Source organism: Rattus norvegicus, chromosome 15, assembly GCF_021556685.1.
Source record: "Rattus norvegicus strain SHRSP/BbbUtx chromosome 15, alternate assembly SHRSP_T2T, whole genome shotgun sequence".
In the NCBI taxonomy this organism is placed as follows: Eukaryota; Metazoa; Chordata; class Mammalia; order Rodentia; family Muridae; genus Rattus; species Rattus norvegicus.
The window spans coordinates 54,146,892-54,435,249 of NC_141548.1; the positions used below are offsets into that span (position 1 = coordinate 54,146,892).

The 288,358-nt window shown below is 41.1% G+C and overlaps 4 protein-coding genes and 1 long non-coding RNA gene across 42 annotated transcripts; 2 read left to right on the forward strand and 3 right to left on the reverse strand.

Annotated features, from left to right (window-relative positions):
* The first annotated feature begins 11,031 nt into the window (after nt 1-11,031).
* Rcbtb2 (RCC1 and BTB domain containing protein 2) lies at nt 11,032-55,614 on the forward strand. 34 transcript variants are annotated; one of them, XM_087585373.1, is made up of 17 exons: nt 11,041-11,228; nt 24,608-24,735; nt 27,521-27,614; nt 28,019-28,083; nt 31,588-31,645; nt 32,549-32,712; nt 34,968-35,123; nt 35,335-35,485; nt 37,610-37,776; nt 39,265-39,423; nt 39,532-39,639; nt 40,941-41,083; nt 45,428-45,618; nt 46,080-46,206; nt 48,452-48,591; nt 49,919-50,049; nt 53,985-55,614. In XM_087585373.1, the coding sequence occupies exons 7-17, from the start codon at nt 34,998-35,000 to the stop codon at nt 54,123-54,125; spliced, it is 1,584 nt and encodes a 527-aa protein (XP_087441499.1). In that variant the 5' UTR covers nt 11,041-11,228; nt 24,608-24,735; nt 27,521-27,614; nt 28,019-28,083; nt 31,588-31,645; nt 32,549-32,712; nt 34,968-34,997; the 3' UTR covers nt 54,126-55,614. The 34 variants fall into 34 exon arrangements, with proteins under 34 accessions (XP_087441490.1, XP_087441509.1, XP_087441494.1 ...); XM_087585371.1 differs by having other exon boundaries at nt 11,055-11,228; nt 24,608-24,690; XM_087585372.1 differs by lacking the exon at nt 11,041-11,228 and adding an exon at nt 15,107-15,169.
* Nucleotides 55,615-62,466: 6,852 nt separating this feature from the next.
* Nucleotides 62,467-193,994, reverse strand: Rb1 (RB transcriptional corepressor 1). Of its 5 annotated transcripts, NM_017045.2 has the most exon segments (27): nt 62,467-64,295; nt 65,508-65,557; nt 66,155-66,297; nt 70,482-70,512; nt 73,466-73,629; nt 73,732-73,845; nt 74,908-75,012; nt 81,278-81,423; nt 82,572-82,717; nt 85,146-85,261; nt 132,621-132,817; nt 134,362-134,438; nt 134,520-134,551; nt 134,641-134,697; nt 135,339-135,455; nt 141,157-141,244; nt 144,816-144,893; nt 145,803-145,912; nt 147,530-147,607; nt 149,428-149,570; nt 153,858-153,968; nt 159,375-159,442; nt 160,439-160,477; nt 166,888-167,007; nt 169,998-170,113; nt 190,255-190,381; nt 193,703-193,994. In NM_017045.2, coding segments are annotated over 27 exon segments (2,763 nt in total). In that variant the 5' UTR covers nt 193,819-193,994; the 3' UTR covers nt 62,467-64,221.
* On the forward strand, nt 107,992-109,812 carry Lpar6 (lysophosphatidic acid receptor 6). The gene is given in 1 exon segment (NM_001045843.1): nt 107,992-109,812. A coding segment is annotated over 1 exon segment (1,035 nt). The 5' UTR covers nt 107,992-108,611; the 3' UTR covers nt 109,647-109,812.
* A 33,936-nt stretch (nt 193,995-227,930) lies between the features above and the next one.
* On the reverse strand, nt 227,931-229,381 carry LOC148001040 (LINE-1 retrotransposable element ORF1 protein-like). The gene is made up of 2 exons (XR_015638939.1): nt 228,809-229,381; nt 227,931-228,164 (listed from the first exon to the last, which is right to left on the reverse strand). It is a non-coding gene; the product is annotated as an LINE-1 retrotransposable element ORF1 protein-like (long non-coding RNA).
* An 8,188-nt stretch (nt 229,382-237,569) lies between these two features.
* On the reverse strand, nt 237,570-260,438 carry Itm2b (integral membrane protein 2B). Its single transcript, NM_001006963.1, is given in 6 exon segments — nt 237,570-238,449; nt 239,617-239,767; nt 241,039-241,149; nt 241,601-241,807; nt 243,150-243,278; nt 260,169-260,438. Coding segments are annotated over 6 exon segments (801 nt in total). The 5' UTR covers nt 260,286-260,438; the 3' UTR covers nt 237,570-238,363.
* Between the last annotated feature and the right edge of the window lie 27,920 nt (nt 260,439-288,358).

The window sequence follows — 288,358 nt, forward strand, 5'->3', positions numbered from 1 at the left end:
CAAACATAACCAGAAATCACAGGTACCCACCAGTGCAGTCAAGTAAAATATGCAGGCCTTGCAAGAGCAGGAAAGCTGAGGCCCTCGGGCTTACTTGCCACTTTTATATGGAGATGTCTTTTCATTTTAACTCTTCCTCTTAAAATGGATTCATTCATCTCAGGATTCTTCCTAGCACTGCCACACACCAGCACACCTCCCTTCCCCCCACCCCACTTCACTTCTCCTCCTGTGGATCCCATAGGATCCCCTCCTGCCTCCCCCTCTCCAATTGTTTATGAGTCTGAGCTCCTCCATTAGGCAGACCATAGGCCCTGCTGCCAGAAGACCAGTTAGGCTAACCACAGAACTTTTCTGCTCTCTCTTTTCCCTCAGCAGACCCAATCCTTCAGGATCCTAGCTGCAGCCTCCCTTCTCTCCTCTCCATAGCTTCTGGATCCCACAAACTATCCCCTCCTTATTTCCCAGCACCTAGACCTATAATCACCCCAAACCCAGATTCCTGGGTAAAAACACAATAACAGCCAGGACATTCTGTCTCCACTAGAGCCCAGCCACAGATGAATGTTCCAACACAGCTGAAGCACAAGAAAAAGACCTTAAAATCACATACATAAGGATGACACAGGTCCTTAAAGAGGAAATGTAAAAATCCCTCAAAGAAATCCAGGAAAATGCCAACAAACAATTGCAGGAAATGAATAAATCCCCTTTTAAAAGCCAGGAAAAACCAAAATCAGTTGAAGGAAGCAAACTGTTAGAAGACCTGAAGATAAAAACAGAAGCAACAAAGAAAACACAAACTGAGGGAATTCTGGAAATGAAAATGCTAAGAATTCAAATAGGAAACACAGAGGCAAGCTTCAACAGATTGCAAGAGACAGAGGAGAAAAGCTCAGGCTTTGGAGATAGGATAGAAGAAATGAATACATTAGTCAAAGAAAATGATAAATCTAAAAAAAAAATTGGATACAAATTATCCAGAAAAGCTGGGGCACTATGAAAAGACCAAATCAAAGAACACTAGGAGTAGAGACAGGAGAGAAATCCCAACTCAAAGGCCCAGAAAAATATTATCAACAAAACAACCATAGAAGAAAATTTCCTAACCTAAAGAAGGAGATGCCTATAAAGGTACAAGAAGGATACCAGATCCCAAATAGATTGGACCAGAAAAGAAAAACCCCTTAGCACATAGTAATTAAAACACTGAACATACAGAACAAAGAAAATATTAAAATCTGCAACGGAAAATGACCAAGTACACATGAGACTCTAAAAGCCAGAAGGGCCTCAATGAATGTGCTGCAGACTCTAAGAGACCACAGAAGCCAGCCCAGACTACTACACCCAGCAAAACAGTCAATCACCATACATGGAAAAGATAAAATATTCCATGATAAAGTCAAACAAATACCTACAAATCCAGCCTACAGAAGATGTAGAAGGAAAACGCCAATGGAAGGAGGTTAACTACAACCATGAAAATACAGGAAATAAATAATCTCACACCATCAAAACCAAAAGAAGGGAAACACACACATTCTCTGTTTCACACACTGTGCCACCACCAGCACCACAGTAACAACTACAAAATAAAAATCAACAATCATTGGTCATTAATATTTCTCAGTATCAATGGTCTCAATTCTCTAATAGAGAGAAACACAGACTAACAGAATGGATGTAAACAGGGTCCAGTCTTCTTCTGTATCCAAGAAATATACCTCAACATTAAGGAAAGATATTACCTTAGGATAATAGATTGGTAAAAGTTATTCCAAGCAAATAGATCTAAGAAGCAAGCTGATGGAGCCTTCTTAATATCTAACAAAATAATCTTCAAACCAAAACTAATCAAAAGAGACAGGGAAAGACACTTCATACTCAACAAAGAAAAAAATACTCCAAGATGACCTTTCAGTTCTTAACATCTATGCCCCAAACATAAGGCTAATGACTTTTGTAAAAGAAACACTATTACAACTTGAATCACATATTGACTCTCACACAATGAGAGTGGAGGACTTCAATACCCCACTATCACCAATGGACAGGTTACTCAGACAACAACTGAACAGAAAATACTGGAACTAACAAATGTTATAAACCATATGAACCTAACAGATATTCACAGAACATTTCACCCAAACACAAAAGAATATATCTTCTTCTCAGCACCTCATGGAACTGTTCCCAAAATTGAATACATACTCAGACACAAGGCAAATCTCAACAGATACAAGAAAAGTGGAACAATTCCTTGCGTCCTATCAGCCCACCATGGATTAAAGCTGGATTTCTATAGGAGCAAAATAATAAAATGACCATCTTACCAAAACAATCTGCAGATTCATTGAATCTCCATCAAAATTCCAACACGATCCTTTACAGACCTTCAAAGGATAATTCTCAATTTCATATAGAAATACAAAAATCCCTGGATTGCTAAACAAACAAACAGACAGACAGACAAAACAAAGCCTATATATTAAAAGAACTTCCCCAGAAATAATATCACCATCTCTATTTCAAGCTATACTACAGAACTATAATAATAATAATAATAATAATAATAATAATAATAATAATAATAATAATAATTTTAAAACCTCACGGTAGTGGCATAAAAACAAACAGACTGATCAGTGAGATTTCATTAAGACAAAGATGTAAATTCATATACATATGAACACCTGATTTTTGACAGAGAAACCAGAAATATACAATGAAAAAAGGAAAGCATTTTTCACAAATGGTATTGATCTAACTGGATATTGGCATGTAGAAGAATAAAAAGAGATCCATATCTATCACCCTGTGCAAAACTCAAGTTCATGTGGATCAAAGACCTCCACATAAAACCAGATACACTGAAGAGAAAGAGGGGAATAGCTTTGAACACATGATACAGGAGAGGACTTTTGAGCAGAACATTGATAACCCAGATGCTAAGATCTACAATTAATATATGGGACCTCATGAAACGGAAAAGCTTCTACTAGGCAAAGGACACTGTCAACACGACAAAACAGCAGCCTATGAAATGGGAAAAAAGATCTTCACTCAATTCCAAATGTGACAAAGGGCTAATTTTCAAACTATATAAAGAACTATAGAAACTAGATCTCAAAACCCAAATAATCCAATTTTAAGGTGAGGTACAAATCTAAACAGAGAATTCTCAATACAGGGATCCCAAATGGCTGAGAAACATTTAAATAAATGTTCAACATCCTTAGCTATCAAATCAAAACTACTTTGAGATTCCATTTTCACCTGTCAGAATGACTAAGATGAATAGCACAAGTGACAGCTCATGCTGACAAGATATGGAAGAAGGGGCACAGCCCTCTACTGCTGGTGGTGGGCAAACTTGTACAGGCACTATGAAAATCAATATGGCGGGTCCTGAGACATTAACTCCATCTACCTCAAGACCCAGCTATACCACCCTTAGGCACATACCCAAAAGGATGTTCCGTCCTATCACAAGGACACTTGCCCAACCATTTCACTGCTGCTCTATTCATAATAGCCAGAAACCGGAAACAACCTAGGTATCCCTCAACCGAAAGATTAAAAAAAGTAGTACATTTACACAATGGACTGTTACTTAGCTATTAAAAAAATAAAGAGGTCATGAAATTAATAGACAAATGGATGGAACTAGAAAAAAGCATCCTGAGTGAGGTAACCCAGACCCTCACTGATAAGTGACTATTAGCCATTAAGTAAATGATAAGCTACAATTCATAGACCCAGAGAGGTTAAGTAAAGCGAAGGGCTCTAGGGGGAAAGTGTGGATCTCCTGGGGGAGGGGAAACAGAAGGGATGTTGCAGATGGACTTGGGGCAGATGGGGATGGGAGCCATAGGGATGAGGTAAGTGGTGGGTAATGGGATGGAAAAAGGGAGTGCAGAGGAGATGGCTAGAATCAGAGGGGGAGGGGGAAACCTAGTGCTGTGGAAACTTCTTGGAATCTATGAGGGCGATCCTAGTGATGACGCCTACTAATGAGGGATACAGAATCTGAACTGGCCATCTTTTGTAGCCAGGAAAACTCCCAGTGGCAGTACTGGGATGTATTCAGTTGTTTTGTTGGCCAAGAGGGTCCTATGATAATCTTCAAACAACCTAGGGTGATGTTAGGACAGAGGGTTGCTCTCTGAAAACTGACAGCAGGGCCCCATTGCTAAGGACAACATCCACACAGCTCATTGAATGTGGAGAGGTCAAGCTGGAGCAGGTATGGACCCTTTAATCCTAAATCCTATTCTCTTTTGTTCAAGGAAGGCATACTGCCAACTACTCAAAGAGAAACTTGACAGCAAACCAGCCACAAAACCTTTGACCCACAATCTGTCTTGGCTGCAAGATACGCTGGGACAGCGATGGTGCAAAACTTCTGGGAGTGGACAACCAATGACCAATTTAACTTGAGTCCTAACACTGCTTGGATAGGCCAGAGACTAGGGTCAGTGTTTTGTCCAGTTGTTATCAGAGAGGCTTCTTCCTGCAGTAGATGGGAGCAGATGCAGAGATCCACAGCCAGACATTATGGAGAGACAAGAATCTAAATTGGAGGCCTCCATTGAGTCCCTCCTCTCAGAGCTTGGGAAATCTTGTGGAAGAGTGGGCAGAAAGATTGTAGGAGTCAGAGGAGACCAGGATAACATGGTTCACTGAATTTACTAATCAGGGCTCACATGGGCTCAGAGAGACTGCAGGAGCAAGCATGGGAACTGCTGGGATCAGTACCAGGTCCTCTGTGTGTATGCTGTGGCTATTAGCTTGGTGGTTTTTTTGCAGGACTCCTAATGGCTGGAGTGCGTGTGTTTTTGACTCATTTGCCTGCCACTGAGACTCTCTCCATCCTGTTGTGTTGCCTTGATCAGCCTAGGTATAAGGGCTTTGCTCTGTCTTACTGTATTTTGTTTTGTTGTGTTTGGTTACTGTCTCTTAGAGACTTGCTCTTTTCTGAACGGGGTTTAGATCAGGGAGGTAGGGGGAGGGGAGGGGAGGCGGAGATGATATGATCTGAGGCAGGGAAAACTGAGCAGGATATACTATATGAGAGAAGAATTTCTTTTCTTTTCTTTTCTTTTTTTTTAAAAGAGACCCAGTACAAAAATTAATTCATTCAGACAGTAATTTTTATAATGAATTTTGATCATATACATCCCATAACTTCTACTGAACCCCCTCCTCTTCTCAAATATTTCCCTTCTACTTTCATGTCTTTGGGTGTTTGTGTTAACTCAAAATGTTAGTCTGCCACATTCATTAAGACGAGACCAGATCTACACAGAGTACTCCATACGTGGGCCAAAATACCCAAACATAAGTCAGCATAACAACACTTCACAATTCATTTAGAGAGTGCTAGCTTCAAAATATACTTTAAATATGGGCTATATAAAATTTACCCTTATAAACCCCATTTGCCCCTACAATGCATACGTAAACGTATCTGATTTAAAAGGACATTTCACTGGGCATTGTCAGGGGAAGATGAAATGAACTAAACTAATGTTTCCATCTTGCTCCTGCTTAAGACTCAGAAATGAGAAGTCCTAGTTGCAGAATTCAGGCTCTGTGTGTCCAGGGTCAGTAACCCGGGTGTAGTGAGGGGTCCTGAGTGTGTCTATAGGAATCCTTTCCTTCAGCTAAAACTGAAAGTGGTGATCAGAACATCGGCTTCGGGACAGCTACAGATGACCACAGGACCGCCCCCTTCCATCACCTTACTGCAGTTTATGTCTCACCAGGCAGCTTGCTATAGGCTGTTAGTGCAAAGAGAAGACAGGGAGAAGACAGAAGGTAAACATTTTTAGGCAAAACAACCAATAAATCTACAGATCTGAAAACAGAATCAATGTTAGTCATTTAAAACATGTATTGCAAAAATTCGCAGTCATTTCTTGGAAATTCCTTTGTGTAGCAATTCCAAATGTATTTTTTTATTTATTTTTTCCATTTTTTAAAAATTGGGTATTTCTTATTTACATTTCAAATGTTATTCTCTTTCCCGGTTTCCTGTCCATCAGCCCCCTAACCCCTTCCCCTCCCCATCCACCCCCCCTTAGGGCCCCCTCCAGACATTCCCCTACACTGGGAGTCCAACCTTGGTAGGACCAAGGGCTTCTCCTTCCATTGGTGCCCAACAAGGCCATCCTCTGCTACATATGCAGTTGGAACCCAGGGTCAGTCCATGTATATAGTCTTTGGGTAGTGGTTTAGTCCCTGGGAGTTCTGGCTGGTTGGCATTGCCAAATGTATTTTAAATGGAGATTTGGATTGGGAAATTCATACTCTATTGTTTCTTCTTTTTATTTGAATGGTTAGTTGCGTGAGTTGATTAAAACTGGGCCCTTGTTCTTTGTGACTCCACAGGAAAGTACCACAGCACCACAGAGTAGATGAATTTTATTTCTCTATTACTTCCCTTCATTGCTAAAAAAACAAACAAAACAAAACAAAAAAACCCCAAACAAACAAAACAACAATAAAAAACATGTAATTGTCATACACTTATGTATGTATGTATGTATGTATGTATGTACATATATATAAAGATGGAGTTCTGTACCTCTTGATCTCTACATCATTATAATAAACAGTGTGCCCACTGGCTGTCCATTAAAATAGGCCTGGCTACTATGTCTATGAAATCCATAAAAACAATGGCTTCAAGGAGGCAGATGGCAATCTGTAATCATTGGCGACTTGGGTTCTTTCTAGAATGACTCTTTGACATACATCTCCCATCTCCTGGTCTCTAGATCTAGCCTCCAAATCCAGAGTCTGACCAAAGAGGAGGAACAGGCCCATCCCCAGCTCTAAGGACATCTTCAAGAAGTTGCTTACACCACCTCATGCTTACAGCTCCTTTTCCAGACATGGCCAGATGCCACAGGGGCAGCTGGGAAACAGAGCTTTTATTCTAGGTGGCTGGTACCCAGGAGGATACTGGGACTTCAATTACTGAGACTATGAGGATTGATGCGGCATTAGAACCAATTACTCCTGTGATACCACCTTCCTACCTTCCTGTTTCCCTTCCCAAATAAGAGAGTATGAATTTGATTCTGAAACAATGTCTGAGTCAGGGTTACTCTTGGGAGGAACCACTGCACCCAAAAAGGTCTCATGCATGGGTTCGTGGATGCAACCCTCTACAAGGATTCAGCTTCATTTCTTTCTTCCGTGTCACTGGATTGGTAAAGTACTCAGGCTTGCTCTAAAACTCCCACCAGCAAGACCTTCTATAATCTTACCAAACCATTAAACACACCCTTCCAAAATCACCCTCCAATGCTGCTGAATCCCATGGGATTCACTTTCCAGTGCATGGAGTAGCATGGATACATTTTTGGTTTATAGCATAGCCTTACCCAGATTATATGGAATTGAGAAAGACTTCTTTAATGGAAGAGATGCTGTGACCGAATGTGCCAGATAGTATGTCCAAAGGCATATTGCTGCCTATTGGTTTGTGTTGAAAGCTTGGTCCTCAGCCAGTGTTGCTACTGGGGGAGGTGGAGATTGGTTGGAGAAGGAAGACCATTGAGGGCATGCCCTTGAAAGGTAAACTGGAACCCAGGTTCCTTCCTTCTGAGGAAGCTTCCTGGCTGCACGAGTTAAGCAGCTTCCTCTGCTATGTGCCCACTTCCTTCATAGTTCCTTGCTGCAGGCTCAGACCAATAGATCCAGTCAACATTAGACCCAAACCTCCAAAACCATGAGCAAAAATCAAATATTTCCCCCATTTTAAGTTGTTTTCCAAGGTATTTGTCATAATAACAAAAATTGACTAACAAGTTAGGCAATCAAAACAAAAGCCTAACTCCCATCTATTTTTAAAGATGAAGTCACTACTCCAGAACTGAACAATCAACACACTCTGGTCTCTGCTGAAGTGGAAAACGGATGATGTAGAGAAACTGACCTATCAGATCTCGAAGGCCTCTCAGGTCTGGAGAGATGATTTTCTCATCCAAGGTGCTCATGTCCAGTTCTCAGTATCCATGTCAAGTATCTCACCACTGCCACCTGTCACTAGGAGATCTGATGCCATCTTCTAGATTTCATGGAACTTGTATTCACAAGTGCACACTCACCTTCCACACACATACACATACACACACAGGTACACATACATGTATACATATAATTAAAAATAAAATGGATAATTGAGAAGTTATATTTACAATTAAGCCTACCTATAAATTAAGGCATAAGTCATCATGTTAACCTTCTGATACTGTAGCAACAAGCCCAGATCAAATGATTGGAATTTTTGTGTTCTCATGAGATAATCTCTTGAGTTCCATTGAAATCTCTATTCATCACCTAAACATAGTGAAAGATTTAAAGGAAGTGAATACTCTCAACCAAAATTCTTTTTTTTCCAGAATTCATTTTATATCATTACTATCTGACCGTATCATGTCCAGGTTATGGCTTGGTTCCTCATTTCTGTAATACACTGTAGAAAGTGCTGAATTTAAAGACACTCTGGTTTGAATCTCAGTTCAATTTGAACAAGTCAAGTTACTTACCTTGCTCAAGCATAAGATTATCATGTATAAACTGAGGATGATATCACAGGGCTTAGTTCATAGCGTCACTGTTGGGATTAAAACAAGTCACATGTGGTGACTTGACCTTAGCACGATGCCTGACACATGGGTGCACACTACAGATATGATGATTATTATTGTGTTAATTGTGCCTGTCCTGGGTAGACATTAGGTACCCCGTGGATATCTGTTTCTCTTTAACAGGAAGTCTTTTTGTCATGGTCCCAAATAAAAGCTCATTTTCTATGTACAGGTCATATGACTTCTGTTTTAAGGCCAAAGTAGTTCAGGGGAAAGAAAATGCAGAGAGATGGTTTTGGAGATAGACACTGAAAACGTCAACCTTTTGCCTGAAACCTACTGTTGCCCTACAATCACAGTCTCTGTGGTCAGAAGAGAGTCATGACTTCCTGGTTGTGCTGACTTCCTGGCTTTAGCGCCAAAGCATGATCCTTCATCCTGCAGGACACAAAGTCAAAGGGATCCCCAGACCCAAGTTTTCCAACGAGGCAGAGAAGACAGTCGTGGGTACAGGGATAATCATCCCCCAAGCTCAAGCACTGAACGAGGAAGACTTGGTGGAGTTCTTGAGCTCAGGAATTCCTCTGAACTTTCAGGCAGATGTGGAAGACTTATCTGAACCATGAACTAGTTCAAGGTGCCTCTCTAAAGGAGGAAGACAAGGAATCATGTGAACTAATGACAACCAGAAAGACTGGTTAAGCTGGGTTCTAGACCTTTTGGTCAAAATGGAAGAACTTTGGTTATAAATGCTAAGGAAAGAAAAATAATTTCAGAACATTCAACACCAGGTGTCACTGCCAGTAAATCAAGAAGTCCAAAAGAAATATCGGTGAAATTCTTAGAAAAAGCAGAAACCCATCAAATTCTAGAAGAGTAGGCTGGGATGAGAGAGCCGAGAGGGACGTTGGCCAAAGCCATAGGGTCAATGGCATCTCCTCACACCTTCCTAGTTCCTAATCGCTGTTGCTGTTTTAAAAGACAGGATATTATCATGTAGCTAACTATGTTCCACAGACTGGCCTTCAACTTAGAGTGACCCTCCTGCCTCTGCGCCAATCCTCTCAGCCTTCTTGGTTGCCTGATAATAAAGGTCCTGCCAGTTTGTCAGTGCCACTGTGACCTGTGGATGGTAACTGATTCTAAGGTGCTTAGTGTTGCTCCTCATTTCTTCTCTATATTGCTCTAACGGCCCCTGGCAGACAGTCAGCAACCCTGTCTCTGACAATGCTGGCGCCGAAGTCCGTCTCCACATCAGCGAGGCAGCTCCAGAAGACGGAGCCAGGGGTTTTCTATAGTTTCTACCAATTTTAATTTTGGAGCTCAGATCTATCATGTGGAAATTTGCTTGTTTGTTTGTTTTTGTTTGTTTGTGTTTGAGACAGGGTCTCTTTCTATAGCCCTGGTTCTCCTGGAACTCACTGTAGATCAGGCTGGCCCAGAAATCTACCTGCCTTATCCTCCAAAGTGCTAGGATTCAAGGTATGCATGCCAGCACCATGCCTGTCTTTTTATTTATTTGAAACAGGACTTCATGTAGCCCAGACTGTCCTCAGACCTGTTTATATAGCTGGGATGACTGAGTTTCTGACCCTCCCACACCCGCCTCTGAGTCCTTGGGTTATAACTCTGCATGCTCACAGCCAGTGTACACGGTGCTGGAGATCACAGTCAGGGCTTTGTGTATGTGAGGCAAGCAGTTTACAGAATGAGTTTCTTCCTAAACCTCCACATGTATACATATTCCAAAGTATAAAAATAATTAAAATATCCCTTCTGTTCCTCCTCCCATTGAGAGGTGCCCAAGATCATCAGTTCAGAGTGTACTCAGAGTTTTGGAAACATGACACTCGGCCCTGAAAATGCGATGAGCTGTCAGTTCCTCGGTTCCTTGGTGGCTTGGGTCTGAAGCACCAACTCCTAGTTTTGAGCAAGAGCCATCGTGAGATGCTCTCTGGTGACTGACTCGGAGGGTCTCCAGTTTCAGCTTCTCCTCAGGTTGCAGGTTTCATCCAATGTTCTCTGGCTCAGGCTTTTGGTCGGTTTGGCTGGTTTGGTAATATTCAGGTTTTTGTTTTTGCTGTTAGACAGAAGCCCCTGGAAGGCCTGTTTTCACCCTGATAAAACTTGAAGGTAGTCTGTTCCAATTTGGGCACACAGACAGCTTTATAGGGGGGACCTTTCCAGAACTCACGAGAATGCTCTATGGTAAATTCCTGAGGACCACTTCACTGGAGACCTTGACGGTAGGACAGGAAAGAATGGCAAGGCTATCTTATGGCCCAGGGATCGCTGGCCTTCAGTTTTTCTACTGAGGTCAAGGTCACATCTCTATTTGTAAGTAGGGATGTAATTCTTAGTGTCATTCATCAGGTGAATGGGTGGATTTATCTAACTAAAGCGCAAACCAGCAGATGACCTGACTGGGAGTTTTGCCACATTCATATTGACTGCCGAGAGTGTACCATTGCTCCCGAGAGCTCTGACTTGGCAGTGGACAGAGAAAAGTTTGTTCTCAGTTTTCCTGCCCCTGCCGAGATATCACAGCTCTGTGAAGAATCTAGTCTAGATTCTCTCAGAGTCTAGGCCCTGAGAGAACAAGAAGCAAAGGCTGGAGACTATGTAAGTATCTGCTTAATCAGCACTTTGTCTTTTCTGTCTCGAAGCTATTTATCTGGGTTTGCCTGAACTCCTCCAACCATTTTGCTTCCCTACACCCACCCATTCTCCTCTGCCACTCTCCAGACCTTTGGGTCTTTCCACACCCATGTCATGTCCTGGGACTTTTCAACTTCAGTATCAAATCCAGGAGAGTGAAGAGTAACCTCCTACATTGAATTTCCACAGAAGCTGTTCTAATGCTATTAGGATGTGGGACATGCAGTACTGGCTCGGTGTCCTTTGTCACTGTGCGATGAACTGGCGAGATCTGTTACGCAGAGTCATGCTATAGGAAGAAAAGTGTTATTCTGGTAGCATTGGATTTGTATGTGGGGAACAGAGTATGCATGGGTACGTGTAAGCGTGTGCATTCAGATGTGCTTGCCCACTGATGCACATATGGAAGCCAGAGATAAACAGCGGGTATCTTCTTCTACCACTCTCTACTTATTATTACTGGAGATGGGTCCTTCTCTGATCCTGGAGCTGGTGCTTTGGCTAGACTCTGGAAATAAAACATTTTCTTCCCGATGGCTGTGCTACGAGAAAATCATCATGTATGTCAGAAAACAAGGACTCATTTTTTAAAAGTCTTTATTTTTGATCAGGGTCTTACTATGTAGACCAAACTGGCCTTGAACTCAGAAATCCACCCGCTTTCTGCCCTACAACTGCTGGCATAAAAGGCATGTATCACCATGCCTGACAAAAAGGAACTTTTACGATGAGACTATGTGTTGGGGAAAACGTCATAAGAAACATAAAAAAAATAGGAATTACTTGGAATAAAGTTGAACATTTCAACTTTACAGGAAAATTATGGGAAGATAGAAATGAGCCATCATCACCAGCGAGAGACCTGTTTGGCATTAAAGTGACTATTTCCAAGCAGGTTTTAGTGTAAACATGTGCACTTGTGTTTGACTGCATGTGTGTGGTTCTGTGTTATACCTGCCGATAAATCCAGGTCTCAGGACTAGTATCCTATGCGTCCAGGGCTGCTCCCTCCTTCATGGGAGGTCCCCACACAAGTCCTCTTGTGACGGAGGGAAACAGACTCCTGTGAACTTCCTGGCACTCCAGGTCTATGGCCTGTACCAGTCACATGCCTGCCTTAGACACTATCAAGAAGGGTCTGGTGTGATCATCTCAGAAGCTATGAATTCTTCTCTGTGACCAGCTGAATTGCCATGTAAGTAGAAATCAGGGATCTCCGAAGGAGACTCAGGATGAAATATTTGAATTCACAGTTTATCAAATACCTATGAACGGCTACTGACCCTTGGAGAATGTCAGTGGACAGAGTCATTATTTCGAAAACTTGCAGATTAAGAGAAAGAACACCCTCTGTATATGTCCTGTGTGTCTGTAAGTCACGGAGGAAGGACATCTCTTTATCATGTCCCATGTGTCTGTAAGTCATGGAGGAAGGACATCTCTTTATCATGTCCCGTGTGTCTGTAAGTCATGGAGGACAGATGTCTCTCTCTATGAACATATTCCAGCTAGTATGTTAACAAGAAACAATACATTAGCATTCCAAGCATCTGCTGAGTGGGTAGATATACGCACTTAGCATGGACAACCAGCAATGTCAGAGAAGGAAACAACCCTACTTACACGGCACAGTGCAAGGAGTCACTGCTGCCTCAGAAACGAGCTTACCAAAAACAAACAAACACTAAACAGTCAAGACCCCACATGGCGAATATGGGAGGTATATTCAGGGAAATTACATTTTGGAGAAAACAGAGGGCAAGTAATTTGATTTCTTCAGTTAATAAATTGCATGGAACAGAAGAGGAAGGCGATGGGACTTACAAACGGGAGTCCTATCACTGTGTCTGAGCTCCTTCCAGTCACAAGTCAACCTGCTAAGGAATCATGCTACTCTTTCAGTAGGGAGGACGCAGACTATGACAGAGTGTTGAACGGCTAAATCAGTGCTAGCTTCTGTGGGTTTGATAACATTTTGATTAGAATTTTTAAGGTTCTTTACTGTTTAGAGCTACTCACTGAAGTATTGGTAGATGAATAAGATGTTTCAATATAACACAGTGGTGGGGAAAAGAAAATGCTAATAAGACAAGGTGGGTTGCACAGTACTGACCGTTGAATGAATCTCAATTTTATTTTCCTGGCTAATTATTCTAATACATTTTTTACCTTTTCCTAAACTTGATAGGAAAAGATGTGGCTTTTGATCCGCCATGCTTTAATCAAATATTCTCTATATTTATAGGATAAATATATGTTATTTCCTGAGTGTGTGATGCCAATGGTGCTGTCCTTTCTTATTCACGTAAGCCAATTACAGAGTGGGCCTGTCGGATGTGCTTAAGTCATGGGGAAGGGATGAGACTCCGAGGAGCTCCCTCCCCCTTTAGCTACATCAGGACAGGGTTAGCCTTTCCACAGTGTGAGGACAAGTAAGGTGTGGTTTACCAAGTGGCAAGCAACTGCCTTCTAGGACAGACATCCACAAATGCCTTGGAATTTAACTCATCAAAAACTGAAAAGGGGTCAACCACGGTGGTGCAAGCCCACAATCGCAGCCCTAGAGAGGCTGAGGTATTGGTTGGTACCAAGAGTTCAAGGTCAGTTTTAGTTATTTGGTCTCAACGTTTTGAAAAGGAGCTGTGTGTCTAATTGCATCACCTAAGGCATCGGCTTCAATTTCAGGTCTCATGGTCCACGTCATTATCCGTCGGTACTACGGGGAAGTAGCAACTGTATCCCTGTACTTCTTAGATACACCCTTTAGAGGTTTATTATTGCATGACTGAAGCCACTTACTAAACGTTTCTTTGATCAAAATGACCGTTGAATTCTTTATCGCTTTATTCAATCTGAACTTGCCTACTTCTTTGACCTACTTACGAGAGTAACTTTCTTACCATTGTAACATATTTATACCACTGAAATAATCCCTGTATTGGTCATAGTGTTTGTTGTTGGATCCAATTTGATAGTATCTTATTTAAGATTAAAAAATATGTCATCTTGTCAGGCTGTGTTATCAGCGTGCTTCGTGAGATATTAAACAGTCAAATGCTCCATTTTAAAGGCAAAGGTTTGGGCCCATAGACTATGACATGGCACGCCAATTTCACAGTTTCTTTCTGACCTTCCACATCTAGTCCTAATTTCATTTTCTCTTCCCTTTAAGCCTGGCCTGTCATTACACTAAGTTCACAGACTGTTGGTGTTTAGCCTAGGCTGAACTTTCAGCCTCCAGACTGTGAGCTTACTCAAGACAAAGGATCATGCCCGCCTCTTCCAAAATGCCCTTTGTGGATCTCGGGACCCAGCTTGCAGTTACACTTTATTATCTGATCCACCTTTCTTAGTTATTCCCACATGGTCAAGAGGGAAAAGAGGCCCTGTGGAATGGAGAGATAGATTGAGTCACCTCTAACCGTATGACCCGAAGCAAATTATCCAAATCTCCATTGTCTTCCCCTAAACTGAGATCATGTACTATAAAAACTGATGTCAAAAAATTATATATATAAAAAAACAAAAAACTGATGTCAAGAAAATAAGTATTCTTTTAAGATTTCAACCGAAAAAAAATTAGTGCACAGTGTTTTGATATATGTATACACTGTGAAGGCAAAATCAAGTAGGAAGAAGGAGGGAGGGAGGCTATGGTGTTTGAGGCTAGCTTGGGCTATTACAGAGACCCTGTTCCAAAACCATGTCATTATCTATTCTCTTAGCAATTTCTAGTGTGCAGTGTTCATAAAGGTAGCCACTGTGTAGCTCAGCAGCTCTCTTTCTGAGCTTGCTCCTCCTAACTGAAATTTGATCACTAGCCCCACAGGCTCCCTTTCCCTAGTCCCAGTAACCACCTCTCTACTCGCGACTTGACTTTTTTCAGTGCTCCTTAAATAAGATCCGTAAGTACTTGTGCTGTGTGCCTACTTTGCTTAACATCCTCCAGGTTCATTCCATATCGTCCCAGGTGACAGAATATCCTTCATTTTTAAACTGGACTTCTCTCTGAGCCCTCAAACAACAGACAATGAGGTGGGCCTCCTGGATGGAGTTGGTAAGACTGGACTAGCGCGCGCAGAATGTAATTGTCCTCTTATTTCGCAGCAAGCAGGAAAACCATTGCTTTTGAATTAAGACCTAAAACTAGGTAGGTATAGGTTCCCCGAAATCTGAGCACTAAACTAGAAAGCTGGGTACTGCACAGGATCCCCAGAGTTGCTGGTCTGGGTAGAGGAGGGAGGAGGGGCGCAGCGCGCAGCCCCCTCCCTTCTCTTTGTCCTCCTCCCCTCCCCAAGGTTTCTCTTCCCGCTCCCGCGGTCCCCTCCGCCCCGCACCGCTGAACTCGAGCTCAGCCTGCCGAGCCCGGCCACTTTAGGGGGAGGCGCCAAGTATCGGCTGTTCTTGGCCCTGGGCGAGCAGTCCCGGCTGCCCGGAGCGGAGAGGACGCGGCGCGGAGGTAAGCCTGCGTGTGGGCGGCAGGCGCGGGAGGGCCCTGGGGGCGAAGGCCAGGCGGAGGCCTCACCCTGCGCCCGGCCCGGTGCGCAGCCGCTGCGGGGGCAGGGCTCAGCGCCAACCCACCCGAGCCAGGGCCCGGCGCGCACGCGCGAGCCCGTGGGCGAGGTCCCTGCTGTGGTTCTGGGTTCACGTCCCTTCCTGGGCCCTGGGACGGCGTAGCGTTGCGCATGCGCGCAGGCCAAGCCTGGGGTCCGTTTTTGCGTCGCCCCGAGGCAACGGCTGTAGGGTTCCCGCTTCCAGCTTGGGGGCCCCTGCCCCCGGTGTCTCCATCCCTTCCAAGCACAAGGCGCGGGCTAGCGGCGCCGTTTCCAGGTCTTTCCGCTCTTTCCCGCCTGGAGCCGCTCGCTGACTCAATGGCCGCATACGCTTTAGGCCTTTGGTCCCCAAGTGGAGGGATGGCGGGAAAGGCCTGGCCTTCCTAAGATTTTCCTGTCCTTTGGGCTCAGCCTAGGCCGGAAGTGGAGGGGTTTAGAGGTGAAAAACTTTCCCAGTGCCCCTTCTTGGCGGAGATGGGACTTCCGCCTGAGTTGAAGATAGGTTTACAGCCGACCTTTTGCCTTTCTTTACAAGGTAAAGCTTTAGCTCGGACTGTAACAAAGGACACAAAGTTGCCCTGGCTGCCCGAACTAAGCTTGGCCACATCGGGCCACTTGGCGAGATTGTAGCGAAAGCCAGAGATTTAATAAATGTGGCCACGTTGGAAAAGGGAACAAAGAGAGGTTCGGTGACCCAGAACCGCTTAGAGGACTTAACTTGAAGTTTGGGTTTAAATAGTGAACGAGGAATACATGTGCAGAGTTGGCCTGTCCCAGGTGTAGTCCGGCCTGTCAATGACCCATCCTGTCCCAGCCACAGTTACAATTCCTTGGAGTCCAAAGCCTGACACCTGAAGGGAGAGGCAAACGTGTTTCCCTTTAGAATAGCTTCCATCCGGACAGAACGGTTTTGGCGACTTAATGTCTATTAAAGCGGAATAAAAGAGATCGGGTCCTGTGGAACTTGGTTCTTTAGTGCATTCGTGTGACAGTCACTGTTTAACGGTCATTGAGTCCGATCTATTTGCACCTTCCTAGTAAAGTCTGGTCACCTTACTGGGCAATGGCATCTAGGTAAGTCAGTTACCAGGGCTACTGTGGAGAGTGTCCTAACAATGCCTTTACCTCTGTGCTTTTTTAGTCACGGGGTTATGAGTTAAACCGAAAACTCCTGATACTTTCAACTCTTACCTAAACACTTTGAAGAGCAATGACATCTGTCACAGTGGCAGTACTGTAGGCCTCAGGACAGCATTGAAGTATTTCCTCCTGAAAGGACTTCTCATTCTTATATTCTGCAACCATGGATTCAACAAATCTTGAATTGGAAATATTAAGGAAGAACCTTTACTGAACATACAGAAGTTTGGGGAGGGGTATTATCATTAACAATAAAATATATCAACGTTTTAAAATTATTTTTTATTCTTATAAGACCTGTACGTCACTAGCTCAGACCGGCCTGAACAATGTATTAGGGAAGCCCAGGTTGGCGTGGAATTCAAGAGTCTCCTGCTTCAGCTTCTTCCGTACTGAGAGTGCAGGCACCAAGCCTGGAGAGATAGCAACCACTTGCACAGCATTTACATTGGGTATTACTTCCAGGGCTGGCTGAAAGTACACGGGGGGTGGTGGTGGGGTGGTGGGGGTGGCTGGCAGCTGGCTATGTGCACATTACAGTTTCTGTAAATGACTTGCATTCACAGAGTGTACTGTTGATATGGGGTTGGGTCCTGCAACACTCTGGCTTACTGTACCTTGCAGTTGCTTCTCAATGTCCCCTGACATTAAGTCATGAAGATGACTAGTGTGATGCCATGCCATGATTCCAGTGATTTCTTGAGGAGGTTTGTATGAGCCAGACAAACTTAGACAGCTTGGCTCTTGACCATAGAGGACATGGCTGGAGAGGGATATAAGGTGTGGTTCCCTTGAGGTCTTTCAGTAAAATGAAGTAAATCACAGACACTCCATGGTCAAGCATTAAGAGACGACTAGAGTATAGCTGCAGGGAACTCTTAATTCCCCTTTGTCCATTGGAGATCATCGTCATAATTAGTTTCTGTTTTAACAGATCTGAAGTGAAATTAAAATGCCTACTACGTATTGCTATTTTCAAAGTTTATTTGACATGATTACAAATCAAAATTGTTCAGGAAAGGGAGATGGGGAAAAGGGTTATCCGGATGGCAGAGAGGCATTAAAGCCTTTGTCCAGGGCTAAAAACAAGCAGGTCCTTGTGGGAATGGCCCCTAAGCACATCAGCCGCCCATCTGTAAAGGCCATTCATAATGTCTGTCATGGGATGCTAACATGATCCTTCTAGCTTTCCTTCTCTGGAAGGAATACGTGTCTCTTTCACGCGGTGACCTCATTCTGAAAACATGAACTGAAGGAAATTGAAAGTACAATGGATTATTAAACATCGACCTGACACTGAAGTGTGTGCTTTTAATATCTTCATTTTGCTAGTCTAACCTGAGCTAATATGCATTGTTCTCCCCACCCCCAATACATTTTTGGGCTACCAAGTGCTAGTGAATGATAGCTAAACGTCAGTGTTTTCTATATTGTGCCAAGTGTATACAAAAGGACGCCTAAGAGGAAACAAGTGGAGGTCAAGAGGATCCACTGTGTTCAAGAATTATGTTGTAGAGCCAAGGTCTTTAATAGGATAATGGTTACCACATCTGTTAATACCTATTTAAGCATTGGATGTATAAGAAATTAAATCTCAAATGGACTTACACATGGCTCTCTGTGTCAGCTCATGTCATTCATGTAGCAACATAAAACATTTTCCCACTTGAAGGTGATATTTTGTTATCAGCGTTGAGCTCAGTAATCTGGAGACTTCTTACAGCATTGCTGTAGGCTGAATTACCCCAAGCCTCACCTCGAAATTTGGAAACCAGTTACACAACAGCAGTTATATGTCACAGTGAGCGCACCCCTTTCCGTACACACTGGGTGGCACTTCCTTTGAGAGTGCACTGGCTTTCCCACTGCTCCTTCATAGTTCTGCCCACCTGGTTATACACCCCATTGCACCCAGCAGCTTGCTAGGTATAAAAGCATCTTGTTAAAAAAAAACCCTATTGCCATTTACTTCTCCTGGCCTGATGTAATTGTCGTCTTGTCTGGTAAGCTAGGCCTAGTCCTGGAAGCTTCTAGCTCCATACAGTTTTATCTAGGCCTAGAATATTTTCAGCTTCTGAAACTCAATGCTGAATAAACTCTCCCTTCCTAGTTCTTTCTGACCCCTGGCTGGCTGATTCAGCTCAGGTGCTCTGGCTCAAACTCCCCTCAAAGCTGACTGATTCAGTCCGACTTCTCTCTTGGCCTCTGACTGAATTGTTCTGCTTGGCTTCATATGCTTAGCAATATGTTCTAATCTTCTGGCTCCTCCTCATTCTTTGTTTTGTTCTGTCTTAGTTCCAGCTTGTTTTCTCTGCAAACTATAACTGTATGGGTAGAGCTGCTTCCTTCTCTCTGTACGGTTCCCCTTATGTTGCCTCTTTCCTCTCCTGAGTTGGGCGTATTCTGTCTCTGACTCATTCTGTCAAACCTGTCTCTGACTCGTCACTTTGTCTGCCACTCAATTAGAAGTCATTTTCAAATATGGGTGCTTCTTCTAGAAACTAACTTTACCTTCATTGTTTGGGATTAAAGGTGTACTAAAAGCGTGTCTGTATTCCAGCCAGAAGAATTAAACGTGTGGGCTAAGGACTGAGCCACACCTCAACTAGAAATGTTTTTTGTTTTTGTTTTTGTTTTCAGTAAATAACAGTTTCAGCGCTCACAGTGTGATCAAACATCTTGCAACAGTTAGGTGGTCTGCAGTCATACCATCCTGCACTCGCCCAATCTCGCCTGATCTCGGAAGCAATGGTTAGGTGTATTACTGCTATCATTTGTGACCGTGAGCATCTCATTCAGGAGGAGCAGAATTACAAATATGCAATTGACCAACTGAGGCTGTGTTTTATTACTTTCTGTACTTATATTACCCGTAACTCAAGGATGATACTAATGAAAGGCATGAATGATACTATTTGATTACTCAGTAAACATGTTTGAGGACACCCATTGGCATTTGCTTTGTCTGCAGCTTCCTTGCATACTGAATCTGTAAACCCTGTTCTCCTTCACCACCTTTCTTTGACTCAGTAAGGATTTTCTCTGATGGGAAAACTTGCCTATAGCATTGAGTTATATATCACAAGGAAAATAGATTATGTCCCTGAAGCATGACTTTAGAGCTGATCTCATGGAATTGAATTTAAAGTAAGTCTTAGATTTCTCTGAAGAAATCCTCCACTTTTTTATTTTCTTTTGAGATTATTTCTAATAGATAATTATCAGCATTTAGAAGCTTCTAGTTAATCATTAGCTCTTCAGGCTGTCCACAGCACTTCCTGTCTTCACAGTTTTGTAAATGCAGGCAGTGAGACAGTATTTGTCATGTGAATTAGGCAGATGAACATGTGTTCTTTCATTACTGTAACTCCTGTGTGTTCCCTTGGTTTTTGAATAATGTGCCACGTTGTGCTGCAGACACACATATTTGTACTGATTACTTCACTACCAGTCTGCTTTGTAGGGATGTGAAGTATTCATGCTGTTCTCTTTGAGGATTAGGAGGGAATATGTTGGTCATGTTATACTCTTTTTGTCTACCAGTCTTCAGCAGTGTTGTTACTAACAGTGTAGAAAAACTTACAAAATATATTCAATGAGTTGTCTGCCTCAAACAAGGATAATTTAGAAATAAGCCATCAAACTATACAAGTTTAAGAAAACAGCTGGAATAAAAAAAAATAGCACACAACAGAAGGTCCTAGCTGACCCCCATTGGGCTCTGCAGAATTATAAGTGAATCCTCGGTTTCCAGCAGTGGCCTCAGAAACTGGACACAGGGGCAGGAGCTTCCTCTGGTAGAAGGCCTTCCTTTCTCTTTTTGGTTTGGATCTCAAAGATCAAACAGTGAGATCCCTTAATGCTATTTTTATTACTTTAAACGAAATGAGGAGATAAACAGGAAACTTTGCAGAGTGTACTATAAAGTATATGAGCCCAGTCGTATAGCCTGCTATGGAATATAAATATATATATACATACATATGTATACATATATTTATGTATGTATATATATATATTCATATCAAGTCATATAGCCTGCAGGAGCTGGAGGATGCAGAAGCAGTGAAATTCCATGCAGTAGAATAGGAAGGGCACCCACTGTCGTCCCCACTACTGGGACCAACTTACTATTGGTGTGACACCGTTACTCTGAAGAGTTGTCCTCTACTCTGGTCCTCCACAAACACTGCCTTTCTGTACAGCAAAGGGGGACACCCGGAAGTCAATATAGAGCAGAAATAGAAAACATTTGTGTTATCCTCGCATAACTGATATTAAACACTTTTTTATCAGACTCTCCTTGCCAGGCATTTAGAATGTTGTATTGTTTTAAAATGGCAGAGGAAATCTTGGTTTATAAGTCATTGTTATGAATATTCTATGAAATTCCTGTGTTTCTGATAAAGGCAAAGTCAAAATGGTGGTACTCTGATTTTAATATTGGTTAACAGTATCTCATTTACAGGCTGACCTCGAACTGACAATGTAGCTAGCTAAGGATAGCCTTGAACTCCTGATTTTCCTGAGGACAGGGATTATATGGGTATACTATACTCTATACTAGCACAGTGACTCTGACTGATTGGAAAAGTAGTAGTTAGTATACAAATTCATCGTCATAATTATAATTACTAGGGATCTTTCAACTTTGGCATTACCTTCATCAAAATTTGTTGTTGTAAAAATATAATAAATAAAAAAGTATTGTTGCCTTTTACCCGCCAGGTCCAGCACCTCAGTGCCTCAAGATATCTGCTAGATATCTTGGCAGAAACATCCCAGCCGCACACTTTCCTAAACTCAAACCCTCACATAAAAGAACACACAACACAATAATCTTAGATCCAATTGATAAGATATAATTGCCCACTTACACATACAAAGCCCGGTACCGTCCATCCCTTAGGAACATTAATAACAACCTGTAAATACACAGAGCAGAATCTTAACATCACCTGCCATGGCTTCTCACCCTCTCCTCTGTCTCCTCTCTGTTCTCGTCTCCTCCTCTTCCTTCAAACTTCTCTCCCACCCACCCTTCCTTCTCCTCCAATGACAGGCCTCCTTCTATCCTGTACCTGCCCCTCACCTGTACTTTACAAATTCAATGGGGGTGTGGTTCTGGTGAAGTCACCTGAGTTCTGAGTACTAGACTAGGCAGCTGTCCTTGGGGCAGTGGAATTAGCATCAAAATACAGATAACTCCAGGGCAAACCGCAACAAAAATTTTTCTGTGAGAATTCTCATCTAAGCGTAGCCGTGGATTATGCTGTCATGAGCAGGACAGTGATTGAGGGTTGTTTTCTCTCTGCTCTTAAACGTTATCAAACGGTCTGTTACACCATTTGTATTGTGATACAGCAACTTGTTCAACATTGCTAAATCTGGAAAATTATTTTGAGATTTACTTTTAAGTGTATGTGTGTATAATAGGTTTGTGTGTGTGTGTATGTGTGTGTGTGTGTGTGTGTGTGTGTGTGTGTGTGTGTGTGTGTGTGTGTAGAGATGGCAAGAGGGCATTGGATCCCTTGCAGCTGAAGTAAAGGCGGCTGTGAGCTGCCTATCATGGTGCTGGGAACCAAGCTCTGATCCTCTGGAAGAGCAGGAAGCCGCACCCTTAACTGCTGAGCCATCTCCCCAGCCCCTAGAGAATCTGTGTCAGTTGATATGTGGATAGACATATCACATCATCCCACAGCTTGTCAGTCCTGTTGGTAGGCTATGTTCATCCTGGGTTTTTTGTTTGTTTGTTTTTGTTTTTGTTTTTTTTTCTTTTTTTCTTTTTATTTTTTCTTTTTTTTTGGAGCTGGGGACTGAACCCAGGGCCTTGTGCTTGCTAGGCAAGCGCTCTACCACTGAGCTAAATCCCCAACCCCTTGTTTTTGTTTTTAATGGTGAAGTCGTTTTAACCACATTCTTCTTTACATTGGGATAGTGACATAAGATTGTGATGGGCAGAATCACAGAGCAGAATAAACAGAGATTCACTGTCTCATGTAGGAGGGGTGAGGGTTATTTAATGAAATGATGTGTTAGTCAACTTTGTGTTGCTATGACAAAATGCCTAAGGAAAACCTTTAAACAGAGGAAAGGTTTACTTTAGCTCACAGTTTCAGCAGTTTCTGCTGCTTTTGGCACATTCTAGTTGGAGCTCATGGAGAGCTGAACTGCTTACTACATGGCCGCCTGGAAATGAGAGAGGAAAGGACCAAGAATAAAATATGTCCTATGGCTGGAGAGCTGGTTCAGTACTTAAGAGCTCTGGCTCCCAAGGGACCTGGGTTCAATTTCCAGCACCCACATGGCTGCCCAAACCATCTCTAACACCAGTCTCCCAAGATCCAGCACCTTCTCCTGGCCTCTGTGGTCACCAGGCAAATGTATGTTCCAAAGACAAACATATACATAAAACCTATACATATAAAATTAAATAGTCATGTACACACACGCACACATACACACTCATTCGAGGGCATGCCTTCATTCAGTGCCTGCTTCCTCTAACCAGCCCTACCTCATAAAGGTTTCCACAACCTTCCAGGAGCCACGGAGCTGAGATTCCAGCAATTAATCTCTTGATAAATAATGCTGGGGAAGCTGTTCTTCAGAGTGCAGACCAACTGAACTAACCCATCTGTGTGCCTTTTACCGCTAAACAAGTATGCCACCGTCCCCAGGGGCTGTGCCCTGTCGGTTTCTGAGGGTGGAGGGGATAAGGTTGAGCTCACTGTGTTTGCGGTCTGATGGATCCTGTGATGGCCGTGAGCCCCTTCGGCAGTCAGCGCTGTATGCTGCAGCCATCTCTCCCACACTGTGCCTGTCATAGCTTACATTTCCTACAAATCTACCACTTTTTGTGGTCTGTGCATCCGTGTCTTACTTAAGAACGCTCTTGTCGGGTGAGAGGTGTAGGCCTGTGAACACAGCATTGGGGACGTTGATTCAGGAAGATTCCATGTCTGAAGCCAACCTGGGCTATATAGCGAGTTAGTTGTTGGCCAACCTGGGCTAGCGAGTTAGTTGTTGGCCAACCTGGGCTATATAGCGAGTTAGTTGTTGGCCAATCTGGGCTATAAAAAAGTACCCTGTCTCAAAAACAAATAAAAATCTTCCTATACATGTAAAAATGTGGAGTTTGGCTTTTTTAGAGTTCATGTGGCTTTTGTTGTTGTTGACGTTGATGATGGGTACAGTTAGAGTTTATTTTGTGCCTGGATGTGCAGCTTATGTACTCAGGGGCAGAGGCAGGGCATCTAGAGTTTCATTTACACAGTGAACTCCAGGTCAGTCAGGGCCACAAAGTGGGACCCTGTCTCAAAAACCAAAACCCTACTTTCTTATATTTTTGGTTGTGAGCCATCCCTCCAGCCGGAAAACCCAACTTTCTTAATATATATTTTTGCATTCCTTTCATTGCTCACACTGTTAAAATCCTGTCTTGAAGCTTATTAAAAGTATAATATCCAAAAGTTGCATTTTATAATTTTAATATTTTATATTTATGTACCTCTACTGCTATGTTTTAATAAGAGACATGACTCAATATAAGAAACATTTCCCTTAATGAATAATGGATTGTTAACTTTGGAAATTGCATATTTTCTTTTTTCAATTTCTCTAATAGAATTTATGTGTTTATATTTTTAGTCACGTTAACTTTTTTCTGGAAGACAGCTTTACAAGAATCTAGACGGACCAAATTCCAGGCTCCAGAACATTCCAGCAACCAGGTACAGACAATTGTGGAAGGACTGTTCCTGGCCATTCTGCCTAAGGTATCTGGAGTGTACACAGGGAAACTATGATCCAGCAGGAGGAGTGGGCAGACCAGCTGTGGCCTTGTAACATGATGTCATCATTTTCAAGGCCCTCACTTGAGGACACTCAAGTTACAAAAACGTCACAAAACAAATCTCAGAAAGTTTTTGGTAATTTTGCAGTTTTGGTTAGGCCACACTCATGGCTGGCCTCTGGCCCATAATTATGGCTGATGGGTCGCAGGTTGGCATGCCCACTGAGGGGGTCCAAGAGCTTTGGAAGCACTCCTGGGTTTCATTCTAAGTTCTGGTCTGACCGGGCAGTTGCTATTGGTCAGGTCCCGAAACACCCTAAACTACAGACAGGGATTGTGCTGTCTTTCCACTCTTAAGGTCTGGATATTGTAGAGAACGCATGAAGGACTGTCCTGCATTCTAAGTGTCAGTGCTCCGCACACCGTGCATGTGGTTTACAGTACGCAAGACATACTAGAAGTGTCATTGCAGGTGACAGAGCTATAATCCCCCCACACTGTAGCCCAAATGGTGCATATTAGGGAAATCAGTTTTCTCTGTGATAGTTGTTACTTAGTGGAAAACAAGTCTACCATCTTTTTTTTAAACAAAGCTAGATGTGTACACATTATTATTTCACATTAGTTATTTATCTTGAGTTGTTTTTGAATTTTGACTAACTCTAAATAATATGAAATTATGTTCACATTACAGTTAATTCTGATTGGCTCTTATGAATGCTTCCCCTTTGAATATGTAATTTCCTTATGCCATGCATACAGTTACATTTTAACCTGACCAGTTTAATAAACAGAATGGACTATTCATACCAACATCCTTAAGGGGTTGATTATACTCACAGTGATAAAAGAAAGACACAGCAAAGAGGCATTTTTTCTCTGTAAAGATCTCAGGATTCCGAGTCATTGAGCTTAGCACACATGGAGGGTCCCCTCGCGGGGCTGGCACCGGGAAACCTAAGGAGCTGGGAGGGTGGCTACTTTGCTCCTCCTCCTTCTCTCTACTACCCTCCTCTTGACTGTGAATTCCTTTCCTCTACTCTTTCTCATCATTACCTTCCTTGTCTCTTCTTTCTTGTTTTTATTTCTGTGATGCTGGCATTAAACCTGGAACCTCACCCATGTGCTCTCATTGAGCTGCACCCCTAAGCCCAAATCTCTCTTTTTAAAAATTTCTTATTCTAGTAAATTTAGTGGTAAATACGGGAAAGGTGTTTCCAGTTAGGTTGAGGCTGCAAGAGAGGGTAGCACCCTTAAAGTCTTAGGCCAGGGCATAGTTGCTCGGTGGTAGCAAAGCTTTCTCACCGTGTACAAGAGCCTGGGTCTGATCCCCAGCCCTGAGGTGTGGGAGGTGCCTCCCGATAGGCATGCCGGCCTCTAATATAAGACCCCATTTTCCACAACTTGGAACATAATGTATAGGAATTACACGTCTCTGTGGCAAGGACACAAAGTAACAAAAGGATTGTGGTCTCCTCTCTGCGCAAGCTTACCAGTTAATAGAGAAAAGAAGTCACACAACGTGACGTGAGGCACAACATACGGAGAGTTGCCCTTCCTGAGGGGGCAAAGAAAGAAGTGCTGAGGAAATACAAAGGCAGCCTACTGGGCAAGTCAGGAGCCACAGCAGTAATGGGTGTGGAAGGGCCTAAAGAAAATTAGGATTTCAGCAGATCTGCTAGGGGTTGGGGATTTAGCTCAGTGGTAGAGCGCTTGCCTACCAAGTGCAAGGTCCTGGGTTCGGTCCTCAGCTCCGAAGTGGGGGGAAAAAGACAAAATAACAGCAGATGTGCTGAAGTGCTGTGATATATGATGTCGATTAACTATAGCAAAAATGTTTTCCCGGGTCAAATCGTCTAAGTTTACAAGAGAAAAACTTCAAGTGCTCTCTTTTTTGGTTTTGGTTTGGGGTATGCAAATGGTCTGCTCTTGAATTTCACCTTCAGCTCCCTAGTGAACTTTAAAGTAGACGCAGGTCTTTTTAAAACTGACTTTCAAACACTAGAAAGAGTTCAGTGTCATTGTCTTAAATTCAACTCTTATGAATTCATTATTCTTTATAGGACAGTTGAAGAAATTACAAATTTCATCAAGAACATATAAAGCACTGAGGGCATGGTGACCTCAGTGACCCCAGTTTTGACCCCAGTTTGATTACCTTTAGTCTATCGTCTGCCATTTAGTTGGACTGCAGTGAATATCAGATGAGATGCTGTGATAGTAGTGCTTGCCATGTGCACTACAGCGAAGTAGTCAGAGCAGACCTAATGTATCAGAGAACGGTGTCCATTGCTAAATATACGGCGGTTTGCTTGTTTATTTTGTGTTTTCTGAGACAGGGTTTCTCTGTGCAGCCCTGGCTGTCCTGGAACACACTCTATAGATCAGACTGGCCTGGAACTCACAGAGATCCACCTGCCTCTGCCTCCTGAGTGCTGGGACTAAATACGGTTTTATTAAATTGACTTTCAGAGGAAAATACTACTTCATTTACATTGTTGAACCACAGTGAAGATTCTGCATGTCTTCCTTGGGGCTGCCCTGCTGTCACCTTAGCTCCTGCTGTCACTTTGATGTGGCAGTGGGAAGTTACTAAGCAAAGAATATTGAATGATCTTACTACATACTTGATAGCTTTTCTTTCAGACTTTTTGTTGTGGTTGTTGTTGTTAAAGTCCAGAGTGACAAAGCTGCATTCATTCCTTCAACTGTTCACTCATTCATTTCATTCATTTCTCCTTTGTTTTTGTTTTTGTTTTATTTTCCAGCTTAGCAGACCATACATTCTACAGGAGCTGAGAACTGATAAGTCTCTTCTTCACCGTGATTTGAAACTTTCCAGTCTCAGAAAAGTTGACCAAGGTGTAGAATTTTTTTTCTCTATCAATAGAAAAGTCACCTGTGAGATGGGAGTTACTGTGCATTTCCTTGTAGACAGAAGGACCTCTGCTTCTGTAGGATGACCTTTTCAGACTTCAGGAGGCCTTAGGAGTACCTGAACAGTGAGAACCACGTGTAGGGCTTATAGCTCTTGGCTCCCATGTTTAACGTCTCTCTCACCCACTCACCGTATTGGGACTTATTTTCCCTGTTAACTAGAAGAAGTAACATAATTTTGTCTGTCAGGGTCTTCCTTTGTTGCCCAGGCAACTCTAATTCCTTAGCCTCCCAAATGCTGAGGATACAGGAACCTGCTTAATAGAGCAGTTTTCTTTTTACCTTCATCCAGCGTGGGCTCCTGATTTTACCACATACTTTTTCCTCAGGGACTGCACAGGACTGAGTCCATATGGAAGAAGAAGTACCTGGTTTCTATGGAGAAAGTGGCAAGGTTAGAAAAAAAGCATGTCTTGTAGCTTTTCTGTTGCATGAAACATAACTACTGTTCACTTGGTGAGGAGAGTAGGGAGATCATACAAGTCTTCCTAGGAGACACTGGCAGTATAACACCTAACATACCAATACATAATCATATGGGGATATAGGATGTGGATGGGGCCAGCAAGAAACTGATGTTACCTAGGAGGTTGAGAAATGGCTTCCTGGGGCTGGAGAGATGGCTCAGTGGTTAAGAGCACATCTGCTCTTCCAGAGGTCCTGAGTTTAATTCCCAGCAACCACATGGTGGCTCACAACCATCTGTAATGGGATCCGATGCCCTCTTCTGGTGTGTCTGAAGTCAGCTATAGTGTACTTACATATAATAAATAAATTAAAAAAAAACACAGTGAAAGGGCTTCCTCTGATGGCAGCATTTGAACTTGATAAGCTTCTCTTCACAGATGACTGGTAAAGGCTTTGTTTAAATAATGTTTATTCCTTTTCTAAATGTAAAAATAGTCATAGAAGATACGCTTCCAACTCACCATGCTCTTTTATTCTTTCCCATCACATCTGAACATCTAAGTCAACAAGCTGAAGTCCAAACAGTACCCAGTGGATACTTTCTCTTACCCAGTATCCAGTGATACTGTTTCCCACCCAGTATCCAGTGATACTGTTTCCCACCCAGTATCCAGTGATACTGTTTCCCACCCAGTATCCAGTGATACTGTTTCCCACCCAGTATCCAGTGATACTGTTTCCCACCCAATATCCAGTGATACTGTTTACCATCCAGTGTTCAGTGGATACTGTTTCCCACCCAGTATCCAGTGGATATTGTTTTACATCCTGTATCCTGTAGTTATTGTTTGACATCCTGTATCTAGTAGGTATTGTTGCACATATTTCAGCCTGCCTGTTGATTGTTATCTTGTACCTTGTATGGTTTATAGACTATATACTCATTCCATAAAACAGTTTAATATTTTTTTTTGTTCTTTTTTTCGGAGCTGGGGACCAAACCTAGGGCCTTGCGCTTCCTAGGCAAGCGCTCTACCACTGAGTTAAATCCCCAACCCCAAAACAGTTTAATATTAACTGTTACTTTCTTTGTCATTTTTCTACTTGAGAAAATAAAAAAGGTAAAATTCAATAAATTATAATAATTATATAGCTAGGATAGTGTACAGAACTTTTGAAACTCAAACATATGCTGATGTGAATATTATGGGTGAATCTTTGTAGGAATTTATAAAAGTAGCTTACAAACTACTGATGGAAATTGAGAAACTTACAAAATGTAGTAGAGGACTGACTGGAGAGATGACCCAGCAATCAGGAGAGCCTGTTGCTCTTGCCGAGGACCAGAGTTTGGTTCTCAAACCCTTGGCTTACAATTGTCTATAACTCCAGCTTCAGAGGATGTAAGGACCCTGCTGGTCTCCATGGTCATATGTGCTCCCCCCAATTACACACACACACACACACACACACACACACACACACACACACACACACACAGAGGCATCTGGGAACAAATTTCATAAAATTAAAACAAGCGGATTCACAGAAACAGCAGTGAAATTACCTTATTATATATAAAATGTTACAGCTAGGAAATATTCAAAAGGTGAGCTATTGCATTTATTTTTTAAGACATTGTTTTACTAGGCATGCCCAACACATTGATTTGATTCTCCTCTATAGGCTGTAGTTTAAACTGAATTGTGACAGCTTGCCAGTTTCCTGTGCTCATACAGTGAATTTCTCAGTAGATAGAGAGCCTGTTTGTTCCGGAGCATACACCCAGACTAACAGGATGTATCTTAGTCTCTAATTCATGGCAGGTGAATTTCCTGTATTATGTTTTCCTTGTCTTAGTTAATATCTCATTACTTGCATTTTGCAAAGAGATTGAAGCTACAGATAGGGCAGTGGATAGGCGGTGAATTAAACAGTATAAGAACTCCAGAGGAAGAGATCGTATAGTCAGGAGGGTACCTGGACCACCTGGGAACTAAGTTCCAGAGATCCCATCTTAATGATGAATATCGTGAGGCTCTTACTTTCTTGAAGGGTTCAGTTCCCTACATTTTCTTGCTCATGACCAATTGTCCTAGTTAGGGTTTCTGTTCTGTGAAACAGCATCATGACCATAAGCAAGTAAAGAAGGAAGGTATTTATTTTTGCTTAGATTTTCATATCACAGAGCATCATTGAGGAAGCCAGGCCAGGTACTCAGTGCAAAACCTTGAAGGCAGGAGCTGATGTAGCGGATCTGTAGGGGTACAGTTTACTGGCTTGCTTCTGGCTTGCCCAATTTGTTTTCTTATATACCCCAGGCCCAATGGTATCACCATCCACAATGGGCCAGCCCTCCCACATCAATCATAAATCAAAAAAATGTCCTACAGACTTGCTCACAGGCCAATGCTATGGAGACATGTTCTTGCTTAAGATTCCCCCTTCACAGAGGACCCTACCTATTGTGTCAAATTGATACAAATACTGGCCAGCACAGCAGCAATTCAGACAATTCCTCACCTGACAGTAGAATACTAAAATGTAGACATTTCTGGCACACAGCATGGTTAACACATGATCAAGGCTCCTACATGTGCTGTGCAGTAAATTTTTGTACACTGTGTCTCATGAGTGTCCTGGAACAAAATGCTGTAATTCCAGTCGCTACTATTAAATATTGTCTCCAAATAGTACATACATTTATAAATTAAGCTATTAGTCCCCTATGTAATCGTCCCCTGACTTTTGCCAAGCATCTGGCTGTCTAACAGGTTTGAAAAGCAATACATGTCTAGTGTATTTGGACTGTTTGTGGCTACTTAGCATTAGATTGTGACCTCCTGGGAAGGAATGGTGGTGTCTTATTTTGTGTCTTTAATTCAGTAATTCTATCATGCCTGGCATTCTCCTGCTCAGTAGCATCTCTTAATAAATGTAGAACTGCAGATTGCATGAACCTCATTGACACATTGGAATCTTAATGTTCAGGGAATCGGGAGCTGGCTACTATACAAATCTGTACAAGTTGATCAAGGAGAAAGTTCAAATTAATGACTTGTAGACAACTGTTTGGGAAGTGTTTAGAATTTACAACTTGATTCTTGGTATCCAGAAAGCCACTTGACTTTTGTAGGAAAGGTCCAGGATAAAATCTCAAAGCATGCCTGAAAGGAGAAACAGCTGAGGCAGTAAGGAACCAGTTACTGCATCTTGGCAATGCTTGTCAAGCAGCCATTAAGGACTCTGTGAGGGTGGTGCACTGTGCCCTGAGGGGAACTTTTTACTCAGCACTCAGGTGTACACGCATGGGCCTCTGTTCTCATGCACCTTGAAGGTACTGATCTTGTGGGATTATGTAGTGAACTCTGTCCTGATTATTGTGAAGACTAGAGATAATAGAGCCATAAAGCCATAGAAGACCACTAATAACATCTCCATTAGATTCTTTCTGCCACGTTTCAAATTTTACTCTTCTTAAAATTTACAGAAGGAAAACAAATTAAGCAGACCTCATAGAAAATAAGATTCCTTCATGATATGAGGAGGTAGGTACTTTAAAATAGATTCTTAGACTAGAATCTCACAGCATAGGTCTGTTGTCTATGAACCAGCTTTCTTCTGGTCACTCTTCTTCCAGGAGACAGAATGCTTAGAAAGACTTCTGGTTTTATATAAAAACTCTTTGATTTCCAAGTTAATATAATGTCATTATATGAAGTCTTCAGTTTCCTGAAATACCCGTACTGAGAGTAGGGACCTAGCCCATATAATTGCAGCTTCTTGTACATGTGAGATTTAAAAACAATGGCAGATTCCAAACTGAGGTTTATTTTTGCATGCCCACTGATACTGTTTAGCAAAATGCTCCACTATTTAAAGTAACTAAAGAAACAGTAATTACTGCTCATAAATGAACAGAGGAGACAACTGTTGCTGTGTCCTAGATATGCAAGTAGAAGGTGTCACTCTTGGCATAGGGGTTGGAACTTGCCTGAGGAAACATGGGGAGGAGAGCTAGAAATAAGGATGTGTAGCCACCCACCAGACATTTTTTTCTTCATTTAATCAGTACTGATTATACACAAACCTTCATTCAAGGCATCAATGGTGTCGTGATGGTAGAAAATTTATATATGTATATTTTAAAGTTAAGTATATAAACAAAAGTTTCTCCAGTGCAGACGATTAACAGCTGTCTTTGAAGAGCACTTTATGAGATAATATATGGTCCTAGAAGAGAACATATGCTAATGAAGTCATCAGGCACCTTTTTTTTTTTTTTTTTTTTTTTTTTTTGTGATCCTCCAAGAGTATGTGCCAAACAAAGTCCAATACCCAAGACTTCAGTGCAATCGATTTATGTGGGCATAAGGTCACTGAAGCAATGAGCTTAGTTAGCATGAGGTCATTAAGGTTGGTACTAATCCAGTCTAATGTGTTTTTCTCAGGAAGGGAATATTGGACACAAAGATTCACATATAAGGAAGGCAGTGCAAAGAGAAGAAAGCCCTTTGCAAGCCAGGAAGTGGAGCCTGGAATGGATCTGTCCTGATGGTTCTTTAGGGGCAAGCTAGTAGATACCTGGATTTGGGACTTCTGAGTCTCCAAAACTGTTAGTACATTTGCTATTTTTGCCTGAGGTATAGCTGCCCATGCTAATGAGCACATATACTGTCTGCATGGTTCTTGGTGTTATGGTTGCTTTGAAAGTCAACTTGTCACAAAGTAGATTCCCTTGAGTAAGGAGTCTGAAGAAGTATCCTGATGGTCTTGATTTGTGTGGGAAGGTCCACCCTGACTGGGCAGTACCTTCAGGCGACAGACCAGATGAAAAGCTATTTCAGAAGGACTTCCCTCCTCGATCCTTGACTTTCCCTCTTGCTACCAACTGGGTTTGTCCTATCACTGCTGCTGATTGCTTCCCTGCTAGTAGACCCAGCATTTTGAAGTGTCTGCTGTGGACTAGGGACTGCTGGTTCTCTAGGAACTCTCTGTGCTTCCCATTACCAGATTAGGACTACTGAGTCCACACCTTGTGGACTGAGTGACTACTGGTTGTCACCTGCCAGAGTGTGTCTGGGAAGCAGAAAGTGTGGTCCATGAGTATGTGCATTGCACCACGAGAACCTAATGAGTTTGCTGATTCAAGCAAAGGCTAGGGAGTGTGTGTGGCCATGGAGTGTAGAGTATGGGATAATGGTAGAAGGAACATAAAGTTGAATCAGTATGAGTTTGTCAGTCTGAGACCAGTGAACGGAGATTCTAGGTTTAATGACCCTTGTACAGTTCAGGGAAGAAGAAAAAGGTACCAAGAGTTTATTTGATTGGTTAGTTAATTATTTGGGGAAAGATGGTCTATTGGGAATGGGCCTGGTATTCCTTGTGTTAGTGTTGATAAAGAGATTTTAAGGCTCAGGAAAATTGTAATACTAGAGTAGGTTCACTGTGTAAAACTTAATCCTTCAGAATGGGCAGGCCCAAAAGATATGCCCTTCGCTAATCCTGTAAGGCACAAACTGGTAAGAGGGGTGCCAGCACATTTGAAGAGCTTTCTTGTCCCCCTTGCCCTTGTGCCAGACCTCAAGGTTGGAGACCAACATGATTGGATGAGTTAAATTTGATGGGTTTAATTGGACCCCAGAGCAGTAGGGGCCAGGAGGTGGTGTCAAATGGCCAAAGGAAGATGAACCTGCTTATCACCATAATGGGTACCACAGGCAAAACAATGCCCATAAAGGCCTGTGTCTTAGTTTGGGTAGCTATTGCTGCAACAAAATACCATGACCAAAGAGCAACTTAGGGATAAAGGGTTTATTCAGTTTATCTTTCCAGATTATAGCTCACAACTGGAGGAAGTCAGGACAGGAACTCAAGAAGGGCTGGACTGTGGAGGCAGGAGCTGATACAGAGGCTATGGAGGGGTGCTGCTTACTGGCCTGCTTCCCCTGGCTTGCTCAGCTTGCTTTCTTATAGAATCCAGGACCACCGGCCCAGGGATGGCACCACTCACAGTGGGCTAGCCCCTCCCCCATTGATCACTAATTGAGAAAATGCCTTACAGCTGGAGCTCATGGGGACAGTTTCACAAGTGAGACTCTTACCATGACTCTTCACTTGTGTCAAATTGACACACAAAACCCGCCAGTACAACCTAACCCATAAAGGGCAGTGTAAAGAAAGTGATTTTTAGATGGCATGCCTTTGGGACTGGCAAGTCAATAATTGTGTTTCCTGGGATGAAATAGATATGTTTCAGTTTTTGTTTGATATGTTCATGCAAAAAACTCTAGAACAAAGGAAAGAAATGTTACATGGGGTTGTAGTAATGGGAACTCATGTCCCATCAGTCTGTTTTCATAGTTGAGGCAGTTTACAGACTCACACCCCTTGAATGAAGGGAAGGCTCGGTTTCCTTCAGGGAGGACTTGTTAGAAGACTAAGAGATATGTTATTATGTTAGCCAGAATGCATGAGCATTATACTGAACAAAGGGACAGGCCATGTTAGCAGCTACCCTCCTTCCTCTAGCCTGTGTCTGCTTAATTAGCCCGTTTCTGCAGCTGACTTTAAGCCATAGCCATCGTTTAATGTGCTGCTAACATCAGCTGTCCACAGCCCACGCTTGAGTGAGTGGGTTGACTGTGAGGGTCTGCTTTTGCCCAGGCCACTGGTTTGGGAACAGTGCAGGAAAGGACTATGCGCAGTTCTGCAGCTGTGAGTGGCTCTCAGCATCAGACCGCAGCAGGTGCAGGTTACTCCTCCTCAGGCCAGGGTAACGCTACTCTGGATGAACAAGAGTCAAAGAATGGTTTTGTTTGCATGTTTCTTTAATTGCTTGTCTCGGTGCATAAGTCTGGTTCCTTTCAGTCAGTACAGGCTACCCTGTCGTCGTTGAAGATGTTAGATGTGGGAAAGTGGCCAATCTTCTCCCTTTGTTCTGAGGAAGAGCTGCAGTTGATTCGCCAGGCTTGTGTCTTCGGCACGGCTGGCAATGAAGTTTTATACACTACGGTCAACGATGAGGTAATTTTGAAGAAAAAATTCAACCACCCATGTTTTTAGTAACGGGTTTGTAAATTGAAGACATCAGGGGAACTAAGGAATAAAGCCTTTAAACAAATGTGGAAAGTTATTTTTTTACTTATTGTGTGCTGAGGCAGTTTGCTTTAGGAAGGTTGAGGTAATTTATAGAATTTTCAGAAATATAGCTCCTTGAACTGTTTTTTCCCCGCAGATTTTTGTTCTTGGCACAAACTGCAGTGGCTGTCTGGGGGTAGGTGACATTCAGAGCACTATTGAGCCTCGGAGACTGGATTCTTTAACTGGCAAAAAAATAGCCAGCCTCAGCTATGGGAGTGGCCCACATATCGTCCTTGCAACCACAGGTAACAGGAACTCCATGGACAGGTTTGAGGCTTATTTAGTAAGAAATAAGACCAGGCGGCCCTGAAATTGAGAGCAAACTTTCTGATTGAGCAAGAGTCGCCTGCTCTGCCCTGCGAGCTTGGCCATGCATTGGGCAACATGAAGTATGGCTGCACCAGAGTAGCAGGGTAAGGTTTAAAACACACGGGGTCTGAGCGCATGGAAGACGATGCACTCAGCCCTTCTGTGCTCGGTAAGTGTGAGTATTGTGTGAGATCTCTCCTGACTTCGGAGCTTAGGAAGCCTACACTTTGAACTTAGATTCCTGGGCTGTGAATTGAGAGACCAAATGTTGACTTTGCCATCCCTTTAAATCTTAGCAGTCCGTGATTCTTTCAGTAAGTAGTGGCTGATAGAAGTTTGCCCTAGTCGTATAGAGAAAACAGTTTCTTGGCTACATCACTAGAAGTAAATTATGCCCTTGAAGTGTACGACGTTTAAATTTGGGAGGGGATTCCAGTATAGAACAGATCATGCAGACCATTTCTTAATTAAAAAAAGAACTAAAGTCGGGGGCTAGAGGGATGGCTTAGCGGTGAAGGAAAGGTGAGGTCTGGTAAGGACAGGGACAAGTGAGGCAGAGGAGAGCTATAAGCTGTCCTGCTGTTGAGGCGCCTGCCTGCCTAGCCGATGCTCGGTGTGTCCTCTTGAGGTAGAGGGTTACAGTCAAGGCCCTGTGTAACTGAAGTGTAATCGATTTACTATAGCCTGGGACGGCAGAGGCACAGGATTTGCCTCTTCCTAAGGATTGGACAGGAGACTTTCTTACTTGGTGCATTCCAGAGAAGAAAAAGGAGAAAATTAATTAAACCATCCCTAAATTTGCAGCTGTCATGTTAGACTTAATTGTCTGGGAAGTTTCACGCCTTGAGTTAGAAGTTTGGACTGGAAGTATATTAAGGGTGTGACAGATTCATGCAGGTCCTTTCTAGAACAAATTGTCTCTACTGGAAGCCTGGAAGGATCACCAGAATCAGCTTTTCAGTGTCGGTAAGCCACACATGATCTAAGCCAAGCAGCTGTGTGGGGCACTAAGGCACTGTGGATGTGACAAAAGACACATCCTTGTGGCCTCTCCTTGCTGTTTTAGATGTGACCAGTGCTTCACTCCATTAAGTGCCTGCTACTGTCAGCTGAGCGGAGAGGTTGGTTTTGCACTCAAGGAAATCAGTGGAGGGAGCTGGGTATTTGCAGGTGGAAACTGCCCATGTGGAAAGTGAGCACCAGGGAGTGAGCACTGCCACACCTTTGTTGGGAACAACACCAGAGCTCAGTCCAAACCAACAATTTCCTGTAGTCTTAACACGTGAGACCCAGGAGAAGCAGCAGACAAGTGATTATTATCACGAGCTCTTAGAATATCAGCAAGATGACAAAAAAGAAAACATCTGCAGAGGAAAAAGGATCCACATCATAGAAGATTTGGAAAATACCCAGTGAACAATTATTAGCAAGTGAACCTTGATTGGACAAGCTCCATAGCAGTTTATATACCACAAAAGAAGAAAATCAAACTAGATGATCAGATAAAGTCACTCATAATACAACCTGGGCAATGTGACAGAAAATACAGATTATGTGAAGCATGTGTGAGATTCATTTATTCAAAGTGCAGAATAAAAAAGCTAAATTCTTACATGCAAGGTGCACTTATGTGGGGCTTTTGGGGAAACGTGCTATGTTTTGGCTTGAGTAGTGTGTGGATTTATGATTTGTTATGCATAAAATGGCACATGTTTTACGATTTTTATAATTATATGAGTAATATGATAAATTTTAAAATCTGGTCATCTTACGTAAAGGAGTTAAGTAACAGCTTACACTGTCTTATTTTAGCACTTTATTTATTCAGAAACCAATGTCTAGCTATATTTTAACTTTATGTATTTCAATTCCATCAAGTTGCTTTGATGTGGAAAGCAGTTTGTGCTTCCAAATAGAGTCTCTCAGGAGTGAATTTGGAGGGCGGGCAAGCAGCCTTTGCAGCTGAATGTTGGTTTCCAACTGTGGCCCTCAAGCCCTGTGTTGTGCTGCCCTATAGAGAACCCTTGCTGTGAAGCCTACTTACTGTCTTTTGCTTTCAGATGGAGAAGTCTTTACCTGGGGTCACAATGCATATAGCCAGCTGGGCAATGGGACAACGAACCATGGTCTAGTGCCCTGCCATATCTCTACCAATCTGTCAAACAAGCAAGTCATCGAGGTCGCCTGTGGGTCTTACCATTCTTTGGTTCTAACATCTGATGGAGAGGTGAAGATAATCAGTATGGCTCAGACTCTTTCTTTCTTTCATCCTTCTCTTTTCAGTATAATCTATAAATTCCTTTGACTGCCCCCAAAATGTGATTGGCAAGGAAATTGAATGTCGTTGTCTTAGTCTGCTTTGTACTGCTGTAATAAAACACCATGACCAAAAGCACCTTAGGGAGGAAATGGTTTGTCTGACTTTCAGGCTGCAGTCCGTCATCCAGGGAAGTCAGGGCAGGAACTCAGGACAGAAGCCTGGAGGCAGGGGCTGAAGCAGAGGCCATGGAGGACGCTGCTTACTGTGATTCCCATGGCCTGCTCGAATGCGTTCTTATCCCTCCCAGGACCACCAGCCCATGGGTGGCATTGCCACCAGTGGATGGGCTGTGCCATAATACCATCTGATGGAGGCATTTTCTCTTGAGTTTCCCTCTTCTCAGATAACTCTATTAGTCAGCATTCTCTGAAGAAAGGGAACTTATAAAATGAATCTATCTATCTCCTATCTTATCATCCATGTAGATCACACACACACTCACACAATAGAATTTATAGACTGTGTAGGTTATAGCAAGAACAACAATGGCTGCCACCAATGGAAGGTCCAAGCACCCGGTAGTTATTCAGTTCATGGGGTTGTATGTCTCAGCTGGGCTTCAGTATACCCTGGGATCTGAAAGAAGGAAACTCTAATGCCAATGAAGGAGTGGCCTTGGTAGTGAGGCAAGAGCAAGCAGGCCTACAAGTAAGCTTTCTTCTTCGATCTCCTTTATACCAGCACAGGCTGTGGTCCAGAGCAAAGGTAAATCTTCCTACCGCTAACCATCTGGGTAAAAGGTGGACCTGAGAAACTTCAAATGATTTAATCAAGGAAGAATCTCTCCCAGGGGTGTCTACCCATTTGTTTTAGTTAATTCCAGATTAGTCCAGTTGACAACCAAGACCCACCACACCCGGCTTATGCCAGGATGTCAAGTTATGCTGAGTTAAGCGGAGATGTCTAACTACCCACCTTCCTCAAGTTCAGCTTTATTCATGGTAGCAAGTTATTGTCATGGCAGTTTTATTATGATGCTTCCCTGTATGTAGTAAGGACTTCAATCACTATAAATCCTAAGAGGCCCCATTATTACTTTTTTTTTTTTGTTCTTTTTTTCTGAGCTGGGGACCGAACCCAGGGCCTTGCGCTTCCTAGGTAAGCGCTCTACCACTGAGCTAAATCCCCAGCCCCCCATTATTACTTTTATATTGCTGTAACAAATGTATTAATTGCAAAATACCAAGTCCCAAAATGTTGAAAAGTATGGGTGAGGTGAAGTAGGCATTTTTGTGCTACACGACGATTTACAAGCATTATAATACAGTCTGCCTGCATTGGAGATGAGTGGGGAAGCTCCCTGAGGGGCTGCTGGGAGGCCCTGAGTGCTGCTCAGTGTCCAGTGGGGACAGTTTGAGTCTTGTGCTTTGTTTACCAGTCTTTTCTTTCACTTAGGTATTTGCCTGGGGCTATAACAACTCTGGGCAAGTAGGATCCGGATCAACAGCTAACCAGCCCATTCCTCGAAGAGTCACTGGATGTCTGCAGAATAAAGTAGTTATGAGCATAGCGTGTGGGCAGATGTGTTCAATGGCCGTTGTGGACACCGGAGAGGTAGCAAAGTTGTTCCATACTTTTCTTTGCCTCCCTGATGTCACATCATCATGGCATGCTCTCAGAGCAGAATGGAGCTGCTGAGTGCTGAGCTTCCTCTCTCCCCAGGTCTACGTCTGGGGCTACAACGGGAATGGGCAGCTGGGCCTCGGCAGCAGTGGCAACCAGCCGACCCCGTGCAGAGTGGCGGCCCTGCAAGGCATCCGTGTCCAGCGGGTACGTCTCCTGTGGTGCAGTGTGCAGCGTGCTCGACCCCTGTTTCCTTATGCTCCCGGGAGGTTCAGCTGCTTTGATGTTTCTGTTCAAGTAAGGGTTAAAGCCTTTCCCTGAACTAAGGTGCAGATCTTCGGAGAGATGCTGTTCCTGTGGTGCCTGTGTGAGCGGTCCTGGGAATGTAGGCTTCATACACTTTCCTGAAGCGTCTTGGACAGCATATATACCAATAGTTTTAAAAATCTTTATGCCTTTTGGGCTATAATTCTACTCTTAGAGAATTGTTCTAAGGAACTGAAGAAAAAGTCTCTTATAAAATTAGTTAAGTCACAGCAAAATTAATTAATATATAATTAATATGCATTAATAGCTACAATTTTAACAAAGGAGTTTTGGGGGAGAGAATAAACAAAACTGGGTAAGATGAATGTAAGAAAAACTAATTTACTAGTCTGAGGGCAAATGAACAGTTAGCTAGATGGCGTTGCTCTCGAGGCAGTTAGCCTGTTAGCTCTCCTGTTAGCTCCTGCTATTCCTACACTGGGGTCCTCTGCCTTCTAAGTCCAGAGATTACAGAATGTGTCAGCACACCCAGATGTAAACCCTTGCAAAGGATTTTTAATAATAGGGAGAAAACAATGTAATGAAATGTTAGGTTAAAAAGATACAAGGTAGGGCTGGAGAGATGGCTCAGCGGTTAAGAGCACTGACTGTTCTTCCAGAGGTCCTGAGTTCAAGTCCCAGCAACCACATGGTGGCTCACAACCATCTGTAAAGAGATCAGATGCCTCTTCTGGTGTGTCTGAAGACAGCTACAGTGTACTTATATATAATAAATAAATAAATTTAAAAAAAAAAGATACAAGGTAGCTACATATGTATGCTACCACTTAAAAATGTCTAAGTGCATATTTCTGTATCTGAGTAAGGAGGAAAAAATAATGTTGAGCCCTAATCACATTGAGCCCTGGTCTTGAAAGGTTTTCATTTTCCACAGTAAACATGTCTTCCTTCAACAACCAGAAGGAAGTATTAACATGTGTGTCTTACGTTGGGCTCGTTGGCATCGGCTTCCAGCACAGTATGGCTGCTGGAGAGTTAGTGCGGTGGGTGAGCCAGGGGCTGGCCACTCAGCTGGGCCTGCACTAGTTCAAAGAGTATTGGTTAATGTACACAGCCTTTCTGGGTAGACTGCCTGCTCTTTAGTTCTTAATCTACATTGTAGCAGTGACGAAACATTTTCTCTTTCTTGCAGACCTGAGATTTGTTTTTTTTGTTTGTTTGTTTTGTTTTTGTCCTTTCAGGTTGCCTGTGGCTACGCACACACATTAGTGTTAACAGATGAAGGTCAAATATATGCTTGGGGTGCAAATTCTTATGGCCAGTTGGGCACTGGCAATAAAAGTAACCAGTCCTATCCTACCCCTGTTGTTGTGGAAAAGGACAGGTAATGTGTACATTTCCAAACTACCTCGGTGGTCTTTAGTAATTAAACAGCACTTCAAATTCATAGTATAGAATTGTGGAAAATGACTCCTATCGTTAGGCTTGTCTCTAACTGGGTTGTTCATTCCCTTTTAAAAGTTGGTTTGTTGCCAGGCAGTGGTGGTGAGCTGCCTGGCAGTGGCTCATGTCTTTAATCCTAGCACTTGGGAGAATCCTAGCAGAGGTGAGTGGATCTCTGAGTTTGAGGCTGGTCTGGTCTACAGAGTGAGGCCCAGGCTGCACAGACCTGCTGTCAGCTCTCTGTATGTCATTTGTAGCTCCAGTGCTGCCCCGTGCAAACTATAATGACTGAACTGTCAGTAGCAATTCTGTGGGTGCCTGTCTCCCCTCATTTATTTTTATCTCTAAAGAGAAACTGGCAGTGTTTGCAGTCTGCCTTCTGTAGCTTTGAGAGGTGATGGTACTTTGTGGGGAGCTAATCTCCTAGCTACTTATAAACACTGCCAGTTGGAAGGCAGGGCGACTTCGTTGTTCGAACTTCCCAACTGTCGCATGCAGAGGAGCAAAGTGTTAGAAAATGAGGACTCAGTTTTATGCACTGAAGTAATGGTCCTGCACTACTTCCCCTGTAATCCAGTGGTGCTGGGGCTCTAGAATTTAATGTGATCCCCCTGTTTATCCATGCAGTATTTTCATTTTGATTTAAGATGAGTATGGATAAAGGGAGGACTAGCACTTAGGCCCTTCTTTTACCTTTTCCCTCTGGCATTCTTAATAAATTGCTATTTTTATTTTCATGCTGCATACATGGTTAATTTTATATAACCTATATAGATCTGTAAGAAAGAACTTTTAAGCTGAGTTTGAAAATAAGACCTTTGACTCCTCAAATGGGGAACAGGAGAGAGAGTGGAGGCTGAAGCTGGCACATAGATGCCTGAGGCTCCATCAGTTGCTGAAGTGGTGAGGTATCCAAAGAGATCAGTGAGGACAGAAGGACTGGCTTAAGGTTGTAACTATAGAAGTAAATGCCTCAGATGGCCAGCCAGCCAGTAGACACACTGAGCAGTGGTGCTAAAGGTCACATGGAGGCAGCAAGGACAGAAGGGTGACTCACCCACCCTTCCCCTGACTGCTTCCGCACTCACCTTAGCATCTCATCCTTCACTGACTTGAATCACCCTGCTTTCTCTGCTGAAGAATGAGAGCACATCTTCCTGCTGGTCCACTCTAGAGCAGACTGTGGGCCGATAAAGTGGGGAAGAGAACAGGAAACAGAGAAGTAGGGAAGGGGAGTGATGGGGTGTCTGAGGGGTCACAGGCTCTGAGCGCCCTGCCCAGCGCCCTTGACTGGAACCCTGGGGTTTTGCCGGTGCACTTGTGCACTTGCTGGTGTCCACAGCGCTGTTTGGCAGTGCAGGGCGGGTCTTCTGAATGCATCCTACTGCTCTCCTTAGTTTCTAGCGTTGTGCTTCCGAGCTTGCACAGGGTCAGGTCTCAGTTGCAGGCATGTGGCAAGAAAGAAATTTATAATCTGCTAGGACTTGTTCCATCCTTCCCTTCCCTTCATGGGAAGGCTCATTCATGGGTCATGACTCTCTTCTTACTCTCCTGGGGCTCCTTCCAGGGAAACCTAATTAGGAAGTGATTGTGTTTCGGGTGGGGCAGGGCTGAGTCTACAGTTGTTAGTGCCTGTTCATACAGAAAGAAAAATAAAATCTGTGTACATTGGATTCCCTGCTCAACCACAGGAAAAGCTTTTAAAGGGTTTGGCACATGTATTCTTACGTTTACCCCATAAAGTCATCTTATAGCCAGCAATGTAAAATTAGCCGAGCCTTGAACTTTTGATAATGCTGTGGCCTCTTGAGGTCTTTAGGAGCCCATTGGATGGTTACAAAACCATGACTAGGAATTGGATTCTTAGTCTTTTGTCTCATAGAATGCCAGTGATAGTTAAGATGTCTGAGTGCTTAACAAAAACAAAACAAACAAAACAACAACAACAAAAAACTCTTTCATTAGCTGCTTAGTTATCTGTGTGTGTGTGCGTGCATGTGTGTGCGTGTGCGTGTGTGTGTGTGTGTGTGTGTGTGTGTGTGTGTGTGTGTGTGTGAGAGTCCACTACAGTGCCTCTTCAGCCAGGCAGTACCAAGGTGCCTTAGCATTCAGGGCACTCATTCCAGGGCCATCTCCAACTCCTCCTCCTGTGTTCATCAGCTACACAGAAGATGGGGCGTAGATGGTAGGACCCTGCTCTGGGTCCTCCCAACTAGCCCCCAATTTTTCTGCTATGCACATCATCCTTAGACCACTGTCTTCTTACCTCCCCTCCTTGTGCAGAGCTCTCTCCCACTCACTTGTCACATTAGCTAAGGACTGAGCTCATGGGCCTTTGTTCTAAGAGACACTGTGGTTCCTAGCAAACCCCATGGCTTACTGGCCCCACACTGGGTTGTCTGTTCCAGTGAGAAGCTCCATCAGTGCCTTTCTCCTGTCTTACTATGCTTCCCTCCTTCTGCCTGTAGCTTGGCTATAGGTTTTTCTCTGCCTCATAGGCTCTGTGTTCCTCTGACAAATCCAGAGTCTGCCAGGCCCAGTAGCTCTCAGGCCTGCTGTCTTACCTCCCAGAACTGGTAGACTGCCACACTCTCTTTTGCTGCTTCTCTCCTGGTGGAGGCTGAGCTCCCACAGTCTGTCCCTTGGGATGTCTGTTTGAATGATGTTAGTCACTGAAGAAGCTGCTCTTGATGCCCCAGTCTTCTGTATCACAGTGCCTCTGGGACAGTGGCTGCTTGGTAGCCTGTACCCTGTCTATACATTGTGCATTTTGCTCTTCCCACATTGTTTTTTTTTCCCTTAAAAATACAACAAAACTGATAAGACTATAAATGATTTGGCTTGTACAAACTACTGTTGCCTCAGAGCTAGTGTTGCACCCAAACCAGGATGCTCTGATGACTGCCACTGAGGCTCTTCTGTCTTCTGTGAGGTGGGGGCCTGCCAATACATCGATGGGAGCAGTGGGCATGCTTTTTCTTCTAGTAGCTGAATTTCTTTGGCTAACTTCACCTGTTTTCCATATCTGTTGAAAAGCATATACTTAGTAGAAAGCCAGATTCTTTGGACCATTTCCCATTGTACAGGGCCATTCTGCAGAGCACCAGATGTGGGAATCAGCTCCTTGATCCAACCACACAAATATTAGAAGAGATTAGGCAAGGTCTATCAACCCAAGTGGATGGCTCAAATGTAATCCCTAATCAGAGGCATTTCACTTAAAGCTGCACAGTGGTAAGTTAACTGCCAGAGGCCCTGGCTTTGTCCTGCACAAGCCCTGACCAATGAGACTAAAAGCCCAAACGTAATCTCTTATGCTAAATCTCCAGGTATGGATCTGAAAATAAGTTATTTAACCAATCTAAGGGGTCAGGATTAGTATTGTAGCCACAAACAGTCCCACTGACATTGCGTGACACTGTAGTTCCCTGTTTTAATCCAGTCACTCATTTTCCTGTGGTTTGGCTGACCGACCGTCTGTTTCTGTTTGTTTCTTTCATTCCTTCTGTACCCTCCTTTAGCTCAGCACACAGGCACACTTTATCTTGTGGAGTGAGCTTGCCCAATTGTAGAAGTGAAAAGAAAGGGAAGGAAGTTCTGATTTTGCCCTTTTATGGCAGCAGCAGTGTAGAGGCCCTGCTGTGCTGATTGCTGCATCAGACACTGCCCAGCACATGCAGGGATCCATTCAGTATATTGCATCCTTTTAGTGTGCAGAAGGCCCAGGAGCCACTCTGTATAAGACATCCTCCTGGCATGCAGAAGTCCCAGGGTTTATCTCTGGCATTAAAACAAAAACCATTGAGTTCCTTGTACAGAGCAGAAGCCAGGGTGACTTTTCAGCCCTCTCCTTTTAAAGTAACTGAAGGTTTGGTTTTGGTGACAGAGATGAGGCCAGGGTAGTTCTCCTGCTGGGCTAGTGCTTATGTATAGAACCCCATCCCACCTTGAGTTTTTATTCATTGATCTACGTTAGATGATCCAGGTCATTACCTAATTAGTAACGCCTTTAAGGATAAAACATTGCATTTTTTAAACTCAAAATCAGATGGCATATATTTTTAAGGCCTATTGATAATCAATAGATCCTCATGTTATGTTACTAAAATATGGCTCCAGCATTTGGTGACTGAAAGTGTTGGAAGTGGGGTATCCAAGTCTTGCTTTGTTCTTTCTGTTCCTTGGCCCTACCCACTTCTGTCAGCATAGTCTGAGTCACTGGCAAAGAGATGGCAGCTCCTGTCCTCCTGTTAATCATCTCTGTGGTGTCTGCTTGTGAATTTAGAATCATAGAGATTGCAGCCTGTCACTCTGCCCACACATCTGCTGCCAAGAGCCAGGGCGGGCACGTGTACATGTGGGGCCAATGCCGGGGCCAGTCGGTGATCCTTCCACACCTCACCCACTTCTGTTGCACTGATGACGTGTTTGCCTGCTTTGCCACCCCTGCTGTCACCTGGCGCCTTCTCTCCGTGGGTAAGCTTGTCCTTGTCCACTTGGGACAGTTCTGAGAATGAGGACCATGACATGTGACCTTAGGACTTCTTTGGGTACAGGATCTATGAACTTCTTTCTGGGGGCCCTTGGGAAGGGAACTAAAACTACTGGGAACCAACACTAATACTAATTACAGGTAATTTGATTTGATTGCTTTTTAATTGAAAACTGTCTTTTATTTTTATCTAGAAGCAGTCTAGATATTCAGACATCTTAAATTTAATTCAGTTAGTGAAATAGTTGGAAACATTTTTGGTTTTGACAAATTTACAATGATTGTTCAAAGATGTGAATCCATGTCTAGAGGCGAAAGCCTGTGCAGCTTTCAGTTGTCTGGGGGAGTCAGCGTTTCCTGAATGCCCAGTGAGTGGGCGCCTCCTTTTTGCCTTCATGTTCAACTGTCTATGACTGAACCTAGAAGCTGTGTTGCTTTCTCTTAGAACCCGACGACCACCTCACTGTGGCTGAGTCTCTGAAGAGGGAATTTGACAACCCTGATACTGCAGACCTCAAGTTTCTAGTTGATGGGAAATATATTTATGCTCACAAAGTCCTTCTCAAAATTAGGTAAGAGTGGGCCATAGGCAACAGTGCCTAATGATCCCTGGGACACATATGGTGGGCAGACAGCTGGCTCCCATTCATGTCCTCTACATGCATGCTGTTGTGGGTGTGTGTCACACTAAATAAATGTTTAAAATAATTAGTAAGAGCTCGTCTCTTTTGAGGAGTGAAATTAATTCATTTATCAATCACTTCAGGTATTCAAGGGAACTGTGCCAGGCACTTGAGTGATTAAGAGGCAGCTCTGTTGAGGCTGTTTGTGCCCTTAAAGCACAAAGTGTTAATGGGAGGGAAGGATATGAGACAAGATGTGGAAAGCAAGGTGGGCCACAAGTACTGGGTTTGTTCAGGAATAAGCCATGGAAGCTCTGGCTGTAGTTGGTTGCTAAGTGTGTCCTTGTCCTTGGCCAAGTGCTCTGATTTACTTTACTGCCTGGGACCTGAATACAGCCATGCAGACAGCCCAGAATACAGCCTGCAGACAGACAGCCCAGAATACAGCCTGCAGACAGACAGCCCAGAATACAGCCTGCAGACAAACAGCCCAGAATACAGCCTGCAGACAGACAGCGCAGAATACAGCCATGCTGGGGAAAAGAAAGCTGGGTTAGGGCAAGGCTTTTCCAGACCAAGGAGACCTGGGTGATGCTAAGACAAAAATGTTTTAAATCACATTTATTTTTTTAAAGATTTATTTATTTCATGTATGTGAGTACACTGTACCTGTCTTCAGACACACCAGAAGAGGGCATCAGATCTCATTACAGATGGTTGTGAGCCACCATGTGGTTGCTGGGAATTGAACTCAGGACCTCTGGAAGAGCAGTCAGTGCTCTTAACCGTCTGAGCATCTCTCCAGCCCTTAAATCACATTTATTACATTTATATTAATTTATTTTAAAATGTAAATAAATAACATGTATTTATCTGAGTAGTAAATGATATTCACCTCACCTTAGCTCCATGTGCACAGTCTGTGACGCCATCACCCTATCATCAGAGATCCCATGCCCCACACTGAGCAACCATTGATTGTTCTTCCTGTCATCATACACACTAAGCACTTTCCAGAAGCTTATATATATATAATTATATAGCATCTCTTCTTTTCTGCCTGCCTCTTTTCTGCTAGCATAATGATTTGGGATTGTGTTGCCCCTGTGTAAAAGATACTGAGATCCTCTTTCAGTGACGCATAAACCCACTGTGGTATTTTGGTGTCAGGTTCCCATTCTGTAAGGTCACATAGTGTCACCTGACTCACCACAGAGCATATACTTTCACAAAGGAAGTATGAGCTTAGTTTACCGTGACAGAGCACTATACACACTCGGCCTAAGTCACGGCAACTTACTTTATCATAGTGGCAGTGTGGTGTTTTCACCAAGCCTACACTTGAATTGTGGTAGTTTGTGGCGGTCTTTGTCTTTCTGAGGCACGATTCTTAACGCTTTCTGAGTCTGCCTGGTCCCGATCTTCCCCTTTGTCTGATTGGTTGCCTTGGAGTCTACCACAATGACTCAGCTTAACCTGATGACTTCTGTGAAGAGTCTGGCTCCATATAAGTTCACATTGTCAGTTACTAGGGTTAGATCATCACATAGACACTTTTAGGGACATAATTCAGACAGAATGAAGAAACCTAATTATTCAGTTATTAAAAGCAATGCTGATCAGTAAAGACAGTGTGAGAAGGAAGTCTAGTTGCAGTCTGGGCTGCCCACAGCAGCAACAGGCTGCATTTGCAGCCTCGCTGATTAAGCAATTGAAAGCAAGGAGCCAAGGCAGAGATGATGTTTTAGCTCTGAGGACATAGGAAATGCCTGAGAGAATTAACTGACACAAAGGTTATTTGCTAACAGTGCTTGGCGAGGCTGAGCTCAGCTTCAAAACTTACCTTGGCGTGAGGTTCATTTGTAGGTTTTGTTTGGGGCCTCCTGAGAGGCAGCATATCATGGTGGGAAGTGGCCACTGGAACCACTATGCCACTGTCACAAGCCAGGGATCCAAAAGAAGCTTGGTCTCCACAAGTCCCTTTCCGTGCACTGCCCCAGTGATAGAGCTCACACTAAGTCCCCTTCTCCAGCCCCACCTCTTAGAGGTTCTGCCACCTCCTATTATTGCTACCCTGGGACCAAGCTTTGACGGACTAGCAAACAGGAAAGTATACAACTTCAAGAGGAAGTTCTCAGGTAGTCCTTTGACGCCAGTCCAGAACTACAGATAGGATCTTCCTTTCTTCTTTCAGGTGTGAACATTTTCGTTCTTCATTAGAAGACAGTGAAGACGATATTGTAGAAATGAGTGAATTTTCGTATCCTGTCTTCCGAGCTTTCCTGGAATATCTATACACAGATAACATCAGCCTACCTCCTGAGGAGGCAGTAGGTAATCAGTACAGACTTTACCAAGGAATTGGCAAATGTTGAGTAATTAGGAAGGCGGCTTCTTTGCAGGCCAGCAGACAGACACCGTGACATCTTCCGGTGATGGCGAACCTGAGCTTTTGTCTTTGTGGTCCTTGATTGGAACATACATTTGGCTTTTCTCAGACGCTGCTACTGAGCTACACCTTCGGGCCTAGAGCCCAAACTTCCCTTGTCAATACTGCATCTGAAGGCTGAGTGGATAGGTACAGTAAGAGGTCACTAGAACACCAATCGCCACCAGAGCATCACAGGCAAACATGGAGGCAAGGGCAGATGGCAAATCTTTTCTGTGAAGGGGGAGCCTGAGAAGATTTCTTCATTATTGCCCCAGAGTAGATCAAGGTCATGCCTGCTACACATCGGTCGTGGGCATTTTAGGTGGCTCAGTTAAACATTTCACAATCTGGAGTGTGTGTATGTGTGTGTGTGTGTGTGTGTGTGTGTGTGTGTGTGTGTGAAGAAATCAACAAATAAGAATGTGAAGTTGAACACCAGGTCATGCACAGAGATGTGTGTGTGTGTGTGTGTGTGTGTGTGTGTGTGTGTGTGTGTGTAGAAATCAACAAATAAGAATGTGAAGTTGAACACCAGGTCATGCACAGAGAAAATAGCCCAGCCAAGAGAATGTCACTAATTAAAGAGAAGAAAAACATTAACAAGTAACAAAGTGCTCAGGGTCAGAGCATGTCCCCACAGTAAACTCTGGGTGAGTGTTGAATAAGAGGAAACCAGTTCAGTCTTTGATTTTGGCAAAGTGAAGCCCATTTATGTGGGAGGATTCATGGTGGGGCAGCCTCAGCCTCAGGCAGTGGGAAGTGTGTAAGAGAGACTGCTCTCTAACAGCGCTCTCCAGGAGTGCTGCTGAAGAGGGGAGCAGGAAGATGTGCCTGCCTGTGAGAGGGGATTCCTTTGTGTTATTTGGTGCTGGAACTGAAGGTAGGTCTTGGGCCTGCTAAGCTTGTACACTGCGACACTGACTCCCTCCGACCACAGTCCCTCCTCTGCTTTCTTTTTAATTCTATGACAACATGTGTGCTGATGGGCGTGGCCTCAGAGAAGATCCTGCTAATTCAGGAGGGGGTAATTCAGAGAAACACAAACCTGTTTCCTTTCTAGGAAAAATTATTCAAGCCATTCTTATGTTAATTCCCAGCCTTCTTCAGCATCAGCTCAGTTGTCTTTTTAGGGTACTGGGATGCAGCATTAGCGCTTAGGGCTCAGTGGGCCTACTGGAAGCGTTCACAGGTGCTCAGAGCATACCCACAATAAGTTTTTCTTTCCATCAGGATTGCTAGATCTGGCTACATTTTACAGTGAGACTCGGCTGAAAAAGCTCTGTCAACAAACTATCAAGCAAGGGATCTGTGAGGAGAATGCTATTGCTCTGCTGTCTGCTGCTGTCAAGTACGATGCTCAGGTAAGAAAAGCGTCTTCCAGTGAGCCACTAAAAGTAATATCTAGGGAGATGAAAATGGAACATGCAAAAATAAACCAGAGTTCTAGAGAAATTATGTGACTCTAATGGCATTAAAAACATGCCTCAGGAAGGTTAGAGGAAGACACTATAAAAGGCTGGTGGACTAAATTTCCAGTGATTAAAATCTTTATACACTAAGTGTGAAATGACTCACAGGTAAAGGAGCTTGCAGTCAAGCCTTGCAGTGAGTTCAGGACCCACATATGGAAGGGGAGAACTGTCTCCCAGCTGTCTTCTGGTCCCCACACATGTGTTGTGACATGCACCATGTACAAGCACACACATATAAATCAATTCACAAGCAAGTGACACATTGAGGAAATGTTCTCATAACATACAATAAAGCAAGTTCTTCACAGTAAAAAACAATGAAAAGAAAACATGGGCAGTTTCACTGGAAAAAATGAACCACAGAACAAGTGGAAAATATAATAAATATACATGAAAGAACTGGGAGATGGCTCTCATCAAAGTGCATACACTTGCCTGGGAGATTAGACATGGTTTTCTCTTAGACATTTCCTTCTCTTTGTTTTCTTCCTGAACTTTCTACAGTGGCTGTGTATTGTTAAGATAGAGAAAGGAAAGAAATTTGTTTTAGAGCTAAATCTGTAGGAAACAGGCCATAACTCCTTAGAGTCATTTCCTCTTGGTATAAGGATATCCTCTCCATTGATTTAAAAAGAAAATAGAGAGGAGACTGGTAGAGACAGATGCCCCTTTCCTCTTTGTAAACAGTGACATGCTTATGCAGGGAATTCCAAGTCTGCGGAAGGAAACAATGCATGGAGCAGACTTTAGGACTGTCCTGTTTCATAGGGTTTGGCTGCCCCCAACACCCAGGTCAGAGCTCAATCCTCCTTCCTCTACTTTCTATTAAAAACTTTCTTTGTGTAGTTCTACGCATTGAATTTTAGAGCTTAGTACTAGCCAGGCAAGAGCTGACCTCTGAGCTACATCACTAGCTCTCTTCTATGCTTATTTTGAGGCAGATCTCACTGCTAGTCCAAGTTTAACCTTGAACACCCTGTAGCCCAGACAGGTTTCCAACTTGCTATCCTCCTGCCCTCTGGCTCCTAAGTGTCTTGAAGAATAGGCCTGAGCCACGGGGCCTAACTTGTATATATTTTTAAATACCTGAGATTTCATTTTTCATTCAATATTTAAACAAAAAACAAAAAAAAAGCATGCAACTGTATCCACATGGATTAGGTTGGTGGTAGGGAATGTCCAATGAGGAGGTTATGTCCACCAGGAAGTGTAAGGGTAGCTTCACCCAAGCTGTAGGAGTGGTGAAAAGTGGTTGGACTGTAACTAATTAAAAGGCAGAGACATTATCGTCGTTGATGTCTGGGAGGTGGGATATGGAAGGACAGTTTAAGGTTCATGTCAAGAATGTTAGGCTGGATAACTGAAAAGATCTTACTCTGAGATGAAGCATGGCAAGGAGCACCGAGTTAGACAGGGTGACTAGGAATCTGACCTCAGGGATCTATGAAACCTCCAGAGAAGACATTCAGTGTGCCAGTCTACAGTGTAGAGAGAAGTGTCCTGAGAGCTGTAAACCATGTTATGAGACAGACAGAGGTGAAGATTCCAGTAAGGGGACACTAGCAAAGGACTCTACATTAGTACCACTGTAAAGCCATTCCATATGAGTACCTTTTTTCTTTTATTTTAATGTTGAGTGAAAAGTGAAATTTCTAATATTTAGAAATACACAATTCAGGACAGGTGTTTCAGGAGGTGATAAAAATCCTTAAGTACACTGAAGCCCTAGAGAGTAAAGCTGCAGGCTCTGATGAATGAAAGCTACATTGTTGTAGTGTAGCCTTGCAGGAAGGCCTGAGAGAATGCAAGAGGAACTGGCAACTGGGGAGCCAGAAACAGCTCTTCAAGGAAACTCTACTTAAAACTGAAGGGCCATTTGAAATAAATCAGTGCATGTTTGTATAAAAAGGAGAACATGGGGCTGGGGATTTAGCTCAGTGGTAGAGCGCTTACCTAGGAAGCACAAGGCCCTGGGTTCGGTCCCCATCTCCGAAAAAAAGAACCAAAAAAAAAAAAAAAAAAAAAAAAGGACAGGTGCTAGAGCAGATCCTCAAGTAAGTGGGGCAGTGTGACCTATGGTAGAGCGAGGAGGTAGGCCTTCTACCAATCATGGGCCGTTCACTAGGATACCCAGGAGCCAGGGGAAGTGAGGGAAGGGCTTTATAGAGCCTCTTCTGAGTAAAGCACAAAGTCCCATTCATTGGCTTAGACTGAGTAAGAGGAAGTATTAGATGAAGTATGAGTCATATTCTAGAAGAACAGGGAACTGTGATGTCTGTATTTGCCTGACAGAACTAAGAGCTCTTATTAAAATATGGCTGTGTAAAACAACAGCATTTAAGTAGAAATTTAAGCATTTGAAAAATAATAAAGAGCTTTTCTTATATAGCCAGAATTCTCTGGTAGCTCAGTTCTACCCTAAATTGATTTAATCCCAGGAACTCTTTCTGAATCCCATTTTTAGAATAATTACGGGAAATTCCCAGTCCAAAAACCAAAGGAAGATAGACCTAAGTGGTAGTTTCTTAGGGATATTTTGGTTTCCCAGTAGTTAGCAATTCTGGCTCTGTCTAGCTCTCTCAGACACTGAGGAGCTCAGCTACCAGCCTCCACAGCACCAGTGCGGCTGTGGGTAGGCATTCCTCCATTGCTCTGTAGAACTCAGCCAAAGAGAAGCCACTCTGACCAGCATGCTTCCCTATACTGTGGGCTATTGAGTGGCTCTCGGGGATTTTGGCATCTCTCCAGACAGCACGTTCTTCTTGTGTAGGGATGCAACTATTCCATTTTGTCTTCAAGAGCTCATGTGGAACAGAGCTGTCCTGCTACCACTGAGACTCCAGCAGTCTGCCTGTCTGTTGTGGGATGACATGATCACATTTTCCTTGTGTGGCTGGTTTTCTTCCTCACAAGGGAAATGTTCTATGTGTTTGTTGCATGTTAGCATGGCTGTTTCTTTTCCTACATCCATCTTCAGCATTTGCTAGAGCTTACATGTATAGAGAAAAGACTGTAACAGGCAATGGACATATATAATTTCTTGGGAACTGTTGGGAGCTTTCTATTTTATAAAATAGCTTCAAAAACACAGAGACAGAACTTTAAACTCTGAATATGAACAGGTGGTACCCTTGTGCTGAGTCAGATAATACCTGGGTGTAGAACACTTCCTGAAGCCTAGTCTACTGGAGGATTTAAGCTCATCCCTCAGCACTAATTTTTATATAAACACATGTATTTATATTGATACATATGCAAGCCTATAAAAGTTATTTTGGCTCTAGAGACTGAACCCAGAGCCTCACCTGTACTAAGCACACAGTCCACTGCTTAGTTACTCCCAGTTAAGATTATCAAAGATGTATGATGAACTCCACACATCCCATCCATTGTCCTGCAGAGGAAAATGAGGATGCTAATGATCTAGGCTTCCTGGAACTGACAACTGTCTTGATCTCTCCCCTTCATCTACAAACTCTTCACAGGCAGAAGCATTTAAAAACACAGGGGAGCACAATGCTTTAAACAAGTATGGAAAAGGAAGGAAAGAATGGCTGGCAAAAGATGATGGATACCTATGCTTAGTTCCTCCTTTGGAAGAAAAGGCTAGGTGTTCGCTCTGGCTGTGCTGGATAACTTTATGTTGTTCATGCTTTCAGAGACATGGGCTAACTGCAGTTAACAGTTGCTGTAGCTGTGTCGCACTGCTAACACTCCCTCCTACTTACTGGCCATCTGATCCTTTTTCTGAGAGAGATTCTCTTGCCTTGGTGGGTTGCACTGGGAATACAAATTCATCAAGCTGTTGTTGTTGTTGTTCCTAGGACTTAGAAGAGTTCTGCTTCAGGTTTTGCATCAACCATCTGACCGTAGTCACACAAACGTCAGGCTTTGCAGAAATGGACCACGATCTTCTGAAGAACTTTATCAGCAAAGCCAGCAGAGTTGGAGCCTTTAAGAACTGATCCCAAACATGGAAAAGAATGCTTAAGCCTTCCATTTCACCCCCGCCCGCAAAGATGAATAAAGAATAATTACAAAAAAAGCCATTGACGAACAACTGCTCTGTACTTTAACGGTGTCGATGAGAACTACATCTGACCAGGCTCTTGTCTTCTGTCAAAACGCTACAGTCAGTTCTCTCTACCTACCTAACCCAGGCACTGAGTGCTGCAACTGGGACCGACTCACCACATACCAAGTGAAAGTGTACCATCAGCCCTCTGCTAGGGAGTTTCCCTCTCCCGCAGGTGTCAACTGCAAATCACTTTTTGGGTGGGTGGTTGGGGACTGTGTTCGCCTCTCTTCTCTGACCAGGGATCTGTCTGGTATGAGCTTGTACAGGTCTTATACATGCTGTCAGTCTCTGATTTCATACATGTGTGTCCTGTTCTTTCAGGGCAGGCCCCATGCTTAAGAGTAACTGGCTAACAGATTCCATAGCTCTGTGGTTTTTATGTGCTATTTTGTTTTGTTGTCATTTTGGTTGGCTGGTTTTATTTTGTTTTGTTTTGTTTTTGGAAAATTGGGAGGTTCTGGAAGAGGTTGAGGTGGAGAAAGAATATAATTAAGATACATGAAAAATAAAAAGGTATCACCTAAGAAATGAAAATTATAGTTACCATTTCTTCCTTTGAGTCACATATGGTGAACATTTTGGAAACATTGATAGTTTGCTAATCTGGAGAAATGGTCTAATATTCAACCAGTCAATACACAGGATACAAGGAATGCTGACATGCCCACAATTTTTGCCTCTAACATAGTGCCTTATATTTAAAAGGCACTCAGTTAACCCATCTTAAGGGTACACTGAGAACAGCTAGAAGGGTAGGGAAGGAAGAAACAAAATTAGAAGTCTGTAATTGTAAACAAAATTAGAAGTCTGATAGTCACATTCTTTTAGTTTATACTTCTGAGAAATAGTAGCTAATTTAGAGTGTTATAAGCATTCATAAAATGCCTTAGCAACTACGTTGTCAAAGGCCCAAGGGCTACTTTTAATTTTCTACTTTCCACCTTAACTTCTCACAGTGGCATTGTTGACAATGAAACATTAACTTTGAATGTTACTTCTGGAATCCTATGCCCTATGTATTTACATAAAGCCCTTTGTTTTTCTTTATATTTGTGGAGGGTCTCCCTCTATAAGATTGATTATATGTTTTTCTTGTAGCTAGCTTTTATGTCACTATAAGTTTCTTAACCAGGCAGTTGTAAGTACTATATGGAAAGGAACTAATACACTTCATGGGTAGCATTGTGATGGACAAAGTGTGAGATTTTAGACCAAAACAAGCCACTGTGTAGCAAAAGAGAAACTAACTGAAGAAGATCTAGCATTGGATTCTTCTAAGTGTCTCACAATATGATATTATGTAAAGAAATCTTTTTAGAAATAGAATCGTATTCTCATGTATAATTATTTGATAATAAAGAACTTGATAGAATAAACTGCCTTCTTAAATTGTTAAATAACAAAAATCGAAGTATCAAACTTTTGTCTCATAGGTCGATAAAAATCCCGTTTATGGTCTGTACTTGTTTAAAGCAGATATTCAGGGGCTGGAGAGATGGCTCAGTGGTTAAGAGCACTGACTGCTCTTCCAGAGGTCCTGAGTTCAATTCCCAGCAACCACATGGTGGCTCACAACCATCTGGAATGAAATCTGATGCCCTCCTCTGGTGTGTCTGAAGTTAACTACAGTGTACTTATATATAATAAATAAATCTTAAAAAAAAAGCAGATATTCAGATGTCTTATAGCAAAGTTGACCCTAAGATATAAATGGTTCCTATTTTTTAAAGGCCATTCATTTTGTTGCCTTGGTGTTTAGTGGTAAAATTACTGTATTAGATCAATACAAAGATACTGAATAAAATTCTTGCAAACCGAATCCAAGAATACATCAAAAGGATCATCCATCATGACCAAGTAAGCTTCATCTCAGAGATACAGGGATGGTTCAATATATGGAAATCCATTGACATAATCTACCATGTAAACAAATTCAAAGAAAAAACCCACAAGATGATTTCATTAGATGCTGAGAAAACATTTGACAAAATTCAACACCCCTTCATGTTAAATCTTAGAAAAATCAGGAATTCAAGGCCCATACCTAAACATAGTAAAAGCAATGCAGCAAACCAGTAGCCAACATCAAACTAAATGGCAAGAAACTTGAAGCAATCCCACTAAAATCAGGGAGTAAACAAGGCTGCCCACTCTCTTCCTATGTATTCAACACAGTACTTGAAGTTCTAGCTAGAACAACTAGACAACAAAAAGAGGTCAAAGGGATACAAATTGGAAAGGAAGAAGTCAAAATATACTATTTGCAGATGATATGATGGTATACTTAAGTGATCCCAAAAGTTCCACCAGAGAACTACTAAGCCTGATAAACAACTTCAGCAAAGTGGCTGGATATAAAATTAACTCAAAGAAATCAGTAGCCTTCCTCTACTCAAAGGATAAACAGGCTGAGAAAGAAATTAGGGAAATGACACCCTTCACAATAGTCACAAATAACATAAAATACCTCAGTGTGACTAACCAAGCAAGTGAAAGATTTATATGACAAGAACTTCAAGTCTCTGAAGAAAGAAATTGAAGATCTCAGAAGATGGAAAGATCTCCCATTGCTCATGGATTGACAGGATTAATATAGTAAAAATGGCCATCTTGCTGAAAGCAATCTACAGATTCAATGCAATCCCCATCAAAATTCCAACTCAATTCTCAAAATTCATTTGGAATAACAAAATACCCAGGATAACTAAAACTATTCTCAACAATAAAAGAACTTTTGGGGAAATCACCATCCCTGACCTCAAGCTGTACTACAGAGCAATAGTGATAAAAACTATATGGTATGTACAGAGATAGACAAGTAAATCAAAGGAATAGAATTAAAGACCCAGAAATGAACCCACACACCTATGGTCACTTGATCTTTGACAAAGCAGTTAAAACCATCTAGTGGAAGAAAAACAACATTTTCAACAAATGGTGCAAGTTCAACAAACAGGCAGTCAGCATGTAGAAGAATGCAAATCGATCCATTCTTATCGCCCTGTTCAAAGCTCAAGTCCAAGTAGATCAAGGACCTCCACATAAAACCAGATACACTCAAACAAATAGAAAGTGGGGAAAAGCCTTTAACACATGGGCACTGGAAAAAATTTCCTGAACAGAACTCCAATGGTTTATGCTCTAAGATTAACGATTGACAAATGGGACCTTATAAAATTGCAAAGCTCAGGAAAAGACTTTTACCAATCCTACATCTGATAGAGGGCTAATATTCAAAATATACAAAGAACTCAAGAAGTCAAACTCAAAAGAACCAAATAATCCTATTAAAAAATAGGGTACAGAGCTAAACAGAATTCTCAACTGAGAAAACTTGAATGGCCAAGAAGCACCTAAAGAAATGTTCAAAATCCTTAGTCATCAGGGAAATACAACTCTGATACATCAAATATAATCAAAAGGACTCTGAGATTCCACCTCACACCAGTCAGAATGGCTAAGAGAAAAAACTCAGGTGACAGTAGATACTGGCGAGGATCTGAGGAGAAAGAGGAACACTCCTCCATTGCTGGTGGGATTCCAATCTGGTACAGCCACTCTGGAAATCAGTCTGGAGGTTCCTCAGAGAAGTGAATATAGTACTACCTGTGGACCCAGCTATACCACTCCTGGGTATATACCCAAAAGATGCTCTAACATGTCTAACACATGGTCCATTATGTCATAGTAGCCATATTTATAATAGTCAGACACTGGAAACAACCCAGATGTCCCTCAACAGAGGAATGGATACAGAAAATGTGGTACATCTACACAATGGAGTACTACTCAGCAATCAAACAATGACTTCATGAAATTCTTAGGCAAATGGATGGATCTAGAAAATATCATCCTGAATGAGGTAACCCAGTCACAAAAGAACACACATGGTCTATATTCACTGTTAAGTGGATATTAGACAAAGAGCTTCAAATACCCAGGATATAACTCACAGACCACATGAGGGTCAAGAGGAAGAAAGAAAAAAATTAGATGTTTTAGTCCTACATAGAAGGGGGAAACAAAATAATCAAGGGAAGTAGAGGGTGCCAGGGACTTTGGAGGAAGAAAGGAAGGGGAGAGGGAAAGAGAGGAGCAGAATCAGGTATGGGAGGAGATAGAGGAGAAGTACAGAGGTCAGGAAATTGAACAGAGGTGTGTAGCAATGTGGAATGGGGAAGTGGGGGTAGCATCCAGAAAGTCTCAGATGCCAGCAAAGCCAGAGCCTCCCAGGACCTGACATGGATGACACTAGCTGAAATATCCCATAGGGGATATATCCACAGAGGAGGGAGAACCTATGGAGCCCATACCCAGAGGTTAGGCATGGTCCCCTGGGTTGAGGGATGGGGCGACCCACACATTTCTAAAATTTTAACCCAAAATTGTTCCTGTCTAAAGGAAATATAGGACAAAGTGTAGAGCAGAGACTGAAAGAAAGACCATTCAGAGACTGTCCCACCTGAGGATACATCCCGCATGCAGACACCAAACCCAGACACTATTACAAATGCTTGCTGACAGGAGCCTGATATAGCTGTTTCCTGAGAGGCTCTGCCAGATCCTGACCAATACAGATGCGGATGTTCCAAGTCAACCATTGGACTGATCACAGGGACCCTAATGGAGGAGCTAGGGGAAGGATTGAAGGAGCTGAAGGGACCTTATCTGGCATCAACAGGAGGGGAGATTCTTAGTCTGTGAAGGCTTGATGCCCCAATGTAGAAGAATGCTAGGGCGGTGAGATGGGAGTAGGTGGGTGGGTGGGTGAGCACCCTCATAGAAGCAGGGTAAGGGCATAGGAGGTTTACAGAGGGTTAACAGGGAAAGGGGATAGCATTTGAAATGTAAATAAATAAAATATCCAATAAAAAAATGAAAACAGGAATTATAAGCTTCATTTTGCCAGATACATTTGTAAGCTTTTCAATAGTGACACAAATATGAATATTTCATAATTACATATTTTCTTTTATCACCATTTTATTATAGAGCTCTTAATAGAATTACCAGACTCTATTTGCTTGTAAAGTGGGTTACAAATAGCAGCAATTACTTGCTGATAAAGACCTCTAAGAGGCTTTTCATAATTCAGCACCATGATAATCTGAGGGGCTCTGGGCACCTGGGACTCCCCACAGAGTTCTCCCCTGGCTAGGTGTGTGGGTTCAGGAGAAGGGGAGAGAACTCAGGCAAGGACGGGGAACAGCTTTTGCTGCCTCTGCTGCAGGTTCTGCCACTGTTGCTTCAGTTGCTCAGTCAGGGCTGAGCCAATAGGAGACTGATTAGTGGGCAAGGAGTGCAGGGGCGGTTCTGGCAGTGATTTCAGGAGAGCAGATCTCTTCCCCAAGCAGCGGTGTTACAGCTCTTATGACAGAAGCTCTCAGATGATGGAATAATTCCTGCACCCCTTTAATCCTGAACACGATTCTTAAATACAGTTTTTGGATGGTTCTGTGTGTGACAGCAGGTTCTTTCTATTGGTTTGGCCTGAGAGCTTGGGAAGGCCTCATCAACGTATTTGGGGGTGTGGTCCTGCTTCTACACAGATCTGTCTTGAGCCTCTGCGACCTGCGGTCACATCCTCACCTGTGGAGGAGGGGCTTGGGGCATTGCCCTATGTGACTAGTCTTTCTCAAATCTCTCTACAGGAGTCTGTGGGGGCTGCAGCTAGTGAGGCCTTGATCTTCTAGGAGACTGGGAATGCATCTGCTGCCCCTTTTAGGGTCTCTGGGGATTCAACCTTTCTGGATCAGAATTGGTACCTTTCACAGCCCGCCACCCCACAATCATCTACAAAGCAATAAATACAAAAACGTTTGTTTTAAAAAAAAGTATGTCTTCCCACACCAAGATTTGGATTAAAGGTATACAGTTCCACCTCAAGACCCAAATTAAAGGCCTGTGTCCTTCAGTCTTAAGATCCAGGTCCTCCTACCTTAAAGGTCTGGACTAGAATTCACCTACTTCAAACCAAACAGAAAAACTTGCACTCCATTTCTGGACTGTAGTTCATTCCAGATAGTCAAATCGACAACTCAATATACTCATCACAGTTACCATTGCTGTGCTACCTTGACCAAAACCAACTTGGGAAGGAAAGGTTTATTTCAGCTTAACTCTCAGGACAGAATCTGAAGTAGAGGCTATGGAGGAGTGCTGCCTGCTCTTTGTTTCCAAGGCTTTCAGAGCTTGCCTTCTTATACAGCTCACTACCTGCCCTTGGGTGGTACCACATACATGATTAAGAAAATGTCTGACAGATTAACCTATAGGCCAATCTTAGGTATTTTCTGTTTCAAGTCCCTCTTCTGAAGTAACTCAAACTTGTGTCAGGTTGATATAAAAACTATTATAGCTAATTGTTTTAAAGCCATAAAATATTTACAGTTCTAACTTTCCCTAAGAACTGAGATGGCATACTTTCATCTATCCCTACTTCACAGTATGGATTGCCCTGGTACATTAGGCATCTCCTCCAGAGGGGTACACTTGTTCCAGTTGATGAAGACCCTCACCCAATCCTGAGGGCCAGTTTGTAAGTTTCCCTCTTGGTACTGTACCTTCTGTGGGTTTGGACAAACACACTGGCTCATTTCCACTGTTCCAGTACCACATGGGATAGCTGTAGTCTACCTACTCATTCTCCTCCCTCCTCAATCCTTGGCAACCACTGCTCTTTTTGAAACTTACATGTAGAAATGATTTTCTGCATAGTTCTATGTGCAACACATATGTGCCTATTACTTGCAGAAGGCATAAGATAGGGCTGGAGTCCCTGGAACTAGGAGTTCTGGATGGTTGTGAACCATATGGGTACAAGGAATTGAACACAGGTCTCCCATAAGAGCAACAAGTCCTCTTGGCTGAACCTCCCCATCCCCTCACTGTTCTTTTTCTGTCTTAAGTTTTACCTTTTCCAAAACATCACTGAAATCTCGGCATTTAGATTCTTCACACTATCTTCTTTTATGTAGTGATAGAAGTTAAAGATTGTTTCATTCTCTTTCCATGGCTCTTTTCCAGAGCTTTTTTCAGTGCTGAGTAATAGTCCTATATTCTCTGGACATACAAGTTTATCCATTCACCTGTTTAAAGGTATCTTGATTCCTTTCAGGGTCTGGCAATTGTGAGGAAGTGGTCAAACAACTGTACAGGCTTTGTGTAGACATAGTTTCAGTTCCTTTTAGTAAATAAATCACAAGGCATGTGATTGTGTGATCTCAGGGCAAGGTTGTATTTAGTTTCATAAAACACTACTGAGAAGTCTTCCCTCTAGCAATGAAGGAGAGTTCTGTTGTTACCAGCCTTTGGTAGTGTTGTCAGTTCAAATTCTGACCATTCTAGCCAGTGTATAGAGCTGCCGTTGACTTCCTGTGCACCCCCTGGATTATCTATGACATAGACTGTCACTGTGTGCTCTTATTTGACATCTGCTGCTTCTTTGGTGATCCATTTGGACAGGTCTTCAGCTTATTTTTAAATTAACTTGTCATTTTGTTGAACTTTAAGAATTCTTTGTATATTTTAGGCAACAGTCCTTTCTCAGATGTATCTTTTACAATCATTTTCCCCTAGTTTGCCACTCTATCTCCTCTCCACCACTTTAAAAATTGTATTTTTTATATCTTTGTAACGCAAGCTGGCTTCCCATACATACCCTTCTGCCTCAGCTGTGATGACAAGCATTTGTACCACAGTCAGTTTTGTGTGATCCTGTGTGATTTTATGTTTTTGTATCCCTATCTAGTGGAGGACTCACAGACATCTCTTGCTCTGAAGCTCAGTCTATGTCTGAAGCCAACAAGCTCTCACTAACTCACGACTGTACATGAGCCTCCTGTTATTCATTTTCATGTTTGGTTAGATTTGATGTTTCTTCACAAAGTAATCTTCAAATGTGGGAAGGTCCTGCAGCCACCAGCTCTTGGGTAAGACCTACTGTCTCATCTCAGTCTTTCTTGTGCTCTACTGTATGAGTTGCTTTTAAGTTTTCAGTGTTTCCTTTTTCCTGTTTCTGGCAGAGTCTCACAAAGCATACAACTTTATATACAAATTCATTTCATAAAAAAGAAGGTAAAAGGGAACAGAATATATATTAATATATTACATACCATGTGTATGCATAAAACACATTTCCATAAATCCGAGGGTCATCAGAAAGGATAAGATGTGGAAAGAAAGCTTGTATACTGAAAACACTTAACTCAGAGACCGTATCACACCAGTAAGGCTCTTAACAACTAGTTTATTGTAAAATAGACAAACTATTATAGAAAATAGGAACATAGCAATCTGAATGTATAGTTTTAACCAGTACAAAAACAAAAGCAGGGTCTGCAGTTTTAAGAAATCTTAATAGAGGATCTCTGAAAATTCCTATGATTCTGTCACTAATTCTAACTTGAACTTACTAGCAAAAGACCTAGAAGTATGGTCAGCCCTTGACCTAAACCTAACTAACCTGTGTGATGGCCATGCAAAACTCAATGAAGAAATGGGGGGAGCTGTCTACGGCCTTTGTCATCGAGATAACTATCAACCTAGTAAAACTGAAACTAAATTGAGGACAAAGTAGAAATTTGTTTTCTAACAAGACCAGATTTCTTTTCAAAAAGTATGGAGTTTAGAAAAAATGATTTTCTTAAATGCTAGCTGACGCTACCTTAAATACCGCCTATTTTAAATTATAGCATCTCTAAATAAGTTAATCCCACAAGATAATGTAAACACCTTTAGGTGGGGGGGGGGGTGAAGGGAGTGCCTCTTCTTTCAATGCAGCTGTTTTAGTCTGAAGCTTCGGCACAGCTGGATTAGAAATGCTGTGGCTTTGAAGAAGCCAGTGTTATTAGACCAGATTGGCTTAAAAAAATAGATACCTGCCAGTTCAAAAGACCCTGGAAGACATGTACCATTCCAGAGGGAACACATCAGCCCTGGATGCAGAAGAGCAGAGTGAACTGTTGAGATGTGGTTAGACACTTGTATGAGGGAAAACCGAAGGCTCCTATAGTTAACGGTCTGCTTACAGAACATAGTTAAACCGAAGGCTCCTATAGTTAACGGTCTGCTTACAGAACATAGTTAATTTGTATCTTGATTCCTCAGGACCCAGAGACATTAGAAAGTGCACTTGGGTTGTACTGTACTAGGGTCCTCTGAAGTACAGTTGTGGCCAGACTTGATTTTCAAGTACTACATGGGTACTTAAAGATTCAGTGATCTGAAAGATTAAAAGAAAAAACAAACCTGGAGTATTATCAATAGTCTTCAGTTTAAAGTATGAGTTGGATGAATAAAAGAATTGGTTCTTAGAGGGTCTGAGGTATGAAATCTGTGTCAGTAGTAAGACAGTATCATATGTTTATACTTTTTTTGCTTCTATTTCAAAGGTAAAATGTGTGAAACAAACATATGGCACATTAGATTCTAGTATTAAAACAAGTCCAATGTGTACAAATTAGTACTTTTCCCCAGTTTGTAACAATCTGTTTCAGTAGAGGATTCAAGATAATTTGGTTGAATGTGGACAATCAATCAACTTGCATTTGGAAGACAAGACACATTTTCTAAGGATATTCACGTTAAATTAAAAAATACATATAAATTAATAAAACCAAGAGCAAACATCACACATGTGCCACAAGGAAAGGCAAAGTAGTCAGCCAGATGTAAGGGAGTTGCTAGGACTCCCTCCAGAGGCAGCCTCACTTCTGAGGGCAGCAGGCTCCTGTTGGAAATGCCAACAATCTGCTTTCATATTTTAAATGGCATGATCTGCACAAGATTCTCAATCCTGTGTACTGTCAATTCTATACCATTGATTACAACATTGAAGTGGCTTACAAATCACCCACATAAATATTCAGCTGTACCTGCACATTTTATATCTATAACATGAGCAGAACCTGGGAACTATAGTCACATCCATGAGACACGAGTCAGGTGTCCCGAGGGTCTACAGTGTTAGGGTCCTGAGATCATCACTTTTCCTCCTTGTTTGAGATTTCCATGCTATCATTCAGTTTCTGCTTTTGCATTCGTGTTCGAGTAGAAGCTGGAAAAGCAACAAGGAATATTAAGAGTGCTGAAGGTGCAGGGTAAGTGAGCCAGGGGCTACCTACCATGTCTGCCGTGCTTAGGTTTTTAGTCTGCACATGGGGTCTTGTGAGGTGGGGTGGGGGGCACATAAAAGATAAAACAGAAATGTAATAATTCATATAGCATATTTAATTTTGGTTCAAACAACACACTTAAGGGAAAGGGGCTTTAAAAAGTAGTCAGAGTACAGTTTTGCTGTGTGCTTTTCTATGGTAGCTGCCATGCATGTCCAGTGCCTGCCCGTAAGTCCTCATCATCCTCAGTGGCACTGCCCCTCACCGCTCCTAAATATTTCTACCTTTTCTAAGTCCCTTTCTTTGCCTATTACTGGATCTTTCAGCAGCTACACTTACTATCACAGCTATGTACCTAAAACAACCAGAACACTTAGCAAATACTGCCTCCTTCCATCTACTTAATTTTTTATTAGTTTCATAATAGCTTAGGGTGAAATTTAATTTGTCATAATATTCTAAAACTAACACTCATTTTATTGATTTATTGTCTATAGAGACTGTCTGTTGCAGGGCTGAGAAGTTAACTCAAGACCTTGTGCATACTGGGTAGCAAACTCTCTGTCACTCAGTGACAACTCCTCACCCCAACATTCTAGACTGCTGTCACACTGACAGACCTGATCCTAATTTCCAAAGTAATGAAAATCTCTGTTTGAAACTGTCTAAAAGCCTGGACATTAAGGAAGTTTAACAAGCCCCTGATGGTCTGTAGGTGCTCCATGGGTGGCCCTAAAGTAGTCTGCATACCACCACTCAGTGGACTCAGTGACTATGAAAAAGGAAGAGGAGATAAAGCTGGGAGTGCAATTTAGGGGGAGGAGCCTGGGAGCCTGGGAAGGTGGGCAGTGAGGGGAGGACATCATCAAATCATATTGTATACATGAATGAAATGTCAAAAAATAGTATTTTAAAGTACAGATCAACATCAATTTAAGACTATTCAAAGTGTGCTGACCTGCACTTTGTAGAACACACACAGCCTACCAATGTGTGAGGTAAATTGTATACTCCTGTGTGAACTACTTTTTAAATGCGTAAATAACTCTGCCTCTTGAAGGAATAATGTGTGGATTCTTTCAGAGTAAAAAGGCTTTCTTCAGTGAAATCAACTCCTTCTTCCCTGTTTGCAAAGTGAGAGAGTGAGAACTTACTCATTTCTGCCAGTTTCTGTTGGAATTTGGACTCCGCTGGGAGATGTTTACTGCAGAGTAGGGGAAAAAGAAACAAATTTCAAAAGCATGCATGCAACTTCCTTGTAACTCTGTTGTTTTCAATGACATTTTATGCTATTTCAAAAGCTTCTAAGTGATCTAAAAAATATGTCACAAATTTATGATCTTATACATTTTTAGTGGTTCTTATAAAGCACAATTCAGTATTTTTCAAGAGTAAAAATTTTTTAATTTAATATTAAAACTAACAAATGTGTATCAATAGCTGTGTAAGTCCATGTTTAGACTTCTAATATCTAAGTCATCGTGAATTTCATGGACAGCAGATTTGCATGGTACTTTCCACTGTGCCACTTTACACGTAGTATGTTGTTTTCTCTTGTGTTTTCCAGACGAGGTCTCACTATGTAGCTCTGGCTGCCTTTGACCTCCTAGAGATTGCCTTCCTCTGCCTCCCAAGTGTTGGGATTAAAGGCATGGGTCACCTTGGCCCATATCTATTCTCTCTAGTTGCTCTCACAAAGTGGAAAACTGGCAGGAGAAGGCCTGAGGGGACTCAGGAGGATGCTGACACCAGCTCTGTGCCCTGCTCAGCTACCTGGAGCCAGCATCTCAATGGTTCCTACCTCCCGTCTGCTTCATCGGATCCTTCGATGTCAAAGCGCAGCTTCTTCAGGGGTTTGGGGGGATTGCCGCCTTCAGCACTTCTTTTGAGCACTCTGTCACTGTTACACACCATCTGGTTTATTTTCTGGAACTTCTCGGATGTCTATAAATTACAGAGTTCTTATTTTAAATCATTAAATAACAACATTTTGAAGTTAGCAGCTGCAAATTTTATTTTGAGATACACCAAAAGTTAGGCAGAAGTAATCTCTTCATTTTAATTCTCTGCCTTACTGGACTAAGTGACAGATTTTAGGACAATTAGCACAGCGATGCCAATTCTGCCTTCATTAGACACCCATTCCTCCCCTCTTTCCCAAGCGGCTTTGACTGTGTCATCCCCATGCTGTCAAGCACAGGCTAAGCTTATGGCCATGAAACCAGGGCTTCCTCACAGGAGCAGTAAAGGTGGGTCAGATTTCTAGAACTGAAATTAAGAAAACAAATACAAAAACCTTTTTAAAAGAAGTTTTGATGTGGAGGATTACATAGCAAGAAGGAAGGCCACAAGGAACTATGATTTCCTTCCTGAGTAGTGTGTTGGTGCATCAGATGTTGATAGATTACAAACCATCACCAACAATGGCATTTGTTGAAAAGTTGCAAATTTATAAGGGTTTTTAACTTGAATATTCAAAGACGTCACAATTTTAATCCAGGCAATATTACTAGACATGTGACTTTGGTAAGACACACCAGACCTGGCACATCACCTGATCTTACTCAGTAGATAAGTATGTGGAAACAGTCTGTCTCTTAGCTTCCATTTCAAGACTGTCTCAGGCACGTATATTATATGTTACTTGAGCCAACAAATGAAGTCAGACTTTCTTTTTTTTAAGTTTTATTTATTTTATGTATATGAGTACACTGTAGCTGAATCAGACACACCAGAAGAGGGCATCTAATCTCATTACAGATGGTTGGGAGCCACCATGTGGTTGCTGGGATTTGAACTCAGGACATCTGGGAGAATAGTCAGTGCTCTTAACCGCTGAGCCATCTCTACATCCCGAAGTCAGACTTTCAGATAGAAGTTAAATATGATCTGATTGGTACATCAGATAGGATCAGCTTCATTTAATGAAAATATATTTAGAGTACATATGCAACATGACAGAAGCTAAGTCCCATGGCCTTATTAATATGTGGATGAATAGATACTTTCTCCATTGTTTTACTGGCTGTAGAAAGCAAAAACTTGGATGGCCTGTTACACATCTGCCTTGCTTGAGGTGGTGTTCCTGCATGAATCCACAGCTCCTTTGTGAAGCCCAGCAGCTATAGTCTGGTCTTGAATCAGATGTCACAGCACTGAGTATTTATAAAATGAACTTTTACATTTCATTTTGCATACAACTACTAGAGCAGTGGTTTTCAACCTGTAGGTCAAGATCCCTTTGGCACACCTTTATCTCCAAAATTATTTATTACAATTTATAACAGTATCAAAATTACAATATTATATGGCAATAAAAATACTGTTATTGTTGGGGTCACCACACTAGGAGGAACTGTAGTAAAGGTCACGGTGTTAAGAGGGTTCAGAAGCACTAGAGTGTGCTTTCATGTATGCACACGGACGTTCTTTCTTTCTCCTCTTTTCCTGTTTCCCTTTTCTTTCTCTCTTTTGTTTTCCCCTAAAACAATATTTATTATATATCACTCATGCTGGCCTACAAACCACCATGTAGCCCAGGCTTGTCACAAACTCTATTTTAATTTTTTTCTCTTTTTGAAACTAGATGTTCATACAATATATTTTGATCACAGTTTCCCCTCCCCAACTTCTGAGATTCCCTCCATTTTCTCTCCCACTGAATTTATACCCTTTTTGTCTCTTGTGAGAAAACAAATAGGCATCTAAAGAATAATAAAAATGAAATAAAATAAATATGACAATACAAATAAACAGAAGTAAAAGAGTCAAAGAAAAAGCATGAGTTACACATATAGATACAGGGACACAGGTCTGTACACATAAGACTCCCCTAAACACACAAACCCAAAAGCTGTAATTTATATACAAAGAAAAAAGCCCTATGAGACAAAAATGAACTTCTAGATGCCATTGAGTCTGTTTTGTGTGAATTATCTACTTCTGGGCACGGGGCCTGCCCTCATGCTTAGTTCGCATCCTTTGAGAGGCGCCATTAGAGGGAACTGATCTTTCATTCAAGTAGTCATAAATTCTTGATCCTCCTGCCACAGTCTCCTGAGATTATAGATATTGTACAGAGCCATATTGGATTTGGGCCTAGCTGCTTTTTGACTGCATGGTTCAAAGTGACTAGGTGACTCTGGGCTGTTTGGCCACAGATATTCACCCCTAAGATGACTGCCTTAAGTCTTAAGATTGTTGAATGAAAGCCTCTCCCATGAATTTACGGCACAGGAAGATAACATTCAAGGGATGCCTCAGCTCCCTTAGCAGATACCTGTTCCCTCCTGAATCAACACCTGGTGTCTCCACCGCCTGACCTCATCAGACACCTGACCTCATCGTCTACCGCCAGACCTCTTTGCCTCCAGCAATCACTACCTGTATCCGCACCTCCCCCTCCTCTGTGTTTCACAAAGGACACTCCCCCTACCTGAAAGCCTTAAAAGCTGTAACGTTCACCCCAATAAACGAGACCTTGACAACAGAATCTTGCTTGGTCTCCTTCTTCTCTCACCCCCCATTTAGGCCCAAGGGTAGCGCCCCTTCGGGACCCTGAATAACTGAGTCCCCGCTGGCGGGGACAAGATATAAACCATTGTGCTTGTGAAACCAATTATTTAAAAACAAAATTGTACTTATTATTGTAATATATGTGTGTGTGATGTGTGTGAACGTAAGCATGCGTACCATGGTGCATGCACATGCCACCATCAGAGGACAAACTGTAGGAGTCAGTTTTCTCTTGCCACCTTTCATGTAGGTTCTTGGGATCAAACTCAGGCCACTGGGCTTATGCAGCAAGCGCCTTTACTCTCTGCACCATCACACTGTCTCAGTTCCTTATTTATCAGAGAGAGATTAGCACGAGAGGAAGCAGAGGGAGTGGGAAGTGGGGTGAGTAAGCACATGAATAGTGTGGGAGTGCAGTGGCGTGTGTGGAAGGAGGCCAGTGCTGCAGCCATGCTGCTGAGGCCATGTTGCTTCATTCCAAAGTACCCCATTTCAAACCATACATGTCAAACCATAAGTTACTGGTTTTCAAAACCTTTGTAAACATTTATATGAGATTATATACATACATGTGGTATCATACAAAGATATGTGCCCTTTGTCTTCTGTTCCTGCTCCTAAAACCCTTGGAACTTCCCAAGTGATAAGTGAGATAGGCCATCTTTTGTTCCAATGGAGCCTCCTGACAGGCACCTAGATATTATCAACATGGGGTCAGAGGATCAGAGACAAAGCTGTGTTTAGAAGCTGGGAAGCTTCGATTACAGTTCCGAACCTCCAGGGTGGGGAAAGTAGGCAGACATTGAGTTAGTCAACTATTTGTACAAAATGCGATCCTTTAGCATTAGGCTTAGGAGTACTCTGGAGTCGCTGACTCCGCAGGAACAGGTTAGAAGCCCCAGTGGACATCACCCTTTGTGTCTCCTCTCCTGGCTGCTCATCTCTATCTTTTGTAATAAACTGCTAATGGTCAGTAAACCATTTTTCAGACTGTTTCAAATATTCTAGAAAATGGTCCAACTAGAAAGGAAAGATATTACGGGGATTCCCTGACTGTTGGCCAGTAGGAAACTGGTGTAACCCAGGAACTTGCCACTTAGGACTGGTGCCTGGAAGAAGTTAATGACCTGAGCCCTAGAACCTGTGAGATCCAAAGACTATTGGATAATCAATCAAACTGAACTGAACTGGAGGACACCAGCTATGCATACAGAGTTGGAGAATACATGTTTCACTTTAGGAGTACGGTGAGCATAAAAACACTTTACATGTGGATATAAATGACTATTTACATGTATATTATATAATCTCAGAGAAATGCTTAGAAAAAACTTGGCAGTTTCCCAGTTATGAGTATTATTCAAAGATAAACCTGTTTTGAAAATAAATCTGAGATGGCCTAAAGGACCTATCTAGGCAATAGCGCCTTTAAGCTCAATTTATGAAAATCTTCTATTTCTTTTTTAGCTGCAATATACATCACTGATGTTCATACAAGATGTTCAACCACTAAATTAAGGACAGTGCTGGGGCACACAGCACTGTCATCGTACAGCCCAGTGTATTTTATATAACATTCCATGACACCATTGTTCATATAAAGAAATACTCACCCCAAATGATTCACCGATTGAGACCAAGATTCTGTCAAGTTAAGATAAAATGTGAGTTAGTTGTGAGAACAGACACAGACTGTGCAGATGTGCCGAGATGAACATAGACACATCAACCACCACAAACCAAAGGCTCCCTGTCCCTATACCCACTGACACCTCATGTCCATCAGTGGATTGTTGTACTAGTACTAGTGTGATTAAAACAGAGCTAGTAAGAGGTCTTTTGTGGTTGTTCTGGTGCTGAGAATCAAACCCAAAGCTCCAACATTCTAGTCATGCATTCTACTACTGAGCTACACCCCCAGCTCTCTTCGATTTGCAACCAGATCTCTATGTTCCCAGAGCATAATTCTGCTGTGACCCACATTTAAAGAGGATTTTTAGAAAAATTTAAGATTGTCTTTACTTAGTTCTTCATAAATCAACAAATGTAATTTCATTCTAATTTAAGTTTCATTTGATACAAACTTACAGGTCAATAAATTAAAATTTAAAGGACCAGTAAGATGGCTCAGAAGGTAAGCACTGTGGCAGGAGAGAATGACTCCGGCAAGTTGTGCTCTAACCCCACACGTTCACAGTAGCATTCATACGGCCCCCACATAGATAAAATAAATATAAAACAAAACAACAATAAAAAGGTCTGCTGAGGTGGTCCAGCAAATATAGGCAACTGCTACACACACCTGGCAACCTGGGTTCCGTCACCGAAACCCACATAAAGATGCACAGAGAGAACAGACTCTACAAACTCTTCTCTGACCCTCGCATGTTGGCATGGCATGCAAGCAACACTCGCCCCAATAAATATAATTTTATAATGTGTGCTTATAAATAATAAGATTTTAATTAGGATTTATACTGGTATATAGTAAATGCTACTTTTATGTATCCTATAATCAGAGATACTTATCCCATTTGTCTTCATTTCAACCACATTACAGGGGTTGAACCAGGCTGTGTATGTGTAAGCTAGAGCTCTATCACTAAGCTCCATCCCAAACCTTCTTTGGCCTTTCAGACAGGGCCTCACAGAGTTGCCCAGCAGGCCTTGAGCTTGTGATTCTCTGGCTTTGGCCTCCCCTCAGCAGCTGAGATTACAGGTCTATGTTACCAGACTTAGTTATAACTTATATTTTTGATAATCAAGTTGAAAAAGTATTTCTATATGTAGCTCAATAAAGAACTAGTAGCTATGTAAATTTTATTGTCTTCCATTTCTTTAGTAAGTGACATCCTTCCATGTATATTTGATCAATCAGAATACCTAAATATGTTGCATGGTTCTCTAAAGCCTCATCAGTGATGTGCCAGTTAGGATGTTCATGATTTGACTCTTCCCCAGCTAAAACGAACACCAATGCATGCTGGGCATGTTGCCTCATCCCTGTACTTGGGAGACTGAAGCAGTGAATTTGAAGTTATACTGGGCTACATATTGAAGATATAGTTTCAAAGAGAAAAAAAATTAAGAATGTCAATGGGGGGATAGGAACTTGGAAGAGGGGAGGGTAGCAATAGGAATGTAAAAAGAATAAATTACTAAATTAAAGGGAAAAAAGAATAGCAATACAAAACTGCTTCTGATTAAGATCAGCAAACAGCCATCATTTTTATCATAATGTGGATCACTTATCACTATCAGAAACTTCCGATATACATGCCATGTCATGCAGCAGCATGGCACTCTGTGAATTTACTTCAGACATGTGTGACATCTTGGCATGTTACAAGGTGAGCTGAGGCTACCTGCACACAGACATCAGCTACAAAGAGCATCATACAGAGAGAGGGATCTAGATACACACAGGAGCTTCCATTCATGTTCTTCTACAACACTTGAAAACTTAATCACAAGTGTACATTATTCATGTAATTAAATACACCATACAGATATCTGCTTAAAAGGTAATAAAGCTCTTCTTCTCGTTTACTTTCTTGCCCACCAGGTGCAAACTACATGTACTGAAAACTTCTGATGAGATGGCATTAATTATATGAGTTAATTGGACTTCTACTTTAAAAACATTCAGCCAGTTTCAAGTAGCCTATGATAACACATAGTTAATGTAGTGAAGGACTTCAAAGCCAGAGACATGATTTGTCACTGCACAGAATCTTTCATCTGAGAATTTAATACAGCTTCATGTTCATTTTGCTTGAACCAGTGTCTTTCTGAAACAGAAATGTCTGATGAAATGTAAGAAATCCACCAGTAGAATTAAGAAAGGTGGGTTTTCCTGACAGTAATCTACACTTAGTAAGATATCTTCATTTTAAAAACATACTTACTTATTATAATTACTGTGTGTGAGAGTGTGAACAAGCATCTCAAAGTCAGAAGCTGGTTCTCTACTACTTCTATCCAGAAATCAAACTCAAGTCATTAGTTTGTGTGGCAAGTACTTTTACGGGTGGTACATATTGCCAGCCTTGATGACTCCATTTTCAAAACAAGCAAAATACTAAGATGCATACAGTTTCCAGTACATTTTGAATAAAGATTCTGGGTATGATGGTACACACATTTAATCCCAGCAATCAGGAGGTAGAGGCAGGTGGGTCTCTGGATATGTACCCTGCCTGGTCTACTTAGCAAGTTCTAGGCCAGCCTAGAGCTACATAGTGAGACCCCGTTTAAAACAAAACAAACAAACAAACAAACAAACATGTTAACCTAAAATGCTCTACATTGATGGCTTATAAAACTACTAGTGTTGAGGCACACATGAATACTGACTGGTTCTCAGACTATACACAGAAGAGACCTAGCAGCTGGGTAAGCACAAGTAATATACAAGCCCATCCAAGCACACACCTTTTCTTTGCCCCCCCAATTCTTTTCACATATTTACTTAACGCACATAAAGAAAGCAGACATCCAACAGCCTATCCCGTTTTGAACTTTAAGAAAGCTTAAATCAAAATTGTCAGGTTCAGCATTACTGTTTTCAGCATTCCCTTAAAAAGGAAACACCAACCTTGATCTTGGAGTCATTTTTGTGGGTGTTGGCAGACCTTCTGAAATTTTATAAGGACTCTTTAGGGGTGATATATAGATGTTACCTCCAGGAATCCGCAAGGGTGAACTAGAGAACTTGTAAGGGCTTCGAGGAATGTGAGGTATTGGTGACAAGGTAGGAGGCTAGACCCAAAACAAAAGGAAAAAAGATCATTGAGCTAATGTTTTGGTGGGATCCATTACTTTGTCATTAGATTTCTCCAGTTAAAGAATATTTCAACATACCCTGGTGGAGGCATACTGTAAAATATTTGTTTTTAGTCTCTGCATGAAAACTGAGTTGTAGAACACTATAATGGAATCAAACTCCTCTTCTCTGATCAAAACACGTTTAAAGGTCTGAGGAAAAAAAACATGTTAAATAAATTTAAGAACTTCTCTTTAACTTTTCTTTTAAAATAGTTGTACATAGTTTTATTTAAAAAACACATTTTATACAGAAAATAATAATCTACAAAGGCTCCCTTAGACTAAAATTATAGATACTCTAAATATTTAAAGTGACCAAGCTGATCCAGAGAAGGGGCCTGGAAGCCACAGACAGATGCTGGCCACTCTACAAGGAAGGTAGGCTGTGCTTACCAAAGCCCGGCACCATCACCACTACTACACAGACAGTATCCACTGGCCTGTAGCAGCCTTCAACCCCTCATCTAAAGGGTTTAGAACATGGACACCATGCTCTTGCAAGAAACAGACATTGTAAGTAGATTTTACGAACAAACCCATTTTTATTTTTATAAGCAGGGTCTAGGTTTGCAACTTTGTCCTTGTGATATCTTCTTCTCACTTATCATTCTGAGTAGGAATTATAGATCTGAGATACCAGGTCCAACTTGTATAAATGTTAACTTGGTAAAACTAAAGAAATTTTATAGAGTATCTCTGTAAAACAATCTATATAACTAATTTAGAAAATAACTCCCAATATACGAGTAAAACCAAACTGGTTTGTATCACTTTCCAAAAATACAATGACAGACTGAAACAATAACCCAGGATTCACTGTGCGTTCCAGGACAGTGTAAAATGTGTGTCAGACTAAGTGTGATTACCATGATAGCATCTCTGTGGGAGAAAAAACTAGACACACAAAATGGGCTTGCACTGGGAAATTTTATATCTTTATAGGGATTCACTTACAGTATCTTCTCCTGTGAAAAATAAAAACTAATATATTATGTCAAAGTTAATTTCAAATATCCCAGTTACTACTATATAAATATAGTATTATTTATGAACAGCAACTATGGATTTAGATTTCATAGTTTGCCATACTTTTATACTTCAGTTACAAATAATTATAAAATTAAATAAGAATATATAATCTCTATTTAACAACTGAAGCAAACTATGAATACTGATTTATTTTTCAAAGTCTTACCATGAGAAACTACCTACCTCCTGGGCAGCGTGAGGAAGATCCTTATACGCAGTTACGATGATTTTGAATTTAAGGTCAATGTTTTTCACCTTGCAGATGCCATACATAGAACACATCATAATCTAACAAGTAAATGTGACAGAGGCATAAAGGACTTTATTATGTCACCTTGCTTTTTAAAGTATTATTAAAAGAAGGAAGTTTAATTTATTCTGAGTTTTCCCCTTATTCTGAGCTGTTCGAAAGTCCATGTAAGGTGTTTAACCAGACATTTGTATCTACAGAACAAAATGCAAGCAGCTAACTCAGTCATGCACAACTGACTACCAAGGCTGTAAGTCACCCTGCCTTAGGCTCTCGTTCTTTAGTTTGAATCAAAAGTGTTGAACTAGAACAAGCTCATTGTATGATTAATGCTGTTTTAAGATTGCATGAAAAGTCTCAAGCTATCAAATGAACTTAGTGTAATAATCTGGGCAGTGAGGAAGTGCTGCTGACAGACACATTGCTAATGGGGTTGTGATTTGTGATCTGAATGTAGAGTGGATTCATTTTGTTGTTCAATTTTTATTAGAATGTATCCTTATGATACATGGATTTTCTGTTCGGTATCTTTCAATAAAACAATATTTAAAATGCAAAACTAAGATTTGAAAATGATTTTCTGGGGCCTTAAATATCAGTTTTTAAAATACGTATGAGGGGTTGGGGATTTAGCTCAGTGGTAGAGCGCCTGCCTAGCAAGCGCGAGGCCCTGGGTTCGGTCCCCAGCTCCGGAAAAAAAAAAATAAAAAAGAAAAGAGAATAAAATACGTATGAACTGGTTTTGGCCTAATTCAAGTGTTCATCATTTCTGTAACATTTTTGCTCCCATCGGCTATTGCTGAAGAAGCTACTCCCCAGCCCTGCTCAGGTTCTGGTGCCTGAACTTCACCCTGAGAATGCCATTTGTGAGGCAGTACACTAGCTGAGATTTCTCTTCTACTTTAAAATCTTAAAGTATCACTCACAAAACTCTGAATTGAAAAAAAAAAATCTAGAAACCTGTATTTCTCTTTTATAAAAAGTGGTAGCAACATAAAATAATAAATATCTATATAAAAAGTATACTGCAGGGGCTGGAGAGATGGCTCAGCGGTCGGTTAAGAGCACTGACTGCTCTTATGGAGGTCCCGAGTTCAATTCCCAGCAACCACTTGGTGGCTCACAACCATTTGTAATGGGGATCTGATCCCCTCTTCTGGTGTATCTGAAGACAGCAACAGTGCACTCACATACATGTAGTAAATAAATAAAATCTTTTTTAAAAAAGTATACTGCAACTTATACATCTAAATACATGTAAATTATAATAATTCCTTGCTTAAAATATCATTCTTGTTGGGAACATTACCAATATCACGGAAATAAGAGGCTTATATGAGATTATGAAGATAACTAAGATGAAACGAAAAAGTTCCTCAAGCTATACAGAATGCCAACATTGACTGAAAAAATAAAAAAGCTAATTTTGAATTATTAAACAGTAAAGGTTCACAAACAAAAGTCCATAACCATGGGACCTCATTGGTGAATTCAGCAAAATTTCAAAAAAAAGGCTCAATATTAATAATAATTCTTCAAGAATTCTTCTAAAATTAGAAGTTCCCAACTAATTGTATGAAGCCAATACTTTGCTGATACCAAAATCACACAGATCAACACAAAAGTGAAATAAAAATAATTTCCTTTATTATTAAAGAGACTAGAATGCATAAGAATATAGTTAATAAAATTAATATAAGACTAGTGATCTGAAAACTTTAAAACATTATTGAAAGAAATTAAAAACTGGCAGGTGGAAGGGCATTGAATATGTATGGATTGAAGACCACATGTTAAGATGGTGACATCCCCCAAACTGACATATTATTCAGTGCAATTTCTTTCAAAATCTTCAGAGAAAATGACAAGCCAGTCATAAAACTCATGTGGAAATTTGAGTTTCAGGACAGTTAAATTGATCTTGCAAAAACAACTAAGTATAATTGTGTCCCTTTTTTTCCAAAAAATTAGATTGCTATAGTAAATAAGACAGTGTATTCTGACCAAAATAGCTACATAGATGAACAGAACAGAAATGAGTCTCAGGAATAAACTTGTACATTAAAAAACAAAACAAAACAAAACAACAACAGCAACAACAAACACAATAGACTTTCAGCAGCTGTCAACAGAGAAAAAGAAGGGAAAAAAGCCCGCACATTTCAAGAGATGGTGTGGGTACAGTTCAGTGAAGTGTTTGCCACAAAGTAAGAGGCCCTGGATTAGCACCATGGAGAAACAGGAAGAAGAAAGATGAGGAAAGGGCAGGGAGTGGTGCTGGAATAACTAGTTACCCCAACACCAAAATGAAGCAGACACCCTCCCCTGCACTCTTGCAAAACTAAGTCCAAGTGAACTGAAACTTAAATGAAAAAGTGCATGCAAAGCTCTTGGGGAAAACGAGGTCTTGATGCCTTCAAACTTGACAAAGTTTTTGTTTATACATCAAAATACCAGTAAGCAAAACAAACAAAAAGACCCCAAAAACCAAAACCAAACAAACAAAAAGACAAAAAAAAAAAAAAAAACCAAGAACAAAAACAAACCAAAAAAACCCAACAAAAACAAAACAAAAGATTATAAGGACAATTTATAATACTCAAGTGTCTCAGATAAAACATTTTCACAACATGTATTTCATAGGAAAGTACAGAACATATTTTTTTAAAAAAATCATTGCAGCATTTAACTCCAGAACTGAGGAGGCAGACTTAGGCTGATCTCTATTGAGTTTGAGACCTGTTTGTGCACCATCATGCTCAGTGAGGAAGAAGAATCTTGCTGTTTTTTCAGAAAGGATTTTAACACACACTTCTCTAAAGAAGATGTTCAATATAATTAGCTATCAACTACATAAGCCTGTAACCCCAGTCCTGGGGCATCCAATGTCTCTGGCCTACACAGACACTGAAACATGTATATACCCACAGAGAAACACCCACCCCACACACACTTAAAAATAATAAATCTTTAAAAATAAAACATAAAGAGGTAAAGCCGTGTTAGAAAATAAGCCAGCCATTTCTCAAAAGGTTAAAAATTTATCATATGACCCAGCAATTGTACTTACATATACACAGGAAAAATACAAACCTGTCTCACAGACCTTATATATGGATATTCACACTATTATTTATAATAGATCAAAAAAGAAACAATTCAGTTTCTATCAGCTGATGAATTGTAAACATAATGTGGTATGTGACAGAAACTACAACACATATGAACCTTGAAACCGTGCTCTATAAAAGAAGTCATACTCAAGGCTGCGGATGGAGCTCAATGGTAGAACACTTGTCTAGCAATTGCAAGGTACGCAAACACACACACACACACACACACACACACACACACACACACACTCCCCTACACACATACACAGCCTAAACATGAAATTACGTATGATTCTATTTATATAAAATGCCATGGTTAGGCAAAGCTACAGCAAAAGAAAGTAGATTTGTGTTGATGAGGGCTCTTAGAAACCAGATTTTCTCTTTGGTGTGATAAAATGGTTTAAAATAAGATAGTGTTAGTAGCTATACTAAAAACCACTGAATTATACATTTAAAATGTATGCTTTGAACGGTGTGTGAATTACAGTACTAAACTGCTACACGCAGAGAAAGGAAGCTGCCTAGTCTGTTTATAAGCCCTGCTTTCCTTCCCGCCCTTCCTCCCTGTTTTAGAGTGTATGATTCTTTTTAAATCTCTTTTTCTTACTATGGTTACAGCACAGTGCTTTGTGTATGATAGGCAAATGCTTCACCTCTGAGCTACATCACCAGCTCTTTTATTATTTTGAGACAGGGTCTCACTAAGGGGCCAGGCTGGTCTTGAACTAATCATGAAGTGCTGGCAAGTATTCAAACTTGTTAAGTCTTTAGCCTCAGCCTCTCAAGAGCAGTTGTAATTACAGGCATATACCATCACTCATGGGTAGATAGCTGGCTGGTCCCTGGTTCCTGTCATTTCCACAATAACATGAAATCTAGCTTATCACAGTACAGAAAAGGTTAATGCTAAATGAGTTATTTGGCAAACTGAAGAAGATCTCAGAAGATGGAAAGATCTCCCATGCTCATGGATTGGCAGGATTAATATAGTAAAAATGGCCATTTTACCAAAAGCGATCTACAGATTCAATGCAATCCCCATCAAAATACCAATCCAATTCTTCAGAGAGTTAGACAGAACAATTTGCAAATTCATCTGGAATAACAAAAAACCCAGGATAGCTAAAACTATCCTCAACAATAAAAGGACTTCAGGGGGAATCACTATCCCTGAACTCAAGCAGTATTACAGAGCAATAGTGATAAAAACTGCAAGGTATTGGTACAGAGACAGACAGACAGACCAGTGGAATAGAATTGAAGACCCAGAAATGAACCCACACATCTATGGTCACTTGATTTTTGACAAAGGAGCCAAAACCATCCAGTGGAAAAAAGATAGCATTTTCAGCAAATGGTGCTGGTTCAACTGGAGGTCAGCATGTAGAAGAATGCAGATCGATCCATGCTTATCACCCTGTACAAAGCTTAAGTCCAAGTGGATCAAGGACCTCCACATCAAACCAGACACACTCAAACTAATAGAAGAAAAACTAGGGAAGCATCTGGAACACATGGGCACTGGAAAAAATTTCCTGGACAAAACATCAATGGCTTATGCACTAAGATCAAGAATCGACAAATGGGATCTCATAAAACTGCAAAGCTTCTGTAAGGCAAAGGACACTGTGGTTAGGACAAAACGGCAACCAACAGATTGGGAAAAGATCTTTACCAATCCTACAACAGATAGAGGCCTTATATCCAAAATATACAAAGAACTCAAGAAGTTAGACCGCAGGGAAACAAATAACCCTATTAAAAAATGGGGTTCAGAGCTAAACAAAGAATTCACAGCTGAGGAATGCCGAATGGCTGAGAAACACCTAAAGAAATGTTCAACATCTTTAGTCATAAGGGAAATGCAAATCAAAACAACCCTGAGATTTCACCTCATACCAGTGAGAATGGCTAAGATCAAAAACTCAGGTGACAGCAGATGCTGGTGAGGATGTGGAGAAAGAGGAACACTCCTCCATTGTTGGTGGGGTTGCAGACTGGTACAACCATTTTGGAAATCAGTCTGGAGGTTCCTCAGAAAATTGGACATTGAACTACCTGAGGACCCAGCTATACCTCTCTTGGGCATATACCCAAAAGATGCCCCAACATATCACAAAGACACATGCTCCACTATGTTCATAGCAGCCTTATTTATAATGGCCAGAAGCTGGAAAGAACCCAGATGCCCTTCAACAAGAGGAATGGATACAGAAAATGTGGTACATCTACACAATGGAATATTACTCAGCTATCAAAAACAATGACTTTATGAAATTCATAGGCAAATGGATGGAACTAGAGAATATCATCCTGAGTGAGGTAACCCAATCACAAAAGAACACACATGGTATACACTCACTGATAAGTGGATATTAGCCCAAAAGTTTGGAATACCCAAGATACAACTCACAAACCACATGAAGCTCAAGAAGAAGGAAGAACAAAGTGTCAGTCCTTCAGTCCTTCTTAGAAGGGGGAACAAAAATACTCACAGGAGGAAATATGGAGACAAAGAGTGGAGTAGAGAGTGAAAGAAAGGCTATCCAGAGACTGCCCCACCTGGGGATCCATCCCATATTCAGACACCAAATCCAGACACTACTGGGGATGCCAAGAAGTGCTTGCTGACAGGTGCCTGACATAGCTGTCTCCTGAGAGACTCTACCAAAGCCTGACAAATACAGAGGAGGATGCTCAAAGCCAACCATTGAGATGAGAACAAAATCCCCAGTGGAGGAGTTAGAGAAAGGAATGAAGTAGCTGAAGGGGTTTCCAACCCATAAGAAAAACAACAATATCAACCAACCAGATCCCCCCAGAGCTCCCAGGGACTAAACCACTATCCCAAGAGTACACAGGGATGGACCTATGGCTCCAGCTGCACATGTAACAGAGGATGGACTTGTTGGACATCAATGGGAGGAGAGGCCCTTGGTCCTGTCAAGGCTGGATGCCCCAGTGTAGGGAATGTCAGGGCAGGGAGGTGGGAAGGAGTAGGTGGGTGGGTGAGGGAGCATCCTCATAGAAGCAGGGGATGCGGGATGGGATAGTGGGGTTTCTGGAGGGGAAACCGGGAAAGGGGATAACATTTAAAATGTAAATTAAAAAATATCCAATAAAAAATGAGTTAAATGTTAAAAAAATAAGCAGGAAGAAATGATGGTGAAGTGACTGATTTTCTTACCTGGTCCAAATGTCGGTCTTTCATGAGCTCATACTCATTTTCCAATGTATGCTGAAACAGAGTCCAGATGATGTGTTCTAGCTCTGGGTGGTCAGACAGAAGGCGCGCACACAGTGTATTTAGTCGGAGATATGCTAGACGGTACACTGCAGACAGAAGGGGAATGGTGCCTGTTTACTCAATTCATTCTCAATTATGAGTGGATTTTTTAAAAAACATTAAATTCCTTTATAATATTGTTAGTAGCATTTCAACAATCCCCTAACGTCTAAGGCTATTTTCCTTGTGAATAAATGATCCCTGGTATTAGCAGTTACATAAACATAGGCAGTAACGCTTGCTGAAGTAGCTATCACATTATGAAACCAAGGCAAAAGGGAAAGGTCATATGATCTTGTGAAATTAGGCAAACAAAATAAGATTTGCTTTGGTTCTGTTGGCAATTATTCAGCATAGATGTTGGAAATTTCCACTAACAATATTAGAGACATTATTTTTTAAAATAATGGAATTGCAAGTGATTATTCTTTTTCCTAATCCTAAAAGAAAAACTCCATACCATGTATTTTGGTTTAAATACCAATAGAACATAAACTTGACAATTGTAAACGTATTGGTGCAAATGATGGTGGCGGAAAGTTTAGCTTAAGTGTACCACTACAAATACACCTTTTGAGAGAAGGAATCTATATTTTTATACATTTACTTTACATTTACCCATGGATCCTTTAAAGAATTGCATAAACAGAACTGTTGAACGCTAACAATTTACCCCTGAGAAGGGCTTGTTAAAGGATCCTACTGTAGATTTCTGAAAGAAGCAATCTAGGTGGTATCTCCAGTTTCGTCACTTATACAACCACGGGATGCTGTGAAACTTGATGAGTAGACTTCTTAAATATCCTGAACACCCAAGAAATATGTCTGTACTGGGCAATATCACACTGTATTATCTAAACTCTACACATGCATTTGAGAAGCAAAGTAATATTGGTGTATTTCCAAACACAAGTTTTAAGACAAAACAATGGAAGCAACAACACTAAGGTCAAATTTTCTAGTGCTTACTATATGCTAGCTCTTGTTTAAAGCATTTTATATGCACTAACTATCCCCTAATCCCTATAAGTTGATATTATTGTAGGGTATGCTATTATCATTTTTTCATTTATAAGCAAAGAAACCAAGACATAGAGATTTCAAGTGCTTTGCCCAGTATCACATATCCTAAGTACTGGAGGCAAACTCAACCTAGTCCGTGAGTCCATGCTCTTGAAAGCAATCTTCAACTGACCTTTTTTGTAAAACAGGGAAAGGGAGGTAGATTTCAATGGCTTCTGAGTATGGAAGGCTGAGGCTGCTTGCGTCTCTGTATTTGCCGCAGAATTTACACGTGTAGTAGAAGTTCTTTTCTTTGGAGATCTTATAGGAGAAAGATACCTAGATATGTCCAAAGGATAAGTTTTCATTTCATAGCACACCATGAACTGTATTTGCTTATACTCATGTAATCAGATGTATCTCACCTGTTGGACCTAGCGGTCCACACCACACTCCATGAATATCTCACCTGTTGGACCTAGCGGTCCACACCACACTCCATGAATATCTCACCTGTTGGACCTAGCGGTCCACACCACACTCCATGAATATCTCACCTGTTGGACCTAGCGGTCCACACCACACTCCATGAATATCTCACCTGTTGGACCTAGCAGTCCACACCACACTCCATGAATATCTCACCTGTTGGACCTAGCGGTCCACACCACACTCCATGAATATCTCACCTGTTGGACCTAGCAGTCCACACCACACTCCATGAATATCTCACCTGTTGGACCTAGCAGTCCACACCACACTCCATGAATATCTCACCTGTTGGACCTAGCGGTCTACACCACACTCCATGAATATCTCACCTGTTGGACCTAGCGGTCCACACCACACTCCACGAGTCAGCTGCTTCAGGACAAGCTGGGAAAGCTAGCTCCACAGGAGAGACGTGCCTCCACCTTTCCAAACTCCATGCCCTGACTTTCCTTTCTTTCCTTAACTGACAACTGTAAAATTACTTACCTTGTACAAGAACAGGGTCTCCCTTGAGTTCTAGATGCAAATATGCAATTATGGAATGGATAGTACTATTTGGTCCTCAGGCCTTCTATGGCTAAAACAGAACTCTGAATTCCTTCACCTAGTCTTTCTCATCTCAAACAAATGTCACTACATCACATCTAGTGTGTCAAAGTAAAAAGCCTAGGGATGAAATTTTAAAATTTCTGTTTGTTCAGTTCTTTAAATGTGCTGCAAGTCAAGTCAATATAAAACCTGTTATTTCTCTCTCGAAATACATTCCGGCCCCTTCATTTCCATCTTTAATGTTTACCATAGACCGAGATACTTAAATCCGCTACTTAAAATATTCAGTCTTTGAACTTTTCTTTCCATTTTCCTAACTTGACATTTCCTAGCCCTCAAGCCCACCTATATTTCAAACAGCCACTAGATAGTCTCTTAATACAAATTAAACAACGTTGCATTTGTGTTTAAATGGTTTCCTACTACCTTTATAAAATCTAGGAATTTAGAGAATCTAGCCCCAGTGTGCTGCTTAAATCTTACATTTACTACTCTTACTATGACCCATCCACCCTGGGTTTCTTTCTAGTCCATAATATAGACGTTTTCCCAAAAGAGGAATATTTGTCTGGGTCAACATTCAGTTGCCTTTCAGGTCTCCAGGCAAAGTATCACTTCATCAGAGAAAGGGAAGCCTCTTTAGACATCTTCCTCCCTCCTCAGGCTCACACGCATGTCATTCCAGTTGTTTCATAGCGCACGAGCACTCTAAACTAAACTCTTCCTAGGTTATTTGTTCACTGCTTCCTTCCTCCAAGATGCAAAGCCCATCAGGGAGAAGAACCAGGCTATCTAATCTTACCAGTGACTGGCACTGTGCACCTAGCACTTAACAAATAACCATTTCCTCAATTACAGGAAAATATAAAGCTGACTGACATGAAAATATTCCCTAACAAACAAACTCATGCAAGAATACACAGTCCCTGTGAGCTAGAAATACTTTGGGTGGAAGTTACCACGAAAATGTATCACAGGGAAATGGTTTATCACAGAATGCTGTATTTCTATACAGAATCAGGCAGAAACATGAAGCACATTTCTATGAAAGAAGTAGCTAGAGGGCTAAAAGAGCATGGCATTGTGATCAGACAACTTGGGTTTATTTATGTACATCTTAAGCAAATTCCCGTATTTCCCTCATTGCTACTTTACAGATAACTGGTGCTGATACAGTATCTTCTACCTTACGGGGCGCGTGTGAACATTTAATGAGAAATGTGAATCTGAAGTATGTATATATGTAAATGCCCCAAATACAAGGCACCTACTAAATGTTCGCTGTTTCCTCTCTCAGCATCAGCACTGCACAGTAGTGATGTAACAGTCCACACTACTCCACACCTATGCTGTGCCGCACCCCAAATGGCCTGATACATGTTCTCTGAAAACATTTCCTGCTTTCTGGCTGTTACAGATACAAGTGAGTTCTGGCTCTTGGGATATTTCCTCTTGCTTTTTCAATTTTCATGTTGAAATCCTATCTGAAGCGGCATCATCTGTGTCATGAACAATTCCCCACCACACCAATGACATGTGATTCAGCAACTTTGTACTTCGTTATTTGACCTTATTAGGTCAAGTATCTTATATTCCTAACTCTTAAAGCAAAACAATATCCTAAGCTAAACTCCAGTCCTACAATTTCTATATCGTGCCCTGAGTTTCCCTTATGGTCAAAGCATCTTTGCAGTTTGAATGAAAGACAAAATGCATTTTTACTTACATATCTGCTGCAGTGTGGTTACTCTGGAGAGGGAGGCTGAGAGAACAAGCAGACTCAAGGTGATCAGGTCCTTCCCCATCCTTGGACTGCTTTATGAGATCAAACAAAGGTGAATCCTGGATAAAAGAAAATGGCAATATAGCAACATCAGCAGGTATGGTTTTTCTGAGTACATATAAAAACCATGCTTTGTTGTTGCAGAATATTTGATCACACTGTGAACCTGTGATTCTGTTATTTATTGAAAAATCTTGTTTCTAGTTTTGGTGTGGCTCAGCCCTTAGCATATACCATTAGTTCCTCTGGCTGGAATACAAACATAACCTCTACACACCTTTAGTCTCAAACAATAAAGGTAAAGTTAGTTTGTAGAAGGAAGCAGCCATGTTTAAAAGTGATGTCTAATTGAGTGGCAGACAAAAACGAAATCACAGGAAGACTGACAGAATGGGATATGCCCAACTCTCAAGAGGATAGTAGGGGAAAAGGAAGCTACTGGAGAGAGCAGTGCGGGGGGGGGGGGGGGGACGGAGGGAGGAAGGAGGTGGAGGAGGAAGAGGAAGAGGAGGCGGAGGAAGAGGAGGCAATTGTACTAGGAGAGTTATAGAGAGAGGTTGTAGAGGGAGCAGGAGTCAGAAGATAAGAACACATTGCCAACGTTAGTATGAAGCCACACAGAGCAATTCAGAGATGCCAAATTGGAAACACTCAGCTTGGAGGAAAGTTTGAGCCACAACAGCCAATTTGAACCAGCGATCTAGAGTTTAGAAAGAACAAGAAAGGATGAGCTTATTCAGCAGTAAGTCTAAGAGGCTGAAAACATTCTAGGCCTAGATTAGAATGTATAGAGGCCAGAAGCTTCCAGGACTAGGCCCAGGTTAGCATACAACAATTACTCAGAATAGAAAGCACGTTTACACTATGTGACATGGTAAAGTACTATTAATTTTAGGCAGAATGAGAGCCTTTATTCCATTTGAAATTCTTACTTGTGAATTTTGACACTGTGTACATGCAACACAAAAATAGAAAAATGTATAACCTTAAATATTCCTCCAACATGCATCTTAGCTTTTGTTTTTTTAAATATTCACTTACCAATAATAAGATGTATTGGTGATAAAACCCAAGTTTAACTACATGATTCATTTATGCTTCAAATATAACTTATACACATGGTAGACTATAATTTGTCAACATTTTAGTTGCATTTTTTTGTCTATGATATATCACATGTGGTTGCACCATGTTTGGATGTACAATGTTTTAGATTTGGGCTGGAAAACCCAGAAGTAGAATACCTTCTTAGCCTGAATAAAGCTTTACACCCCACCCCCAAAAGAACAACAAAAGCTTTGGATTTTGAATTTCAAATTTCAGAGCTTAGGCTAGAGATGTGAAATATTATTAGAAAAGAAGGTAAAATTTAGACAAAAGTTACACAAAATATTCAAAGAAAGTAGAGAAAAGAAAATAAGTTTATGGGCAGAATAACGAAAACTGAAAACAACTAGTATTTAAAATAACAGCTAGACCTCTGGTAAAGTGGATAAAAAAGAGAAAGAAGAGCTAATTAGTGTTAGGAACTGAAAGTAAAACATAATATAAAAGATATGAAAGGTCTTAAACAAGGAACTTAAAATCTTATGTTAATAAATTAGAAACCTTACTACAAAAACCCTACAAATATTATCAAAGCTCAATGAAAAATAATATAATTTGAGTAATCTTGTCATCACTAAAAATCTGAATCAGAGCCAGGCAATGGTGATGCACACTTTTAATCCCAGTCAGAGGAAGACAGAACTCTGAATTCAAGGCCAGCCTGGTCTACAGAGCTAGTTCTGGGACAGCCAGGGCTACACAAAGAAACTTTATCTTGAAAAAATAAAATAAAATAAAATAAAATAAATTGAATCATAATTTAAAATTGCTCCATAAAGAAAAGCCCTTTATTGTTTTATCAGAAAATTTTTATCAAAACTTCAAATGAAAGATACCTTGCTTTTAGTTGAACTTTCTACGTTGAGAAAATGGAAACATTTCCATATCTCCTTTTATGAGTCAGTATATCACAAGAACTTACAATGCTCCCATGTGTTATTAAGGGGAGACTTCGGAACTGACAGAAACCCAAAGCCTGAAGTGGGAGAAACAGCTCAGTGGTTCTAAGTAGGTGCTGCTCTTACAGAAGACCCCAGTCAGTTCCCAATGCCCATATAAGGCAGCTCACAAACACCTGTAACTTCAGCTCCAGGGGACCCAACACCCTTTTCTTGCCTCTGTGGGCATTTGCACATGCACATATATACATGCATGCAGACACATAGACACACATGTATATGCATAAATAAAAATAAAATAAATCTTAACAAAATAGAAATTGCAATGAAAAAGAACAAATTCTGAACCCATAAACAATAATAAAGCCACAATTAATCACATTAAATTCACTCTTTAAAAATAAGCAGTGCCAGTGAAAGGTGGTAAACGTAAGAAATCATAAACTACTGAGTAAAGAGAATGGACAGGGGATATCAGATATAAAAACCTGAATGTGGAAGATATAAGTTAAGTGGTAACCTACTCACTGTATGATAAAATAGTAGATGGAAGCCCAAGAGTAAGGAAAAGCAACAAACCAAATGAACTCTCTCTCTCTTTTTTAATAATTTGATTTTATGTGTATGGGTGCTTTATCTGCATGTTGCACCTTGTGAATGCAGTACCTGTGGAAGCCAGAAAGGGTATCATATGTCCTGGAACTGGAGTTACAAGTGGTTATGTGCCATGTGGGAGCTGGGAATCAAACCCAGGTCCTCTGGATGAACAGATAGTGCTATTACCCACAGAAACATCTTTCCAGCCCCCCTATGAACTCTGTATCCTCTAGAAGGTCTGGAAGCCATGTTACCAGATACCTTGGGCAGTGAGGCAAAGAGGAATTAGCAACAGGAAGATCGGCAGAAGTTCACCTAAGGCTAAGCTAAACAAGACATTTGCCTCCTCTTTTACCTATAGTGATAAAAAAAAAATAGAGATTTGGTGAGCATAAAACATAACTGACTGTCCTGAAGTCCAGACAGTGTCTAAAACGGAGCTACTATTCTAAAGAAGGGAGCATGAAGGAAAAGTTATGATCACGAATATTACATATTCCAGACTGCTCCCCGTATCCACAGCTTAGGGTGTTTGAGACTATGACCATGCCCTCCAGGTATGAAAACATAAGCATCAAGCTATTCTAGGAGGAAAGAAAGATAGATATCAGCAAACCAAAGACTTTATAAAGGAATTAAATTCATGCAACCCTCCCCCCAACTCCCTCCTGTGTAAACACAGCCTCCAGCTAACTTTTAGTGATTTACAAGTGAAAGACAATCAAGTAGTTCAGGCAAGTTTCTAGTCTGAAAGCACTAAAGCAGAACAAACAAAAACCACCTTGAGAGAAAACATTTTAGAAAAGAATTATAAAAAGAAAGAAAACCTGTTGGAGTGATGCTTTTGTACACTGTGTGAAGATGTGTCTGTCCTTTGCCTGCCTAAGGCATCTTCTGAGTGGTTAAAGTAAAAAGCCTATGCCCTATAGCAAAAGCAGAACAGTAAAGTGGGACAGGAAGGAACGAGAGGTAACTAACCACTCAAGTGGCAGAACTTAGATTACTATAAATGGAGTTATGAGCTAGTTGCAAAACAAATCTACTTTTATAAATAAATGTAAGTCTCCATGTCACTATTCAGAGCAAGAACAGGTGGAGAAAGGACCATGATTACAACAATCCATTAAATTAATCTACTGAATGGTCCTTTTGAAAAGCAAGTTACTCAAGTCTAAGTAATCCATTCCCAAACGATATGTTTTCTTACCCATCTTAATTTCATTCACCTCTTCTTACAAAAATATAAGAACTAGGGTTTTTGTTTTGTTTAAAAGTTTTATAAAATTTATGTGTATGCATATTTTTGCCTACATGTGTCCTATAAAACACATGTACATAATGCCTATGAAGGCCAGAAGACATTATTGGATCCTCGGAAACTGGAGTAACTGATGGTTATTAGCTAGAATATAGGTGCTGAGAAACAAGGCCAGGTTTTCTGCAAGAGCAGCAAATGCTCTTAATAGCTGAGCCACTTCTCTAGTTCTGCTTGCTTTTGAGGCAGCATCTCACTACACAACCTGGCCTGACCTGAAACTTGCTATGTAGACCAAGCTGGCCTCCAACTCAGGTACGTTTCTGTCTCTGCCTCCTGAATGCTGGGATTAATGGTGCACCACCACACCCAGCCAGGTTCACTTTTTTTAATTATAAGTAGAGATATTTGGGTACTATTATCTAAATCACAGTATTGTGAATTCAGATGATGTAATGATAAGAATTTAGACACTTAGTGTCTAACACAAAGTGTCATAAAGGTATTTAATGATTCTATGGCTACAGATCTTTATAAAGGCCATTTACAAAGGATAACCAATCTTTCAGTTGTAAACATAAGCCAAGTTATCTATCCATCCACCAAGTACAAATGTCTGCTTTATCCAGAAGTATGGTCCTTCACTCAGCATCTTCACTTTATGTCTATGCACAGCGTGGGTAATCATTTCCAATCATCCGACAACAAAACCAAACACCCCTTCTGTGCTTGCTCCTTCCCTGTCTTGGATATTCTTTCCCCAGAGCGTTCCAAGGCTCAACCCACATTACTGTTCACATTTGTTCAAACAGCACCTCAAAGTGAAGCTTTCTCCAAGCAGCTTGTTAGGAGAGTGTACCTCCCACACCTTGTCACCCATAAATGTCCCCATCTTACAGCATTGGTCATTACTTGTCACTATCTTTGTTTCTTTGCTTATTAACTATCTCTATTAAAATACAAGATGGAGAAAAGCATGGGTTTTGGCAGCTCATAACAGTTAGTTCTAACGTTTAAAACTGCTTTGCAAATAGTGGGGCTAAATAAGCATTTACTGAATAAACTGATAAAGTGATAAGATTAAAGTTCTCTAAGTGCTTTGACATTAATTTTACTTTAAAGTAAGAATATGGTTAAAAAAGAAACTTTCTTAGTTATATACTCTTCTAAATCCCTTAAATATACTTTAAAACCAGGTGTGGTGGTGCACTCCTTTAATCCCAACAGAGGGAGATAGATCTCTGTGAGCTCCAGGCCAGCCTGGAGTACACAGTGAGTTCCAGATTAGTTACACCTATACAGTGAAATACAGCCTCAAAAACAAAACAAAACAAAACAAAAACAAACAAACAAACAAAAAACCCCACCCATCTATTTTCTTAGAATCCTACCCCACAATACTGGTCAAATAATAATATGCATCATATCCACAAAATATGAGCATGTCAACTGTTTCAGAGTGACTTCCATATGCTTTCTTTAGAGTAAAGCACCAAGAAATACTATGAAGAATTCTGTGTAACCTAGAGTAAGAAGAAATTCTCTTCAACAGCAAGCCATCAGGTTGTGAGCTAAGAGCAAGCACATGTGAAGCGGTAGGACAGTGGCCAGCAAACAGACAATGCTTCCTACCCGTCAGCTTTGTGAAGAGTCTAGTGAGAAGAGACAGACAGTAATCTTGCAAGAACTTCGTGGTTACAAATTCAGAAAGTGCTATGAAATAAGAACAAATATCTGCACAATGAGTAGACTCACAGTGTAGGGAATTAATACTTTAAGGGGAACTGACAGTGTGAGAAGCAGACATTAAAAAGGGAACAAGGCATGAACGGTCTTGAAAGGAAGTTAGAGTGTGATGAAAGCAAAGGACAGTTGACCAAACATGGGGAAAGGGAAGAGAAAGTTGTGAGGGAATGAGGAAGCACACGGAGGGCAGCCAACAGTCTGGAATGAACATGCTTGCGCTGCTGAAATGAGAAGACACGAGCTGTCCATCATTAATGCTGTCACTAAGAGGAGTCACAAATAGCTTAGACAAACATCTGATGATTCAATGACCACAATTAGAGAAATTTCCTCAAATAATTCCTGCCTCTTAACTGCGATCTCCATTAAATACCATTACAGTTGGATCTGGGATGTGTCCCAAATGTTCATGTTCAGAATTAGTCTCCACCTGTGGCACTATTGGGAGATGGTAAAGCCTTAAGGGGTGTGGCCTAGTGGCAGGAAGTGAGGTTTCTAAGATGTGAATCCCGGCACCTTCTTCCCTCTGTCTCCTGGTCAGCACAATATAGAAGCTTCCTGCGTTATGTATTCATGGCTTCGATACTCTGTCCAGCAACAAGACTCAAAATAATCGAGATGCAACCTTTGAACCATGAGTCAAAGTAAACTTTAGTCCATGTAAGTTGATTTTCTCTAGTACTTTGTAAGAGATAAAAAAAAAACTAACGTAGGTACAGAATGTTGCACATATAAACAATCAGTAATTCTGCCCCAATGCTATAGTGAGGCACCAATTATGTTACATTTTTTTTAAAAGATTTATTTCTTATTTATGAGTACACTGTAGCTGTGCTCAGACACACCAGAAGAGGGCATCAGATCCCATTACAGATGGTGTGAGCCACCATGTGGTTGCTGGGAATTGGACTCAGCACCTCTGGAAGAGTAGTCAGTGCTCTTAACCACTGAGTCATTTCTCCAGTCTTACTTACATTGTTTTATTCCCATATAAAACTCTAAGAGAAGATATCATTTCTTTTACTGTTGTTTTAGCTAAGAGTAAACTGCTAGGCATAGTGAGTGACAGAGCCAGAATTTGGCCTAAAGCTATTTGACTCTAGAGGCTCTGGATTTTTCTTTTGTTTTTTAGCTTTTATGATACAGTTTATAGTCTAATACAGAAAAGAGATTGGTAAATAAAAATATCAAGCCTAAGCAGTAAATTTCACAATATTAAAATGTATGGGTATATAAAAGTCCAAGGAGAAGTGCTGAGGGCCAAGCAGGAGGAAGGACAAATGATTTTAGACCTTACGGAATGTGGCCCACAGCTTAACCCAACCATGCCGGTGAGCCTTGGTGTATGCACCCCAGGGCTGAGGTGTTACGCTTTTGGGGAGCTTTGCTCGGTTGCTGCCCTCACAGCTCTCTTAATCTAAGAATTATATGAAAACTTTAAGGGAATTTTCAGTCCCTCGTTGGGCGGCTTCTCTGGCATTCACCATAATAATGTTTGGTTTCTTTTAGGCATTGTTGTTGGATTAATGATTTAATTATCACCCTAGGAAAGAACTTAGACATAGATTGTCAGCAATGAATACCACCCTTAGAAAACCTTGCGAGAAATAAAATTGTTAGTGAATAGGTTGAGATGTTTTTACTACTGGCTCTGATGTAGAAAATCATAGGGAACAAGTTGAAGTTCAGAAAGGCACTCTCTTATTAGTTAAGCAAGCGATGCTTTAAGGTCAGGGAACAAGAACAATGGCATCTCTGGCTGATGTGACTCTCACTGAGGCTGGAATGGTGACGATTGACTTCTTACACCCATGTTTGCCCTCAGCTTCCTAATACGATTTATTAAAAATTGCTGATGAGTAGATATGCATTCTGAGGATTTAAGGTAGATATGACCGAGTTTAGATTTGTGACTTTAAGAGTCTTACAAGATTACTTTTAAAGGTAAATAATAATTACTCCTTTCTTTTCAACTGTAATTTGTTGCTGTGCAGGAAGCGGAACTGGCTGAGAAAGCTATGGTGCCTGCTTACACTTTGTTACTCTGTAACAAGTTGCTTAGCTACAAATGTATGTTGGTTTTAGGGAATATTTGTTTTTTGTTTTTGTTTTGTACTACATAATGTTATTTTTTGTAAAGGTATTCAGGAACACACTGGCTTTCTATAATCATTTGCTAAAAGAAAACTAAAATGTAATTACATTGTCATTTTATACTGCTTATAAGATTGTGTTGGGGTATACAAACTATGGAAGAAAAACTAAAGTATGGGGCTAGAACATTGTTCATTCCATTAACTATGTGTATGTGTGAAATTCTTGGAGCCTGCTTGCTGAAGCTTTGCTCTAAACATTGTATGTGCAAATGAGTATATGTCTCTCTATAGTGCTCTAACCATTTTATGTATAAATGTATATATGTCTTTCTGTAGTTCTGTATGTATGAATGCATTGTATATATGTATGTATGTATGTATGCATGTGTGTATAGATTCGTGTGTATAAAGTTATAGGACTCTGCTTTTTGTTTCATCCACTCAAAATATGTGTGTATGTTTTTCTCTTTCCTTCTCTTTCTCACTGGCCCCCTGTTAAGAGTTTGTTTTTTTCTGCTGGCCACAGAGAGTGCCAGTCCCAGTAAATTAAGCTTTGTTCCCTCAGAGAAAAGCTAAGCAGCTTCTCCAAACATTGGTTGCCTTTGGCAGCCGCTCCTGTAGGTATCTAGATCCACCCCATCAGCAGCTCTAAGCACTGACCCTGAATGAATGGCTGCCTGCCTCGGTTTACCTATTATATGGATGCCAAAGCCAGTCACAGCAGAGAAATATCTAACTCACATCAGATGTGTTAGGGAAAAGAACTTAGACTTTATGCCTAAGGCAAATCCCAAAGAAAGACTAAGTCATTTTAAGTAAAAATCAAGAAATTGAAGGCTAAGAAGCAGAAGAGGAACTATGATCTTAGAGAGAAACTTCATGTAGTTCATTAATAAAATAAGAAAAATAGGTCCATTTTACAATGAAATCCCTAAGGCTAGGTAATTTTAAAAGAGATTCATTTAGTTCTGAGTTCTGGAGCCTGTCTAGGCATCATGGTGCTGGAAGGTGAGACCAATGCTACGTTAAAATGGCATCCAGCACATAGCCCTTAAGAAAGAAATGAGGGGCTGGGGATTTAGCTCAGTGGTAGAGCGCTTACCTAGGAAGCGCAAGGCCCTGGGTTCGGTCCCCAGCTCCGAAAAAAAAAAAAAGAACCAAAAAAAAAAAAAAAAAAAAAAAAAAAAAAGAAAGAAATGATCAGTTCCACAAAACTAAAGCACAGACTGCATAACATGGTAACAAGAAATGATAAACTTACTTAAGGGTATTTAAGGAGGTGGTGAACAAGGCCTGCATGAGACTATGAAAGGATCTTCAAAATAAAACCCCAGGCTCTGATATATGAAGTATTCAGTAATACTTTTAGAGCATTAGTGAGTAACATAGCCACATTGTAGAATAAGTTAAATATATCAAGGCACAAACAAGAAAACTGATGACAGAATTTGCTGTCTAGCTGACAAAGCATGCAACCTTCACAGCTGGCTTCCAGGGTCAACAAATAACTTCTTTTTTTTTTTCTGTCAGATTCAAGGTTTGCACTCACATGGCTACTCACACTTTGGCTCCTAACAAATAACTTCTAACATGATTCTTCACACGTTTGTGTATTTACAGATCACCCACCCTAACATGTGTCAGGGTTGGTCTGTGTAACCATAGCATGTAGCATCTAAGGTCAGCTTATTAGAAACTGACAGTTTCCATCTTCATCTATCCTGCTTCTGGGATAGGGGAACAAGTGACCATCTAGCAAGCAGTTATGGAGAGAGAGCCGCACACGGCAAAGCAGTAAAGCCCCTGGCCATCCGCCAATGCCAACAGCCATGGAAGCAAACCTCGAAGCCAATTCTCCAATTCCAGTAAAGTCATAAAAGCTCGATAGCTGGCTGTGAAGCTGGCGGGCAACTTCAAGATCTCTCAAGAAAAAATAGGAGCCAAAAGCACACAGCTATGGTGCCTCCTGACCTTCAGAAATTCATATGATAATAAATCTTTGCTGTTTTAATTGCCAATAGATAACTAATACCTCACTCAATAACTAATACAGCTAATATTTTATTTTTAAAAACACTATGAAGAAAGATGTAATACACTTTATATACCAGTATCAAACACTGGTACTTTTCTCTGTAGCACTGTTGCTACTCAGCGCTCAGGGAGCAGCTTTCTCCAGACTCAGGCGAGCTGCCTCATGACATGCTTACCTGCTTAAACTAGCTGTCAGCATAATCGCTCTCTACACATTTGTTGCTTTGGTACCTAATCCTGTGAAGAAAACCAGATTCTCACTGTCAGGAGAGTTAGTGTGAATCTCATCAAATAAACAATACTGGCAGAAAAATGGAAGCTTTAAGTGCATTCTAAATGACCTCCCATAACTAGCATACATTTCTAAAGCAAGCACAAACTCCTCCTGAGATGAAAGGATGTCAAGGCTATTCAGACAAAATGCTCCTAAAAGAGCTTCTGATTGCCCAAGTAAAGGTGAAGCCTCTGGTGCTGTAGAAAACCTAACAATGGGGAGCTACAGCAGGAACTGCTATTGTTTGCTGCGTGTTTTAAGGAATATTATTGGATGTACATTTCAGGAAATGTTTTTGCACTATCCTGAGCCAAGTTCTAAGACTGTTTTGCCTCACAAAAGGAAACTAGAATAGAAAATAGAAAACTTCTGGCCTTGGCCTTTCTGCTAGTTCTTTTCCATTTATTTCTCTCGTTATTTAATAGTGATGTTCCTCTAGCGGGGGTGGGGATGAAAAAAAAATATATGTATATATATATATGTATATATATATGTATATGTGTATATATATATATATATATATATATATATATATAGCGCTAGAACTGCTGTCGTGACTTTAACTATATCTATATATTTCCAAATATACATTGAGGACTAAAGTACTCTTTCGGATTCCAGGTCTACATTTCAAGTTGGATACTAAAGGTTCCCATGTGAATATGTCACAAATGTCTCCTCTATAACACGTCCAAACATGAACAGGAACATTCACTCCCTTTACCACTAACCAGCTCTGATTCTGACAGTAACTGCTAGGGCAGCAATATTATCAATCACCTGATCTCTCTACAAACATGAGAACTGTCCTTAGTAATTCTTGGTTTCACTCAGGCTTCTAAACTCGATTCATTCCTTTAGCATATTTGTGTCTCTGTATTTAAAACGGGCATAAAGTAGGCTTTGCTTTTTACCTACTATGACAAGATTGTTAGATTTATTTTATGTATATTATTATTTTGCCTGCAAGTACGTATGCACACCATGTGTGGTGCCAGGTATCCACAGAGTTCAGAAAGAGGCATATGAGCCCCTCAAACTGGAGTTATGGATTAGTGTAGGCCACTATGTGGGTGCCAAAAAACACCATGGGGGGCCTCTGGAAGAACAGTATACTCTTAACCACTGAGCCATCTTTTCAGTTCCTGTTCTGTTAAGATTTTAATTGGGTTGCTCTTAGACTAGCTGCATTCAGCATAGTTACTGATAGTATCTTGTATTTATCTCATCTATTCTTTGGTTCCTTTGGACAAAGGCGCGCACACACACACACACACACACACACACACACACACACACACACACACACACACACAAGAAACAATATAGACATAAAAATTTAACAAAGTTGAATTCACCAAGGGGTGGAATTCAAAGGGAGAGCATATGTTTAGTGTCAATATACTCTGCACATGCATGCACGCACACTTTAAAATTGTTTTAAATGATGTCATCACCAGATTCCATATAACTCACTAGTAATTTTGAACTGTCTCATTTAAGTACACTATACTTTATGATACACTTAATAGTGGCAAAAATTCTTGTCAGATTCATCTCTAGTGGTACCGTGAGTTGCTCCCTTTCTTTTTCTAAAAAAATATTATTTACTTATGCGTATATATGCATGTATCTGTGCCTGAGGTTAGAGGCATCCCCTGGAGACAGACTTACAAGCAGTTTTGAGCTGTCTGATTTGGATGCTAGAATTGAGCTTGGGTCTTTTATACATGTTCTTAATTACGAAGCTATCTCTAGAGCCTGAGAAGCCCTTTCTATATTACAAAGCAAGGGAACAGAACCCAACACTCTCCTTTTAAATGTACATTCTCCATAGCTTTTACTGCTTCTGATCCCAGACGGTTTAATATGTTCCTGAGTTCATAGTGATTTTGAATGATTCTTAACTCTTTTGAGACAACAAAGCATATTTTCCTACTTTCCAAGAATATCTACTCATAAAAAGAAAAGCACATGGCTATATAACCACAAAATTAAGTAAGTAGACTTTTTTGTGCAGGTCTGCAGGTAAAAAGATTTCACAGGCAACATTCTGGGCATTTCCCCAATAGGTACTGAGTCCTAGCTACCATGCATCTTCATGTCATACATTAACTCAGTCACTTCTCATATTGTTGAGAAAAATAGGAGTTAAAAATTATTTTGAGGAATTCATGGTAAGACAGAGTTTGAAAGACGCATTGGAGGCAGAAGAATCTCTGTGAATTGGAGACCAGCAAGGTCTATGTAAGAAGTTCTAAGACAGCCAGGGCTATGTAGGAAGACTTTGTCTCTAACTAACTAACTAACTAACTAACTAAATAAATAAATAAAGAAAGAAAGAAAGAAAGAAAGAAAGAAAGAAAGTTTTTTTCTAAGATTATACACAAAAAATAATGTTCCCTTTCAAACCTTATCTCCTAGTATGCACTGGGGTACATGTGCCTGTATCAAACACATACATAATATACATCATATACAAAGTAATTAAAAAAAAATCATTCTCAGGGAAAAGTAAACATTCAATGGAAGATATCATGCTAAGCAATTTGGTGGACGAGAGAAAGGAAAAGTCACAGATTCAGGCAGCTCAATGTGGTCAGGGAATGGTCATACTAGAACATAGGAAAGCCAGGGGTTGTTTCTAAAAGGCAAACAGAATCAGAAGGTTGATATAAAATTAGACTATCATGTTATCATGGAGAAAGGACACGGAGGATACTAATGTAAAATCCTGAATGTTGGACTAGAGCAATGAATCAGTGGTTAAGAGCCCTGAAGGTCCTTCTTCCAGAGGACCTGGGTTCAGTTCTCAGCACCCACATGTCAACTCACAACTGTCTGTAACTCCAGGATCTGATACCCTTACACTGCTATACATTCAGGCAAAACACCAATGAATACAAAATAAAAATGAATTATATAAAACAAAGTTAAAAAAAAAGATCCTGAGTGTTCACCCAAGCATAGTTGGGACAGAATACAGTTAATAAATGCTATAGATGATGCTGGTTTCAGGGACACTGTGCACAGGGCACAATGGAGCACTTAAGGCAATAGGGTATACCCAAATCACCAAAGGGCAACAGAGAAAACCTTAATGACTGAACAGGGAAAAGTCACGAGAGATCTGACGTGTAATGAAACAATTAACATGGGGTGATTTGTGGGGTGATGGTAAGGGGAGAGAGGTTCTCTACATAGCTCTGGGTGTCCTGGAATTCACTCTTTTGAAGTAGTAATAGTTTGATGAACAAGGTAAGGACCTTTCTTCAATTATGAGATGTCATTTAAAACAGAACTCCGAAGTAGATATGCTAAATTTATCAAATGGAAATGCTATTTAAAACTTTCTGCTAGGTGGTAGTGGTGCAGGCCTTTAATCCCAGCATAGAGGCCAATCTCTGAGTTTGAGGTCAACCCGGTCTACAGTGTAAATTCAAGGACAGCCCTAGCTACACAGAGAAACCTTGTCTCAGAAAAAATAAGGAGGAGGAGGAGAAGGAGGAGGAGAAGGAGGAGGAGGAGGAGGAGAAGGAGGAGGAGGAGGAAGAAGAGGAGGAGGAAGAACAGGAAGGTGAGGAAGAGGAAGAGGAAGAAAGAAAGAAAAGAAAAGAAAAGAAAAGAAAAGAAAAGAAAAGAAAAGAAAAAAGAATTTTCTAGTCAGGGCTGTGGCTTTAATTCCAGCGCAAAGGAGGCAGAGGTAGGCAAAAGAGGTTCAAGGGCAGCCTGGCCCACTTCAGAAAAACCCTGTCTCAAAACAAAATGTGCTGGAAATTTCCAGTTGCTGTGAAAATCTTTAGAAGTGGATGCATTTATGAGAGAAAGCTGGACAATATGAATTGGATCAGCCTTTCACAGGGACAGACCAGCTAAAGTTAACTTCCTGAGACAGGCATAAGCCACCGTTTTATTTCGTCTGTTCCCACTCCCCTTGTTTCAAAGCGTTTTTGAGCATCTTCCTGGAGCAGCGACAGATTTTTGCACGCCCGCGTGTTTGTTTACCTGCTGATACCCACCCCCACGACAGACTCCACTTTTGTTTACTCAGCAGCGCTGCTCCCAGCACCTGGGAAAGCAGCTGGCACAGAGTCAATATTGATGCTGATGAACAAAACCAGTGAACAGACGAAGAACATGGCAGGAAAGGTTGTGTTTTGTTATTCTGTGGTGCTGGGGACAGGGGCCTTGGACACTGAGCAACACCCTAACCAAGCAGGAAAGACTTTTTAAGTACATGTCCTGTTTTCCTATGTATGTGATCAGGACAACAACCCAGCAAGCTTTATTGGCCAGGTCAAAGGGCCCACTTGTGTTTAACTGAAACAACAAAAGCTAGGCTCTGAGAGCCTCTCCTTCCGCTCCTTTGTTTTTAGCCCATGTGAGGCAGTACTGGCAACATCTGCTATTGATAGGAAATCCTCATGTTTCCTAAGAATTGGAATCTGTTGATTAAAGTAATTATAGTGTCAGACTAATAAAAGTGCTCATGGACCTTTTGCTGTGACTTGGGATGACCAATGACTCAGAGCCTCACCAATACTCCTAGACCTTAGAGTGTTCCTATCTGTAAAGAGCTAGTCACCTACCTTCCCTGGGTCTAAGTAGATTAAGAGCCCAAATGCCTAAAGTCAAATTATGTTTCTGGTTTTAATTATATCTGGAACAGAGCTCATATAATTAGATCTTAAAAAGTCATCTATTTAAAATTGCAGTATTTACTCACTTTCTTTTTTGAAGGTAAAAACTTTTAAAGATAAAAATTCTGCATTTGAGTACTAAAAACTACTTTTAAGTTAAGGATAAAGTGACATGCTTATTTAGACCTCTGTTTTTGTTTTATATTATAATTGGTTTAATTATTATCTTAAATAATTTAAAAGAAAAATGTTCAGATCCTGGAAGCTGGAGTTACAAGCAGATGTGAGCCCCCTGATGTGGGTGATGTGGAAGAGCAGTTAGTACTACTCACCACTCGGACTTAAGGTGACGACCTGACCCAGGCTGCCAAACTATCTAGACGAGAGTCCCACCACTGCCCTGCACTGAACAACATTCCTATTTTTTAAATTGTACTGCTTTCCCCCAATTTTTGTGAGCTCTTTTTTATTATTATTTTCTGTGTATGGTGTTGTTTTGTTTGCACACCCCATGTATGCCTGGTGCCACAGAGGCCAGAAGAGGGCACTATTTTCCTGGAACTAGAGTTACAGATGGTTGTAAACTGCCCTGTGAGTGCTAGGAATCAAACCTGGGTACTCTGGAAAAGCAGTCAGTGCTCTTAAGGATGAGTCATCTCCTCAGTGTAAAAGTATCTTTTATTTGCCTGGTGCAATTGTCATCTCTGAGCTACTGCCTCTATCTGCTAACCTAGGCCTAGTCCTGGAAGCTTCTAGCAGCCATACAATGTATTCTAGTTCTGCAATGTTTTCAGCTTCTCAGACTTACTGCTGAATAAATCACCCTTTCTGGTTCTTTCGGAGCTCTGGCTGGCTCGTTCAACTCTGCTGTTTCTGCTCAAACTCCTCTCTATGTAACTGACTGAACCTGGCTTCCTAGTGGCCTCTGACTGAACACTCTGCATTAAATTAACTCTGGCAATCTGTTAGATCTGATCTTCTGACTCTCCTTCTCTGGCTCGCTCTTTCTGCAACCTCTCTCTCTATAGCTCTCCCAGTACAAAGGCTTCCTCGCTCAGGTTCTAAAAATCCAAATCAGGTCCTCTGGAAGAATAAGTGCTCTTAAGTTTGAGCCTTCTCTTTGGGCCCCAGAAGTCACTTTTAAGGGAATATTTTACTGAAATTATTGACAGAGTCAGAATTTGTTTTGGTATAAAGAATAGTTGATATCTACCTTCTTTCATATTCCCCCCACCCCGAGTATCATGTAGCCCAAGCTGGCCTTCAACTCATTATGCAGCAAAGGATGATTCTGAGCTTCAATCTCTGCTTCTGCCTCTCAAATGCTGAGATTACAGACATGCAGCAGTGTGCCCAGTTCATTTCTCCACTGACTTGAAAAGCTAAAATGATATTAAATTACTCCAGATTCCAGACTCTAGGGTCCAATTCTTAGTTCAACTCAGAATTAAATGCAAAGTAGACAAGATTCTACTTTTGACTTATTAAAAGACTGATAATACATAGTTTAGATTAAGGTACTATTGGTATTCAACACAAATTAGGAAGGGAGAAAACTCTGTCTTAGAAATGAAACAGCTAGATTATATAATCGCATACATTTCCAAGAGGTAACTAAGTTAGAGGCCATGTACTAAAAGCCTACTGGAATTTTCAGAGTGGAGTTTTACTTAGAGATTCACTGCATGACAACTGTCTCTCACCTACCCAAGTGTCCGCCAAGCCTTTAGTCAGAGTGCAGCCTGCTATGTTTTTCCAACATCCCAGTTTAGCTTCATTCCTGAAGTATTTTGCTGTTGTTCTAAATGAGTTTTCTCTTACAATTTTCAGCTCTTTTTTTTTCCTTTCTAGTTTTTGGAGACATGATTTCTCTGTGTATTCTTTGCTTAAACTTTGATCTAAATTTCCAGTGTCATCAGGAAAAAGAGCAATTGGAAGCCACATGATACCCCAAGAAATTGCAGTTCCAGCTCCGGCAATAAACAACTGTGGCTGAAGAATCTGTTCCTCACACACGGCTTCTTCAACTGTGACTGAGTGACTTAAGCAATTGGACTCAATGGGGGAGGGTGGGATGACAGAACAGCACTCTGTAATGTGCTTAAACAGGCTGCTCTCAGGCTCTAGGATGAAGTCCTATTACAACACTAGAGTTCTAACTAGTCCAGTGTGTGAGGTACTCAGTTCCTCAGTCTTTCTCATAAGGCAAATCTCTTGTCTACTCTAAGACTGGCTTCTGTAACCCATGATCACAACTAACAGTGTAGACAAGGCATCACTTGGGGCCGTTTCTTCTTCTGGCATGCACGAAGCACAGGAACTCTTCTCTACTTAATAAAAAGTAATGAAAAAGAGCTTATTGCTCTATGTCATCTCACAACATAAGCTGTATCTGAAAGATTAGGGCACTGAGGCTTACTGCATCTGTACTAGATGGTTTTTTTTCTTTCTTTTTTTCAGAGCTGGGGACCGAACCCAGGGCCTTGCGTTTGCTAGGCAAGCGCTCTACCACTGAGCTAAATCCCCAACCCCGATGTTTTTGTTTTTTGATGTGCATGTATGTGTGCGTGTGCATGTGTGTTTTATAATCAAAATTTATTTCATTTCATTTTGTTCTAAAAATTGTCTACTAAGAAGGGCATGGTTAGGATAGATTTTTGTCCAAGGTACAAGTCCAAATTTAAGGACCAAAAAATCCTTTTATTTCAAGATTAGAGTTCTTTCCATTATTCACATACAGAACATACTTTTTTCACTTGACAAGCATGTATAACGACCTGGGCTCACTACTTATAAAGTGACGGCCTGTTTTAGTTCTGGCTTGTCATCCTCTACCACTGGACAATCCTAAGAAATCAGAACTATAAATTAAAGTTTCTTCAGTTGCAATTTTTTTCTTTTTGAAATTTTAAAACAGAAGGCTAAGATAAAAAAAGATTTTAAAGATCTAATTCCATATTACCTGTCTACAACTTTTACAACTATAACAGAAATTGAATTACTTGATAAAAACTGGATTTTTAGTACCAATGGTTAAAACCAGGTCACTAAGAATCTAGGTTAATTGGTCATTCCATTATTTCTTACTTCTTCCAGAGTAGCTGGAAGATTCTGAAAGCTGCAACCCATTCTGTCATCATATGCTAGGACTTCATTATCAAATTACACCTTATGTGCCAAGGCATTCGCTGTACTGTTCTTATAAGAATTTACTGTGGGACTAGATTATTTAGTACTCCTCAAAGAATTAATAATTCTCTGTATATTTAGATGTGAAAGGTATATAAGGACTATTCTAATGAGACTATGCCAGGACTAATTATTGAGAACACTGCCTCTAGAGCCTTCAAGATATGCTTGGAGAAGCTCCTTTGTTTTCTGAGACAAGATGATCCCGTGTAGTTCCTTGAACTGATTATGTAGCCCCTAGGCTGGTTTCAAACAGTCCCCATCTTCCTACTTTAGCCAGTGTCATGCTGAAATTATGGACACAAACCACTAGACTCCCCACCCTCACCTCCCTCTGAGACCTCATATCTTCACAGTATGGCGGGGCGGGGAGGCTGGTGGTGAAGAGGGGTCATCACCCTCTTAAAGGCCAGGGCCCTTACTGATATCTCTTGGTTCAGCACCTCCCCCAACCTCTGCTACAGACTTCCTGTGGTTCTACTAAGGTCTCACCAAATTAACTGGCTGGGATTAGGAGTGCCAGAAGGAGTCTGCCCTTCCCTGTAAGAATGTACCTCCTGCTGGTTTACTGAGTATAAAGGAACTTCTACTTGGCCCATTTATTCTGCCTCTTAAAAACACGTATTTCTTCCTCTTGTTCCCTCTTCCCCGTGGTACACATTTCTTGTCCAAACTAGTTTCAAAATTACAAATTCTTAAACTTTAAGGATAAAAAGTGACTCCCTGATACCAAAGAGTGAGAAAGCACGACATGGCACCTTAAACATTCAAAGAATTCAAGGAATCTGAAACAAATAAGCAGCAGGAAGGGAACTTTGTAGAGCCTAATTCCTTTCTTTACAGCCAAGGAAGCAGACTCCCCCAGGAGTGAAGGAACAGGACTGGGAAGGAAGGGCCTACTTTTCTGCTGGGAGCTCTTTGCACTGAATTTTCACACTACCCCACTGAAAAAAAAAGACGTACACAGTCTCTTCTTAAAGCCCACAGCACAATTCTTTACTCATGCATACAGAATCTATACCAGTAACTGACAGTCTAGATTCCTTCTGATTTTTCTGTAGAGGAAAACCCTTCAAACGTTTCAGAGATTATATGCATGTATTTTTGGAGAACAGCTAGCCAGGCTTGTAGATCCTCCTTCAGATCTGTGTTTCTTATGTGTTTTGAGTCATGGTGTTTCAGAGTCTCAGAAAGTCAATGAAACCAGTTCCCAGGGAAGGAGATTTCAAGGTCACTGGAGTCAGATCCTTTGCACTAAAATGTTAAGCTTCACTCAAGCACTGAACCATACATAGTTAATCTACCAACTGATAATATGTTTGGCCAGAATCAGCTAGACATTTGGTGCTTTTCCTAAAGCAAAGCTAACAAGAAATGTCCTTTGTAGATAAGTATTTTTGTCAACAGGAAATCACAGGCACGAACACACATGTGAAGATCCACAGTGCATTTCAGAGAGGAAAGGAGACTTTCCTGATATTCTTATGGTTGTTTACTACACGGAGGCAACATATACACACTTTTAAAATAAAATGTTATCAGATTTCTGTCATCACATACCTTCCTTTGTGTCTCAGACTACCATATGGTTTTTATTTTACCACTGTGTAAATAACTTTGTTATTGGAGATTTATTTTCGTTAACATTTATTGCATTTAAACGGAATAATTTTTAGAATGAATTTATTTAGAATGGTGTTTTTTACGCTTCTCGTTTTCAGAGTTTCATTTAATCACTTTCTGGGACTCTGGAAACTGAGCACATGGCCTCATGCATGCTGACAGTGAACTCCAACACAGAGTGCCATTCCAGTCCTCAGATCTTAAAGTAGTAACTCTTTTTTTTGAAGCCCCCCTCCCCCCGTGTATGAGTATTTTGCCTTCTTGTATATCTGTGCACTAAGTGCATGTGATGCCTACAGAGTCAGAAATGTGTGTTGGGTCTCCTGGAACTGTAGTTAGACAGTAGTGAACTGCAGTGTGGGTGCTGTCCTCTGAAAGAACAGGAAGTTCCTAACCGCTGAGCCATCTTTCCAGCACGCCCGCCTAGGTGCAAAAATTAAAGGGATGTCCTGCCACATCCAGCAAATCATTAACCTTCTATACAGACTTCGTCTACAACTCCTTTCCATAAGGTACAATCTACAGATCACAACATCCTAAAACAAGGAGGACAGTACATTTTACTTATTTATTAATTTTTAAAAGATTTAGTTATATATGTACAGTTGCTATCTTCATACGCACCAGAAGACGGCATCAGATCCCATTACAGATCGTTGTGAGCCACCATGTGGGTGCTGGGAATTGAACTCAAAACCTCTGGAAGAGTAGTCAATTCTCTTAACCACTGAACATCTCTCCAGTCCCTTACTTATTTATTTTAAAGATTTATTTATTTACTTTTACGTGTATACGTGCTGGCCTGAATGTATGCATGTATATCACATTCATGCCTGATGTAGCCAGAAGAGGCTGGAATTGGAGTTATGAGTGTTTGCAAACCATCCCATGTGAGTACTGGGAATTAATCCTGGATCTACTGCAGGAATAGACATGCTCTTAGCCACTGAGTCGTCTCTCCAGTCCCAGTATATTTATTCTGAATATTGTAATTTCCTTTATTATTCTTCTTGGAAACAAGAGACTAAGTGAATAGCTATACTTGATTCATTAAGTTATCAATAACAGGCTGGCAGGAGGTACTAAAAGACAGCAGGACTAGAAATTAAGAGCTAAAGTGCCTGAGTATATTTTAAAATGTGGCAGTGAAAATGAAGAGGCAAAACAAAATTGTTATCAGTAGCAAAAACAGAAATATGCACTACTAAAAAGAACTGAAAACAATGGCTGGACTAGAGAAATGGCTTACCGGGTAAGTGTCAGGTATGTCCGGCTATGCCTACAGGCCCAGCGCTGTGACGGGAGGGCAGAGACAGCAGAATCACTAGGACTGCTATCTGCCAGCCTAACTCCAGGTTCAGTGATGGATGCTATCCCAAAGGGAGAGAATAAGGAGGTATGTGGTAGGTCAGGGCACCAAAATCCTGACTTTCTGATCAGATGAGATTCTGAAGAATGATGATCTGCTCATCAGCAAACAGACTAGTTTTGACTAAGGTCAAAAATTTATGCTAGGAATCTGGAATATAAATATGTATTGTTGATAGTAATAAAAAGCTTCATTGGGGTTGGGGATTTAGCTCAGTGGTAGAGCGCTTGCCTAGCAAGCGCAAGGCCCTGGGTTCGGTCCCCAGCTCCGAAAAAAAGAAAAAAAGAAAAAAAAAAAGCTTCATTGATAGTGAATATTTTTGAGCATCATTAATTAAAATTGAAAAAACTAGAAATGAACAGGTAAGTGACTAACAGTCAAGAAACAAGAGTGATATGTAGAAGGAAGTACAGAAGTTTTCATCCTTTTATTGAGAAAGTACTGTTTTCAAAACGAAAGTAAACAAGGACAGTACCAGGCCATACAGATATATAATACATACATACATATATATATATTATATTTTTCCTAAAATAGCTATTAACAGAAAAATTTCTCCATTGAGAAGAAAATGTTCCTTGTTCATCACTGCACTCAAAGTTCCTATCTTCCTATAGGAACACATGCATCTGCTTTCCACACCAAAAACAATGCAAAGAAATTTAGACCCTCAATCTTAACTGCCTGTAAACAATACTGCGTTATTTGATCATAGATGAAATTCCTAATCAAAACAATAAAAACATTGCAATTCACCATCAAAAGTTGTTGAACACTAGAGCAACCCTAATTTAAAGGTACAGACCACCTGGGTCCACTTTAATTCTTACACTAAGGGTTGTGGAGAAACGTGTTCTTAATTGCCTTTATTGACCCCAAATGAAGAGCTTCAGCCCCAAATTTAGAGATGAAAGTAGGATCTAAAATATATCCCAACATGCAGCCAGTGCGTGAGAGAAGCTGAAGAAGACAGGGAGGAAATGAGAAGAAAAATCATCAACTTAAATCCAGGCCAGCAATAGGACTCTGATTCTCTGCTGTAAGTTATTTAAATTAATTTAAAAGAGGGGAAGCCCTTTTTACAAAGTACACTTTCCCATTACGCTTACATTAAGTTGTGAGTAAAAAGACTGATACTGCACTAAAGAACAAAAGTTTTAGGGTACTGTTCTCCCTCCTGAGCTATATTCCTCCAGGAAAAAAAATAAGCATTCTCAATGTAGTCTTTCATGTAGCAAAAGTTAAAAAAAATTTAATAACTAGAAAATTAGTTTCAAAGAAAAATGTTAGAACATTATTTATCAAAAACTAAAGAGACGCAAGATTGAAGTTACCCCCAATCATGCCAATTAAATTAAATGTTAAAGAGCAATTAAAAAAACAAAACAGATGCTAAGAGTAGCAGAACTGCCAGCCTTTCAGTCAAATCCTTAATAACTTAAGGTTCTGCCTTGGGCCATTAGACAGTTCTTTAAAATGTCCACTCATATCACTAAAGATTTTGAATTTTATTTTATTTTATTTTATTTTTTCGGAGCTGAGGACCGAACCCAGGGCCTTGCACTTGCTAGGCAAGTGCTCTACCGCTGAGCTAAATCCCCAAACCCGAATTTTATTTTTTTAAAGAAGGCAATATCCCAACTAAAAAAAGCAAGAAGAAAGAATCCTCCTTATGCTGATATATTTCTTTCTTTCCCTTACTAAAACAAAACAAACCACTTTGGAGAAGTCAGAATCCCCAGAAAGCAGTTTGGCATGAAAAGAGTTAATGCCTAACTCAGCTGGACAGCCAGTGACCATTTGCAAGCCTCCTAGGTACATTCCCAGCAGACACATTATCAGATTAAAGGAACTGCAAACAACTGGGCTGAAGCCTTCCTTTGTCCAAACCCAGCCTCTTCTTCCTGTGATGTCATATTACAAATCTCTGAAGCCTTTCTTGCTCACTTCAGAGCCAGCCCATCTCACAATACAGCCGGCAACCTCGGAAAGGCCTCCATTCAGCAAGAGCTAACATGCTTAGGAATTTATCTGGGATCCTTTAAAAGACTCTGCCTATCACCATCTGGAATCAATGTAGAGATACGAAGACAGAATAAAAAGAAGGACAAAGTACCCGAGGACGACGGACTGCGAGTGTTTAAAGACTAAAGACTGGTAATTTACGTCTGAACATTCTGAACGTGAAGACATTTTAATTTTGGAATATTTGCCTTGACGGCTGAAGTACAAGTTTACATGTGGACTGGTCCTGTTCAACTTGGAAGTTTTTCCTTACGCTTGCAGCTTTATGGATTGGCTTCCTGGACTGCATTTTCTGTCAGTTAACTAAACTCGGACTCATGGATTTTCTAAACCAGAAAATGAGACTATTTTCCTGAAGAATCTACTAGAAACTTTTAAGCAACACATTTTATGCTTCCTTTGAAGAGTTCAGAGAAGAAAGTATTAATAAGAACAGAAAAGAAACAAATAATTTGTAAATAATTTGTAAATAAATTGGTTGTTGCTGTGACCACATCTGAATACCAAGGCGACCGCTGCCAGCAGAAGGGCTCCTGTAGGCTGTGCTGCCCGACAATGGTAAGCGCCAACGGCTCCCACTGCCCTTATGACGACTCCTTTAAGTACACTTTGTATGGGTGCATGTTCAGCATGGTGTTTGTGCTTGGGCTGATATCCAACTGTGTTGCGATATACATTTTCATCTGTGCCCTCAAAGTGAGAAACGAAACTACAACGTACATGATTAACCTGGCAATGTCAGATTTACTTTTCGTCTTTACTTTGCCATTTCGGATCTTTTACTTTGCAACACGGAATTGGCCGTTTGGAGATCTGCTCTGTAAGATTTCAGTAATGCTGTTTTACACCAATATGTATGGAAGCATTCTGTTCTTAACCTGTATCAGTGTAGATCGATTTCTGGCAATTGTCTACCCATTTAAGTCGAAGACTTTAAGAACTAAACGAAATGCCAAGATTGTTTGCATTGCTGTGTGGTTCACCGTGATGGGAGGAAGTGCGCCTGCAGTTTTCTTTCAGTCGACCCACTCTCAGGGTAACAATACCTCAGAAGCCTGCTTTGAGAACTTTCCAGCAGCCACATGGAAAACTTATCTCTCCAGGATTGTGATTTTCATTGAAATAGTGGGGTTTTTTATCCCCCTCATTTTGAACGTAACGTGTTCTAGTATGGTGCTAAGGACTTTAAATAAGCCTGTTACTTTAAGCAGAAGCAAAATGAACAAAACCAAGGTTTTAAAAATGATTTTTGTCCACTTGGTCATATTCTGTTTCTGTTTTGTGCCCTATAACATCAACCTCATTTTGTATTCTCTCGTGAGAACACAGACCTTTGTTAACTGCTCTGTGGGGGCTGCAGTGAGAACGATGTACCCCATCACTCTCTGCATTGCTGTCTCCAACTGTTGCTTTGACCCCATTGTTTACTACTTCACTTCAGACACGATCCAGAACTCAATAAAGATGAAGAGCTGGTCTGTTAGAAGGAGTGACTCCAGGTTCTCTGAAGTTCAGGGCACCGAGAATTTTATCCAACACAACCTACAGACCTTAAAAAATAAGATATTTGATAATGAATCTGCAATATAAGCTGCCTGACTAAACCACTGGGACTGCTCCGTGTTCAACTGTGAAAACTGTGCTCTGGGAAACTATTTCTCCAGCTCCAACAGAAAATTAACCTACAGACGGTTACCTGTTTTTAAAGAAAGTTTGTGTCTGATGAGTTAACATTAAAATATATTCTATTCTTGTATGCACTCCATTTTACTTTCTTGAACTACTTTCACGTGTTCTTTCCTCATTAAAAAGAAACTATAAAGTTAAGATCTAAAGACAATTATGATTTAAATAATGTGATACTTTTAAAATTTTGTATTTCACAAAATGATTTAATTCAAACGTCTGTTAAATGGTTTTATAGTGAATCCAGATGTTGTTTAAGTAATAGTTTACGAAATATATTTCACTTCTATTTTCAGATTAAAAGTACTTATCATGCCTTAAACTGTAAACAACGAAGAAAACCAATTTGAAATAGTAAACATTTTAGAGTATTTCCTCCCAGAGACTCCTGCAGTCTTCTGCATGACACTTTATCTTTGTAGGCAATTCATTAAAAAAAAAGTGCCTAACTATATAGTATATTGTTAAATTACTATTTTGATTTATATTCTGGCTGCAACGCCCAATTTCAAAATGATATATAGTATAAAAATTTAAAGTAAGGAAACTAATAAAGTACTATCTTGCTAGGAAAATTAAAAAGTAAAATGTTGCCAAATGTTTATTTTGAAAGTACAACAAAAAACTTGTATTTTCAATAATGTTGGTCTAGAAATTACCAGAACAGTGAAGTACATGAGTTTTTAGAATGTGATGTATATTTTTTTATTTCTTTTCCTCTCCCACTTTAGATCAACTACAAAGTAACTGAAAATGTTATTTCAAGTGGGAAAAAAATGCTAAAATGTTAGATATATTAAGTATGAACAGAGAGAGCAACAAACTAGAAGAACAAATAACTAAGCACAATTACATTTTCATTGTACAAAACAGACAAAGACATGGCTTTGAGACAGAGGAAAGTACCAGCTACATAAAAATTTCATTTTTCAATATACCCTCTCCTAATTCAAGGCATTTTCCAAAGTTTTAATTTTAGAAAAATAATATATAGTTGAATTCTGAGTTAGACTGTATGGTAGAACATGTTAATCTTTCAAGTTTGAATGCAGTACTAACATATACTTTATAATACATAAATTTACCTTTTTCTGAGTTTGGGCTGCAATGATTTTTGAAAAATCATAATCATTTTCTATCTTAGATAAGTTTCCTTGTAATAAATACCATGCAAATGGAAGTTTTCTTTAAACACCCACTTTTTTTTAATAGGTAAAACTAAAGAAAAGTAAACCTTTAACAAAAAATAAACTAGTGAACACACACACACACACACACACACACACACACACACACACAGAGTGACGTTTACTTCAGTTGCCCTATAGGTTCCTGTACTTGATGTCACACCAAAAGAATGAAATGTATTTAGCAGTTTTGGATACCCACTGTTGAGCTGAAAAGCAGCTAGCAGTCTACTGATCAAGAGGAAAGGATCATGGAGTTCTGCACTTCTCCAAACTTTCCATGTTCAGGAGTCATGAGAAAACCCTAATGGGGATCTCCAGGCAGGAATCTTTCTTTAAAATGTTAAGAAAGACAGTCATCAAGTAACTGTTAGTACTAGACTCAGTGGAAAAGTTCTTACTGCCCTTGTCTGAACAACATACATGAGTCAAAAATTTTGTAAAATTCTTTTGTTATTTTGTTTTTCAAGACAGGGTTTCTTTGTGTTGTCTTTGCTGCCCTGGAACTTGCCCTATAGATCAGGCTGTCCTTGAACTCAAGAGATCTATCTGCCTCTGCCTCTGCCTCTGCCTCTGCCTCCTGAGTGCTGGGATTAAAGGCATAAACCACCACCATGCAACTCTTATAACATTAACAAAGTATTACAACAGATTAAAAAGTTGCAATTTTCTCATCTGTATCAAATACGAAAGGCAGGTGATACAGCCCTGGAATACAGTGCTTACCTGTATATGGAAGACCCTGGCTTTAATACCCAACACTACCTTACCTGTATATGGAAGACCCTGGCTTTAATACCCAACACTACCTTACCTATCTGGACAAAAAAGAAGCACAACAAAATTTGTGTTATTTTCCTTTGTGAGTGATGAAGTGTGAGGTAAATTATATATTTTAGGGTTTTCTATTTCCTCTTCACTCACAAACATATATTAAAACATTGAAACTCTTTTTTATTACTTTAAAATGACAGTATCAGTTCTCCCATTCCTGCCTTTTCCCAGTTTTCAACATCTTCATAAAGGGACAGATGATAGAAGACATCTTCTTACACTGCCTTTCTTCAAAGAACAGTAAGATCAGAGTATTGTCATGGAAGACAGCTTTATGGCATCCTAAAAACTGGCTCCAAACTTAATACATATGCTGTTCATTGTCTTTCCACAGAAAAATAAAGAAAATCAAGATACTATCAAGGTTCTGAGCAAGGCTTATTCAAAATACTAACAATAAATTTGAAGCATAAATTCTAATTATACTTATTGATCATTAAAGAAATTGGCCACTGAGCTGGGAAACAGAAAACAAAAAATGAAGAAGAGTTCATACTTCTAATTCAGAAAGACTAATTTGTGGATGAAATGCCTTTGGTTATGTGCGGTGAAACCCCAATGAACTTTATCTTTTGTCATTTATTAAATTATTAATGCCTAGAAGAATTTTTGCTATTTTCTCAGCAACCAAACTTTTTTTAACACTTACTGGCCATCCAACTCCAGAGGGAAGGAAGATAAGATCCACTCTTTTCCACTACAAATGAGTTTTTCAATGGAAGCCATGTTATGTTCAAAATTCAAAAGGAATAATCAAGAAACTTATGGGTATAAAACATTTAAATTGACAATTACTTGGTGACTGACAATATGGCTCAATCAGCAATATTTTCTAAAGACAACTTATACATATTCATACAAGTATAAACTTTCAAATTTCTGTTTTATCTTACCATTTTTATTCATCTATTTTTAAAGATAAAATTTTAGTATTGTTAACTGTGTGTGTGTGTGTGTGTGTGTGTGTGTGTATGTGTGTGTGGTGTGTGTGGTATGTGGTGTGTGTATGTGTGTGTGTGGTGTGTGGTGTGTGGTGTGTGTATGTTAGATTCCCTAAAGCTGCACTGATAGCTTACTCTAAGCATCCAGCATGGATACTGTGAGCTGACCTTGGGTTCTCTGGAAAAGCAGTGTGTTCTCTTAACCTCTGAGCCTTCTTTCCAGGCACTGTCTAACATTTTTTTTTAATAAAAGAAAAATTAACACAAGAAAAGAGACCAATTAAAAAAATAGAAAGTTAACTACAAACTCTTATCCTTACCTATTTGCTTAAGTACTGTCATATTCTCTCTCCCTTTCTCTCTATTTCTCGCTCTCTCCCTCTCCCCCTCCCTCTCTCTCCCTTTCACCCCCTCTCATTTTCTCTCCCCCCCGCCACACATGCATATATACATACACAGAGTTTAGGGGTTGTAGGTTGGATTAGTGAGGTTAAAAGTTTCTCATGGGTCTCTGAAACCCACCTAAAGGTGGAAAGCAAGGCCATTCTGCAACGTTCTCTTCTAAGCACTCCTGTGTGTACGTGTACCCCTCACTTTCATTGTGTAGTTCTTGCCCAGATCATCTATTTCCTAGACTAGCTGCATCCTCCCCTCCCCCTTTTTTCTATACCATGACTGTTTCATTTTCTTATGATCTACAATATCCTCTTCTTAGGGTCCCTTTCTCATTTTTCCCCTACCCCCCTTTCTCATTTTTTAAAAGTATATTCTCTAGTAACTTCATGTCAAAAAATATACTTTAAGTCATTCTATGTCTAAAAATTGTTTGCGCTTATGCCTGATAAATAATACATGACTATCAAATATCCAGTGTTCTTGATGACAACTGCATTTCATTCTCCATAAATAATTCTTAACATTCTAACTAACTTAACTCTGGTTTGAGCAAATGTATATTCCTCATTATGCTTAGCACACCAAGTGGGCCTTTTCTGACTTAAGTCTCTATATTATCAATAGCTGAAGAAAAATTTCTTTTATTATTATTATTATTATTATTATTATTATTATTATTATTATTATTATTATAGTCTTTCTGTCATTCCTCCCATTCTGATCTTTCTTGGAGAGAACAGAGAGAAAATGAGCCAAGTACTCCTTGATATAAAGATAAGAAGCAATGTAACCTAATCCAATAGCACAGAAGTTTCTTGTATTTTCTCCCCAGGAAAAAATTACCTCTGTACTCCTAGCATACTCAGATCTGTTACAGAAGTGTCAATGTAGCTGTTCCTGCTCGGAATCTGTTTGACATCAATAGGAAACTGCAAGCCCGGGTGTATATGTGCAGGTAGCTGCTCAGGCATGTATAGATGGTCCCTGATTTGCGGTATGCTCACTTACTTGTTAATAATAGCATGAAAGTAGTACACATTACATGGAAACTACTTCAAACTGAATTTTTATCTTTTCCCAGTTAGTAATATGTTCCATGATACCTCTTCAGTACAAGGCAACAACACAGTCACAAGCTTCCTGGCAGCCACTTCATGACTGGCCAAACAAGTTACTCTGTAGGTTAGTGGCATCAAAGGCATTTCTGACTTAGGATATTCACAGCCTGCAATGGGTTTATGAGAACAATTCCCACAGTTAGACTAGAACTATTTATCTGTGTATAGACTATGCACTGCACAATACTTACTACAGGCTTCAGCCCAAACTCTGCATACTCTGATTTACCAGCACAGGGGCACATACACTTGCAAGCTCCTGTCAGACTGGCATGGCTCCCTGAGACAAGGGTCCAAGAACTTCATGTTTTCAGACCACCACTACCATCCAGAAACATGTTAGAATCACAAATTCTTCAACTCCAACCCAGAAACTTTGTTTCCAACAATCTGGAACCTATGTTTTATAAGACCCACAGATAATAATTGTGATATATACCAGCTGGCACTATAGAAAATTCTCCTGGCAATGACAGGAGAATGACAGGCGATGCTTAGAAGCTGAAGCTCCCATCTCCCTGAAAGCACTGTGCTGTGTGTGTTCTTTGTATCGGGATCTGTTCTATTCTTTTACATCCATCAAAACAGGTTCATTTTGTTTTTATCCTTAAAAATGAATTAATCCCTCTACTTCTTTTGTTCTTTTCCATTTGATCGTCTAAGCTCTGCTGAGTTTGTCCTATCTATGTGAGTTCTTGTGTGAGATCATGTTTCTGTTGTTGTAAAATGTCCTGAGGAGAGAGGAAGTAAGGTTTGTGGTCAGAAGTTTGTTGGTTTGAACTAAAAAAATTATTTTAAGAAGTAAGTATATAAAAGAATATAAGTATATAAAGAATCGTGTTGGATAGGAACAACAAGAAAGAGGAGAGGGAAGGATGTTCTAACATCCTTCGGGAGATGGGAGAATGAGAAAAGACCATGTACAGTGTAAGTTCACATGGGAAGCCATACTAACAAACCCCTTTACTACAGCAAAAACAACAAAGGCTTCTTTTATAAATCTTTTCATTATGAGCAACATAATCTTCAAAATAATATTTTTAGGAAGGGATACTTCTCCAACTAATTTTACCAATCAATATTAGCATATATTTAAGAACATAAAGACACAGGTCTCAACTTGTAATATTTGTAGTATTTGGAAATTTAGAAACTTTTTTGTAATATCAGCATAAATTATTCACTCTGAACAAAACTGTAGATTGCTTAGGGGGAAGACATAATACCTGATGAACAGAACAAGTAGTTGATTTAAATAAAAATGGCTGCTTAGGTAACACTAAAATTATACCATTTGGCTAACATCACTCATGTAATTTCTGCTGGTGGCTAAAATGACTGGTTTCAAAATTGGGTCCTTAGGACTTCTTCAGAGTAAAGAGACTAGAACACATATAATTCAGTAAAATTTTAGCTACTGAAGAGAACAACAACAACAAAACCCAATATGTTGGTTTAAAAAAAAAAAAGGAGGGAGAGGAAGAAGATGAAGAAAAGGAGGAAGGGGAGGAGAAGAAGGTGGTTGTAAAGACCAGAGAGGACATATTTGCATGGCAAAGCAATCTTCAGCAGTCTCCACAAACACTGAATCAGTCACCTTTCATTTGAATTTAATGGTGGAAAAGTTTGCTTTCAGATGAATTTGTTAAATGTATGAAGTCAAATGAACCTGGTAGTATTCTACATGTGTACAATGCTACAAATGTCCAATCTGTAAAGAACATAAAAGCTATTTTCAGGAACAAATGAATCCAGTGACTCCTACACTTAATCCTCTCTCTGCTGTACTCATTTCAATGTTTACAGAAAAAAAAAATAAAAATGAAAACAATGAATTTAGAAACTAGCACGAAAGAATCCCAGGCAAATTACCTTAACATCTGCTAGGAACACAATGATAAAAATAACAAAGCATTATAAGTCCAAAAATAAAGTGACATAAAAACAATTATCTATTCGATATTTTGAAAGAAAACACAAAAGAGTATAATAAAAATCTTAAGGGAAATTCTATTATTATATAACCCTCTTTTTTTTCTTTTTCTGAAAGTAAGGATCTCGGGGGCACCAGGCATGCTAAGCTGTCTTCTACCTTGCACTACATACACATCCAGCCCTTGAGTTCTACCTAGAGAGGCTGGTCTTAAATTAAATATTCCTCTATTCTTATGCTTAGGTTACAGATAGAGATGATCATGCCTAGCTTCTCTGTTTTATTTTAGTGAATGGTAGTATACATACGAATAACAAAAAAGCCATCTAAAATTTAGCAATAATAATTCTTTAAAAAACCCAGAAGAGTAAAAAATAAAATTTCTGTTCTACATTTCATTACCGTTGCTTTAAAAAAAAAAAGAAAGAAAGAAAGAAAACAAAGCAAAGCAAACCTTACAATTCCGCTTATTTGTTATTGTGTTGGAGGAGGGCGAGCATGCATACTCCGACTACACTTACAGGAGTGGGAGGCACGGGAACTGAACTCAGGCTGCCAGGTTTGCAGCCAAGTGCCTTCCCTCATTGACCTATGTCTCGACCCACACGGTTTAAGTCTCCACTTACAGCAACACAGGAAAAGACTAAAACCAAAAACAAACTTTTGGTATTTGGTGATTTTGAGCAAAATTATAAAGTACTCAAAGCCATTAAGTTTAAAGAGCACAGAGGAAAGGGCTATGCACACATGCTGAAGTGACTGTGTAGGGCTCAAGAGGGAACACTAGGGCACAACTGCTCAGGAAAGCAGGGCTGTGCTGCTTCACAAAGCACAATGAGCGACTTCAGATGACTTAAGAATAACTGCCTTATTTTATTGCCGTTCACTCAGAGTTGTCTTACTCTGCTGGAGAGATCTAGAAAAATCCAGATGCTACCCTGTTAAGATGAATGTTTCATAAGTTATTTCTCTTTTTCTTGCACATCTAGAATCCTAGCATCGCTGTACTAGTTAAGAAATCACAAGCTGAAACTAGAGATTTCAGGGCTGTATTCTCGCACGTCAGTGATCTATGTTCATCTTCTAAATCAGAGCTGGTGTATTTCCATTCCACAGGGAAAGGACGGAAGATACTTCTTAGCCATTCTGCAGTCGCTGTCTCTTGTCCTGTCTGTACTTGAACAGTGAGCTAGCACTGCCATGGGGTAATTGCTAACATGAATCATAAGCAAAGCAATATAATAGATTCCAACTGCCACTTAGCAGCCAGGAGTGGCCACATGTAACAAAGCTGGAACTCAGAGACCCTTTCCCCTGAATATTTACTACTTGGAAAAAGACAGGGTAAAGGAGGCAAAGAGAAGGGAAAAGTTCTCAAAGTGGGGCATAAGCCAGGATAAACAATCCCAGACTTCTGTGTCCTCAGTTCTCTGCTCTTAAGAAATCATTGTATAGGTGAGGAAAGAGAACAAAGCAAGGGAAATCAAAATTAAGTGTGATGTTTCTCAACATTCTTTGTATAAATGATTATCCCTCATGACAGCTCTTGAAGCTCAGTATGTCTCCACTTATAGGGCAGAAAATTCAATATAGTGAGTCATAATTTACTTAGAAATACAGAGGCAAGATATCTGACAATGCCTGAATCTCAGTAACAGCAGCGTTTACTCTAAGGCTTCCAGGAAGAGTAAATAGATCCAGTAACCCATGGCCCAGGTTCCTGTGCTGGGAAGACTAAGAGGCAAACATTTTGATGCTGGTCTATATAATCAGGAAGACTCCAAAGGAATGTGACTGGTAGGGTTTTTTATGAGCACTGCTTCCCTAACCAAGTTTCTACAGTTATTAAAATTATTCTTAAAACAGTTTGATTGGTTGATCAGTTGACTGATGCTTAGTTCTGGTTGGCTTAAAACTCATTATGGAGACCAGGCTGGCCTTGAACTCTTAAATTTTGCCTATCCCTGCCTTCTGAGGGCTGAGATTAAAGGTGTGTGCTACCATACCCTACCTTGGATTTTTTTTAATAAAATTTAATTTGTTTAGCATTTTGAGTCAATGCAGAAACTAAAAGGCTGGGTAAATTGTTTGGATGGTATAGTGGGGAAGGGACAAGGTGGATTATAGATATTTCTCCACAGTGAACTCCACCAATTTCTCAGTGCCAGTAAAAGTTGTTAAAGGACACAAACACATGGAGAAAAGAATAGACTTATATTTAAGTATTAGACATCACATAAGCAACAGTTTAGACCTGGAGAAGAGTTTATGTTCAAAACCATGTGTTTCAAGCCAGGTCTTCAGCAGGGACGTAAGGCTTTTCACAGCACTTGTAAAGAAGACTCCTACTGAGTTACATTTATCCTCTCTTCTTCAGGTTTTCTGTTTGGAGTATGCGTGTGTGTGTGTGTGCATGTGTGTGTGTGCATGTGTGTGTGTGTGTGTGTGTGTGTGTGTAATATAAACACACAGATTTCTTTATTGACCTTATGCAATTATGGAAACAATTATTAAACGGAGCTTCTGTTTTAGCTCTTTTTAAGTGCCTGTATATGTACACCTCAAGGGATAAAGACTTAGATAAGAAATTATTCAGTATGCTCCTATCCTCAATTTTATTTGTATTTCTACTGCATATCTATGTATTTTAATTCTCCCTAGCATTCTCTTTAGATTTTAGTAGGTGTACTGTGCTCTATCACACCAAGTGTCTAAATATATATTATCAAGGTAATAAAAATGCTGTTAATGACTTAACTGAAATAATCTGATAGAGAATCAGAGCACTTTACTAGAAATCACCATGGAGTTTGGAAGCAAAACAATCTGGTTTCAAATGCCAACTGGGTGACCTGGGTGTCTTGAATTAGTGCCTGGGTGTCTTGAATTAGTGCCCACATTTAGAGAATGCTAAGACTGCTTACCATCAACTCGGGATTATTATCAAAGTTACATTAGGCAGACATTCTTTTTTTTCTTCGAATTTTTTATTCATTTTTACCCTCTAGATTTCATTCCCCTCCCAGTCTACTCTCCTACTGTTCCACATCCCATACCTCCTCCCTGACCCACCCCCAGACAAACATTCTTGATGGACAGTGTTAAGGCCTACGAAACTGTCTAGCCAGATATTTTGTACTGTTACTAATGTGCTCATTACTCATGTGCTATTACTAGGGAACTTTCTCATGCCCGAGTTAACTGCATATTCTGTTATGTTCTGTGCTTTGGTGTTTTTGGAAACTGGTCACAATAGAGGTCAGTCAGAATTGCTTTGTATAGTTAGCTACAATAAGCTTGAACTTGAACCAACCACCCAGTAAGTACTTCCTGCATTTGTGCATGAGTTTTTATGGTTTCTTGCCTTTCTAAGCTGCCCCTGGGATGTTCCTCTACATAAGAGACACCTGCAACAATCTAAGAAGCCATTTGGATTAAAACTTCCATTTTGAGGAGGGGTTGAATAAATTTAAGTTCCCAAGACCTCCTTGAGAATTTACTTGACAGAAAGTGACATGTAGATCCTGGTTGGCAAGTTAAGACATGAATGTTAGACCAGGCAAGTCCCCCACTGCAGTTCAATACCCCAACCAATGAGACCAGCTCTATAGGATTCTCTCTCATCATTGCAGTTCAGCTCCTGAGTCTAGACTTCCGCCCTGATTGGTCAGTCTTGGGGTATGCACTCAATAAACCAGCCCTGTTTAACTGAGGTCTGTGTCTGAGTGGTTTGTGCAGCAATTCCCAGACCTCAACAGACAGAATACTGAAGCGATTAAACAACCAACAGGGAGTTTTTATCTAAAAGCTCTTTAAGGATGTAAGTTCATCTAAAAGCAGTCATCAAGTATCCTGCTACTCTATGGAGTGGAGAAGGGCTCATGAGTTCATAACTAAGTAACTAGTGACAGTTGATGGCTTCTGGGGAAAGGGGAGTCAGTTATCTTCAGGGATTTAGACCCTGGTAAGCTGTTCCTGGTCCAGTGGACGGCCCCATACCCAGGAGTACATAGGCAGCATACAATAGACTCAATGGGTATCCTAGATGATCAGGGTAAGTCAGAAGACAACTTTGGAAAGAGCAAGGGAGGAGGTGGGAGTAGATCTGGGAGAAGTAAGGGTAGGAATGAAGGTAAAATATGATAAAATACATTGTTAAAAAAGTCTCATTAATTAAAAAGTATATTTTAAAAGGCTTACAACTTGAAAGAAAGAAAGGAAGGAAGGAAGGAAGGAAGGAAGGAAGGAAGGAAGGAAGAAAGAAAGAAAGAAAGAAAGAAAGAAAGAAAGAAAGGAAAAAAGAAAGAAAGAAAGAAAGGAGGGCGGGCGGGCGGGCCTGGCAATGGTGGTGGTGGATTTAATCCCAGCACTTGGGAGGCAGAAGCAGGCAGATCTCTGAGTGTGAGGCTAGTCTGGTCTACAGATTGAATTCCAGGACAGCCAGGGTTACAAAGAGAAACTCTGTCTCAGAAAACAAGAGTTACCTAGGGATGAACAGCAGGAGGAGCATGTTGGGAATAGAGGTACAATATGATAAAAATTCATTGTAAAAAAGTCTCAATAAAAAGTTTATTTTATTCTTTAAAGGGGGAACAAGAATACCCTTGGCAGGGAATAGGGAGGCAAAGTTTAGAACAGAGGCAGAAGGAACACCCATTCAGAGCCTGCCCCACATGTGGCCCATACATATACAGCCACCCAATTAGATAAGATGGATGAAGCAAAGAAGTGCAGACCGACAGGAGCCGGATGTAGATCGCTCCTGAGAGACACAGCCAGAATACAGCAAATACAGAGGCGAATGCCAGCAGCAAACCACTGAACTGAGAATAGGACCCCCGTTGAAGGAATCAGAGAAAGGACTGGAAGAGCTTGAAGGGGCTCGAGACCCCATATGAACAACAATGCCAAGCAACCAGAGCTTTCAGGGACTAAGCCACTACCTAAAGACTATACATGGACTGACCCTGGACTCTGACCTCATAGGTAGCATTGAATATCCTAGTAAGATCACCAGTGGAAGGGGAAGCCCTTGGTCCTGCCAAGCCTGACCCCCCATTGAACATGATTGTTGGGGGGAGGGTGGTAATGGAGGGAGGATGGGGAGGGGAAGCCCCTATAGAAGGGGAGGGGGAGGGGTTGGGGGATGTTGGCCCGGAAACTGGGAAGGGGAATAACAATTGAAATGTAAATAAGAAATACTCAAGTTAATAAAGATAAAAAAAAAGTTTATTTTAAAAAAGATTGACCCACCCAGACCTTCCAGAGAAGAATATGCATTTTCAAAGATCTCTAGATGATTTCTGTATAGATTTCTGTATAGAACACTGCAATTCATACTGAGAAAACTGCTTTTAACATTGAAAAATATGCTCTCAAGCAGTTATGATGCAGACCTTGGGGAATGAAGGGTTTGCACCATTAGTTATTTAATTATTGCTTAGAAGAGCAAGCTAAAGGCAACTTCCTTTTACATTTTCTTTCTGGTTTTTGTTGTTGTTGTTGTTGTTGTTGTTGTTGTTTTCTAAGGGATGGAGGTCTCACTGTATAGTTCTGTCTGTTCTAGAATTCACTATGTAGACCAGGGTGGCCTTGAACTCAAAAAGATCCTCGGCCCCAGTCTTCCTAAATATGCATCACTATACCTGGCTCTAAAGGCAACTCTCACAGGTTGGTAATGTAACTAACTGTCTTGGAAAAAGATTCTAAAGATAGACACTCATACCTTTCTCTGACTATCAAACTAATGAAACAATCTCAAACTAAAAATGTCTTAGGAATTCTACGCTAAAGGAAGGGAAAGGCTGAATCCTTGGTGCCTGTAAGAGGAGAAACTTATTTCCTGAAAGTATTTTCACATAGTTCTGACAACTTAACCGCAGAACAGAGCCACGTTGAAGAGTGGGCCCACACCTTGCTAAGGAATTCTGAGTTGCACATGCCTTTTGGACCTCATTTCAGGACCCACAAATGGATTTGACTTCCATTTGTTCCTCTTTCCAATGTGCCACACTCTGCATTTTACTATTACTTAGTTCTTGTTTATTAGAGACAGGTGACATTGCAGGAGACAGGTAGCCTTTTAGCTTCCAGAGCTCATTTTGACTCCCCAAATTCAATCAACAGTAAGATACTAAAACACTGAGAAATAAGCTCCCACTTGTGGGAAAAGAGGACAAGTTGTGTTTTAAAATGTATAACAGTTGGGGCTGGAGAAATGCTCAATGATTAGAGCACTTAATGTTCTTATAGAAAACCCAGTTCATGGGCTAGAGAGGTGGTTCAGTGGTTTAGAGCACTGACTGCTCTTCCAGAGATCCTGAGTTCAAATTTCAGCAACCACATGGTGGCTCACAACCATTTATAATGAGATCTGATGCCCTCTTCTGGTGTGTCTGAAGACAGCTACAGTGTACTTATATGTAATAAATAAAAATAAATCTTTAAAAAAAAATAAAAGGAAAACCCAGTTCAGTTCCTAGCACCTATGAACCATAACTCCAGTTCTTTTGACCTCCACAATTCTCTACTAGATCACAAGCTCCTTGTAGACTTGGGGCTATTTCTTGTGTTTTATTTATTTCACTTGGACAATTACAGTTGTTTCAAAATAGCTGATATGTGGAAAGGAGAATGGAAATAAAGAACACCTATGTTGTCTTTTTTTAAAGAAAAAAAACTCTTTAATCATTTAGAAATTATGAGGTAATTCAAATAAATATGGATTCACATCCAATAGTGACAAATAATTCTGAACCTTTAAATAAATTTCTAAAAACAATATGTTTGTAGCAGACAGACTTGAATCTCTTGACTTTTCTCAAATGGTAAACATGTTCTTAGCATAAGACTCTAGGGAAATTCTAGCACCATCAACCATCAAATAAAAGAGACAATCAAAAAAAGTTACGTATCAACTTACAAAGGAAGGAAAAAGACACCAGCATTTAGATGGGAGAGCTAGGACTTCAAACTGAAGTCCTCTGTCCCATGTCTTACATCAGACACCTCAGTAGACAAACGTGCTATACCTCAGACATAAAAGAACTCTGGGGTACAGGCTAGAAAGAAAGGCTGTGCCATGAGAGTCAAACTATTCCAGCCACTGCAAAATAACTGTTTTTCTGTAAAGCAAAGGAAGTTACAGTTTGAAGAAACTTAAAAGACTAACTAGCACTAAAGTATAAGGTGGGAGACATATAAAAGATACCTTTTTAGAAAGGCCACTATGATACTACAACAACAACAACAACAACAACGCAGGTATTTAAAATAATTAAACATGTGAGAGACATAGAAAAGTGTTTTCCTAGAAATCTCGGCACTCTGCATTGAACTACATTGAAGGGAAAAATGTTTGGAAAAAACTTAAAACTAGTGGAAAATTTAGAAGCAGATTTGACACAAAATAATAGGCAGAAGGTGAAATCCCAGAAGGCCTCACACCAAGCACACAGGGGAAAAGGCCAAGGTAGCAATGACCTCCTACCCATCAAGGCCAGCTAAAACTAACCAGTATCGTGGGAAGGCATAGAGTAGTCCAGGTGTCAGTAACCTGGGACTCGTGTTAATACTAAACCTCCCCCTCTAGGGGAGATTAAAGGTGCTCATCAGACTGCCAACATACCACACTGCATGCAAAACACACTGTAATGAAGACTGCATGGAAAAGCTCATTATATGAAAGGAGCCCATGTCCACCGCACGGTCACACAGAAGGCCCCACCTTTACACACTGCAGGGCACTGACTCCCTCTACCTTCTCTCTGCTCCAGTCTGCTTTCAAGCCCTTGCCTCCAGCTCTTAGATGAACATCCTCTTAGTAAACACTGCTTCTGCTGCAACTATGTACTTGTACTCACTTCGTTTTGTCAGAGACACACAACTTAGAATAGTCCTGAACCCTGTTATCAGCCAATATCAAAAATGTATTCTGAACAAAATAAAAGATTTTTCACTTTGACTGAAGCCAAGTCTCCCAAGTCTCCCAGGGCTATAATAGTTAATTGTGGAAAATAGAAGTGTGGTATTAAAGATAAAATGGATCACGGTAAGAAAGGTTAAAGCCTTTGATATGTCTTCAGAAAAAAACTGGTTTTAAAAATAAAAAAATCACATGATAGATTTTCAATTTAGTCCTCTGGTTATTGTGTAACTGTCAACATGGCCTGCATTGTTTCATTGTCTTAACCCATATTTTTAAAAATTACTAAATCAAATAACCATTATTTTACAATTCAATTGTTTTCCTGTAAGGCATAATTCTTTGTAAACTGTAACTTAGAAAAGAAAAGCCAGCACATTGTCTCATGGCCAATGCCCGCACGCAACCTTCGTGCAGAGTGCACCGAGCTAATGATTCACAGAAACAGACAATACAGGCCCTTTCCTTGGCTCCTTTCTTGGCTTTTACAGAGTTGCAGGCTTTTCTCCCTTTTGTGTTCACTTCCTGTCAACTTTGACTTTTCAAAAGATACCAAAGCATCTTAAAAATCTATTTATGAGTTTGCTACCAAATCAGGACTCAAACAGACTGAATCACCTACTGCCACAGTGCTGGTGTGTAATACTGTGCTTCGTGAAATATCTGGGAAAACAACTGACAAGAAAATTGTTTAACCTTTACACATAAGAGTATCCTGATCAAAATTAATGCTTAAGAGCACACTAATCAAAATTCACTGCGTAAGCAAACTTCCTTGGTTTGGTGACTGAATAGAATCTAAAGTTCTGAGTCAACCATGTCATGTGTATTTACAGACACAGACAGCTTTCTCGTGGTTTTCTAAAGTGAATTAAGAGGAAATAATGAACTAGTAGCACTTTGGTGTCCCCACAAAATAAGCAGTACTCCAGGACAGCACCCACAAGACCAACTCACTTAATGCAGGAAAACAAAAACAATGTCCTAGATCACCCTCAGGGACGTATACTTCACATTTATATAGAATTAACAGATTTAAAAACTGGCAGGCCTGGTGAAGAAACAAGAACCAAATTTTGTAGTTTTAAACAACTACAAAACTGAAGAAAATAAGTGACAGTTTTCAAATGCTGAACAAGGGGACGAGGACCCACAGCGACTCCAGTGCAGTGGGTGCCATGCTGTAGCTGACTATGTAGGCAGCGCCCCACCAAAACACAGGGACAAATGGAAATAGACACCCACTGGTCCCCAACAAACAGCCCTGAGGTGAGGGAATTAACAAAACAGAGCTGAGGCCTGTGGAGACCCACTTCAGCTGGGGCACAACAGCCCACACCCAAGAGACAGCTAGCTTCTCAGTGCTAAAGAGGAAGTCCTGGAGGAGCAGAGGCTCTGTTGTACAAACTGGTTTCTACTAGCCACAGCAGACAAGCTTATGATCCATCTATAAGCAGTAGGTAAAGCACTTAAAAGATCATCTCTTGGATAGTGGAGGAAAATTAGATATAAAGACTGCTGTTTGAATAAAGATAAAGTTCCTGGAATCAGAAAGAAAGAAACAAAAAAAAAAAAAAAAAAAGAAAGAAAGAAAAAGAGAAAGCTGGGGATAGAGAGTACAAAACAATCAAACTACTTACAATTTAAATGTGTCCCAAACAAAGCACAACTCAAGAATATTAGTAAGAATATGAAAATATCCAGGAACCAGTAAGGCAAAATTCACATATTTAAATCTAGTAAAATATTACTAAGAGGCAAAAAAACAAGTGGTTGTTAGAAAGTAGAGTGTCAGTCAATAGAAACACATCTAAAAAGAAATAGGCATTAAGAGTTAGCAGATAGATTTTTAAAAAGTTATAATACCTATGTTCCATGTATCCAAGAAGGCAAAGGAGCATGAATCTGTTAAAGGGATGTAAAAGGAATCTAAGTAAGAACTTCTAGAATTGGAAAATATAGTATGCACATGAAATGAAAAGCAGATTAGATTCTTCGGAAGAAAAATACCAAAAAGCTTTAAGGTACAGTTTTAGGAACCACTTAAAATGAACTATAAGAGACAAGCATCCTTTAATAGAGGAGGGGGTGGCAGCAGTCAGGTGTGAGACAACCACAAGCAACTTAACATACGTAGAAAAGAGTGGAATCTCAAAAGAAAAGGTAGAGAGGTCAATTAAAAATCCTAATGTATAAGGGCCCAATTTTCCAAATGTGATAAAACCTACATTTTCACATATCCAAAGCAAAGAAAATTAAAAAGGCATGTTATAGGAAAACTGGTAAGAACCAACAATAGGAAGAAAATCTTACAGGGAGCCAGAAAGAGAGTAAAGTCTTCTATAGCAGAGAAGCAACCACACAGTGATTTCAGAAAGGAGGCAACCCAGACAGTGTAGCAGCTTGTTTAAACAGGAAAAGAAAGCTGTAACCTAGATTTCTATGCTTAGTCAAATAGCTTCCAAGCATGAAGTGACCTGTTTTTCCAGCCACACAAAAGTTGAAATAGTCCTTAAAGATAGACATGAATGCAGAAAATTTAAATGAATGAACAAACAAAAAGTTCCTGGAGACAAAAGGAAAATCAATCAGATGAAAATCTAAATCTCTATGAAAAATAAAGAACACACACCAAAAAAACATGTAAATAAATAAAAATACATTTTTATTTTTATCTTATTCTTTCTCTCTTTCTCTAAAAGGTAACCAATGGGTTTGCCATGGTCTTGTGTGCTTTTTTAATCCCAACACTTTGGAGGAAGAGGTGGATCTCCATGAGATTGACGTCAGCCTGACCTATAGAGTTGTAGACCATCCAGGGCTATACAATGAGACTCTATCTGGAAATAAATAGAAAAAGGAGGGAGGGGGGAAGGGAGGAAGGAAGAAAATAACTGATAGGTTGAATAGTATGTATTCAGTAACAGTCCCAAAGCTTGGAGAGACATAACTATAAGTATTCTTTCTGTTCAAATGTTTCTCTTTCCCATTCTTATCCACTGCCCTTCTTTTAGTTAGTTTGTTTATGTATCTGTTAGTTAATTAGTTAGTTACTTTGTTTTTAAGACAAAGTTTTATTCTGCTGCCCAGGCTGGCCTTGAACTCCTGGACTGAAGCAATTTTCCTGCCTTAGCCTCCAGAGTAGCAAAATACTGTGTCCTGTTACACCTGGCTGCTGGGTCCTTATACTAAAGAGAAAGTTGTAAAATAATTCAAAGGTAGACTGAGAAATCAAGGCCACATACTATAAATCTTAAAGCAACCAATTACAAAGTAAAATAAAGGAGGATAAGTAGTAAGCCTACAGAGAAGATAAAATGGATTAAAACATTCAATGCAAAAGAAGGCCAAAAAGAGGAAAATGAACAAAGAGACAGCCAAGAAGAAAACAAGCACCAAGAGGATTCGGTTCCAACCATATCAATAATCATGCTGATGTAAAACTTCCAGAAGCTGAGCATGGAGGCAAGCTTATAATCCCAGAAGCTGGGATACAAGGCAGAAAGACCATTCTGCACAACCAGGGCAAACAAGGGTACAAGAGACTCTGCCTCAAAAGAACCAAAAAAACAATCACACAAACAACAAAATCAGAGAGAAGAGACAAAGTGGGGTAAGGAAAAAGGAAGAAAAGAGAAAGATGAGACAGAAAAGTGAACTATTTCAAATGTCTCAAAAACAGATTATCATCCGACTGGTGACAATAAAAACCCAAATTAAGATCCAACAATGTACTGTCTTACAAGGTATTCACTTGAAGAAAATGACACAAGTAAGTTAAAAGCTAAAGGAAGAGGGAGCAATGCCACTGTTACTGGAAGACAGCTGAAGCAGGCTTACTAACGTGAGACACTTGCTTCATTCACAAGGCATGCCATGGAGATCAGCAACTTAGTCAGAGAGCAGTACAATTCTAATTTTCAAGGCCTTTGCCTCTGCCCTCCTAGGCCCCTCTGCACAGAAACCTTAGTTCCTTGTCCACATCCCCCTTGCTCCACATGTCCTGCCAGAGTGGCTCTGGCCCCTCAGTCTCTTAGTTCCTGAATCTCTTCTCAGCAGGGTCTTCATTTTCATTTCTAGTCAGTCTACACTCTCCTGAGATCAGTTCTGTAAATATAAAAATGTCTGTCTCTTAATATTAAACTGAAACTTCTCATATTTCTGTCAATCACATTGTCACTTCAAATGTCACCAAACATTTCTGCTAATTTAAATCTCTACTTCATTAGGCTCCATGCAGCTAAAACTTCAAATCTTGGGGCTGGGATTTAGCTCAGTGGTAGAGTGCTTACCTAGGAAGCGCAAGGCCCTGGGTTCGGTCCCCAGCTCCAGAAAAAAAAGAACCACAAAAAAAAAAAACAAACAAACAAACAAAACAAACAAACAAAAAAAAAAACCTTCAAATCTTCCAGGCAAACATCTTCCAGTCCTTGGCTCCATTGTTTCTCTACTGCACCTCCATAGCTTTGTTCTAAGGCATGACTGCCCCTGATAACCTACCTTTTCTAATCTTGCAAACGGATTCTGGGAACTGTGATACAACTACAGGTAATTTGTTTTTGCTCTGAAAATTGCCTGGAATTATGCAGGGCACTTCTTTGATCCTTCACTAGTCCACTCCATTCTCTATCAAGTCTCACAGTAGCCATCTCCAATCATAGCCACTCTCAAACTTTTCAGTGCCACCTCAGCCTCTCCACCTCAACCCTCAGAAAATCGTCTCAGCTCGATTTTGATCAAATAAATAAACAAAAAGAAAAGAAAAGCTATTAGTTGGAGACTTCTCAATTCCCTACCAGGGCACATCACAAAGTACCTTACTTGCAGTTTCTCAGTTTTCCCATTTGCCACAGCAGTATTTTGCAACCCACATGTTCTTCTGAAACGTGACCTTGATTTTCTTTAAACAGGAGGTAGCACCTACTTCCCCATCGCCTCAAGTTGGCAACCACAGTGACTGTTTTGCCCAGCATGTAATCCAGATGTGGTCCTCTTAGAAGCCTTTTAGAAGCCAGTGGCTTCTATGTCAGAAGTGTGCCTAACCTAAAAACCACACTGCTCTGAGGAAGCAGAGCACTCGGATTAGACCAGAGGATGAGGTGGGGTGGAATGTAGACCTAAGAAGAATCAAGTGTGAAAGGCTCAGTAAAATCTAAACCTGGCAGTGAAGGATCTAAGAGGCAGAACTACTAGGCTTGACTGTTGATACCACAGGGTCAAAGAACAGGTACCTTGTAAAGGCATTCCCAAAGCCTGTCTCACAAAATCCAAGCAACACAAAGCAGCCATTTGCACTACTGCTTCCTAGCAATAGAAGACACTGGTAGCTGTTCTTTTCCATAGCATCGCATCCTCTTCTGTTTTAAAAGACAGTCTTCCCTGAGTTGACACTGCCAAAGTGGGGTGTAGGGTCTGCTCTCTGTACTCTTAAGTCACTGTTACTACTTCATTTAATAGTCCTTGCTGCTCTGACTATGGACTTCCTTGCTGCTAGAACTTTCAGTCCTTACTGGCTGCTTCTACCATGTCTGAAATAGGCATGCATTCCTTCGGGCCTTGCACTCTTTAATTCATGCTTTTTTTTATTTCTCTCTCATCCAATTTCACTTTTTTTTTGTAGTCAGAATATTTTCTTTCCTGTACATCCTCTCAATGTTAAAGCTCCTTGGGCTTCTGCCTGTAGCCTTCTTTTCCAAATTATACTATCTCCTTAAGTGAGATTACCTAGTCACTAAAGTTCATTGACTCAGCTTTGGACAAAGCACATCAGGATTCAGATGATTCCTCTGCCACTTAGCTTGTATGGTCTTGGGAAACAATGAGCTTCTCTAGATATTCATTTCCTCGGCTAGAATATTATCACCTGACAGACTACTATCAGAATGCAGTGATTAGTTTTTTAAAATGTAATAACATTCAAAAATGCTTTTACAAACCAACTAGCATGAGATAATTTGGCAGTAAAGATTGGTAATGTTCATTATATAAGTGTGGCAGCTTTGGCATTCATATTTCTAGCCTAAGATTCTTTCTAAGTTCAACACATATAACTTACTGCAATTTGAATGGCCTGTAATTATTTTCAAACTCAGTGTAATAAACTGCAGTTAATCCTCAAGAAAATTACATATAACCCAGACTATCTATTTTCTTAAATGACACTATCACTGAGTTACAAGCCAGAAACATGGATATTGTAAACTGACCACCTCTGTCCCTTATTAGTCCTTATATAAATAACTACTACATCTGATAACACCAGGCCCCACACACTGTTTTAATGGGTTATACATAGTACGTCATCTAATGAGATATACAGGCAATAAATGACTGGTAGACATTATAGGCAATAAACACAGTAAGACTGTAAAGGAAGCACTGACTACAGATGAATGTTACCACAGAAGCAATGTGAAATATTAAAACATGGTGAATCAAAGGCAGTGAAAACCATTCAAAACTCATGCACTGGTAGAAACAAACGTCATTATATGAATTAAGCAGAAACTCTTGGGCTCAGCAGTTAAGAGTGTGTGCCGCTCTTGCAGATGATCTGAATGTTATTCCTAGCACCTACACGGTGACTCACAACCATCCATGACTTCAGTTTTGGGGGAATCTAATAGGCATGCATGTGGTACATAAATATGCATGCATGCAAAGAAACATTAGTATATATAAAGTAAAATAACTATCTTTTTAGAACCCATATTTAAAATAGACAACTCAAACATTCTGGAGTCATAACATATCTGTTTTGGTTTAAAATGTCTTCCATTTTCTCATGTTTTAAACACTTGGTCCTCAGTTGCAAGGAGGCCCTTATAGCTAATATATGAAGGTATGCAAGTTAAGTTTATGTTGCCATAGAAATCAGAGGATGTTGGAGATACCTGAACCATAGGACATCATGTAAGGAAAGTCGCAAGCACAGAATGGAGCTGGACCAAAAAAGAGGCTATGGTGATCTGGGATCAATTCTCAGTACATTAACACATGCACATATATTTAAGGGGAGGGATGAAAATAATTAGTACTTGATTTTGACTGCCCCTATCAACAACATAATATGAATACAATCCCATCAGGTTTTACATTACATGTATACATACATACATACATACATACATACACACACACACACACACACACACACACACACACACACACACACACGAATGATACAGAATCAAAAGTTGCCATGGATCTTGACCTGGGTATTAATTACATAGTTGTACTCAATTAATGGAAAACTCATCTGTCACCTGAAATTAAATTATAAAATTATGAGATCGATAGTGGATAACTGAGATGAGTCATATCATATAAACATGATGATGTATATTATTCCTGTAAGAATTATTGGAAAATTGGAAAATATATCACATGGTTATACTTGAGCTTCACAGACCTTAAAGAGTTGAAATTTGGGCTGGAGAGATGGAGCCCCTAGATGTCTTCCTCCCTCCCTCTCCCCTTGACCTTCCCCCTCCTTCCTACCTTCCTCCTGCACACCTGTCCACCTGAAGAGAGTACCAGATCTTATTACAGATATTATGAATCATCATGTGGTTGCTGAGAATTGAACTCAGGAACTTTGGACCAGTGCTCTTAACTGCTAAGCCATCTCTCCAGCCCCAATTATAGCTCTTTAAGGTCTGTGAAGCTCAAGTATACCCATGTGCTATATTTTCCAATTTTCCAATATAATGGCTATCATTCTTACAGGAAAAATACACATTATCATGTTTACATGACAAGACTCATCTAAAAGTCATCTACTATCAATCTCATAATTTTATAATTTAAAATCAAACATTAACAACATATCAAAAATACAAGTATTTGTATAAACTCTCACTAGCTGAGTATTCCTAATCAAAACAAAATCCCAGACTGAAGATACTCAAAAACTTTAAATTCCTTTCATTTCATATCAATGTTCAAACTAAATATTATTATACAACATGGTTTGAATTATTATTTTAAAATCTGAAAATCTGGTTAATCAGAAGGTATTACCCAGTAAAGTAGACCTGGAGAATATAACAGCACTTTAGGGGAATAGCTTGCATGTCATATCTAAACTGCCTTCGGCACATCGTTTCTACTCCTATAATGATATAAAACACTATCTACCATTAAATAATAGTGTAAATTTCATATTATTATGACTAAAACAAAATGATCAAGCAGATAAAACAGAAAATGTACATAATCTTTTAATTTTGTTGAAAAGTGTAGACATGTATATTATGAACAGTGACACTTCAACCTTAATGAATTACCTCAGCAAGGCTGACTTTAGATGCCAAGTTCTGTGACACGCTGCTCCTAAGCAGGTGCACTGGACGGTCTAGGACGCTCAGCACAACAACAAGCAGCTCACATCCCTGAATTCACACTAGTAATTCACACCCACCCACACGATTCCAATATTCCACTTGATGCCTAGGCTGGACACAGGTGATTCATTAAATAAACAACTTCTCAATAGCAGGTCACTTATGTATAAATACCTTCAGTTATTTAGCTAATCACTTACAGAAAGCCATGCAAGGGATTCCATGATTCGATGCTCACATCTTTCTAAATGTTTTATCATTTCTCTTGTCAAGTTGGCTTCCACTTTGATAAAACTTTCAATCACTTTGTAAAAATCAAAGGCTTTTAAATTAAGTACATTCAGAATCCACGGGAAGGACAAATCTGTTCCAGAATCAAGATTCTGTAACATACTCCCTAAAAAACAAGAGAGAAAAAAATGTGTCAGTATGAAATATTATTGTCTGAACTGATGAGATTTGGAAGATCTTATCACTCAGAATCAACATACAGATAAAAAGGGAAACCACTTTTATTTTCAGTAGGTAATTTTTATTCTGTGGTCTACAGACTGTCAAGAAACAGGATTCAAAATTTTAAGTGTATGTGCACATTTTCCTTAGAGATAGGAATCATGGTTTCTGTAAGATTTGCACAAGTTTACATGCCCTCCACTAACACCCAGGCAGGTATCTGACCAGCAATTCATTACATACCCACTTAAACTACCATTACTGCTCAGTTGGGAAGACTAGTGATGCTTTTAAGACTCTGCTAACTAGTCTGGCATGGGCAATTCTGGTCTTTAATCCCAGCAGAGGCAGGTGAATCTCTGAGGTCTAGGACAGCCAGGACTACATAGCGAGACCCTTCCTTGAGCCTGATGCTGCAGGGCTATAATGCCAGATACTCAAGAGGCTGAGGCAGGAGAATTACAAGTTCAAGATCTGGTCAGTGTACAGATTGAGTTTAATGCCTACTGAGATCCTTTCTTAAAAACTGTAAGCATAAGGGAGCTGGGTTGCTTAGTCCCTGCCCTGAGTTCAGTTCTCAACGCTTCCAAAGGTATTTGCCAGCTTTATTAGAAAATGATTTTTCGGGCTGGATTGATGGCTCAGCGTTTAAGAGCACTGACTGCTATTCCAAAGGTCCTGAGTTCAGATGGCTCACAACCATCTGTAAAGAGATCCGATGCCCTCTCCTGGTGTATCTGAAGACAGCTACAGTGTACTCACATATAATAAATAAATAAATCTTTTAAAAAAAAAGAAAAGAAAATTATTTTTCTTAAAAACCATGCAGATTGCAGTTGGGAAGATTCAGTTTCAGTGATTACTAATTTAAATTCTTTTATCTATTTATCTATCTTTAGATAACTCCTCTTTTGTTTCCCCAAGTAAAACATTTTAATATTTGCAACATTTGAAAAGTAATATATTAAAAAGAAAAGTAATATCTTTTAAAATTGTATTTTTAAAACAGGTATGAGCTTTTACTCTGTTATTTTCAACACTCATTACATTGTCATAGGTATTACAAAAACAGCAACCAATTACGAAGGACTCAGTTTCTGGTGGATTCCTGCTCCTGGTCTCATGAGCACAGAGACATAACAGTGGGGCACAGAAGCACTGCTGCCCTTCAGCACTCCTGTGGCACTTTACCTGCTCACGAGCCTTTGTAGCAGTTTCATTAGCTACCGTTCCTGAATTCGAGATGCTCAGAGCAAAAACCTTGCAAAATTCCACGCCCCCCCCCCATGAGCTAAATGACTGACATGTTAAACCATTTAAATAGCTGTAACTGCCAACCACACTGCTCAGCATACATTGGTCTATAGCTTGACTTTTTCTTCTCACCACACAGATACACACAAAAACCAAAATCACACAAAACCACAACATAACTTAAGAATTTGTTTCGATTAAGCTACAGTGCTTATTTATTGAAGTTTAACTTACTGCTATATGTAGCCATTACAACTTCAAGAGCACAGGCCAATAAAGACATATGAAAGATGTTGTCATTTAGGAGTTTGCTAAAAGGAGAAAAGGGATAAATAATTTTAAATATGTTTTTATAAAAAGAAATTGTTTTATTAAAATGAGAAAATACTTACCTAAAATTCTGAATGGACAAACGTTCTTCTTCCTAAAACAAATAATTTTTTTAAAAAATTTAATTGAAACTTTCCTTGTGTCAGCATTGAATTTTTTTCTATTTTATTCTCTTTAACTTACTGATTTAAGCATCGATTCCATCACACGATAATACAATCGAACCCCAAGTTTATATCGCTACAAACAAAAGGAAAAAATAATAAAATTTTACTGCTTCAGAAAATAAAAAAGTTAATTGATTTTTGTTAAAGTCTTTTCTTGAAACACATTCTGCTCCTTCTAGGAATATGGACAGCAAGAGATCACAAAGGCTACTTTGTTTACAGTCCCAGGCTGACTATAAACTCGTGCCTGGTATTCCAACACCCAGGGTAGGATGGCTAAAAGCTGATGTTTCTCTGCTCAGTTTTAGCTGTGTCACTTGCTCTATACAGGCTATGTGCCCAGGATATTTTAAACATTTTACACTTCTAGTAATAATCCTTTTGGTGATGCAGGATTTTGATTAAAAGATTAAAAGAACAGTTTCTGTCTGTAAAACGCAATAATACTAGCATAGGCCAAAAAAAAAAAAAAAAAAGAAAGAAAGAAGAAAGAAAAAAGGAAGAAAAAAAAACCCCAAAGTTTATCTAATCAGTAAGTGTTTTAAACAAATGATTAGTTCCCATTGATTAAAAAAAAATCAGCTTATCAACAGATGAGTTCTATACTGTGGTACTATATCCTATTACACCAATTTGACTACAGCACAGGCTGTATCAACAGATGAGTTCTGTAAGTTCTATACTGCGGTACAAACAGATTTGCACTCAAGTTACCTGTGCTCCAATGTCAATACATCCCTGCCCCACAGCGCTAGCAAACTTCTCTTTAAAGATGTGTCCAACATCCTTTACTCTTTTTAGGATATTTTCTTTTGGATTCACTGTGCAATTCTTTAAGAAATATAAACAGAAATAAATACTGAAGTTATTCTTTGACCAGAATTGACATTTTCCTCTGTTACAGTAAATAACTTTGATCTGTTGCTTGTTTGTGAAGACATGTAAACAGTTCTACTGTAACAAATCAATTAACACTACAGAATATAACCAGTCAACACAGAATTCCACTGTATATCATATACAAAAATTATTCAGTACAATCAAAGTACACTTTTACTGAAATCTGAAGCCAGTGGTTTTCAACATTCCTGATGCTGTAACCCTTTACTACAGATCCTCCTGTTATGATGACCCCTCCAACCATAAAACATTGTTGCTACTTCATAACTAATTTTCCTACTGCTATGAATCATAATGTAAATATCTGATATGCAGAATATCTGATATGCAAACCTCAAAGGGGTTGCAACCCACAGGTTAAGAAGAGCTGTTTTAAACAAATAAAGGTTATGTCAGCCTTTCCATCTATCATCTGTCTTCATAAAGTCTCCTCAGTCATGGATTGCTTTAGTGGACTGGAAAGATGCTCAGCAGTTAAGAGTCCTGGCCTTCAGAGGACACGGATTTGATTCTTAGCATTGACTAGAGGCTTACAACTTTCTTTAACTCCAGTCCCAGGGACTCCACTGCCCTCTTCTGGCCTCTGCAAGTACTACATGCACATGGTACATTAACATACATGCAGGCAAGAACACGCACATGCATAAAAACAAACAAAAAACCCCAAACTGTTTTTCAAAAAGGGTTACCTTAAGATGTATATAATAGGGGGGAGGATGGCGAGGGGAACACCCATATAGAAGGGGAAGGGTTAGGGGGATGTTGGCTTGGAAACCGGAAAAGGTAATAACAATTGAAATGTAAATAAGAAATGCCCAATTTAATAAAGATGGAGAAAAAAAAAAGATGTATATAACCTTACTACCCAAAATCAAATGAAATAAAAGTAAGATTTGAGTTTTGTTTTATCAATGCAGTTAGGAAAGTAATTAATCTGTATTTTTAGGTATAAGAGTCAGGAGAATAGTTACAAGTGATGTATTATAATAGTCTATACTTATACTATGCTATACTAAAATACATCACAAACATTCATGTCTCCTATAATCAGACTAATTTCCTTTTTATAATCTTGATGATCATATACATTCAAACTATTATACACTAAAAATAAACTTTCTAAATTCAAGATTATAATTCTTTGCACAGTGCCACTAAAAATTTAACTCAAGACCTTAGAATATCAATAATTCCATATTTCCTAAAGAAAACAGAATACAAATCTTAAAAACATTAGACACAGACACACAAAGACACCAGTTCCTGGTGTAGAATCACTGTTGTCAAAATGTCTGCATAATTTCTAAGATTTTATGTATAGGAAAGAGGACATTTTTTTTTTCCAAAAAATACCCCCACTGAACTAATATAGAAAGAAGTAAAATTTCAAGCTATGGTGGAGGCAAGAAGATTTTGAATTCAAAGCCAGCCTAGGCTAAATAGGACACATGTTTGAGGACACGATGGATGGATGGATGGATGGATGGATGGATGGATGGATGGATGGATGGATGGATGGATGGGTGGGTGGATGGATGGATGGGTGGGTAGATGGATGGATGGGTGGATGGATGGGTGGGTAGATGGATGGGTAGATAGATGGATAGAGGGTAAGGGAGGAAGGGAGAGAAGAAAAAAAGGGAAAACCAATGAAAAAGAAAAAGGAGGAGGAAGAAGAAGATGAAACAACTCACTGGAAAATGTTATGGTCTTTACCATGCTTGCTCTGGGCCCATCTATCACCCACACATCAGTTATGTTCACATAGTGCACGAAGCTTCAAATTCATTACAATTTAGGCTATGATGAATTCTGCTTAAGAAAATGTCCCTGAGAGAGAATTTCTTGTCTAGCTGATGTAACTCAAATTAGGGGGAGCACCTACCTACTTCAAAGATGGGAGCAAGTATTCAAGAAAATATTAGAAGAGAGATTATCTTTCTTTAACATCTACATTGTCCTTGTTAAAAGCTGTAAGCAGCTATGTATGTATGTATATATGGCAAATATTCTTGGCCTATAGAATTATATCATTATATAAGTTGGGCAAATAAAATTATATTTGAACAATTATTATAGATAAAATGACAGAACTTGTGTACTCTCTGGATACAATACAGTAGAAGATAACATACTATGATAAAAAGTGATTACAGGGGCTGGAGAAATGGCTCAGAGGTTAAGAGCACTGACTGCTCTTTCAGAGGTCCTGAGTTCAAACCCCAGCAACCACATGGTGGCTCACAAGCGTCTGTAACGGGATCTGATGTCTTCTTCTGGTGTGTCTGAGGACAGCGGTAGTGTACTCATATATAATAAATAAATCTTTTTTTAAAAAGTGATTACAGTATGAAATAGAACATTAGCAAATATAAAAGGCACTTAATTATATTAATTATAGTAATACATTTGTAAAGGCTCCCAGCCAGGTGTGGCATGGTTATGTATTTCTCTGTCACTTAACCCCTAAGCAAGATATGAAGTGAGGGGTCACTCATAGAGGCTAGCACCAGTTACCAGTTTCTCTTTCTTGCTTTTCTGAGGGAAGGACAACAGGAACTTTCAAATCAAACTTAGGGTCTGTTAGGAATGGGAAGGGATATGTGAAAGGTAAGTTCTATTAGCTAAACCAAATAATAGTTAGACTCACAGAAGATTCAGCAGCAATGGGATCTTAAAAATGATATGGTAATATCTCAAATCTCTGAGAAAATTAATGACAACCTAGAATTAAAGAACCATCTAAAGCACCTACCACAAAGCAAGGATAAAGACACCCTCTCTCTCTGTGTGTGTCTCTGACACACACACACACACACACACACACACACACACACACACACACACATCCCACATGTCCCCAAACTAACCTTGAGGTTACTGGAAAGAAATTGCCATGGGAAGGTTTAGAGGGTGGAGAAACAACAAAGAGTAATTTATTCATAGTATAACCTCAAAAGTAAAAGCAATACTTCATCCTCTATTACAAAGAGATAAAGAGAAGAGTTTTGGAAATCGCAAAGGTAGTGACAAACACCTGAAGAGAAAGAAGTAAGCTGTGCTAAAACCAGCTCCTGTTTGTAGGTTCCAGGTGGGTGAGGGCAGGGGGAGTGGGGGGTGGGGATGCAGTGAGGGGGAAGCCCCATCCAAAAAATATCTGTGTCTGAGAGCAGGGAACAACCACAAGTCAGGGAGCCTGAATTTAACCTGTCACAACAGCTCTCCCGGGTGGGGGAGCCTGGAAAGACAACTGTGATTTGGAAAAGGGGTCCCAGAACTTGACAAACCAAAGAGTGCAGATGGTAAACTACACAAGGAAAGCCATTCAGTGTTCAACAGCTCGGAACGGACCTCACAGACTGAGAACAGCCTGCGAGTTGGAAAGTCCTGAGCCTAAGGTTAGTGGGTGAATGAACCCTGGGACCCACCTACTGCTACTCACTCCCAATAATATGGTAAGCCTGAAACTGTAACAGTCTTATTGCTATAGTGTGACTAACACTGGAGAGATTTGGAAAGCACAAAGTTCTCTACCTGCTCTCTACAGACCTCAGTGCTGCTAGTCCTGCCCTATATTCACAACACATTTAGGGACACTCCGAGCTGGAACATTAAGCATCCCAGAGCATCTGAAAACATGAGCTTGTGGAGGGTGACAAACTGCAAAACTAAATGTGACCATATGCCTCTGGTGTGCACAAAAGGGAAGCTACTTAAATGAAGACGACATTAGCAGACACGAGATACTTGTCCGACACAGACTCAACACTAGGATAAGCCATAAACGACAACCACCCACAAGTTCCAAATGACCTCTAACTACGGTTATGAATATACCTGGCAGCCTCCAATCTTTGAGGACCCAAGAAAAAGCTGCTCCAACAGGTCATGTTGGTTTTTTTTTCATTTTTTGTTTTTTAATGAAAAGGTTATCCTAATAATTTCAAGAATTGTCAGTTGGAAAAACAGGAATTTATAAAAAAAGAAAATATTACCCAGGAAAGGGAACAATTAGCAGAGTAAAGAGACAAAAATTGTCAACTATACATGAAACACACAATTATCTATAATACACAAAGGACTATAATAATAAGCACCCCATACTAACTAATTCAATCAATATCAGACTAATAGATTGAATAGATGGCTCTTAAAAAGAAAAAATATAAATGTGCAATAAATATTTTTAAAAGTGTCCAAGATCTCTAGCTAAATAGGGAGTGCAGACTAACACTGCTCTGAGCTCCCATCTCACTTCAGACAGAGTGGCTGTGCTAATTGAAACTAGACTTAGCCTAAGACCTAGCCACTCTATTGCTGACATACACCAAAGCAGCCCACAGCGACACTTGCTCCGTGTCTACTGCTGCATTACTTGCAAGGTTGCAAGGGCTAGAGAATGAACCCTATCTAGACATCTGTCATAGACACAGTGGAGTTTTATTCAACTATAGAAGAGAAATCATGTTTTCCAGGCAATGGATGCAACTAGACATCATTATATCAAGCAAAATGTGTCAGGCAGACTCAGGAAACCTGTGAGTGTCCTTTGCCTGCTCATTGGTAGAATCTAGGCTTCAATTGGGTGATGGCAGTATGAGAGGACAAAGAAGACCATGAGGGAAAGGGAAGAAATCTTAAGGGAAGGGGAAATGGGTGGAGAAGGCGATGGGAAAGATGTAATGTGAAAGGAGCAGGCGGGACTCCTGGAAGGGAGCCGCATGGAGACGGAGGAGTAGATAAACTACAATGCACAGTGAAGCACATGTCTGAATACGGCACAGTGAGACGCATCACTTTTATTCTACCTTAGAATTAATAAGAAAAAGCATACATACTGAGCAGTAGTCAAAAACAGAAGGAAAAGGATGGGCTGGGGAGATGGCTCAGTGAGTAAAACACTTGCTATGTGAACATGCAATCCTCAGCTTGGATCCCAGCTAACAGCTGATGTGGCAGGCAGGCAGGCAGCATGCGAGTGCCATCTCAGAGTGGGATGCAGAAACCAGAGGACACAATCCTGGGGGCTCACTAACAGTTGATATAACATTGGTGAGCCTCAAGTTCACTGAGAGTTCTGTCTTTAGGAATGAAGGGAAGAACTATAGAAGACAGACGCCAGATGGTGACCTCTACACTTCAAGAACACACAGACATGCAGATAGATCCATAAACAATTGTGAAGGAAGGAAGACAAAGGAAAGGGAAAAAAAGGAAAAAAAGAAGTGATGCACACTTTAATCTCATCACTGGGAGGCAGAGGCAGAAAGATCTCTGTGATTTCAAGGCCAGAATGGTTTACACATCCAATTCTAGGCCAGCCAGGGCTGGATGGTAAGACCCTGTTTCAAAGAGAGAGAGAGAGACAAAGAGGAAGGAAGGAAATGGAAAAAGAGAGTATCTTAAAGGGAAGTGCTTCAGTTGCAAGGAAAGTAGCAAACATAAGAAAAACTAACAATATTTAAATAAAGTAACCATTAAGTCTGAAACAGTTTAAAGAGCAACAAATAAAATACCAAATAAGTACATTTTTGGATAAAAAAATAAGTGTTTGAAATTACACTTAGTACTTTAGCTTCTAATTTCAATTTTCTTTTAAGATGTCACAAGTGATATTTTACATATGGCTTACACTGAAGTAGGAAATCAGATTTTCTGATGGCTGATCACTTGCAGAATTTAAAATCACCATTAACTGTTGAATAGTATTCATAACAGTCCTAGAGAAGGAAACACAGGAAGAAGCATTGAGCAATGAAGGGGAAAAAAAAAACACAAGAAAAGACTAAAATACAACTATCACATAAGTTAAGCATATATCTTTTTTGGGTGTGGGGAACAAGGGTTCATTTGGATTACACAGCCTAAGTTACAGGCCACTGAAGGAACCAAACGCAGGAAGAACTCACCCCAGGAACCCAGATGAATTCTGTGCAAGGTACAAGATATGGACTAGTTTCATTTTTCTACAAGTGTGACCACAGTATGTGTTGAAGATGCTGTCTTTTCCTAGGGTATATTTTAGCCTTTGTCAAAGGTTAGGTGACTGTGGAAGCATGGGCTTAGGCATGATCATCCTACCAAAAGCCATCTATAGATTCAATGAAATCCTCATCAAATCCCAATGCGCTTCTTTGCAGAAATTAAAATTCATATGGCAATCCAAAAGACTCAGGGTAGCCAAAGTAATTACGAACAATGGAAACACTAGTAAGGCATCAGTATTAAGCATATCTCTCTCTTTTTTAAAATATTTATTTACTTAAGGTATATTACAGATGATTGTGAGCCACCATGTGGTTGCTGGGATTTGAACTCAGGACCTCTGGAAGAGCAGTCAATGCTCTTAACCACTGAGCCATCTCTCCAGCTAAGCATATCTCTTAACATATCATGTATCCCACATATCTTGAAGATCCCTGAAATAAGACCTTATCTAAATAAAATCCCCTTAGCGTGTATAGTTTAAAAATTACAGCTTACTTAAGTCTTTTAGAAAAGTAGTATCATTAAGTACATTTACAGAACTAATACATTTACTAATAAAACTAAGTACCAATACTCTTGATAGAAAAATATTTGTCAAACAAATGACATTTTCCAGAAAATATACCTTATATTTTCATACTATATGGGTATGTGACTGGCATCAAAATGCTATTCTTTCAAGAAAATATTACAATTAGGTGTTAATACTCCACTCTCCAGGACAGGGCCTCACTGTATAGTATAGGCTAGCGTCAAGCTTGCAACAACACTCTTGATTCAGCCTCCCAGATCTGAAGATTACAGTAAAGGACCACTACATCTGTCCTTAAATTGTATATACTTTCAACCAAAGACAGTAAGATTCTTAGAAACTCATGCGAAGAATTAAAAGAGCCTTTGTTACTCCTTCAAGAGAAAAGAGTAAGGTCTTGAGTAACAATGCTGGGGTTAGAGAGATGGTTCAGCAGAGGTCCTGCTCTTACAGAGGTCCTGAGTTCAATTCCCAGCAACTACATAGTGACTCACAACCATCTGTAATGCCCTCTTCTGGTGTGTCTGAAGAGAGTGATAATGTGCTCATATACATAAAATAAATATTTTAAAAGTCACTATTGCTAAAGCATAAAATTTGTCAGTGTCTCAAGACCTCCATAGTTCTGTAACTTTGCATGTAGACATACACTGTGTTTGTAGAATATAGTAAAGCTATACACGTAGTTTTGGTTTGAGGCATTGTATAAGGATGAAAAGAACCACAAACTGTTTAAGGCTGATTTAAATATAATATAAAACATGTCATGTTCTCGGGTTTCTCTACACTTCCTATTTCACACACTCTATTTTTTATAGCTACTAGAGATAAATCCAAGTCACAATGACTAGTGCCACAAGACCAACTACTAAAAACAAAATTGCAGACTTCTTTGAAGCAACTGACTCAAGCACTTGTTCTTTTCTTGATACTGGTATCTTTTCTCAGATTCCTGACTTTATGCTCTAGGCTCCAAGCCATACTAGTTCATGGTAGCCTAACTTCTACCTGGTTCTTATGGCTGCATTCCCCACTTCCTGGCTTCTCACACACTTCCTCACTTCTGCACAAGATCCACATATTTTTATGTCTTTAACTTGCCCTGATAATTCCCCAATCTACAGGTGCTTTGTATCTTGCTGCTTACTAGGTATCTGCATAAATTCTGTTAAGACTGACAGGTGAAACATGACTATGTCACATGTGTCACACCTGTCCCTGTCCCTCATTCCCACCACCGTTCATTCCATTCAGTCCTTTGGCATGCAAAGCTCAACTACTCTAGTAGGTCAGTGCAGAGCTTTTCATTCACCATGGGGGAAAGGCAGAGGCATGTAGAGGGAAAGAATTCCTCAGGTTACTGCATCTGCACTCTGGTCCAAGCACTAAGATGCACTGGCACTGTGTGCACTGGGTCTTCCCTCACTGACCACTGAAAGGTTAGGTTGTAAAAATAAAGTCTGGGCTGGGGATGGAGCTCAATGAGAGAGCACCTGTTCAGTATGTGGCAAAGCCTTGAGTTTGATCACCAGGAAAACAACAAACAAACAATAAAAACAACTTCTCTGAAAAATAAAATTGATTTTTATCCTTATTTGTATTTATCATGGATTTAAAACACAGGCCACACCAAGTACCAGATAAAGCACGTAGTTACTACTTGTTTTCCATTCCTGCAGTTTATCCCTCATCTTGCAATCAGTACAGAGCAGCTAGCAGTCCCCAGATCCATTATTCTGTGCCACATTTCAGTGCCTCTTTATATAATATTACCTCTTGCTAAATTAACTTGAGACAAAATTTCACACAATTTGTATTACTAAAATGAGGCTGTTTACGTATCTACTGCCAGTTGATATGTATCCCTGTCTGCTTACAATGTACCAAGCACCATGAAAGATCATATTAAAACTGTGAATAAAAACCTGCAGTCCATACAGAAAGCAACTTAAAGGCTATTGTTTGTATTAGTAAAAACATGCAAACACGTAAATGGATTAATAGTTATACTGTGAACACAGAAAAAGAGCAGATGGCAGTCCACAAAAAGAAGTTTCAAGAAGGAATGCCAAGTATGAAGGCTTTCAAGTACAAAAGAAGTCTGACAATTCAAAAACTGAAAAAAGGCCAGTGTGTGGTCAACACAGAGTAATCAAGAACAAAATGAGGTTGGCCAGGCAATAGAAAACGGGTCATGTAAGGTCTTAGGGATGGTTAAGGAATGTGCTTTGTATTCTAAATGCAACTACAAGTAATCAAAGGGCTGAAGCAGCAGTCACACACGATTTGGTTTACAGTCATAGACTATTATTTGCAGGCTCCGTGGAAAACAGGTTTATTGGTAGGAGAAAGCTACAGTGGTAAGACACGCATGACATGATCAGTTAGGCACTGCAGACACTCAAGAAGAGAGCGAGCTGTCTTGCACACAGGAGGTGAGAGTGGGCAGAATCGGAGGAAAGCATGTGAAACATTCAGCTGGAGCTGATCTGAGTGAGGAAGGGACATAAGACACCTCTCGGTTATGTGACATCAAATGCTAGTGCTTTTCCTTTCTGAGTGAAACACACATTTTAAGTTATGTTCTTTATGCACAAACACAACCAAGTTATATTGGTAACCTAGGCAAGTCATAAATCGACAAAAACCAGCCTTCCATATATATTTGTTACATGCTGTGCAAATGCAAAGTCAAACAAAGAGCAAGTCTGAAGCACTGACATAGTCTGAATAAACAATTACAACGAAGCTGGAACCAGGAAAAGGCATACCTAACTGGAGTGTGTGGAGTAACCATGTTTGCCTCTTCATCAGGGTTGCTTTTTCGTGGAGTTCTCTCTGTTTCAAAACTAAATGATAAGTAAAGTAACTCACACTGAAATTTACAATTTGTGTTTATGCATCAAAAAGCAGTTATTCCTTAATAATGGATAATAATGAATCCCTGTTGTTCAGAGCATCACACAAATGCTTGCTACAAGGTAAGAATTATGAGGTCAGTGCTGCTTGTGTAATTGTTTTGTCACCATCACTCTTCAGCCTGGGTCTCCTTCTGCAGGTTGACAGCAAAGCTGTGTTCCAACCACTCAGTACAGCACTTTGAGAAGTGGAAGGTGTATCTGGCTGGTACTGGAGACAGCCAAGCTGTGAGGGATCTTAAAGCATCGCACATCTCATCTTTCAGGGCACTATGCTGTCTAAAGGTTTCATTTCTACTTAGATAGAACGGAAAACGTTTTACTGTGTTTAACTTCTAAATTACATGTTTTAATTTCACAGTAGATAATTCTTCTTAAAGAGTCAAATTAGCTTTACATATGAACAGTTAAAAACTGTAATTACTCCCAGCCATTTCCTATTTTAGACATCTTACTTGGTAAGTTGAGGATTTTTTAAAAATATTGTTTGAGATATCAATTAAGTGACAGTATATAAAAAGGATGGAATGGAAGAGAAACCTCTTGAGTAAACTAATTAGTTCAACCATTTTTTTTGGTACATGTTTAAAACATATCTACCTGACCAAACAAACACAAAATCAGAGAACTCTCATAAGAAATATTTGACACTAAATCTCTATTTGTTATTTTTGTATGTTTAAGGAACTACCTTTACAGTAGGCAAAAGACATTTGAGAATAATCTGCTATAAAAGCTGTTCAAAGATGTCTAAGTTAATGAAAATCTATGTAACATATCTGAGTAATTAGTAATACAAATAAAAAGCAGGCCAATGTATAAAATATGTTATTGCAATACCTGTCTATAGTATCAGTCTGAAGTGTTTTGTCATGATCCAAAAATAGTCTTGCATCTAAATCTTTGCTTTTAAGATAAACTTCTTCGTAGCGTTTAGAAAGACTTTCAAGCTCAAAAGAAAGAAATTGGCAATTATTCTTTTTTGTGTAATGTTTCTTAGAATACGCAGGTAAATTTCATTAAAGAACTTTTGTACTATGTACATTTAATTTTAAAACATACTGAGTCCAGAACCAAAGTAAAACCAGTCTAGAAGTGAACTAAAGAATATTACACATAAACTTCAATATTATTTTTTACTATCTTACATATACATTTTGCTTATTAGAATTTTAGCTAGACAAGGGTCATCAATGCCACCAAACAGTGCTAAACACAAAAAATATCACTACAGGTTGAACATTTCCTACCCAACATGTTTAGAACCAAAAACATTTAATATTTTAGATTTTTTAAAATTTTGTAATACTGCCATATATAGATGAGATATCTGAAGGACAACATTTAAGTACAAAATTAATTTATGTCATAAATACATATTACTGTATGCAGAATATGAAGGTAATTTTAGACAACCTTTTAAAATACTTTTGTGTTCTGAGTAGAACTTTTCACCTGTGGTCATACTGGTGTTTAAAAAAATATTAAACCTTTAAGGGCTCTCATTATAACCATGATTTAAAACCAGTGCTCAAGAGTCTGCTGTGATTTTTCTCCCTTCCTTCTCGTGTTAGGGAAGAACCAAGAGTCTTGCACATATTAAACACACATTCCACCACTACTTGCATCCTGAAATGGTTTTTGCTTAGTTTGGTTTGTTGCTGTTCCGGTGCTGGGGACAGAACCCAGGACATTTGACATGCTTAGACAGGTACTCTACCCATGAACAACACTCCCTTTCTGTGGCTTTCAAAGTCAATCCTTAATCTTGAGGGAACAAAAACTACAATATATGTGTGTGTGTGTGTGTGTGTGTGTGTGTGTGTGTGTGTGTGTGTGTATGAATACAAATTGTATGTTTCCCTACATAAATATACTGGGCAGAACTGTTACTAATCCATGGCTAAGATTAGTCACCGCTCCTGCCCTACCTTATAGAAGCACAATCTGGCTGAATTATATGTGCAATACTGAAAATGGAAGGTTTCTCTTAAGGTACCCATTGAAACTAACCCTTTATTTAGGACACTCTTTAGAGTTGAGAAGAGCAGGTTTCTAATGACAAAGGTAGGAACACGACTACTAAGAGTCCAGGTCCCAGACAAGTGGCTTTAATCTCAGCACTTGGGAGGCAGAGGAAGGCAGACCTCTGAGTTCATAGCCAGCCTGGTCTACAGAGTGAACCATTGCTATATAGAGAAACCCTGTCTCAAAAAACAAAAACCAAAAAGGGGGGTCAGGTTCCTTCTAGCTTCCCCAGTTCCACAGTAGACCACTCTTCTGCTCTGTACATCAATCTTATGCATGTACAGTTTACTTGTACAGGTTCTACTCCAACATACCACTGAGCCTTTGAATCTACAAAGTTCAGTCACTCAAAAAGCCATCTTCCACAGAGCACACTCAGCTCAGAAATCACATCACCTCAGAACGGTATTTCAAGAAATTCACCTGCTCCAGTTAGGATGTGATAGCCCTCCTCAAGATATACCCATGCACACTCCCATTAGAGACTTGTAGACTCAAACAAAACGTACTAGTTTTAATTGAATTTTCTTTCAACTTACCTCTGGAAGTCCATTAGATGATACAATTCCAAGTGAACTTATAAAAGGGATAAAATTTTTGAAATAAACATTTTTCACCTGAAAAATATAACATTTGAATATATAAATCTAAAATTATACAGTAATATGATGATATATTACAATTTAAAACAAAATAAAATCTAGTTCCAGTAACTATTTACACTAACAGTGTTAACTGCCACTTACATTACATTCAAACTTATGATATTAATTTATAACTGATATATTTACTTTCTAATAATTATTTTGTAAAACAGAGTTTAAGTGGGAAACTGTTAATGAAATGGGATTGATGGCATGATAAGCCATTGAAACCGACATTTAAAATGATGCTTATAAAACATATTATACAGCCACGCAATTAGACAAGATGGATGAAGCAAAGAAGTGCAGGCTGACAGGAGCCGGATGTAGATCGCTCCTGAGAGACACAGCCAGAATACAGCAAATACAGAGGCGAATGCCAGCAGCAAACCACTGAACTGAGAATAGGACCCCCGTTGAAGGAATCAGAGAAAGAACTGGCAGAGCTTGAAGGGGCTCGAGACCCCATATGAACAACAATGTCAAGCAACCAGAGCTTCCAGGGACTAAGCCACTACCTAAAGACTATACATGGACTGACCCTGGACTCTGACCTCATAGGTAGCAATGAATATCCTAGTAAGAGCACCAGTGGAAGGGGAAGCCCTGGGTCCTGCTAAGACTGAACCCCCAGTGAACTAGACTGTTGGGGGGAGGGCGGCAATGGGGGGAGGGTTGGGAGGGGAACACCCATAAGGAAGGGGAGGAGGGAGGGGGATGTTTGCCCGGAAACCAAAGAATTATTATTAAGTATTAAATAAATTTAAAAAAGAGTTAAAAAAAATAAAACATATTAAAATTACTGGTTGCTCTACAAGGGCAATGTGCTATAGAATTTTTAACCAATCACTTTTCTTAACCTAACTTTCTTTTCCAAACTTCTTTTTTCTAACAAATAGGGATTAATACAGGAATTAAGTCTAGGAAGCACTTACTAATTTTGTTTTCTAATTTGTTCACAGTTACCTATTTAATAGTTAATCGATTAGTAAAATTAGCCACCAGTTATATATCCATAAATGCTATCAAGTATCAATTAAAACATTAGTTCTTATTAGCTATACTTGAATAATAACATACGTAATGATTCTAAATTCTAAGAATAAATTCCAAAGATGTAGCACTTCACGCATCTGATGATGAATTACAGACAAAATTTCAATAAATAACTTGTGAAGAAAGAATGTTTAGAGTGGACGGAGAGCCCAAAGTCTCTCCAAGGTCTAGAGAGTGGTGAGCAACTGGCCTCTGCAAACATGTACTCATTACTGTAAAGAAGCAGGATACAGTATCTGAAAACCCTTTCCACTTCAAATCCTAGATTCTTAGAGAAAATAACTAGGTCTGCTTAAGTTCTCCCCAATAGTTAGTAACATCTGATGTAGTATTTGGAAAGAAAGTCATAAAATACTCAACAGAAAGTGAATGTGAGATCACTTTTGTTTCATGGAAGTGAAACACTGAGGTTTTTGACAGGGCATTTTAAAACACCAAGGATATTAGTAAATTCAATAGAATAGAAGGATAATACACTTGAAAACTATCATCTTCATGGTATCAATTCAGTGATTCCAGAAGGGAGCTATTTTCTTTAAAAGCAAAGTAAGAAAGTATGAAAGTAATGTTTTCCAAGAATTTTGTTCCTATAAAATAGAAGTGGTCCTACTTAAAAAAAAAAAAAAGTATGTTCACAACAAAAAAGTATATATTGTCAGACTCTGCATACAGTAATAGGATATTACTCATACAACAGTCTACTTCAGCTGCTTTAGATACAGTGTGAGAGAAATTACCTCATCTACATTACACTCGTGCTCCTTACAGAGAACTTCAATAGTTCTTGTATCACTTTCTAGTTGTTTTGCTATCCGAGCACTCCTGTTCTGACCTCTTCTGGGTGTCCGAGGTGAACCATTAATGGGTGTTGCAGCTGTTTCTGTAAAGACGGCAAGTTAGTTAACACCGTGAAATTGGGCTGTGGATGTAACTGAGTTGGTACAGTACTTGCCTAGAAAAGCATGAACCCTGGGTTCGATTCCAGCACCACATATTCCAGCAATGCGGGTGTATATCTGTAATCCCAGCATTTGAGAAGTGGAGGGAGAATCAATATTCAATACCACCATTGTCTACATAGTGATGTCAGAGCCAGCCTAGGCCACATGAGGCCCTATTTCCAAAATAAATAAAATTAAACAAATTATAAAATAATGACACACTGTAATTATAATCAAGACATCAGAAATAATCCGGTAGAATTCTATTCTGCTTATTATGGTTTACTATATAATAACAGTTTTAACTTACTAATTCATGCCTATTGGGAAACCCTCTGTTTTGTGGTGCTGGCCATCAAATCCAGGGTCTTTATGCATGCTACAAAAATGCTCCATCACTGAGCCACAGACTGTCCTTGAATATCTGTTGTCACATATACACTGCTACAAGTTTTTGCAAATCACATTTTTCTTTTACTCCAAATCTCATCCCCCAAAAGCTATATCCCATAAACTCAGAAAAAGTCTGGCAAAAATTATTTATGTTACTTTTAAGTGTATTTTACTCAGTATATACTATCAAAAATATTTCCTAGGCTGGTAAGATTGCTCAGTGGCAAAGGCACCTGTTATCAAGGTTGATAACCTAGTTCACTGCCTGGAGGAAAGAACTGACTCCAGGAATCCTTTTAACTTTCCACACACAGGGCGATGGCAAGGACCTTCCTCTAATGAATAAAGATTTCAGGGGACCAATCACTGGTCGAGGAGTAGGCGGGACTTCCAGGTCAGAGTGGAGAAGAGGGGAGGAGAAAAGAGAGTACAGACAGGAGGAAGATGGAGGAAGAGAAGGACAGCCCAGATCCGTGTGGCTTTAAATAGTCACAGGTAGCTATGAATGTCTTATAAGGGATGGATTATTATAGGACAGTTTGTCTTATCTAAGTGGGCAGTTTATATCAGTTGGCTCTGAGTTTATTGTGTGGACGTTTTGTGGGGTGAGAATTTACGATATAAATCTGATTGATAACTTTTAAGCCTCGAGTTTTGATTTACCGGGTTACAGGGGTTTGTGACAGCTGATCACGAGTTGGGTGGTCGTTCGTTGCATGCACTGCACGCAGCTGGTTTGGCAGCGTCCTGCAGCGACCGCCAAGGGAACTTAACAGGTTGGGCGGTCACTGCTGGGGCTAGCCATGGAGGCAGTGAGATCACTGACAGAGAGTAGCTGGTGGTAGACTGGAATGGACAATCCTTTTTGAATATTTCCTGCTACAGAGGCCCACATATAATTCTTCCACTTGTAATGCAGGGGGCTAGAGAAATGGCAAGGTCGTTCAAAATATTGGCTGCTCTGTCAGAGTACCCAGGATCAAGTCCCAGAATCCATAATTATCAGTTCGGTTCCAGGGGACAGGATGCTCTCTTCTGGCCTCCACAGGCACCAGGCAAGCATACATGCTGGCAAGACACCAGCACATATTTTTTAAAGATCTAGTATAAAGTTTAAGTATGTAGTAAGAGGGATCCCTGAATAAAGGCCATTGCCACCCATGCCTGATGCCCTGAGTTTGGTCTCTGTGACCCACACAAACATAAAAACAGAGAACTGACTCTTAAAGGTTGTCCTCTGACCTCTTCTTGTACTCAGCCACACTACACATACCCCCTCACACACAAATAATATCAATAAAAAAATTCTAAAGTGTGAGCTTTACAAAAATAAATAAAAGATAAACATAAGAATATGACAAACTGCGATTTTCTTAAATAATCTGTATTATTTTGAACGTTACTGACCAACTGAGTAATCAACTATTAAAGAGATTACAGGTGATTAAATACAGTCTAGCCACTCTAGAAATCAGTGTGGAGAATACTCAAAAGCTAAAACATATCTACCATTATGACCCAGCTCTCTAATAGGAGTTAAAACTCACTCAGCAATAAGGAAACCATGCTCGTACTTGACACCCAGTCAACTCCCTACAGGTTACAGATTTTGGAGGAGAACCTACAATCCCTACTTTATTAGACCAGTATAATCCCCAAAAACAATCTATAAACGTCTGTCCTTATACTGCAGATAAGTTGTCTTCACTCTTTATCAAGAAACTTTGCTTTGTCACAGATGGAAACCATTACAGAAAATCACAACCAATCAAACATGTAGCCCAGTCTCAATGGATACGCCCACAAATCACTCTAGTGCTTAAGGCCCAATGACCCTTGCAGAAGAGGCAACAGAAGGACTGTGAGACAGAGAAACAGGAAGGTTGTATATCCTAGAACCAAAATATTCTAATACATTCTCAAAACTTTCCAGACTGTTTTCTCATGAAGTCATTGTTCACAGAGATGAATGAGGCTTCCCCATTCTGGCCTCTTCAGCAGCACATTTAGACTTGATGTTTGACCTGTTATCTAGTTTAGTACCACTATTAGCACTTCTATCATTACAGCAGCTAAGAAGCAGCTTGTCCTTAGCTAAGTCTATATCTTCTATATTCTGTATAGAAGTAATTCAAGGCCCTATTCTTGAGGTGGCCGAGAGAAACATGTCTAGTCCAAGAAACAGATTTACTTATACTTATCTTTGCTTTACGTTGTCTAACTATATCAGGAATAGCTACTTGTACTTGAATAGATTTTCCACTCTTCTCGTCACCCACTGAAACACTATCAGTTATTGTTCATATAAAGAATGTCGGTCAACAACATACAATACTAATTAAAAACTTAAGTTGCTACTGTAGAATTGACACCACCACCACAACCCCCGCCCATTTCCAGGAGGCATGGATCACATCTGTCTTGTCTTTTGCTCTACTTTACTGCAAATCCCCTCCCCTTGCTCCTTCAGGGGAAACCTCTCCCCAACCTTACCTACTCTTCAAACTTATTTCAAATACAGTTCCTTTTTTTTTTTTTTAAGATTTATTTATTTTATGTAGAGTTCTGTCTGCATGTATACTTGCACACCAGAAGAGGGCATCAGATTCCATTACAGATGGTTGTGAACCACCATTTGCTGGGAATTGAACTCAGGACCTCTGGAAGAACAGCCAGTGCTCTTAATCTCTGAGCCATCTCTCCAGCACTACTGTTTCTGTTATATGCTATTGATTAGCTTTCCACTGCTACATTTTTTTTTAATTTTTAAATTTTATTTTAAGTGTGTGTGTGTGTGTGTGTGTGTGTGTGTGTGTGTGTGTGTGTGTTATGAGGGGTATGAGGGGTAAATTTAAGTGAGGACAGTGCTCAAAGAGTACAGAAGAGGGCATTAGATCTCCCTGGAGATGAAGTAACAGGAGGTTGTAAACCACCCAAAATGGATGCTAGGAAATGAACTCAGATCCTTTGTAAGAAGAGTATGCACGCTTAACCACGAAGTCATCTTTCTAGCCCTTGTTTAATTTATAATTATTATTGTATTATCATGATGATGATGATGATGATAGGTGAGTGTGTGTGTGTGTGTGTGTGTGTGTGTGTGTGTGTTACATATATAAACGTGGGGGTACCAGGACAACATTTGGAAGTCAGTTTTCTCCTTCCACCATGAATTCTGGAGATCAGACTCAGGTTGTGAGGCTTGTACACCTTACTGGCTCTGTAAAAACTCCCATGTCACTAGACCTTCCGAAATAATTTGCTTTGTTTGGATTAACCCAGATCACTCACTACTTATTCTTAATTATTTGTTCAACATTTTATCTTTTCTTCTATATCTGTACTACTTGAAGATTGCTGTACTTTGTATCTGGAAATGTGCAGGCCCATGTGTTAAGAGTCTTGGTCTCTGGCTTGCAGCTATCACCAGAGTCTAACAGCTAGAGGATTATTAGGGGTGCATCCCTTGAAGGAAAATGGGGCACAGTACTTTTCTTAACTCTCTCTCACTTTCAACCTTCTCCTACTCTAATAGAAGGTGAACAACTTTACTCCACTGTGTGTTTCTACTCCTTTACCACAGGCTGAAAACAAAGGGCCAAATGACTGCACTACAACCTCCCAAACTGTGAGCTAAAACCACCTTTTCTCTCAGTAATTTCATCTCATCAGATGGTGTCACAGTAAAGCAAAGCTGAGAACAAAGGCAGCCTCTGAGCCCGATTAAAGTTTCATCGTCCTCTCAGTTCTAGGACTAGTCCAGACCTGTAGACAGTCGGTACGTAAGTGCTGAAGAAATAGGAGAGGGGCGCTGTGTGGTTTGCAATACTTACTGTACGGCTCTCTGAGCAGCGCAGGAGGCGAGAGCTTGATAAAATAGTCAAGTACACACAACATTAACTGAAATGAGATCACCAGATCATCTTCCATCTGTACTACTTCTCCTAAAAATGAGAAAGATGCACATTTAAGTTAACTGTATGTATCTGTTACTTATTTAGTTGCCCGTGTGTGCATGCATATATGTGCATATCTTTGTGAGCACATGTATGTATGTGTGCATGTACCACAATGCACAGGTGGCTATCGAAGGACAACCTGCAGGAGTTGGTGCTCTGCTTTTATTTTGTGGGTCGAGTGACAAACTCAGGGTGCCAGGTTGATGGCGAGTAACTTTACATGCAAAGCCATCTCACTGGCCTCAAGATTCCCATTTTAAAAAAAAGTTAAAGATTGGTACCTTTAAACTGAATAAAAATGTGGGAGGTAATATATTCATATGCTCATGTATTTGTTAATCACTACAGCCATGACACTTTTCTCTTTTTTTACAAAAAATAAAATAAAACTGAGATTTAAGACATAATTGAAGTTACAAAACTAGATAGTGTTAATCTACCCTCTGAATTGAAGATTAAGGATAACATTATTCATTTTTTAAGATTTATTTATTTTACTTATGAGTATACTATTGCTGTCTGCAGACACACCAGAAAAAGGACATGAGATCCCATTACAGATGGTTGTGAGCCACCATGTGGTTGCTGGAATTGAACTCAGGACCTCTGGAAGAGCAGTCAGTGCTCTTAACCACTGAGCCATCTCTCCAGCCCCAATAATTAATTCTTTCTTTAATAATTAATTATTAAAATCATCTGATGTTATTTTGAAAAATTTACTTCCTATTTTGATATGACGTGCAGAATTCATATTTTCCAGAAACCATGTTGAGGCAAATGCATGCTAGTCTTTTATTCAGAATACTTATAGATTATCTCATATGCTCAGTTTAACCCCCTATAAAATATTACACTAGCCAAAGCCATCAAGAAACAACAAACTTAGAATATAATATCCAGTTTATGCTATATATAATATTCAACTACAAGGCTTATAAAAATAAATACATAATAGGAACCTATATATAAATGTAAATTGTGATAAATGTAAGTGCATAATTTCTTATGGCACTATGATTTTTCTAAAGAAAGAAGTATAGGGGCTAGAGAGATTGCTCATGGTTAATAGAACTTGCTGTTCTTGCCAATCCAGGCCAGGCTCCCAGCACCAAATATCTGTAATTCCCGTATCAGGGACGCTAATGCCCTCTCTGGCCTCCACAGGTACCAGGCATACATGTAGATACATATATGCAAGCAAAACATTCATATACATAGAAAATGAAAATAAATAAATTTTTAACTAAAAGAAACATTTGATTTGATTCACTTTCTTCTTGGTATCTGCTAAGCTAGTAATAATGACTATGAATATTGAAACTCACAAATATGTGAGAAAATTAATAACCCTGTATCAGGTAGGTATTTTAAATTCATATGGTATGGTACAAAAGAATGTTTGCAATGAATTTAGTAAAGAAATATCACAGCAAAGTAAAAATGAATGGTATGAAAATGTCACTATAAACTCATAATTTGTATGTTAAGTAAAAGCTAATGCTAATGAAGAAACAGGGATGAAAACTGCTATCAGGTGTATCAAGTAAGAAGAGCAAAGCCAGGTGAGACAACCTCTCCCTTCGTGAACAACATTCTGAAAGGAACACACACTTGCCAAGTGCCAGTAAAGGCAGTAGCAAATCTGTAACACTAACAGAATGCTCCTCTTTTTCCTCTTCTGAAAGTATCTCACATGCTCATATAATTCTGACTTGGAGGGAGAAGTAATTGCTACAGGAAGTAAAAGGCTCCAGAGATCCCAGTATGCTATGCTCACTGGGGAAAAAGGAGAGTAGAAAATTTATCTTACAAAGACTAAGAACCGCCCAGGCTCATAGCCTTCCAGACGCATTCTCTAGTCTCGCCCTCCCCTTCTGTAAGTAGTATAACACCTGTTTACAGTGCACTGCATTTCTATGGGGAATACAAACTAACTACATGGTAAGTGAGAAATGAATGAAGGGAGGGTCTCAGAATTAAAACTCAGAGAAAAACCAGTAAGATGAAGGAGAAAAAGCACACTCAAAAGAAAAAGTAAAATCACAAAAGGGGGAGAAAGTCAGAGAACATAATAGGAAGAAAATATCTAATAAACAGACAGAGCTGGCGCTCCTCCACTACAGTGAGCTCCCACAGTGCCCCTGCACTACAGTGAGCGCCCAGTGCCCCTGCACTACAGTGAGCTCCCACAGTGCCCCTGCACTACAGTGAGCGCCCAGTGCCCCTGCACTACAGTGAGCTCCCACAGTGCCCCTGCACTACAGTGAGCTCCCACAGTGCCCCTGCACTACAGTGAGCGCCCAGTGCCCCTGCACTACAGTGAGCTCCCACAGTGCCCCTGCACTACAGTGAGCGCCCAGTGCCCCTGCACTACAGTGAGCTCCCACAGTGCCCCTGCACTACAGTGAGCTCCCACAGTGCCCCTGCACTACAGTGAGCGCCCAGTGCCCCTGCACTACAGTGAGCGCCCAGTGCCCCTGCACTACAGTGAGCGCCCACAGTGCCCCTGCACTACAGTGAGCGCCCAGTGCCCCTGCACTACAGTGAGCGCCCACAGTACCCCTGCACTACAGTGAGCGCCCACAGTGCCCCTGCACTACAGTGAGCGCCCAGTGCCCCTGCACTACAGTGAGCGCCCACAGTGCCCCTGCACTACAGTGAGCTCCCACAGTGCCCCTGCACTACAGTGAGCGCCCACAGTGCCCCTGCACTACAGTGAGCGCCCAGTGCCCCTGCACTACAGTGAGCGCCCACAGTGCCCCTGCACTACAGTGAGCGCCCACAGTGCCCCTGCACTACAGTGAGCTCCCACAGTGCCCCTGCACTACAGTGAGCGCCCACAGTGCCCCTGCACTACAGTGAGCGCCCACAGTGCCCCTGCACTACAGTGAGCTCCCACAGTGCCCCTCCACTACAGTGAGCTCCCATAGTGCCCCTGCACTACAGTGAGCTCCCATAGTGCCCCTGCACTACAGTGAGCGCCCAGTGCCCCTGCACTACAGTGAGTGCCCACAGTGCCCCTCCACTACAGTGAGTGCCCACAGTGCCCCTGCACTACAGTGAGCTCCCACAGTGCCCCTGCACTACAGTGAGCTCCCACAGTGCCCCTGCACTACAGTGAGTGCCCAGTGCCCTTGCACTACAGTGAGTGCCCATAGTGCCCCTGCACTACAGTGAGCTCCCACAGTGCCCCTGCACTACAGTGAGCGCCCACAGTGCCCCTGCACTACAGTGAGCTCCCACAGTGCCCCTGCACTACAGTGAGCGCCCAGTCCCCCTGCACTACAGTGAGCGTCCAGTGCCTGGGGTGTCACACAGGGAGATCTTTAGCTCAAAGGTAGTCTGGGCTATGTGCCAAGAACTTGCTTTCAAATGAACAAACAAACAAAGGAGCTCACTGATCTCAATTTATATAAAGACAAGGGGTCAGAAGAACTAAGCAAGAACTAGGATAACAGAATTAGTTTAGTTCAAAACAGACAAAAGACAAGATGAATAGAAACTACGTAATACAAAGTTGGGGATGTATCTCAGTACCAGAATATTCATGAAGCATTCAGTTCAATTCCCAGCATTGAAAAAGATTTAAAATAATTAAAATGAGAGGAAAAATATGAAGAAGAAAACAACCTGATATAATGTTCAAAGAAAGCATACTGAATAAAATAATACCTTAAAATACAAATTATTAAGATGTCTCAGAAATGAAAACACAATGCCTAGTTTGTTTTTTCTAAAGTGTTCTGGGACAAATGACTGTAGTATGATACAATAGATCTCCTAGGAAAGGTATTAAATCTCAATTTCAGTATTGATTCACTTTATTTTCTGCACATGAGCGTTTGCCTGCATTTGCCTGTTCCCGTGAAGGCAGAGGAGAGTAGCAGGCTCTTGGACTGGAGTCAGAGACTGAGCTGCCATGTGGACTGAAAGCAGGGCTTGGCTGCAAGCTTTAACCTCAGCTAATTAACTAGCCAACCAAAGATGGCGCCACCTACTTCGTCATCTCTCCACACTTAATCTCAAGTTTAAACAAGAACTCATCAAGTATTCAGCCACTAAACAACAGGAGGAACTCAAGCAAGCCTCAGATTTCTTAAAAGTAACATTCAATACTGCAAGATAATTCCTTAAGGGACAAAATGACTCAAGAAGAGGCTACACAGTCAAGTTCTCTTTCAGGTATAAGTACTGTGGACATTCGCCATCCACATGGCAAGCATAGGAAAGACGACATGAAAAGGCCTTGTTTTTAAAATCCCACAGGTGGGAGATGGCTCAGCAGGTGAAAGTGCTCTCCACCAGGCCTGAGGCACGGGCAAACACACACGCTAAGTAAATAAAAGTACAAGACAGTATTGAATCCTTAATGACACAATCCAGTCAGCTAAGAAGTAAATCAAAATAAAAAACCCAAAGAAGCTGTAATAAAGTAGTTATGATGGGCACAGAATGCACTTACATACAGAACTGAGACTAAAGGCAAACAGTAACTATAATTACAGATGAGTAAATGTTATAGTCTTCGAAAATGAAATGAAGACAATAGAATGTAGTAGTCAGAAAGTGGGGAGAGAGGGAGGATGATGAGCCAAGAGTGATTATCATTGTTTTTCAAAGTAGATTGGTGTAGTGTTGTAGAATTTCCACTTCCTTGTCTGTGGCCATACCACCCTGAACATGCCATCTCGGCTGCTATGAGGACAAGGCCTGGTGAGTATTTGGGTGAAAGAACTCCCTCTTCTCTAATGGCACTGTGATGGGATCAAGTTGTTTCCCATCAGCACGCTATACTGAATGTCATGTGTACTGACTGACATGTATGTACTGACATCATGGTTTACTTCCATTTTACTTCTCTCCCATCGTTTTCTACTTTTTCCAAGTCAGAAGAGGAAAAACAGAAGAATTCACCCTGAATCTGGAATTGGTACTAGCATTTAACTACTATACTTTTTCCTTTCCGTTGTATTAGCATTATCAAAATACAAAGTCTGAAAAAGAAAAGCAAAGATTCTCTTAGGAAATATTTTAAGAAACACCATGTAAAGTAAGTGGCCAAACACATATTATTTCCATTTCTTATTACTTCACTTTTGTAAATTTAAATAAATTTTTAAAATTCAAAATTCACTAGGCCCTGATTTTTAGGCACTGCTAAAAAAGGAAAATGCAAAGAAAATGGAGGAGAAAAGGGGGACTGAGAAAGAAAGCAGGAGAAAAAGAGAAATTAAACATTTCTAATGGTGTCCTACTACCATAGCTATAAAATGCTTCGCTGTTAATAAGCCATGCAGAGAAGACAACAGAAGCATTTATTTTGTACTATTCCAAATGAACAATTTAATCATTATATTTGACACATCAGCATGTGATAATCTATTCATTTACCTTTAGCTAGTAAAAAGGTGATCCAAGAAACTTTTAGCACCAACATAGAATTTATTTCAGTAGATAACCTGGTAAACAAATACAAAGCAATAAAAAGGTTAGACACTGACGAAGTTCTCCAGCTCTTTGTCTGGTTAGTTTGTTCTGTTTTTAACTATAGACTTGAGCTAAATAAATACATAATGGAATGCAACCTTTGTACCTAAACTGAATTTATCCAGTTCATTTGGTCTACCTACCAAAATATTTATTCTAATCTAAAACTATATAAAGTATACCTTTATACTTGTTTGCTCTGTTTTTCTAATTAACATGGACAATGAAAACAAAAAAAGGATAGGTGGCTCAGATTTTGTCAACTTAACACTTTGCCTTAATAATTTTTCCATAGAATGATCATTCATTACAACTGATAGATTTATATCACTTAATATCTGCACAATTTGCATTTCTATCAATCATTTCAATGCTAGTGTTTCATAGAGCAGAAAATCTCCAGGACTACATAAGCTATTTACAGAGAATTTTACAGTTATTTACTGACATATTGCTATAGGCTGCAGTACAAATTTTCAAGATAATTTAGGATTTGTAAATGAGATTTTTTATGAGTATGAATATTTTGCCCATCCTGGTGCTTGTAGGGGCCAGAAGTGGTCATCACATGCAACCCCAGGTAACTGGAAATACAAATAGTTGTGAGCCACCATGTGGGGTGTTGGGAATCAAGCCTTGGTCTAGTCTTCTCTCCAACTCCCTAACTGAGAATGTATTTGTTCTTCTTAGACGAAAGTATGCAGAGCCTTGTTGGTAAAATCCCTGGGATAGATCATCAATAAAAACTTAGTGAACTGCATTTTCCTCACAAAAGTGACAGAACACTGAATTCCAGCTAATTGGTTCTCCTTTGCCATACAAGGCACATATTTTTAGAAAATAAACAATCCAAACAGGATTTTACAACCTTAACTTATAAAATAGTATATTTTTATAACCAAAGTAAAGAACATGTTTGAGATTAGTCCAGAATCACAACCATTAGTGAAAGATAACATACTACATACCCACTGCTGGGCTGTGTCAAATATATAAGTCCACATGTCCTGAAAGGAAAAATAATTTCAGTAAAATAACAGCTTAAAAAACTTTTAAAATACTGTAGCATGAGTCATTAGCCTTCTAAAGCAAAGTTAAAGTATGTCTGCTTACTACGAAGTGACATCTCTCATCACTGTGTTCTAATTACAAAAGAAACGGCTTCTGTCACTCACTTTTAAATCAAAACCAATGACAAGACCAGACTGTTAGGTCAGTGGGTAACTAATAACTATCTAACCAGTAAGTCATACACACACACACACACACACACGCACACACACACACACACACACACACACACTCCTTATAATAAACAAGATTTGGCATTGCAATTGCAATCTGGTTTCATATTCCAGAAAACTGTACAAGTAAAACGGGAAAAGGAAACCTTGGTTTGATTCAAATTCACCAACATTAAAGCTAAATTATTCCATAAGACCAGTCAATAAAAATCTTAAGTTGCTTTTACAAAGTACATGGCAGCCTTGTAAGGCCAAATCAGACTATGTCATTCCCCAGTGTAAAAGCATTCAGCAACTTTCACTGTCTGCAGGGCACAGTCCTAGCTCGCTCCTGACCCGACGCCGTCCTACCTTCCAGACATTAGCAGTTCAAAGCCCATTTGGCCACTGTTTTAGCGTGCACATGTTCGTCACATGCTTAACATGCCAAGTTCTAGTCCCTACTCATTGTTCTTGATACATTTCTACTTCTAATTCCTATTCATCATTTCCTTCTTCTCCCTTAGTCAAAACCTCCAGTATTACTGTTACCCTTCTCACTTAGTTAAGATACAACATGTACTGAATCATTTCTACTTAAATACAATACTCTTCAATTCAGCATCACAACCATAACTGCATTTTTATGTGTACATGTTGTGGTGTATACATGCTTGCACTGGCACATAAGTGTGCATGTATGTGGAGGCCTGAGGTTGATGTCAGGAATCTTCTTTAATTGTTCCTTTATCCTATTCTTTGAGGGTAGGATCCCTTGATAAAATTCAGAATTAATGGATATAGCAGGGTCCTAATAGTTAATCCTTGACGTGGTTTGTTAATTTGTTTCCAACAAAACAGCTGACATCATACATTTTCTTAAAGTGTACTTCATAAAACACTTCTTGTATAAGATCTTAACTGCTGTTAAATGCTGTTATGGTTTGTGGTTTGAATGTGAAATATCTCCAACAGGATCACATTTGAGAAAGAGTCTCAGGGCTTGGGGTAGGGGTAGAGACCCATTCCTGTTCATGCACTCTGACTCCTTGGGATGGGTGCAGTGTGGCCAGGAGCCTCCTGTCCTGCCTCCATGCTTCCCAGGCCTGCTGCCACACTTCACTGTGAGGAGTTATATTCTTCTGGACTGTAGGCCAGCCTAAGTCATTTCTCCCTGAAACTGTTTTTGTAGGGGTATTTTATCACAGCAACAGAAAGTAACAAAGACAAATTTAAGTATAAGTCATTTAGAAAATGCTGAACTCAGTCCAACAAATCTATGCTATCAAACTAAACACCATGCTTTGCCTCGGTATTTTGTGACTGTCTAAGACAGAATACAATAAGAAGATACAGTACTGTGCAGTATTTCTCAAACAGACAATTTCTTTTTTTTTCTTCTTGTTTTAAAAGCTAATATTTGGGCCTGAGAGATAGCTCAGCAGGTACAGATGCTTGCTGCTGCAGGCTTGAAACTGGGGCCCACGTGGAAGGAGAGGGCCAACTCCTTCAGTTACTCTCTACTCTCCACATTTGCCCTTGTACATACCCAACAAATAAGTTATAATACAAAACACTAAAAGCTATCATCAAAACACTATATACGTATTATCTCATTTCATACATTAAATACTTAACAGGTATGTGGAGGCTATCCTTGATTGTCACCTTGATCTCATCTGGAATTAACTAAAATCCAAAAAAACCAGATCTTTAGGTAGAGAAAACACACCTTTAACCCCGATCTAGTCTGGGTCCCACCTTCTTCTGGGAGTCTATATAAGGAAGAAGAAAGGTTTTGCTCTTTGCCTGCTTGTCCTCACCTTGTTAGCAAAGTCCATTCCTTCACTGCCATTAGAGTCTACTTCTTCAGATTTCAGCATATGCTGAAGACCAGCTGAGATATCTGGCCTTGTGGGCTGAGTACACAACTACTGGACTCTTGGACTGTCCATTCATAATTAACCATTCTTAGATTAGCTGGACTACAGCCTGTAAACCATTCTAATAAAATCTAATAAATATATGTCCATTCTGTAAGTTCTGTTACTCTAGACAGCCTTGACTAATAAGTACTCTCATTAACTGGACTTACACATTAGAAAATGAAGTACCCAAGTTAGGTAGCTCATTTATCCGAGATCACATAGTATATGCTCAAGATCAGGTTAGAATACATACCTGTGTGACTACTTCTCCTCTAACACCCCCCCTCTCATATAAATATCTACTGTTTTTGATAGAGAAAAAGAAGGATGAATGGGGAGCTTCCACCCTACCCTCTCTGTTGTAAGGGCATCTTGTACTTCACAATACAGGAAAGGAGTCTATGCATATTTACTCTGTTGTAAGGGCATCTTGTACTTCACAATACAGGAAAGGAGTCTATGCATATTTACTATGAACAGTTCATTATAGATTAATGGTTGTGTGTTGAGTAGTCCCAATTCGAGTGGTGCTTCAAGAGGAATGTAAAACTCAGCTTCACACAGAGAGATGATAACAAAGCCAAACTGTAGAACATAAAGAGAGAAGCACCATCACAGGAATTTCAAGACAGACCAGGGCAGGGCCTGCTCTGGAACATTTACTGCTCCCAGTTCCCTGTCAAGTTTGCTGGCTGTAGACTACAGGAGAGATACCTCTAAGAGTTAATTGTGAGTTCTCTACATCAAGTACATCTCAAAGATTCAACTCCGCATTGATTGCTGGTGTCTGTGTTGATGGTCATCATGAACTCTCATATTCCAATTCGCTTGAAGAAAATTCTTTGGGAACTGTGGTCCTGTATCCCACAGACTGGACTGTAAATACTGTTGCTTATGTTGGTCCTTAGGGAACAGGATACAAAAAGATCCAGAGCACTTCAAAATTGTCTATATAACTCCTAAAGCTTTTGAATTTCAATATCTAGTAGCTGCAACAGTCTTTTCTGTCTTTATGCAACTTAATCAATTCTCTATAAATTTCTTTCTGCCCTTCCAAATACTTAAAATTATTCTTCAAAATACAGACATAGAATATTCTTAAGATTTAGTAGTCTTAAGATTAATATAAATATAAGGAGAAAAATGTCAGCTTAATGGCTTACCTATTGTCCACTCCTCTATTTAGAGAAAAAAAAAGTGGTAAACCACGTAAACAGAATATTCTCTAAGGCCTAAAAATTGCATATGAGATTATTCCCTTTCTTCCCTCTCTCTCAACTACCAGGATATCAAGTAGACTATATCAGAGGAAAGTAGAATAAACAAACAAATTCCTGAAAACAGAAGCTGATATCAAAGCAGAGTATTAATATCAGATAAAAAGTAAAACTACTTGGAAGTATCCAATCAAAACTATTATACCAAATGGGAGGGAACTCACAAGGCCTCACCCTAGATAAATAACAGGTAATTAAGGGAGGAGAAGAGCAGGAAGAATAACCTATCTCCCAAGGCAAAGCTCATTAATTGATTATCCAATACCAAATGGTTAGCCTTTAAGTCATATACACACAAGAAACACTAAAACAGACTCAGCAGGTTATAATTACAGGTTTACGCATATGCATGTAACAACAACAACAACGAAGAAAACGAGGTGCCAGATTTAAAAGGAAGCAGGAACACAGTGTGTGAAGGGAGGGGAGGCATGGGAGGAATAAAAGGGAATTGGGAGAAATGGTGTAATTATATATATTTCTCTTTTTTTCCCACTTTTTTTTACTGGATGTTTTCTTTATCTACATTTCAAATGTTACCCCCCTTCCTGGTTTCCCCTCTGGAAACCCCCATCCCATCTTCCCACTCCCCTTTCTTCTATGAGGGTACTCCCCCACCCACCCACTCCCTCCTGCCTCCCTGCCCTGGCATTCCCCTATACTGGAGCATCCAGCCTTGTAGGACCAAGGGCCTTTCTTGCCATTGGTGCCCAACAAGGCCATTCTCTATTACATATGCAGTTGGAGCCATGGGTCCCTCCATGTGTACTCTTGGGGTGATTTAGTCCCTGGGAGCGCTGGGGTGTCTGGTCAGTTGATATTGTTCTTCCTATGGGGTTGCAAACCCCCTCAGCTACCTCAGTCCTTTCTCTAACTCCATTGGGGATCCCGTTCTCAGTCTAATGGTTGGCTGCAAGCATCCGCCTCTGTATTTGTCAGGTTCTGGCAGAACCTCTTAGGAGACAGCTATATCAGGCTCCTGTCAGCAAGTACTTCTTGGCCATCAGCAATAGTGACTGGGTTTGGTGGCTGTATGTATATGGAATGGATCCTCAGGTAGGGCAGTCTCTGGATGGCCTTTCCTTCAGTCTCTGCTCCACACTTTGTCTCTTTATTTCCTCCTGTGAGTATTGTGTTCCCCCTTCTAAGAAGGACTGAAGCATCCACACTTTGGTCTTTCTTCTTCTTGAGTGTAATTTTATTTTAATAACAAAAATAGAATAAAATTACTACAGCAGGAAACAGTAAACACTGTACCCCAAGTCATTCCTAGCCCTCAATAATCTGATGGTATTTTTTTTTTTTTTTTTTTTTTTTGGAGCTGAGGACCGAACCCAGGGCCTTGCACTTGCCAAGCGCTCTACCACTGAGCTAAATCCCCAACCCCCTGATGGTCTTTTTTTAAAGGACTGATTTGTATAGTATTTTTTTTGCTCTTAAAGACTCATTTCATTTTTATTTATGTGTGTGTATGTGTTTGCTTAGCACATGTCTGTGCAAGTATCATTCAGAGACCAGAAGCTGAAGTTACAGGCAGTTGTGAGCCACCTGAAGTAGGTGCTGGGAGTGGAATTCTGCACAAGCAGTAAGCATCTTAACCACAGAGCCATCTCCTGAACCCACCAGAATTTTTTTAGCAACTGGTTCAGAGAAATTTTTACTTACTTTGTCTATCATAGATAAGAAACCTCTACTACAATTATAGCAAGCTTCATTTGAGTCATTTCATGCTATGTACTAGAGGCTTGGATTTTCCCCCTTTGCACTGTCACAATCATAGTATACTCTGATTTATATATTTAACAAGTACTTCTTCACACTGTTATTCCTCACCAAAACTAGCTTATAATTGCTTGATTATAATTATATTTAAAATCCAGCTATGAAGAGCTTGTTTCTAATTTTCAGACATCTAAATAATATCATGACAGAAATCTTTGAACTTTTTCATATTTGGAGCCATAGTCTTATGAAAAACGAGAAGATGCTCTGCTTGGAAAGACTGCCTCTGAACTCCACAACTATTCTCTCTCCCTCCCTGCTCTTTAAGTAGCCTCTCCTTCCTGGCTGTTCTCCCGAGTTGGGCATATCCTATCTCTGACTCATTCTGTCAAATCTTTCTCTGATTTGTTACTTTGTCTGCTTCTCAGTTAGATGTTATTGTTTGGAATTAAAGGTGTATACTAAACAAGTGTCTGTATTCAAGCCAGAGGGATCAAAGTTGTAGACTAACAGATTCCAGCTGGATCGTATCTTTAATGTGATCTCTTGTCAGAGCAGCCATGTTGTTGGATTAAAATTCTTCTACAAGAATTGATTGCTTCTGATGGTGGTATGGCTAGGGAAGGACTCAGTTTTCTCTAACTTGAAACCCACCAGTAGTTTGACCATACTTCAGTAAGTATATGGGCAACACGAACTGGACTTCCTTGTTTTCTTTTATTCTTTTTCTTCTTTTGGGGGATGGAAGTCCCAAAGTGGGCAGAACTGGGAAGTGAGAAAGCTTGGGGTACATGATGTGAAATTCCAAAAAAAAAAATCAATAAAAATATGAAAAACTGTAAGCCAAACTTAGCCATGGCTTTTCTAGTTGAACAGCACAGGTGGAGCCTTCTCAGCCACCACTGGGAGCACATATCACAACTTGGTAACTGGTCTCACACCTTCTACTGACAATATGGTTTCTTTCTAAGCTGGAAGAAGTTAAAATTTAGATCACTATTCTACTAAGACAAAATGAGAAGCGAGCTCAAAATCTGAAAAAGCAAATGACATAAAAATGGTTAATTTGGGGCAAACACTCAGAATGTTTATAAATTGATATACAATTACCTAGGAATTAATAAAGAAATAATAACAAAATAGATAAGGCTAGGGGATAATACTTAATATTTCTATTAAACATGAAACAGTTCCCAAATTGAAGTAAAATATCAATAAAAATAAAAAACAAAGAATGAAAGTGCAAAGCTAACAAAACTTGTCTTACCGTTCTAATTTGCTGTAGAGTGCACATAACACATTGTACTTCTTCAATAGCCTTGACACAGCATTATCAACTTTGGTACTGGTATCAATTTCTTTTAATAAGTCAAAGAATTTATAGACACTACAAAAAATAGAAAAAGAGTACATGAGTAGCTATCAAAATTTGTTTTATTTCATTTTCAAAGCATGTGCACTTCAATTCAAAAGACTGCCAACTCTACACTAGATGACTGTATATTCTCTGGAAGGGTTGTACTTGTTTTTGCATTTTATTAGAAACAACCCATGCCCTAGTATCTATCTACCACTGACTATATCTATTTAAAGTTAAAAAAACAAGAAAAGCAAGGGCCTAAAATATGCATATTTGTTTCTAAATATATATGTATGGGTTTTTTAAGTAAAATTATTATTAATTGATGCATAAAAGCCCCAAAATTGTACATTTTAGGCGAGTAGCATGTGATGGTTTCATACACATAAAATACTGTATAACAAAAATAAACATATAAATCTCAAATATTTATTACTTGCGCAGAGCAAAAACATTTAAAATACATTCTTTCAGATTTCTGAAATACATTGTACTCAAATACTGAACAGTCTTTTGTATCTGTTGTTTTTTTCAAAACATATAGTTCATTCTGGCACTTCCATTTTTCATATTTGAAACTCTGTCCTCACTTATTTACTCTTTGAACAAATAGCCATCTTCTACCCCTAAAGCCTTTCAATCTCCAACAAGGACAGGCTAACAACACTGCACACTGCTCCCCATTCCTTCCGCATCAGGCTGCCTTCCTCATCTCTCTAGTACTTCTCTAAACTAAGTGCCCAAACACCCTGTTTGGTCTGACACTGCATCCCAGACAGCCATCGGCTGCTCTGCCCGTGCCAATGCCTCACCACTACCACCCCTTGCCCTGCTAACTTTTCTCACCATTTGGCATTTCCTTGTCATATACACACTTACATTCTTTGTCTTACCAAAAGCTTAATGATTGACTATTTAGAAAAAGAAAATTTTTAAAAACTTGCTAAAATTTTAAATTGTTAAACAACTTCTAGTAATTCTTTTATTGTTTTTTTGTAAAAATTAATCTTCAATATATATTTTTTCAATCAGGCAGAAAAGATAGACTGATCAAATAGATCTCATATATCAATTATCATCTCTTCTTCCTACTCTTCACACAAGGTCTCACTTCATATCCCTGGCTGACCTGGAATTTGCTGTGCAGACCAGTCTGGCCTTGAACTCACAGAGATCAGCTTGCCCTACACCATCACACTTGACTTCATATATTAATTTCTAATTAACTTTATATATACAATTGTACAAAAGCAGCTAAGTAGAGTGAAGAATAGTCATTACAACTATTATAGGCTGTCCAAAGCAAAGCCAGATAAGACATACCTGTCTACAGTCCAGCATCTGGGAGTCTAAGAAAGATTACTTATGGCCAGGAGTTTGAGACCCACATGGCAAGTAGAAGGTTATACCTCAAACCCACCAAAGAAGAGTATGAGCTCATCAGCAGGAGGCAAAAGACAAGTGACAGAGGATATTAAAAAATGTTCATGACAAGAGGGTTAGAGCAGTGTTGGTAAGCTATGTGGAAAGTGAAGAAGAATGCAGGAATGGCAGAAGACAGCAGAGATCAAGGTGCTGATTGGAACTGCTCTGAACTAGCAATACAGTTCAGGAAGTTAGTGAGAAACGCTGAAGTTCAGTTACACATGAAGGACTTTGGTCAAAGAATGAACCGTCATTCTCTCATGGGGCCTTGGGTTTACATTTACTTAGGCTGTATTGATTAGAAGAAAAGAGAGAGGGGTGAGTGAAAAGGAAGAAAAGAGTTCATCATGTAAATTTGTAGGATCAGAAAAAGAGAATCAACCAGAGTAGTGCACATGCTTATGAAGGAACACCAACACCTGTCTTGAGAGGAACTGAGCACCACGGAAACTAAATTGTTGTAATAATTGTTTCTAGGGGTAATTTAAGAGAAGGGATGGGGAATCAGTGCCTGAGGTATTAGAGGCATTGACTCTTGTGAACCCTTGATGCTTTGTGCTATTTATATGACACACACACACACACACACACACACGCGCGCACACGCGCACACGCGCACACACACACACACACACGCGCGCACACGCGCACACGCGCACACACACACACACACACGCGCGCGCGCACACACACAGCCTTTGTTTCCACACTGTATTCAAAGGTGGTAAAAAAAGTGCTATAAAATGTAGCAATTTCATCTACTTAGTGTAACTAAAACACTAATTACACTGAATTATAGACAAACTCACTGAAGATCTGCATCTATTTACCAATCTGGTAAAATTATTTACTGCTGTATTTTGTAAATATGTTACAAAGGAAATAGTGTAAGTCCTGTGAGTTTGTTTAAGATGAAAATCTACAAAGTACTAGAGAACAAATTAATATACGTTTAAAGCTAAAAAAAAATGTTAAGAAATGCCTGGGTCAAGTGTCTATCAATACTGAGTATGTAGTAGTTTTTATGTAATTAAAACATCTACTTATAAGTCTTTAATATAAATAAATCTTATCTAAATTTAAAACAGGCATCTTAATTTTTAAAATATTTTTTTATTTTTTTTTTTTACTTCCAAGTCTCTGTGCGCGTGTGTGCACGCGTGCATGCACCTGTTTTTGTATGGATGTGTGTGGGTGCCCATGAACACAAAGGATCAGGGATCAGTTTCTAGCACCCGTATGATGACTGACAATATCTCTAAGTCCAGTTCCAAGGGCTCTGATACCCTCTCCTGGCCTCTTCAGGCACTGCACATGGTATACTTACCTGTAGGAGAAACATAAAATAAAAAATGATAAATTCTTTAAAAAAAAAGAGAGAGACATAAAATAAAAGTAATAAATTCCTTAAAAAAAATAAAACAACCTGCCCAAAGTAAATAAGCTTTAACCACCCAGTAGAGAATTAAAATTCATTATTGTCCCAAATCCATTATATTAAATGTGATTTTAGCATTTCCACCAATTTCTTAAAGTATATTAAAACATTCAAAGCCCTTTTTAAGCCAGGGCTTTTCCATCAGAGCTTTTACCTGGTTTCTATGCTTTTCTGTAGCTCAGTAAAAGTGAATGGCATCTCATCCAGGTCAACTGCTGCAATGAAGATGCAGATGCCCCAGAGTTCCTTCTTCTTCTGAATATATCCTTCCTAGAAATAAGAAGGTTCAAGTATTTTATTAAATCATCTGCACACTGGATACCATGTTAAAATTGAATTACATATGATTTTCTCATTGAACATAAAAATGTAATTTTAAATTCTTATAATGGCATATACTTGAAATATTTAACTTTGTATTAATATAACAAACAATTTTTATATATTTAAGTATACACTTTCTATATCACTTAGCAACTCTATCCCCAGGACTTATGCCCAGAAGAAATCAAAACACTGCTAATAAATATAATCTCAAACTAGAAACCAAGCAAATATAACAGAAATAGAACCAGCAGAAATAACCAAACTGCAATGGAACTATGCAGCTGGTGCTATCTAACAAAAAAGAAACAGCCCTAATAAATGTAGCAACACAGATAAGTAAAAATTATTACACTGAGAAAAAGTCACCAGAAAAAAAGAAACAGCTAGACACGAGATGGTAGCAGACTCTTCCATACAGCTCCAGAGAAGATACACACTCATTTAATGTCAGAAATTAAGTAAGCAGTTGTCCAAACCAAGAGGCGATGTGCTGGGGACTGACTACAGAGATGGCAAGAGCACCCACCTGCTGCTGTGGTTTGAATCCTAGCTGCTGTCATTATACAGGGATGTATTTCCATCAACTTTTGAACTACATCCTTAAAGCAATACGGCTTAATGTAAGTATATTAACTCGGTAAATCTGATTCAGAAACCGTTACATAGTCCTCCTACTGAAACTGAAATATTTATACACACACACACACATATATATATATATATTGACTTAGCATTACAATGACAATATAAAGTCTCAGAAAATAATTTTGCCTAAGTCTTTAATTTTTGAGATTATAATTATACCATTCCCCCTTCTCTTTTCTCCCTCAACCTAGTCCATGTACTCTCACCCCTGCTCTTTCAAATTCATAGTCTCTTTTCTATTAACTGTTGTTGCAAATATGTATTTGTGTGTGTCTATATGTGATTTTTTTTTTGGTTCTTTTTTTTCGGAGCTGGGGACCGAACCCAGGGCCTTGTGCTTCCTAGGTAAGCGCTCTACCACTGAGCTAAATCCCCAGTCCCGCCTATATGTGATCTTAAATACATAAATACCTCCTCATTTTGTACTTTACTTGTAAGTGCATGTTTTAGGACTGACTGTCTGGTACTGGATAACCAGTTGGTGTACCTTCCCTGAGAGCCTCAGCCTGCCTCAGCATTCTTTAGCTGCCTATAGATTTGATATAGGGTTGGGGGCCTGGGAGCTTTTCCCTTCCATGTCAGCATGTCTGTTGGTGTCCCCCTTGTTGTCTATGTTTCTGTCCGATATACCTGCCTATAAGATACTACAGTCTTTTCTAAGAAAACTCTCATAATCTTAGTAACTAAAGATGATAAAACTTATTATATTGCTTATCCATTTTTTTAAACACCAGAAAAGGGTTTTGCGTTATGCTGGAAACTGAAACCCAGGTCTCATACATACTAGGCAAACAGGCTCTCTAACACTGAGCCACATGCCCTTCCCTAAAAGTCTCAAATTTTATAAGAATAAAGCCCTACCACAGAATTATACATTGTGGCTACTTTGCATTTGTGTGTGTGTGTGTGTGTGTGTGTGTGTGTGCGCGCGCGCGCATGTGTGTGTAGGCTAGAGGCTACTGTGGGCTATGTTACTCAGTTGCTCTCCACTGTATCTTTTTGCACAGGATCTCTTACTGAACCTTAAGCTTGCTGCTCAGCTAGACTGCTAGTCACGAAGCCCACACTGGCCAGTCTCGGCTGCTGCCCTCTCCTAGCATTGGAATTAGTTTGAGCATGGGTAATCTGAACTTGGGTCTTCATGTGTACATAGTAAGCATTTTATCCACTGACTCATCCCAACCTTTCATTTTCTTTAAGGTGTATCTCAATGAGTAGGAGTGTTTAAATTTTTACTTAATTTGTTGTTTTTTTTTTCTTTTATGGCTCATTTTTTAGGTATGATATCTATGAAACTTATCTTTAACAGTTTCACAATGATTTCTTTTATGTCCTACTTTAGAATTATATGTCTAAGGTTCATGGAAACTAATTTTTCTAAGTACTATGAGAAAATAAATTCTTTTATTTTTAATAGCAATCCACATCATACTGGTAAAATCTTTGAGTACAACTTGGCAGAAGTTGGCCCTCTCCTTTACCACGTGGGTCCCAGGATCCAACTCCAGTTGTCAAGTGTGGCAACAAGCACTTTTACCCATTGATCCTATCCCTCAAACCCTGTAATGAATTTTTTACAACTAGATATCCAGCTTCATTTGTTGAAAAGAATAGCCTTGTTCTACTGAATTACCTTTGCACATCTCTAGAAAATGAACTGACAAAGCATGTGGTCTATTTCCAGCCTCTCTACTCTGCCCCACTGATCTACCTACCACTGGTCTTTTTACCAACACCACAATATCTGGATTACTATACTTTTAAAGGTTCTGGACCTTTAATTGAATTTGAGCCAAGATACTTCTGTCAATTTCCCTGGAAATGCTATACTTTTAACTCAGTTTTAATTTCTATTTTAATGCTATGGTTGAAGAGTCACACTATCTAAATTTTTCTCTTTTAACCTACCACCATGAGCCTTTTTTTCTTAGCTCTTTTCTGTCTCTCTGTGTTTAACTCCAGCCGGTTGCTACCCTTCTTTTAATAAGCACCCGCCCACTTCCACAGCACTGCCATCCTCTACAAACACAGGGTCCTAGGCTCATGCTACTTTGTAGCACAGAGGCTCTGGGAAGCTCCAGGACTTATTTCCAATCAGCTTGAAAACTGGCTTGTTTTTGTTTATTTGTTTTGCTATAATTTCATAAACCTTTTTATAAAGAACTTGCAAACTATAAAAGAAGGCTGGAAGGATAGATCAACGGTCCAAAATGTACACTACAATGTACATTCACAATCAGTTCTTGGCACCACATCAGGTGGCTCACAACTGTTGATCTGACTCCACCTCTGATCTCCAGCTTGCATGAGGACCTGCACTCCTGCACAAACAAACACACACACACACACACACACACACACACACACAATTTTTAAAAAGCTTAAAAATTATTAAAGGGGGCCCAGAACAACACTTAAAAATTGTTAGAACAGGGGCTGGGGATTTAGCTCAGTGGTAGAGCGCTTACCTAGGAAGCGCAAGGCCCTGGGTTCGGTCCCCAGCTCCGAAAAAAAGAACCAAAAAAAAAAAAAATTGTTAGAACAAAAGCAACTACTTCTCAGTGAAAACAATCACTCACAAAAAGGTAAAACTTCTGGAGGAAATGGATGTACTTTGCAAATACTAAAAAAATAGAACCTTTCAAAAACCAGATTCTGCAAATGCTAAATCTTAGAATAGTGTCAACTGAACGATACGTTGTTAGGATGTTTTGAGATATTTAGCTGTGCAGCTAAGAATTCATCCAGTGAAGATTACTGAGGAGTTGGGCCAAGATCCTTAAAACAGATGTTCTAATAGCTACTTACATACCCCAAAACAGTGGCAATCACCTAAATATCTTAAAATAGATTGGCTAATAAACAGTGCTATAGCTGAATTATGGGATCACACCAAGTCCGAAGACATTTTCAAAGAATAGTACAAGCACATAAAAAATGCCCAAGGTACAATGTTTAAGTGAGAGAAAAAACTACAAAATTATTTGTATTTGATTCCAATTTTGTAAAAACAAACAAACAAAAAGGTAAGGAAAGGAATACAATATCTCTAAAGTAGGTTCTTATCTCTAGAACAATTAGGATCATAATCAGTTTTCATTTTCTTCATTAATTCAGGTTACATATTCTTAAATTGCAACACAGAAGATGCAAAAGTAAAAATTAAATTTATGGAAAACAGGATAGAAACATTAGAAATGTGACAAAATTATGAAAATATCAAACCTTCAATTATATTTTAACAATTTAAATCAAAATATACAGCCAACACTTTCTATTGCTATCTACTATGTGATTTAGTGTTCCTCTGAACCACCCTAAAGACAAACCCAAATTAGTGACAATTTCCTTGAGCTTGCTGTTTTACAACGCTCTCACTTATGGAAGAGCTCCACCAAGTGGTGACAGTAACAAATAGGCTGCAATTTTTTAAAAATACAATTAAGCAGGATATGGTGCCCTTGTCTTTAATTCTTGATTTTTGGGAGTTTTCATCCATCCTGGCCTACATAGTGAGCTCCAGGCCAGCCAGCAGCCAGGAATACATAGTAAGACCCTGTCTAAAAAAAACAAAAAACAAAAAAGAAAAAATATAGATCTAATTACATGAACATCTAAAATGGAATAGTTACACATAAATCTAATAAAGTCTATATAAAATCAACCTGAGGGAAACTATAAAATGCTAATTAAAAAAATAAGAGACCTGGGGTTGGGGATTTAGCTCAGTGGTAGAGCGCTTGCCTAGGAAGCGCAAGGCCCTGGGTTCGGTCCCCAGCTCCGCAAAAAAGAACCAAAAAAAAAAAAAAAAAGAGAGACCTAAATTATCAAGAAGATCTAGAAATTCAATAAAATGATTCTAAAATTAACAAAACATTATAATTTGGATTGAAACTATTGAATTATTCCCCAAAAGGTTCAAGACTTGGTCCTCAATGTAGCGCAGAGTTTTCAGTAGGTCGCTGGATCAACAGGGATAGTCCACCAGTGGGGTCATAACTGAGTCAAGAAGAGGGGGAACTGTCGGAGCTGCATCTAGCTGGGGAAGACTGTCAGTCATGGAGGCAGTCCACTGACCGGTATCCTTCTTGCCCCTGGCCCTTTTCTTTCACTTTCTCTATTTCAAAGTCAGCATAAGAGGTGCATTTGTGCTCTACTGGACATTCTGAACCATGTTTGGTCTTGGTTCAGCTGGAATTGATGGAGTCAAGTTATCACAGACTGAAGCCTCTGAAATCATAAACCAAAATAAACATCTTCTCCTTTTAGATGAGGTTCTCACACATTTCATCTCAGAGACAGAAAGCTGACTATCACATAAGGAAAGGCAGTAGATCCAAACTAGCCCACGTTACTGAAGGACAACAAAATTAAAATAGAATTAGCACCTAAGACTTTTGACAAAGTTCAACAGTAAAGATATAAGGCACTGGCAAAGCAAAGGAAAAATGCAAAGTGTAGTGGTTTAAATAAAAATGGCCAAACAGGGGGCTGAAGATCTATCTGGCTTGGAGGTTAAGTCACTGGCTGCTCTTCCAGAGGTCCCAGGTTCGATTCCCAGCAACTACACGGCAGTTCACAACTGTTTGTAACTCCAGTTCCAGGGCACCTGGAACCCTCACATATATGCATATATGCAGGCAAAACACCAAGCACATTTTTAAAAAAGAAAAAGAATGCCTCCATTAGGCTCCTGTATTTGAATGCTTGGTCATCAGGGAGTGGCACTCCATGAGGAGGATTAGGAGGTGTGCCCTTGCTGGAGGAAGTATGTGGAGGTGGAGCTGCCATGGTCACAGTGTATCTTAAGAGCAGTAGAAGAGTGACTAAAACAGGTTAGCACCAGGAGTGGGGTACTGCTCTGTTAAGCCCGACCACACTGTTTGGTGGATTGGGGACTAGAAAAATGATTGGATGCTTTAAGCAAGGCTTAATGAGCCATCCAAATAAGAGCACGGAAGGCAGTGCTGCTGAGGACTACAGGGCCCAGTTCAAGAGGCTTCAAAGGGAAATAGTATCAATAAGGGACCTGGAGCCATTCTTATGTAATTTTGAAGAAGACTGAGGCTGCTTTCATTGTCCAAAAAAGCTGCCTAGTGCTAAACTGTGGAAATTTCAAGATAGCTTAGACTGTCACTTGGTTATTTGTGGTCACTCTTATGCAGATTTATAATAAAAAGGATCAAACTGAGCGAGAAAAAATAGAAAATTTATAGCTTGAGGAGAAAAGGGGAGCATCAGGAAATGAAATGTTGGAGCCAAGTTCAATGTTCAAGGAGATAAAGCAGTTTGAAGAATAGTCTAATGATACCTAGGGTAATGAAAATGTTAACCTCAGGGAAAGACAACCAAACAACTAAGCTTCAAATTGTAAAAAGGAATTAAAGAAAAAGCTTAAGAAGTGAAGGAACCAGGCTGGAGAGGTGGCTCAGCAGTTAAGAACACCGACTTTCTTCCAGAGATCCTGCATTCAATTCCCAGCAACCACATGGTGGCTCACAACCATCTGTAATGGGATTTGATGCCCTCTTCTGGTGCCATTGTTCTCATATACATAAAATAAATAGTTTAAAAAAAAAAAGAAGTGAAGGAGCCCATCAACAACAGAAGCTGATGCAGACATAACTAAATGAGGGGACCATGTTCCAAGCCCAGAAGCAGCAGAACTTGGCAGCTCTAGCCACCATGGTTCTTACTTCAGATTCAAGAGTACAAGAAAGGGGTTGTGAAATCTCCCTCAGCAGCTAAGGAAAGTCAATGAGTCTAGGTGTCCAGGGTGTCCTTGTATGGAAGCCTAGAGAGGCAATTGCTTGAAGCTGTGAAAGTGAAGCCTGGATTACTCTAGAACTCCCAAGATGTTGAAAATGTCAAGTTGTGGGACCCCTACCTAGGAGAGCTGGATACAGGGTATGGAACAGTCCAAGAGAGAGAAGTATGTTGCAGTCAACAAACCTGAAAGCTGTTGGCTATCCAAAGAGCATTTTGACATCAGATGGGCAGATACAGAACTTGGAGATTGCCCTGAAGGTTCTTGTTCCTTTGGTCCAGTATTTTCTCACTACTCTCCTTTAATTTCCTTTTGTAATATAATATTTATGTGCCACTGTATGTTGAAAGTATGAGACATGATTTTTGATTTTGATTTTACAGGGGTTACAAAATTTTTCTTGAGTCTCAGAAAAGACTTTGAACTTTGGATTTTTAAACATTGGTGACACTGTTTTGCATTTTTTTTTTTTTTTGCATTATGATATAGCTACAAGCCTAAGGGTCCTAGGGAATAGGATGTGGTATTTTGGATAAGAATGGCCCCCACAGACTCCTACATTTACATGTTTAGTCATCAGGAATAGCACTACTTGAGATTAGTAAGTGTAGCCTTAAGGTTTCAGAAGCTCAAACCAGGCCCAGTGTCTGTCTCTGTCTCTCTCTATCTCTTCTGCCTATGTTTCCAGACACAGAACTCTCTCTCTTACTTCTCCACACTCTGTCTGTCTGCATGCTTCCATACTCTCCACCGTGATGTAACAGACTAAACTTCTGAAACTGTAACTAACCCCCCCTATTAAATGTTTTTTCTTTTAAGAGTTGCCATGGTCACTGTGTCTCTTCACAGTAATAAGAGAGGCTGAGACATAAAGAGACAGTAGGGAACAGAGAGGCCAGAAACAGAAATACACAACTGCAACCTAGTATAATAGTCTTTGCTAAAGGAGCAAAGAACAATACTATGGGAAAAGATACCTTCCCAGCAATTAGGGCTAGAAATTATACATCTTCACAAAAAGAAAAAAATGTTATAGATTCAACCCTTCCACACCACACAAAATTAATTGAAAATGGGTAAGAAAATGAGAAGTAAAATGTAATGCAACAAGGCTAGAGATCTAGCACAGTGCTAGTACAGTGTCTTTCCACAGTCACAAAACTTTGGGTTCGATCTCCAATAATACACACACACACACACACACACACACACACACACACACGCACACAGGGGGAGGGCAGGCCCTTCAGTTCAGCACTGAAATTACAAGTTGGTTCTGTAATGTCACTGTCAAGAGAATACGAACATAAGCCACAAACTGGGGGGTAAATATTTGTAAGCAACATAGCTGATAAAGAATTGTTACCCAAAAAATGCAAAGAATGCTTTAATTTCAATAATAAAACAAATAACTATTAAAATAGGAGAAAGATCTGAATAGGTACCATATCAAAAAGCTACACAAATGGTAAATAAATCACCTAACATATATGCTACTTCACACTTATTAGAATGGAAAAAGAAAATGCATAACACTGACAACACAAAATGCTGGCAATGTCCAGTAATTCACTAACAGACGTGGGAGTGTAAGATAATTAAGCCATCTGAAAAGCAATTTGTCAGTTTCTTACAAAGCAAAACATACTCTTATATATGACACAGCAACTAGTCCTTGGTATTTGCTTAGTTGGGATTCTATGGTTATAGTAAAACACCATGACCTTAAACAACTTGGGGGGAAAGGGTTTCTTTGAGCTTACAACTGTCAGGTCACACTCCACTGCTGAAGGAAATCAGGGCAGAAGCCAAAACAGGGCAGGAAACTGGAGGTATGAACTGACAGAGGCCTTGGAAGAGTGCTGCTTACTGTCTTGCTCTGCTTCAGCCTGCTCATTATAGCACTCGGGAGCACCAAGCAAGTGGTAGTACTGTCCACCTTGAGCTGGCCCTCCCACATCAATTATCAATCAAGAAAATAGACCACAGACTTTCCCATAGACCAATCTGGTAGCAACATTTTCTCAAGGTTCTATCTTCCAAAATAACTCTAGCCAGTACAGTCTTTATTACAAGGGACTAAGCTTCTCTCTGTGTCTCTCTCTGACACACACACACACACACACACACACACACACACACACACACACACACACACACAGACAATCTGCACAAGTTATAACCCCTGGCAGTCAGAAGACTGGGACAGAAGAATCAGGAGTTAAGGCTGCACAGCGAGTGTGAAGCCAGCCTAGGAGTGGTAAGATCACTCAGCAAGTGAAATAGCTTGCCATGCAAGCATGAGAGCCTGAATTTGATTTCCAGAACTCACATTAAAAAGCCAGGCATGATGCTACATGCTGGTAATCCCAAATGACAGACAGGGAGGTGTAAACATCGATTCCCGAGCTTCCTGGATGGCCAGTCTTAACCTAATAGGTGAATTCTGGGCCAGTCTCAAAAAAGAAGTAAACAGAGCCTAAGGAATGATACCTGTATGTGAACACATGTGGGTTTACACATCACATCTATGCACTTGCATGCATAAACACATACACACAAAAATTTGTATGTATTATGTTTACAGCAGCTTTACCGCAATTGCTAACATGTCGAAGAAACCAAAATACCCTTTGAAAGCAGAATGGATAAATAAATTGTGGCACAGACAGATGACAGAATATTATTATTCAACACTAAAAAGAAAATGAGGCACCAAACCATTAAAAGATGTGAAAGAAGCTTAAGTGCATATTATAATGTAAGAGAGCACAACTGAAAGATTACATACTGCTTAGCTACTATATTATTCCCTAGAAAATGCAAAGCCACGTTTTAAAAAAAAAAAAGAGAACAGTATGTTGAAAAGAAATAGGCGGTTCAGGATGAATAGGCAGAGAGTATTTGTAGAGCAGTGGAAGTGTTCTATATATATTACAACCGCAGACACATACCATTTGACATTTGTCAAAACCAACAGATCATTTAACATCAAGAACAAACCGTCATGTAAACCATGGACTTAGAAGTAATAAAGATGGGTTACTATAAACTCATCAACTAACAAATACACTACTTTGAAAGGAATTTTAACAAGGATAAGACACAAAAATAAGGATCAGAACTACTGTTTGGTGTAAAACAATTAAAAAGTTGAGGAATAATTAAATAACTCAAGAAGCTAGAGACTAGGTATAGAAGGACTCTGAGCCCTAAAAGACAGGAATCTTAAATGTGAGTTATACAAATGCTCAAATTGACTTGCTAAGAAATGACTGCAACAGTGGAAGCAGTTAGAAACAAGAGAGCAGTTGCTCTTCAAGGAACAGTTAAACGGAGCTGCGAGTACAGGAAAGTTGCTGTAGCTTGACTGCCATTTATGCTGTCTGAAACTCTTCTTGAAATATGATGGCCATCATGGCAGTGTTAGGGTTGGAATGTTAAGAAGTGGTTATGGCATTAAAGGGATAAATGGCATTACCATGGGAATCTGTTCTTACACTAATGGTCTGTCTGAGTGAACACAAGAGCGGGTTCTTATAGAGTGAAGCTATTTCTCAGAGTCTCTTCTGCCTACCCAAGCTTCCCCTACCTTTTCATCATGCTAAAACACAGAGGTTTCAGACTTCTCTCTTGAACCATGAGCCAAAATAAATTTCTACAGGCCTACCTATAAAGACGTTGTAACTGTGGCAACCCTCTCTACAGCAAGCCTCCTGGCACCTCCAACAGAATGTGCTTGCTTTGTGATTCCTTTTGACTGGTTTGGTTTTCTTTTTTTGTGACAGTTTCACTATGAAGTCTGAATAGGAATGAGACCCACAGACTCACCCATTTGAATAACTTTGTTCCCAGTTAGAACTGCTTGGGAAGGATCAGGAGGTTTGGCTTTGTTGGGACAAGGTATGTCACTGTGGGCAGGCTTGGAGGTTTAAAATGACTCTTATCCTCCAGTGTAGACACAGTGTACACAGTGTAGACACTATCTTTGTTTTGTGCTTGTGTCTTAAGATGTGAGCTCTCTACATGCTCTAGTGTCATGTCTGTTTGCCTGCTGCCATGTTCCCCACCACAATGGTTGTGGACTTTAAGCCCCCAGTAGACTTTCTTGTATAAGTTGCCTTGGTTATAGTGTCTTATCACAGCAATAAAAGAGTAACTGACCTTAGACTTGTGACTCTCCTGCCTCAGCCTGAACGTCGGGATTACAAGTGAATGCTTCTATATCCAGTTTCATTTTTCGGTCACATTTTAGTAATTCTCATAATACTTGGCATTATTTTCATTATTATTATACCTTATGGTGATCCACATCTGATATTTAATACATGATAATTGTGTAGGAGAGCCATTGAGTTATATACATATAAAACAATGAACATAATAAATATGTTATAAAATCCAACATACTGTTCCATCATCTCTCTCTTAATCTTCTTATGAGCCCCTATTCTGTGAGACATGAAATTAAAAGTAGGGTAATTAATAGCCATATACTGATTTTGTTCAACTGGAAAAATAGGCATATGTCTCTTATTCTAACCCCCAAACTAAAACTATAAAGCTTAAGAAGGGTGTGGTGGATAATTTTAGTAGTCAACCTGACTACAACCTGAATCCATTAAAACAAAAGCATGCTGTGTGTGGTGATGCATGCCTTTGATCCTAGCACTTGAGAGGTAGAGCCAGAGGCAGGCAGACCTCTGTGAGTTCAAGGCCAGCCTGGTCTAAAGAGCAAGTCCCAGGACAGCCAGAGCTGCACAGAGACCCTGTCCTGGAAAAGTAAAGTAAACAGCAACCACGAAACCACAAACAGCCGGGCACACCTCCGAGGGTTTGCTTGTTTGTTTGTTTGTTTGTTTGTTTGTTTGTTTGTTTGTTTTGGATTGGATCATTTGAGATGGGAGGACCCAACCTAAACCTGGGTCACACGTTCTAGTGGCAGCCCACATAAAAGGATATGGAAGAGTAAGTTTTTGGGTTTTGCCCATGTGCCCTCATTTGTCCTGGCAAGTTCATTTCTCCTGTTGCCAAGGCGTTTTTTGGATGGTATTAGAGCTTCCACATCCCAAAGTCATCTGAGCCATCTGAAAAATGTAGCCTCAGGGACTAAACAGCTCCCGATTCTCCGCCATTCCTGAGAGCCAGCCATTGCTGGACTATTAACAAACCAAACAGAGCCTGCAAGATGGCTACAAGAGAGTTCACTGAATAGCTGAAGCCTGCTGCTAAAATCTGAAGACATTCAGATGAAAGAGAAAAACTCCTAAAAATTCTGCTTAACTCAAAATGGACTTGGCCACCCAAGGGCTCTAAGATAGATGTACCTGCTAACACTGTCAGCAGCAGTATAAACCAAGGACGGATTCTGACTTTCAAGTCAAAATTTAAGAAACATACTATATAAGTCTGAAGCTGGCAAAGACAGTGAACTCTTGAACATATAATCTAAACCAAACTGAAGCTGCTTTGTCTCTTTTTAACCAGGTGTGTGGTGCCTACATGAGTGAACACGTGCGTATGTCCTCATCCATGTACGTATGTGTGAAGGTCAGAGATGGACACCAGATATCTTCCTCTATCACTCTCAACCTTTCTCTTCTGAGACAAGTTCTCCCACCGAGCCTGGAGCTTAGGTTAAGCTAGCTGACTACCAAGTTCCCCAGGATTCATCTGTTTTCTGTCTTTCAGCTTTGGGATTACAGACAAGGATTGCAGCTGTGTCAGTTTAGGTAGGTAGGTAGGTAGGTAGGTAGGTAGGTAGGTAGGTAGGTAGGTAGGTATAAAGGAAACAACTGAATTCTCAGACTTGTATAGCAAACGGTTTACTCACTGAGCCACCAAGATGGTTTGTCTTTAAGTACTAAATCAAGAGCAAAATAAAGCGGAATGTTTGACTGAATTCATTCCTATAATTCATTCATTCATTTTATACATGCATGTAGTGCACTCTTAACCACACTCACCCTGGCTTTCTCACACCCCACCCACCCACCTCCAGTACACACTCCCTCCTGGCCAGTCCCTTTCTCACACTCAGGCCTTTCTGTTTAGTTTTGTAACCCAGAGTTTAACAAGGGATGCCAGTGCAACATGAGTTTGCTAGTTTACTGGAGCGCGGTGAACTCACCAGGGGTATAGACAATGTCTGCCCCTCCCCCAAATCTATCAGTAGCTCACATTTCAGCAGGGAGGGGTAAGGCCAAATGGGCCTCTCACTGATCTATGACTGACTGTTGACAAGCCCAGTCCTGTGCAGGCACACTGGTGACAGCTGCTGCCACTGTGAGATCATGACTGTATTGGCTGTCGTGCCCACAAGGTAGCCTTTCAGGACAAGATGGAATTTGGTTTTTGGTTTCTGGTTTGTTGTTGTTGTTGTTTGGTTGTTTTTTTTTTTTTTTTGAAGGACAAAATACATAGAGTTTGACTCAGTAGATTATCTTGTATATACTTAATATGTGTTAACTTATTTGATATTTACAATGATTCCAAGATCTGGAAATTACTGATAGCGCATTTTATGAATGAGATAACCAAGGACTAGAGATTTAAGGTAGTTTGTTCAAGAGTGTGGAGTCAGCACATGGTTTATTTCAGACTTGAAACAGTTCATTCTGACTAGAAATCTTAACCCATCCTCTCTCAATAAACACTGTTCACTTTCAAATGCCCAAAAGGGTACCCCAAGTCACTACATTCCTCTTGTTTCAGGGAACAGACAACTGGGACTACAACAGCTGCTTTGCAAACAGGTTCATTCTGTCTTTGCATTTGCTTCTCTGAACACATTCCATTATTCTTAGGCCAACCCTCAATATTAAACACTCAAATATTGTAAAGAAAGGGTCTGTTGAATTACAGCAGGACAAAAGAATAATCTTCCACACCCTCCAGAAATTTATCAAGTCCTAAAAGTAACAGAAAGTCCTCTGTTGTCTTCCTTGCCCACACAACCAGGAATGAATTCATATATTCTAATTCCTATCATGACCTCCACTAAGAAGTAATATTTTAAATTATGCTAGTTCTAAGGAAAGGTAGGAAGGAAGCAGGGAAGAGAAAGTGGTAAGGCAAGAAAGCAGTCACATTTATTTGTACATATTTAATTCTACAGTCCAAATGGTTTCTGCTACTAATGGAACCGTAATACACTGTTGATGAGAATCTGAACTGGTCCAGCTAGCCTTACCATATGACACATCCAGCTATACCACTCCTAGACATACACCCAAAGGACACAAAGTCAACACATTACAGATACCCTTGGCCATCCATGCCTACTGAAGACTGGTCACAGTGGCCATAGTGTGTTATCAGCCTATGTGTCTGTCAACAGATAAATGGAGAGAGAAATGGTATGTATATATGCACAAAATCACGTTGTTTAGAAACTGAGTCATCAGGTTAAGAAAATTAAGCCAGATTCAGAAATATAAACATCTTAATTTTCCTTCACTTATGGATCCTAGATTTTACATACACACACAGAAAGCTACTTATTTATATATACTTAATGAGAAATCAGAAGCTGACTAGCACAGTAAAAGAGATTAATGCAAGAGGGGAGCAGGTAGAGGGAGGAAGAGAATAGTGAGTGTTGAACAGTCGCAAAACATATGATACACTTGAAATAAATTATCTTTATGAAACTCATTACCATATATAACGAATATAATGGCAATTGCAAAACAAAGACTGGCCAGCAAGGTGCCTCAGTATAATCAAAGTACTTGTCACAAGCCTGACATTCTGAATTCAATCCCCAGCAAGGCCCATGTGGTAGAGGGAGGGAAGAAGGTGGTAGAGAACTTCCAAATTGTCCTCAGACTTTCCAAATGCACATCATAACACATGCACTGCCACCCTTACCCAGAGCCACGTTATCCACATAAACCACTTTTTTATTTTTATTTTTATTTTTTTTAAGGAATAATAGCTTGTCTTACAACCCAAGTACCTGGGTGGTATAAACAAAGGAAGTTTCTAGTTTAACTTAAAAAATTTAAGGCTTATCAATATGTGTATTATGTGTGTATGGACACCATGTGTGTATAGGGATGTGTACATGTCACGGTGCATGTATGAAGGCAGGAAACAACATTGTGAAGACACATCTTTCCTTCCATGTTTACGTGAGTTCTCAGGAACTAACTCAGGTCATCAGGCTTGTGCAGCCCCTTTACCAGCTCACCCATATCACTGGCCTTTCTTTGTTATTAATTTTTTCAATGTATATGTATGGTTTACACACATATGTGTGCAAGTAACTACATGCAGAGACCAGAAAAAAAAATCAGGTGTCATGCTCTATCATTTTTTACCTTATTCCCTGGAGACAAGGCCTCTCTTTAAGCCTCGAGCTGCACTGGCAGTCAGCAACCCTAGCAATCCTCCATCTATCTATGCCACTCACACATGTGTGCACCCACACACATACATATGGACAGACACACACACACACAGAAAAACATGCACACACACATGCACACACACAGACATGCGGAGAGAGACATGCACACACACACAGAAAACGAGGGGGGGAGAGAGAGAGAGTGTGTGTGTGCGTGTGTGTGTGTGTGTGTGTGTTAAGGTTACAAGTGCAAATAGCCAGGGCTTGAGAGATGGCTCAGAGGTTAAGAACACTGACTGCTCTTCCAGAAATCCTGAGTTCAATTCCCAGCAACCACATGGTGGCTCACAACCATCTTTAATGGGGATCAGATGCCCTTTTCTGGTGTATCTGAAGACAGTGACAGGGTGTTCATATACATAAAAGAAATAAATACATCTAAAAAAAAAGTGCAAATGGGAACACCTAGATTTCTTTCAGTAGTATTGGGAATTCAAATTCAGATCCTCATGTTTGGGCAGCAAGCACTATGGTCCACTGAATTATCTCCCTAGCCCCTCTCCCCAAAGAAATTTTCTAAGTAGAGTTTGTTGACTATTGGTTGGTATATATTACCAAATTGTATTGTTCAGGTTCATGTTATTAATCTTGATCTTCAAATTTTCTACCTTAAATTCTGTAGTTTGCAGTCAAGTTTATAGAAGTGATTCATCCAGACTTCTAAGAAAGGAGGGGTCTTGTCCCTGGCATCCCCAGGGACATTACTATTTGCATCAATTTTACTTTTTTGAAGACATCATCATCATCACCATTATTTTTTATTTATTTTTAGTTTATGTGTATAGGTGCTTTGCTTGCATGCATATCTGTGCACCAGGGAATCTCTGGTGCCCACAGAGACCAGAAGAGGACAACAGATTCCCTGGAACTAGAGTTATCGAAGGTTGTGAGCCACCATGTGGGTGCTAAGAATTGAACCCAGGTTCTCTAGAACAAAAGCCAGGGCTCTTAAGTGCTGTGCCATCTCTCCAGCGTGCATGTGTGTCTGTTTAGGGGAATACATGAGTCTAGTTGCCAGTGGACTTTAGTTCTCTGGATCTGGAGTTATAGGTGGTTGTGAGCCACTGGACGTAGGAGGAGATTCTCAATACGAGCAGCAGTTGGTCACTGTTCACTGCTGCACCCCCATCTGCCACCATGCCTGCCTCTATTTGTTTTAATGCTAAACAAGGACCATTCGAAGGGCAACCTAGAGACTTTAAATATACTACTTTTTAAAAAAAATCTAAACTCCAAACTAAAGAGACTTTCTCTTTAATAATCAAATAAAAAGACATAAAGTATTGAATAGTCTTAAAAGTTTGTAGATTTTGACTCAGTAAATTAGTTTGTGAGAATTTATTCAAAAGATATCAGAGAGCTATTAATTTAATTTTTACAATTATCAATAACTTGATCATGCAGAAATTATTTTTATGAAGATATATCAACATATATGAGTTAGTTGAAAAAAAAACTACATATCCAACAATTAATTTTTTTCTTTTATCTTTTTTTCGGAGCTGGGGACCGAACCCAGGGCCTTGCGCTTGCTAGGCAAGCGCTCTACCACTGAGCTAAATCCCCAACCCCCAACAATGAATTTTTTAAAACTCCAGTGGTTGTTAAATTACCACTAGAAACTAGAAAGTTTATATATTTATATAATTTAATAACCTAAGAAAATTATCATGATAAAACATGCATGAGGCCCAGAACTTGAGCCCAGCACTGGATAAACCTCTGAGCTTGGGGACACACCCTGCAATTCACTCAGGAGACTGCTCAGACACTCAAGGTCACCTGTGGCTATTACATAATAGTTCAAAGTCACTCTGAGCTTTATGAGACCCTATCACAGAAAAAAAAAGAAAACTCAAAAACTCTTAGACAAACTAATAAAAAAGATAGAAAACCAAATTAAAAATTAAAAATGTAAAGGACATTAAAACAGGCTCTGATGAAATCCAGAAAGAAAACAGCTTCAAAAGCTTACATTCCTCCTTCAAACCTCTAGAAAATCCAGAAGATGTGGATAAATTCCTAGAGTTATATAAAATTGAACAATAAAATTAAATAAAAAGGATATAAGTAAGAAAAACAGATTCTAGAAAGCAATGAGATTAAGGCAGTATAAAGTCTCCACAAGGAGAAGCCGTGGCCAAATGGACTCACTGCCACTCTACCAGACCTTAAAAAGACCTACCACCAACCCTGTGAAGAGAGAAAAAAAAGAGGAAGGGTAGAGGCAGGTAAAGAAGGACACACTGGAAGCATACACATGCACCTGCACACACATGAACACACACACACACACACACACACACACACACACACACACACACACACGGGGAGGGGGGGCGACCCTGGAGAAAGTAGAAATATAAGAAACACCTGAACACAATAAGAGCTACATACAACAAACCTACAGCAAACATTGTTCTAATTGTAAAATGACTGAAAATATTTCCTCTAAAACTCATTCTAACTGCTCCTATTTCATATAATGTATGACGTCCTAGCTAGAGCAGCAAAACTAGAGAAATGAAAGGGATACAAATGGAAGGGAAAGAAAGTATCTCTATTTGTCAGAGGCATGATCCTGTATTTTAAGGACTCCAGTAGAAAACTCTTAGATGTGATCAATACTTTCAACACAGCAGAATATAATGTCAACAGACAAAAATAAGTACCTTTCTACATACCAATAACTAACCTGCCAAGAAAAAAAAATCAGTAGGAAAAGATCCCATTGCTAACAGCTTCAAGAACATGGTGGCACATACCATAAATCCCAGCACTTAGAAGGCAGAGGCAGGATCTCTGTGATTCAAGGCTGCTTGGTCTACATAATGAGTTCTAGACCATTTAGAATTACAAAGCAAGATCTTGTTTTAAACAAACAAGACAAAAATATTAGCTTCAAAAAAGAAAATACCTGGGAATCAACATAACCAAAGTAGTAAAAGACCATTACAATGAAAACTTTAAAACCTTTAAGGAAGATTAAGAGGATAGTAGAAAATTAAAAAAACAAACAATAAACAAAAAAGTCTTATGTTCTTGGATTAGCAGAATTAATACTGTAAAAATAGTTACATTACCGAAAATATCTATGGAATTAATACAATGTCAGCCCTATTTCTTGTGACATTCTTGACAGAGCTAGGATGATGTCAGCTTGTAATATTAGCTTGAATTGCCAACTTGACACAGTGTAGCTAGCATCCCTGGGAAGGGAGTCTGCAGAAGTTATAGAGATCAGGTTGGTCTTGGACATAGCTGTGGCAAACTGTCTTGACTGCCTTAATTGTTGGGGAGACCCAGCATGAGAGTAGGCAGCACCATTCTAGGGGTTTTGCCTCTGAACTACAGAAGTAGGAATGGAGAAAGTTCTATGAGTACCGGGCATGCATGCATGCATGTATCCCTCTCTGCTCTTTACTGCAGATGTGATGTGACTAGTTGTTTTACGCTTCTGCCTCTTTGACTTCCCTATCATTACAGAGTATAATCTGGAATTCTGACTTAAAATAAAGCTCTCTCTCCTAAGTAGTTTTTGTCAGGATATGTTATCACAATAGAAATGAAACTAGAGTATGAGATGACAAAACATCGGGTTGGGGATTTAGCTCAGTGGTAGAGCGCTTGCCTAGCAAGCGCAAGGCCCTGGGTTCGGTCCCCAGCTCCGGAAAAAAAAAAAAAAAGAGATGACAAAACATCCTGAATAACGAAAGCAATCCTAAGCAGGTGATCAGAATAGTCGATTTCAAAGTATACTGTAAAACCATAGTAACAAAACTTTTATGATACTGGCATAAAAAATACACAGACGAACAAAGAGATTTCAGAATTAAACCTATACATTGATAGCCACCAAGTTGTTGACACTCAGAGAACAAAGTCTCTTCAAATAATGCTGAGGTAACTCAGCATCTACCTGCAAGAGATGTATAACTCAATCCATATCTTTTGCCCAATACCAGGCCAGTGTGACTTTAATGGGTAAAGGAACTTGTTAAGCCCAATAACCTAGGTTCAATTCTAGAACCCATATGGCAGAAGAACTGACTCCTGAAAGAGTTCCTCTGACCATAACACATGCACTGTGCATGAGAACATGTATGCACACACATTAGATAGATAGATAGATAGATAGATAGATAGATAGATAGATAGATAGATTAGACAGACAGACAGACAGACAGACAGACAGACATTAAAAATAATACAGGGCTGAGTGTAGTGGTACACACCTTTAATACCAAGCACCTTGGGAGGCAGAGGCATGCAGTTCTGTAAGTTAGAAGCCAGTCTGGTCTCCATAGTGAGTTTCAAGACAGACCAGGAAAAATATTTACTAACACATCAGATGGTATTAATATCTAAAACTGATGAAGAACCTCAAATTTTAAATATTATTAAAGAAAATCATTCACTCAAAAATTAGGCCAATGAACCAACTAAACACACAGTTCTCAGAAAAAAATATACATCTGAGCATTAAAAATTTGAAATGGAGAAATGCAATGTAAAACTGCTTTGAGATTCCATTTTGCCCAAGCAAGGCTAACATCAAAACAACAAATGTTAGCTAGTAAAGATGTGGGGAAAGAAGAGCCTAACATACTGCTGGTAGTAAGGTAGAGTAGTGCAACCACTATGCAAGTCAGTGTGAGGTTACATAAAACTACTACTCCGACACCAAAGAGGTACTACTCATGCATCCATGTTTCCTGTCATACTACTCACAGTAGCTACGAAATAGAACAAGTGTAGATGCCCCATGCACAGATAAAAAAAATCCAGTACACACACACACACACACACACACACACGCACACGCACACACACACACACAAAGAATTTATTCAACCACAAAGAAAAATGAAATCATGTTATCTGTACAAAAATGAATGTAACTGGAGGTCATAGGTTGTATTAATCAAAATAAGCCAGACTAAAAAAAGACAAGTATCTCTCACCTATTGAAGATGCTAAATTTAAGTGTGTGTGTGTGTGTGTGTGTGTGTGTGTGTGTGTGTGTGTGGTTATGAAAGTTGGAAGGCGGAGATGAGAGGAGAGGAAAAGACCTTCAAAGTGTAGGGGAAAGAATAATAGCACAGATGTGACACAAATGCAGGAGCAGCCATCTGGACGTGAAAGGGAACCAGCAAATGGAAGATAGAAGGATGGGAAAGAAGAGTGGGGGAGGAGATGAACAGAGAAAAAAATGTCATCGGTACAGAACTGACAATAAAACTTTAAAGACATCCTTACCAGGATTCCATCCACAGATGAAACTTTCTCCCACGTTAGCCAAGCTCTCTCTCTGACATGATCGGGCACCTTTAACTTCTGACATAATGCAATAAATTCAGGTTCTTCAATTTTTTCAAACTCAAGCCTACAAATTAAAAAGTTACAAAATTGATACATTTACAGTCAAACTTGTTTCTATAGTTTGCCTATATCAGCACAGTTTTGAAAGAGAACATCTCTAAGTGCTTTACAGTCTAACTTTATCTTTGAGAACCATTACACATCATTTAAACATATGCTTATCTTTTTTGTGGGCTTTCCAAAATGAGACAAAGTAAAGAACAGCTGCTAGCATGGGGAACCACATACATCCAGAGCAGCAGCGAGACAGCGTTGAGACAAAGCAAGGGCACTAGCTAAAGCATGCTGGGAAGACAGAACAACTGTCACAGCAAAAAAAAAAAAAAAAAAAAGGAAAAAACCACACACACAATCCATACATTCTCTCCACCTTCTCCTATTTCTTAGATGATGATTAACTTTATACAAATGATTGCACCACATAGTTCTGTCCTATCTCTCTGACCTTTTTAACCATAAGCCCTTAATAGCTAATTCCTTTCACTTTGACATATAATAACAACACTATGAAGAGCAACTTAACTCTTGAAAATTTACTATTATCCTACACAAAATATCTTATGCATGGTTTTACTGAATCCCCACATCAGCCCTACTTGGTAAGTACTCCCACATCTACCACATGAGAGAAATTAAAGCAGTCAGGTATGAACCATGGGTCTTAACTCCATCAGCTGTGCTCCTGACTACTTTTCTAGCTGTGCAATTCCTTCTTCAAAGCATAATTAGTGTCTGCATATTTCAATAATCAAAGTGCTTCAGTCTCCGAGTCTCAGCTTCCATTTCACCCACACTACTTAGGCAGCAGATAGTATAAAATAAATAACACCTCAGCTGTCAAAGTAGACTTATTCGAAGTGGACTGGGCTGAATCCATCCCTAAGCTATTTTCTAAGCTTTAGTCTGAGGCAGTCCTCTTATCCTTGCTAAGAACAGTCATGCGCTACATGACGTTTCGGTCAATAAGGCAGTTTGCAACAATAGTCCTGTAAGATTATAATGGCATAGAAACATCACTTAGAGGCCATCTTAACCAGCTTAACATTGTGGCACAATCCATTTGCTACTTGTGCAGTCACTTTGCTGCTGCAAACAAGTCTACTACCCTGCCACTTGTAGGAAAGAATAATATATACAAGGACATTCAGGATACAGTACTGGAAGTGATTACGTTACTGGCTTGTATGTCTACTAAACTATAGCTTTATCATTGTTTTACAGCGTATTTCTATCATTAAAAACTAAAGTTTACTGCACAACAGTATGTTTTGTTACACTGGCAGCAGCCTTGTATATATAGTGTTTACAGCCTCTCTTGATTGCAGCAAGACAGCAACAGTGAATGATCTATATATCACTGGGGTTTAAGTGCATTCTGCAGTGATCACACAAAATTAAGTTAATGGCACAGTTCAGAAAAGGTAGCAAATTCCTATGATGAAACACATGTAACTATGGGTAATTCAGATATCAACTGTAAGTGCTTTTGAGAACCTCTGTGGTAATGAGTAACCAAGATGAAACTATGTCTGGTATAGTTTAAGCTCAACGGAGAACTTTTGAGAATTCCCCAAAGTTAAAAGTATATTCAAGAGAAAGAAATTGGGTCTGTCTCTCCCCAAGCAATGGCCAGAACGTCAATGTGTATGTTCACTCTATAGTAATCAACAATACGTCCAAAGCTGTGTAGATGGCATGGAATCTTTAGAATACAGGATACTGCTTTTTCTAAAAGGGAAACCTCCACACACTGGATACATCAGAGTTTAATTGGAAACAAAAGCAAACTCTTTCCCTGGAACAGTCTCCAAACATAGTTTTTATTCTATATTTATTTTCTAAGAACATGATTTTTATTTGATCCACAAGAAAATCCATTTAATATGAATTTTAATAGACTTAGACAAGCAATTTCCAAAATCATTTCAGTCCTTTAGGATTTGACCTTAACTCGGTTAAGAGTCTGGGTCACACAAGGAGACTTGATGCTCAATGGGAAGAAAGGAGCTTGATTGTGCATCAGGGTGCTGAGTGCCTACAATTCCAGAACTTGGGAAGCTGAGGCAGAATAGAAAGCTCAGGGCAAGCCTGGGTTACAGAGTCAGAGTACTTAAAAAAAATAAAGTCAGGGACTTAATGATGGGCTAGAAATGGAAGGATGGTGAGAGACAAAACAATTCCCATACTACAATACAATGGATCTATACTCTCAAAATAAAACTACTGTTGGCGATAACAACAATCATATTGTTTCAATTTCTGTTACTTAATCAAACAGTAGCACAGTCAAGAAAAATAAAATGTTGAAATACAATAAATATCTCTCCGTTGTTCTTATTGGATCCACATGAACTTAAGTTTAGATTCCATTTAATAAATGGAGAGAAAGGTTCTTTGAGACAACATAGTACCAAAGAACAAAAAGGGGAGTGGGATGGGGGGTGGGGACAGGCACCTTTTGCTCAAAGGCAAAAGGCAAGAAATAATGAAGCATGCTGCGGGCCAATCAGCACGCAAGAAGAGCTCTACCCTGAAAAAAAGGGAACAAAGTTTAGAAACTTTCAAGCCCTTGCATTTAAATGTCTCCTGAAACTTTTGCCCACATACCAGTTCTTCTATGCTCCACCAGTCTCCACAGATGGCTTTAAATCCCCGGGGCCTCAAAGCATTGTTCTAAAGAAACCCCCACAAAGCCCGGGAGCTGAGGACCCCGTGAGCAATTGACACCCACGACCCTGCGCTTCGCCTACAAGGCTTTTCTTGGCCTCTCCCAGGACCAAGCTGCCAATGCAGCGCAAACTCAGTGGGAAAGGCTCCCAACTGTTGCATCGCCGGACTGCAAAACAGAAAGTCAACCCACCCCGGGGGTGCTCCGGATCTCCACGGAAGAAAAAAAAAGGAGGAAGAAAGAAGACAAACATCGGTCGACTTTTTTTTTTTTGTTTTAATATTTATTTCAATTGTTTTTGCGTCTGACCGGGGCTCTCCAGGACCCGCCGGCTCCGCGCCTGGGCGTCGCTGGAGTAGAGCCTGCACCTGTCACTTCGCTCGGGAGCAGGAGCCCCACCCGCCCGACACCTGTCAAGCCGCAGTCCAGACCCCTTCGGGATGCCCTCCCCGTCGCCCGCGAGCCCAGGACCGTGTCACCGCGCCGCCGCCGTCCCGCGGAGGTGGGGGACCGAGGGGACCCCGGGGACCCCGGGCGCCGCTCCTATCGCTTGCCCGGCCCCGCCGAGATGCGCCCGGCGTCCCCGCCAAGATGCGCCCCGCGTCCCCGCGCCCTTCCCTTCCCTTCTCTCCGGCCCGCGGCGGCCGCGCTCCTCACCTGATCAGGGGCAGCTCTTCGGGGTCACTGTCCTGCGCGGGGTCGTCCTCCGGAGGCGGCGGCGGCGGCGGCGGGGGCTCGGCGGCCGCGGTTCTGCGCGGGGCTTTGGGCGGCATGACGCGCTGCGCGGGCCGGCGCGAGCAGGCGAGGGAGACGCGCGGGGAGGCGGGCGCGCGCGCACGCCGGGCACGCCCCGTCCTCACCCGACTCCCGTTACAAAAATAATGGGAACGTCCCCTGAGGAAAACCGGACGCGCCCGGCAACCGAGCGCCGGGCCAACCGCGGGAAAACGTCACTTCCGCCCGCGGCGTCACGTCCGCGAGGCTCGCGGGCCGCGGGCGTCAGTGGGGAACCGGGGCGGCGGTGGCGGCGGCGGCGGGCGAGGGCGAGGGCGCGGGCGGGAAGCCGCCGGGAAGCCGCGCCTGCCCGGGCTTGTCTCCGCCCGCGTCGTCCCCGTGGGCGGCGCCAGCCGAGGCGGGGCGGGCCGGCTCCTAGGAGCCGCGGCCTCTGGGAGAACGCTGGACAGGGCGCGCCCCTCGACCGGCCCGCGCGGCCGGCAAAACAAAAACAAACGTGCCCGGCCAGTGGGAGGTGGGCTCGGCCGGGGTGGGCGGTCCAGGGTGGGGCCATTACTGGCCTTCTGGAGACGAGGGTAGATAGTCGATGTACAGAGTGAAGTGTGGAGTAAGTCTTTTGATGTGGAAACTGGAGGCGCGGTCCAAGCCCGACAGATCTTAACGGGAAAGGATCTTTTGAAAATCAGCTTGCCAGGCGGACCCAACTTTGAAAAATCGTTTACAAAATCGTTTGAAAAGAAAGCAGAAACCAGTTTGCCGTGTTAATGCGCGCGATCCAGCCCCCTTTCATAATTGTTTCTCAGAGACAGCCGGTCAAACTGGGGAGGCCAGCATTCCACTTTGCGTGTTGGAAATGGGAGTTCGGAGAGTTGATTACCTGTGTCACATAGCCGGTCGGTGGCAGAGGACTCAAACCCAAGTAATATTTGGTGACTCACCATATCACCAACGCACAGACACGGGGAAAGAGCACACTAGAACTACCGCCACCAAAAGCTGGCTCAGCAACTATCTTTTCTAGTTACAGTTTTTACGCGTCAGTCAACGTAATTTTCTCTCTTTGCCAGTCCTTATTGGTGGTTGCCACACAACTCCCTAATTGAGGTGCAGTGAATAAAAAGCAGTTGTTGTTCCGGTGTAAACTATCTTGGAACAGCTGAGCAAAAGCTGAGGAAGCAGGAACTTCATTGGGTAGGTTGCAAACCTGGGCTTATTCTCTGCCTTGACATGTGTGAAGGATACACAGACCTCCTTCAATTGTCAGTCCTGCCTAACTTCAGAAGCCTGTGAAGCAAATGTTAGTCAGGAGGTTGAGCCCAGGCCCTGATGCAGCCACCGAGAATGTATGGAATTAAAATAGCAGTTGAGTTCACCTTGTCCCAGATTTAGGCAAGAGCTTAGGTTACATGCAGTCTAGGTTTGAGGAAGATACAGGATAGACTGCAGGGGGCCTGAAAAAAAATGACAGCCCTGCCTCAAAATTATCAGAGAATGTGACACTTGCTAACTGATGCCCCTGTGGTAATTTGTGGCAAGCTGCAAAAGAACCTGGGCCCTCAGACATGTAACAGAGCGGGTGATTGGTCATCTCTGCTGGTACTGACCTCAAGCTGATGGTCAGCTATGTGTGTCAGAAGTCATTGGAATTAATATTTCCTCCATAACCCCTTTTCAACATACAGACCAAAGTTGACCTGGTAGCTCAGGCTGTAATGCTCTGAGGCTAAGGCAAAAAAAAATCACAAATTTAAGTCCTGCCTTGGCTATAGAGTGAGTTGAACTCCAACCTGAGCAACTAAGTAAGTTTATTCCTATAATAAAAAGCAAAAATAAGTGTGGAATATAATAGAATTCTTACCTAGCATGTGAGGAACTGGGATTTCAAAACCCAGAAACACATGCACACGCGCACACACGCGCGCGCACACACACACACACACACATGGGACAGGGGAGAGACAGACAGAGAGGAGGAGACAAGAGACAGAAGGCAAAATTTCATACATCATCACAGCCTTAGAATCTAAGGCATTGGCCACATTAGAACATAGGACAGCCAAGGAAAGGCTGGGGAATTATAACTCCATGTGTAGATAAGACTTGTTTTATTTGAACCTAGTTCATCAATAAGCTTGCAAATGAGATTTTTCAATTCTTTATTACAAATGCCAAAACCTGTTTCAAAAAAATGGGGCAAATAAATGGGGCAGGGCCAGAAATGTAGCCCAGTAGAGGGGTTGAGGAGGGGATTTGGTGGTAGAGAAGGAGAAATGGAGGCGGGGAAAGAATTTGACAAAGCATTTAAAGTGTTTGTGTGTCTGGTAGTTTGGCACATGGAAACATCCAGGTCCTTGGTTTTGGACACCTTCTTACTCAGACTCTAGAGGTCTTCAGGTGGCCTTCAGCTTGCGTGGGGTGTTGGTGGGTAGGATGGCTGTGCTTTTGTCACATGCCAGGGAAACTGGAAGGTGAGTTTGCCCCTTGTTACTCAGAATAAGTAGGAAGCTGTAAGAATGTAAATAGTTATTGGTATTTTCAAAGTCCTTTTCATTTTTTAATTGAGCCTTGTTTTGAAAATTCACAGCTAAATCAAGGAAGTAAACATTTTGTCATTTCTTTTGGATCTTATAGTGGTTTTTGAAAAAAAAAAAAGATCCTGTCTCACTTTGTCAGTAAAAGACACACATCTGTAATGCATTAGTAACAGTAGTAGATTTCACAATAGTCACAGAAATTATTCCAAAGAATTAAAGCCCTGTGGGTTTCTCCTGAGAACTGTAGTGTCTCATTTATTTAGTAGGAGGCTGAGACAGAAGGATTCCACATTCAAGGCCCCTTTGGGTCCAAGAGTGAGTTCACAATAATACCCTCTCTCAAAATAAAAAAAAAAAAGTTAAAAAAAAGTGGAGCCAGGCTGGGATGTAAGTCAGTACACTTGTCTGGTGTGTATGAACACCAGGTTCAATCTCCAGTACTGCAAAATAAAAATAAATTCAGTCTCCTACTTATTTGTAGCCATAGCTCTTAGGAATGGCAACAAAGGCATCAAATTTGATAACTATATGTCCAAAGTGGAAAGAAATTAGTTAAGGGTTTGCTAACCATTTTGAATATTTACTTTCCACCAAAATAAACCTCACAACAAAAATTCACAAATCCACACCAGGCCAGAGACTCTGGACTCAGAAATGGACCAGAATCTCTTTCTTTCACTGTTTAAAAACAATTAAAATATAGCTTTAATCCTGTGAGCCAGTTTTTGGAACAGGATGTTGATGAAAGGCTAAGGATAACATTTTAAAATAAAGCCTTGCTTCCTTGTGGAGAAAAGCTTGCTGCCCAGGGCTGGACAGATTAGTAAGACCATCGCTGCTCTTGCAAATGGCCCAGTTTCGATGCCCAGCACCTTCATAGCAGCTCACAACCATCTGCACCTCTAGTTCTAGGACTCCAAGCCCTTGTCTGGCCTCCACGGGCTCTGAGCATGCACGTGGCACACGACGATGCATGCAGGCAAAACACCCACGTGCATAAGAGAAAGAAATTTACAGTTAGTGACTGAAGTATGTTCTCCCATTTGCCTTTATACCTTCGAGAGAAAGGTTTCTGCAGTTTTGAGAGTGTTGTTAAAATAAAATAAAGAAACAATTTAGCTATGCCTTGCCTTCAAGTTGCATGTCATCAGTCTAAGCAACATGTAGCTAAAATATCTCATTTAACAAGCAAAGAACACAGCTCACTCCTCACATTATCTGTACTTACCGGTATGGACATATTAAATAATGTTATTTTTGTAATTCTCTTCTTTCCATTTTACGTCTGCCCCAGTTTTATTTGCTGAATGTAATTTTATTTCTGGTTAATCAGAGAAAAAAATCTAAGTTTATATTTACTGCGTCTTTATTATTTGTCTTCACTTAATTTCCTGGCAATTCTTTGTGTTTTTCTGAGACAAGATCTCATGGCATAGCCAGAGCTGTCCTGGAATTCACTCTGTAGCCCATTGTCTCAAATTCCTGGCAGTTCTCCTGCCTCAGCCTCCCAGGTGCTGGAATTACGCCCAGTCTAACAATTTGTTTTTGTTTTACTTTCCAAAAGTATCAGTTCAAGACAACTGGGAGATTGAAAGAATGAACAGTCCCTGCTCAGAGAGCATGGGAAACAACTGGCCTCTGAAGAACTCGGGTCCTCTCGAGGTGGACTCCGGAGCAGGAATCACTTCTCTCATGTGTATACATCTTAGAGGCTTTCAGGTTTCCAGAAAGGAAGCCTGCTGGGTTTAGCCCTTTTACTGAAAAGGCTGGTGGTGAGCTGGGGCAGGGTAAAGGGATGAGAACAAAGGCACAAGGAGGCCTTCTGCATCCTCAATGTTCTCTGTGATGACAGCAGGTGCTCAGCCAGTCCCATCACCCGGTCCTTACCACACTGGATGTTATTCTTATCTCTTCCCAGTCCCCGCGCTCCTACCTGACTCCCCCACCATGCCACCAGTTCACACACCTCAGTAGAGAAAATAGGAGTGATTCTCCCTCAAAGTTGTGCTTTCCATTAGCAGAACCATTTGCATCATTTACAAGGCTCTAGAGAGAATGAAAAGATAGAGTCCCTGTTTAAAAATTATTTAAGGAGGATTGGAGACGTGGCTCACTGCTTAAGAGCACTGGCTGCTCTTCCAGAGGACCCAGGTTCTATTCCCAGCACCCACGTGGCAGCTCACAACCTGTAGCTCTAACTTCAGGGGATCTGGCACCTTTGCAGACAGACACTGAGGCACTGGGGCAGGGTAACCAATGCACATGAAAAAGTAAAATAAAAAAAAACCTTAAAAAGAACAATATTCTTTTTTAAAAACTACCAAGAATTTCAAGATCGTGACATCAGAGCATTAAAACTAATGCTATGCTCTAGCATGAGGTGCAATGTGAGGTGCACAAAGCCGGCCGATCGATGAAGGCAGTTCTGCAGCCATGCTACACAGATGCATCCCCAGGCCTGGCCTGGCCTTGGCACATGATGCAGAGTTTTAAAGTGTGTAAACAAGTGACCCTAACAACCCCATTTTAACGTCATTAATCTATTCTCCAAATACAGTCACATTCTGCTGTCCAGAAGAAGTCGAGATGCCAGCATTATGATTGGAAGAAATACAGCTCAGCTCATAATATTTGTGGAAGTAATTTTGGCAGGGCTCTAAGCTCTCCTCTAATAAAGAGGGTAAATATTTCTCAAAGGTTATGAGGGAAGATGTTAAACATCCAAATGTATCCAGTTGTCACATAGGCTCTAACTTGTATCTCAAGGGCACAGAGGGATAAAAATGACAGGCAGGCTTTTTAAAAAAAGAAGGGGAAAAAAAAACTTTTATCACAATGTTTGTGTTGGCCTCACACTGTAGCACCCTCATTGCATGCCCAGCTCTTCCCTGCCTGTGGCGAGGGCCAGGAAGGGTGACCAGAGCAAGCTGCTGGATTACTGCAATTCACACCAACGAAGTTGCTACACTGCAAGAAGAAACCGTTTCACATCCAAGTTACATGGTTTGACCCCTAAAGAAAAACAGTTGCTTGTGGTTTAAATGCAGCCCTCAAAATTCGTATGTTGGAAACTCCCCTACACTGAGGGCTGAGACTTTGAAGAGGTGGCACACCCTTTGATATTTGTCCTAACATTATGGTAGACCAAGAGAACTGGGACTGAAGACACATCTCTTTCCTGACCAAGTATTAACAGCAACCATTCTTGAGCGCACAAAACTCTCCTCAGTTCTCCCCACAGCACCACCAGCCCCTGCCATGAAGAATGGGAGCCGATTAGTCATTTCATTTACGTGTGGTTTTTCTTACCATTCTTAATGTGAGGTAGGTCCTCACCAAGACAACTAGAGCTAGGGTTTACAGATGGGCCACACTGAAAGCTTTTCCTGCTTAGAAAAACACCACTATTGTCTTAGATTCATCCTTTTGTGTTATAGGGATAAAAACATTTTGTAGTTTTCTCTGTTTTATCCCATTGTCTCAATAATTTGATAACCTATTCTTGTTTTTGTTTAATTCCATCATTTCAGTTCCTATAATGGTCGCCAGTTAAAACTGGTATGTTCCCCTCTTCTAATGAATAATGGCTTTCAGAATCACAGGACCTCTTCAAGATCCCATTGTTCGACATTGTCACATTCAGGGTAACATTTCCAACATATAAAATCATGGGGACACATTAAGCCATAGCATTACTTTTTTTCCTTTTGAGGATAAATGCCTGCAATTACAAGTAGAGGGTGTCTTCTTGTGGTGAAGTGGCTTTGATCATTGGCTTGGGTTGTGACTGAGGAGTTGATGCTTTGGTCTGTTTCAGGCAAAGTGAGTGAGAAGAGAGAAATACTATACTATAGAGGATGGTGTAAAGGCACATAAGTAACATATTTCAGTAGCATAGAAGTTAACCACAGTAATGTTAGCTGACAATAATAGAACCTAAATATCAATGTATTAAAAGGTCACTTTTCCTTCTACTAAGTGTCTAGAGATAGGAAAACCATGACTAAGTGAAGCTTATATTCAACACAGCCCTTAGGGACACAGGCACTTTGAACTCACAGCTTTGCCCTCTCTAGATAGTGCCCAAGATCCAACGTGACAATGAGGTGTGAAATGTGAATTTTATGTGTATGGGTGTTTTGCCTGCTTGTACCTGATGCTCGTAGATGTCAAAAGAGGGCATTAGAGTCCATGGAACTGGAGTTAAAGACGTTGTGAGCGGCCACATGTACTGGGAATTGAACCCAAGTCGTCTTAACTACTGAGCCAACTCTCCGGCCCCTTGAACTCTAGTTTTTAGAAAGTGTAAAATAAGATACTTGGCATGAAGAGAGTCCCACTGACCCTAGGACACTGAGTAACGCTTGAGTGACAACGAGTCTACCCAACGACTTGTTCTGAGAACCAGAGTGGGGTATCGGAGCTGGGTTACTCACTAATCCTATGACAATAAAGCCCCACCCCCACACCGGCACCTTGAATAGTAAGCAGAACTCACAGTAATATGATTACTAAGGCTTCGCATCTTCAGCCAATTGGGATGCAGTATAAGGAGGAAGTGGACTAGGTGGTGGCGGTGATGTTTGAATAGCAGGAACAAGCCGAATAGTTGTGAAGTGAGCTGAATTCTGTTGATGGAGTTGTACACTTTGCAAATCTCAGAGTACTAGTTTGTCACTGTAGCACACACTGGGAAATCACTGACCTGTCCTGTTGGTTTCTACTCAGCCTAATTTCCTGAGGCCTAAAGGTGCAGGCACAGGGTCCTGTAAGAACTGCGTTCCTGAGAGGAGACGTACGCTTTCAGGGCTTCACAGGTCCATATGGTTCACTGAAGGTGGAGGAGGGGCAGTCTAAGAGACATTTGGGTTGAAATGTTTGAAAATATTGAGTCCCACTGCCTGAACTGTATCTTGTTCAGTGAATCCTCTGATAACGTGCTACAAGGTCTCTAATTATAGCATTTTAATTTAGTGGCTCATTTTTCTTTGGACTATTATTCAAGTCCAGCCAACACTTATCAGAAAGTTCACTTTGGGTTGGTCCGCGAGTAGTGGTGTTTACAACTAAAAGAAAGTTCACTTTGGATGGCATACGCCAAAGAACAGAAAATAAAGTCTGAGATCTTCAAGGTCTCATCTCATTGATGGAAATTGGAGTCGATGATTTTCATGTACTGAGAACATCTTTTTTGATGTAAAGGACAAGTTGTGCCTCTCATCTCCTGACACTAAGACCGAAATGACTTCTTAGTAAGCATCTTCAGAGAGTAGCATGCACTGCCTAGGGAAGTGACGCTGCAGCCACTCATCAAAAGCTTCCAGGTGCAAATGAACACCAAAGTCAGACACTTGATCAGATCTTGATGCTGTGTAAGCTGCCACGGCACTCGATCCATACAACCCAGGTCTCTGATGAGGCCCCGGGTGTCTGCTTTGGATAAGTTACTGAGCATCTTTGGGAAATTCATATGGGAGGTACACTGCTGACGGCGTACCTTGGAACAAAGCAATTACTTTTACACAACAATGAATTTCCTTAATTGATTTTTAATATTATTATTAGCATGTGTGCATGTGTGCATGCCAATAGTGCATGTGTGGTGGGCAGAGGACATCTTTCAGAAATTGGCTCTCTCTTTCTATCTTGGTTCTGGGGATCACAGTCCGGTCCTTCAGCCTGTGCAGCAGGAGTATTAGCTGCTGAGACATATCACAAGCCCACCACGAATTACTTTTTATTTGAATTACAAGCAGCTCCTAGGAACAGGGGTCAAACTCTCCTGATATCGAGTAGGAAAGTTCTGAGTCATGTGACTTCAGGACATGAATTCTGCCAACTGCCTGATTTTGGATGTGGGTCCTTGCCCCAGCTGAGCTGCCATGTGAGAATTCAGTCCAAACTATTGCCTTAATTGGAGCCTTGAAAGGGACCTATTAAACTGTGTCCAGACCCATAAAAATTGTGACGTTAGAAGAAATGTGTGGTTTAGTCTGTTTGGTGGTGGGGAGTGGTGGTGATGGTGGTGGTAGTGGTGATGGTGGTGGTGGTAGTGGTGGTGATGGTGATGGTGGTGGTAGGGTGGTGGTGATGGTGGTAGTAAGATTTGTACCTAGTGAAATGGCTTACTTTCTCTAGAAAATGGTTTGACTTTTACTAACATTAAACACAAGCCAATAATATGATTTCACAGCCCCAAAGAAGAGGAAAACAGGTGTTCAAAAAGACTTGTATGAATTATATTCATAACAACTTCATTTATTATAATTAAAAGTCCTTTTAAAAAACAAATTTTAATACAAGAACGGATGAAGCCACTTCCACACCCAGGGCGGAACAAAGGAGCCCTGCAAAGTCCAGACATTCCAGGAACACTGGCTCCTTGAGGTGGTGCAAGGGGACACAAAATGTTCTCTCAAGAAATAGAGCCGGTGGCCCTGTGGAGCTGGGACTCGGAGTGCAATATGTGCGCCATCTGCAGGATCAGCTATGCCCTGGATGCCAACCATCACTGCCCTCCCTGCCAGCAGGACTGCACTTCCCCAGAGTCTGCCGATGTTACAAGACAGTAACGTTTTCCCCATGCTGTGACTTGCAACCCTTGTAGATCTTGAGGTGAGGTGCTGGACAAAAGATAGAACACGACAGTGGATGGCTTCTTGAAATAGAAAAGATGGATCTGTGGCCTTTTGGGACTTACCAAAGGCATGGTTTAGCACAATGTCAGTTCACTTTCTGGAAACTCTACAATTAAGATAATGTATTAGAGATGGGTTGGTTTTTTTTTTTTTGTTACCTTCTCTTAGAAGTGCCACTTAAAAATAAAGAGGAGAGAATGTCAACATTTGCATGACCTTTATCATTTTCCTCTAAGTGTACTGGGGCTGTGAGAACAGTTGCATTCACAGAAGAACATTTGCATATTTATGCTGGATTGGTTTCTAAAAAAGAGTGTTATGGTAACAAATAGAACTCAGTTTAAAACCTGCCCCCAAAAGAATGGATGAAGAAATTCTGGCATTTAATAAAATACAAAGAATACTGCTTTAAATGGAATGAGCTCTTGAAACTCTCCAAACATGAATAAATTAAAAAAAAACCTTACTAAACCAAGAAAAGCAACACAAAAGGAATATTATCTATATGAACCCATTCATAAGACACTCTAAGACCAGCACAGCCTATGGTAAAAGAAACTGGACCAGTGCATGCTCTGAACAATGAAGGCAGGTGTGCTTTGCGTTTGAAACACTGATCATACAAGTATATGTCTTTGCCAAAACTATTTTAAGATTTTTTTATTATTTTTAAATTGTGCGCTCTCTCCCTCTCTCTCCCTCTCTCTCTCTCTCTTTCTCTCTCTCTCTCTCTCTCTCTCTCTCTCTCTCTCTCTCTCTCTCTCTCTCTCTGTGTGTGTGTGTGTGTGTGTGTGTGTGTGTGATCAGATCCACTTAGAGCTGATGAGTGTTTATGAGTCACCTATGGGTGCTGAAACTCTCTGGTCTCCTGAAAGAAGAGCAAGTGCTCTCACCACGGAGCCATCTCTTCAGTCCCCCGTGCAAGCCGTTTAACCAGCAGATCTTGCTCCCTCCATCTCCAGCAGCTCAGCAGCTCATGGATTCCTAGTAATCTCCAGCATGCATCAGGATGAATTAGACCAAAGCTGCTGAACGGGCCCCAGCCAGCTGATCAGTGAGATGCTGCTGCTCTACTAAGCCACTAAAAACAAGCAGTTGTAAAGACATAAAACACAGAACGGCCTAGAGCAGTGGACCTTGAAGTCAAGTCCAAGCTGGATGCCCAGAATCAGGTGAAAGAAAATTACCAAGAAAGTTGAGGAGGGAGGGAGGGGACACTGCCTAGCCAGCAGATACCACCGATGTATTGTGATTTTCTTTCCTCTGTTAACGTAAAAACTGCATGGAACATGTTGGAATATGGTCTCTGGGATGGTCAATCGATTTGACTCCAGGACAAACTCTCTATCTCTTCCCCCTCTTTGAGGCAAGAGTTGTGCTTATGTTGAGGAAGACAAGAGACAGGCTCAGGTGGCCACCCTTCCCTCGACTCCCACCTTATTTGTGACCGGGTCTCTCTTGTTTTCTATCCTGCGCACACAGACTAGCTGGCCCTCAGGTTTCTGTGACTGCTCCTGTCCCCACTTGCCAGTTCCCCACAGGAGCACTTGGGTTACAGGCACTGGTGCTGTGCACAGTTGGCTTTTCCATGAGTTCCAGAGATTCAAACTCTTGTTCTCCTAAGTGCAGGGCAAGCAAGCACTTCTACCCACTGAGCTATCTCACCAGGATCACCACTGCTTCTCATTTTTGTATGGTAAGTTTATCCTGCTTCTCTGTTGAATTATCCTGCTCATTAGTTCCAAGAGTTTTCTGCTGATGTATTCAGTCTTTTATGTACCGGATGATGTCATCTGCAAATGGGTAATTTGACTTCCTCCTTCCCTATTTGTGTGCATACCTTCTGTTTACCTCTCTTGGCTTATTGCTCTAGCTAGGGCCTTGGTAAGGCTATATTGGATGTGAGTGGAAAGCATACACTGCATCCTTGTCTGGTTCAGATGTTAGGAGAAATGCTCTCATTCCCCATTCAGCACAATGGTGGTTATGGATTTGTCGGAACATAGCATTCAGTGTGTTGAAGTATATTTCTTCTCATCCTACCATCTTCAAGGCTTTCATCATGAACAACTGTTGAAGTCTTTGTCGCTGTCTGAGCATTGATGGAAATCGAAGGACCTTGAGCCTATGTATGCACACTTACTGATTTGCATTTGTTGAACCAAATTTGTATCCCTGTAGTGAAAGGAACTTAGTCACAGTTCTCTTAGCACTTCTTAATGTGTTCTTGAATTTGATTTGTAAGCACTTTACTGAGAATTCTCCCTCTCTCTCTCTCTCTCTCTCTCTCTCTCTCTCTCTCTCTCTCTCTCTCTCTCGTGTGTGTGTGTGTGTGTGTGTGTGTGTGTGTGTGTGTGTGTGTGTGTGTGTTATTATGGGCTGCTGAGAATATGTTTCTGTTGGATGCAGCATTCTGTGATTACCTGTTAAGTCCATGTGCTAGTCCCTAAGAAAATGCTACAGCAGAAACCATTACTTTGTATACTAATTTTAAAAACTAAGAGCCAGGTGGTGGTGGCACATGCCTTTAATCCCAGCACTGGGAGGCAAAGGCAGGTGGGTCTCTGAGTTCAAGTCTAGCCTGGTCTATATAGTGAGTTCCAGGACAGCCAGGGCTATATAGTGAGAACCTGTTTCAACAAATAAATAAAAACTAAGAAGAAAACGAATTTTTCCTCTGATCACCACAGAAACACCATAGCACACAAACCAATGTAATAAAAATATTAAGCATTTGCTATGGTTGTGCAAGAAACATGGAAAATTACATGTATTCTATATGAAAATCACAGTGAAAACCAAAGCCTTTTTTCTCTTAATTATCTTTTCCTTCTACTATTAAACAAGTCACTTTCCACCCCCACTTTCTTCTCAGTAAGACACCATATTTTTTCTCTAGGTCACTAAGACCCACGTGTATGCACCGCTAAGAATTGTTTTTCCAGAGCTGGAGAGATGGCTCGGTGGTTGGTGGTTGAGAGCACTCACTGCTCTTGCGAAGACCTGGGTTTCACTCTCAGCACCTATGTGGCAGCTCACAATCATCCGTGTACACACACACACACACACACACACACACACACACACACACACACACGCAAACACCAATAGAACTAGGTTAGTGATAGGACTGATAAAGGCATACTTTGATCATGTACTATGGGACACATGTTAATAAGGGAAATTAGCATTCTGAAACAAAGATTTGTGTGGTGATTTCAAACTTTAACCCTCAAACCACCCTGTTTTTCTCTATATTGCTTTCTATTTAGAGACTTAATCCTCTAACTGTGAACAAGGTAAATTTAGTAAACACATATCACAGAGATATATTTGATTCGTGTGATATCAATACTGGGAGATGGGGCACCAAGTCCCCAAGTCTGCTTTCACCTCAGCTGTCATTCAGTTACCATCTTCTTACTCTGTACTGATTTACTGATTTGTCCAAGAATTCATTCCACTGCTAGCTTGAGTCAGGAAAACTGTGGGGTGACCCTGACTTGCCACAGGGTCCATCGATGTATCTGAAGGCCACACTGTGACATGTAAGTCACAGACTCATGGCCACCACATAACATTCTTCACTGAAGGGTCTTAGGCTTAGAACTCAATGGGCACAGCGAGACAGACTGTTCTCAGAGATTTACTAGACAAGTTAACTCCATGGACATATGGACAGACAACAACAGCATTATGGGGACTCTGGTGAGAGCTGAAATCCATGGGGCAGAGAAGGAGCCCTTCTTGTAAGTTTCAGAGGAAAGAGGTAGTTGCACGTAGTCAGGCCATGTCTGAGTCTGGGACAGCGGAGACCAGGGACGGACAGAATGCTGCAGTAGGGATCTGTGACTCTGAGGATGTGGAGAGGAGCATATTTGTTAAATGTGCCTAGCGTGTGAACGGGAGATGTGATGCCAGCAGTGCCCCTCTAATGTGGTAGGAGCCACATGTAACTTCCATGGGAGAAACAAGATTGACACTTGCCATTCTCCTGGACTCCAGGTGCCTTGGAAATCTATTTCCAGATTCCTAGTAGACTGTCTCTCCCTGCTGCAGCAAGGATCCCAGAATCAAGGATAAGAATGAGGGTAGAGAGGGCCGCAGGTGGGCAAACTTAAACAGTGTCCAGCAGCCCTGGTGCCCAGGGAGTGTGTTGCAGATTGACAGGCATGCTCTTGGTACAGTTTGTCCGAAACTGGGAGGCTAGAGAGAAGAGGAAGCCAGCTCCAGGGAAAGGGAAGTGTGGACTGATTAAACCCCATCTCAGGATTCAAGAATCTGAGATCTCCTTGAGTTCCAACTTGAGAACATTCTAGATTCTAGATGGCCCTTCCACCCCGTTCCACACACAGCTACTGTTTCTGTCATGTCCCTTTCCCCAAGGGACACACTGAGTGTCCCTCTCAGTAGCTTGCACGTTTGCTCCTCACTTCTGTCGGCCAGCCCTTCCTTTCTTCTGTGAAGGCAAGAACCTTCTCACTGGCTCACTTTACAAATCCTGCATGACTCGGGGTTTATGAGAAAAGGAGATCATTGCAAAGAAGCTGCTCACGTGTGAGCTAAAGTTAGACATCACACAAAAGTTTTTACAACCACAGAAATTTGCGAAAGTAATTTTCCATTACAAAGATCATTTCTGAGTCATTTCTCTGATAGGAAAGGCAATTTTTTTTTTCTTCCGTAGGTAAGGTTTTTACTTTAAGCAGGTAAAATCAAGGCGTACCTTCTTGTTTACAGTCACCAAATGATGACGTCATCATAGGATCTGGAGTGTAATTACAGAGCGTACTAGAGTGGGGCTGGAGCTCTCCCTCAGTGGTGAGAAAGCCCTGGGCTCACTCCACAGTGCTATAGAAAGTAAAAGTGAATAGAAAATGATGTGCAATTATGTAGTAACTTATCCAAGAGTTAGCTCTTTTATTTTTACTTCTCTTTATGAAAACAATAAAAAATTGACAATTATTTTCTTTTTTTAATCCTCAGGTGTATGTATGGGGACAGGTGACAAAGCCAGATCCATGTACTTTCTCCCCAGGCATGGAAGGGTCTTTCTAAAAAACTAATTCTAGGGGCTGCAATGACTCAATGGTTAAGAGTATTCTTCCAGAAAACCTGGATTTGATTCCCAGCACCCAAGGAGGATTCAGTGCACTGTCTGGCTTCTGCAGGCAATATACATAAATAGTGCATGACATACATACTGGGAAAATATCCATACACCCCAAAATAAATAAATCTTTAAAAAGAAAAGAAACTCTAGACATTAAAGTGAAAAGTTAAATAGTAATATGTGAGTGGGTAAGAAAACTGCCCCAAGGAATGGGCAGTTTTCATCACATACTCTGTCTCTGTCTCTGTCTCTCTCTCTCTGCATCTCTGTCTCTTTCTCTGTCTCTGTTTCTGTCTATCTCTCTCTGTGTGTCTGTGTCTCTGTCTCTCTCTGTCTCTGTCTCTCTGTCTGTCTCTGTTTCTATCTCTATCTCTGTGTGTGTGTCTCTGTGTCTGTGTCTCTCTCTGTCTCTGTGTCTCTGTCTATCTCTGTGTCTGTGTCTCTCTCTGTCTTTGTGTCTCTGTCTCTCTTTGTCTCTCTCTCTCTGTGTATCTCTGTATCTGTGTCTCTCTGTGTCTGTGTCTCTGTCTTTGTGTCTCTGTCTCTTTGTCTATCTCTCTCTGTGTCTCTCTGTCTTTGTGTCTCTGTCTCTCTCTGTCTCTGTCTATCTCTCTCTGTGTATCTCTGTGTCTGTGTCTCTCTGTCTCTGTCTCCTCCTCCCCCCAGCGGGAGAGTTTTAAAGACCTTCAGGGTTCTAAGCATAGCAGCACTGCCTATAATCCTGGCACTCAGGAAAGAGACAAGAGAATGGCTAGTTGAAGGCCAACCTGAACTACAAAGTGAGCCTTTGCCTCTAAAACACATGAACAAAAACATAGTGTGGAATTCAAGAAGAAAGAGTACCAAGCCCCCTTTAGCCATTTAAATTGTATGTACAAGTTGTGATGGTGTGACTATCTGTCCATCTGTATCTGTTTCTGCCTGTCTGTCTGTCTCTCCTTCTCTCTCCCTCTCTGCCCCCTCTCTCTGTGTGTGTTGCCTATGTATTTATTTTGAGTGGGTCCGAGAGGAAGACAAACTGAGGGGAAAGAACAAGAGAATTCAGCCACCTACTCCAGCAGCTGTGTAATATCTGCATCTCACACAGGAGGGGAAAAACTGTCTAGCTGTCACATATACGATACAGTTACTGACAGTGCATGATGTTACAGAACTACATCTGTGCTCACCAGCAGGCACAACCACAACCTATGCCTGCATTTATTCTTGTTGATTTATTCATCTAATAAATATTTATCAAATCCTTATCCTTTGGGTACTTAGGATCCAGAAGGAACGTGTGTGTGTCTGTGTGTCTGTGTGTCTGTGTGTCTGTGTGTCTGTGTCTGTGTCTGTGCTGTGTCTGTGTCTGTGTCTGTGTCTGTGCCTGTGTGTCTGTGTCTGTGTCTGTGTCTGTGCGTGTGTGTCTGTGTCTGTGTCTGTGTCTGTGCGTGTGTATCTGTGTCTGTGTCTGTGTGTGTGTCTGTGTCTGTGCTGTGTCTGTGCTGTGCTGTGTCTGTGTCTGTGCTGTGTCTGTGTCTGTGTGTCTGTGTCTGTGTGTGTGTCTGTGTCTGTGCTGTGTCTGTGTGTGTGTCTGTGTCTGTGCTGTGTCTGTGCGTGTGTGTCTGTGTCTGTGTCTGTGTGTGTGTCTGTGTCTATGCTGAGTCTGTGCGTGTGTGTCTGTGTCTGTGTCTGTGTGTCTGTGTCTGTGTCTGTGTGTGTGTCTGTGTCTATGCTGAGTCTGTGTCTGTGTGTCTGTGTCTGTGTGTCTGTGTGTCTGTGTCTGTGTCTCTGTGTGTGTGTGTCTGTGCTGTGTCTGTGTCTGTGTCTGTGTGTCTGTCTCTGTGTCTGTGTGTGTGTCTGTGCGTGTGTGTCTGTGTCTATGCTGTGTCTGTGTCTGTGTCTGTGTGTCTGTGTGTCTGTGTGTCTGTGTGTCTGTGTCTGTGCTGTGTCTGTGTCTGTGTGTCTGTGTGTCTGTGTCTGTGTCTGTGTCTGTGCTGTGTCTGTGTCTGTGTCTGTGCTGTGTCTGTGTGTCTGTGTCTGTGCTGTGTCTGTGTCTGTGTGTCTGTGTGTCTGTGTCTGTGTCTGTGCGTGTGTATCTGTGTCTGTGTCTGTGCTGTGTCTGTGTCTGTGTCTGTGTCTGTGTCTGTGCTGTGTCTGTGTCTGTGTCTGTGTCTGTGCCTGTGTGTCTGTGTCTGTGTCTGTGCTGTGTCTGTGTCTGTGTGTCTGTGTCTGTGTGTGTCTGTGTCTGTGCTGTGTCTGTGTGTCTGTGTCTGTGCTGTGTCTGTGTGTGTGTCTGTGTCTGTGCTGTGTCTGTGCGTGTGTGTCTGTGTCTGTGTCTGTGTGTCTGTCTCTGTGTCTGTGTGTGTGTCTGTGCGTGTGTGTCTGTGTCTATGCTGTGTCTGTGTCTGTGTGTCTGTGTGTCTGTGTCTGTGCTGTGTCTGTGTCTGTGCTGTGTCTGTGTCTGTGTCTGTGCTGTGCTGTGTCTGTGTCTGTGCTGTGTCTGTGTCTGTGTGTCTGTGTCTGTGTGTGTGTCTGTGTCTGTGCTGTGTCTGTGTGTCTGTGTCTGTGTCTGTGCTGTGTCTGTGTGGGAGTCTGTGTCTGTGCTGTGTCTGTGCGTGTGTGTCTGTGTCTGTGTCTGTGTGTCTGTCTCTGTGTCTGTGTGTGTGTCTGTGCGTGTGTGTCTGTGTCTATGCTGTGTCTGTGTCTGTGTGTCTGTGTGTCTGTGTCTGTGTCTGTGTCTGTGTGTCTGTGTCTGTGTGTCTGTGTCTGTGTGTCTGTGTCTGTGTGTGTCTGTGCGTGTGTGTCTGTGTCTGTGTCTGTGTGTCTGTGTGTCTGTGTCTGTGCTGTGTCTGTGTCTGTGTGTCTGTGAGTCTGTGTTTGTGTCTGTGTCTGTGTCTGTGCTGTGTCTGTGTCTGTGCTGTGTCTGTGCTGTGTCTGTGTCTGTGCTTTGCCGGGAATCAAAGGCATGAGTGAGGGAATGGTTGATCACCGAGCTCCATTCTCAGCCCAAAAAGGAACCTACATCCATGAAGACCATAAGCAAATAGGGCAGGCAGACATGATAATTACCAAATTCATCATTATAAACAGTGAACGAATATCTATTGAACTAGGAAAGGCATAATCTGGGAGTGCTCTACTCTGGAAGCTCAGCAGATAAAACCACTTTGCCATCAAGCCTGGTGACCTGGATCCAATCTCTGGGGCCCACATAGTAGAAGGAAAGAAACAACTCTGACAAATTACACCCAGACCTCTTGCCCTGGAACACATGGATGCGCGCGCGCGCACACACACACACACACACACACACACACACCACATGTGCACGCGTGTGTGTGTGACAACTAAATTTGAAAATATTCAATAAGACATGGGGACCTCTTCAGGTTGGGATTCAAGGTTATCCTAGAGAGATGAGGTCTCCTTAGAACCACAGTGCTAGGCCAAACTGATTCTAGGATGAGGGCTAGAATCTTTGGATATGAGATGTCAGCTTCAAATACTTGAAAGCTGGATGAAGGAAACTTGGGTTGATCTTTTTTTTTCAGTTTTTTTTATTTATTTAATACTTAATAATAATAATTCTTTGGTTTCCGGGCAAACATCCCCCTCCCCCCTCCCCTTCCTTACGGGTGTTCCCCTCCCAACCCTCCCCCCATTGCCGCCCTCCCCCCAACAGTCTAGTTCACTGGGGGTTCAGTCTTAGCAGGACCCAGAGCTTCCCCTTCCACTGGTGCTCTTACTAGGATATTCATTGCTACCTATGAGGTCAGAGTCCAGGGTCAGTCCATGTATAGTCTTTAGGTAGTGGCTTAGTCCCTGGAAGCTCTGGTTGCTTGGCATTGTTGTACATATGGGGTCTCGAGCCCCTTCAAGCTCTTCCAGTTCTTTCTCTGATTCCTTCAACGGGGGTCCTATTCTCAGTTCAGTGCTTTCTGCTGGCATTCGCCTCTGTATTTGCTGTATTCTGGCTGTGTCTCTCAGGAGCGATCTACATCCGGCTCCTGTCGGTCTGCACTTCTTTGCTTCATCCATCTTGTCTAATTGGGTGGCTGTATATGTATGGGCCACATGTGGGGCAGGCTCTGAATGGGAGTTCCTTCAGTCTCTGTTTTAATCTTTGCCTCTCTCTTCCCTGCCAAGGGTATTCTTGTTCCCCTTTTAGAGAAGGAGTGAAGCATTCACATTTTGATCATCCGTCTTGAGTTTCATTTGTTCTAGGCATCTAGGGTAATTCAAGCATTTGGGCTAACCATGTATGCAGTGAGTGCATACCATGTATGTCTTTCTGTGATTGGGTTAGCTCACTCAGGATGATATTTTCCAGTTCCAACCATTTGCCTACGAATTTCATAAAGCCGTTGTTTTTGATAGCTGAGTAATATTCCATTGTGTAGATGTACCACATTTTCTGTATCCATTCCTCTGTTGAAGGGCATCTGGGTTCTTTCCAGCTTCTGGCTATTATAAATAAGGCTGCAATGAACATAGTGGAGCACGTGTCTTTTTTATATGTTGGGGCATCTTTTGGGTATATGCCCAAGAGAGGTATAGCTGGATCCTCAGGCAGTTCAATGTCCAATTTTCTGAGGAACCTCCAGACTGATTTCCAGAATGGTTGTACCAGTCTGCAATCCCACCAACAATGGAGGAGTGTTCCTCTTTCTCTGCATCCTCTCCAGCATCTGCTGTCACCTGAGTTTTTGATCTTAGCCATTCTCACTGGTGTGAGGTGAAATCTAAGGGTTGTTTTGATTTGCATTTCCCTTATGACTAAAGATGTTGAACATTTCTTTAGGTGTTTCTCAGCCATTCGGCATTCCTCAGCTGTGAATTCTTTGTTTAGCTCTGAACCCCATTTTTTAATAGGGGTATTTGTCTCCCTGCGGTCTAACTTCTTGAGTTCTTTGTATATTTTGGATATAAGGCCTCTATCTGTTGTAGGATTGGTAAAGATCTTTTCCCAATCTGTTGGTTGCCGATTTGTCCTAACCACAGTGTCCTTTGCCTTACAGAAGCTTTGCAGTTTTATGAGATCCCATTTGTCGATTCTTGATCTTAGAGCATAAGCCATTGGTGTTTTGTTCAGGAAATTTTTTCCAGTGCCCATGTGTTCCAGATGCTTCCCTAGTTTTTCTTCTATTAGTTTGAGTGTATCAGGTTTGATGTGGAGGTCCTTGATCCACTTGGACTTAAGCTTTGTACAGGGTGATAAGCATGGATCAATCTGCATTCTTCTACATGTTGACCTCCAGTTGAACCAGCACCATTTGCTGAAAATGCTATCTTTTTTCCATTGGATGGTTTTGGCTCCTTTGTCAAAAATCAAGTGACCATAGGTGTGTGGGTTCATTTCTGGGTCTTCAGTTCTATTCCATTGGTCTATCTGTCTGTCTCTGTACCAATACTATGCAGTTTTTATCACTATTGCTCTGTAATACTGCTTGAGTTCAGGGATAGTGACTCCCCCTGAAGTCCTTTTATTGTTGAGGATAGTTTTAGCTATCCTGGGTTTTTTGTTATTCCAGATGAATTTGCAAATTGTTCTGTCTAACTCTTTGAAGAATTGGATTGGTATTTTGATGGGGATTGCATTGAATCTGTAGATCGCTTTTGGTAAAATGGCCATTTTTACTATATTAATCCTGCCAATCCATGAGCATGGGAGATCTTTCCATCTTCTGAGGTCTTCTTCAATTTCTTTCTTCAGTGTCTTGAAGTTCTTATTGTACAGATCTTTTACTTGCTTGGTTAAAGTCACACCGAGGTACTTTATATTATTTGGGTCTATTATGAAGGGTGTCGTTTCCCTAATTTCTTTCTCGGCTTGTTTCTCTTTTATGTAGAGGAATGCTACTGACTTATTTGAGTTAATTTTATACCCAGCCACTTTGCTGAAGTTGTTTATCAGCTTTAGTAGTTCTCTGGTGGAACTTTTGGGATCACTTAAATAAACTATCATATCATCTGCAAATAGTGATATTTTGACCTCTTCTTTTCCAATCTGTATCCCCTTGACCTCCTTTTGTTGTCTGATTGCTCTGGCTAGAACTTCAAGAACTATATTGAATAAGTAGGGAGAGAGTGGGCAGCCTTGTCTAGTCCCTGATTTTAGTGGGATTGCTTCAAGTTTCTCTCCATTTAGTTTAATGTTAGCAACTGGTTTGCTGTATATGGCTTTTACTATGTTTAGGTATGGGCCTTGAATTCCTATTCTTTCCAGGACTTTTATCATGAAGGGGTGTTGAATTTTGTCAAATGCTTTCTCAGCATCTAATGAAATGATCATGTGGTTCTGTTCTTTCAGTTTGTTTATATAATGGATCACGTTGATGGTTTTCCGTATATTAAACCATCCCTGCATGCCTGGGATGAAGCCTACTTGATCATGGTGGATGATTGTTTTGATGTGCTCTTGGATTCGGTTTGCCAGAATTTTATTGAGTATTTTTGCGTCGATATTCATAAGGGAAATTGGTCTGAAGTTCTCTTTCTTTGTTGGGTCTTTGTGTGGTTTAGGTATAAGAGTAATTGTGGCTTCATATAAGGAATTCGGGAGTGATCCATCTGTTTCAATTTTGTGGAATAGTTTGGATAATATTGGTATGAGGTCTTCTATGAAGGTTTGATAGAATTCTGCACTAAACCCATCTGGACCTGGGCTCTTTTTGGTTGGGGGACCTTTAATGACTGCTTCTATTTCCTTAGGAGTTATGGGGTTGTTTAACTGGTTTATCTGTTCCTGATTTAACTTCGGGACCTGATATTTGTCTAGGAAATTGTCCATTTCCTGTAGATTTTCAAGTTTTGTTGAATATAGGCTTTTATAGTAAGATCTGATGATTTTTTGAATTTCCTCTGAATCTGTAGTTATGTCTCCCTTTTCATTTCTGGTTTTGTTAATTGGGACACACTCTCTGGGTCCTCTCGTTAGTCTGGCTAAGGGTTTATGTATCTTGTTGATTTTCTCAAAGAACCAACTTTTGGTTCTGTTGATTCTTTCTATGGTCCTTTTTGTTTCTACTTGGTTGATTTCAGCTCTGAGTTTGATTATTTCCTGCCTTCTACTCCTCCTGGGTGTATTTGCTTCTTTTTGCTTTAGAGCTTTTAGGTGTGCTGTCAAGCTGCTGACATATGCTCTTTCCTGTTTCTTTCTGCAGGCACACAGCGCTATGAGTTTTCCTCTTAGCACAGCTTTCATTGTGTCCCATAAGTTTGGGTATGTTGTACCTCCATTTTCATTAAATTCTAAAGAGTTTTTAATTTCTTTCTTTATTTCTTCCTTGACTAGGTTATCATTGAGTAGAGCATTGTTCAATTTCCACGTATATGTGGGCATTCTTCCCTTATTGTTATTGAAGACCAGTTTTAGGCCGTGGTGGTCTGATAGCACGCATGGGATTATTTCTATCTTTCTGTACCTGTTGAGGCCCGTTTTTTGACCAACTATATGGTCAATTTTGGAGAAAGTACCATGAGGAGCTGAGAAGAAGGTATATCCTTTTGCTGTAGGATAGAATGTTCTATAAATATCTGTTAAGTCCATTTGGCTCATGACTTCTCTTAGTCTGTCTACGTCTCTGTGTAATTTCTGTTTCCATGATCTGTCCATTGATGAGAGTGGGGTGTTGAAATCTCCCACTATTATTGTGTGAGGTGCAATGTGTGTTTTGAGCTTTAGTAAGGTTTCTTTTACGTATGTAGGTGCCCTTGTATTTGGGGCATAGATATTTAGGATTGAGAGTTCATCTTGGTGGATTTTTCCTTTGATGAATATGAAGTGTCCTTCCTTATCTTTTTTGATGACTTTTAGTTGAAAATTGATTTTATGTGATATTAGAATGGCTACTCCAGCTTGCTTCTTCTGACCATTTGCTTGGAAAGTTGTTTTCCAGCCTTTCACTCTGAGGTAGTGTCTGCCTTTGTCTCTGAGGTGTGTTTCCTGTAGGCAGCAGAATGCAGGGTCCTCTTTGCGTATCCAGTTTGTTAATCTATGTCTTTTTATTGGGGAGTTGAGGCCATTGATGTTGAGAGATATTAAAGAATAGTGATTATTGCTTCCTGTTATATTCATATTTGGATGTGAGGTTATGTTTGTGTGCTTTTCTTCTCTTTGTTTTGTTGCCAAGACGATTAGTTTCTTGCTTCTTCTAGGGTATAGCTTGCCTCCTTATGTTGGGCTTTACCCTTTATTATCCTTTGTAGTGCTGGATTTGTAGAAAGATATTGTGTAAATTTGGTTTTGTCATGGAATATCTTGGTTTCTCCATCTATGTTAATTGAGAGTTTTGCAGGATACAGTAACCTGGGCTGGCACTTGTGTTCTCTTAGGGTCTGTATGACATCTGTCCAGGATCTTCTGGCCTTCATAGTTTCTGGCGAAAAGTCTGGTGTGATTCTGATAGGTCTGCCTTTATATGTTACTTGACCTTTTTCCCTTACTGCTTTTAATATTCTTTCTTTATTTTGTGCGTTTGGTGTTTTGACAATTATGTGACGGGAGGTGTTTCTTTTCTGGTCCAATCTATTTGGAGTTCTGTAGGCTTCTTGTATGCCTATGGGTATCTCTTTTTTTAGGTTAGGGAAGTTTTCTTCTATGATTTTGTTGAAGATATTTACTGGTCCTTTGAGCTGGGAGTCTTCACTCTCTTCTATACCTATTATCCTTAGGTTTGATCTTCTCATTGAGTCCTGGATTTCCTGTATGTTTTGGACCAGTAGCTTTTTCTGCTTTACATTATCTTTGACAGTTGAGTCAATGATTTCTAGGGAATCTTCTGCTCCCGAGATTCTCTCTTCCATCTCTTGTATTCTGTTGGTGAAGCTTGTATCTACAGCTCCTTGTCTCTTCTTTTGATTTTCTATATCCAGGGTTGTTTCCATGTGTTCTTTCTTGATTGCTTCTATTTCCATTTTTAATTCCTTCAACTGTTTGATTGTGTTTTCCTGGAATTCTTTCAGGGATTTTTGTATTTCCTCTCTATGGGTTTCTACTTGTTTATTTATGTTTTCCTGGAATTCTTTCAGGCATTTTTGCGATTCCTCTCTGTAGGCTTCTACTTGTTCTCTAAGGGAGTTCTTCACGTCTTTCTTGAAGTCCTCCAGCATCATGATCAAATATGATTTTGAAACTAGATCTTGCTTTTCTGGTGTGTTTGGATATTCCATGTTTTTTTTTGGTGGGAGAATTGGGCTCCGATGATGCCATGTAGTCTTGGTTTCTGTTGCTTGGGTTCCTGTGCTTGCCTCTCACCATCAGATTATCTCTAGTGTTACTTTGTTCTGCTATTTCTGACAGTGGCTAGACTGTCCTATAAGCCTGTGTGTCAGGAGTGCTGTAGACCTGTTTTCCTGTTTTCTTTCAGCCAGTTATGGGGACAGAGTTTTCTGCTTTCGGGCGTGTAGTTTTTCCTCTCTACAGGTCTTCAGCTGTTCCTGTGGGCCTGTGTCTTGAGTTCACCAGGCAGGTCACTTGCAGGGGAAAAGTTGGTCCTACCTGAGGTTCCGAGGCTCAAGTGTGCTCGTGGGGTACTGCCTAAGTCCTCTCCTTGGCGGCAGCAACCGAGAAGATCTGCGCTGCTCTTTCTGGGAGCCTCCGTGCACCAGGGTTCCAGATGGCGTTTGGTGTTTTCCTCTGGCGTCTGGATGTGAGCAGAGTGCAGTCTCTTCTGGTTTCCCAGGCGTGTCTGCCTCTCTGTAGGTTTAGCTCTCCCTCCCACGGGATTTGGGTGCAGAGAACTGTTTATCCGGTCTGTTTCCTTCAGGTTCCGGTGGTGTCTCAGGCGCAGGGGTCCTGCCGCTCCTGGGCCCTCCCCTACGGGGACCCAGAGGCCTTATACAGTTTCCTCTTGGGCCAGGGATGTGGGCAGCGGTGGGCAGTGTTGGTGGTCTCCTCCGCTCTGCAGCCTCAGGAGTGCCCACCTGACCAGGCGGTGAGGTCTCTCTCCCACGGGGTTTGGGGGCAGAGAGCTGCTGCGGGCTGGGATCCTCGGGTGTGGGACTTCCGGTAAACCAACTTGGGTTGATCTTAATGCTGCTGGCAGGGGGGTCACTGAGTGGCTCTAGAAATTAGTCACACAGCAAAGCTCATACCCACCTCCAGCTGAATCCAGGAAATGAGAGTTACAGAATTATGGTGAATCAGACTGCTTACCACCAGTTCTGGCAGGTCACTGGACCCCTGCAAAAGCCTATGCAAAGGTAGTGAGGACTCCAATGGGGTACCCTCCCATGTTCATTAGAAGATCATGAGCTTCCCCTTCCCTGGAAAGGATTAATTGGTGGTAAGTGTAACTTGGACCACAGCTAAATGACCAATCAGGATAGCAAACAACTCCTGTCCCTCTTGGGGCTTGAACTTTGGCAGTTTAAGTAGTAAGCTTTGTGTTAGAAGTGCAGGGCCTATAGGTAAGTGTTTCCTTTGTGCTGACACAGAACTTCTTTTGTGTGTAGTTCAGATGTGCTAGTAGGCCCTCTGTGGTTTTTTCCCCAGGTGAGGCTCAGGGGTTGGAAGGTAATGCCAATTTTTGACAGAAATGAGATCTGGTATCACAGAAACAGATGTAAGTAGGGGCAAGTGGCAAGAGCAGTCTGCTATCCAAGGAGCAGAAGAGACAGGTCCTTGGAATGCTTCTGGACCAAGACAGAAATTGACATAATAGAATTACAATTCTCCTGGGACACTGAGGCAGAAGGATAACTAGTTTGATCCCAGCACAGGCTTCAAAGTGACTTCAAGACCAGGTTGTGGCTACATAGCGAGACCATTTCCAAAAGAAAAACATTCTAATTTTCCATAACCCACTCATTAGTTTTTTATCGAATTAAACTCCTCAATACCGGACGTTTTGAAAAGAAATCTATTTAGTGGGTATTTGGATCATACCCAACACTGAGAAAAGAGACCACTGTCGTTCAAACTTCCCATTTGCGGGCAGCAGACCTGCAACATGGCCTCCCGTCTGCATCCGCTTATTCGGCAGGAGCTGCACAGGACAGGAGTGGGCTCTGAGGCATCATGCACACGGTCGGGATGGGAATCTTCACAGCCCATTCTTGCTGTACCCCTAGGTGTGTCCACCATGACACACCACTGCCTTTTGATTCTTCTACCCTAAGGCTCCTTCATTCTATGGGGAAACCATTCAACCTAGGGAAGCAAGGTTTATAATGAACTATGAGAAGCCAAGGCACTTTGCCGATAAGACTCAAGTGACTAAGACAAAATTCCCTCTCCCTTACTGTACTTTAAACCAGACATTAACTTGTCCTTAGGTCGTCTCTTTCTCAAGGAAGTTAAACAAACTAGTTTTCACTTCACTTTTCCAAGCTTTATAATTAGGTAATCATGGTTGCCCAACAAAGACATCTACAATAGAAAAAAATCAATTTTGTAACTTTGTGTTTGCTTTTTAGATTACAAATGAGTTCAAGGGCATTCAGGGTAGCATGACTGTAGACTCTTTTTAGTATCACAGTTCTGTTATTTAGAATAAATCTTAACGAAGCTATCACATGTCATACTGGTTTTTAATTTGAAGAAAACTTGCTGTGTTTTCCTGAATCTTCAAGTCTAAATGACAGTCATAAAAAAATTATGTGAATTATAGGTATTTTGTCATATATGTATCTGTGTACCATGTGAGGGCCTGGTGTCCTCAGAAACCAGAAACCTTGAAACTGGAGTTACAGGGGCTTGTGGGATGCCATGTGGGTGCTGGGAATCAAACCTGACCCATCTCAAAGAGTAGCCAGTGATCTTAGTGACTGAGACATCTCTCCAGCTCATAGGGCAATTTTTTATTTTTGTTTCTTTTTCTTTTTAAATAAATTTTTTTTGAGATAGTCATTGTATAGCCCTGGCTGGACTCTAGATCAATGGCTCCTAAGCTGTGAACTTTTAATATAGTTAGTTCTTCATGTTGTGGTGATCCCAACCATAATAAAAAACATTTTAAAGGCTGGAGAGATGGCTCAGAGTTTAAGAGCACTGACTGCTCTTCCAGAGGTCCCGAGTTCAGTTCCCAGCAACCACATGGTGGCTCACAACCATCTGTAATTGAATCTGAAGACAGCTACAGTGTACTCATATAAATAAAGTTAAATTAAAAAAACATTTTAAAAATTAAAAAGGAATTCTCAAAGAATAAATAAAATACTTTATGTATGTATTTATACGGAGACACACACATGGCAGAAACTTCAAGCATGCTACATAGTTTTTGTGTCTTGACACAGCCGGGGTCATTGAAAAGAAAACTTCAACTGAGAAATGCCTCCGTCAGATTGGTCTGTAGGCAAATCTGTAGGAATTTCCTTTATGGATAATTAATATTGGAGTGGTACACTGAGGATGGTGCCATCCTGGGCGGTATAAGAAAGCAGACTGAATAAGTCATGGGGAGCAAGCCAGTAAGCATCATCCTTCCATGGCCTCTGTTTCAGTTCCGGCCCCCAGGTTTATGCCTTGAGTTCCTGCCCCAATCTCCATCAATAGCCTATGATTGACATACATACACCAAAGTTACTGTTCTCCTCCCCAAGTTGCTTTTAGTCATCATGTTCATCACTGCAATAGAAATCTAACTAAGATACCAAGATAGTCTATGTTTCACCGTCCTTCCAAATAGTTCTGACTTGCTGGTCTAAAGAACTCCTAAATCACACAGCATTCATGAATTACAAGATTAAATAGCCTCACAATATTAATTATCTCAAATGTCTATTGATAGATGGATGAATAAACAAAATATGGTAATTCACGCGATGAAATATTATTCACATGAGCACACCGTGATAAGACTGCTAAGCAATGAGCCAGGCATAAAAAGACAAATAATGAATGATTGCCCTCAAATGAGGCGCTGAGAATAGTCAAATTCATACAGATAGAAAGTGATGGTGTGTGAAGTGGTTCAGCGTGTAAGATACCCATTGCCAAGGCTGATGATCAGAGTTCCATCCTTGAACCCACAGAGTAAAAGGAGAGAGCAGACTCCCACAAGTGGTCCTCTGTGGCATGCACACCTCCATGTCTGCACAAAACAGGTACACACATGCCTACACACAGCAAATAAAAATGTACACCTACATGCCTGCACACAAACAGGTACACACATATCTATACACAGTAAATAAACATGTACACCTACATGCCTACACACAAACAGGTACACACATGTCTATACACAGTAAATAAATATGCACACCTCCATGTCTGCACACAAACAGGTACACACATGTCTATACACAGTAAATAAATATGTACACCTACATGCCTATACACGATAAATTTATTTATTGTTAATTTAAAAAGAAAAGGAAGTGTTTGCCCATGTCTGGGGCAAGCGGGGAATAGAGAGAGTTTATTAAGTAGACTCAGGCTCCCTGTTTTGCAGAAAAGGTTTCTAGAGACTGGTTGTACAATCTGAGTGTACTTCATAGCACCAAAATGTCTACTTAAATGTTGAAATGGCCAGTTTTAAGTTTTGTGTATTTTACAATTAAATTTAACATAAAGGGTCTCAGTGAATTTTACTGTGTGGGTCATATTGGATACTGATTCAAATATACAAACTTATATAAACTTTAAGACTTTAAAAAGGAACCAAAGCCAGTTGTAAATTTCAGGGGGAAAAATGAGGGTAATTGCATACTTAAATGATATTAAATTATTATTGCCTGGTTTTCAGTTCTTATTTTATGGATTTATCTTATTATTTATTTGTGCATATGTGTGAGCCTCTGTGTGTGCATGGTTGCTCACAAGGGCCAGATGAAGCTGTTGGATCCTATGGAGTTGGGGTGCTGACATCTAAACTTTGATCCTCTGGAAGAACAGCCAGTGCTTGTAACCACCAAGCTCCAGCCCTCGTCTAGATTTCTGGTGGTGTTGTCTTGTTTAAAACTTTGGCTTTTATAAATAAATGCAAAGATAAAAGGGCTTTCTGAATAGAGCTCGGTTTAATGTACGCAGTGGATGGGGACATAGATCAAGCTGGCTATGGGTTGATAGTAGCTGAAGCAGGTTTATGGGCATGTTCATTTCTTTTTCCTCAACACACCAATACATGTATGTATTCTATACATATAACTATATGTACCACACAGTCCACATAATAAAATGGATTAATAGATAAAACTTGATATCATTATGTTAGGCTTACAAGTGGGAATAACAGAGAACTGTGTGTGTATGTGTGTGTGTAATATACATATACAATTCAGATATATAATACTATTTTGCTTGAATATGGGTGGCATCTGACTTCTAAAATTGTCTATTTTTATGTGTATAGATGTTTTGACTGCATGTATGTCTATGTAGCACATGCATGCGTGGTGCCAGCAGAGATCAGAAGAGGTGTTGGATCCCCCACAACTGGACTTACAGATGGGTGGGAGCTGCCGGTTGGGTGCTGGGATTCGAACCAGGGTTTTCTAGAAGAGCAGCCAGTGCTCTGAACTACTGAGCCATCTCTCCAGCTCGTGACTTTTATCTTTTCTGTTAGTTACACAAAAAGCAAAGACAGAACCTTGATGTCTATTTATTCCCAGCTCACAATGGCATGTTTGCTGTGTGGTAGTGATGTTTATCTTTAATATTAAATATAGAAAGAGCAGAGACACTACATTCTTGCCGATTTATTCTCAGCTCACAATGGCTGCTCGCGTCCAACCTTGTCTTGTCAATCCATTTCCTTCTGTCAGACACCATGGAAATAAATACCTACTTGCATTTCAATTGCTCAGAAGCCAGGGTAAATAGCCCTGTACCCCCTGGCACCATCCGTTCCTGTACCCAGTCCAGAAATAACACTGGGAAATGGGTCGCTAATGCACATGTCTGTCTGCTGAAAGATAGCCTGTAAGTCACAAGGTGTCAAAAACCTGTGGTCTGATGATTGCTTTGCAAACAGGACGGCACTGGAGACACGGAGGCTGAGTGTAAGGTTAAATTTATCCATGAAGGAAACAGCCAGGCCATGTTTATGAGCTGGTAGGAAACTGAAGAGTGAGACCATCATCAGGATGCTTCAAGCTATTGTCCCAGAGCTGTTGCTGAAGAAGTTAGCTGTTTCCTGCCATTGATTTCTAACCTTCACGTGCACAGTGTGAAGTAGGGCATGGTGAGGGATATTTGGTTTTTTCTTTTTTTTTTTCCAAGCCAGGGTTTCTCTGGGTAGCCCTGGCTGTCCTGGAACTTGCTCTGGAGACCAGGCTGGCCTCAAACTCAGAGATCCATCTGTCTCTGCCTTCCAAGTGCTAGGATTAAAGGCATGGGTTACCATGCCCAGCTGAATGATTCTTAAAATGTGAGTCTGGTTAAATGCATTCACATAGATGATTATGTTTAAAAATAAGAACTGTGCTGAAGACATAGCTCAGTTAGTTTATAGAATGCTTGCCTAGCAAACCTAAAACCCTGGGTTCAGTCCCAGCACCATATGAACCTGGAATGGTGGTTCTCACCTGTGATCCCCGCACCAAAGTAGTTCAATGCCATCCTCATACATATAATCAGCTTGAGGCCAAGTATGTCTAGATGAAATACTCAAAATAAACAAACAAATACATAAATAAACAAATTCATGAAAATACAACCATAACCCTACTTAAAATGTATTTTCTGTCTGAAGAGATGGCTCGAGTTAATAGCATGTATGCTCTTACAGAAGACCCAAGTTCAGTTCCCAGCACCCATGTCAAAGCTCACAACCACTTGTAATTCTAGATCTAGGGATCTGATGCCTCTGGCTGCCATAGGCCTCTTTGGTTCCCCTTACTTACATTTCTCTCTCTCTCTCTCTCTCTCTCTCTCTCTCTCTCTCTCTCTCTCTCTCTCTCTCTGAATAATAAAAAGTTTAAATTAAAAACGTTTTCTCTCCCTCTCAAACATCTGTCTTTGGTCCTGGCCCTCACTCTACTGGGAAATCACTTCTGGCCGGTGTTTTACAGCAGTGCTGTAGGGTTCTGAATCCAGTAAATTCAGTATTCACCTTAAGCATATTGAAAAGACTGTGTGAGCATTTCCTTCTGTTTCTTCAGGGAAAATGCTTAGTTTAGGGTAAGCCATGCAATGGCAGTACGTAATAAATAAAGGACAGTGGTGCTGAGGTCAAGCCATGGTCTGGAATCAAAGTAGCTGAGTGGTCAGCTAACAATCCCTCAGCTCGCTGGGGCTCCATGCTCTTCCTTCTGCATGGAGACGCCTCTAGAAGATAATCTTTAGGGTAGCTTCCAATTCTAGGATCTTTTAAACGAGCTCATGTGTGTAAGAACTGGTATGACTTAATATGACCCGAGATATATAGACATTCCAGAATCCAACATCCTTCAGCACAGATTGATTCTGTCCTCTTTTTTACTTACTTTACATGTAAAACACTAACAGCCAGTACAGGACATGATCAAGAGTAAGAGACGGCACCAGGAGAACGTGCCAGTGTCTTCTTTTTCACCTACAAAGATGGAATGCTTTTCTACAATTTCTTTTTAAAGAATGAGCCCAAATGAATGAGCCTGGTTAAATGTCAACCAAAATCTCCCAGGAATTTCAAGTCCATCAAGTCTGTGAAGCCTGCCGGGTGTTTCTTAACTGAATACAGAGAACAGTCTTATTTGATGTTGGCACCACAGCATTTGCGGAATAAGTCAGTCCTAGGCATTGAAGTTGCTGTGAGACAGCTCCAAGCATCAATGCGCTCTGAGAAGTCTCAGTCTTAATTTCCCTTTTATAAAGTGGGGTATGTGCCTCTCCAACGAGGCAAAATAACAACACACAAACTTACTACCTAAGGAGAGCTAACTGCAGTCTTCTTGCCTGAGTGTGGTGGTGTTTGCTGCTGCTATTGGGGGAGGGGCTGAGGCAGGGGAATCAAGAGTTTTAAGTTGCTCAAGTTTGAGGTTAGCCTGGGCTATATGAGACCCCACTTTATAAATAAAGTAGGTAAATAAGTGGCTGGAAGGTGGGGAAGGAAGGAACTCAGGGGTTGAAATAGACTTAAGTAGATATGGCAGCCAGCGTGGGTAAAATGTAACAATCCACGTTGTTTGAATCCCAGTTAACAAAAACCAACTATGAAAAGTCAATGTTTAAGCCAAATGAAGAATATTGACTAAAGATTTAAATATGAATCAGCTAAATTTTGTTGCTTAGTTTTTGAAGATAGGAGTAATATCGTGATTTTATTCTAAAAAGCTTATGGATGGCAGTATATATGGATGAAATGATATTTTAGCATAATGGAGCAGTTGCATAAGGAAGTCTTCTTAAAATGAGAAACACCAGATTATTAATTCATAAAGTTAACTGGCAAGTTAATGAGGATTCTATAATTGTGTCTATGTTTGGACATTTTTCCAACAAAAAGAAACAAGTACCATTATCTTTAAAAACAAAAAAGAAGTGATTAGTAGGTAAAAGCAGCCCTCTTCTTCCAGACTGCCCCTACTGTGTGCTCTGCCTTGTCCTGATAGATGATAGAACACTGTATAGTCAGAACCCAGCAATTCTATGTCTAACAATGGCAGTGACATTGGAAACTGGGTTTCAGGATCCTTGCCGAGAGCTCAGAAACTTGTAGCAGTCTTTGCAGGAAGCTGAAGACTTCTGTAGAAAGCTCTCCAGAGAAACAACTTTGTATCTGAAAATGATGCTTGGAGAGATGCCAGGCCATAGGTCATAATGGCTCCAGCTACTGTTTCAAGTTGACAATGCTGATAAAATCACCAACGTGAAGCCGGAGAAGTTTATGCTTATTATCGGGCATCTTTATCTGAACTTGGTTGTGGTTTTATATCTGATCTCCATGTGTGATTTTTTTTTCCATTCTGGTTTAAACTCTTCTAGTTTGCAAGGCCTTGCCCTTTGTGATTAACCAGAGCTGGCGTTCCCTGTCCTTGACCCAATTTCCTGTGCCTAGATTTGACATAATTTAGAAAAGGCCTTAAAAGATCTTGTGTGTGTGTGTGTGTGTGTGTGTGTGTGTGTGTGTGTGTGTGTGTGTGTGTGTGTTAAGACAGGGTCTCCTATGTCCAAAGCTGTTCTCAAACTCCCTATGTAGCTGAGAATGGTCTTGAACTTGCACTCTTCCCCTCTTGTTGGGATTACAGGTTTGCACCACCAGCCCAGTTTACACGCTCTACCATTGGAGCGTCCTCAGTCCTTCCAGAGAAACATACTCTTGTCTTCTGTTTTTTACTGGTAACTGGACTTTGGTGGGTGGAACAGCCTTGTGCTTGCAGGAGCCATCATAACCATCTCTCTTTCTAAGTGGTAGGGCAAGAGGAGGCTCATATGCAGGATTCACAGTCCTTCTAGTCAGAGGCTGTTTCCAAAATGAGTAGGCGTGGTATTGGAATCGGTAGCCTGCCAGTCTACCAACAGCAAAGAGCCCACCAACATATAACAATAAATGCCGATTCCACCTTACAGAAAGGCAATCTGGACCAGTCTCAATGGTATACCTCTCTTCTTGCACTGGAAGCAATTACCCACAAAGACAGCCAAGCTTATTATTCTCGTTTCAAGACCTTGGGAAGGGAGAATGTGTAAACCCCTTCAGGGCAGAGCTTAGCGCTTGTGATCTGCACATGTGGGTACTCTCTGCATGTTACTTATTGACCACCAAAAGACTGGATTTTCCGGGTCATCTGGTAGAGAATATTTCACTCCAGTAAGCACTGGCTTTGAAAAAGGTTAGTATCTGGGCTGGGGAGGTGGCTCAGTGGTTTGGATCTCTTGCCACTCTTGCAGTAGATCCAGGTTCAGGTCTCAGCACCAACATGAAGGTTCACAATCATCACTAACCTGGGTTCCAACCATTGCTTCTGGGTTACACAGGCACCAGACATCCATGTGGTGCACAGACATACATGCAGGCAAACACATATATCCATATATACACAATAGTATGTGATACACAGGACATAATAAAATTATTCTGTGGGATAGATGTGAGAAAAGGCTCTCCATTGAGTCTGCACTATGTACAGCCAGTTAGAATGCTAAATGTGGAGGTTTTCAATCGAGCGAGACTTCTCACACAACGCCGTCTCCGAGAGGACCTGAACTGGCCTGACCTTCAATGCACTCTGCCATTTTTTCCCCCTCCAAGGTGATTCAAACTACCACATTCAAGAAGTCCCACATTAGAAGGAATGTGAACTTCAAACATTGAAATTAGTAGCAGATTTCTTCTGCTGTGTGCACTAAAAACAGAATGTTGGTCTTGCTTAATATGGCAACACAAGTAGTGCCAAGTCTGAGGTGTATGTGGCCATCCCAACCCCTAAATAAATTCTAAGACTAAAAGGAAACAAAAAAGCCCCAGAAGAAGGTTTAATTTGTAACAGCCTCTGAAGTCTACACAACGAAGCCAGTCTCAACGCCCCCAGCCCCCATCCTGCAACCCTGGTGCAGAGGTCTCACATGGCCCACACTGGCTTCAAACTTACGAGGTAGCTAAAGATGACCTTGAACTTCTGATCCTCCTACCTCTACTTCCTGAGTGCTGAGATTACAGTGTGATGCTGCACCTGGTTTATGAGGTACTGGGGGTTGAACCTGGGGCTTCCTGAATGCTAGGCAAGCCCTCGCCCAACTGAGCTACTCACCCCTTCCCCACATGAAGTCAATTTCTTTTTTTTTTTCTTTTTTTTCCGGGGCTGGGTACCGAACCCAGGACCTTGCGCTTCCTAGGCAAGCGCTCTACCACTGAGCCAAATCCCCAACCCCATGAAGTCAATTTCTTAAAAGAAGACTTAACATAGAGCTATGTTAAGAATGCAAGCAAAACTCACTAGGCAAATATTACATACTTATTATGTGCCAGGTGTCGTTCTCAAAGGTGAGAACAAGAATAAAGTTTCAGGCTGCATTTAAAGTCCCATTTTACTCAAAGAGACACACAATAAACAAATAAGACAATGTGTGTATAATATTTCAGGGGGTAGTTCGTATCACAGAGAGCAAAGACAGTGTGGTCATGACCAGGAAGTCCTCAGGAGATTAGGAAAGACCATAGTCACTGACTCAAGAATGCTTCGGCACGAGCCCCGTCAGACTCACTGTCCAGCAAGATGGCAAAGCTGCTTGGTTAGGGTTGAATGGCCTATATGGGGAGAGGAAGAAAACAAGAGTTTTGTCCTTTGCTGTAGTGGACATAAGCTATGTCTGCCATGTAATCTATGGAGAGCTCAAAGTTCTAGGCCCCTACTCCCTAATGAAAGACCAAGGGAGCTGGGGTAAAGCTTGTCTGGTTCCTAATTTTGCACTACCTACTTCAGAAATGTGGGGGATGAGTAAGTGAATACAGTTTGCACCAAGAATTGAATCTAGGGTCTTACTTGCTAAGCATGTAGTCTACCACAGAACCACACCCTAAGACTGTTCTAGGAAGCTCCAGACACGGCCAAGTCCCCAGGCTCATTTTTTCCCCATCCTCTAACTTGAAGCTGTCTCTGTGGTCTGGCCAAGGTCAGGCAAAGTAAGAACATTGTGCAAATAGAATTCTCCACTGTTGCCAGTGGAAGTGGGAGTCTGTTTAGAAAAGGTGACCGGAGGCTAGATGTGGTGGCATGTGCCTATAATCTCAAAACCAGAGAGGCAAGATTTCTGTGAATTCTATCCCCAAAATCCTAGGGTAGTCTGAGTTATATATTAGACCTTGTGTCTTAGTTAGGTTTTTACTGCTGTGAACAGACACATGACCAAGGCAACTCTTATAAGGACAACATTTAATTGGGGCTGGCTTACAGGTTCAGAGGTCCAGTCCATTATCATCAAGGCAGGAACACGGCAGCATCTAGGCAGGCATGGCACGGGAAGAAGAGCTGAGAGTTCAACATCTTGCTCCAAAGGCGAACAGGAGGAGACTGGCTCCCATGTGGTTAGGAGCAGGGCATCATTGCCCACCCCCATAGTGACACACTTCCTCCAGCAAGGACATACCTCCTAATAATGCCATTCCCTGGGCTGAGCATATTCAAACCATCACACTCTGTCTCAAAATAATAGTGGAAGAATGGAGAAAAAGTTTATCACAGAGGCTCTGGGGCAGGGATAGTCTTGGTATATTCAAAAGAGAGGCAGCCATGTGATGGGGAGAAGGGTGGTATGGTAGATGGTGCTGGAAAGATGACAGGAGGTGTCAGGTTAAATATGGTCCTATCACAAATTCGGTAAGGACTTTGGCCTCTATGTCCAACAAAAATACTGCGATTTGATCAAAGGAGTGATGTGACATTGTTTCCATCTAGGAAGGTTCACTAGCCGGATCCTGCATTGATCTTAGCAGGAAACGATGAATGGTGTTGGAGGTTTGGCAGAAGGGTAAGCCTTGGATGTCTGTAGCTTACAGGTGGAATTCATTGAACTTGACAATAGGGCAGACTTGATGTCTATGAAAAACCATCACAATAAACCATATTTTCAGCCAGATCAGTGGAAAAGGGAGTTGAAGAAATCCCAGGAGAGCTACTGGGGTGAGGAGTGGGGCTGGAATAAATTTGGCACGCCAAGGCAGATAAGCCTATTAGACAAGCAAGATGAGATTTGAAGAGATCATAGCCTATGCTCTCTGTAGGATGCATTAAATGAGGTTAAATGAGGTATATCTCAATTGCGGCTACCGGAAGGTGCACATTCATTGTATTGATTAGGCCTTAGCTCAAAGGTATTGGGGAACATATTTATAAGTTGGTTTTAGTGTTTATGACTGTGAACCTGATACTACTTGGGAACTGCTATAGGCTCCTGTGTTATTCATAATATATCAGCCACTCCAAATAATAAGGTTTACAATAAACAGTGAAATTGTTACAGATTTTAAAATTTTATTCAATTTTGGGGGTTTTGTTGTTGTTTTTATTTTTGAGACTAAGTCTCATGATATAGCCCTGGCTGGCCTGGAACTTACCATTGTAGACTACCCTAGCCTTGAACTCACAGAGGTCCATCTGTCTCTGCCTCCTAGTACTTGGATTAAAGGTGTATGTTATGACCAACTCCTAACAGACTTTTAAAAACAAACTGTCACCACAGACTTATATGTGAATGTTCACAATGACTTTATTCATACAAGGCTGTTCCAAACTGGAACGAGCGTATGACTCTATGATATAGTCGTGACAAGGAAACCGTGGTGTACATAAACGTGTACTCAGCACCTGAAGAGGCACCGCCCCACACGACTGTCAGAAGAATTGGGTGCAAAGGGGGACAGGAAAACGATCACACGGTGCATGTGCCTGTATGACTCCACTCTAACAGATTCAGTAACAGCCTGACATGTCCTGTGGCTATAGAAACCACAAAGTTGCTGCAGCAGAAGAGAATATATGGAGTAGAAATGGGAACAAGGGAATTTTCTGGGATGATGAAACCGTTCTGACAGTTAACATGGATTATGAAACTGTCAAAATTTTATTGAATACTTATGATGTGCTTTTATTGCATACAAATTACATCAAAATACACAAAATATGTGAACCCCGATGAAAACGGTCTATGTAGAAATGCTAGGCTAAAAATAACTTGTCTAAATTAGGAACAAACTCAGCGTTGAGTTTCCCATCCACCAAAGCGAAGGGGGAGGAAATAATCTAGCTACATCAATAATCTAATACATTAACATCTAGCATGTATTGGAGGGGGTGAAGACTGTCAGTTCTGGTAAGATCACAGTTAAGAGCATTGGGGAGGAAACAAGCACTTTTGTAAGTTGAAGGAACTTTTTTTTGTTTGTTTGTTTGTTTGTTTTTGTTTTTTTGGGTTTTGTTTGTTTGTTTGTTTTTTGTTTTTGGCTTGGTGCTTTACCTATCAATCTTTGACCCACAGTAGGAGAGTATCACACCACTGTTCAATAAAGGCCTTCCTTTGAGGAACGAAGGCAGGGATTTAAGACAGAGGGTTTGGGGAGTACAGCTAGCTGCAGAGAGCGTCTAGATCCATTCCTCTGGCCCAGGAAGTCTCAGATTTCACAGGCTCCTACCCTCTCTGAAGGTCTCAGAGTTCGTGATAGGAGTGGAGAATTGGTAATTAGAGGTTCAAGTGTAATGTTCTCTGGAACTGACTGAAGCTAGGTGGCTCAGTTTTAGCTCCTGAACATGCACTTTGCTAATTACGGGTGTGAAGGATGTCCCAGACTTTGCCGTCTTTATAGCCACGTGGGAAAACATGCCTCCTACTTTCCAGGCTTAGGGGATACCTTTCTCCCTGGCATTCTGAAAGCTCTTCTGGGTCTCTTTCAAGCTCTCCGGCAGACATATACAGAATATTAAGATGGGGCCGACATTGGGCAGCAGGACTCCTCAGTGTTCAAGCTCTTGAAATCACTGGGTTTCACAATGTCAGTATCCTTCTGACTGAGTGTGGAAGACCACGGCTCCTTTGTGAACCATGGAGACATAACTTTGCTCTGAAACATCTGCAGACGAAGATTCTCAGCAATCCACGGCTGCAGGTTCCCCGTGAACACTTTAATTAGAACAAGACTTAAGTCGTCATGCCATAAACTGGAGGAAGAACAGGAGAAATCCTTACTACCTGAATTGATGTAGTTTGCTTGTTCATTTGGCAAACATGGAACTGCTTCACAGCGGGGCTGGGATGGGCAGTTTCGGCAGGGCCTGAGTTTACGTTACTTGACTCCCTACTTTTAAGACTGTTTCCCAGGATCAGCGGGAAGGCTCCCTGGGTAGAGGTGCCTGCTCCCAGGCCTGAGAACCTGAGTTTGCTCTCCAGGACCCACACGGTGGAAGGAGAGACTCCAGCAAGTGTCTTCTGATCTTAAAACACCTGTAAGTAATCTAAAATTAAAAAACAAAATTAACTGCCAAAAAATACTTTAGTTTTAGTGACATCCATGGCACACTCTTCTACTGAGTCAGGTATTACTGTATTTCCACATTCAATGCTAAGGCCTACTGCATGCCAAATATTGGAAGCACTGTGGGCAGAAAGCTTTGCTTATGGTCTCATGAACACAGAAATAGGAGGTTAGAAGACAGCCAGGGCGGTATCTGTGTATCTGGAGGAGGAAGACTTGCCTATCCACGTGTTTTGTTTCCACAGCACAAGGATAGGGTAGAGAGAGAAAACTGTCTCAGCCTGGGCTAGCAGCTCATATTACAATCAAGTCATAGAGATGAGGACATGGAAAACAGAAAACGGCAGAAAACACTATAGTGGGGGCAGAATTTCAGGACTCAGGAGACGGGTTTTCCTACATGCAGAACAACAGACATCAGGACTTAAGGAGGCAACCTACATTTTCAGAAGTAGACTTAGGAATATTACTTGGTGTGTGCACACTAGGGGCTCAAGGAGGACTAATTCATTCAATAAATGAGTTATGTGCAAGGCACTTTACTAAGAAACTGGAAGCTGGAGGCCCGGAGTACAGTGCATGTTACAGCATGTGCCTATCAGTTATGAGGGTCAGAACCAACAAAACAGAAAAAAAGATACTGGCATCTTGGTGTTAACATATTAAAATGTTTATCATACTAAATGCCTCAAAAGAAAAACGTGTGGTGCTAATGACACCAAGAGACAGGACGCTTACCACTGGTGCACAGAGGAAGGAAATCTTGAAGGTTGAAGTACATGCTACCTCAAGAGCATGGTTTTGTGTAGCAATTTCCTTTGAGATAGAACCATTGTTCTTGGTCATAAATTCCTTAAGAAGCGGGCTGTTAATAGGAACATGAAATATTAGGGTGCTCTAAGGGGAAACATTCCAACTTTCAGGGAAGCACTTTAAACTCAAAAGTGAATGACTCACTAGTTTCAGGAAATCCCTGAAACTGATCATATTCACTATGCTCCTCCCTTCCCAAACAGCTACAAGCATTTAGGGCTGCTAAGAAATACTCTCAGACCAGCCAAGCCACCTTAAAGGGATAGAGACCAGCTGAGATGCCTGGAAGAGGCTCAGACTAAGCCACCTGGAAAGGGCATTCTTCAACCTCTAAGGTACCTATAAGCTATATGTTTCAGGTTCCCAGATTTTGGGAGCTGTCACCTATGCCAGAGTGGGTTTCAGTGACACAGCTGTCTTGGAGTCATTTTTGCTCCTGTAAATAATCCTGCACCCATATTCTTTAAGAAACCCCAATAGAACTTAATGGTTTAACAATTAAGACTTTGGTGGTGTCCTGACTTTGGTCTATTGTCAGTTTCCTATCTGCAGTGAGTAGACTGTTTCTTTCTCCCCAGAAAGAATGCACACAACAGGAGGGGAACAGATGGGAAACGGCTTCAGGGGAGAAGAACATTTACCAAGAAACCATAAGGCACCTTGTAGCAGGGTGGGGGCTCAGGGCAAAGGAGAGTTTGATATGTGGTTAGAGTATGGGTTGGGACTGGAATGCACAGCACTGTCTTTTGGCTTTCACTATAGGAACCAGAGTTGAGACAGTGTTTAAAACAAGGGCAGTGGGGGCTGGAGAGCTGGCTCAGCAGTTAAGAGCACTGACTGCTCTTCCAGAGGTCCTGAGTTCAATTCCCAGCAATCATATTGTGGCTCACAACCCTCTGTAATGAGAGCTGATGCCCTCTACTGGTGTGTCTGAAGACAGCTACAGTGTACTTATATACATAAAGTAAATAAATCTTTAAAAAAAAAAAAACAAGGGCAGGTACAATGTTAGCACTGTGAAATTCATGGTTTGAAGATTACTTTGTAAAAGAAAAAAAGGATTATAATAGCATGCATGTTGAAGTGTGTTGAGCCACAGCTGTAGGAGTTTGGGAAGTTCTTTGGAGACAGAGGACTCGGTGACTATTCAAGGATGAATTTTCTGGCTTGACCTTTTTCATTTTTTTGTGGCTATGACTATTTTGCCTGCATGTCTGTGTAGCAAGTATATGAAGTGCCCCAGATCAGAAGAGGGTATTGGATCCCCTGGAAGTATGGTTCCCATAGTGGTTCAGACCACTGTGAACCACTGTGTGGGTTCTGGGATGCCCTATGTGGTTCAGGTCCTCTGGAAGAGCACAGGCATTCTCGCCTGCTGAGCAAGCTATCCAGTCCCTGGCTGGGCCTTCTTAAACATATTTCCACTTTGACAGGAGGATGCCACCGAGTCATCTAAAAGTTATACCATACATTAAACTGTTAACAGCCTCCTTTAAGGTCCAGGGCTGGGCCTGGAGAGCAAGACTGGTGGACACAGGGTAGCATTCGCCCTTAGTATTTCTGAACATTTTTTTCTTACCAAAAAGTATTATTTCCAAGTAAAAGTTTGATAAATATAGAAACCCATGAAATTATGTATGTAATACAAGTAAAAAAAGACAGGGACTGTCCAGCTTTGAGCCACTGTTCTGGACTTGTTCTAGACAACCCACCCCGTCCCTTCTGCTTACACTCAGTCTGCCACAGAAAGTCAAGAGAATGTGGATCACGTCCCAGTGGACACACAAGCAACATCAGAAAACATTTCCATTCATGGCTTCAAAGCTCAGTAAAGGAGTTCAAAAGTCTTAAGGTGTTCTTACTGATGTTTTCAACTTCACAAAAGCCTGAAGTGATTGATCAGTAGGGAGCAGACACTAAACTACACCTTACTCAAATAAGCACTAAGGACAAGACCAAGAGAGAAAAAAGGTGATAATGTCTTTGAATAATACAGGGTGAAGAGCTGTCTTTTTTCTCAATAGACACGCTGACGTCCTGTGTTTCCTTTGAAGGCCTATGGAGTCCTTTGTTTCTCTAGTTTAGGAAACAAAGTCTTAAATACTTGACCACGGCAGAATCAGAGCCCAACATAGAATAATTTACAAACACCTGGACTAGAAGCCCTTTTCAGTGGAAGGAGCCTCAAAAATACTAAACTATTAAAGGTGCATCTACCGGAATCTAAATTTAGCCAGAAATAGCTCCTAAGCATATTAAAAAGTAGACTCTGTACTGTGTCCTTCCAATAATCCATTTGATTGTTGGCTGCACTGTTAGGCCGTCTTTGAGTTTCTTTAAGCTGTATACTCTTACTGCTGGCATTTGAGATAAATACCACTCAGACTACTGTGTGCTTTTCCCCTTTATCCAATTTACTAAAATTAGTATATTAAAAAAGTTAGTCAGGAAATACAATTAAAAAATTACACATTTAAAGAAAAATCCTCGTTTTCTTGCTCACCACAGTTAGTGCTGGGGTTAAAAACTGGCTGGAACTGCCAATGATTGTACAGTTAATACAGAACAATTATAGTCACGGTTTAACCAGTCACCTCTTGAACCAGAGAGTCTCATTCCTCTGTCACAGATGAGCAATCAAGGTCCTAACTATTTGTTTTCTAACTTTTGTGTTCTTTCTCACACAGAAGCAAGCAGGCTATACTGCAAAGGGTGCAGGCCGAGGTCCAGCGTGAGCCTTCATGCAGTCATTCAGGGCACCTTATGATTGGAACTGTATCCTTTTGACCTGGCCACACCCAAAATTCATGTTGAAATCCTAACCTCCAAGATGTCAATGGCACTAGGGGAAGGGACCTTTGTGTGGTCACATGGGTAGAATCCACGTGAGGGTCCAGGGAGAACAGTGGGTGCTTCCTGTTGTGACCTTGATTTTGGACCTCTAACCTGCACAGCTGTAACAATCAACTCTTATTGTTGATAAGCTACTCGCTCTGTCTGTATCTCACTATAGCACCCGCCTGCAAAGAGAACTCAAGGTCCAGGAAGGACAGCAGTCCCCTTTCAACCTGGAAACCAGCAGCGCTTCACTCTCCAGCTTTCTCAAGGCTCCACCACAGAACCTGAGATCAAATGGCACTGCCAGAACCTCAGCCAGGAATTCTCAAATTCCTGGGAGGGAGACACCTGGCCAAGTGTGGGTGAGAGCTGCTTTCTTTCAAGATCTCAGCATGTGGTTGAAAGTCACCCGGAACCCCATGTTGTTTACATTGCCTTGAACTCATCACACTGCTTCAGCTTCCCAAGTGCAGAGGTTACAGACACACACCACCACTCCTGACTCAGGGCACTCTACTTCATTGACGTAATATTACTGGAAATAAAGTCAGGGACAGCCTGCTAGTCCAATCCAGCCAAATCCATGGTTGTAAATGTTCTGCACTATCAAATGTTTGACTAGGACTGTATGAAATTTTTAAGCCATTCTAATGAAACATTATGCTGGAGCCTACCATGCTGACTGCAGGCAAACTCAGACTGTGTGCAGTCAGTGAGAAGCTGGGGTTGTTGCAACAGCTTGCCACCCTAATGGTACACGACTATAAATGGAGGAACAAACTAACACTCCTCTTTCAACTACAAGCCCCAAGGAATGACCATAGATTCCCAAATAGCTTGAAGGCAGTATGTGAGGAGGGTGGGGCACTATCTCACTGACCGCATCTGTCTAGCACCTTCGAGGTGCTTTGATTCACAGATCATAAAAATGTTTAGATCAAGGTCTGTCCAGTATTTATCATACAAACCAGAACTGGCTGACCACTCATTACTCACTTACTAGGTTATAAAGATCCACAGATACAACACTTTTTTTCTTTGAGTGGACTCCATCTCTACGTAACTGTATGTGTTGGTCCAATATGGGACTCCATATCTGCTCTTCAATCTTCACAGGTCCCTGAAAAGCCATGAAATTTTAAACCCTGGGAGGTAGGAAAACGTAGTTCTTAATTTGGTACAACCTCTCTTCTAAAGTAAGTTGTCAACACCTAAACGCCCACTTCGCTGCACTAATAAAGCTCTGGCAGGATTTCCGAAATACAACTGAGAGGTAGGAGTCCCCAAACCTCCTTCCAAACAATGACTAGTCTCCAGACCAAATCCTTTATGAACCTCTAAAGTTTTAAAAATTTTGACCTAAAGTCAGAATTGAAATGTTTTATTTCAGGAATTTATTGCAAAACCTGCTCTTAGTGTTACTTTTTACTCAGGTGTCTGTTGCATTGTGTGCAAGGCCAGTGCAGGCCAGGAGCTGCATTTACAGGCAGTTGTGAGCCCGCCCAAAGTGGGTGCTGGGAACTGAACTTGGGTCCTCCAGAACAGCAGTAAGCACTCTTAACTTCTGAGCCACCATCGCTCTAGCCCTACTGGGTGTTTTACATGTAGAGGATTCTGAATCCGTTCAGGTAAGAAGCAACCTCAGAGATATGAGCTGGGTGTGGTGGCTATGCTAGTAATCTTAACACTCTTGGAAACTGAGGCAGGAGAATCATCATGAGTTTGAGACTGGCCTGATTAGGTGAGTTCCAAGTCAGCTTAGCTTCTAGATGAAGACCCAGTCTTAAAGTCTGAAATAACCACAACACTCCCATCTCTGACTTGCCAGGTGCTGTGGTACATGTTTGTCTCCTACTACTAGAGGCGATGTCTGGAGATCACTATCTCATCAGCACAGTGAGATCGTGTCTGAGAACAAAACACAATGGACTGAGAACAACCACTTAGATCCGCACTTGACAAGACTCACTTCCTATCAGGCAGTGTCAGTCAAGCTCTCCCTCGGTGTCACTGGAACAGCATCCACAAGGAATCTGATTTAGTAATTAATGGCTTGTTTTATTTTTTTAAAAAGCTGATTTTTATAACTGCATGTAGAGAACTAGACTTTATAAAATAGTTTCATTCTTTATGCACGTGGATTACCTTAAAATATGGAGAACCAAATCATTTCTTTGGTTTTTATCTCATGGGAAAAACGACGCACAGTCTCATCACATGGCTTTGTGATATTTATATTCCATTGCACAGATATGGGCTGTACAAATTAGTAACATGAGTTGTTTCTTAAATTCCAAACAGTTGTCTAAAATCTTATTACAGCAGAGGCCTAGGATATTAAAACATCAAGGCTGAAATCCTCTAAAGTAGTTAACACAACAATGAGAAGGTGACCGCAAATGCTAACAGGCTAGGCAGCAGGGCTATCGGCATCTACAGGCAAGTCACCGCGGTCCTCTTAGCGATGCAAAGGACTATTCTTTAGGTACCCTTCCCTCATGGAAGTGCAGAAGTAACACAAAAATCCAGATTAGTGATGTCAAGACAGTTATATTCTTCCTAGTATGTAAACTCTATGGAAAAGCAAATCTTATCTAGGAACCCATACATCTGCTAACTCAAATGCCAAAGACACCACACTTAGAAAAAAGGAAGGTTTTCTTTTCTTTTTTTTAAGATAATGGTTTTTAATTGAATTATTGAGATGAAGAGACAGTGAAGCCCTGTTTGCTACTTACATGAAAAGATTTTAAAAACAATCACTGCACAAAATACAAAGGGGCAGGGTATGCTGTGGCATTGAATTTCTCCTCACTTTTTTTCTTGACGTCTCAAGAACAAATTAAAGTTTCCACAGCAAATTTGTTCTCAAAATGCCGAATGGTGAAACAGTTACTGGCTTCACGCTTCTGAATACCTGTTTGGAAAGAAAAAGAGTTTTGTTCTTAGTTGTTTAGTAACAAATACATTAACCCTCTCAGTTAACTCTTTAGACATAAAGAAGCATGTCACTACTCTATATCCACCCCATAATTTCCACATTTTAAATTTGTTCTCCACTGGGCCTTTTTATATATCCTAGCAACTGGGAACAAATGGCTTACAGATGTGCTGCCTAGTCTTGCGTCAACTTGACACACAAGCTAGAATCATCTGTAAGGAAGGAAGGAACCTTAATTCAAAGGCCTTCCTTCATAAGACTCAGCTGTAGGGCATCTTAATCAGTGATCTGTGTGGGAGGGCCCAGTCTATTGTAGGTGGGACTGCCTCTGGGCGGGTGGTCCTGGGTTCTATAAGAAAGCAGGCTGAGGAAGCCATGAGGACAGTAAGCAGTCCTTCATGGTCCCTGCACCTGCTCCTGCCTCCAGGTTCCTGCTTTGTTTGAGTTCCTATCCGGACACAGATATATGAGCTCAAAGCTTGGGAACATTCTAGTTCTGTATGGTGGCGTCACATGCCCACATGTGCTTGCAGAACTGCATACCAGGAGAGACAAACTCCATTCTATCCAACTGGTTTTAGAAAATTATAAGCCCAAAGAGTAACTTAAATGTCAGAACTCAAGGGTAGGTTTCACGTGACTCATCAGCCTGAGGTGAGAACAATGTCATTACGAGGACTGGAAAGGAGCAGGAGAGCATGTTTCCTGGGTGACGCAATCCCACAGGAAGCAGGCTGCAGCATGGCAGATGGCACTGGACTCTGTGGACCACCACACACACTTTTTGCTTTGCATTCATAATGGGCACATGCTGCTATTCTCACTGTTCAGGGGGAAACAAGACTTAGTGACAGCAGCACTACTGGACTCCTTCCTAAGTGTCCTGGCTATGACCAGCCTCAGCACAATCCACAGGGTGAATGGACCTATGAGAACTGAGATCCCTGAAAGTCTAAGCTTTTCTAGGTGAAAGTGAGGGGCAGACATCTCAAGCAATGGCATTCCATGCTGACTGATCGTTTCTATCTGAAAAGGGTGGCTTTGGATGGCGATGATTCTAAATCCCGGAAATACTAACCAAGTGATACAGCCTCCCTTTAATTTCTCACCCAAGCCTCAGAGGGATTATCGGACTCCCTTTACCTCTAATGGTTTCCCTGCGCTGCAGTTTGTAGGTTTCCTTGTCGTGACACAGTCGGTAAATGAAGAAGCCCAGGTGGTCCACGTTTTCGATGCGGTCGGTGATCACCATGTGCTCATGGATGAGGTATGACTGAGGCAAGTAGGTCCCGGCCTGCAGGTGAAAAATGTGACATAGGCTTTCCAAAGGTGCACTGAGCAAATCAAAGGCAGACAAAATTCTTAGGTGACAGTTTTAAAACAGGGTTTATGGATATTCAACTGTTTTTATAAATACAGTCTTGGTTTTTGAATTGCAATCTTGCTTTGTTGCTCAAGCTGGCCTTGAATTCCCAGACTTGGCTAGCTGTTCTGCCTCAGCCTCCCAGGGAGGACTATAAGGCATGGATCGCTGTGCCCAGCGATACATACAGCTTTGCTTCGAGATAGCCATGCCCAACTCAGAGGCATCAGAAGAAGCCAGTTAACAGTTGTTTTCTGGTGCTTCAGGAAAGATCTGGATGTCATAAAAACTTTCATATTTAAAATTTTTCTATTTTATTTATTATTTACTATGTATGTGAGTAGTATGTGTATGTAGTGTGTGTGCATATATACTGTCTGTGTGTAGTGTGTGTGCATATGTAACATGTGTATAGTGTATGTGCATGTATAGTGTCTGTGTGTAGTGTGTGCGCATATGTAACATGTGTTAGTGTATGTGCATGTGTAGTGTCTGTGTGTAGTGTGTGTGCATATGTAACATGTGTACAGTGTATGTGCATGTATAGTGTCTGTGTGTAGTGTGTGCGCATATGTAACATGTGTACAGTGTATGTGTATGTGTAGTGTCTGTGTGCGTGTGCGCATATGTAACATGTGTATAGTGTATGTGCATGTGTAGTGTCTGTGTGTAGTGTGTGTGCATATGTAACATGTGTATAGTGTATGTGCATGTGTAGTGTCTGTGTGTGTGTGCGCGCATATGTAACATGTGTATAGTGTGTGTGCATGTGTAGTGTCTGTGTTTAGTGTGTGTGCATATGTAACATGTGTATAGTGTATGTGCATGTGTAGTGTCTGTGTGTGTAATGTGTGCATGTGTACAGTATGTGTAGGCCTGAGCATGGATGTCAGAGGATAACTTTCTGGACTTGGTTCTCTCCTTCCACTGTGGGTTTTCTGGACTGAGCACACAATGTCAGCTTGCATGGCAAGCACTTTTACTGCTGAACCATCTCTCCAGCCCAATTTTGAATGTTTTTTAAAAATGTTATTTATAAAATTTAAAGCATTACAAATAAAAAGAAATAACATACAAGGTTCAGCACTTTTTTTTTGTAAATCCCTTGGCTACATACACTGCAGAAGGGTGAGCTCCAAGAATGTTAACTTGTCAAGACACAGTACCAACACTATTAATCAGAAATAGCAAACACTTGATACCTTGATGTTAATAAGAAGCTCCAACAGGTTTCTGGGTGGCATAACAATGGAGGTGTTCAGAGGAATCACGTAGCACTTGTCCAGATTAAGGTCCAAATAAGCAGTGAGTTTCTGGAAAAAAGGACATGTCTCGGATAGGTCAGTGGACCTGAGATACACAGCAACTAGGTGTCTAAGAATTTTACCTGCAAGGTGGGCTGGCTTTAGAACTTATAAATCACTTGAATTTCAACAAATGAAGAACTTGGTGAGATCAGCAGGCAAGCCACAGGCAGCGAGGTGTGAGAAGGCTGAGCCTCACAGGGAGAGAGGAACCTACATCTATTTCTGTCTATCCCATTTAAGACAATACTTGACTACGTAGACCAGGCTGGCCTCAAACTTGTGATCCTCCAGTCTCAGCCTCCCCAGTGAGCTGCACGCTTGGAGTTTCCAACTTTCCTCCCTCCTCTCTCTTAAGTAAAAGCTAAGCCCTAAACTGAAGAATTTAGCAACTACTGAGATAAAACTGTAAAAACCTGGAGAACCTGCATTCTTTTCACAACCCTGGACATCAGCTAACCTTGTTAAAGTCATGCACAATGTTGGCAGGATCGCTGTCCGCAAACTCTGGTACAGGCACACTGATGAATTCAACTGCATCTTCCTCAAAGATCTTAATATTCTCTTCAATTGTCTGGTATCGAGCAGCTGGGGCATCTGCAGAAGGCTCACTCAAGATGACGTCATCTTTGATGTACTTTAGTCCACAGTAGTACACATCATCTGGCTAGAGAGTTGAAAACACTGTGTTTCAGCAATCCCGCAGGAGACAGGTTTTTAAATGTAAGTCTTACTTAAACTGCCACCCCCACCTAAATAGTACTTTGCTTACAAACTCTTACTTTTCAGATGACAAGTCAGACAGTTTAATTACAGGGCTAGCACACTCTTTATCAGGTTCTGAAGCTGTTTCTTTAAAAAAGGCTTTTGAGAAGGAGGAAAGCAGCTGATTCCCTCTTTACTCGTTGTGGTAGATAAGAACAAACTATGAAATCTATCTAGTGTTAAGACAATCTGAAGAAATGTGTGTTCTGGCTGCACGTATGACTGTGTCAGATCACCTGGAACTGGAGTTACAGTTGTGAGCTGCCATGTGGGTGCTGGGAATTAGGCCCGAGTCCTTTGAAAAAACAACCAGCTCTTAACCGCTGAGCCATTTCTCCAGCCCACAAATTATTTTTCTGTATCTTATGCTTCTTATAGAAGAAAACACTACATTTAGAGAGATGTAGACCTGAGTGGTAGTGGCTCACACTGAGCACTTGAGGCAAAGGCAGCGGGACCTCTCAAAGCCCACTCTCATTCTATTAGCTCAGAAATGTTTCTCAGTATGCCTTTATCTTGCCTAGGACTAAATCAAGCATGGAGGTCACATAAACTCTGGAAGAAGACTTCAAAATTAGTTTTAAAATCTCATTTTGAAGCATTTTTCTCTACTTGGGAACATTAAAACATCTGAAGCAATCATAAAGGTGGGTTTGGGGGGGTGGTATCATAAATTATAATTACGTGAATCGGTGTCTTAGCGCACTGAGAACACTATAAACACCGAGCCTCAGGCAGCCTTCAGAGTGACATCGCCATCTCTGCAAGCCACTCCTAGAGACAGCAACAACAAGGGCTGTCAGGTAGCCTGAACCAGCTGTCCAGGGATGGGTCTGTCAGCGCTGCAGCTTGTATCGCCATACGAGTGGCAATTCATGACATCTCTTTACTATTAACTATGGTGGAAAATGAACGTCCCCTTTAAAAAATCATCCATGTCCAAACACTGACATTTGCTATCGACAGAAACTACAAGCTTAGAGCATGATGGGGGCATTCTAATTCACAGGGAAAAGGAAAGAAAGATTCAGGCCACAAGGGACATCATAATTCCTGCAGAGCTGGCAAGACTGCTCAGTGATAAAGGTACTAGCTACTAAAGCTAACACTCTGAATTCAACCTCCAGGAACCACACAGTAACAGGAGAAAACTGGCTCCCCAAACTATCCTCTGACCATGTCCCCTCCCCTATGAGTAAGTAAATAAATGTAGTAAAAAAATGCAAATACATTCTCCTACTTACCTGAAGTGCAAAATACTTGTAGAGGTATGCTCCTCCCAGGATGACGCCAGCGAGCATGAAGGCCAGTCCAAAGCACATGCACCAACACCACGCTCTCCTCTGGCCAACTGGGACCACGTCATCCGGGTCCTAGAATGTAAACAGAACAGCCACTTAGTAAGCAGGATAACAGAAGGCTTGGGGTTATTAATGAAGATGAAAACCAAAGTCTCTGATCAAAACTAACCATGGAATGAGGAACGGGGCACCGAGACTCACCCCATGTCTCCTCAGCCAGGGGTGGACACTGGGCCCCAGAGAGACGTCTAGGCATAAGTCCTCTCCCCCTCCCACCCCCTCTCAATATTCCATCCACTAACAGTGTCTTGAACACTAATAAAAACCCACAATTTTTATTTTCCGTACACAACTTTTGGCACCACGTTCTAACATCTGAAATTCAGAAAAGGTAACACCACGGCCTTGTCCCACAGTTTTGAAAGGCTGTTTTACACACCCAGGATATTTCCAAATTGCATCACTTATAAAATGGTTTAATCTTTACAAATAGTTTGTCTATTTCATTCCAGATATAAAACCATTCCTTAACAATCTAGGGGGAAAACTAATACAAGACTAACGAAAGATAGGACACTAAAATTCTTTGAACAAACAGAATCTAAAAATCAGGACAAAGGTAGGTCTCTACAATTAATTCCGTAATTCCACCCTACCCGAATCGTGGTGTGATAATGGCTTTCATTTTATTTTTAAGATCTAAAACTGAAACCCAGTATGGACTGTGGACGTTATAGGACACAAGTCATCGAGACAGAAAGGCTGATGAGTGATGAGGGAAATCAGGGTGAGACAGTGCATCAGCCCAGGGAGCAGCTATGGCTAAGGGATGAGTCACTTAGGAATGGCAGCTACAGTTCTACATTTTCCTTTCTAAGATAAGAGATCATATCTGAGTCCTGATGGGCAATGTCCAATTCCAAGTATTGTAGCCAACAAGAACAACGTTGTAGCCAACAAGAACAACGTTAGAAAGACGCATCCCATTGATTTTTAGGCAGATATTCTCACACCACGTAGCTTAGGCTGACCTCCAACTCATAGTAATCTTCCTGCCTCTGCTACGATTACTGGCATATGCCACTGCGTTCACAGGGTTGGAAGCTTTATTGTAAACACACAATCATGGAGAATCATAAATAGTATTCGATGTGAGGTTCAGACCAAATGATGCGGCAAGGACTGCATTTGAGGTAGCTCTCATTGGTCATGGTATGTGGATGTTTAGATCAGTGAGTCTCCTAAAATGTAATGTGGAATGGGAGTGAATGGGGAAGAACTCATCAGATGTCCTGTGAGTGAGAAGTTCTAGGAATCCCGCATGTGGAAAGAGCTTACAGACCTAAACAATAATGCACACGCAGGTCTGCTTAAGCTTGCCTGACAAAAACATCACAGGAGACAGAAAGTGTCCTAGCATAACTGCTCTCAGAGTGGGGACGAGGGTGGGGGATGGGATGACAGATGCAAACAGTTGCTCTCTGCATTTGGTACCAGCTGTTCAGACAGCCAAGTGTGCCTTACCCAGCCCTACCTGCCCAGGCTCCCTCCTGTGAGTAAATCAGCGAGGGGCTACGGACCATGGGTAGACGCTGAGAAAGAATATGCAGCCTCGCTGTTAAGTGGACAGTGAGTTCTCAGGCTTTCTGACTTCTGATTTATCATCAGAAGCAACAATGATTTTGAGAATGAATTACACAGGTCTAACGTGTATAAACCGTTGCCCTGGGCACCAGAAATACAGACTCTGCTGAGGAAAAAAAAGAGGCTGGACCACTGCAGAGAATAAATATACAAAAAGAGCCAAGCAGGTTGTGCAGACCTATAATCACACTTGGGGTGAAGTGGGAGGGACTATGGTCAGTGACTACCGTGTATAGGGGGTCAGCCTAGACTATACGGGAAGCTCTGGGCCAGCCTTACCTTTCATGTAAAGCCCCTTTCCTATCTAACGAAACACAAACAACGTAAATGTGGGCTCTGACAGGAAAGACCCAGAAGAGTGAGAGACAGGATGGGAGAGAACATGGTGGCATGGAAGGACGCAGGACAAACACACACTGCCAGGCAGAGGACAGTGTTCCAGGGAATGACATAAAAGGTGAAGACTGAACAAAACTGTGAAGGCAGAACGCAGCACGTTGCCAGGGAGACATGGCATGGCATCATGTTCAGTATGGTGGGAGGGAGCCTAGGGATACAGAACTAGAGCAGGCCACAGAGGGCTTTGGTATGGCGCTGAATTCTTAAGTTATTTTAAAAAGTCATTTTCTGGGCCGACAGAACTATTAAAGAACTTAGCTTTAGAACACTTATTCAAAGGGCAGCCAGTTACTCCACACCTGAAACATGGCTCGGAAAGAAAGGAATAAATTACAGACCTGAGTCGACAAACCACTGGAGCCTCCTAAAGCTGCCGTCTTCAAGGTCTGACCTCTTTCCTCCACATTGCCATTAGTCACTGGCTTTCTTGCATTAGAAGTTCATGTAGGGATCTTATCTCTTGCTACTAGGCTAGACAGTTCCTGTTTATTCGTGTTCGTTCTGCATTCCTAGAACTCTAACCCACACTTGGGGCTTGGTTAGCATGCAGACACTTGACGACCAAATGAAGAAAAAGACTTGGCTGTTTACATTTTCATGATTCACAAAAGTTGTACTGGCAGCCAGGAAGGTAAGAGAGGGGCAACATAGTCATCGTGGATGTGTGACAAGCTGGCTGTCCAGCGAAGGCAGGGAGGGACTGCACTTAACCCAGCATCTGTTAAGGCCAGTTCCGTGGAACTTGCTGGGCAAGGTCCTTTAAGAAGGTCAAATGTGAACAAATCATGCTTCTTACCAGCAGCAGTTTACGAACACACACAGGTCTGACAGATATGATGGCCCCATTACGAGCTGAGTCACAGCAAAGCACATGCACTCAAGATAAAGGTTGTTAATCAAGCCCCTGCGGTGGCTGAGGCAGGAGAACTGCCACAAATTCAAGGCCAACCTAGACTGAGGTGTGTTCCAGGTCAGCCAGGACGACCGTGTCAAAAACTAAAAATAATAATTTTTAAAAAAGCGTTAAGAACGTAGAGCTCGGACTGGAGAGGTGGCTCAGAGGTTAAGAGCACTGACTGCTCTTCCAGAGGTCCTGAGTTCAAATCCTAGCAACCACATGGTGGCTCACAACCATCTGTAATGAGATCTGATGCCCTCTTCTGGTGTGTCTGAAGACAGCTACAGTGTACTCATATATGATAAATAAAAAATAAAATATTAAAAAAAAAAAAAAGAACGTAGAGCTCTAGAGCAAACCTTGTACCTGCTGGTTTACTAAAATACACAGCACAGCCTTTCCAGTCAGGTGGACAAAATGCTCACTAAAGTTGTCTCTTTCTACTCGATGCAGGGCTTGACATCCCAGCCAGTAAACAGCTGTCAAAAGGCACAGGGTGCGAAAAAGAAAACTGTAGAAAACCTAACAAAGTCAAACTATTCTACTACAGATCAACTATTAAATCTCACCTGCCCTTGGACTGGGTGGCCTAAGCCCATAGTCCCACACCTGGGCAGCAGAAGCAAAAGAACTACCAAGGCTGGGCCACAGAGCCTCGCGGCTCCTGCCAGGGAGCCCAGGCTGTTCCCAGCACGCACGTCAGGTAGCTCAGAACCCTCTGTGACTACAGTTCCTGGGGATCTAACAACTCTCTGGACCTTAGGATCCATATGTGGCACACGAGCCTTCTCAGGCACATACACATCCGTGTAAATTCAATAAATATTTTAAAATATGAAATAAGTTCAAAGCGACCCCTCCTACATAAAATGTTTTTAAAGAATGCCTAGGTTACATGAGAACCTGCTTCAAAACAGCAAAAAGAAAAAGAGAAAAGGAATAATTATTCAGTGTCATTATTCAAATTTGTTCCAAACTAAAACCAACCCAAATATCTATTAACTGATAAGCAGATTCCCATCTATCACATCCATATTATGAAACATCAGTGGCCCTGTATTTCGTGTGTGCTCCTCCTAGTGCTTAAATAAACTTAATAAACTCTAGGTTGGCGTTAAAAACAGACGGGTATGTGACTTCCCTTGGCCTGATTTAACCGAGGGCACACAGTTGCCTCCTCCCCTGCACTGTGCTGTAACTGCTGCGCCTTAATGGTGCTCAGAACTCCCGCAGGCCCCACACAATTATCATCTTAATCTTCCTCAAAGTCAAGATTTTAGCCCAGTTTATTAAAAGCACGCCCTGGCCTACTCCCATCCTCAATAGATAAAGAAGTGGCTTTCAGGGTCTGGCTGGTGGTCCAAAGCAGGAAGGGTGCAGTTAGCAGGCAGCCTAGACAGTTTAAGACAAAAATAAAAAATAAAAATAAAAACAGAATGCTGGGGACGCAGTGTGCGGAGTAAGTACTTCGAGGACACATGACGATGACTCCAGTTCAGTCTGAAACACAGACGTGGTGCAGCGGAATATCTTTCTCAGGTGCCACGACATGCTCTGGTAACTTACCAGACAGTAAGACAAGACTACTTAACTGTACCTTAAGCAAAATGAAGTCTAACTGCATCTTACTTTCATTAGTTATAAATTAGATCACCTCAGTCAGTTCCCTATGAGGCTTCAATAAATGGGCTTCAGTCATTAAGGTAGCTCAAGTAAGACCTAAGGTTTAAAACATTTATTATTCAAAGCCACAAATCCTTCGCATCCTCTGCCGCTTCTAATAAGCCTTATTTACATGATAAATTATATAATAAATGGAGCACAAGGAGCTTCTTAAGAGGTGTCTTCTAAAGTTTGTCAAATGTAGTGATTTGAGTCTCACAGCAAACGCAACAGTGGTGTCTTAGCAGCCACGTCACTAAAGAGAAAATTATGTCAAGTATAAAAACTACAGGTCCAGGGCTGTGCCAGCGGGTAGAGTGCTTGGCCAGCAGAGGTGAAGCCCCAGGCTATGGTCTTCAGCACCACCTACAGAAAACCAGCTACAGCTGGCACCCCGTGCGCTTAGCCCTGAGGATGGAGAACCGGGGAAGCAGAGTTCAGGGTCATCCTCAGCTACACAGTGGGTTAAAGGCTGGAGCACAGCAGACCCTGAATGAATGAACAAATGAATGAGTGAATGAGTTCTTAACAGAGACAGGGGAAAACATGGTATAAAAAATACTAGGTATAAAAATAAGAACAAAGGAAAAAATAAAAAAATATAGTTAATTCAAAATAGCATGCACTAGTGAACCATCAGAAATAGATTACTTGGAAACATATATTTTTAATTATGTTGGACTAATATAGGTAAATATTGACGGGTTATGAAACAATCCAAAGGCTGTCCCTTGGAGAAGATTCTGGGAATAGTCCTCCCTTGGAGTCCTGCCAAGGTCTTGCAAAGTCTTTCCTCACTTTTCTGTGATTAATCTATGTTTGCTCTGCTTAAAAGGAAAAAAAAATTTGGCATTTCCTTGTATGCAAAGGAAAACAAAAGAAATTATTTTCAAGCCAGGAAATAGAGGTGGGTTGAATGGCTCTGCACTGGAGAGCTTGGCTGTTGTGCTCAGGGGTCCCCTGTAACTTCTCTCGCTTACTCCACACTGCACTGCCCCGAGAGTTCTACAGCCCCCCCAAAGGGTTTGCTTTTCTTTTACAGGTTGTCATCACAAGACTCTTCATGGTCAGTCTCCTGGGCACTGTCTCCAGTAAGCAGTACATTGTAAGGTAATTACTGTATACATTTTTAACTCCTACGCTCACAAAACTTTTACTGAGTACAGTAACTCTTTTTCCCAGACTAATCTAAACTATTTTCTAAGATAAAGAGTAAAAGTAGCCTTAATATGAAAAAAGGGAATTTGAAGTACACTTTTTTTCTCTCTTGGTATTCGGTCCTTAAGATTATGGTATGCACACCAGGCCTACAGAGTTCTGGGTCTTAGTTGAATGAGAGATGCTCTGCTCACCTGGCTTCAACAATAAGCTACTTTTCTCAGTACAGGAACATAAACAAACAAACAGGTCTCATGATCTTCCCACCATCAAAGCATTAAGTTCTCAGGTGGATGGAACCAAACCTTGGACAGTATGTTCAGGACAGCAAACATGTCTGCCTTCTTTCTTCTTCATCCTGACCAGTATATAAAGTTTGCTTCCCAATTTCCTTTATAAACAGGACTGTTATTGTCTCAATGACTAACAAGGCCCACGTAGGGATATTACCTTTGACACATAAACAGGAAGCAGGTTCCCAGAACTGGGCATGCGCTGAGAGGAGCAGAAAGCTGCTCTCGGCATTAAGTGCCACAGTTCACAGCGGCCTCGCCAAGTTAATTAGTACTGAGCTGAAATTAGGAAGTACAAGTAGCATGTTGAATCGGGAGTTATCGAATTAGTCTATATTTAGAACAAGGGCGATGAAAGAAAGGAGCTCTGAGTGGCAATGGTGATGCCAACGACACTGCCCTGCCCTCACATTTTCTTCGTTAACAGATTCTACACTATATATATATAAGCAGCAACACAGGAAGAAATTAGCAATCTAAGCTACTGCTAACATTTTGAGAAATCTGCAAAATCTGAACCAAACTGCTAGCATCTTCCAAAAGGAACGCATGCCTAGGTTAAATAATCAGGTCAGAATTAAAAGAAAAAAAAACTGAGCGTGGCTGTAAAATAAATGCATTTAGTGATGGAGCCTATCAGTCAATTTTGTATCATTAGGGAAAGGCAGAGTATCTGATGCAAAGTAAAATACTATGAAATATTAATTTATGAGTAACTTAAAAATCGATTCCTTTTCTGCAGTTTAAGATCTCCTTCTTTGAGATGACCACCATTTTCTGAATGCTCATGTACTCTATGCTTTCTAGAGCTTTACCAAGGACCGCTTATGAAGCACAGGTTGGCAGAGGTTCCAGTTCCTAATGCTGTTATAAAGCAAGGAGACATGACTGGCAAGTGCTTTGTAAGCAGTATTACATACAAATTTTACCTGTTGTTAACAGGTCCAATCTCTACAAGGAACAAAACATCTGGCAAAAGCAGGGTTTGCCCTCCCACCGGAATCCGATGGTTACTCCTAACAACTGTCTCCTTAAAACCTGAGAGTTTTCCGAACTCTTTAGGAACCAACACTGACTGATTCGCTCCTTTTTCTCCCATGCTTCTGGCTCCTGATGGAGAGATAGAATCTTCTTGTGAAAGCAGAGTTGACATTTTTAAAGATGCTGTCGGATTCATAGGATGTTTCTTTACTGTTCATCAAATTATATGGAATAGTGTTTATGAAAAAGTACTGAAATCATATACTCGATCGAGGCAAACCTATAATGGAAAATATCAGGTTACCAACATGCATACTTTAAGGTAAAGCTTGAAAAGCCAAGGTATAAACAAACACTTAAGCACAGTAAACACCTGTAATTATTAGTACCCAGGGAGCAGAGGCAGAAGGATTGCTGCGAGTTCAGGGCCAGCCGGGTCTACACAGCAATCTAGTCAAGTCAAACCAGGACCACACTGCAAGACACTGACAAAACAGAAAAGAAAGAAAAAGAAAAATTAAAAGTAGTCACTGAAAAGCAAACCTCAGAGCACAAAGGCCCAAAGCAAAATCCCAAACTGGTAGTGAGCAGTGTCCAGCAGACACTCAGACGATGGCGGTCTTGGCTCTTTGGAGAGGAGATTAGAGGATGGTGGTGCATTTTTCTAGGTCATCTTGTCAGGTCTTAAATTAGTGCCAATAATCCAGACAGTTTCCATTATTATCCATTATTAATTATCATTAGGCCTATTGTTAGTGCAAAGGGAATATTCTAATTAAACTTTCAAAAGCTACAGTGAAGGTGGAGCTGAAAGTCCAAATATTGATTTTCAGCTAATGTTTATCTTCTGAAAACTCCATGAGGGAACGGTGAAGGCAAAGCAAATGAAGCTGTGACCCCATGGAACAGACACCATGGACAGCAGAGTCTGTCAACAAAGTCTCACAGAGGGGAGGACCTCACAGCATGGGGAGAAAAGCCCCAAACTTCTGCAGACAGAGAACAAAATGGAGCAAGAAGACAGTGCAGGAAGAACTAGATTCCAGAATAGCAGCAGAGCAGGAGCCGAGGCACGGCACCCAGGAGCTGCCGCTGAGGTGGAATCTGACACCGATGGGATGGAAGGATTGGCTGGCAATGTGCACACCTGCACTCCCAGTGCTCAGGAAGCGGAGACAGGAAGAGCAGTGTGAATGGAGGGCAAGCCTGGCTACACCATTCTAGGCCAGCCTCAGCTACAGACACTGCCTTGAAAAGAAGAGGGAGGAGGTGGGGCCAGTGCACTCAGATATTCGAGGCTTTACAAATTGCTAATCACAGACTTTTTTTCTAAAGCAGATGAAATGCACGAAAGCGAACATGACCCAGAAGGACTAACTGACTCTCTGGTGAGTCTGAAGATACAGAAAGGAAAATGGACTCCTGTCAGAAGACGAACAACCAAAAATTACACAGAAAATTAAGTCACATTCCCTTCTCCCTTCAGCTCCAAGAAACGGTGATCAAATCCAGACAAAAGAAAGAGGTTTTCTACAAGAAAGTAGAGTGCAAGTATATACATTACTCTGTGTAAACAGCCCTTGTCAAGTGCAGTAAAGGCAGTGGCTATCAATTCAGCAAAAAGTTACTATGCACACAATGAGGACAGATTGTGTGTATAGTGAAAAAGCGCACGTGTCCATGATAACTGTACCTGTCTTTCCTAAGGACACTACCAAGGAGTAGAGGTAAAACAGCACAAGAATTAAAAATAAACTTTTCGAGACAACATGAAGCAGCAGTCTAAGCAAGTATTTCTGGAAGTTGTCACCCAAGTGTGGTGCAGAGGTCCCTGTCAGGGACCCACAGTCCTATTATTTCCCTAACAGGGCTAGGACGCTGCTCTGTCATTCTCTGTCGGGGCAGCGCAGTCTCCACAAGCTGAACTCATGACATCTTAACGAACAGCATGGCCGTGCAGACTCCAGCTGACTTCTGTCAAACTGTTCATTAAACACTGCACGACTCTGGGAGCCTTACTTTTAAACTGTCTGAGTTGTCTGGAAATGTTCGTGACTCACAGAACAGCTGCTTGTGTTAGGAGTGTTAAGTAGTCTGCCTTCTTTCTAATACAGTAAATATCTTTTTATATGAAATCTGCAGAATGCAAAAGTTCCTTGGGTTTATGAACAATTTTTTTTAACTTTTACTTAAGATGCTGGGGGCCCAAAGCCCTGATTCAGAGAAATGTGGAGCTCAGATCACGTGAAGCTGAGTGGTGTTCACACAATCAGATGGCAGCTCACTCTGCTCAGCAAAGCCACAGAGCAGAGCGGCCGAGTGGCCACGCTGTAATAAGAGACTCGGAGTGAACATAATTGCTTCTGATTAATTTAAGGGCCCTGACATTGGAATATGTCTCTAGGGAGAGAAGAGACACTTGCACTAGAATCATGACTGTCTCTAAGGAGTAAGGGCATATTGTAAAGGAAAATAAATAATTTCCCAGTTGGTGGCAAAATTCTTTCCACATTGACTGGGATGTTAGTTCAGGTACATACGTGTAAAATGATCTGTCACTCAGGAGCATACATTTTTCTGTGTATAACTGCACCACAGCCTCTAAGAGTGTGTTCTACTAAGATATTACAGACTATCTACATCTTAAAACTAAATTAATTCTAATTGGACCTAATATGTAGTGGAGAAACACACGTTTTAAAATCCTGGCGTTTTTATGTCGAAGGACTCCAGAAGAACAAAAGTGTCAATACTGATCTACAACTGATGTGAGGTGGGGCATACAGAGCAGTATCACAGACAATAGTCCAAAGCAGGAATGAGTGGCAGGGGTGAGGGGCGTGGCTTCTGAGGCCTCTTATTCACTGTGCTGCTGATGGAAACAGATGTGGAGACCAGAGGTGGTATAGTCAACTTGAGAGGTCAAGGCAAGGTTCAAGTTTCTGTCACTAACTGTATTGATGTGCAAACTGTTATCACTTCCCCTTAACTGAGGGCACTGGATAAAGAGGAAGACTACCACTTTTTTACTCTTTCTCCTAATCATTAGAAAATGGAGCTATCATTCCTGGTTCCTGTGCTATGGAAAACCAAGCATGACGTCACACCTGAATGCAGGAGTCAGACTTTGCCAGCTTGCTTTCCACACGGAAGGAGATTATAAAGTGGTGGTTCACATCAAGCCATTAGTGTTTCAAGCTAATTACTATATGAACTTAGGGAAAAATCCTGATTTGCCTTTAAAACTGCTGTATTATAATATAGAGTATTACATGGAGTAGCTCAGTGGTAGAGTGTGGGCTTACTGTGTGGGCTCTGTGACCAAGAAATAACCATTACCTGTACCACAGTACAAAGAGTGGACCTGATTTCTTTTAAAGAAAAACCAAAGAGAGTCTAACTTGATTAAATGTGCAAAAACTCCAGCTTCATTGATTCACATACCTGGGCATAAGAGTAGTTTGCCAGGCTATTTAACCTGGCTCGCCTCTGCTGACTAAAACCGATGGGACTGGGTCCTTTATATACCAGCCAAAAAGCAAAAACAAATACTAAATGAGTAAGAGTGGCCTAAGCAGACTGTCCCTCGAAGTTGCTGTCCCTCTTCTAACAGGGATCTCCAGATGCTACAGCGATCTCAGCGATTTCATTAACAATGAGAGCTGCCTCTCCGGCTAGGCATGGTGGCGCACGTGCTCAGTCCTAGGACTTAGAGACCCCAGGCAGGAGGATTGCCAAGGGTATGAGGCCATCTGGTCTACATAGTAAATTTCAAGCTAGCCTGGGTTACAAAGCAAGTCTCTGTCTCAGAAAACAAAGGGAGAGGGTGAAAGAGAAAAGGAAATTAAACTAGCTATTTGCTTCTTACAGTAACTAATTTTAACCAGGTACAATGGCTCAAGCTTGAAGTCAAAGCACACTGAAGTCGAAGGCAGGAAACTGGTGAGCTCTCCGGGCCAGCGCAGTTACACAGTCCCAGGTCAGCCTAGGTTACAGGGTGAGACCCTGTCTCAAAAACATTTAAATTAAGTATTGCAGTCATATTTAAGAAAAAAATTAAGATGTACACTTTATACTCACTATGAAAAACAAGCTTAATTTCTAAAAACAATCTGACACTAAGAGTTCAAGACTCAGAAACAGGAGTGATAACATGTATCTGCAGTCTTCACACTCATGAATTGCTGAGTTCTGAGGCCAGCTTGGTCTATACAGCAGCTCTAGAGCAGCCAGGGCCATAGTATGACCTTGTCTCAGAAATAAACAAACAAACATATCCCAAGAAACTTAAAATTTTAAATATTAAAAATCTAACAAAGCTTGTTCCTTAAGATAGAGTCCAACTACTTTACTGAATACGCATTGTATAAACAAAACTGTTTGTGCAACTATTTCAAATTTTAAAAGTAGTAAATTTCCAGCTAGGAACACCTGCTCACACCTGTGATATCAGCACTTTCCAGTCTGAGGCAGGAGGATAACTACAGTCCTACACTAGCCTAGGCAATAAAGTCCAAACAAACAAACAAACAAACAAACAAACAAATCAATCCCTATCTCAAAGCGAAAGAGGTTCTGATGCTGTGCACGGCGCCAGCTTCTTGACCAAATTTGGTACTTGATTGCGAGTATTAATAAACCAAGCTATAAATGTTATTTCAATATTAACCTGCCTTTAGTCATATTCATATTAGCACCAAGTCATGAATCACTTCAGGAAAACCTGTCAGCATTAGACAATAAAACAGTTAAGTCCAAAGTTAGGAGATTCATTCTCGCACTAATCATTTTTTCATTTCTATAATTCAATTTAAATTTTCCTGTTTGGGAATAAAAATTATATTATCAATCCAATTTGTCCTAAAATGGGACAACTACTGAAACACTTAATAGCTTCCCCGCCCCCCTCAACTCAATGTAAAGACTAAAATTCAGCAATTCTTAAAAATGTTTTTTTCCATTCAATTATTAGTAGCATAAGCTTAAAGTTTGTGAGAATATAGATCCTAAATACAGAAGAAAGTGAAAAACCACCATTAAGGGGAGAGGATTTTTCTAAAAACAAATTTTCTTTTTTTTGTAATTGTTGAAGTTAACATGGCAAGTAATGGGACTCGTTTTGGAAAGTTTTCGAATGATATCCTTAGTCACTTCTGCGGTGCAGTCCTAACCCTTGACCTCAGCGCCCTATCATGCAAAAGGCTGGCTGGGAAGCTCCTGGCAGAATAGGCGCCTGGGGTACCTAGCTTTACACACAGACTGAGCTGACCACAAGTACAGCCCAGGGTTCCTTCCTCTAAGACAGTCGGGAGTGTGAAATCCCTTATCTTAACAGGTAGCAGCTATGGCCTGAATCCTTTGGTGGGAAAGTCCTTAACTCCTCCTCCAGCCTTCAAGCTCTAATTACATGACATATTTAGGGCTGGAGAAATAGCTCAGGGCAAGGTGTAAAACCCTCTTCAAGTGTGCACAAGGCCTAGGTTCAATTCCCAGGACCACAAAAGTGGAACTCTTGCCAGTTAAAAGAGAGCACCTTTACTTTGACCCATTTCTTTGTCCAGATGGTCTTTACTAACACGATATCGTACAAAAGAGATCCAAGAGGCTTTAGTCAAAACATGAATTCAGAAAGAATATCGTTCCCGAGAAAGAATGGAGCTTTTGAAGTCACTTCAGATATTTGGGTTATGGTTTGATGACACTGAAATGTCTCAGATGACTGTTTCAAACATTCTTCTCTAGGCACTGACATACAGGTCATGCTTTTGCAACATATAACAAACACTTGGTAAGTTGATTACTGAATGCATTAAATATACCTATATCATAGCTGAGTTTTAGTGTTTCTGATTTAAAACTATATATAGCTATTCACATAAGACTCTTGGGTGGCGGAGTTGAATTTCTTAAGTTCTTAGAGGTTTATGAGTATGCCAAGGATAATATTTGGCCTTGGCCAGCTGGGGACTATCATCCTGGCAGCTAACTTGTCCTCCAAGCAATGACAATGACAATATGTAATGTTACCCACCCTCAGAAAACCGAGTATCTCATCAGAGATACACAGAAGCACCTATCTGTCTCCCAGAATAAAACCCTCACTTGAGACATCCACATCCTCACAGAGGTCAAGATCTAATGAATGTGGAAGTTTTACTGGCTCGAGCCAGGCATGGTGGCACACGCTTATCCCAGCTCTAAGAGGCAGAAGGCAAGAGGATCACTTCACTTTCCAGGCCAGCCTGGTCCACACTGAATTCTCAGACAGCCAAGTCTATTCTATAATAAACGTTTATAGTCAGTGTCTACAAACATAAATTATGTTAATAGGTAATGAGCTACACACAGATTAAAGAGCCAAGCTCCCAGGCCCCCTGTAGAGACCAACATGTCTCACTGAATGACTAGTCATGCATTTTATGTCCTTCCTCTACCCCCTAAAGCCACAAAAATACCAGAAAACACCATTACAGACTGAAACCCAGATTATCAAACCGATCAGTCCTGACCACGAAAATAGCGAAAAGGCAGAAAGCACAACCCAGCCATTCTGTGACCATCCAGAATGTGTTTGTCACCCATGCTGCCTGTCTCCTCTGCTCTGCAGTCTCACCAACAGCTCGCACGGCTGTCTAAGGAACAGGCAGAAGGAAGAGCGTCAGGAGCCGGTACTGCAGCACCGGCTGTGGCTTATTCCCTGCTCCTCCATGAGGTAAGCAGAGCTGATTACATAATCCTCCCCTCCACTTGGTTCCTTCTTCTTGGCCACTGACTCCTTGTAGGGCTCAAGGGAGGAATATAACAAATTAAACATGGAAAGGAAGAGAGGAAATTGTCTTGGTGAGGAGAAGAGGACTTGTCCCCCCCTCCCCCATTAAAACAATTGAATTGTTAGCAGGGTGTGGTGGTATGTGAGTATAATATTAGCACTCCAGAAGTGAAGACCAGAGGATCTGGAGTTCAAGGTCATCAGCAGCTCCGTGGCAAGTTCAAGTCCAGCCTGGGCTATGAGAGGCCTTGTCTCCAAACCCCAAACAACGATTTTAATTATTGTAAAACTGTAATTTATAGAATCCATGCATCTTCATACAATTTTAAAACTGAAAGAGTCCTTGCAGACCATCTGGTTTGATCCTTGAATCTTCCCCTCTCCTCCCTCCCCCGCAAAAAAAGAATTTAAGCTAAAAAAAAAAAAAAAAAAAAAAGTCAAGCAGTTATATTAGACATACTTGGGGCTCTGATACAGTAACAGTATTTTCTTTCTATCTGCAAATATACTTTCCCAAGGTTCAAAGCTCTGAACACAAAAATCAAGGGCTGCTGCCTGTCCCATAGTATATCCTTATCACTTCAAACCGACCTTTGTCACACAGATACTGATACTATGGTTCTTTGCTGCTTCTGTCCCTCTAAATGCTGTGTGTCAATCGGGATGGGTCTGAGAAGACATCAAGACTGTTGACCGAAAAATGTGGAAGAAAAAAGTAACAATGTGATCAAAGTGACAGCTGCTGGGATGCAGAGCAAACGCAGACCAGTCTGAAACTGTCAGGGGAGCAGCGGAACTGCTTCCAGAAGGTTCTCACGCAGGGCAGGGGACAGTAGAACACAGCAGTGTAAACGTACGAGTGTGTATGTTACATAAGCCAAAGACAGAGCAGAAATCTTACAGTAATCCTCAAGCACATTCTGTAAAAACTGGTCCATGGCTACTGTGTAAAAGTGTTAAAATGCTTTCTTTCTAAGTTTTCAACCAGCTTGGTCCTGGGGACCAAAGGAAATGCCCCAGGCAAAACACATTAAGGTTAATTCTGTTCCCAGCCCAGGCGGTCAGACAAGGTGGTTACCACACAGTGCAGCCCAGAGGAGCAGCAGAACATTATGTAATCACTCCGCAACCCTGGGATGAGATCAGTTCCCTCACTCAGTAAGCAGGCCTTTCCTTTATTCTTCCTACTCCCATTGTAGAGATATTGTTCCCCACTGAGAAGAGACTTCCAGCTTAGAGCTGGAAAAAGAATTAGTTTGAGGGTTTTTGTTTTGTTTTTTTATTTTTATTTATTTATTTTTTGGTATTAATCAATTTGGCTGTGACTTCAGTGTGGCTATAGAACATAAGCCCTCACTTCTCTTCCTTTGGATAGAGAAATCAGAGAAATTAAGAAATAAAAGCAAAGTATACAGTTATAAACAGTTACTTTGAAATAAAAATTATTGTGAGCATATGAGAAATCCTAAGAGCTTGAAATTAAGACCACTACTTCATAAATGGCAAGACTGATTCAAAGCTTCTTGGCAAAGTGAATTCTGATGTTTATCTAAGAGTTTCAAACCTTTACAACAGTGGAATAAAAAAAAAAAACAACAGAGAAATGACATCATTGATACTTTCTTGGAGTGGGAGGAGTTATAGTTTTAGAATGCAAAGATCATGTACCTATAAAACACCATAGAGAATGTATATTTGAAGCTGGTCATAGCTACGCACACCTGTAATCCCAGTACTTGGGAAGAAAATGAAGGCAGGTCAGAGTTCAAGGCCTATCTGAGCTTGATGGGACTCAGCAGTCTCCACAGACAAGAATGCCGACATGGAGTTACGACTGGGTACCTGACTACAGGTCTACTCTAGATTAAAATGTGCATCTGACAAAGAGATCCGAGCGATAATTCGCTACAATTTTCACCTGTGAATGCTAAATACTTTTTCAGGACCACCAGTGTTTGTACAGTGTTTGTTCAGGAAAACAATACTAAAACCAGAACCTTTAATTCTTTTAGGAGATCAGTTCACTCTTCTTATCTCAAGGGAAGACAGTCATTTAAAAATCAACCTGATGTTTGCTTTTAGCTGGAACATTTCCAGAAAACATGTACAAACAGCCCAGATTGCTATTATAGTCTCAAAAAATGTATAAAGCAATAGTGGCCTGTTTCTTAACAGTAATTTTAAGTAGATCATTAAAAAAAATTTAAAAAAAAGCTAAAACACCCCTTACTACTTGTACCATGGACACAAACGACTGATTTTAAGTCAAAACTAAAATTACCCAAGTGACAATAGGTATTAAGAAGTGTTCGTGAAAAAATGAAGCAGCACCCTCTGTTAATATCTATAGGTATCAAATGTCAACAGCCTAAAGACGAGGCAGAAGGAAAACTTAGGAAACAATTTTATTTATATTTAAAAGAATATTACTGTAAGTCACTTTTAAAAACTGAATCCAGTAACAGCTTCACTCAGTGTTAACGGGGAATGTGGTAAAATGAGGGTGAATTTTGTGGGAATGGGAGCAAATTCCTACGTTCAGGTTCCAGTTTCACTTAATCCAGAAGTCCCCACAAAGAAGCTGGTAACATTTAAAAGTCAACTGTTAGGTTACAAGGGAACAGCCACAATAGCAATTACTTTCACCTGGAATATCTGTTACAATAATAAAATCACCAGCCAGAAACTACTCCCAGTATACTGTTGTCTTCTTTCTCCAGACCCCAAGGTGTTCACCTGCCAACACCGAAGGCCTTTTGTAGGCAAGGGAGTTTGTAAAAAAAAAGGGGCTTTTAAAAAAATTAAGATGCTTACAGTTGCTGGACTTAGTCCAAGTGCTGTTCAGCCTAGAAACGAAAGTAGGAAACAACAGAGGTTTAGGCTTGTTATGATGTCAGCCATTTTAGGCACAGTATTTATACTGGAAGAAAAGTGCCAAACTCGGTAGTGGCAGTGCCTGTCGCTGCAGGTTCCCAGGCGACCGAGCCAAGTGCAAAGCCGCGGGAGCTCGTACACCTGTGCAACTGTCCCCTCGGGGGTCGCCAGGGCCAGGACCCCGCCCCGCCCGCTGCACACACACACCACGGTACCCAGGAGCGGAGGACCGTCCGGGCACCCATCCCCGCCGCGGGGACCCCGCCCACGACCCGAGCCAGGACCTTGCAATCCACCGCCACGGCATCCGGAGGGGCGATGAGCGCCTCCTCGCTGCTCTTGGGCTCGTCCTTCTTGGCCTCCTTTTGGGCCAGCGCCGAGTTGAACGTCACCTTCACCATGGTGCGGCCTGGGGCGCCCTAGGCGGCGGCGGCGGCGAAGGCTGGGGTCGCGGGTGGCAGGATCCCGGCTGCGGGTGCAGCCTCGTCGGCCGAGCTCAGGGCACGACTCTGCAGCGGAGGAGCGAACTGCGCGACAGCAGCAGCGGCTCAGTGCAGCGCGGTTTCCGGCCTCGCAGCTGGGGCGCGGGCGCGGGGCGGGGCCCGGAGGGGCGTGTTCTGTGGGCGGGGCCTTGCGCGGGGCGTGGCCTGGCTCAACGCCAGACCCTCTCTAATTCCCCCCACCCTGCTCATACACAGTGGGAATCTAGCCAGGCTTTGTGGAGGGCGCGCCTGGCTGAGCTGGGACTTGTTGCCCCTCTGGGCTGCCTGGATTTTCCGGTTTTGAGTTTGCTTCCAACTAGTTCTCCTCTGGGGCCCAGTGTTGCAGGTTGATAAGAAAATGAGGTGAACTCTGTCGGTTGGCTACACAGGATAAGTTAACTTCTGATAGCTCCAAATTCTCTTTAATTGGGAGCCCAAAGGCCGTGGAATCTTTGTGTGAGAAAAACAAACAAACATACCCAAAAGCTCTGTTTAATCATTTATTAGCAAGCGACTCAATAGAGCATTGGAATTTTTGAAGCGTTGTGTCCTGGTGATCTGACTTATCTCCCACAGACCTCACCCTAAGGTGTTGCCTGGTTGACTAAGCTGGTCTTTTCTTCCTCCCTCAGAGGTCAGTGCCTGCCTGGCCTAGTCTCAATCCAATGACCAGGAACCCTCTTCATTTGTATCCCTAAAATCCTACACTGGTAAAACAGAATGTACCAGCTGAGTTCATTTGTAAAAACAAGCCAAAAAAACCATATGTGCCCTAGACCAATCTGTGATTTGTGACAATGTACTTAGGACAAGTTCTTATTTTTCTTCAAATTAAAAAATGCTCCTTTTTTGAAGAGGTTTTGCTTCTGACTGACAGAAGACACTGGCCCACACACTCTTACTGGGCTTACAGCCATGTCCGAAGATGGCCATGTCCTTTGGTCGAATGATGGATCCTGTAGTCTTCTCCACATCTTCTCCTTGTTCACCTACAGTAGTGTCTATTGGCCAGAAGATTCCTGCTGTGTCAGCTCTGGCTTAGGCCAACCTTGAAGAAGTTGAGCCCCTGGATTTTTGAGGGTTTTTGAGCCCCTGGCTCTGTTGAAGGAGGGAACTATTTTAAATTCTCCATGGAATTCTGGATCACAGATCCCTGAGAAATCGTTCTTGAGAATAACCTAGGCTGAGAAAGAAATCCAGTCTAGATCTTCAGTTTTCTTTAGTATTTTGAGATTCTAATCAAAATTAAGCCTGGGAAGAGGTGCGTTCCAGTTCCGACCATTTTTGTAGTAACCGTCTGTATGACCTGCCGAGGCTTATTTAGATTCCTTCAACCGGAGTCACTTGTCCATACAGCAATCCTGCGGTGTTCACCAGCCAACCGGCTTTTGATGAATGGTATGTATCTGGGCACGATGTTGAATACCTTTAATTCCAGCACTTTAAAAGCAGAGGCAGGCAGATCTCTGTGAGTTTGAGGTCAACCTGGTCTACATAGCAACTTTGAGGCCAACCTGGTCTACATATCGACTTGGAGGTCAACCAAGGGTGCATAGTAAGACCCTGTCTCAAAGCAAAACAACAAAAATTTTTTAAATGGAGATTTCCCAAAATGTTATAATTGAAGACCACAGGTTTCTGGAAGCGAAACCGGTAAGACAAAATGAAGAGTTGCTTGGAATATCTTAATCTTTATTTCTTTTTTATTTTTAAAGTTTTTGTATGCCTATGGATTTTTTTTTTGCCTACCTGTGTTGTGTACCTGTGCCTAAGGAAGTCAGAAAAATGAGTCAAATCCTCCAGAACTCGAATTACAAATGGTTGGGAGCTGTCAGGTGGTTGCTGAGAACCAAACCTAGGTCTTCTGGAAGAACAACAAACGCTTTTAACCACTGAGCTGTCTCTCCAGTCCCATATCTTTATTTTTGATTTTGGAATTTAGTAGGACTCCATCCCATGAAAGAGAAGGTGAGGGGGTGGATGGTTTATAAGTAGGTGGGGGGAGTAAGCTGAAGAAAGCAGATACGAGAAACAAAAATCAGATTGTCGTTTTAGAATCACATTGGAAGCTAAGGCAAGGAAGCAGAACAGTAGAACCATAGCTCCCTGGTTAATGCTAGGCCACACAGTGTCAGATAAACGACTACTGACAATAGAGTCGTTGGCTGAGTCGGTCAGTCCTGAAAGAGGTAATTCCTATTACAAATGAGTTTTATTAGGCACCAAATAGTACAGTGTATTAAAAACAAAACAAAACAAAAATAGGCTCTTACAGGAAAGAAAACTTCCCCTTAAAACCTTGAGAGACACTTCCTTAATGGTGAGAGTGAAAAATAGGAGAAGGTTGAGCTGCTTTGAGAGGGATGGCAGGGAGCTGCCAGAGGAGCCTCTGAGGAGGCTTTTAAGACATCTCAGAGCAAAGGAAATATCAGACTCTTCTAAGTTTGAGGGGGTCTGGTGAGAAGTTTCACACTCTGTGATTTAGCTCAACATAATACACAACAAAGATCATGGAGGACTGGGCTACAGGTGAAGACCACAGTGATGAGGGTGGGGTGGGAGTGGGGTAGGTGGAGGCTCCCCTGCTAGGTGTGAGAGCTTCTTAATGCAAGGCCAGGTCTGATCTCTTTAGGCCGTGGGAGCTTGCCTTATAGGAGTAACTTCTGTCTTTTTAAGGGTTAAAGAGGGAGAGTTCATTAACGTGCCAGTTAGAACAAAACTGTTGGAGACGTTGCGACTGTTGTATCATCAGCCCTAATTTCTGAAGGACAAATAATTTCCATAAATGACAATGAACCTCCCTGTAAATTGACTCCATTTTGATTTTTTAGAACCTCTTGCAGGAGCTTACTCTAAAACAAGGTCTTCATACAACTTTTACAGAGAGATATCTGTGAATGGGAAGATGGGCATTGGTGTGGCAGTCAGAGGATAATTTACAGGAATTAGTTCTCTCTTTCTACCATGTAGAATCTAGGATCGGACACCGGGCTTTGTGCTAAGATGCCCCTGAGCCATCCCAATGCTGGTTAGTTATGCCCGTCAGCTTGATACAACCTAGAATCAGCTGGGACATTATCTAGATCAGGTTTATCTGTAGGGGATTGTCTTACTCATTAATTGATGGACCCAGCCTATTGTGGGCAGCACCATTCCCTAGGCAGTTTCCTGTAGAGCAGTGAAGAAGACTAGGTGAGCAGAAATGAGCAGGCAGTATGCATGGATTTGTTTCTCCCTACTCTTGACTGTGAATGTCATATGACTAGAAACTTGAAGAAGTTTCTGCCTTGATTTGATGGATGGTAACCTGGAATTGTAAACCAAGTAAACCCTATCTTCCCTAAGTTGCTTTTAGTCAGAGTATGTATCACAACAATAGAAATGAAACTAGAACACATTCATAATAGAGTGATAGGATGAAATGAGAGAAAAAGTCCTCAAAGTATTTGACAGTAGGTAGAATAAGAGAAGACAGTTCTTTCTGAAAAATACCATTCGTTGAGACTTTTGGGTAACTGAGGTAACTGAGGGAGAGTTGGCAAGGTTGACAAACCAGAATTTTTCCTTTGCTCTAGGACTTTTATTTTATAAAGGCGTGTGGATAAAAGACCATTATTTTGTGTGGTAGCAGTGAGCAACAGGATGAAAATCAGTTGGCTGACAGTCTGGGAATAATCGCTGGGTTTTGCTTCTCTGGTTTGGTCTGGTGTGTCTACAGAGCTGTGTAGTGCATAACAACTCAGATAATAAAGAAGCTGGCTTGAGACCAAACACAGCAAACCCAGTCCCGTGATTTAGAAAGTTGGCTTGTTGACCCTGTAAACTAAGGGGTGGAGGAGGAGGAGAGTGCATGACTCAACAGAAAGCTAAAAACATAGAGCTAAGTTGCCATTAACTACCACATGTGAAGGGCCAGTCCCAGAAGGACTTTGTTTTCCTTTCTCACAAGAATCTGCTTTTAAAGTGATACTAGCTTTACACTTCACCTTGTTCTTTCTGTGAAGGAGGCTAACGTGGGAAACTACATTCTAGCATCCTAATTCACTTAGATCTGTTCGGTGTGCTTGGGATGTTCTGTTGCTGTTGCTTTTACAAGTTCTTCCCCTTCCCCTTTCCCTTTCCCTCTGTTTTTTCTCAAGACAGCAATTCCCTCTTCTGCGAGACTTTGAAGTTGAACAGAACGATTAGGAAGCATCTTTTGCAAACACAGGGCCCTTGCTGAAACAACATCACTGAATATGCCTTTTGAAAAGTGTTCTTGGCACCGGCCCTCATGCCCCAAGTGTGGCTTTAGTTAGGCCGCTTGTGGCTTTGTCTCAGCTTTCAAAGGGAAGTGGCTCTTCTAGGTTACAAGAACTCTTCAGCCTCTACAGAGACTTCAAGACTGCTTGTGTCACCGTAGCAGTGGCTGTCCTTTCCTGCGTGTACATTTTCTACCTCCTAACGGTCTACTTCTAGAATCCTTTTTAAAATTTACATGATAGCAGTTTTTTGTAATCGTTTGGGGTTTTTTTTTTGTTTGTTTGTTTGTTTTGTTTTCCCCCGGAGCTGGGGACCGAACCCAGGGCCTTGCGCTTCCTAGGCAAGCGCTCTACCACTGAGCTAAATCCCCAACCCCTCGCTTTGTATTTTTAACTCTCCTGGAGCTCATAATGTAGCCCAGGCCGACCTCGACCCAGTCACGATTCTGCCTCAGCTTTCAAGTACTGGGATTCCAGGCATGAGCCGCCATGCCTAGTTAGTATAGGTTGTTTATTTGTTTCTTTTTTTCTTGAGACAGGGCCTTTCTATGTAGCCCTGGCAGTCTGGGAACTCTGTGTAGACCAGGCTAGCCTCAAGCTCACAGAGGTCCGAGTGTTTCTGCCTCCTGAGTGTTGGGATTAAAGGCATGTGCCATCATACGTGGCATATATCTTCACTTCTCTTTTTTGCGACAGCCCCTCCCACCTTCGCCATCATGGCACCCTCATGCCCAGTCTATAGTACTTATTCAGACTTGTGGATAGTTCATCACAGGGGATGAAGAGATGACCCAACATTTAAGAGCACTTGTTGCTCTTGCAGAGGACCTGAGTTCAGTTCCCAGCACCCACATCTGCTGGTTCCCAAACATGTGTGACTCTAGCGCCACAGAATCTGATATGTCTTCTGGCACATGCACTTATGTGCACATAACTCCCCACACCCACTGAATGAGTGTGCACGTGCGCATGCACACACAGACACACACACACACACAATTTAAAAATTGAATAAATAAAAATAACACTCTTTTCTACAATAAACTCACTAAATGACCTTCCCCTCAAGCTTGTTACTGGAATTTTTACAGCAAAAGATCGGGTTTTGGCATCCCCCAAAGGCAAAGCTCACCTGTCTCAGTACATCAACTGAAGAGAACCAAAATCAGAAAGATCAAAGTTTATCAGCATGGCCACACTGGATGGAAGGGAGAACAGATATAGAAGTCAAGTGATCCCCATGTTCGTCTTTGGGGATACTGATATGAACTTGGGGTTGAAATAGAAGAAAGATTAGGGCAGTGATGTGAGGTGCACATAACTAAGCAGTGCTGACTAAGCTGCAGTCCTCTGCCTCAGTTCCAGCTCTGCAAGGCGGTCCAGAGTGGAGCCTGAGAGGGAAGGGGCTGGACCTTATAGGAGGGCGAGATGGGTTAGGTAGGCAGAGTCAGAGGGAAAGTGAGCCAAAGTAAACACAACAGACATAAAAATGAAGGCAGGAAGGAATGCCAGGTTTTCATTTTTACCCTTCCTTTTTCCTGTTCTCTCTCTCTCTCTCTCTCTCTCTCTCTCTCTCTCTCTCTCTCTCTCTCTCTCTCTCCCCTGACATGATCTAAAGTAGCCCAGGCTGGCCTTAAACTTGCAAGGATGAGTTTGATCTACCCAAACCTCTTGCATCTACCTCTGGGATTATAGGCGTGCACCACTGTAGCAGCTGTAAGCTGTGATGGGAATCAAATCCAGGATTTAGTGCATGCTAGGTGTGTAGTTGAACTACACCTGAAATGAACTAAAACCCCTAGATGGCTGGGCACACTCATGAGGGACTTTTGCTTAATTGAATCATTGGCAGGGGAGAAGATCCATTTCTAACCTTGATCTTTGAAGGTGGGAAGACTCACCTCTCATCTGGGCCACACCTTGTGCTGGGAGCCTGTATAAAGAACATCAAAGAAGGAAGCTCTTGCCCTTTGCCTGCCTGCTCTGGTCCTTCATAGCACTAGAGTCTACTTCTTCAATATTCAGCTTATAGTGAAGACCAGCTGAGCCATCTAGTCTCCTGGACTGAACAATGAATGGATTCTTAGACCTTCTGTTCGTAGACAGCCATTGTTGGATTAGCTAGACCAAAGCTTATAAATCACTCTAATATATATAGAGATTCATTCTATATGCTAGTTCTGTTACCCCAGAGACCACAGGGCAATGCACTGGGCAAACGTTCTACCAACTGGGATAGCATTTCCCAGTCCTCCTTCTGACTTCAGCTCTACCTTCTGGGCCTAAGTGAAAAACCACATACCCCACCCCCTTTTTAAAACTTAAGCAGCTTCTAAATGCTCTTTCCAGAATTTTGGCTTGCCATAGCCATGTGATGGTTGGTGTTTGTTGACGTGCCAGGAACCAAACTCACCTGACAGATGGGCCTCTGGGCCTGTGTGTGGGAGATTGCCCTGATTACATTAATTGATGTGGGAAGACTCACCTTAACTGTGGGCTGTACCATTCCTGGGTAGGGTATACTAGACTGCATAAAATGGAGAAATCCATCTGAGGACATTCAGCTCTCTCTGCTTATTGACTTCAGCTGTAGTACAGTTCCCTCAAGCTCCAGACACAGACTGGTCAACCATGATGGACTGAAACCTAAGCCAAAATAAACCCTTCTCTCCTCACTCATATTGGTCACGGTATTTCACCACAGCAACAGGGAAAGAAGAATACTAAAATAGTCCCAACACCTTTTTAGAATTGTCTTAGTAATAAATGCAGCAGTAAACCACTGAACTGAGAACAGAACCCCCATTGGAGGAATTAGAGAAAGGGGCTTGAGACCCCATATGAACAACAATGCCAACCAACCAGAGCTTCCAGGGACTAAGCCACTATACATGGACTGACCCTAGGCTCCAACTACATAGGTAGCAATGAATAGCCTAGTAAGAGCACCAGTCCTACAAAGGCTGGACCCCTGGTGAATGGGATTCTTGGGGGGAGGGCAGTAATGGGGGAGAATGGGGAGGGGAACACCCATGTAGAAGGGGAAGGGGAGAGGGTTAGGGGGCTGAAGGACAGGAAACCGGGAAAGGGAATAACATTTGAAATGTAAATAAGAAATACCCAATTTAATAAAAATGGAAGAAAAAAATAATAAATGTAGATCTCTTTGTATTCAAATGCATATGGAATTTGGGGTTTTTGTTTTATTTGATATAAAAAAAAACAAACCCTAGATCTCCTCTATATTGAATACTTTAGGCTTTAGATGTCATCTCATGGTTTCCCCTCATTCAAAATGAGAGAAACCTCATTGGGCGAGAGTCCATGTTTAGAATACATTTCTTTATCATTAAAACAAAAGGAGAAAAAGTAAATGGAAAAAGCGGTAGAAGGAAACAAGAGGAGGCAAAAACAAAATCAAAAGAATAAGGAGACAAGGTCAGTTATAGCCATGCATGATTCCCAGCCCTTAGAATGTAGAGGTAGGAGGATCAGAAGTCCAAAGCCAGCCTCTACTACAGAGCAAGTTTGAAGCCATGCGAGACTCTGTCTCAAGAAACAACAGCAGCAAAATTGGAAAAGTGGGCTATCACAAAAGAAGGTGGTGGTCCAAGGAACAGAGCCCATTCAAAAGATACCGGGCTTCCTGAGTGTGTTCTTCAAATGTCGGCACACTTCATATTTTCACCGCTTGGCTATCTTTGTATGCAAAAGAGATTGACTCCTGGACTTTCCCTCCTGCTAGACAGACAAGTCCCCGAATGTTCAAATCTCTTAAATAAGCTGGTACGGTATTTGCATATATCCTCTGCGCTTCATCCTGCGCACAGCCATGCAGCAAGCTTAGCATCTCTCAATTATACACAATGCCTAGTGGGTGTCAGCGGCTTATGGACCGGCACTGGCGGTGCCATATTGTTAAGGAATATACAAGAAGAAAAGTGTACGGAGGATCAGTAGAGCTGCAGCTTTTAAAAATATTTTCAATATTTTCCATTGATTGACTCTATAGATAAGGACACAGAGGGCTCATTGTTCTACACAAATCAACTGTGGATGGCATGTAGACAATGTGACAGTAGCCTGGTAAGGCTTCTTACAAGATAAAGAGTTTCAGTTGAAGTAATGGAAAGGGTTTGGATAAAGACACGGCAAGGAGAAAACAACACCTTCAATAGAAAAATGGACAACACCGAGACCAAGAAAAAGGACAGAGCCAGAGGAGGGAACACTCAGCAGGCAGAGGTATACGCTGTGTACTTATAGGAAATAGGGCCGCAGGGGCATATTGTGGGCATATTGTGGGTTAGGCTTCCAGGACTGTAACAAAATCCCTGAGATAATGATCTTATAGAATAGAAAAGATTATTTTGGACATTCAGTCCTCAGTTGGCCCTGTGGCTCTCGGGCTTGTGGCGAGGCAGCATATCATAGCAGGAGCACTGGGTTGAGAAAACTGCTGGGAAGCCAAGGATGATATGAAACGATCATGTCTCTCAAGGCTTCTCCTACTTCTCAGAGGGTACTTTTCTAAGTAGAGCGTAATACTAGGTGTTGTTTCCTAAAAACCTTTCAATGATCTAACTGCTAAATCACTTAAAATTCATATGTTTAGATGATAGCCTTTTTCAGACTGAGTCAATACAGTCCACTCATGGTTTGATATGCTACAGTTCTCTCTATTTTCTTATACATTTTGTGTGTATGTTATATTTTGTATATTCCAACTAATGACACATAAAGTACATATGTAATTTAAACCTAAATCAAAAATAGGAAAATGTTCTAAGCAGATGATTAAAATTACAACAGCAGTAGCAACAACAATGACAACAAAAAGTGACTGGCTTGGGAAGCAGAAATTTCTGGAAACCAAACTTCAAAGTCTCATGTTCTCAAACTCAATAGCCAGAGGACTCTGCTTTGTGTTCAAACAATGTTCCAGCTAATAGAATCAAAATGCTGGAAAACAACCCTGAGAGGCCTCCCAGACGTCACTGGCTACCCGCTCCCAAAACATTTATACTGTAAAGGTCAAGCTTTTTTTTTGGGGGGGGGGGCTTTTATTTTTTTTTTTATTTTTTTTTTTGGTCTTTTTTTTTTTCGGAGCTGGGGACCGAACCCAGGGCCCTGCGCTTCCTAGGCAAGCGCTCTACCACTGGGCTAAATCCCCAGCCCCGACTTTTATTTTTTTAAAGCTACAGGAAAATCACTTTTGACATTATCACTTTTCAAAACTCAAAGGAAGGACTGGACTATTTCGGTTTCCTGCAGAACTGTAGACAGTCGGCAGGTATATATGGACCTAAGCGAGCTTTCCAGCAGGGGACCCATAGAACACATTGTATGTGGTGACAGTTCCTGGCTAATGTAGTGGTTTAAATGAGATGTTCCCAACAATGGAAAGCATTTGAATACCTGGTTTCCTGTTGGTGGCACTGTTTGGGTGGGTTTAGGAGGTGTGGCCTTAAGGGAGAGGTATGTGACTGGGGATGACAGGTTTTGGGAAATTTAAAGAATTTAAATTTAAATAATTTGAAGAACCATTTCTGGTTCACTCTCTTCCTACACTGGTGGTTCAAGATGTGAGCCCGCGGCTTCCCGCAGCCATGCCTTTACCTGCCGTTGTGGGATCTAACTTTTGGAGCCATAAGGCCAAATGAATGCTTTCTTCTATAAACTGCCTGGCACCCGATGTTTTATCACAGCCACAGAAAAGTAAATACTGCAGGTCAGGAACACACACAGTGTAACTAGTGGGATAAAAATAGTAAGAAGAGGAAGGGGCTGGAGGAAGCTGCGGAGGGGAACTGCAAGCAGAATATTTCATATAAAATCTATTTTCAATAATAAGAACGATTAGGAGCGTATTCCATCCTTCGTTCTCATAGCTACAGGATGGAAGTGTAACCTAGGCTCAGACACTCTGGCGGCTCCTTCCTGGGACTCTGGGAACACTTCCGAGGCCAGCATTGGCGATCAGTGTCTAAACTGTCTCTCATATTCCCAGCCACTAGCTGCCTAGATGCCAATCCTTAGAGTCATTTCCGGTGCCATTGGAGTCCTTTTCAGAAGGCTCTTGCATATACCTCAGAGGTTTTCTCTATTATTTTTCCTTGGCAGGTTCTAAGCTTTACATATCAAGGTCTTTGGTTCATGCTATGTAGGTTAATTTTTGTGCAGGGAAAATGACGAAGATCGAGTTTCATTCTACATATGAAGATCCAGTTGTGCCAGGACCATGTGTTATAAAGGTGGCCTTTTCACTAATGTATACTTCATAGCTTTGGTGAGAAGTGAGAAGGTTAGAACTAAAGGTTCGTTTCTGGAACCTCTACCATATTCCACTAGTCTACGTGTTAGTTCTCTGTAACAGCAGCAGGCGACTTGAAGCAGCAGCTCGGTCATGAAGTCAAGGGTTGCGACATCACCCACATTGCTCTCTCTATTAAGGCTTGTTTTTTTTTTTTTTTTTTTTTTTTTTGGTTCTTTTTTTCGGAGCTGGGGACCGAACCCAGGGCCTTGCGCTTCCTAGGTAAGCGCTCTACCACTGAGCTAAATCCCCAGCCCCTATTAAGGCTTGTTTTAACTACTTGGGACCATTGGTGCTTATATACTGAATTTTTGGATCTTTTTATTTTCTTTGAAGAATGCCGTAAGGATTTTGCTGGGCATTACGTTGACTTGGTCTCAGTAACTCGACCTTCCTCACAATGTTAATGCTGCCTATCTGTGAGCATGGGCATCTTTCTGTTTCCTGAGAATGGTTCCAGTGCTGTCTTCAGAGTCATAAAGCTTATACTGTAGAGTCTTCCACCTCCTGCTTAAATGTATTCTTAGACACTTCCCCCCACTTATCTCTGTCCCTCCCCCACCTCTCTCCCTCTCCTCTCCCCCTCTCTCTACCCCACCTACTCTTCCCCCTCCCTCTCCCCCTCCCTCTTCCCTTCCCCTCCCTCCCTGTGTGTGTGTGTGTGTGTGTGTGTGTGTGTGTGTGTGTACACATATGATCATGTGCATGCAGGTGTGAGGTATGTACATTTGCATGTGGAGGTCAGAGGACATCTTCAGGTGGCTTTCCTTAGGTGCTATCTGTAACTTAAACTTTTTCGAATCCTACTTTCAATATGGGCCTTAAATGCTTTACCTTCCCTTCTAGCCCAGCCCACCACCCAGCAGAGATAGTGGAAAAGAAAGGATATTAGGACATGGGGGAAGTGGACCCGTTTTAGAAATTGTTCTTCGGAGCAAATGCCATCTGCATTGTCAGGAAATCAGCAGTTCGGTTCACAGCAGCCGCAGCTTGATCCACTTGCAAATACTTCACGAGTATACCAGCATTCCAGTCCCCATAGCAAACACGTATGGGTAGCAGTGGTACACCTAGCAGAGACAGCCAGGCCTCAGCCAAATCAGCAGGAGTCAGCGTGGGAGTGTCTTTGCTGAGAGAGGCACAGCCAGGAACTTCTCCTGGGGTCTCCTGGTCCTTCCTGCTGAACTTGTGTGAGGCTGAGGCCAGACTGTCTCTGCTAGATAGTGCCTGGACCACTGCTGATTCCCGTTTGCTATCCCGACTCTACCCTACTGGACTGCTGGTGTATCCCTGGAGTGTTTGCAAGTGTGTTGCACTGCCACTGCTGACCTTTGAACTGAACTAATGATTTCCTGACAACACAGAAGGGAGTTTCTCCAAAGAACCTTTCTAAACAGGTCCACTTCCTCATAGCCTTCCTTTCCCACTACCTCTGGTGGGTAAGCATTTAAGAATCATCATTAAAAGGAGACTTTGAAAAAAAATTAAAGCTACAGAACGCTATCAGCTTGCTCCTCGTAGCTTGCTCAGCCTGCTTCCTTATGGCTCCTGAAACCACCAGCCCAGGGGTAGCACTGCTCACAGTGGCCCTCCCACACCAATTATCAGTCAAGAAAATGCACCACAGGCCATTCTGCTGGGGTCATTTTCTCAATTGAGGCTCCCTCTTTCAAAATGGCTTCAGCTCCGTGCCAAGTTAACAAGGCCCTGGATTAAATTCTTCTGCTTATGCACCCTCTCTCAGGTCAGCCATAATTTTTACCAGTAGATATTAAAAAAATCATTTGCTCATTTCTGTTAATACCTCTGACTTTACTAATTGAAGAGTCCCTTGCTTTTTGATGTTTCTTACACTTTTTCTTTCCTTTAAACATTATTTTTATTAGATAGCATCTTGCATTGCTGAATGTAATCTTACATTTCTAATCCTCCTGCTTCTGTCTCGCAAGTGTTAGGATTATAGAAATGCACCACTGTATCCAGTTGTATGAAGTGCCCTATAGGGCTTTGTGCATGCTAGACAAGCCCTCTGCTAAAATACATCCCAGTCCCATAAACATTTTAAAAATTAAATTAAACATGTCGATTACATTTATCTTCCAGCACATGTGTGTACACACATGTATGTATGTATGTATATACATATATGTGTGTGTATGTGTCCTCCAGCACACACGTGGCAGTCAGAGGCCAGTTTGTGGAGAATTAATTCTCTTTTTCCATCCAACTCAGGCCTCCAGTCTGAGTAGCAAGGTCGCTTGCCTGCTAAGACTCGTTGCTGGCCCTCACTTAATTCTTTAAGTTATCACAGTTATGGAGTTATAATGGTGGTTTCATTTCTTTGTTCTCCTTCATCCCCCTCCTCACTGCCCTGCCGTCCTGTGCCGTTCTGCACCCGCCTGCCGGTCCCTTTCCTAACAGCTGCTTTTCTGTTTTTACGTCATATTCCCCACATCCTTCCCCCCTCCTCCTCCCCTTAATATCTCTTCATCTCTCATCATCCCTTGTCTGGCTTTATCACACACACACACACACACACACACACACACGTATATAGATACATAGATACACACGGATTTAATCCTGGGTTCTGCATATGAGAGATAACACAGAGTATTCTCTCTTTAATGAATTGATATTTGCAAGACAAACCGGGGGTTGTGACTGAAGATGCTCCGTGTGGAATGAAAGTAATGAGAAAAGTACTTTGGTGTTTATGCCAGGGAACAAATGATAGCTTAAACAAGAATGTCCAGACTGAATTCAGTGGTGCCTGCCTGCAGCCTGAATCCCAGCATGCATGAGTTCCGGGCTAGCCTGGGCTACAATGTGAGACACAGTCTCAAGAAAAAAAAATACAAACCAAACCAAAATCCCAATGAGCAAACAGAAACCCAGAGAGTATACGTGTCTGCCTTCGTCATTATAGATTGCTTCCTGCAGCGTACTTGGATACAGGGGTGCTGTTTCATTTCCAGATACGCAGTCTATCTCAAGGACAAAAGAATATGGGAAATGCAAACGAGCCTCCAAAGCTGCATGGGATTTTACCGTGAATCTGTACGAATGAGTGTTTTTGTATTGTGAGTCATTGAATAGTGATGAAGACTCACGGCCAACCAAAAAGCAGCCCTCCCTGTGAAGCAGCAGGCATCCAAGAAGCTGCTCTAGATAACCTTCCATCTAGCTTCCCTCCGGCCTACTTCAAGACCGGGAGAGGCTTCATTTATTAAAGTTCCAAGGAGCCAATAGAAAAAATATTTATATAAAAACCCCTTTAAGTTAAAAAAAAAATCTTTAAAAGGTGCTCAGGCAGATAAAAGGAATGCAGAATCAGGTGTACTTTTTGAAGGTGAGAGGAAACTCATGCCTGTTAAGAAGTGTACTAAATGCAAATGTTTTCCTCAGGATAGCCATGGTTTGAATGATCACACTGCCTAAAAGGGTTGTGAGCTTCATCTGAAAGAAAGTGTGTGGCCTAAGTCAGCAATCACGTGGTAAACTGCATTCGCTTTGAGAGGCCACACTGAGGAAAAGAGATAACAGGGAAATCCAAAGCTGGCCTGGTAGGTCAGATCTGAAAGCTCAGCCCCTGGACTGCTAGTCCAAGAGGATTTCTGCCTGTACGTTGAACAGTGACGGTCACAAAGGAGGCTGTTTACCAAGGAACGCAGTAGAGGAGGAAACACCCAGGGTCGTCTTCCCCCATCTGAGGTCAGGACTATTTTTTTCTCAAGTCACAGGAAGATTGCAGCTGGTGAACACAGCAACTTCTAGACCAGCCCCCGCTTTGTTGGATGAGACCTATCTTTAAAAGCAAAAGAGAGGGCTGGAGAGATGGCTCAGTGATTAAGCATGAGAGGACCTAAGTTCATTCCCCAGCACCCACCTGAGATGACTCACAATTGCCTGTAGTTCTAGCTCCCAGGCAGACCCTACGCCTCTGGCATATAGCCTCACATAGAGACATGATTTACATATGATAAAAAATGAAAATAAATTTTAAACAAACCCCAAAGATTATAGGAACAAACACAGTAAGACATTCCCTGAAAAAAAAAAGATAAAATTGCATTGAAGCTACTCTCTACTCACTGTAAATGAAACAAAAGTGCTGTTAATGAAGCAACATACATTCAGGATATTTCCCAACATGCTTTAGTCTCAGTTAAAGCCACATCCGTTACTAAACCGGAGGCAGTACCCCACAGTGACTCTGCATTAATATGAGGGAGAAAATGGTTCTTTCTGTCTTACTCTTTCGGGCTTCTATGGACCACATTGTTGATGGAGCACGCTGCTGCATCTACTAGGCAGGCTTCCCTTCTTTTTAAAACTTTGTATATTTTGATACCCTGGTCTGGGACGTCACTCTGTTGAGGGATTGCTTGTCTAGCATGCATGAAGTCCTGGATCCCAGAACAGATGTGGTAACACACATATAATTTCAGCGCACGGAGGAGGTTGACCCAGAAGGATCCAAAGTCACAACTTTGGATTGCATAGGGCAATCCTTTCTGGTCACACTTCGCAGGGAGATGGATGATACTCTGGAGGCCTAGGAAAACCCTGTGTGGTAGACATTAGCAAAGAAGAGCATGACTCTCATTCTCAGAGACTAGAGTTCGCTTTATGAAGAACAGTGGAGGGGCGGAAATAAGCCAACACGCATACTGCAGACACTGGAGACTTTGTTCCCTTTTGGTGTTTATATGTGTCTCCCTGTGTAGTCCTGGAGGGCCTGGAACTCACTGCATTGAACAGGTTGGTCATGAACTTGTATCAATCCTTCTGCCTCTGCCCTTACATGGTTTATAAAAGTCAGGAACGTTACAATAGGGATGAGACTGTCCCCTTAAAAAGAAATTGTGTGCATGGGCATGCACATGTGTGGAGTCAAAGGACAATTTATAGGAGTTGGTTTTCCATTTCCACCATGTGGTCCTGAGGAGTGAACTCAGGCTGGGATTGCTCTTACCTGATGAGCAAACCCTGTAAGGGTCCCTTTTTAAATGACAAATCCGTGGGTAGTTGCATACAATTGTGCAAAGATCCAGATGTTCGTGGAAGACAGTGGGCTGAGGTGTGGGCACAGTATAAGAGGCAGGAGAAGGGACGTGCAGATGGCGTTGGTGCCAAGTGCTTTGCCAAGGCAGGGAGTCACATTAGCAAACCCGGTTGTGCAGTAGAACACAGCCCAAGACAAAACCGAGGCACCCAGGTGGCCGAAGAGAAAGTATTCAGAAAATACTTTACAGACTTCAATATTTTAGAAGCTCCACTATCTCGATCAAGTGGTATCTTCAAACATCCAAGGAGAGAGGCCAAGACAAACACACTCTAAGCTGCTAACTAAGGACAAAAGCGAGCCCCTGAGGAACAACAGCCACCCTGCACTTAGCCCTGTGCCAAGACAGTTGAAGCAGATTGTTCCTCAATGCTGCTGCTCTTCTGAGGGAACTTTCCTCAGCCAGCAGGCCCAGGGCAGGAGAGAGCTGCGGAAACCCAACAGACACAGAGAGAGCCTAAGAGCCTAAACAGAGTTTTTAGCCTCACATCCTGTGCTTTTTTTTTTTTTTTTCAGTTGCTATTTTAAAAACTAAACATTACGTTTGTGGTCAAATTCTTTTCCAAGTTCAAGAAAAGAAAACAATATGGCCATGAAAAGAGAAGAGTTTAGATGGAGTTAATGACCTTGCAAATGTAGACTCTTTTCTTCCTCATTTTAAAAACAAACTCTGGAAAAATGGTCAAAGAGCAGGGGGAGGCCTTTGTCTGCTGCCTCGTCCTGAGCTGGGCCCACGGTGAGCCAAACAAACAGATCTTATCTCACGGAAGCCCTGGGAGCCAAAAGATGGCCGCCTGCTGCAGAATCATACTGACTCTGTATGTTCAGTTAATTGGTGTCTAAGAGGTGATTTTGCTTACACTTAAACTTTATTAAAACTAGGCTATTTTCATATTCTTAATTATAAAAGGAAAGGAGTTTTAATTAGAAATGCTTTAGTCTGTTTTATGTGACTGTAACAGAATACTTGAAGTCAAATAATTTACAAAGAAAAGAAATAAAGTAGGTAGGGTGGCCCAGCCACCCTGGTTGACATGAGACCCTGTCTTTCTTTCTTTATTTTAAATTAACTTATGTATTATATATACAGTGTTTTGCCTGCATGCCAGAACTGGTTATCAGATCCCAGTATGGATGGTTGTGAACCAACATGTGGTTGCTGGGAATTGAACTCAGGACCTCTGGAAGAGCAGCCAGTGCTCTTAACCTGTGAGCCATCTCTGCAGCATGTGACCCTGTCTTTACAAAAGAAAAGAATCGGGCTTATGCTTCTGGAGGGTGGGGGATGGCATCTGTGTGGGTTTTGTGATGTGTCTTAGTGTGATTCTTTCTATCCCGAGAATCCTGTGTCCATGCCATTTTCTAACCCCAATTACCTCCCTACCTCCCAATCCTGTGAAAATAAGAAGTGGAAGATTGTTTCCCACACAGTAGCATTGGGGAGACACATTGCATATGCCACAAAAAGCCAACAGTTTCCTTGTGGCTTTGAAAACAGTCTTACTGCACTGCTGGTCCAGAGAATGCTTTGGTTTGGTTTAGATGGCACAGGAAGCCCTTCCCCATCCCGAACCCTGCTGTCACCACACAGTGCATTGCTTCAGGCTCCTGCTTCAGGATAACCCATCCCAGAGGTGAAGGTCAACCTCAGCAGAGGGGCACCTGGTAGACAAAAGATTCCTTAACTGCATTGAGAAATTGGTCAAGATAGCCAGGTGGAGAGCTATGCCCGGGATCTTAGAACTAGGAGGTTGGGGCAGGAGGAGCTCAGTGGGGCCTGGGGGTGGGAGGTGGGGGTGTTGCTGCATAGTGAGCCTGTCTCAAGACCAAAATGGAGCAACATTTACTTCAAGTGGAACGTAACAAGCATCAAAAGTTGTGTCTCCTTTGGAAGCAACAGTGTATCGTAGATAACGGTGTTCTTCCACAGAACTGAAAGGCAGGGCTACATTCTTTTCTTTTTCTCTAGCACTCTTTTTCCTTTCTTTTCTTTTCTTTTCTTTTCTTTTCTTTTCTTTTCTTTTCTTTACTTTACTTTTCTCTTCTCCTCCTCTCCCCTCCTCTCCCCTCCCCTCTCCCCTCCCCCCTCTTTCTCTCTCCCTCCCCCCCCCTTTTGTTTTTCCATTACAGGGTTTCTCTGTGTATTACTGGCTGTCTTGGAACACATTCTGTAGACCACGTTGGCCTACAACTCCGGCAATCCCCCTGCCTCTGTCTCCCAAGGGCTGGGGTTAAAGGCACACTCCACTACTCCCCAGCAATCAGTTACATTTTAAGCCTCTCAGTGTGGTGCTGCTCTGCAACACAGCAGTTTTCCATAACCACTCTAACAAATCATTATTCATCGTAAATGTGACTGGAAAAAAAAAAGAGAGGTGTTCTTACATAGTTCCTGGGCCAGAAGTCACAACACTGCATCTCCTCTGAGATCAAAGAGTCGGCGGAACTGTGTTCCCTACAAATGCTTGAGAAGTGAAGCTGTCCCTTCCCGCTTTTGGTTTCAGAGAGCTGTGGATACTGTAGTTTGTGGCTATTTATTTATTTATTGAAGCAAAGGCTCACATAGCCAGGCTGGTCTTAAAGTCCTGATCCTCCTACCTCTGCTTCTCAGGTGTTGGGATAGCAAGCATGCAGCTCCACATCCTGCTGTCATTTCCCTCCTCAAAAAGGCAGACGATGGCTCAATCGTAAGAGTGCATACGTGCCGGTGTGTAGGAACCCAAGTTCAGATCCCTAGCTCACCACGAAGTCGGGGTATGGCTGAGTAATCTCTGCACTGAAGGAGGTGGGGCCAGCAAGTCTAGCCAAAAACTAAACAAACAACCAACCCAAGCTTCAGGTACAGTGAAGAACTCTATCAAGGGATAAGATGAAAAATGTTTGAGCAGGATATCTGACGACCTTCTATGACCTCTAAAGATGAACACCACTATGAACACGTGTATACAAATAACACAGAGTAAACAATAGCAGTAGCTGCAACAAAAACAACACTGGCTTCTCAGTCATACTGAAAAGATAATAATGAAAACATATTGGACTGTAGATATGGCTTAGCAGTTAAGAGCACTGACCACTCTTCCAGAGGTCCTGAGTTCAATTCCCAGCAACCACATGGTAGCTTGCAACCATCTGTAATGGGATCTGATGCCTTCTTCTGGTGTGTCTGAAGAGAGTAGACAGTGTACTCACATACATAATATATATATATATATGTGTGTGTGTATATATATATATATATATATATATATATATATATATATTTAAACCCACATATGTTTTGATGCAGTTAAGGAGAAATTGGGCTGGAGAGATGGGTCATCAGTTTACGGCCCATGTTGCTCTTAAGGATGGGGCTTGATTCCCAGAACCAACATGGTGTCTCACAGCCATCTATAACTCCAGTTTCAGGGTGTCCTGTGCTGTCTTCTGACCTCTGCAGGCACCAGGCATGCACATGGTACACATACATATGTGCGGGGCAAACATTCATACATATAAACTAAGTAAATCTAAAAAGAGAAAAAGGAGAAAGCAACAAAATAGAGACTATGTACAAAATATATAACTGTTCAAGTGGCTAAGTCTAGACTTAGTTTCTAAAATGATGTCTATGTCGGCAGGGAGGTGCACACCAGTGTAGGTCCCCATGGAGGCCAGAAGAGAAGGTAGAACCCCCCAGAGCTAGAGTCACAGGTGGCTGTGGGCTGCTGGTGTGGGTGCTGGGAGTAGACAGGTCCTCAGCGTCCTTAGCTGCTAAGCCGTCTCCTGGCCAGCCCCAGAACAGCTAACTCTCAAGTAGGTTTGTTGTTGTTGATATTGTTGTTGACGTTGTTTGTTTGTTTATTTTGTTTTAGTAGCTACACATTGGTCATAACCCTTTAGGTATGTGTAGGAATTGCTTTTCGAATGACAATGGCAAAATACCTCACACACCAAACAGAGGGAAGGCAGAGTTTATTTGGCTCAGTCTCAAGACCTCGAGGCAGCTCCAGGATAGGCAACTGGGAAGCAGAGAGCATTGAAAGCTGGTGCTCCACTTGCTTCCTCCTTCACTCAGTCCAAACCCAGCCTGTGGCGTCATGTTTATGGTGACCCATTCTGAATTGTTTAACCCAATCTAGAGTCTCCCTCTAGATAGGTGTGATTCTAGAATTCAAGATGATTCTAGATCCGGTCAACTTGCCAATCAATGTCAAATGCTACAATCTACTAATTCATTTAATTTTCATACAATTCCCAGTGAATTGGTGACTGTTATCATCTCCATTCAACAGGTAGCCAGGTACCTATTAATAATTAGCTCACGATTGGCAGAGCTTGGATTTCAGTGCAGTGAGGTGATTTCAGAATGCTCTTAAATATTGTGCTAGGTTACCTCCTGTTTGCTGTATATTCTTTTTGATTAAAAAATAAGTGGCTATTCAGGATGAAGAAATAAACAAGTACTGCTTCTTTCTTGCTGGGTTGAAACCAGCTCCAGATTTTGTGGTTTAAAACAACAGTTGCTTTTTGTCTTCACCGGCCTTCAACTTGCCCAAGCTCGGCTAGCACCCTCCACAGCACAACCATCATGGGAGGTGCGGGCAGTGAAGTGACAAGTGGGTTGGTATTGGCCAGAGGGTCATGCCTCACAGCATGGTGGCTTACTTCTAAGAGGCCATCTTGGAGAATACACAGTGTCATTTCCACCACAATTCCCAAATCAGCCAAAATGAAGCAGCAAACAATTGTTACCTCTCAGTGAAGACTGTGAGTGCTCTCTTGGTTGTTGCAAATTGAGAATGCATGCTGTGTCACAAATACCTTTATGCATGCAAGGACTTGGTAGCAAGGGAGATATGGAGTAGGAAAATGTAATCACTAGGCTAAGGGGGATGGGGGAAGCTCCCACAGCTGATGTAGGTCAATGATGGAACACCTGCATTAGCATATGTACGGCCCCCAGGGTCAGCCCCCAGCATCCACCACATCCCTCCCCAAACTGACTTTAAGCTTTCAAAAGAATTTAAAATTTTAACATAGTATTTGGGCTGGTTGAAGGTGCCTGATAAGTTGATTTATGATGTAGAAAACTGACAGGATGAACCTTTGAAACGATACAGAGATGGAAACATTGAACCACAGGAGGGTAAGCACAAGGACTTTGCATAATTTAGTAATTATATAGATAGGAGAAATGTCAGCCGGGCTTGCGCACACCTTTAGTCTCAATAATTGGGAGGCAAAAAGAAGCAGGCGGATCTCTGTGAGTTTAACGCCAGCCTGGTCTATGGAGTGAGTTCTAGAATAGCCAGGGCTACACAGAGAAACCTTGTCTCAAAAAACAAAAAACCCAAAACTCAGAACTATCTCTTTTGCATACATATGCCCCCACCTGAAGTCAGCATTGTCTTCTGAAACAAGGTCTTTCTATGTAGACTTACCTGGCCTGGTACTTGCTATGTAATCTAGTCTGGCCTTGAACTTGTAGTCCAAAGCCTCCTGAGCACAGGATTACAAACCTGCACCATCATACCTGGCCTCCTGTGTTCTTTTTCTGTCATACCCTAGTCTAAATGCATATCACTACTTAGTAACTTTAATATATGATATTAAATATACCACAAGTTCCAATGATCATAAATGCATGATGTTGAAAAGGACCTAAAAGACGTAGAGTTATTCTGTTTCATCACAGTTCAGCTAGTATATAATGTTTATATAATGTTTATAAAGCATGTTGTGAGTTGGCACACTCCTGCAATCCCACTTGAGAGCTCTAGAGAGGAGCCTCAGGAGTCCAGGGTCATTCCTGGCTGCAGAGAGTGTGAGACCAGTCTAGGTTATGTTTTGACTCTGTCTCAAAAACAAAACATATCAAAAAGGGCAGAAGTTGAGTATTTAGTTAAGGATATTCTTTTGGCCCTGTCAGAATTTAGATTTATCAGGCTACAAAGGAAAAAAAAATGTACTATTGCTTGAAAATAACTAAATAGGCCATTGGCAGATCCAAATGTTAAAAAATTCAAGTATCAAAGCCTGTATAAATAGATTGCAGACACCAATTTAAAATCTATTATAAAATGTACCAACTGACGCAAACTGTTAGTAGGGTGGCTTGCACATTCAGGAGGCATTATGCAGTAGCTCTTTGTCGTGCTGGAATACTCCAGTGTTCTAAGTGGAGAGCACTGGAAAATACTGTGATCAGTCACTTTCTAAACAGAGGGAAACACACGTTTACCTGGACACTTGCACAGAGACATCTTGATTGTCACTGGGGTGTTAACCCTTCCTACCTCTGCAAAAATTGGCTCCTGGGTGGGATGTTGAGAGAAAGGGAAGCAAGAAAGTTTACATGGCACTATACTCTGTGTCCCCATTGCCCCAAAGTGTCATGGAGGTGAGAGATGAAGATCGAGGGGGAAAGCTCTAGAAAGATTTCGTAGTCAGAATTGTGGTCAGGGCTTAGGCATAGGCATCTGAATGAGCACAGATGCTGGCCACATGTGGAGAAAGGGAACCTTGTGTATTGTTGGTGGGGAGTCACCGTGCAGCCCCTCTGGAAATCAGTCTAAAATGTTCTCCAAAAAGCTGAATCAGAACTGCCACATGACCCAGCTGTGTCACTCCCAGGCATATACCCCAAAGGTTTTTGTATTCCATTACAGAGACAGTTTCAAATCCATGTTCAGTCACTCTAGTCCTAAGAGCTTAGAAACAGACTTAATCTAGATGTCCGTCAGTAGAAGAATGGATCAGGAAAATGGGTTTCATATACACTCCACTGTGAGGAAAAATGAAATCATGACATTTGCAGGTAAATAAATGGTCAGAGGAAGGAGAAATTCTACTGAATTTAGACTGCCTAGAAAGACAAATGCAGCATGTTATCTCTCGTATGTGGGCTCTAACTCTTAATATTTTTGTTTTGTGTGTTTAGCCAGGAAGGCACACTTGGAAGCCAGAGACTTAGAAACAGGTCACTGGGGTGAATGCTTATTAAGTGAGAGGAGGCAGTAAAACAAAAGTAGGGAGGGGCGATAAGGGTGGGGAGAGAGTCAAGTGTGGAGGCGGTGGATGATGGAGGGAAAATAAAGGGTAGGGAGAAGATGGGGGAATGAGGGGTTAGAGGAAGTTCAACTAAAGTGAAGGGTGCAGGATAAAGCTGGGTGTAAACACGATCTGCCAATCCAAGGAGCGCAGGAAACATGATCAGAGGGTATGGAACACAGGGGCACAGAAGGGGAAGGGAGAGCAATTCGGAGTTAAAGGTTTGAGTGGGAGTGGAAGATTGGGGGAGGGGGACGGTAGAGGGTGGGTTAGCCTAAACTGAGGATATATAGAGATGCCTAATTTTAATACCACTTTGTATAATACTTGTAAACATATCACACACACACACACACACACACACACACACACACACACACACAAGATTAAATAGAAGTGTTCTGCATGGTTAGACAACGCTGCCTTGAAGACTTGAGTTACTAAGTAAAAATCTCAATGCCAGGCACTGGATATTTCTTTATGAATTGTTGGTCAGGAAGGCTCTGAAGGCATCCAGAACAATAAGGCTGTTGGCAATGCTCTTGGCTGCTTACAGTAACTAGATGGGAAGAGTCTACTGCTGAAGACACCACGCACTTTTGAGGCAGAGCATAAAGAAGCCAGTCTTGAACTGACCAGACAACTCCCTTATTGCTGGCTAGTTTACACAGTCCCTGAAAGGCTACTGCAGGCTGCTGTGGCCAAGAAGAAAATCCATAGGCTTAGCCAGCACTAGACACTGCATACTGCAATACTAACCTTCCTGGCAAGCCGTGCTCATGGAGTAATTCTGGCATGACCGTTACAGGGGTAACCAACCATTTTCTGATTGGTTATGATGACCATTCCACAGGAGGGATTTATGCTTGGTACTGTAAACACAGTAGAATGCCATGACTGCAGTCCATAGTCCCTAGGGGGCCCATACTGTTGTTTGGCTAAATTGTCATGCTATCAAAATGCATTCGAGATCATTCTTTATTTCCTTTATTTAGATAGTGGTGTGTGTGTGTGTGTGTGTGTGTGTGTGTGTGTGTGTGTATGCACATATGTGTACTTTCCTGTGTCACTGCATGTGTGTTTATATGCACACAGTAGTCAGAGAGCAATTGGCAGGAGCCAGTTCTCTCCTTTCATAATATGAGTCCTGGGGATGGAATTCAGGTTCCCAGGCTTGGTGGTAAGTGCCTTAACTCACTCAACAATATCACCATCTCCATATTGTATTCTAAATATTTGTCTTTACATCCATAGATTTGTACTGCTTTTGACTTTAGCCAGAGAAGCCTCCTTTTGTACTGCAGGCTGGTTAACACAGAGGCTTATAAACTGGTCAGAGTACTGAGTATTTGTACCTGTGGTGCTCAGCTGTGGCTGGGCCCTCTCTATCAACCTCCTTTTGCTCAAGGCTCAGGACACTGCATAAGAGGGGACAGAAGCGATGTCGCAGCTGGCTGGGTGGGCAGGAGAGCTGGGAAGTGCTGGTTTTGGAATATGACACAGCTTTTGAACAAATTTGTTTATGGCAGCTGTGGTTACCTACAAGCAATCAGGCCAGTCAATGTCCCAGCATGGATGGGGGAGCCCTCCCCTGGGTGAGGGGGAGGAACTATTGGCAGTTGTTGGCCTCTGGAGGAGGGAGAGCCAATTTCCTTGGGGGAAGTGGTTGTTGGTAGGTTTCATGTGTCCCAGTGGATGGTCTCATCCCCATGTACATATGAACAGCTCTAATCAGAAGTTAGGTTCCAAAGAGCAGGAAGACACAACCTGGGACTACTATAAAAAGTTGGAGGGAGTAGTGTGGATGGATATGATAAAATATGCTATACAGGGCAGTGGTGGCACAAGCCTTCCATCCCAGTATTCAGGAAGCAGAATGGATTTCTGTGAGTTCAAGACCAGCTTAGTCTACAGAATGGGTTCTAGGACAGCCAAGCTACACAGAGAAACCTTGTCTTGGAAACCAACCAACCAAACAAACAGAAAGAAAGAAAGAAAATAGAAAAAGGTTAAATTTTAAAATAAAAGCTGTCATCAATATTCACAAAATATACTATACATATATAAATATATAATAATAAGAATAAAATATATTTTAGGATGATATTAATGAAAAAATGTAACTGGGCCAGTAGCATGGCTGTAGCTGCTTTGGAAGCTGAACCAGCAAGACTGCAAGTTGCACGCCTGCCTGGGCTGCAGAAAAGATTGTGGGCTCTTGTTCCAGGGACCACTGAGTTGGATAAGTGAGGAGAACAACAGACTGTGCTTCTATGTATGTCTGCTCTGATGCAGCCACAAGGGCCCTAGACAAGGTCTGCACATCACAGCCAGCTTGCACAGTACAGACCCTCAGCTGCAAAGACAAGCATCCGATGAAGAACCACAGGCGTTGAAGGACCTTAACACCCAAGAAATGTAAGAATAAGGATCCCAGGAAACTGCTTACAGAGCAACTGAGAGTCATAGCTCACTACGATCAGACTCAGAAACGAAAAGGGAGATTGCAGTCCTAATACAGGCAGGCTTTTTTTTTTTTTTAAAGAATTAAGAATTACATTGAAAATAAAAACAATGTATGATCACCAAAACAATGGGCCTCTTGGATAATGCAGATAGTAAAGTTAAAGGGTGAACTAGCCTCTGCAGGAAACAAACAGGAGAAGCAGCCATTGTCAGCCCGGCAGGCAGAGATAGAAAGAGAATACTTTGTTTTCATATATAACACAGGCTTTAATGTAGCCCAGGTTGACCTCAAACTCACTGTATAACCATAGCTGGCCTTGAACTCCTGCTCCTCTTGCCCCTACCTCCCGAATGCTGGGATCTCAGAGGTGGGCCCTTGTGCTCGGTGGTGATTTTGCTTTGTTTTTTAAGAATATGCACTTACATATATGTGTGTGTTAGACTCCTAATACTGCTCCTAGAGATGTGAGCTTGTGAAGGGAATTCTGTTATTCGATTTTGTTTAGTTTTCTTTAGGCTTAGCTCTAATTCACAGCCCATCTGCCTGCCTCAGCCTCCCAAGTACTCTACTACAGGCCACACTTAGTATAGCTTTGTCTTCCTCTGCTTTCCTTTTCTCTATGAGGGAAACTTCAAAGACAACTGGGTAATTCTTAATCTATATAATTGTGGGACTTATTACCATAAAATACTCCTCAGTTACATAATTTTTTAAAGTAAGACACTTTCTTCTCAAACACAGCACCGCTGTCTTACTGTTGACTAAGACTTCTTTCTGTCTGCCTTGTGCAATGGGATCTTGGCATCCATTAGCTGGCTTAGAGAGATCCGACAACTTTCTCTTGCCTATTGCACAACAGTAGTACAGAGCAAGCTGAGTCATTTGGACAAAAAGCAACAGGTCTTAAATTCAGTGAACTACTGTAATATTAGTGGCCCTCAAACTGCATACTTATGGGACTATACAATTAGTAGTTGGCTATAATGAGACACTAATTATCTGTGTGTCAGAGTTCAGGGAAGTGGGAAGACAAAGGTTGCGCCATTTTCCACACCCATCAGACCACAGCAAAACTGAAATATTCCACAGTTTCTAACTTCCAGGCCTTTCCCTGGACTCCCACAATGGACTTCCAGCTCACTCAGGCCTAGCTGGTCTTAGGTAATACTAATTGGTCACCGTTTTCCTCTAGATACTACAAAGAGCTTCCCATATACTAACCGAGATCATTTATCTGCAAGGCATACATTCAAAATAACTATTAATTCTCATTTTACAGGTGAAAAAATACAATGTAAGATGGGGAGGGGCCAGGGATGCATGTGGCAGAGTTTGTTGTGACCCAAGCAATATGGCTCTAGAGTCCATGCTCAGAACAGTCCAGACACTGGATGCTGGTTGGGGTTATAGACTGCCACTCTGAAGACTGTGATAGGAATTAACACATGAGTCCTAATTTTGGCATTTCAAAAAGCCTAGAAAAGCATACCAATCCTACTTCCAATGGTTTGTTACTCTTTCTCTTGTGATTTTTTTTTCTTTCTTTAACCCTGTGGATTGACAACTTCAGTGGTCACTGACACAGACCCGAAGGTCTCTTATGCTGAACAGTGTGTACATATGCAAAAGGAACCTAGAAATACCAGTGAAAGGCACACATATGGTGAGCTTTCAATTTTTAAAGTAAAATATAGAAACCCCAATTTCATTCTTCTACTTAACAGAGTTTTCATATTGTATCTATTCTGGGTTTTGCTTTTGTCAAGATTTTAACTGAAAGATGTGTCTACACTATGCTAGCTACTGGCTGTATTTTTACAGATTGTAAAAGTACTATAAGCCTGTTGTAACAAGAGCTGAAAGTGGGGGCTTGAGGCGTGATAATGCTTGCTGCTCTCGTCAAAGCTCTGAGTGTAGTTTCCAGCACTTATGTTGTGTAGCTCACAATGTCCAGGGCTCACAACATCCAGGGCGTCCAATGCTTCTGGCCTCCACAGGCCCTTGCACACACATGCACACACACACACACACACACACACACACACACTTAAATAATCTTTAAAAATAAATGGAAGAGTACAAATGTATGTGACAGCATCTTACTTAGGTCAGAAATTTAAATGTCAATGAGAGTCCATGAATTATGGAAAATGTAATGAGTTTAAGCAAAAATCTCAGGGATCAAAGGACCCCAGGCATAAATTATTATCTGTAATGGTAAAGGAAAAATCCATACACTAACCCACATATAAGACTTAATCATAAAAGTGGACTATATAAAACTAACAATTTAACAGAAGAGGGAAAAATAACATTCGTAACAAATAGCTCTTTAAAACTCTTTGCAAAGGGCTAATTCAAGTCAGTAAGAAAATTGAAACTAAGTAGAAGCTTGGCAAAGGACATGAATACAAAAGAGCACATTCAGATGTTTCTAATTTAATAAAAATACTGGTTTGGAGAAAATTCTCAGTGGTTAAGCGCACTTGTTACACAACCGAGGCCCCGGAGTTCAGATCTCAGCAGCCGTGGAGCTAACCAGGTGTCTCTGGCACTCTTAAAGCCTTCAGCAATTAGGGGAGGAGATGGCAGACCCTCTGGTGCTGACCGGCTGTCAGCATAGGTGAGAAACCACCACTGCCACCGCCACTGCCACCGCCGCCGCCACCACCACCACCACCACCACAACAACAACACAACAACAACAACACAACAACAACAACACAGGTTCCAGGTTCAGGAAGAGACCAGGCCTCATAGAAACCAAGTTGGATCTCTGGGTTATGATGCTCATACCAATCCTAAGCCCCAATGACCGCTCTACATCCAAAAAAATATCCTATCTTATACATCTAATGCACATTTACC

Bases quoted from the DNA above. Each gene is read 5' to 3' on its own strand.
- Rb1 (XM_087584953.1), bottom strand. From the start codon at position 170,041: ATGCCATTCACTTTTACTGAGCTACAGAAAAGCATAGAAACCAG. The intron at 160,478-166,887 runs GTAAGACAAGTT...TTTTCCTTTCAG, and splicing joins CTCTACAGCAAATTAGAACG to GACATGTGGACTTATATATT. The intron at 64,296-65,507 runs GTAAGTTCTCAC...TTGCTTTTCCAG, and splicing joins ACAGAAACTGGCAGAAATGA to CTTCTACTCGAACACGAATG.
- Rcbtb2 (XM_087585349.1), top strand. From the start codon at position 28,042: ATGGAAGAAGAAGTACCTGGTTTCTATGGAGAAAGTGGCAAG. The intron at 35,124-35,334 runs GTAATTTTGAAG...TTTTCCCCGCAG, and splicing joins ACACTACGGTCAACGATGAG to ATTTTTGTTCTTGGCACAAA. The intron at 50,050-53,984 runs GTAAGAAAAGCG...TGTTGTTCCTAG, and splicing joins CTGTCAAGTACGATGCTCAG to GACTTAGAAGAGTTCTGCTT.